The sequence below is a fragment of the Barbatula barbatula genome (assembly GCF_947034865.1).
Source record: "Barbatula barbatula genome assembly, chromosome: 22".
In the NCBI taxonomy this organism is placed as follows: Eukaryota; Metazoa; Chordata; class Actinopteri; order Cypriniformes; family Nemacheilidae; genus Barbatula; species Barbatula barbatula.
In genome coordinates, this window is record NC_136785.1 from 8,439,740 (window position 1) to 8,701,924 (window position 262,185).

At 38.3% G+C, this 262,185-nt stretch overlaps 1 protein-coding gene across 4 annotated transcripts; it reads right to left on the reverse strand.

Annotated features, from left to right (window-relative positions):
- Nucleotides 1-3,609: 3,609 nt before the first annotated feature.
- ncam1a (neural cell adhesion molecule 1a) lies at nucleotides 3,610-193,143 on the reverse strand. 4 transcript variants are annotated; one of them, XM_079487163.1, is made up of 20 exons: nucleotides 192,938-193,143; nucleotides 64,265-64,339; nucleotides 62,418-62,627; nucleotides 61,937-62,080; nucleotides 60,367-60,504; nucleotides 58,516-58,633; nucleotides 57,320-57,480; nucleotides 54,972-55,114; nucleotides 48,558-48,587; nucleotides 43,284-43,434; nucleotides 40,826-41,010; nucleotides 38,355-38,451; nucleotides 36,607-36,774; nucleotides 35,056-35,181; nucleotides 27,672-27,719; nucleotides 20,280-20,404; nucleotides 19,988-20,168; nucleotides 12,546-12,744; nucleotides 11,186-11,302; nucleotides 3,610-6,240 (listed from the first exon to the last, which is right to left on the reverse strand). In XM_079487163.1, the coding sequence occupies exons 1-20, from the start codon at nucleotides 192,987-192,989 to the stop codon at nucleotides 6,117-6,119; spliced, it is 2,592 nt and encodes an 863-aa protein (XP_079343289.1). In that variant the 5' UTR covers nucleotides 192,990-193,143; the 3' UTR covers nucleotides 3,610-6,116. The 4 variants fall into 4 exon arrangements, with proteins under 4 accessions (XP_079343289.1, XP_079343290.1, XP_079343291.1 ...); XM_079487164.1 differs by lacking the exon at nucleotides 27,672-27,719; XM_079487165.1 differs by lacking the exons at nucleotides 27,672-27,719; nucleotides 48,558-48,587.
- Nucleotides 193,144-262,185: the final 69,042 nt, after the last annotated feature.

Genomic DNA, 262,185 nt, shown 5'->3' on the forward strand with positions numbered 1-262,185 from the left:
AAATCTGCCAAAATTTCATTCTGCAAACAACACGTCCTGGAGCTTTTTAAAATGGTAACAAGGACAACTGTTTGTTATTTGTATAGATAAACATTTAAAATGAGGTCTGTTCGAGAATGCCCTTCCTCTGTGTAACAGTAGGGGTGCAGGAGAGGAGCCCGGGGCTCCTGTTGAGATCCAAAGAGCACCGCTGACCTTGCCCGGTGCACCTCTGCTGAACACAGTCATACAGAGCACCATACAGCTGCCTTTCATTCAGCTAAAGAAAAGGATATTTTTTCTCTTTTCTCCTCTCTAAGTGTAAGACCCCAGCTGTCCTCAGTGAAGCAGAATTCCAACTTTCCCTCCAAAAAAAAAAATCCTCTCCCTCTCATTGTCCATCCTGGAGGTGGCCGAATCCTCCTCTCCATAGTATTTAACCACTGGACCGGGCGCAAACAACAGAGTAATCATATTACAGTGTCTCTGAGAAAAAAGGGATAGCTATCCACGGGGAATGTCCTGCCGCTAATCCCTGCGAGGCCACGGCTTTTCTTCTTCAGGACCGAGTCCACCTCTCACAGCAGTTTTTGGAGGCACGCAGGTCTTTAACTCTTCCAGGATATCAGCTTCATGCGTCTCCCAACCTTGCCCTCAAAAGTACAGCAAGAAAGAGAAGGAATTGAATATGTGGCATTATACCGGCTCACACAAACCACCTTTTCTCAATTGTTTAATTTTATTTCGGTACCTTCATTATCTCACCTTCTTCGGATCCTCATTTTCTTTGTCCCTATGACTGCAGACATGATTGCCGTTATTGTAAATAATTAATAGGCTGTAATATATCACCCCTAATTAAACATATTAGTCAGCTCAGTCTCGTAGATTCACCACCCCGACTCTTGTCCAGTGATATTCAAATGAGTTGAATTCCCATCAATAATGCAAATATATGCACTAAACATTGTTCACTGTACATTAACTGCTGCAGCCCACAGGCGCCCCGGGAGAATTTACACAGTTCAGACTTATCACCATTGAAATATACAGAAATGAACACAGAAAATGACAAGAAGTGTAAATTTCGAATGAATTAAAAACCTTGTTTATCCATAACAATGTGCATGATGTTACTTTACATGGTGACCAATGAGAACTTTAAGAACCAGATTTAGAAAATATGAAGGTTTATTTTTTAAAAACTTGCACCTGGAGATAAAGAGATAAAAGGGTCTAATAAAACCAGCTGGGCTTGTGTATTGAGAACAGAGGCTAATTTAAAAGAAACTCCAGCTTTCTATTTTTTCCTGGGCACCAGCTGGCCTTCTAACAGATGTTGAGCACACCGTTTATATATCAAAGTATACCCGGTCTGTCTCTTATTTTAGTTCGAAATATCACTGATTCTGCAGGGGTGTCAATAAATCGCAAGTTGGCTGCAAATGTACTTTAAAACGCGGAATTAACAAGGGCCTTTTCCAGAACGACATGTCGACATCGAGCTCGCTGTGGTTGCACAACCGCAAGCATTCTTCAGGTTAAAGGGTGATGGCCATTCCAACTTCCCTCCTCAAACGGCTACGATCGCTTTGAGATCCATCGACGTGGATGAGTTGGAATGAAAACTAGAAACAAACATTTCCAAATGCTATGACAGGAGAACGATTTAGGACATGGAGGAGGATATGAACCAGAATGTTCTCAACTGGAATGCATATTGGCTTTCACAGCATGCGGCTGGGCAGCCAGTCAAAATCAAACAAAAAACTCCAAGCAACAAGCAAGGAGATACTCACGATGCACAGGTCAAACTTAATGTGTCATTCGAAATGATCGACTCTATCTGAACACAAAACAGGTTCAATAATATCACCAGGTTTTGTAAAGGGCTAGTAATCGAGTTCGTTTGTTGCCTTGTGTGTGCCGGGGATAACAGTTGACCCCAGCCAATACCACTGTTACATGCCAGGGGTTGGGAGGACTGCAGTGGCCTCTAATCTGCTGGTCTGTGTGGATTATTATTGTAAAAGCACCGAGTGAAACATACGGGATTCCAGTGTTTCTCTTTATGGCTCGGGTCCAAGGGAAACCAAACAAACCATATTGTAACACCTTTTACCAAATCCTCACGTGACTTTTTAATGATGTCATCATCGTTTATAGTGAGTTTATCCAAACAGGAAATATTAATATCAGATTTGGTCTTGTGCATATGCCTTGTGTTTGTATGAGGCACTACGAGAGACTAGTATTACCTAATACTGTCTGCCTACAGCCACAGAGAGAGAGAGAGAGAGAGAGAGAGAGAGAGAGAGAGACTGGGCCACGACTGCACATTGCTCCTCTTCTGCATAAGAGGACAACTGCATTTCTTCATAGAAAACAAGCAGGATTTATAGGGGCCAGATAGAGAAGCAGGCAGAAACAATGCTGAATGTATACAGGAAAGCCAAAGTTTGATTACCAAAAATAATATAAAGGTGAGATAAAAAACAGTGAGGTCAAATGCTAAATCAAATTTAGAAATTAACAGAAAAATGCAACAAAAAAAGTAGGATTTAATGATATCAGTTAGGAGATTATGGCACCAAATACCTGATGGATGAGGTTTCTGTTCCTGGCATGGATTATATTGTAAAAGAGTTTAAAAGTAAATAAATAAAAGTTAGTAAATAAAAACTGTGCCTTTATATGGCTTTAATTTGATGTGCCTAGAGGGAAGTCGTCCATTCCACACATCAACACGATACTTTAGTGCCACCATGTGGACAATGGATTATGTGCAGCTGCGAGCTCTTGACGGGAATTTATTTCACGTAACAGCGACTCTATAATAGATGTCAATGTCTAAAATGAGATAATAAAATCGAACTAAAACAGACATTCAAAAATACAACCGTTGTAAACCCAACGCCTTCTCAGCCCACGTTTCATTTTTTCTACTTTTTTGTGATTTTAATTTATTTACTTAATTTTTAGAGTCCCGACTTAAGGAAAATTGCATGTGTTTTTACAACAAATAAAACAAAGGTTCCGCCACATCATCTGCAGACTTCCATTAAAGTTAATATTGTGTTTTGAGCGCCATCTGGTGGTGATAACACATTCCCTCAACGTTTTGGCCACGCGGACAGTTCCATTTCAAGAAAAACATATTCTTATAGAACAGAAAATAATGTATAGTTAACACACTCTTGGTGGCTGAATATAATAACAATCTTTGTATTTTTTATATACTGTATAATAGGCCTATATAAAGATATTTCAAATGACTTCTCTTATTCTTCTCCATTTAGCCTAGGTTTGTCTTCTCTTTGTTCTTTCTCATCTATTTTTCAATGCATGTCTTATATTCCTATGTTTTTATAAAAAATATCAATTGTACAGTAAGTAGTGCCTTTGAATGCACTGTAAATGACCTTGAATTATTTATGTATTGCGTAACACTTTGAGAGAAGCTTTTGACAGATTGAGGAATGTTGATTGTGCACCATTATGTCCTGATAAAGTTTCATTGACCAAAGATGACCCTTTACAAAGCCATTTTAAAACAGATGGATGAATAAAATTGACATTATGAGCACAAAATCCCACCCAGCATTGATGTGAAAGGAATCAGTGCAGCCACACATTTTTCCTCATTTTATTGAACATAATAATTTTCAACAGAATGAAGTCAAAATGTTTTCGGTTAGTATTTACAGCAGTGACAGTGGGAAAGAGGTGAAACTGACATTTGATTTTGTAAAAATCTGTATACAGCTGTGAGTGATGGATGTCTTATAAAGGCCTGGGATGAGAGTGATGATGAGAGAGAGTGAATGACTCAGAGGTCTTAACATCAGACTGCTCGAAAGACGAGCCCTGTAAATGCTTTTTGAAACAATCATTACTTTGAAACGGACTCATGTCCTTAAAACGGCACACGAAAAATTGGTCCCAATTTTGAATGGAAGCTGAATGAATCGAGAGCTTTTCTGAATTGTTCGAATCAGATCATTTGTACACCTCCTGGTACAGTGTTTGTAAAAGCCTTCTTTTTTTCAAAGACCAGAATCTAACCCAACACTTTAAAATAACTTTCATTTATAACATTACCACACATTTTTACACCTTATGCTTAACAGAGCACTAACAGTACATTCAAATGAATAGAAATGTCATAAAACTTCATTCATTCATGTGTGTGTGTGGTGTATGTTCGTATACTATTGAGCATGTTTAATGAAAGTTAATAAAAGGGCCCAGCAAGTAAAAGCACTCAATGTTTACAGAAGTTTTGACAAGAGTGAACAATAAATGTACAATGAATAAAGCGTTTGACATTTTCAGGTATTAAGCAATTCAATTTTAACCTCAACACAAATAACAACATCCAGTTCAGAATACATCACATGCTTATTTCAGATTTCCAAATAGACTGAAAAGGCATTTAACCAAACTTTAAGAGATTTTGAATCTTAATGCGGGTGAGCTGGGGGGCACAGACACAGTGTCTGCTCGGGTCTTGGGAACTTACATCATATAAGAGGGTTTGCATCAGTTAAGAGTCATGTTGTTGAGATCCTGAACATATAGAACAGACCCAGAAACCATGTGATAACATGTTGAATATTATTTTTCACTGTTTACAGATCTGGACCATCTTTCAGCGTGGGGCATATTGTCACTGACAGCCCGCGGACCCTTCGCATGAGAGGATGTTCACATTGAAGGCACGAACTCCTTTGTGTCTGTATTTCAGTTCTGCTGTTGCCGTAATTGTATTTTTTGTCTTATAATAAATGTTTTCATGGTTTCAACTAAGAGCTACAGCTTTCACAACCTACGGATATTCTTTTATATTCTATTACAAACAACACACTGTATTCACACAAGCATTCACAGTGCACAAGCTTGCAGCCTAAAGAAAAACAGTACAAAAACATCAGGCTGAATATTCATGATGCTACTATCCACACAGGAGTACTATGGCTTAAATAATAATTACATAATTTTATGAATTTGGCCATTTATGCATAACCAACAAACATTCTCCTTCGTGAGTATGTGTCGAACGGCGCAGTCGCTGCATGGTTTCCCGTAAGCTGTTTATTGACAAAGTGAGAAAAAACCAACAGAGCAACAGACGTGAGAACTTTGACTTCCTGACGCTGGGTTATGGCACGTCCCGTGAGCATTACACGCGCCCCTGATGTTTTTATAGACCACAAGTTCAACAGCTGCATGTACCATCTAACCTAGCAGTGGGTCGCTCGTCTGATCTCTATCTGAGAGCTCAAATGTTTTTTTAAAAGACTTGCGGGAAGTGTTTACAACAAGATATTTTCAACTATTAACTGTATATTGGCTTTAAGAAGTCTTGAAGTTAATAGGCTAAGCATTAAAGGACATTCATTGGGAGTCAGAAAAGTAACAAAATAAACATAAACTGTAATAGAAAAAAAATAGTGGCGATCTGTGGGGTATAAGTGTGTGAAACCTTTCATGTCTTAAGCTGGGTGTTAAGAGAGATATCACAATAAACGCTGTATACGCTCTGGCTGTAATAAAAGACATAGAAAAATAATAATTATGCAAAACAAGCATGCTAACAATCTATCGCTAACTCTCAAAAATAACATGAGACATCAAATAAAAGGTGGTCGCTTTTGTACATTATTTAAACACAAAACATCTCGGAAATAATAAGATGCGGCAGACGATAATGATGGCAATACTGCAAGTAATAAGACGGGACGTAACTGAAACAGCACAGATATTTTCGTGGCCTGACTGTAAAGGCATCATTCCAAATAAAGATTCCTTTCAGTCGTCGAACTGATACCGAAAGATGCCGATCCCATTAGAAAGACAGCTATCTTATTCAAAGAGGTCAAGGAGAGTGCGCTAGAGGTAAAGAAAATCTCTTCATCTTCAAGAAAGCCGAGTTTCAACTGTAATACAGAACGTAAAATAAAGTAGAAAATAAAGGCATGTGACGAGCTCTTTATGTGCTCTATTCATCTACAAACATATTTTTTCTTTCGCAAACTCAAAGAAGACAGCGAAGAAAGCCTTTTTTATTGGAGACGTGTGTTTTGATGTGGCGGTGTTGTGGTGCTGTCTGCCTGCGACTGGCGAGCGCTTCTGGATCACGCTTTGCTCTCGTTGCCGTTCGTTTGGGGGGCTTCGTTGGGAACCGTCTTCAGCTCCGTCTGGTTTTTCTTTACCTCCGCCTCCGTGGCTTTGCTTTTTTCATCTACAGCGATTTTACCACTGGGGAAAAAGAAAGAGAATCTTAAAAAGTGAACTTCATCAGTCACGATCTGCCTTTCCAAGAGCTTGGAGGCAACAGACTTCTGTGGAGCTAATAAGGTAACAGTTTGGTTATCTCATCCTGACAAAGATTTCTTTCGTCAGCATGAGCGTGCATGAAAACAGAGGTATATGGATCATGCAAGTATGAGTCAGTGAAAACATCATTTTCAGTGCGGTAACCAGCACCGGAGTCCGCAGGGAAGAATCCTGAGACAATCCTTATAAAACAACATGAAATGTTAACCTCTCCCTCTGCGCTTATTGGCTGTGTAATAGTTTGTTGATACACTGAGCGGCTTTTCTCTCGAGCTTGGTTGAAGCAAAGTAAAATAATAAATAATAAATCATAAATAAATGAAAACCATCCACTGCAAACTGGCTATTACTGAATATTTCACATGCACGTAGACATATGTTCTCAAGGGAGCTGACAAAGCACATACTGAAAGTTTGCTTAAATAATTTCGCACTAGGCAGATTCTGTCTGAGCGCTGATAAATCATGTAATGGAATTGACTGGTATTGTAGTGGTGTGTCAAATCATTCATAAATGCATAATGAAGCGTGAAAATTAAACATGCGGGAGGAACCTGAGAGGGACACATTTCTCTCTTACTTGGCAATTTTTTGTAGGCTACACATGTCCCACTCCCAGGGTGTTATCAGCTTAGAATAGCTGTTTATTATATTCGTCAAACATGGCCAGACAGTTATGACACCCAGCGGTAGTCTATCATTCAACGCTGTAATGCAGGACCACCAGCAGACCCATCTCTGCAGCCACAGAGAAGCATTGTGGGATAGAGAATGGGTGCAGCGGAGCATGGGCGTCTTACGTTAACCATCTACACTATCTGAGTGGTACGACACAAGAGCGGCTGCTGTGTCACTGTCAGAGGGTTGAGCTCTTTGTCCCTGACTGATGATAAGTGATGCATATTATCCAGAGTGGAGCTGGCTATCATCACCCTCATCGCAATAAAACTATTTCATCGGGTAACTGGATTGGATGAAGAGCCGCCAAGTGTGTTTGGCACACCGGTTCTGCTGCAGACACAAAGAATCATTATTTATTTGGCACAAGCTGATCCGTAGTGATGCTTTAGTGCAGCAGGGATCAAACTGGAGCGCACTCTGGTGGATGTTACATGTACAAAGCAAAAAATATAGACATTTCTTGTTAATGCTTGTCATGATTCTGCCTTCTCTTGTCTTGGTTTTCTGGTCTAGAGGCAGAATCATGACGGACCCACGTGTTTTATGTGGAGAGAAACATATTATTGTCAATCAGGACATAATATGCGTTCTCTCCAGTCTAGTCATTTGGCCCCGCCCCTCTCGTTCCTAGTATAGCTTTCCTCCTGTGTCTCATTACCCACACCTGCCCATCGTTATATCCTTTGTTCGTCTCCCTATTTAAATCCCTTGTATTCTCTGTCCTGTGCTCGTTTGTTGTCATACTTGTCGGTAACTGTGCTCTGTGTAACTGCTCTGAGGATTTGTCCCTACGCTGTGTCCCAGCGTTAGCGGCCTTTTGGTTACCCGCCGTGAGTTTTTCATCCTTTTGTTGCTGTCTTTGTTATCCCCTGTATTTTACCCCCTTGTGGGTTTTTGTTTTTCTTTTTACTTTATTAAAATCTGTTACCCCGAATTACTGCCTGCATTTGGGTTCTCTTCACTACCTGTTCCGTGACAATGCTTTTGGTTGTTTGTGTTTCATGTTCTATTTCTTGTTTCTGATCTATGTGCAATTTTAGTAAATCTTTGTGTGTATAGGATTCGCAAAACATATATAAAATAAAAATTAATATAACAAAAATGATTTTTTCCGGTTTCCAGCCACAATGAAATGCTCATGTCTAAACACATTTCAAGTTTTCAAAAAAATTGTCATCATTTATTCATCCTCATGTGGTTCAAAACTTGTATATGACTCTATTTGTTCTGTGGAACACAAGAGAAGATATTTTGAGAAATGTTGCAGTGGTTTTGTGATCATACAATGGAAGTCAATGCGGGCCAATGTTGTTTGGTCAGCAACATCCTTCAAAATATCTTCTTTTGTGTTCTGCAGAAGAAAGTCATACAGGTTTGCTGCAAAAACACGACGGTGAGTAAAAGGTGAAAGGATTTTGGGGTGAACTATCCCTTTAAGAGTTTGATGGCCAATTGAGTCAAATGTATTGTTATCATGCAGGGTCTGTGAAGATTAAGCCCTGAAAAGCTACTCAGGTAGTCTTAAATACTTCAAGCCACATACAGCCAATGAGCACAGGTGGCAGCCAATAATAGACGCCCTCCCTGGGGTAAATTAAACAACTGTGCTGACAGAGAGAGCGGGTCTGACATGAGGCGACTGAGAAGGCTGGGTCATACACAGACAGTGCGAACTAAGCAGGGAACACAAAATCTCTGGTAAATATTTAACAAACGCTATGCTCCGCCTAATTCCCTGCTGGCTGTTAACAGACGATTTTCTCTATACAGTGCTTTGGCTCCATTAGGCATCTCTGAATGTTGACACGATGAAATGTGGTAATCGTAGCTACTGATCCAATGGATTCCCATTGGGTTTATTGGAGATGCCGAAATGATGCACTCCACATCATATTAACTGTTATATATAATTTCATTATTTATCACATTTACAGAGCAGCATTTTGTTTTATTCGTGGATGGAGAAATGTCATAAATGTGTCACGGCTGCTACATTTAGCAGTAAATCTGATCTCTGTTGAATCTCAGGGGCATGTATGATTCAGCTGCATGTGCTCAGATCTGCTGTCAGATGGCCTACACTGGGGAACAACTAGTTTGATGGAATTGCCAAAGTTTGCAAAAACAGGCCAGACTCTGTAGAACATCTTCAAGTTTGAGGCCAAACTACATGAGAATCCAATCTCATTCGTAGTGACTCACAGACATCTATAAATTGGGTTTGTATACGGGTTGTTTTCAATTTCACACATTTAAATAGTTAAAAAATAAAAGTTCTGTCATCATTTATTCACTCTGGTGTTGTTCAATGCCTATATATGACTTTTCTTCTGTGGAACAGTTTTAAATGACATGGGGTGAGTAAATGATGAAAGAATTTCCTCTTTTGAATGAAACCCCCTTCCTGTATCACTGAGCAACTGATGGTCAGAAGTCTCTGTCTTTTTGCTACTTTTCATATAAAAATATGGAGATCTGGACATCTTGGCCTGTCTGAAGACATTTCACCCACCTCAGAAACCCCACCGCTCCTAATCTACCGTCTTGCTATTATTACAATGGCCATACATTAGCCATTATCAATAGAAACATAAAGACTGCTCATTTATTTCTCACCGTCTACTTCAGCTTTGAAAAGCAATCAGTATAAATCATAGCGGGCGTGGCATCGTGCCATTCGTGACAACCAATCATCACGAGGCCCTGCCAGAGATAATGGAGGAATCAATTATCCCGGCTCCCGAAAACAAAACTCCGAGAACGATTTCGCGCATTTATAATGGCTTTGTCTTGTGGCGCTGCCATTCTTACTGAGGTGCAAATAAACATGGTGGAAGCCAGCTCAGCTCTCCATGTCAAATTTCATTTGAATACCAAAGGGAATACGGCGCGACTGAAGATGCGTGAGATTCCTGATGGAATTCCGATATCATATCAAACAGCTGGAAGAAAGCGAGCCGAGTGAGTGAGTGAGACAGTGAGAGTGTGGGGAAGAAGAGAAGGAGGGGGCGACGGAGAGCACAGACAAACAGGTGAAGATGGTTTTAGAAACACAAACATGACTGAACATCTGAAGGTGGCCATACTCGTCCTGGTTGGGCGCGGGCGGTGCGTTGGAGGGCTTGTCAAACCCATCCTTGGCAAGGTCACTATCTGCATTCTGTTGGGCTCCTCCCTGCACCACAGAGTCCTTACTTTGGGGGGGATTGGCAGGGCTGCTGGAAGCAGGCTCAGGTGGGTTCTTTGGCCCAGTGCTCTGAGTTGGCTCGCCCACAGGGAGCTTGGTAGAATCTGCTTTGGCCAAATCTGCGGAGGTCGGGGCGGTTGAATCAGACAGTTTGGGGGTCTGGTTGGGGGGCGTATCGCTCAGGTCCACCAGAGGGGCCACGGCTGAGGGCGCAGCTTGTGGGGAGGTAGGAGAGGTGAAGCTAGTTTTGGGGGTGCTGGATTGGGGGGCGGGTTTAGGGGCTGGTGTGGGATCAGCGGCGGGGGCGGTGCTCGAGGTAAGGGTGGTGGAATCGCTAGCGGGACTGTCAGTGCCGGGATCAGAGTTAGTGGTTACAGAGGGAAGCAAGTCCACTACTGTTGCTGTGGTATCGGCAGCATGCCTGTGAGAAGAGGGGGAGGAGAGAGAGAGGGGGAGGAGCGAGAGATTTGCACACAAAGAAAAGGAGAGGGAGAGGAATAAAGGAAGGCCGTAGCAAAATATACACGTATAAGTAAAACAAACATGCACTAGAATGATCAATCATGTTAGGTAACTGAAGAAAAGTGAGGGGTGTGAGGTATCTACTGTATTTATGTTCCAACAGAGAGAAGCTATACATAAATAAAACATTACAGGAGTGGGATATAATCTACTGTTGGTGGTGGTAACCAATACATAAGCTACAAAGAAACAATGATATTTAAGGTGGGTTGACTTATCATTTGCATTATCAAGCAGCCCAGCATAAAAAATAACACGCTGTTAAAACCTGCTTATATAATACAACAATGAATTAACAGCCGACCAGCAGCTAATGTGTTTCAGGCACTAACAGCAGCCACTGCTTCAGGTCGAGACCTTTCTATCCTACAGAAATAATTATCATAATGTGACCTGACTCTTGTTGAATCACAGGTGAGCTGTTTTGTCTGTGTAAGAATTATTTTGCAGCTTTGCGTGTGAGGTTTGGAGACTCACTCAGGGTCAGTCAGAGGGGTGGTCTCATTGGGTTCAGTTGGACCTCCTCCCTCGTGGTTTGGCGTCCGCTCATCTTCGGTTCTTACTTCCACAATGGGCTCTTTAGAATCGTCCTTTCTGTAAAAGTGGACAAAGAGAGCTTTTAAGATGCAAAACACAGCAATAAAGGCTAAAGACTTGAAAATGGATTTTGCTGTGGATGAATGCGATGGGGCTTTTTTTGTGAGAATTGCTGTTGAATTTTATTGAATTAAATGTAAAATTAAGATAATCTAGCTGGTTTATATAAATTCAATGTTTTTAATGTGCAAATGAAAATAAACAAGGTATGACAATTCTATGCAATTGTCAACCTCAAGATGAAAAAATCTAGTTTTTTACTAACGGTTTTCATCATGATAGGTCAAACGTATATAGTTTGTTGTTTAAATGACATGCTAGATGAAAATCAAAGCATGTTTTCCTGTTTTTAAAGCATAGTTTTCCATGGTCAGGTAAGTGAATGGTCACAAATATAACCCTCCATATTCCTCATAAATGGGGACATGAAAATTAAAATAACTTTTTTTGTGGTCTTTGAAGAGCCGTTCCCTTTTTTGTCTCATACATTATTTTTTTCTTTTGAAATAAACTTGTACGACTGATATTTTTCTGCCCATCAGATGCTTAGTGAAATATAAACAGATGATATAATAGAGTAGATTGGTAATAAATAAATTCTCGTTTTGACTGAAAATCCACAACCCTGGAATTGCCCAGTTATGTTTCAAATAATTTTTTAGCAAAGCATATTTTAACTGTGACTTTTTAGATGCCATGAGGTAAATGTTTTGTAAATATTTTTAAAACATCAAAACAATATATATTTATAATCAAAACTATAGCATTCTTACATATACAAATATCCTAAAATAGCCAATTAAAATAAACTAATACAAATGTCTTTCATAATTGTGAAGAAGCTGAAACAGAAAACAGCTGACTTCACCAATCCAACAGACACAATCATTATTAGTGAGCCCTAAAGTAAAAATCCAGTAGAACTAGTCCAAAAATTAGATTTTTAATATAAAGCTATATTGTTATTTTCCAAAAAACAATATTTTATGATATTGCATTCCAAACAACAGGGCAAGAAGAGACATCAGCCTGTTTTCATCACATTGTAAACCCCCCTGGACTATCCCTCCCCTCCTGTTATCTTCACACAGCTGCCATGAGCAAATATTCACATCATTCTCATTCATAGATTCAAATATGGTACAATCAGACCTGCCTCCAGCTGTCCTGTAGAGCTGATAAAGCTGGAAAAGCACTGACGGATGGTAACATTGACAAGAGAAGGAAAAGAGAGGCTCACGTGAAGGCTGCGTTTCCCTCCTCGATATCTTTGCCCTTGGTAGATGGACCTGACTTGCCACAGAAGTTGATGGCGATGCACATGAGAAGGCCGCACTTGTTAAGAAAGTAGCACGTGACGTCCACGCTGATGAGAAGCAGGATGAAGACTACAATGAGGATGCCCACGATGGCTCCGGTGCCCAAACCTGAGCTGGTTTCTTTGGCAGCAGAAAAAGAAGAGAGACTTTGTCAAAACAGAACTTTTATTACAGTCCTAATGTAAGATGAGTTAAAGATTATTTATTTTACAAAATATTAATTTTTATTTATTCATTCAATAGAGATTTTGGACAGTTTATATTTTGGTCACTTTTATGGCAAAGCAAAAATAAATATGTGATTTAATACTCATTTATTTAAATTTTTTAAAAATCAAATTCAATATTATTTTTAAATCTATATACAAATCTATTAATAAATAAAAATAATGTAATATGAACTTAATATTATTAACATATACATGACATAAAAAGTATAAACATTTAATACCAGCATTGAGCAACACTTTATACAAACAATTAAAATTTAAGTAAATCAAATGAATTCAATTCAAATGCATTTCTGCAAAAATAAATTTGTATGTATTTATTTTAATGCTCAGGTAAGTAGCCACAGTCCTATGAAGCACATACGCATGTGAACCTTTTAGCATCAACTTGATCCAGAGATTACTTTCGACTTTCACAGTTTGCATTATTATTAAATAAATGGTTTGTTAAAGCAGTATGCCAACACAAACACACCAAAACACAGGTTTTTAAACACAGGCTCTTAAAAACAGCCGTCGTCAAACAGAAAAATATCCCATCCTCTAGCAAATCATTTCTCACATGGAAATAATGTAAAAATGCACACAAGAAAAGCAGAACTGTTGTCAGTACATGAAAACACAGACTACTTACCAGGAATGAAACACTACAGTATGAAAATGCTGAGATGCATTCACCAACATGCTCACAACATACAGCTGATGTTTATTAAGTCATGTTTTATGAGTAAACCTGAATCAATGACATCAAATCGGTCTCTGCTGGAATAGTATTGAATTGTTTAAAAACAAAACACTAAGATGCTATAAAGATGACTAGAAGAGTTTGCTTTTACAAAGGTAGACCAACAGATAACCGGAGTACATGACAAAAGTACTTTTCTTGTCAGATACTGTATTTAGGAAATTCAACTAAATCTAGAGAAGCATATTGACTGAAACGTGCTTGAAAATTTTATTAACAAATCTTATTGTCAGAATGAAACACTGATTCAGTTTGTGGAGAATATTTATTGACAATTCAAAAGAACACATAAATGGGCAGGAACAGGGAATGAGTCCAGATTAGGACAGCGGGCAGGACTGGTAAGGATAGTGGGGTCAACCCCCACCGGAAAGACGACCAGAGCGAGGGCGCAGGGCAGCATGGGATGGCTGCTGGGTGAGCTTAGAGGCTTGGTGGGAAAGGTGAGAGAGGGGAAAAGGAAAAACAAAACCAGGCACTTGGAGCCTTGGTGTACTGTGTGGTTACTTGGTGTATTGTAATCTTCAACACTCCATCCGCAACTTTCCTAGTGCTGTTTTGTAGGTGGACACTAACTAAATTTCAAATTAGACCTTCTGGATTCTTCATTTTATCTTTCTAGGCAAGTGTCTAATAAAACGCCCTTCTAAACCTTCATCATTAATGTAGTAGCCACATAGAGGTCTTAAATACATCGATACTTATCAATGGGATCATGAAATATGGATGCACTTAGAAACCAGCAGGGAGAATGCATTAGACAAAACTCTACCATGAAAGGATCCTATTTGAGACGCTCATCAAAACCTGTAGCTCCACTCGAACATCAATAAGAAAAGCACACGGCGTACCGCTCTCAGAACATTGTGCGCTACAGCGGTCTTTCCTTACACACAGAACTGTACAGACGAGAAACATAAAAAATAAACTTTAATCAAGGTCTGGCACCGTAGACTTCTAGGAAATCCAGACAGTCCAGCGTCTTGCTCTCTCCCAAAAGTGTTCAAAAGTGTAGAAAGTAGACAGAGTTAGAAACAAATACATTCTAGATCTGGATCTATTATTACATTTAGGCCGCACAGGATACATACTGCCAGGAGTATAATAACAATAATAGTAATATATTATTATTAATGATTATTATAAAATTATAATACAGAATATAAAATACAAATTTTTATTAAATTTTGCTACATTTCTAAAGGTTTCAGACACAGCATCTCTCTTATTCTTTAAAGGTGAATGGGAGAACAGAGCAGGCTGGGTAAGGTGAGGTTGAGTTGACAGATTTAATCTACTGCCCAGTGGGGAATGGCTGGGAGCACTTCTAGCTCTGGGCGTGCAGTGGGCCGCCACTTGTTTTCCTGAGCTTCAGTCTGCATTTTAACAAGTGCAATAAATCACCGCACATATCTGAGCACAAAGGCGGTGTGATGGAACTCCCTCACTGACCAAATAACACATCGCTCTGCTGACTCAGCAAAGGGCTTGAACCGTCTTACAGACACGCAGACACATATGCCGAACTTTAATACAACATGAACACAAAAAAATAGGTTTTAAAGATACCGTGCATTGTGTATTTGAGTGTAAATTTTTAAATCATGTTCCGACTGAATGAAGGAGGTCTATAATACCTGGAAGCATCTGTTTGGCTTGCGGTTTCGTTTGCTCATGCACCCCGGGAGATACGCAACTTGCATGCTGGCAGCTTTGGTAATGGCAACTTCACATCACAATTTATTAGTTTGATCCAGTCGCCTGAGCTGTCAATCCCATGTGACCCATTAAGCTAGATGATGTCACAACAATGTCCTGGCAACACCGATTGACTGAGGACACCACAAATATGCACAAGCCCATCATAAGCCACATTACATTCATAAATACATTCAAATAAAAACGAAAGAATCTCCAGGATCAAAATTTAACTGCACAAATCCTAATGATCATCAATGTTGCGCAGGCATCTGTTGAATGTGACTTATTAAGCTCATTAAGGAGCTGATAAAAGCCTGTTTTCAACCTTAGTAGCGCAGTCATAAATCCCCAGTCTGTTTGGAGGGCTCTCGAGTTATTCAGTCACCTCGCCGATTTGGCACAGTCTTCCTCCTTCCTCTTCCTCGCAGGCACTCTCTGTGATAAGTGCGAACGCATGGTGCGTGTGCCGCTGCCAAATTTGGATTTTCGAAATTGTTTTGACTCCGGTACGATGAATGAAGCTGGTAATCCACCCAGGACGGCATTACAAATCCCAGACAGGCCAAGCTGGGTGCTGCTTTTCTGATCAAGTGTCATCCAACATGAACATAATGATTAAAGACACAGACGCACCGACATATGAATGATGAGCCCGACAAGCTTATTGGCACATGCGTTTCCAGGAACCAAAGCTCCAGAGCGCATCACTTTATTACCACGAGAATCCATTCCAAAATGGGAAACAAATGCTACTCCATTTTTTTAACAAACAAAACCTCATTTTTTCCATAGCTCTGCATTGTACCCATATAATCTGAGCCTTTATATCATAAGACACTTAATTACATTAGTTGCACTTTATCTAACACCCACCCAGTAAACGTCCGCTTAAGTCTTGCATAATAATCACGATCCGATATTTTCTTTTCGATGGCATACGCGACCTCGTAACACCACCCACATTTATACGGGCACCTGTGCGAAGGTAAAAATCGAAGTTCCATGCCTGTAAAAGCCCGTCACCAATGTTCAGAATTGATTGATGTGGTTATAACGGAGGCTGTGTCATGCACACTAGATCGCCTCTGGGGTTGCGCATTAAAATTCAGTCTGGGGGGTGTCATTTAAAGTGTTATATCCTGTCTAAGCAAGAAAAAATGGCCTTAAGGAATTAGGAACGGAGACGGTCGTTTGAAAAGTACAGCAGAACATTCCTGTCTCCTAGAAGTACAGGATTGGTGGGTCCCTCTTTACCAGCGTTGAGCACCATGACATCATGGGACGAACACATACTATGGTCGCACGGTACAGTCCCATGCAACTCGAAGCCGAAAGCTGGTGGCAGATTTCGACTCAAAACCACGCTGTGTTTGTTATAAACACACAGAAATAAACATTTAATCTATTTAACCGTATTTGCTTAAATCCTACAATGAGACCACACTGGTATGTGTATACAAATAAATGTATTACAGAACATAATTAAATTACACTGTTGAAAATGACATGAGTGAGTTTAACAGCAGTTGCATTAGTTTCCTTTTCAAGTAAGAAGCAGAGAAAAATGAAAGAAAAGTCCTTTAAAGAAAGTATATATTTTCGGAATCTTCTAAAATTATGTACATTTTGTCAGAAAAATGTCTGCACACAAACCTGGGTGTCTGTCCCTGTAAAACAGAGGATTTAATAACAAACAGCTTAAGAATGACACAAGAATTAAAAAAAAATTGTGAAAGGGACAAACGTCTCTGCTAACTGGGCTCATGAACAATTATATTACGGACGGCCTGAGACCCGACGTTTTAACAGGGAAAATATTTTCTACAACATTCTCCAAAGCCCAATGGTTTAAAAAAATACCTTCTCAAACGCACTGCCTTCGTTTTTACAGAAAATTATTACGAAAACTAGAAAAAAAATTCAACAACGAAAAATAAAACAGAATGGTACAAGCACTGAACACTCCGCTTAATTCCAATGACTGATATTATTTTGTTTGTTTGTTAAGCCAGCAAGAGAATCAGATGGCGTAGAAAACTGAAGGATGTGGCTGAAGAGTGGGCGGGGCTTAGGACAGGCGCTCCTCTCCGCTGGCGAGCCCCAGTTTATGACAGCACGAGTACAGTCAGCATGGAGAACATGAGAGTGACCAGAGCACACGCCACAGAGGAGCAGCCAAGGGTTGCTGACACCACATATCCCACACCGACAGACACCCGAAGAACATGGGGACAGTGCACGGAAGGAGAAAACGGGCAAAAAACGGAAAACAAACGAATGCGTGTTTGAAAATGCGGTGATGTCCGAATTCACAGATGGAGACAGGAAGAGAATGTAAAGAGGAAGGGAGAGGAAAAGAGACATTGGGAGAGAGGGAGAGAAAAAGAGAGAAAATAGGTCAAATACAGAAAAAAATATGTTCGAAAGGTTACTCAAGATTAGAAAAGAATAGCAAAGGAACGTTCGAGCAAGTTAGTTAAAAACAAAGTTAGAAGGCCGTAGCGTGTTAAAAGCACAGCATATAACACGGAGAGCACAGCAAGTCGAGAATGAAAGGACGAACAACAGCCAGATGATGGGAAGTATGTAATGATAAGACACCAAAAAACACACACCATTGAAAAAATGGATCGGGCAACTTTCCTGGTTTTTTACATTGTAAATTAAGATGCTTTATAGCCAATTGCATGTATTGTTTTTTATTTCTGCAGTCTAATAACTGACATTATCACGTTTTGCTGCTATCCTTCTAAAACCTTGTATCTCCATATTTGTGTTGCAAAAGAATTGAAAAGTGCTTGTCAACTTTGTTAAATACTTCTCAGTATTTAATCATTTAAAAGTACAGTGTTTTTTTACATTTCCTGAAAAACCGCAACTTTGGATATCCCAGGTTTTGGAAAGGACAGATACGATTTAAGAAATTTAAAGCTGAAGTTTGCAATTTGTGTGACAATGGCGTTATCTGATAAATGAAAAAATCTTTGTCACTGGTCAGATACCGACAGTTCTACCCCAGATTTATGCCAATGCTACTATGTTGGGCTGGTTAATATTCTCAAATAACAAGAGCATTGTTCTGAGAGTCATTTCAGGAAAATCAGCCTACAAATGTCAGTTGTCTATGCATATTTAGCTGGGATGAAGTATTTACCATTGGAAAAATTACACCCTTCAGCTCTACGAAATCACCTGAATATATTAATAAACAAATCTTACTAAACTGCCTTTCTTAACACCAGGGAAATGTTGCACGGTCAGAATACAAGGTGAAACAAACAGGTTGTGATGCATTACAGTGTAAACGATGGACTGGGTGACTAAATAAGTTTACAATGTTACTTAAACTGCACAAAGTTAACTTGCATTGTCTTAACTCCATGTCAACTGTAGCTGGGGAGATTTGGATTACAGGAAGTTGAGCTCCAGCATTGGTTTCACGGCCAGCTCAACCCTTTGCCATGCTTGGTCTCCTATTTTAATCCCTGCCAAACTCTCAATGTGTCGCCTTCACTGTCTGCCAAGTGTCCTTCTTATGCAAGGAAGGAAAATGTGCTCCTCCAGAATAAAGCTTTCGAACTACGTGTTCCGGACCTGCACGATTCTAACCTGCTTGGCCCAAATATAAACCAAGATAGATGTGCGAATTGCTGTTTTACGAACGCAGCTGTTCTGGCTGAGGCAATGCAGATGTTCAGCTAAAAATACAGCCGGTTGTTTTATCGAACATCCAGAAGTTACATATTGAGGTTAACAGCTCCGGCACTGCCATGTGTAAACATGGCAACGTTCCACGGACACAGAGAGAAAAGGATGAACAAGAAAATATTTGCCCTGCGTAAGTGCTATGATATCCAAAGCTCCCACTGCTATATGGCTGCTTCCCACTAAGCGGATGAGAAAAAAGCAAGTCTCTTGGCCATGCACCGGCAGATGCCTGTTAGGTCCTCAGTAAAGCATTAAACCATTAATCCTGTTGAGGCGCCATCATGCAAAACCAGAGGATGCATCCCCACTGAGAACGGGCAGATAGTCAGGCCAATTTATATTCTCTGTTGCAATGAGCCTGAACTTAGCCTCAGTCCAGCCTCAAAACACAGAGAGGAGCAAGAGCGAGAGAGATAATAAGAGAGAGATTGAGAGATGATCTAATGCCCAGGCTATATCAGTGGGGAAACAGCTCTCAGGAAATGAAAAAAGTGTGACCCTGCCAACGGAGCACAAACCAAGCAAGCCCGTGGTTTAGGTGGTATTATAGTAGATGTTGGGGATGGATAACAGACCTGCTGTGGCTATTTGCCTCCCAAATAAAAAATCTCCTATGATATCATCTGCAATTGCTCTGAGACAAGTAATATCGGTGACTGCAAGACTCGAGAGGGAAGCTGTCAGAGGGGTTAAAACTCTGGAGAGGTTCTCCGTGCTCCTGAGCTGATACCAGATCTCTAGGCTTAACCCATGGCCATCTCTCATAGACATCGGTCACTCTATCGTTCTTTTATTACTCTTAGGTTGTGTCAAACCACTCTCTAGGGGAGGCCAGGCCACAACCTGTTAAGACACAAGGGTGGCCAAGGTAACCCACAACAAGACCTGGAGTATGATGGCGGTTAGGGTGAAGGAGAGGATCGGGCTTGTTGGCTGCAAAAGGTTGGCATGGGCTGCGGGTTCAGGTTCGGAATGGTACCTGGAATGGCGGTGGGCTCTGGCGAGGTCCTGAAGGAGAGGAATCTAGGTACAGATCTGCCCCGCAGGTTTTCGGCCACAACGGAGATGTCATAGTCCGTGTTCCATTCCAGGCCCCTCAGCACAACGAACTCACTGCCATTGGGCAGGCTGGTCTCTGGTTTCCAGTCCATGCGATGCTTCTGCAGATACACAGGTGCAGACTAGTTATAACGGAACCAATGCATAGTGATCTAAATAATTCAGCCGTTCAGATGGGTTAAGTATGTTAGCTCATGTCCCATCATACTCACAGGTTTGTAGCGCACAAGATACTGTTTAATGGGAGAGCCCCCATCGTCCTGCTTGATCAGGTGGACCTTTATCTCGTTGCCTGAGGATTGTGGTGTAGCCTCGAGTTTGGGAGGATTGGGTTCCCCTAGGGAGAAAAAGGCCAGAAAAGTGGTGTTAGGGACAACAACACTGATTGACTGCTCACATTCAAAATGTGCCTCTAACCCAAAAGTATTACAGAAAGTTTGTAACTTGAAAATCTGATCCTATCTGTTTGGTAACCATGGTAATTTCAGTTAGGACCTCATTTAGGACAAACACTTTCTAAGTGCATTATACAATTGTAACTATAGATAGGAAAGTGACAAATAACCCTCTAAACGAACAGTTGTCCTAACTTTAGGGTTTCTAAACTTGAGATAAGATACGATTTTGTAAGATAGGATAGGAATCCCGAATAAAGTTAAGATTTGCTTCTGTAATTCGAATTTGTGAAAAATCCTTATATTTTAGGCATCAAATCCCTAAGATAAGAAACTTTCTGTGATACGCCCCCAGGTGAACATCTCCACTACTATTTGTATTTAAGCAGGTTTGTTTACAGCATATTTGTCTGGTCTTCAAGTAAACATATCTAAGCATCTTTAAAACAAGACACATTCATTAGCGAAGGTAAGAATTTGTTATATTAACTTATTTTTAGGGAACAATTTATTTTTATTATAAGAGCAATCCTTACTATATTTTGTTAGACGTGTGGTTAAAACAGGAAACAGAAAAGCTATTTGCTGATGATGTAAGACAATTACATCCAAAAGGTTAGTTTATAAAAAACTATTTTGTAAAATAGGGCGGTCAAATTAATTATTGTGATTAATCGTATTCAGAAAAAAACTTTGTGTTTATAAACACATACATGTATGTATTCAATAAAAATAAAAATATTTATAAACGTTTATACATCCTTTCAATTATTGGTAAATATATCTGAATATTTCTTAGATATACTGTATATGTATACATTTATGTGTATGTGTTTGTGTTTATACATACAAATTATTGTTATTATGTAAACATAAACTATTATTGTGGATGCGATTAATCACGATGAATCATTTGACAGCCTTAAAAGTATTTTTTGTTCCATTTAGGGATTTTAAAGACACAATGGTGACTTCACTATGACAACGGGATGATGTAATCCTTTTATTTCAGATACTCATATAAAGAATGTAGTCATTGCCTTTAAACATGTAATATGGAAATAGGCTAGCTAATTAAATCATTTGCTAATTTTAGTCAAGAATGAATTGACAGTGTTGACCTGGCGGGGGAATTTAAAGGGCTATTAAACAGTATATCAAAGCTTGTGCAAAACCATGCACAAAAACAAAAAATGAAATTAATGATCAAAGGGCGAGATGCAACGCTTTACAGTTGAATCACTTCATTCCTGAAGTTCTCATTTTTTGGCTGTCGAGACATCTCATTGCTGAGGCTTTTTGGCAACATAATGATGACTTCTGCCTCCCATCTTTCCAAATGTGGTACATTAATGAAAACGCTTGGCTCTCATGAGATACAGGGGCATGTGGAGGGCTGTAATGAGAGCCTGGTCCTGTTTTGGTGGCAACGATGGAGCGAGAGTTGTACTGTAATGCAGTCTCTGGGGGATCTTGTTATCTCCACTTGCCCACTAATGACAGCACTCCCTTAATTATCCTCTAAGCTTTGATCCGAGATTTTTTGCTACTGCTTTTAATAATATCATCGGGCCAAAGGGGGAGGAAATGTGTGCGTGTAGGAGCTTGTTTGAGTTGTAAACTGTCTACCTATGTCACTAAAGAAACCCAGGAGAAGCACAGTGCTCTGCTCCCATTAATCATCATAAAGAGCGGCTTGACAAGAGACCCTATTAGGAATTAACAGGACACTGGGTAAATACCGCCAAATATACAAAACATGTCAAATGGGATGCATTTAAAGTAGAGGTCATAGGATCTCAAGTGTTAACCTAGAGAGATTTGAAGCAATGTTTGAGGTTCAATAGTAGCTCTATCGATAGCGTTTGTGATAGCTTTTACAACAGAAAACAATGTTGCTTAACAACAACAGATAAATGTTAGCATAGTACGGCACTTGCAACAGAAGAACAAGCAGTAAACATTTCAATACAATATACTCTATAAATTATTATGACTGTATACCCAGTTAACACAGTTACGTTGTGAGGACGTACAAGACTGACACATTATATTTAGGTCAATGACATGACATGCATATTTTTTTATTATTTCCTTTTAAAATAACTTAATATATTCATGACATGCGTCAGATTATTCTCTAAAACCTATGTAGTTAATAATAATAAATATTAAATTATATTTTGGTATTTCAACCTTGCAAAATGGCAGACCGTTTAACTGTCCAAACAAACAGATTAAAACAACTTTTATAAATTATGTTTAAAATATAGACAATTCTAAATAAGACGGCATTATTTTATATTCAAAACCTTTCCTATAAACAAATGTCACAAATATCAGTCGCATGTTCTTAAATGTAAGGGTGGTACAACTGCAACTGCAAAACCTGTCTAAAAACTTTACATCCTTACAAAAGTATGTCCATTTGTTAAGGTTTTTTTAGAAATCCCCTTTTTTGACTTTAGAAGCTTATTTTGTCATTGACCCGTTTGCTAAAGTGAGCACAAATGCTCAACTTCTCAGCTTTTTAATTTGTAATGCTAATAAAAACGGGTAAACTTTGTAGATTCAGCAAGATACGGTCGATGGTATCAGAAAACAACTTGACATTAATTATACATGAAGTATCCCTTTTATGTAGTAACTTAAGATTTGAAACACAAGATCAAAAGTTCATCCATCTAAAAAAATAGTTTTAAAATTTTAACAACTTTATAGCTCAACAAAAATACATGTAAACTTGTTTTCTTCTATAGCAAGTGCATCACTGAAAACTATTCAAAATGATGTTATGCAACAAACTCTGAAGGAGCTAAACTTGAACCCAGAACACTCCTACAATGACCAACTAACATTTGATATTTTGCATCCAGGTGCACTGTAACAATGATCCCATGTCCTGATATATTGACCTATTTGTAGTTTTATAGTGAAATAAAAAGACATTTTGGAGATATTCACACCAAGATGAAGTTAGTTCAGGCATGCATGAAAACAGGCCTAAGGTTGTTCCTCATAATGAATTAATACTTGATTAAGGTTTGTAACCGAATGCTGCAATTTAAATGAAAACAAGTTAATATGAAGACAAACAGTGCAGAGTAATGCCAGTTAAACATGTTATCTGAGATCCATCATGAACATTTATTCCAGTTAGGTGAAGGATTTCCAGAAGCTAAGAAGACAAAAACAGGGATACATTAGGGTTACAAAGAGAAAAAGGAAAACAGGACACATGCTCTATCATGCAAAGGACTCAGGTACACTAGTGTGCAGTTCAATCACCTACAATGAATACAAATCATGATTGTTTCTTGACATTTTTAGTAGGTAAAAACCAAAAACATCTCATCTCAAACCAAGTGTATAAAGAAATATTCAGGAAAGAAAAGAAAGCAGAGGAATTAGCTCAAAATACATGTGAGGCTGTTCATGTTCTCTTTGTATTATCATGTACCCGAGGAGGACAGTGACAGTGGGTGTATTCATGAGACAAAAAACGACAATTAGTCCATGCAAGAAACTGGGTTGAGAGACAGAGAAGCCAGAACAGAAGTCTGTGTGTGGATGTGTTCATGCAGTTATATTAATTTAGTGGTATTGTTAGTCCCTTGGGATGCAAAACACACACCGCAGTTCAAGCATCACTATTTTCAGATTTTTCATATGCAGTTTTCATAACAAAGATCTCTTTTTAAATGATAATGCACTAATAAACAAAAGAATATTATTGAACTTTGATGATTAAGGGTCCCGTCCCAAACTGCAAGACATTTGTTAACACAATGTTGTTCTATCTGTCTGGTCAAATAAATAGAAAAATGTGTAAAGGTGTTCACAGTGTTTGGGAAAAAAAATCATCCTACGAATGGCGTACTTGGGTCAACTTTGAAAGTATTCTTTATCAATGAACTTCACATTTAAAGTCTAAACAAATTTCTTACTCGGTTTTTGGACATCAGTCCAAACTCCAAAGTTTACTTACTCTAGAAAGTTATATATCATTTATTAAAAAAAGTTTAGAAGATGTAAGGTGAAATGCTTTCAAAGTCAGCAGAGTCTATTATAAATTGAAAATCAATAACTAAATTCAAAATGCAGATCACTTCACAGCAAGTGCTACTGCAGGAGCATAAACTTTTGGATTTCTGTCTCGGCAGAATATAAAGTATGCAGCTGAAGACGTCTGAAAAATGATTGACTCGAAAATGAAAAGGCTCGTAAATCTTGATGGTATCGGGTGGGCGTTTCCTCTAGCCTGCCCTCATTAACTTCAGCTTTGTTTTCACTCTTAATGGATGCCGGACCAAATAAATAAAAACGTAAATCAACAAAAAATTACCTTCTGTTCACCAGCGAAGACGACATCACCAGCACCATGCAAGAGCCATATGACACAGTCACATGAAACGCACGTACATGATTGGTTGAAAGGAAAGTGGAGGGGGGGGGGGGGGTGGGTCACATGGAAAATACAAAACATTGAAAAAATTAAACAAACATGGAACAAGAGAATGAAACGTGTTAAGACCAAAAAGTACACAAACAACAAAAAGAAAACACAAATTATAAACAAATACGTCTTGGTAACATTAGATAGTGTGTATAGAACTCAATGGAAATGATCCATAAAGCAATTCCAGGACTGAGATTTTGCGAATCGTAGGGGCCAGATATCAACTTGTCTTAGAGGTCAGTTAAACTATGCACTGCAAGATTATGGTCCAAATTGCTTTATGAATCTATTTGACAGAGAACAGTATTTCCTCTGACTAGGATTTAAAAACAGCTCTATTACAATATATTGAATTATATATTCTTGAGAAGACTGCATGCCATCAAAAGCGCTTTCAAACAACCCAGCAGGCCGGCCGAAGGCAGAGGAAACTCTGTGGCGTTGATGGTGCAGAATAGATAAATACAGCATCCTCTAGCACCACGGTATGTTGTGTAACATGGAAACTAGGTACTACAGAATGAGTTCATGAGAAGCATAAAAGGCAAAGTCTGGTCTCAGGTCGGGGCAGCATGAAAGGTTTCAGACTATAACAGTACATGCGGATCTAGGATCAAAGCCCCTATTCATGATCTTTTCCACCAAGATATGAAAGACAAAATCCAATCTTAGATCAGCACACTTAGCCTGAGAAAACATATATGAGCTCAGGACTGCATCTGAGAGGGCTATTGGGGAATATCTACATGGATGTGGACAAGAAGTGTATAGTTGTATCTATAATACTGGTCAAAGACTAGGCATGATGGGCATGTACACTTCAAGAATTAGAGCAAAATGTATATATTTATTTAAAGGTGCAATGTATAATTTTTGGGATAACGTATTGACAGAATTGCAATATAATATGCATAACTATGTCTTCAGATGTGTATAGTAACTTTGTAATAGAACCTATTGTACTATTGCTCTTTGTATGACATATCGCTTATTGCTCCCGAACTCTTTGTAAGTCGCTTTGGATAAAAGCTTCTGCTAAATGACTAAATGTAAATGTATAAAGACCTTACATAATGAAGCGTTATGTTTTATTACCTTAGAATGAGCTTTTTCTTTCTACATACACCACAGGTCCACTTACATGTAATTCACCATGTTGTTTCTACAGTAGCTCTAAACGGACAAACTGCTTTACAGAACACATTTCGTAAATACACTATCTCCTTTAGCAAAGAAGCGAAAACGCGACGACATCTTAGTCCTGTGTCAGCCACCCTAGTGCCTTGAAAGGGAGGGGGGAGTGAGTAGCTGGTTGCAATTCTCAACTTCACCACTAGATGCCGCAAACTTTTATCCACTGGACCTTTAAATAAAATTAAATAACTGGAAGATCCAAATCTAAGATAGCTCACAGATTAATCTTTAAAGAAAAAACGCATTACACATCCACAAAATACATAACACATTCACTCGGTATGAAACAAGTGCCTGCTAAACCACCAATTTATAAACTCTGAAATCTTTGTGCTGATTTATAGGACTCATTATAATGAGACGAAAAACAGATCTTTTGTTTGCTTCTCCGTCAAATACTCACACAACCATAAAAACAACTACATTTTAACTTCTTTGATGTGTAAGGAACTTCTACTTTTGTACATTTTAAACCTGCCATTCAATGTCAGCTCAGCACAGAATAGTCAAACAATGCCTACTTCTTAGATAAAGACCCTGTCATATCTTTAGCTGAATAAGACATAATAGCTATCTCTCAAAAGGAACAATCTCTCTGTGAAAACCTTTTTTCAAGCCCTCCCAATTTCTGGTCCATTTGACGAGAGATCAGGTATAACCCATGCTGTCACAAAACAGTATTTTAGTCTAACGCTTGAATGAATCTTCTAAAGGATCATGAAAAGTAAGAGAGCATGTTACAGCATTTCTTAAAAAATCCACTTGTACAGAAGCAGAGCTTTGTACAAAGCATTGTATTTTACAGTACAATTCTGTAAAATAAGATCGTAGGCTTTGTGGCCAAAAGTCTGCGGGTTTAAACACAGCGAGGTGCAACCCATGAGGTATCACAAATGTTTTTTAAGCACTGCAAACAACCCAAATTTCTCCAAGTCTTGTGTAGTACAAGTCACTTTAGACAAAAACATCTGCTAAATGACTACTTTCTTACATCTTTAAAGGATTTTGTAGAAACGGCGACCCCTGAGAATGCTAATATTACCATTTTGCTTAATGTTGTGAGGACAGAGTCATTAGTTTCCACATTCAAGTATGCAACACATCTCATTAATATATCACAGTGCACACTATGAGAACAGCACTCCATGCTGTTATGAAATATTAAGAGAGATTCAAATCACGGCATGAAAAATCAGCACACGTCTAAACAGCAATAATTCAAAGGTTAACCAATAAACTCAAGGACAAAAAGGCGTGTCGACTCATATTCCTGTATGTCTACGATGCAGTGACATGTTAGACAGGTGAGCGAATCTACAAGCTGATGTTAGTGATGGTTCTCTATGGAGGCTTGGGGTCTATGAGCGCAGTCCCACCAGTTACGGTTATGTCTCATTCCCCAAGCCCTCACTAAATCTGTCGCCTCTACTACAAATGCGTGTTCTCTTTCTATTGCGAGCACCAGCGTTCTTGACTTCAGGTCTAGGTGAGGCGTATAAACGTGTAGCAGACGGATAAAAGTGGCAAACAACACGGCACTCAGTCGGCATACTCACTAAGGTCTGCGGTGGTTGGAGGAATGGAAGTTGGAGTCTCAGGAGACACTGGAAGATGGTGAGAACATGGTGAGATATACTTGAGTTGTGCCATCATGATGGTAGAGCCAATATGACTCCATCTTAACATTTCACAGCAGTTCCGTATGAGCTAACTACCGTAGTGATATTTAACCAGCAGTCCAATGGCAGGGGTGCATGCAGCCCAAATTTAATAGCTTCCCGGTGTATAGACGGAAACAAACACTACATGGGCAAAAGTAAAAGCATGGCAACTAATTTAAGGTTAGGCACCATTAAAGGGACAGTTCACCCAAAACTGTCATCATTTACTCACCATCTTGTCATTTAAAACTTGTATGGCTTACTTTCTTACACAGAACACAAAAGAAGATATTCTGAAGAATGTTGGTAACTGAACAACGGAGGTACCCATTTACTTCTATTGTACAGATACAAAACCAAGTCAATGGGTACTGCTGTAGTTTGGTTACCAACATTCTTCAGAATATCGTAAAAAAACATTCAACTAGAAGCGATATTATTTGGTATTCTTTAATATTCCTTGTAAATAACAAAATAAATTAAATTAAAAAAAATACTTTTGGCCATGTAGTGTACAGTATTTGAGTGCATCAAAAACAGCATCATGAATTGAACCTAACCACATTTGAAACATGTTGCTTCATAGGGCAGCAATTAAGTAAAAAGGACATATTTTTGACACCACAACTCTAAGCAAGAGGACAACAACATTTCCTAGAACATCCGTTTCTTCAGCTTCACCGTACAAAAACAACTTAACGTGTATGACGACAGAGTCCATAACCTGCCTTATGCTAACAGGCTTAAGGGCATGCATAATAACCCTCATTTAAATGCCGTGGTTTGCACCACAAACATCAAGCCTCAAAGACGCTGCTTGATTCCCCAAGTGCCATTTTTTCCTGGAAGTGCATTAGTGCTAGTGACACCTTCAATATGCACTCATCTTCTGTATAATCTGAGAGAAGGCTGCCTTTCATTGAGCTCAACCTCAGAGCCGTGGAGTAAAATGATAAGTACTTTGAGTGGAAGGTAATAATATGATAGAGGGCAAAATATCTTCCATTTCCTCCCTTTAGCTTAACACAATTAGGCAGAGGCGTGGCCTGTTTGAGAGCCAACTGCCTGACTGATGACAGAACTTTCAAAGAGTTTCAAAGACCTTTTGACTGAAGGATGCAGAGCTTCTGTTTTAATCTCGTTTTTTCTCTTCTCAGTTGTAAATTCATTTCAGGGATTTTTATGTACTTGGGAACAAAAACAGCACAGTACGCTCAAAAATTATTTCTGCCGCTTTCTCAATTTACATACTAAATATGAGCTATTGTAATCTAATACTTGACATTATACTGTTTTGTCACAAACAGTGTGTTTCAAAGCATACCATCAATTTATACTTTTTTTTGCTTAATTCATTTGTGTCTACATCATTTTCCCAACATTCTTTACAAATGAGAGTTAATGCTTTAAATAAAGTGCCATAAAAGATGATAAGAAAATGAATAATTTCTCTAATGTTGGATATTGTAGGTGGTAAAGCATTTGTTTAACTTGACAATGGGCGAATGCAAAAAAAAATCGTATCAACATTATTTGTAATTTATAGTCCAATATCAGTGCACTCACTAGTCTCCAATGCTTTGAACATACCGCCAACACAATGTTACATAAGATTACTTATTTATTCATATAATGTAATTAATGGGAAGTAGTTACTTGCAAAAGATTCTGTTTGATTAAAATGGCAATTTATAAGATTTCACTCAATTTGTTAGTTTTTTACACAAGATAAGAGTTCAAAGTTTAATTGAGCATTCAGAAAGCCAGTTTCTAATGTGTGGATACACTGCCCACAATTTCATTTTGTATGTGCAGTAGAGCCCAATAATACATTTTTGAGTATAAATGAGTCTGTTGAGGATTAACAGAACATCAATTAAATCAGATTGATTTCAGCATCAAAAGTACCATATTGAACCCAGTTGTTTTCTTAGTATAATTCCATTCGTATAGTACCAACTTTCTTTGTAGACACTGCAGGCTCATTGACCTAACACAACTCTGCCCTCTTATACAATTTTGTCTACAAGTGCACAACGATAAAATCCATGCTCAAATAGAATTGCATTATCCGCCTCAGTTTGATTAAATGCTGAGGGTTGGTTACTTTGTGGAGATATCTCCAAGTAGAGGGTGGAGTTAAGAGCATTCAGTGCCTCAGAGACCGGGTCAGAGAAAATTGCTTCGCAGAATAATAAGGATTATCATATCATAAGTGTTTCATGTCAAGGGGAATGAAGGGGATGTTAATGATTTTGCGGAGGAAATCACAATTAAAGCGCTCTAGAACTGCACCTGAGCACACAGACCATCTGGTAGGTCATTGGCCTGTGTCTCTATCTGCCAGAGCTGTATATACCGGCAGTGAAGCAGAGAAACCACTGAGACCCACCAGATGTGTCTGGCAATAGACCTAGTTACAGTCACCTCTCATAGTCCAACATAACCTGTTTAAGAGTGTGCGCTCACCAGTGTACACACCCTTTCCGACTGCATTAAACTGCATTTTGCAGAGGTTTGGTTGTTTCCCAAGCATCATGGTGGCAGAGCATGGTGCTAACAATAGCAAGGTCATGCGTTTGATTTTCAGGAGACACACATACAAAAACCAACTGGCTTACAGACTACAAAATTATTTCCCACCTCTGCAACCTGATGCATCACATCCACATTCTGTATATACAGAAAAAGCTGATATTTCAATCCGGTTATCTCTTACACCGCAGGTTAAATACAGCGGTTAAATTTGACTGTATCGTTGACTCGACTGTACGATTGCAATGCCTTGCCTTGCCTCTGTGACCTCCATTACCCTGCTATAATCTACTGTGGGATCAAAGCAGATTTTTACTTTGTCTCTGCAGGACCCTGCTGTGGTCCACAGTTTTCACACTCATATCAAAAACGGTAAGGTGGTGTCAACTTGACCTCTGGGTGTGGGTGATGGCCCTAGCAATCAAAAGGCCCATCACAGAGTTATGCACTCTCTATTTGTCTCTGTGAATATTTAAGTTGAACACATGAGCAGCAGAGGTTGGTTATCCATCAAAAAACTCCCAAAGGTCTCTGCTCCTCTCTACAGTATGTGACAATTCCGGCTAGCCCTGTCATCACTCAATCTCCATACGAAAACACAGCCTCTTAATTCAGTGATAGCTTTTAAAACGAAAAAAGGCTACTCGCTTACTTTAAATGGCTGGTCCCTGCAGCACTTTCCACAATAATGTGAACTATACAGTACTCTTTAACTATTTCTACATGGGCCAGAGGAGCAGATATCAGCGGGAGGAAGCAGGATCTCAATTGTGCCACTAGCAAAAGTCATTTGTGTCTGTCTTCTCGACTTCCTCCAGCACTCCAATGGTTTAGACAGTGGCATGGCCTGTGGTGATAAATCTCTGACACGAACATGCAAGGGCTTCCGAACATCTTCTTCGAAGCTTCATCTTTGTCAAACTTTGCCACTCGCTGAAAAGTCGCACTTGTCAAACTTTTTTAAGTGTTAAAAAGTCACTTTATGAGTTGGATATAAACACTCATTCTTTTTTCTGAGATAACAAATGAGTTGTTTTGATCGTTTATGTTGAAATAGAGAAAACATTCAAGTCTTAAAATTGTACTGTTGTCTACAGTTTGTGAAAAATAAACCCGCTCCTGACTGTCACCGTGGTTTCGACATGCCATTCGCAAATTGACAAATCACTGGTCAGTATTTGGAGCGCCTGGATCATTGTCCCACAAATCACCTCTCAAATCTCACAGGTATGCTGAAGAGAGAATGGACAATGCCATCAATCTACCACATTACATTACCATTACAAGACACGGTCTCTGCCTCACCCATTGCCTCTTTTTATTCCTCTGTGTAATGACCATGGGAAAGTTTGCTTGGTCAAATGATTCCTGTCACTGTCAGGATAATGAGGACAATACAGAGTCCCGGCAAGAGAATATTGTCAATTAAATTAGCAACAACTTTATCACAGCGTAACCTTTGCGCAACCAATACTAAACGTAACTCGCTTTTTATTGTGTAAACAAACATCAGTCAATGTAGTGACCTACAACCAAAACACAAACACCGTGTACAAACTTTGAATTAAACACCTGCATTAGCAAACAAGGTCAAGCCTCTCTTACAGATGAAATACAAATTGTTTGTTTTGAGACCTGGTCGATTTGAATTTTTTATGAGTTCTATTAGAAAGCGGAGGGAGGAGATAACTAGAAAGAAAGTCCGACTAGGGGGATATCTAGTATGTTTGTTTAAATGGTGGTTTTACATCAACAGACCCCAGGGAGCCCAGACTTTTCTTTCCTATTCAGCCCACAACCTAATGCAGCAGAGTCAGTTAATCATGCGTTAATTGTTTCATGTCGCATGATTTAGTTCAAGCAGGTGCATTATTCGGTGTCGAAATAAAAAGAGCAATTTTCTAAAGTGAGCCTCCAGGACGGCAACTAACAACCACCGGTCTAAATCATCTTGCAGCAAACCTTGATTCTCATTTGAGTAATAGAAAGGAAAATACAACAACGGATATAATGTGAGCTGTCACAGTCCTCTGAAGCACAGGCTGCAATCAAAGCCTCTATTTTTAATTTCCGAGGAGAAAGAAAAGTTTAATTTAAAATGCACTTAGCTATTCAAGTCCACTTCAAGGAAAAACGACTCATTCTGTTCTAAATACATTTTTATTTTAAGACCCTGTGAAATGAAATATGGATTTCTGTGGCCTTTACTTCTATTATTATGTCCATTAGAGTTAAGAAAATTTATATTCTAGTGCACTAGTAAAAGTTGACAAATTCCAAGGCTTGGAAGATGGCCCAAAAATATCAGTGACTCATCGTTCTCTAGACTGACCACATCTCCTCTATTACATTAGAAATAAATGACTCCAACTAGCATTCAAATAGAAAAATATTTTGACAGGAAATACATCATCACAAAACTACACTCGGCAGCATTTTCATAAGGTCTTCACAGCTCCACGAGTTTCTTCAAAGGCTTAGATTCGGCAGGAGTGTTGCAAGTAACCGGGTGAAATGGGAGCAAATGGAAAAACAAACAGACAGGAGAATGAAAGAAAGCAGTGAAATGGAACACTTACTTTTGAAAGGGGAGCCTGATGTCCAATGGAACAAAACGAGATGGAAAACATGATGAGAAACATAAAAGAAATCAGCCGATGTGAGAATAATAAGAATAAGATGGAGTGGAGAGCCAATTACAAATCGCCATTTTGGGATTCATCTTATAAACAAGCGAGAAAATCACCTTGTTGACTAACGTTTAGAGCAATTTTAGTTTATGATGGCCCTAAATGGCAAATGTGAGTGACCCAAATTAACTATTGAGAAATAAGGAGGGGAGTGTAGGGACTGTGATAGCAGAGAGAGTTGAAGCATAGATGAAACGTGATGAGAAAAATAATAAGAATACATATCAGCTTGTTTTTGAGTTGCTGTGCATCAAAAAAACGATTCACTCCTGCCACACATAATACATTGTACTACCAAAGGAAAAATAAACATGTATTTGAGTTTAACCCGTTTATCTTTTTTTGGGTATTCAAAGGGAAACAAGCTTATTATAGTGTGACCATATTTTTGTAACATTATTACGAAGAGCTTTTGTATGGCTGGATCAAGCGAATTGGATCAATAAACTGGATTAATACAATGACAAGGAAAGAGACTTTTCATGCATTTTAAACTCCAGTCATTTAATCCCCGCAAGTGTACGAGGAAATTGAATAATCAAAGTAAAACTGTGTTTCTGCTCATCCCACATTTCTTGCCGACTGACTTTTCTAATCTGCTTCCAGGCGGAACATCCTAAGCTTACAGCTTTGTGTGACACATAGTAATTAAACTTGTAGATTTGTAGGAGTTTTGAAAAGTGCATTGCAAAATTAAAAATGGATGATGTTGCTGTAATGTGGAGACCGTAAGAGTCTATTAAGAACTGCACATAAATCTTACATATCACTTCCCTCTCCCAACATCTAATAAATAAATGTCTCAAACAGAATAAAAAATGAGAAAAAGCATCTAGAATTATTTCGACTGGCTGCTATTACGTACCACATAAACAATCTGAAGGGCCAAATATAGCCTCGAAGGATGACGTATTTAAGCATATTGAGCCGCAGAGAAAATAAAGAGACCACTTCAAAATTGTTTGATGTTTTTCTGAATTTACAATTTATAGATGTGTGTTTAGGTAAAATGATCATTTTTTATTCATTATATTAACAATATTTCTCTCAAATTTCAAATAAAATATTGTTTATATTATAATTGAATAGAAAATGAAAACAGGAAAAGTTCATATTCACTTCAGCAGTAATGTTTGTACATTACAAAACTTATAAATGATTCTTATGTAATAACCTTGATTTTGATCAGTTTTCATGTGTCTTGTCATGTTGTCAGTCTTTCACATTGCTGTTAGATGACTTTTAGTGGACTGGAATGGCCACAATATATCTAGAAATGCTGATTAAATGAAAATTTGGAATGGTCTCTTAATTTTACATGATAAATATAATGCATAGAAGACAGAAAAGGTGTGCTGAAAATCTAAATTAAATTGCACATAGATTTTTCTTATTAGCCATACAATATGAATCTTGAAACTGAACCACTGAACATTGAAAAAATGACATTATAGTGCAATACAGATGTCTGTATTACAGTATAGACAACTGCTTAAACACTAATGGAAAGCATCTCGATGTCCCAGTTATATGGAGATCAGCTTGTATAATGGATTGAGAAACCGTTTCTGAGAATCTAATCCTGATCCGATTCTGGATGAGAGTTTCATCATCTACTCTACAGAAGAGTGCCCTATCAACGGGCACAACACTTAACAGAGTGGACTACTCTGGAGACACAGCTGTTAACTGGCACATGCTGGCACCAGCCGACGAACTGTATGGATGCAGCACCGCATCACCAGGAAGCAGGGCTGAGGTGAGAAGCTGTGGTGACACTGGGGACTGACCTTCAAAAACGTGTTTAAACACACAGACGGACGGTTAAATAAACACACACATACAAACACAGCAGCACACGCAAGGGACAAGCAATGCATCTCCTTGGATCGAGATCCAGCAGGGTTGGCAGGGTCCAGGGCAGGATGCATTGTGGGTAGTGAGGTCTGTTGCTGCACTGAGGAGGGGACGTGATGGGTAAAGACTGCGCTGGGGTCGTGTGATAAAAAGACTGAAAGAAGGAGAGAGAAAGAGACGGAGAGAGAGGCACTTACGGACAGGTTGAGTTTTAAAGGTCTCTGGTGAGCTGCTCTCTCCTTCACCCTTTCCGTTGATGGCGGACAACTTGACCTCATAAACGGTCTCAGGCTTCAGCCCAACGATGGTGATCAAGTTGAGACCTGAGGGATGACAGTTTAAGAGATCTATTAAAATGTTTGACACGGAAACATGGAAAAATGTCTGTCCTTCAATGAATCATGGTGTAAATCAAAGAATGCTCTAACCAAACCACTGAGCTACAGGACTTATTACCAAAGTTTGTTTACGGAAGTTATGCCAATTGGCGGCCATGTCTGCAACGCCTCTGGGCAGCTATTTCAGTCATAGCAAGACAACAGTCCTATTTCCTCGAATGTGGGAAAACTAATTTTTCTGAGGTCAATGGCAAAAATCACAGATAGTAAATAGCATATCTTTGCCCAACAATAAACCTGCCATCAAGTGTACCATAACACCGGGCGCGACACGACAGCACAAAATACATTAGAAACGCATTAGAATCCATTATATTCTAGAAACGGTGTGACTTTTGCTTTTTATGCTTAAATTGCACTATAAAAAGATTGTGCACAGGTCTCCTTTACTTAAGTTGAGCTACTGAGTGCCAATTGTGGGAAATGCCAGTTTGATGTCTGCCGACAGAGAGACAGAATTTACGCAATGCAGCTTCAAAACACTTCACTTCAATGCCCATGTTAGTCATTACATCTGATCGATTAGGTTAAATAATGTTAAATATTGTTTTTATGTTACTGTCTGCTGTCCAATTCTACCCACAAAAGTCTTACAGTCGAGCGCTTTTATCAATTCAGCTGAATCATTAAATACAATCATTCAAAAGACCCACTCAATTCCTTTTTGAATCACACTTCAGTTATTTGCACACACGTGGCATGGTGCTTTTGGTGTTTGTGTCGTGCTCGTTTGGTACCGTTCACGGCTGCACTGTATCATGGAAGTCTAATGCTTAAGAGACAGCCTGACAAAAGGTTGAGTGATCAAATAGGCACCAGCTGAACAGAGATGTGTGTGTAGGTGGCTGGTAGACAGCTTTGTGAGTAGGCAGCATCTGTGTGTGTGTGAGGCTAGTTCTGACGCATGTCCCAAGGAGGTCTGAGAGGGAACGGCTGACAGCAATGAGCAAACTGACATCTCTCCTCTTGAGAGAGAAAGACGGTACCCACAGACAAACAGAGCACATGTCAGGCTGTGACAACTGCTCCTAGCTCTCTTGTTTAGCATTCAAGCGAACCCTGCCCCTTACCCACATTTGAGCGTCTATTTTTGGTCAATTCTGCATCCACCCTAGCCAGACAATGTCGACAACTGTTTATAACAGCGATGAAGGTTATTTCGTTTGAAATGCCGAGCAGCTGTGGAAAGTGTTTAGCGGTGATGCTGACTATGTGCGTCATTATAGACCCTGCTGTTCTCTGCAGTAAATGAAAAAAAAATCAAGAGGGACCTGCGGTCATTCACTTTTAATGGAGGTCGCCATAGCATTCCAGTTTGGAAAAAATGTTCGAGGTAAGTTGGACTCTTACCATCCCCAACATCAAACTCTTTGTCAGTCCAGTCTTGGCCTGCTTTCCTCCACCCGGCTTTGTACTTGAGGATGGGAACTCCTCCACTGGAGGCGGGGTCATCGAATTCCACCAGCACTGTGCTAGAATACGGCTCCATTCGATCGATAGAGGGGGCCGAAGGCACATCTAGAGAACACACAGATGTAAGCACACACAAGCAAACACTGAAGTACATTACCACACACAACCAGGACACCACAAATATGATAGTGAGGAAATACAGAAATAAAACAATGAAAGTGGGTTTGTGTCATCAAGGGAACAGTTATTGCCCTGCCCCTGAACTGCAGGTTGACTCTATTGTAGACAAATGAAAATATTGTATAAAAGCGTGATGTCTGTGATGACTACTGGGAGTAAAGAAACCAACGATATGTGTTATTCCTGATAATTATAAAGATTGTGCTGTTCCTGACTTCGGGTAGCACCTGACACTCTTTATGTTATTTCAAGAGAGCACAGTGTTGGAAACACTAGTAAACTCTTATTTTGTAATATAAGAGATTTCCAGTTTATGAAATTTGCGACATCTATCGGTGAGATTGCAAATTACAATCAACGGGTCACTTCACCACTCCCCCCTCCATTTTCGAAGCACTGCGTTTTCGCATCTTTGCCGAAGTAGATAAAGTTTTTACGAAAGGCATTCTGTAGAGCAGTTTGTCCGTTTAGGGCTACTGTAGAAACAACAGGACGAATTCCATGCAAGGGGACTGCAGATAAAAAATGTCTCGTTCTAAGATAATAAAAACATAATGTTTCAATATGTAAGTTTTTTTTACACCTCTAAAGACAGCTTCGTACAGTATATTCTATCTAATTTCTGTCAATAAATCCTCCAAAAATTAAACATTGCACCTTTAAAACTATAACTGTAATCGAAACAACCATCTCAGGTGTGCCCTTGCACATGGACTGTTTATGAAGAAAAGAGACTGAAGCAAAGAAAAAGAGAGAGAGAGGTTGAAAAGTAGTTATGAAACACTATTAAGAGTTTGTAATATGAGCAGACATGAGGGAAAAGGAAACATTTTATAATCCAAATGTATGAAATGACCTATTTAAAATAAACCTCCCTTAAATTTGCCTGGTAAAGCTTGCATAAAGAGCCATTTTTTCTACTTAATCGCACAATAAAAATGCAGCTCCCCCAACCCTGAGAGCCGTCTGTATAAAGTGCCATTGTGGGAATGCGGCGTCTCTAAAGCCTGTGATGTAGAGGAAAGGCGTCACTCGTACGCTGCCCTATCGCTTTGAGACTAAATAATCACCTCCCTGCCTTCCACACCATTTCACATCTGCCCCAGTTTACAGAGCACCAAAAATATCAGTCGCAGCATTGCATCTAACCGTCTACACTGTACCCTGAAACCTATATCCCTGCTGCTTTTATTACCCAGGAGTCTCAGCCTAAAAAACAAGAGAGCGGGCTTTGATCTGAAAGTAAGGAAACGCTGTCCGGGGGTGATTTACCTTTTGCATACCTTGTGGATAATATATTAGTACTAAGAGGGAATTTCGAAGTGGTTTTACTGTATAAAGACATTCTGTGTGAAGTGCTTCCCTGTGCCTTTGTGAAAAATGCTGTGTGAATACTTTATTAACACCTCAACATTGTGCTGTTAATATGCTAATAGGGGAAATCGTAACTTATTTTCCTTTTCCTTTCGCCATTCATCTGAACTGCACTCTTGACATTCACGAACCTGCTTGAACCAGAACAAATTCCTTTGATTCTGTGCCGATGACATTGGTGGCCGTACAGTTGTAACTGCCAAAGTCGTTCTGGGACTCGGGAGTGACCTGTCATAGGAAAAAGAGCAAGGAACCGGTCATTTTTTGACAGACCCATTATGATGCAGATATTTTATTGAATAAAAAAAACTAAAGTTCAGGTACCACTGAGGCACAGAATAACATTGCAATCTGTGCTTAGTTGAAATCTAAAAACAACACGTCACGCTGGCCGTTCACAATGAATGCTATTACAGAACGCAGCTTAATGAGTGTGATTAATATAATGGGTCAGAATCTGGCAATCAAAACAATCAAAAAGTCATGCGACTGTGTAAACAAAATGAGTTTTTTTTATATAATATCATTATGCTGAAAGACTGTAATACAATAAAAACAAGTCATTATGTTTCTAGTGCTTGAGCCCTGTGGGCTGATGAGGTTTTGAATGATGTGTGTACCGGCTCTATTTACAGAAATATAGACTGCAGATTACTGTAAAGTTATAGGAAACAACCTGTAATTACTGTTTCCTCACAGTTACTACTTATCCCTCATTGAAGCCTTTTCCTGTGATTCAATTTGTGCTGCGGCATATAAAAAATAACCTCTAAAAGCAATTATTAGTGTCCGACCTGTTGTCTATTTTGATACTTTAATGAAGGGATATTCAGAAACCTGTTTACACCTGGTATGAAGACCTGTTTCAGGTAATCCAATTACGGTATCAATGCACATTAAACAGATCAAATCAGGGTCCAAAATGACCAGTGATTATCTAAACTAAGCTTCCTCAGTGACTTATTCATATTTTTTATACATTAACAAAAAAAGTAAGCTAATCTAAACTGTGGAATTACACAATGAGTTATGACTAAAAGTTTTAAAATAAATAAAGCTCTTCAGTGGTCACATTTTGCCTAGAATTTACAGAAATGTTTTCTTGGAATTTTATGAAACAGTGGTTTCACCCTAAGATCCTTTAAAAAAAATATCAGTGCTCTTTTTTGGTTGCTCTTTTTTCATTATTCAGTCAAAGTCGCCAATTTTAAATACATTTTTAGTTTGTAAAAGTCATATCTGCACAATTATGCAGAAGTTTTGTCTACAAATGTTATATTGACATTTAAGCAAATACCTTCAGATATCAACCCCCTTCACTCAAGTGTTCTAAAACTTTGATAGTGTCAACCCAGACTCAGGGTAGTTTGTGTCATAGACACAAAATTTGGAATCTATTCATTTCTGTTCATGAACAGGAACATCACCATTTTTTCCTGTCACTGAGCACTACCTTTTATTAATGTCACTCAGTACGTCTTTCTTTTCGTGTCACTAAGCTTGACTTTCAATACACAGACTGCGTGTTTATTCACATTTATATATTTATAACCTGATATTAAAAGAAGTAAATATTTTTGGATTTGGCTAACCTTACTTCACCCCAATCCCTCAAATCACAGCCCCAAAGGCTAATTTAGCTAAAAACGCTAGTTTCACGAGTTTGCAAAACATCATAAATGGCTACTCTAACCCCGACCCTAAACCTAGCATCACAAGGGAAAAGTAAAATCCTAAGAAGTAATATGAATGAGATCGTAGGAAATAAGAATTCACACGAATGAGCCTCCATGTAAACAGGTATGAATTCCCATCAGTTTGCGTCAATATATATGTATTAGGGCTGCGTCAAAAATTTTTGCAAAATCAATTTATAGTTTTTTTTTAATCCGGTCGATTCAATATCTTTTCTCAAAAGCTGCGAATAGATTTTTTTTCTTTCATGTTTCCGCAAGCACTGACTGAACATCCATTATCGTGAATGTTATTGCTACTACTATTCGTATATGATTTCAGCCTCTCTTTACAGCTAATTTTGAGATTTTTTTGTGATACCGTGTCTTAAATGTTAAACAACCGTATCCTGTTAGATCAAGGCATGCAACTTTTCTGTTTCACTATAATTAAGTGAGTGAAGTTTAATATACAAATGTGTTGCTCTTCATTTCATTTTTTAATTCACCAAAATCCATAGGATTTGTATTAAATCTACAATCATTGACTCGAATCGTGAACCGAATCGAGAGCATGTGAATCGGAATCAAAACCCAGCCCTAATATTTATACATATGAAAGATAATGCGTATTAAAATACAATCGATTGCAAGTCGTGCTGGGTGACACGAAAAAAGGGGGAAATTCATGTAAGTAAACACAAATTCATAGATTACAGTTCATAACAATGTCACAAGTTCACGTAACAGTGTGTTGATAGTTTTACTTTTTCCAACGTAATTGTATTGAAAATCTAAAACTGTCCCATCAAATGTAATAGGAAAGCCTTGTTATTACTCCTAATATTACTTAATATAAGGTAGATGGCTACTAATACCAGATGCAAAGAGGATCCTAAAGACTGATGGGTTTATGTTGCAAACCGTACCTCTAGAAAGCTGCTTGCTGGAGTGTTGTAGATCTTGACGTTTGTGGTATTAGCGCTGGGCAGTAGCTGGCCGTCGCGGAACCACGAAACCGAAGCGCTCGGGTGCGCCAGAGCTTCACAGGTGATGTTAGCCGGATTCCCCTCCCAGGTGAACACTGCCGCAAGGCCCTGGATCTTCGGCCCATCTGCAATAAAACACTGCGTCAGCATAGTGCAGGCTACACAAGAATGGTTTTAGAGTAAGACCTAGGGGCAAAGAATAGAAAGGCTGCCTTCTGGCATATATTACCCATAATCCCCTCTGGCCAGCCATGCATTTCCAACAACCTTTCAGAATTGAAATTTCCGCTATCTGCTATTACAGAGCAGCCAGAAGCTGTAATGTGATGTCTATTGTCTTTTGTGATCCCGTAGCTGTAGGGTATCAGCACACCTCAGCTAGCTAAACTTTCAACAGCAGGATTGATAGACATAGTTGACTCATCACATTTCCTATAAAGCCGTGCTGATAAGACACATATCCTGTGAAATCTTATCGCTATCTCTGGAGCGCAGCCTGCAACGCTGCTCCTCAGATAATGCAGGCACCTCCAAAGCCTAATGTCTCTCTTTGGATGAAACAGGCAATGAAATTTTATCGCAACAGTGCCTGAAATAAATATTGGGAAATTAAGGCTGGAAATGATTTACGAGGCAGGTCTTTTTACCGCCTGATCATTTCATGTGTAACTTTGGGGGAAAACGTTCTTCCTGTGTTGATACTGTGAAGTAAACAACTAAACTTTGCATAAAAACGCTCATTGATTTTAAAATAGAATGCCTCGAATAAATAGGCTTTCCAACTGGCTGCCTGCCCAAAACTTCTATTTTACTGCGAGGCTGAGCTCTATTTGGAAAAAAACAACAAATAAATAACCTACAGAAGACAGTAAACTGTAAGCTTGAGAACGAAAAAGAAATACAGTCACTCAGGTTAGTTTGTGAGTGTCCATGCATCATGGGATTATATGAGTGCACCCAACAATGTCCACTTAGTTTGGAACATCACTAGAAATGGTTATCCCCCTAAACCGTGCACTATATAAGGGGCTATTTTGGACACAGGCAGAGACTCTGGTCTGGACCTTAAGTATTTGGCAGCTATAGGAGTGAACAATCTGATCTAGGATCATGAGACAGACAAAGCACCCTTTCTTATCGTTAATTACTGCAAAACACTCCGTATACTCAACCGAAAAGTCGATTACTCACTAGCCAGACTGTGCCAAACTACATTTCCACACAATTTCTATCAATTGCACATTACGATGCTATCTCAGGACTTGAGAAGATTTTGGGGCAAGAATAATTAATCCAATTAGATTTCATTGCACTTCAAGCGTTTCCTCCACACTTTTCAGATTAGATTCTGAGAACGTTTTAAAGTGTGAAGGCATATGAAAATAACTTTACAACCTGCTTTACTGTAATTTTCGATCTGGCATAGTGCAACAACGTGCACTCAGACTACTGGAGTAAACATAATCTAATAAAGTAACAGGGTTCGCGCTAAAAATTGAGTTTGTATGTGAAGACAGGAGTATTTCATTTCATATAGAAGTCTGTTTTGCTCTGACTTCAAGAAATCCTATAATCTATGAAATACAGCTGCGTTTATGACATTGTGATTTGAACAGAGACCACCAATTCCCTAAATACAGTACTACTGCTATGTACTCAAAATAATTTCAAATAAGAAGACAGATGGTTACTTAAAGGGATAGTTCATCCTAAAAAGAACATTCTGTCATTATTAACTCTCCTCAGGTTGTTCAGTTTTGGGGCACTATGGACTCCTATAGCAGAAATAACCACTAATATGGTAGTCAATGGTGCCCCAAAACCGACTTCAAAATATCTTTGGTTGTGTTCAACAGAACAAAACGGAACAACTTGAGTAAATGACAGAATTAAGATTTTTGGGTGAAGTGTCCCTTTAAAGTGGTAGTTCACCCAAAAGAAGATGTTTTAAAGAAAGTTAGCAAACGAACAGCATTTAAACCCATTCAATTCTATTGGACACAAAACCAATGCAAGTGAATGGGTGCCAGTTGACAACATTCTTCAAAATATCTTCTTCTGTGTTCTGCAGAAGACGGAAATACAAGAGGGTGAGTAAATGATGACAGAATGTCACTATCCATTTAATTATATGCAAATGTGATGGTTTAATTGGTGGATCTCCTGTTAAGCTGCTTGACCGAGAAAGTCATTATGGGTAAGGGAGCTGAGAAGTCAGGTGAGGACACAACAATCCAAAACACAAGCTATACTGGCCACCAGTTGTGCCGCTTTTTGTATAAGCAGACTAACAAACACAGAGACAAAGGGAACATTGAGACATCTCAAGTTGTCCACTTCATTGAGCTGACGCATTTACTCAAAAACCCAAAGGGTAAAAGAGAGATGTTTGGCTTACATCGCACTTCCAGGTACATGCTCTGGATGTCCTGACCAATGGAGTTGCGAGCGGTGCAGAGGTACTGGCCAGCATCCGTGAACTGCACGTATTTCAGAGTGAGAGAGGATACGCGGGCATCGCTGCGTACAATCACGTGACCACCCAGGCTCTAGAGAAAAAGACAAAGAGAGACAGAGAATGACAAAATAAAAATGAATAATTCTAAATTATTCCTGAATCCCAGTGCTAGAAGAACTACAGGGTCCTATTCTACAAGGAATAGAAGGTTTCAGCAGCAACAACATAAACGAATGTTACTGAATGTGGCCCAAAGTTAACTTCTGGTAGACCTACGCACAGAATAAAGAACATTTAATTAGTTTTAATTAAATTTTATATAATTAATATACAATAAAATATTAATCTAAATATGAATTAAATATCAAATAATTTCTTAAATTGTAACCAAACACAGACCGGATGTTAACCGCAGGCCAGGGACGTGTGTCTGGTGAAACCGTCTATAGAGAGTAATTTATGACAATTCGTTCATGTCTACAATACACTATGACTAGTTTGAAAATAGATATTAAATAAAACGAATGATATCTAAATTAACATTGTGAAAGTCTTCATTCACTAAAAGTGCATGAATTGGTGAAAGATTTGTTTTGATGATTTTGAAAGAAGAAGAATACAATTTTCAGTGACCTTCCAAAAGCTATGTGAGTATTTTCAAGTTTATGCAATTCCCATTAAAAACATGAAAGTTATTAAATAATGACAGAACTTTCTTTTTTGAATGCATTATTCCTTTAAAAGAAAACATCAGAAAGTGAAACATAATTTAAGTGTGTATATTATTCTAGAACACTACAACACAGACCAGCAGAGGGGCAGTAAGATGTTATGTCTGTGTTTCAGTCTCCGTCTGGGACTCGGGGGGGGGGGGGGGGAGACAGTGAGGCAGGAATCAATAATAAAGTGGACCACACAGCAGGGGCCACTTTAAAGCCTTTTCTCCACAAAGCGTGTTCGAACAGCACAGCTGGGACAATTTGCTAACAGTTTTACTCTCCGGCTCCATCCAGCGCACATGCATGCGTTCTTTAACTCATACCGCATTTACTCTGCTGCCCATCTTTGGTTACCATGGCGATGGGAGATCCTATGACTGGAGGGGCTTCAATGTTAGAGCTGGCTGTGTTACGATAAAAAACAGACATGAGTTTCATTGCGGCTCTGTCTTTTCTTTGGTAGTTTTAAGGTCAGAAGAGACTTCACAGCCTTTAAGATCAGTTTTCAAAAGAAGCTCATTTACATGATTCACGTGATGATACATTACATTGTAGACATGCCACACCTAGTTTAAAAAAAAACATTTTTAAACTGAATTTTGTAATTTCTTATGCACTTAGATGAATTGTAGTCATACATTGATGATTAAAAATCATCACAGAAAATGATGTTTAGAACTAATACTACACTAATACAAGGATTATTTACTATTATATACATAACATTATCAAATAAATTAATTAATTAAAGAAATGGCCGCCAGTCACAAAAATGAAGATATATACTGTCATTTCTATTATACAGTTAAATAAATGTTAAATGCGGAGCCCACAGACACATCATACATCAGCAAACCATGTGTACATTTGTACCATATGTTACACACTCACACGCGCAAGTTTGACTTAGCAAAGAAAAGCAGAACTTCACAGATTAATGGCACTCTCATACAATTTAGAAGAAAATTAATTGACTGAGCGCATCTGACTTGCATAATACGACCCATGTTAATCAAAGAGCGCAGCCTCTTCTATGACACATTTAAATAGATTTATTAGTCATGCCAGCTGACACCGTATTACTCAATGAACAAATACTCGGCTGTGCAGAAACTATCGGCCATGATCATCACACAGATACCCTATCACTTTCATACATTGATGGTGAAATGTGGAGCTCTTTAAACCACCTACATCAAAATTCACGTGCTGTATTCAGTGCAGCAGAATGAATAAAATAAGACTTGCAGAGGTGGATGTGCTCAGATTTTTCTGATTCGATATTGGGGATTGTTGATTCGTGCTTAGTAGCCTACATAACCTTGTATTACATGCAAGACGACGATATTGTTATTGTGTGTATGTACCGTACTGAAGGCACAGAGACCACAAAACAGGGTTGTCTGATTATTGTTCACATTGTCTTAAAGGAACAGTTCACCTCGAAATAAAAATCCTGTATTTCAAACCTGTTACTTTCATAGAGTAGAAAATAAGACTGAACAAGGACCAAGCTGTCCAAAAAAGCGTAATTTTATCAAAGTCATTTAAACATACGTGTGAAGTCACCATTCACTCCCACTGATTTGAATAATGGAGCTCGGCCATGCTTCTACAAATAACTCCTTTTGCATTTCACAGATAAAAGAAAGTCATATAGATTGTGACTGACATGAGGGTTACATTAATTTCGGGGTGAAATATTGTTTTGCAGGAGTTATGGGGAAGCTCCTGGAAAACGTGAGCATTAGCCCGCAGCTTTCATCAGAGGCCCGGAGAAGACAGCCGGGAAATAAGATGTTTGGGAAATCTGCAGTGGCACTTCATTTATAAAGCGCCTGTTCAATGGTCAGTGAGAAATTTGACTACGGAGCGGAATGGAGTGTATGCAGCTCAGAAATTCAATCAATTCACAAACTTGATTTAAGGTGCTCTGGCTTAGTCACGATCTGAGGGATTGAGTGCTTTAAGTAACAGACAGGGCCTCGACCATAAATTCCATCCTGCTTGTGCCTCACGTTCAGACAGATGTTAGTATTCAGCGCTGTCGACCGTGTCCCCATCCGCTGCATAGTAATTGACAGTAGGCCGCATACACGCTTGTCTGTTCTGTTTTATCTGTGTTGTATGGTGGGTCAGTCATAAACGTACAACGACTTCCTCAAGCGTTAACCTGGAATCTTTCCGCCGAATCGATTTGTGTCTTTAGTTTCTTGTCTGGTGTTAAATTTAGCAGAAAACAGATGTGATAAAAAGAACACAGATACCATTTCTGTGAGAGATATCAGAGGAACATTTGACTGTTAACAGGTTGTTTGTTGATAGCATAAGGCAATTTTCCAGTTACATTTCTTTAAAATATCAAATTTGTTGTAAAATGTGTGTCTTTGAAATCACTAAAGTGTTCCTATAAATGTATACATACTGTATGTGTGCTGAATTAACTGTATCGAGAAATACAAATCAATGTGGATGTCAGAGCTCAAAAAAACATTGGTGATTGGGAGGAAAATGTTTATATTACTGGGATCTGTCTCTCATGAGACAAAACTCCCCAGCTTACTGCACAAATGTAAACCTATCTTATACGGGAGTCTTATATACGTCCCGAAATGCAATCGCGCACATGGGCGCACCTGATCTCCCCAATAAAGCTCAATTCTGCCCATACAATCCTCCAAAAAGACCCCCCGAAAGCAACGAAAGGCAAAATAAATTCAGAGCGCAGTCTCAAGGGTTTTCGAGGAAAAATAGGTGACAGCTATCAGATTGTGTGACTACACTGACAAAGAGAAAACTTCAGAAAAAGTTGACTGCTGACTGTCTGTGGAGAAAGGGGAGCCTAACAGGGTCTTTTACTTCATCTGAGTCACACATTTCACGCTAACGAGAAACTGGAAGAGCATTGGAGCACAAACAAGATTGATGACAATGTGTCCAAATGTGGAACAGTATAAATGTGAACTTTTGACAAAAATGGCCTAGCTTGGATTGACAGAGCACATGCTGAAGAATTGTTACCCTGAGGTGGTTTAAAACAGGGAAACTCTAGACAGTTGGCATGTCAGACTTTGCAAGATTGAATGCTAATTGAATTTAGTCAAGGTCACACAGTACAGGTTCCTGACATCTTTACAATCAGACAGAAGATATTTTTCTAACTGTGAGAGGGATTGTCGCGATACCAAAAATGTCGATACTGAGGGCAATACGTTTTCTCCATTCATGATAGCTATTTCTTGATAAAAACAGTAAAAACGAATGTGCTTCTAAAATTTAATATACAGTACATTAAAAAATTAAAACAATTGCAAAAACATCATTTCAAGCAAAAATCGCATTTGACCATGTGTTCCTATCCTATCCATATTTCTCAACAAAGCACTTGTACGTTTGTGAACTGACTTATTCCAAAACGTGATGCAGTGTCTTTGCTTTGGCAGTAAAGTGCTCGATTAATGAACCGTGGTGTTTTTAATCGAAACTCTTGAGGATTCAAAACATGAAGTTGTGCGTGGGCAACCATAACTGTGGCCTTTCATCTCAGCAGATCAGATAAAGAGACCATCCCACACAACCCATATGCATCTGAATCATTCTTAATCAACTGTGAAGACGCGGACGAATTTCTCTCCGACAAATCAGAAAAGCATCTACGTCTCAGCTCTAACCAAACAGCTGCTCAGACATCTACTGATATGCTCATGGACCCTATTTATGTTCTTACTGCACATGTTCCTTTTGATCAAATGAAAATGTTAACATCTTTATTTAAATGATAATATGGTTTTTAATATGGTTTCGCTGATGTCACTTAATCAGCACAGACTATTGGACAATGGATAAAATCAAGTTCTGTCATATATTTGTTCACATATAATATTCTGTTTCTCAACAAATATATTCAGTTACAGAAGTCAAATGGAGGGCAAACAGGTTTCTACTGTCCGTCGACTTTAACGTTTCTGTAACAATCTGTGACATCTGGCACAATTTATCCAGTGAGGGTTTAGTATATTTATGTTAGTCTATTTATAAATCTATAGTTGGTTATGTGTGTTTCCTTCAGTGCTGCTACATTCCTCTTTCTTAGTCCATAGGAGAACACAAAGTGTTAGCTCTCTTTCCAAAACAATTTAAAATAACTGGCATGTTCCAACCATTCAGACATCTGCCCTAACAGCCCCTCATTTCTTCAGTCCTTTGAGAAAGTTTGTCTAAGGGGAAAAAGTTTCTACTAAGAAAGGTGAAGTTGTTTCTAAAACAGCTTAGACATATTCATATTCATTTCTATTTACGGAAGCTCACAGACAAAATAAGAGATGATATGCTACAAGTAAAGAAAATGAATGAGTCATTTAAACTACATTTTATTAGGTTTTTATGTGTCTACAGGGTTTTGAGGGTAGAAGAGAGCCAACACTTGATGTTCTGCAGTGATAAGGTACCTCTCTAAGATTAGTCAACATCTTGGCTACATGTTTAGTGTCCCTACCTTGTGTTTCTCAGGTCGAGTCCATGAAGCCTGTAAACACAAATACATATAAAGCAAAACACTACAAGAAGCCCACTCATAAATCCAGAATTGAAATATGCTTTCCATACATGTATGTGACATGTTTCTATATTTATAAAAGTCATACATAAACATATGTATGGATTTTACATACATTTCCATATATCAAATTACAGTCTGGAAGGGCAAAAGCCCTTAGGAAATATCAAACTGCTCAGTTGCAGACAAACATCAAATGCAGATGTTTTTCAGAGAAGCCTGCTCCTAAGGTTTAGTGTAAATAACAAAATATTGTGATATTTTGACCAAAAGGGGGTTTGGAGTGAATACATAAATAAAGATTTCGCCAAAATAAATAAAAATGTCCTGTACAAGAAAGCACTATAATTTGGATAAAAGTTTCTGCCAAATGCTTAGGCAATACTTGATAGCAATATGATGCTCATTCAGACATACTGATCAACCGAGGACACCACCAACAGCTCTGTAAAGATCCAGTACCTGTACCACTTGCCACATAAATTTAATCAATGTCCCATATTTAACAGATGCTGTCTTTCAGCTTGAAAGAGATGCATTCTTTTATTTGACAACACACAAATCCCGTATTTAAATGGAACAATGACGAGTATGTTTCAGCGTAGCTTTTTCAATCTTGCACTCATTTGTTAAGCTAAAATCAATCAGTGACGTCGCCATCTGGAATTGCATAGCTGAGAATTCTCACGGCTCACAATAGGGCCTGTTGACAACGTGACTAGCACGAATGATAAATCAAACAGATGTGAATAGGAGACGATCTACTTATTTGACTTATGACAGAGTGCCGCTGAGTGAATAAAGGCTTGGTCTTCGTGAAGCAGAGAGCTATTATTTTGACTGTTAATCAAAAAGTTTGCTTAAAAGGAGATGTGGGGCTGACTGGAAAGTCAGATTTCAAAATGCTTTATGAAATCTGACAGTGATCAAGCAGAATAAAGACACGTCATTACAGAAAGAGCGGCTTTTCAACTGAATATTGTAAGCTATTTGCTTGATGGGAATAAAAAGTAGATGTTTTGTTGGTCTGAGCCACCAAAGCAGTTTTTCAACTGCAGTCCTCAAGACCCCACCCCTGAGAATATTTGAGATGTTTCTCTATTAAATACATTAACAAGATAATAAGTTGTTTACATTTAGAGACATCTAAAACATTCTGGAACATTTTCAAAATGTACTGTTTTATAACAAAGGCTAATAGTGAAGTACTTTATTATTTTATATTCAGATGCCAAATAACAGTTATTTGTTAACAAAAAAAAACTTGTCATCACTTAGGCTATGTTCACATTTGACTTCTTGTTTGACAAGAAAAAGTTGGCAAATTGCGCTTTTTTAGTTAAAAAAAACTTTCAGCATTGTGGTTACAAATAGCAGCCGGCAATGACCTCAGAGGCAGCATTTGTGCACAAAGGCAGCGCAGAGAAACCGGCTTCATAGACAGCGTACTGGAATTCTATTTGAATTATAAACAGAGAGTGTCTTTGCAGCAACCAATCACATCGTGCAAAGTGAAAATTAAAGTTGAATTTATACAAAACTATGCTCCAACTGGCGTTTCGGTTATTTGTTCGAGCTTGATCCTGCTCGACCAATCACCTTCCTTGCATGTTATTATGGAAACGTCAGGTCTCGCTACTTGCTTTTCATTGGTTAGCTGTGAAAGTTTTTTTGCAGAAAAGTTGAACTTTTTTCAACTTCAAAAGATGCTCTGAGCTTCAAAAAAGGCGCAGGTGTTTAAAATAGCGCTCAGGACTTTTTTTAAAGCACGGTTTACTCCATTGGATCATAGTATAAAACAGACACTAGCACATTCAAAAAAGAGGTCAAATGTGAACAGTTTTTTCTTCTGCAGAACACAAAAGAATAGATATTTTGAAGAATGTTGGTAAATGAACAACAGTGCTACCAATTTTCTTCTATGGTATGGACATAAAACCAATTAGTTAATAGGTAACACCGTATTCGGTTACCAACATTGTTCAATTTATTTTTTTGGGGTGAATTAATTTTTAAAGGTTCAATGTTATGTGATTTATTTCTGACTTTGCGAGAAGTTGAATGTGCCAGCTCAAATTTGGCTATAAGAATGTGAACGAGACTTGATTTATACTTGACAAATAAATGTCATTAAGTGTTAAATATAAGTATTTGACAAGATTGCTCAAATATTTGCAATTTCTCTTTTAAAAGGTTCTCTAATAAATTTAAGCACAGTACTAAGCACTGTGTAATATATATATATGCGACTGTTTGACTGACAGTAATGAAACCAATTTTGTAATATGTCATTTGCACACACAACACAGAAAAAAAGTAGTCCGTCAAAACGAATTCATATTTTTGCACGGAAAACAAAAATGCTGGAAACGTGCATCAGATTTTCAGCCAATCAGATCAGTGCAGTCATTTTTCTGTACAACATCAGATGGTCACAGGTCTCCTACCTCACTCAACTCTTGACAGAAATAACACACTATCAGAGTGCTAAACAACTCCCTCTAAATTGACAGCACAGCATACATTGTAGTGTCTTGACATCCGCTCTTCCTCTATTGATTTAATTACTCTATCACTGACAGCTTGTCAAGGGGTTACGAGGGGTTAAAGTCTTGTGCTTGGCACCTGCGTCTACCTTTTTTTGGCAGGTTGACCAACCTGCTCTCAAAACACAATTCTGATCAGGGACTCTCTCCCTGACCTTTAAAACAGAACCGTTGTCTTATACATGCATACAAACAGCTGTTGGGATCAAACGGACCTTTAAAAAGCAGCAAGATGATCCGGACGTTGTCGAACATCAAAATGAACCTTAAGGCTCACACAAGAATGCTTCATTTGCTTTTCCAGGTATTTCGTTTTATGTACTGTACACAAACCAGACGCATTAGAATGGCAGTGGGATGAATTGTACTGAACTCAGATCAGCACGGAATGCGTTAAGAGACTATCATTAGCGAACACTGCATGGCAGTGGACTTCACAATAGGCTAACAACTCTGAAATGCCTCTCTTGACTGTGTGATTCATAAAGAATATGTCAAGGACAGTTCAGTAGACTCAGGAGAGAGCCGCTTAAATGATAAATTCAAGGGCAGTTCGTCCAAAGAAGCATTCTCATCCTCGCTTGACATTTTGTCGTTCGACCCAGCAGGCAGCGTGTGATTTTCCGTGCGTAACACTTACAACACGTAACTAGCAGGGTTCAGAAAAGAGAACTGGTTCAGTTAAAAAAATCTCAAATTAAATCTGATTTTCTATGACTAATAATGGTTCTGGCAATCACATTCTTTTCCTGTTGTATGACGGGAAACAGTTCAACAAAATATGAATACAATATTGCTTCTATCCATCTGAAACCTCTACTAATTTATTTTTGGCCATAAATCATTATTATTATAAAGTCACACTTTATGTTTGTCATGCAAGTATTAAAATGTGCTTGTCAACTTTGAAAACGCAGTATTTATTCTTTTAAAAAGTACTGAGTGAATTTGGACGTACAAGGTTTCGGAAAGACAGTGATGATATGCATTTACGTAGTACCTGTTTTTATACTTTAAAACATTATTGCAAATAAAATAATAAACTGTTATTTGCATAAACAGAAATGCAACACAACTGGGTTTTTTGGTAAATTGTAAAAGTCTTGCTGATCTATGTGAGGCAAGTTATTAAAACTGTTTTCATAAATATAAAATATAGAATATGCTGCTTCTGTGCATCCAGTAGCAAGTGCATATAAAATTCCTTAAAATAAAGTTGTTCCAGGAACTGCATAGCCTAATACAATGTGTCTCTGAATTGTTCAAATCCCCTTAAATTCTTAAATAGAAGCGTTAAAATCGAAGCGTTTCCCATCAATTAATGGCTTTTCTTCCACTTATACATAAATGATCAAAACCGTATCTCTAACATAAGAGTATTCTGCCTCTGTGAGGTCTCATACAATAAGCAAGTCTCTCTCTTTCACCCCACCAGGCAGAACAGAGAAGAGACAGAGAAAGAGCCTCTTTCATAATGCAGCTGCTTAAAGAGCTCCAGCCTGGCTTAGATATTGCTCACTGGGTAGTCACGGTTCCCTGCGTCCTCTGAGGTTTCTTTGCATTGCCGACTTGTTCAGACATTGAAATTTTGTGGTTGGGAATACAGGACACGTATGAGGTAGGATTTGGGGGACCTGACTCATCGAATCCACAATGATACGCCAGCTTTTCCACTAAACGGCTTGGTCTGATTACAGACTCTCCATATTGACATGGTTTTGCTTTTCAAAGGGATTTGGACGATGGTGTTGTGTCAAACACATTGGAGTCGAGTTTATGTTGATGGTTTAATAGCGGTTGTTTTGCATGTGTATCATGTGACCTATACATATTAAATACATTAAGCATTAAATGTCGTGCTCTTCATTTAGTAAAAGCACTGATGAGACCTCATTGACTTCATGTGCGCCTCATCACACACTGCTAAGCGTTATTCACTTGTGTTGCCTACTGACTGCTGTAAACTGGCATGTAATACTGTATAGCACACAAGGTCCAGATTGACTTTTTGACCAGCCTGCCAAGGGCATACGGATTGAAAAAAAAGGCCTGTCCATATTTACCAGATATATTTCTAACGGGCCAAGAGAAAATATTTTTTACACCTTGACAATTGGGTTATAATTATTTATTGATTATTTTTAATTGATCTATTTTTATAATTATTTATCATGTTCTGGCAAACCAAGTAGGTGTCACTCAAAGACCATATTTTCCAAATTCGCAGTTTTTCAGGGAATGGGAAAAAAACTTTTAAAAAGCTTTATAACACGGTGTTGTTACTTCAATGGTTAGATTTTTGCAAAACCCATTGACAGACGAAAGGGTGACTAATTATAATGATTCACGCCAAACACTAAAAATCACAAAATATGGAAATGCAGGGATACAAAAAAGAGATCGCCCTCCTGCCTCATCTGTGAAATTAAACTTTTTACAAAATATCACTGTAACAAAAAATTCAGTCATCTCCAACTGAAAAATATCAATTTACTTATTACATCTAAAAATGTTGAATTTACTCTGTTTTGTTAAAACGCCTTGAGATAAGTGATACATTTCAGCCAACAATCTTTTTCAATGTTACTAGTTACTATAAAAGTAATCCAAGACAGAATTTTCATGTTTGGGTGACGTATCCCTCTAAACCATATGATTCTTCAGCCCCGAAATGTCTTTAGTGTCTTAACATTTTTATCACTTTTGAACGAAGCCAGAAGCCAGCAAGTTATAGTAAAAGCATGATTATCTACTACAGAGGTGATGTGATGACAGACTACAGGAAATCAACATCATCCTTGCTAATGAACTGCTACAGGTAGCGTTCTCGTCTCCCACTACTACCCCAACAACATTGACAAAATAATGAAATCTAGCACTGTTAATGCCAAGATAACACCCTTGAGAAAACGCTAAAAAAACAACCTTACAAAAACGTCAACACTTGTATCCAATATGCTACAAGCAAAAAGACCTATGATGGAACATCATGATGTTTAACAATGCAGAATGGCTTAAAAATCGACCATGTGATCATTCTTTTCAACGTAAAGAGGTGGCTGTGGTATCCGTCAGGCATTCTGATAGGCCAGTCTTTTGAGCTGAGGACCAACAATAAAAACAGTCATAAACCAAGAAAGGCCTCAGCAGACGGCTGGAATGATTTTTTGGCAGCTATAAATATTGACAGGACAGGATGCAATCTGGTGGGCTTTTGTCATGCAAATGCCATCTTTTCAGTGAGACAGATGAACACCTGAACAAAAAAGGCTACTTTTTTTCAAAAGCCTACCTGAAAACTGCCCACTAGGAGGAGGGTTACACTGGTACGGCTGGCATAAAATAAAGCAATATCGATTGGATAGTCCAACACAAGCATTAAGTATTAAGTAAACAGCTGAACATTTTTAATTTTAGAGAAAACCATTTCTCACGTTAATATAATGCAAAACGTTGTTAAAAAGCATTTATGAAAATGCTAACTTCAATACTAGCCTCATGGACACCCAACACATCCTGTGAATGTGTTACACAGGAGAGCACAGCAACAGATCTATCTCGGGTTATTGAGAGCAGAGTTATTGATGTCTTGCTGCAAGTCATGTTTAAAGAGCCGGACGTCACATGCTCAAGAGCGAGAGATCATCAATCTAGCCAGCTTATTGACAAGGGACTCAAGGATAACTCACTCGCTGTCATAACTGACCTGATGGGTCATGCTGCATGTGCTTCTATAGTTAAGAGGACAGAACTAAATGAACTGCAGACCTTTACAACCAGTGCCCTCTGAACCCCCACCCCTCAGCACCTGCTCGTTTTCGGTGAAGATGTGGTGCCCGAAGCTCCAGATGATATTGGGTGTGGGGTCGCCTGTCGCCTCACAGGTGAGCGTGATCTGCTCCTCCAGCTCCGAGGCCGTTTGGTTTTCCAGGAATGTGATCTTCGGTTGCACTGCGGACACACACACATGCACGTTCAGTGTAATGGTTGATGTGCAATTACTGATAGTAATAGCAATAGCAATGATACCGCATGCTTCTCTTGAGCTGATGAGCTGTAAATTGCTGGTTTAAACAGATGAGAGAGCATCTCATGGTGCTTTCCATATTTAACCATCATCTTCTTAAATTCTTATAGATGGTTTCAGTGGCAACAACATAAACAAAAAAATATTTAATATAAAATCAATTGTAATATTAATAGAAACTAGCCAAAACGATAAGTAAGCACAGACTGGAAGTTATCTTCAGGCCAGGCATTCGCGTTCGATGAAACTGTCTATGCAATGCTACTAGTATTTGTATCAGACCAAACGGTACCTTTTTTCTGTACTTTACTCTCTGTGTAGTAAAAACATTAAGTCCAAACCTCTCAATTTCAACATTTTGTTGAAATTTTACACAAAAGAAATAAAGACTATAGAAATAACTACTAGCAAATGTATTCTTTTTCCTCATCACACACATAATGATTTATTTATACAGTGTGATAATTTACCTAAACCATGAGGCCACCACCATTAACAGAGCATTAGATAATATAGAAACACAAAACTTGAAAAGTCTACAAAAATATTTTTAACAGCATCATTACTGAAAATAACAGATTGTATTATAAATTTTTAACAGAGATACTGTAAGAATTACACACAATTATATATGAGTTGATCTTACAATAATACATCATGTAAATCTCCTGCTGCGCTGTTCACAACTTCAAACTGCACCTTGACAGCCTCACGCATCTCTTTCTTTCGACTGCTCTAATCTGTCACTAATAACTTTTTTTCGGGACTTCATGAGATGATTCTATTCATTGGTGAACAGAAAACGCAAATGTTCAGCGCAGTGTCATGTGTGTGCGTGTCGGATGCGTCTGAGCACGCATTTCCTTAACGCGAGTGTATGCTTAATTTAAAGTGAAATAAATAATATAAATATGATAACCATATGTAGAGTTAAATGTTTATTTTCATTTTATACCTTGATTAGAACAGCCTGCTTTATTAGCAGTTTAATTTGCGCTTTGCGTGAAGTAAAATGATCTCTCTCTCTCTCTCTCTCTATCTCTCTCTAACGCGCAGCACCTGATGTGTTCTCGCGCAGCACCTGATGTGTTCTCAGATACCCAAATTTGGTACTGATTGATTTAATTGAATGTGTAATGAGGTCGGTGTCCTTTAAAGTACAGAGTCCGGTGCCCAACCCTACTGGTGATGTCAAGATAAATGCATGTGTGTATTTCACAGTAGTTTATATTCAATTCAATTTATTTCTAAAGTGCTTTTCACAATTAAGCATTTTTAGAAAGATAGTAGAACGATACAGAGAGATCTGTACTTCTATAAAATCTGTAGACCACTTCATTGTTTATGTCTTACGAAGTGGTCTGTAAAACAGAGAGTACATGGTGTTATTCCAATTTTTTCCTCAATGTGATGCACATTGACACAGCTCTTACTAACACTTACAAAAATTATGTCATTTATTTTATTCATATTATCAATTACAATTAGGTATAACATTATTGTTTATAGAACGTACCGTTTTAACAGTCGATAGGTAGGTACTTCATGTAAATCAGTACGTACTGTCACAGTTTGGGATTTCGGACGCACCGTCAGTTTTGACAGCGCGATAGTAAAAGTCCCAAACGGAAGTAACAGTAAAGTAACACATAAAAGTCCGCTCTCGAATTATGCAGATGATGTAAAAATGTACAAATGAAAAACTATTGTTGTATATGCTGGTTCTGCCGACTTATTTTGAATTACTAAACAGACAATCGATGGTGACGTCACTGCAAGCCAGAAAACTGGCAGGTCTCAAACTTCCATGCAGGGGAGGACTGGCCCTCTGGTGTATCGGCCGGCTATCCTGGTGGTCCGCTATCGTTTAGGGCCGGTAACGGATGCTTTGGCCATTCAGACGAATGTATTATAAATGCTAATACATGCAACGTTAATGAAAATTTTCTGTTTTTTTAAAGAAATCCTTTTATTTTGTACTGATTTTATTTAGACAAATTGCGGTTTCCTTAACAGGAATTTTTTTATGATAAATGTAAACCCGTGTTATTGGTTCAGTGCCATTGGTCATTATGGTAATAGCAATATGAACAAATCCCAGGTGGAATTTCACAATGAACAAGTCTTACCAAACACACTGAGGCTGACTTCCTCTCTTTTCTCCCCAGCCTTGTTCCTAGCGATGCATTGGTAATCTCCTTCATCAACCTTCTTGACGTCCTTGATGGTCAACTCAGATCCATCTTCATTCAGACTGTACTTCTCATTTGATTCCAGCACGATATTACCACTGCAGGAGACAGCGTGTGAGGAAAAGAGAAGATGTGTTTACTGTTTGGCCTTGGCGCTGTCACTCGCTCGGCAAAGCCATGAATACATGATGCCCCGTCGCCATATACACCGGTAGACACAGAGAGAACACGTGCCTGCCCATGAAGTGGATTCTTCATCCTTCACTGCACGCTTTCTTTTATTGAGCTGGTGCTCTGGCAAAATGTAAAGGCAGAAATATAGGAAGACTTATCTGTCCCTCAGCCAATAAACTGCTATAAACAATATCTATATATAATACAAAATATAAGGAACCAATAGAGGACCACTGTCTGTTTCAAAAAATAGCTACGGTGCTGTGTTACACTAGAAAAAATCCCACATGTCGTCTTTCAAATATCTCTAATGATATTTAATAAAGAGCACATGGAGGCAGGGATAACGTGATCTTGGAATAATATATATATATTTCATTTTAAGAGAGACATCTATATATTTAAATAATACATCTGAGGACTCAATAGTCTCCGGAACTTCAGAAAGAGAAACCTCAAATCAATTTCTCGTGACACTAAATCAGTTTCTCGCGACACCGCATCACCCTGATCTTTTTGCTTGTAACTGCAGCAACTGAGCGACAGTTCAAAATGGCCCCGAATGACAGCACTGTCAGTAAAAGAGGGAAACAAATGAGTCTGCAGTACACATTTCGGTCGCTCCCTGTCCTGAGGCGAAGCTCAGACCCGACTCAATCTCCTTCTCGCCCCCTGAATTCTCACACGGCCCGTGGATTGGTTAAAGATGCCATTGGAGTTCACATTTACAGCCATGCTGAAAGCTGCCAGTTAGTGTAGCTGCTACGGCTAACAGATTCTGAAGGGATGAAACGATGTCTCTGCCATTCATACCGCTTTCGGGTTTACATGCTTTAATAACGCTCATCCCTTTTCTCCATGGACTGAGGAAAAAGCTAAGCTTTCCCTACAGAGATTTGGGTGAACTTTTTCGGTGCTGTTTGGCACAGGCAGATAAGGGAGCACAGCCGAGCACGTACCGTGCCCACGTGACGGTGGGTTCTGGGTAGCCATCTGCATGGCAGGCCAACGTCACAGCCTGTCCGATGTCTGCGGTGGCATTCAGCTCGGTGTAGCGGGTCCTGATACTTGGCAGAACTGGGAGAGAGAGAAGGATGAGATTAATAAGCATTTTTAAGTCACTTTGATCATCCTTTAATAAACCCATAAGATGTTGATTCTTTCTTAAAGTGGCAGTCTGTAAGTTATTTTGAGTAAAAATGAACTAAAACCAATTATTGAGCAAGTACATGAAAGAACGGTGTTTAAAACGGTGTCTCACTTGCTGGATTCACCACGGAAAGCTTGTAAGGGTTTGTAATTTTCCCTGTCGGGTTTGTAATTTTCCACCTTATTTGGTGTCTATGCGTCATTTTGTCACATTCGTGAACAGAACGCAGAGGAACCGGCTGGCGGATGCTAGCCCGCATGTGGCCCGCCGTTTAGTACTTTTACTTTAAAACGGCAAATAGCGCAGCGCTGACATCTGGGGATTCATCAGTTGTGAAAACCGAGAAATACGAACTGATGAGAGTTTACAAAGCAAAGGGGAATGTTATTGGACTCAGCAATTCTTGCGAAAACAAGAATTAGTATTGGCAGACATGGATTTATTTCTTCTGAACAGAACACGTAAGACATTTTAATATTTCAATAGATAACACAAAAACCGTAGCGCACTTGTAGTGTTACAGACGGGTACACAGTTTCATCGGTTGTTCATTATAATAAATGTAACTTAAGCCCTTTTTGCATGCGATTAGTATTATCTGGGGACCTCGTGTGAATTAGAATTGACCTCCCTACATCTGTATTTCATGTGACGCCCTTGCACGTAATAAGTAAAGCCTGTGATTTTACTCAAATTTACCAACCTATTTCCCGGACATGATGGGAAGGCTTTGCGTATAGTTTATGTATATATAGTTGTGTGCTGTATAATGATATATGACCATAACTGTCAGCATTTGACACCCGTGGTCGCGTTCAGGGATCTTCTCTCCGGTTCACGTTACAGGAGTTTCCATGAGAAATAACAAAACGACTGCAGGCAAAAACGGCAGTTTTGACTATTTGTGTCTGTTTATGTTCTTATTTGTTTTGTGTTATATAATCTGCATTGTTATCTGTTATGTTTATTCCACGCTACTGATGTACGGTGACGATTATCACCGGTTCACTGTCACAGGCCACATGTGACATACGACTGAAAACATCAGACTAATCTGCGCAGTTGAGCAGTGCCGAATCACACCTCAAGTAAAGAAATTACCTCCGCACATCACTTGCATTAGCAATTACAAACTGAGATGGCAACAAAGCCAGTCTTCCGGACTGCTGCTTTAAAGAGACTTTTGTTTGTTTTTTCCAGAACCAAGAAATGTAAAATATTCATGCAGGTCTTTTTCATTCAACAATAGTTTATCTTTGACCACTGTAAGATTTTCAGTGAACCAGGACTTCGATTTTTTTACTGTTCCACATAAAGTTATTGTATGACCTTAGCAGACCTGGAATATAGCACACATTATTATTTTTGTGCTTTACGAAGCTTGACAGATATAATTACAATGTACTCAAGTTGTTTTTCACGGAAAACATTAGCATACAGAGTTTGTAACGCCATAAATATTTGACAAAATGTCAATTCACATTTTTGCTGAAATGCTTCTTTTAAAATGCTGAAAAACTAAATCATTCTAATCTCTAATGCAACCCTGCGGCTATTTACTTCCCTTTAAAATGAATTTCTTGAATCTGTATTGACTTCCGGCATCTTTGTGTATATATGTGCAGTGACGGAGCAGGTGGCTCAAATATTGAATCCTCACCGTTAACGATGACTTTGATGACCCTGAGGTCGATTTCACCCCGGGCCATGATGCGGCCCTCGCAGGTGTAGTGACCCTCATCTGTCTTCTTGATGCCACGGATCTGGAGGTGGTTGTTGCTCAAGACCTTGAAACGGACTGTGTGTAAGAGAGCGAGAGTGAGAGAATAGAAAATGAGGCAGTAATTACTCTGGAGTAAGATAAGGAGACCATGTTAACGAGTCTCTCATTACATGCTGGGCAGAAAAATGACTCGTTTGCACAATTGATACCACATCTTCTTCCAGCATAAATCATTTTAAGGCTTTTTCTATTGTGTTATCTGTTTTAAGGTTAAAAGTAAAGGTGTAACTTTAAGCTTCCCAGACCAGACAACGACTGTCTGCAAAATTGAATGCTTGCTTAGTACTAACTGAATGCTGAATAGTATGCACTGCTTACTATTTTTAAAGTATCTATTGACTGAAATGCAATTTAATATTCATAACTATGTCTTCAGAGGTGTATAAAGACCTAAGAATGAGCTATTTCTAACTACATACACTGCGGGTCCCCTAACACGGAATTGGCCATATTGTTTCTACAGTAGCCCTTAACAGACAAACTGCTCTGCAGTGTGCGTTTCATAAAAACGTTCTCTCCGTCGGCAAACAAGTGAAAACGTGATAACATCTTAGTCCTGTGTCAGCCACCATAGTGCTTCGAAAGGGAAACCTGGAGTGAGCTGTTGGTTGCAATTAGCAACCTCACCGCTAGATGCGGCTAAATTTGATACACTGAACCTTTAAGCTCAAATTGTAATAAAAATACCTTTTTACAGGTTTTTCTAGTAACGTTTCAAACATTTGTGTTCTTCTACATTCCCTTTCGAGAATGAACTATAATTAAACCACAGTTAAAAAAACATGAATAAACATGGACAAAATATTATTATTTGTGTATCTCTAGTGTGTGCTTTGTACTGCTAAAAGAACCATTGGTCATTCAAAAGAGCACCGCACAAGAGGTTAACAAGAGAAAAGATGGAAAACGTGTTGTTTAGATAAAGCAGTTTTGGCATTCAAGCTCTACTACAATTAGTGGTTTTGCAGTGAAGCACATCCAGCAGCAAGCCGGGAGTTCATGTGAGAGCCGCGGTCTCTCCAACAGTCTGAGTGAGGAGTCCTGCCTGATTAAAATAGTTTCATCTGAATCAGGCTCGAACTAGTAAACAAAACAGCTCAGATGAAAACTTTTAGGCTTTTGCAACTTCCCACCACTTCCGGCGTGCACGGAGCTGAAGCGCATTTGCCGCAGGGCTGTGCTGAGCACACACACTGAAATCCAAGAGTGGACGATTTTGATAGGAAATAAAAAGAAAGGATGTAGAAGACTTAAAACGAGAGAGAATATGTGAAATGTATATGGCCAACAGCTAATAAGAAGGTGAAAAGAAAGGGGTAAAAAAGCATCTAAACTTTAACTCAACACAAACACACTAAATTACATTTCACACAAACACTTCAATGGTAGTTGGAATTGTAGAAATTCATAGTGAATTCACTCTGTATACACGTCTTATATTTCTTACCATCAGTCTCCGGCTGGATTCTCATCTTCTTATACTTCCAGGTAACAGTTGGGGGTGGTGAGCTGATGACATCACAAATGATGTCAGCATCCTCCTCCTCATTAAACTCTTGGGGCGACGGAGCATTTTGGAAACTGAGTTTCTCTGAAAATGACAATTGAAAGTGCTTTAAAGAACACTCTAGCGCATGGATCAGTAAAGTGTGCAGACAGCATCATGAAAGATGCATAATTGTAAGCATTAAGATCAAAGATGCATTCTTGTAAGCATTAAGATCAATGCTGTGGTACTTTGTCAGTAATTGCAAAAGACGAAATATAAACAATGGCAAGAGCTAGAACAAGCCTAGAAAGGTTTAGAATCAAAGTGACATCAAATAACACGTCACACAAGCCAAATCTTTTTTTTCATAGCAAAGTGAATTTGACTTAAAAAAGAACACCGAAACGACCCCCTTAAAAGACAAAATAAGAAGACTTACGGAAAATTTTTACAATGACGGTGCCCTGAGATTCCTTCTCCCCGCTTTTGGCCACACACTTGTACATGCCAGCGTGGTCGACGTTAGCGTTGTAGATGGTGAGTGTAGACGAGGACTCGTCATTTTTGCTGATGCTGATGTCCGTTCTGCCTGGCAGGAGCTTCTCACCATTGGGAGCAAACCAGTCTATTTCTTTCGCATCTCCGACAACTGAGAACATACAGACAGACATCACAGTGACAGACTGTTAATTTCTCAGTTCTGGGGTGAACAGGCTATTTACAGAAATGTTTATGTGTGGGCTTAGTGGACACAAAATGTATCAACTTCCACAGAAGCTTCGTTCGAAGATAATACTGGATGATTATATCTTAATATTTTGAGCCTTTTGACGACACACAACATACAGCTGTGATAAAATTAAGAGACCATTCCACATTTCCATTTAATCAACATTTCAATGTATTGTGGCCATTCCAATCCAGTGTATGTTGAATTTCAACAACGCCAAACCTCAGGAGTGACATAAAGTCATTCAACAGCAATGTGAAAGACTGACAGCATAACAAAACACATGAAATCTGTCATAAAATCAAGGTTATCATATAAAAAATTTTTTTTTAACTTTTACTAATGTAAAAAAATGAACAAATATTACTTTTGCATTGCTAAAAAGTGAATATGAACTTGCAGTATTTAAGGTGGAAAAAAACATAGAGCATCTTTTCTGTTATTTTTAACAGAATAAATGCAAATATACACTTTATTTTTAATCAAAATTTGGGAGGAATTTTGTTAGTAGTTCACAGAGTGAAACGAATGATTATGAAAAATAAAAAATGATTATTTTACCTAAACACAATAAGAAAAACTGCAAATCATTTTGAGGGGGCAGTTAAATATTACACAAAAATGTATTATATATATGTCTTTTAATAACATATATATAAATATATTACATTATATTTACAAATGATTAAACCAATAGCCATACAATAGATGTGTAATAAGCGGGGTAATGTTCAAGCATGATCACAGTGAAGGGGCTTATTTCATAACAACCGGCTTGCCTGTACATTATCCCTTACATAGAGAGAGAGAGAGAGAGAGAGAGAGAGAGAGAGAGAGAGAGAGAATTTTTATCTAAATATATCATGATTCAGTTGCAAACTTAGATGGTAAAGTAAATCTGAGCTTTGAGAAAGATTTGAACAAATAGGCCTACATGTGTGTAAGTTGTATGATTATTTTTGCCAAATAATTTTTTCCAATAAATACCTTAAAGCTTTAGCGTTTTGTTCATGTTGTACCAGACACCTCATATTTTGATGGTTTATTTTAATCTGATTGTGAATTAAAAGCATATATTGTACAAATATGCACTTTTGGACATATTGCAAATACTCTCTGTGAGATTTCTTACAAATCCCTTCAATCAATTGTCACATTTCATTTTTTTCAATTGGATGTCATAGATAAGCTAGGCACCCTCATCCTCTGAATATTTCAGGTGTTCCTCATTTATAATAGAAGAAAATATGTTGTTCCTTTTCATCTACCTGCTTTACATTGTTAAACATTACGTTTCACTCCCCTGAGCTCCAAGTCTAGGACTGAAATTCAAAAACCGATTCCCAGCTAAAGCCAGGCAGGTCAAAGAAACGTTTCCAGACTGTAAATAAGTACATCAAAGGTTTAGTCAGCCCTTCCTACAATCGCAACGAAAGGACTTGTTTAAATGCACCAAACGGAACAGTAATGGCAGGTTTGAAATCAAAAGAACCGCATGAAGGTTAAATGTGAAGTGACCCCTGATTTGTTTCATCAGAGGAGGGTCGAGCTCTTACCTTCGCACAAAAAGAATTTGGACTCTCCCACGCTGATTTCTCCTTGGGCTGGAGTGATTTCCACTTGCAAGGCAGCTGAGGACGAGAGAAAGAGTATGAAGCAATTTAACAGGAAGCTTTTTTGTTAACTAATAACTGAGATAGTTTGCATAAATTCAGTTTGCTGGCATAAAGTTAAAAGCAGAACCATATGTCGGCCATCCCCGGTGACTGCTCATGTCAATCAATTAAATCGCACTCCTGGGAATGATGCAGTATGTGGGTGTACAAGGACCACAAAGCTGTGCGTTTTTGGACATGAAGATAACAAAGTGTCAACAGTATCGGCCCTTTTTCAGTTCTCTTAATGTGGCATAGAGATAAGTATTTACCACGGTAAAGAAATGGCTCTGAGGGTTGTTGTTGTACAGTAACTGAAGCAAACTGTAGTCATGGTAACTCTAAGTACTGTCAAAAGCACTTACTATGCCTGATGCTCGGACTAAATATCAAAATTAGGGCTCCGCACTAACAGAAATAAGGTGAATTATAGGCCTGTCGCAAAGTTATTTTCCACCACAATTTAGCCGAAGGTTCTGAACCGCACTGATATTTCATAATGGCACCTTAAGCTTCAATTTTCCAGTTTAATGGAAGGCACCTGATGGAGCTACCCTTAGCGTTTTGCTTTCTTGTGCTGTTGGTGAGCGCAATGCCGTAAATGATAGCATATTAGTTTCCCTAGATGAGGCTAATATATTTCATCTTTCATCCGCGGTGAATGCGAGAAGGGATGATCGGTCTCTGGGCAGCAAGCGGTCGCTAGTTCTACCAGCGATGGATGCTATTTAGCTAAATATGCCGAAAGTAAACCAGTACATCTTAAATGCGAAACGCTGAACGTCCAATTCTTATTGGTTCATTCTGAGCCTAAAAGCATCACAAAAGCTGTCATTGAGAATGTCAATCAAAACCAGCACAATGAAAATGCACGAGGCTGGCAAAAGAAAAAAATGCTTAGTTCCCTGCCTCTGATTTTTACGACTGTAACAGAAGGAGAGCTGAACTTTAAACAAACCACATGAAAGATCTGCACACAGCAGCGTTATATGGGTGAGATCTCCTTCTTACCCACTGCAATCATGGGTCATTATCAAAACACTTCACGGCCATTTCCTTCAATACGCTACAGTTTGTTGTCGTATTCTTTAAAGGAGAAGAGGTATGAAGGTTAAGTTCTGTGAGAACTACATGTTCTGTCTATCTACATTTATTCATTTGGCAGACGCTTTTATCCAAAGCGACTTACAAGTAGTTTTTTACAGTGGCACATTACTGCAGAGCAATCAGGGGTAAGGTGCCTTGATCAAGGGCACTTCAGTCATGACCTGCTGGCACTGAGATTTGATCCGGCAACCTTCTGATCACAAGCCCAAAACTCTAACCCCCAGGCTACAACTGACCTATCTAGGACTGCCATTTACAATTGTTGCAAACTTTATACAAAAAGATCAGGAAAATATGTCGTATTGTTGCTGTCCTTCTAAAACGTTGGATGTCCAAATTCAATGCTTTTTAGAAAATGATAAAAAGACTACTTTAAAATGATTCAATCAATTAGGCACTTTTTTAAATGGTTTATATTGTTTAGATATTTGTAAAAACTCAGTGACAAACGTAAAGGTTGACTTATAATAATGAAATATGGATGTGGTGAGGAAGGCGGGACGAGAGCCGTGAGGCGGGGCCGGTGGCGTGAGTTGGAATCAGCTGTGCGTGCACCAGTCCCGTATATCTTACGGAGGCGATCGGGAGCTTAAAAGGACAACTGGCAGGACTGTTGACGAGAGAGGACCGGGCCCGGACATTTGTTAAGTTTGTGTTTATGTTTTATGGTCTTTTACTTCCGTGTTTATTCTTTGTTTCATTTGATTAACGTTTGTACAACGTAGGCCCGTTTCCGCCTCCTTCCTGCCCTTTTATTGAACCTCATTACAGCGGGAGGAAGGAGGGGCATGCTGTCAAACGTCTGCCAGCGGCTGCCCGAGGCGGTGGTGCTTGAGTAAGAGGAATCGGCTGGGACGGAGACCTCGTGGCGTGCGCCTGGGTCGAGGTGGGGTGGTTGCCGTTGGAGCCATCGCCGGCTGCCAGGGCACAAAGACCTGGGCCTAGGTGGGGTGGCGGCCGTAGAACAGGGCGCGAGAGGAGTTCGGACCGTTTGCTGTTGGTCGGGGCATGCTGCCCTCCACCAAGGAAAGGGGAGGAGCAGGGAACGGAAAACTTCCTGCCGGCTGCCCACAGCCAAAGAAGCCACCGCCAACCGCCAGGAGGCAGAGGAGGAGCGGGCCGTCCCCCTGACGTCCAGCACCACCGCATAGCACCGCGAGGAAGAGCCTCTCGGCTGGGCTGAGGACCGAGCGACAGCGTGTCAGGGAACCGGAGCAATTTTTTTTCTTTTCCTCTCTCCCCTCTCTCGTCCCTGTCGCTATGTGTTGACATTGTGGTACTATAGGAAGATTCTGTTTAGTTTCTAAAAGAATTTGAGATTTAGACCATATGGAGGAATGTCATGCATTTCATGATATGTCTTTATGTTTTGATCAATGTTTACTATGTATTGCTCTTTGTTTTACACACATTTGTATGAGATTCACAGCTGTGTTTATGAAATCTATGCAACTTTCCGGCCCAGTAAGTATGTGACTACAATCTTGTATGCTGATTCAGCACAATAACCAAGGCCACAGATTTGCCAAAGTTAAAGACGAGAGAAGGAGGTGAAGAAGGGGAAACAGCTCATGATGACCATGACATAATTGTGGTTGACGAGAGAAGGATATATACAAAATGAAATAAAGAGCGGTTTACAACCATGAAAAAAGGATCTGGTTCCCTAAGGGTGCAGATGAAAGGGGATGGGCCAAAAAATAAAGAGATAACAGGAAATTACCTGATTTGTACAAAGTAAGGAACACCTTCTGAAGTTTGGGTATAACTGTTAATGCAAAGCACTGGATTGTCAAATGTGTTCTAAGCATCTCACTTTATTGACTCGAGCAATTAAGTTTTGACCTTTTGGCACTTGGAACATTTGTCTGCGAGATTCTTTTTGCAATGAGAATCACCACGACAACCTTCACTGCAAACCGAAAAAAGCCACCAAATAAAATCTTAAAAGAACATTCAGACAGCCAGTGATATGATTTAGTCCCTGAAACATCTCCGTCTACATTTAATCTTAGTAATACGTCGTAATCCAATATCCTCGTATTGTGCACTCTGAAAATAAACAGCAGAACTAACATCGGTGAACAGGCAAATTTCATTCAACTTAAGTTGTTTGTTCAATAAACACATTTACAGTTAAAAAATAGCCAAGTAGTCAAATTTCAACATGACAACACTGGGTTGCCTTGAACATCTCACCAAAACAAACACGCAGACTATTCGAAATCCGGTAAGATATTGTTATTTGAACTACTTTGACTTGGTAATGCGCTCTTGTATATTTAATGAAGCCAAATGTTTGGACTTCTCAGTTTGAAAGTACCGATACAACAAAAGTGCAGAGCTGTGTCCTTGCTGGGAGCTCGCAGGAGACAAATAAACATGTGAAACACAATAGGATGGCAAATCGATAAGCCTAATTACAAAATAAATCCGAAACAGCTCAGCCTTCTAGGTGGCCGCTTGCTTTGCTCCCAGCACGTTCCTCTGGTGCACTCCATGCGCACTATGCGCTTAAACTCTTAATCTTCATTCCTAATGAATAGATAACTGTAGGTCACAGCCGATCAGCAGATCCCATGACAGACAGTGTAGAAAACAGTAGCAAAACAAATGCAAACGCACTGCTGAATGAGGAGTTTGTGTGCCAACTTTTAATAGCAGTGCTGATAACAAAGTGTCGACAAGTTAGTAAGAATTAACATTTACTGCATACGATTAAGTGGGAGGAAACTATCAGCATTTATCTTTGCAACCATATTGGCATTGGTAAACTCTACAATATAACTATACATTATAAGTTACCGTACACAGCCCTCATTAAAAAAACCTGACGTACATATGGCATTTCGACAAGCAGCTAGTTGTTTTATAACTCCATCTTTCAAATGGGAAATATATATTACACATCATATATCAACACTAAATCCTATTTCCCCCCGAATTGCATGCATATTTCTTCTCGTATCATCCGACGTATATTAGATGTCAAGTTTCCTTTGAAATGTGTGTATTAACATTTGACGGGTAATGAAAACAGCTCTTAATTTTCCCGAGATCAGAGACGTGTCACCGATCCACATGTTTGCATCTGACACAAAGCAGCATCCTCTCTGCATTAAATAAACTAGATTCATGCAAATGCACAGCTCTGGTAATTCATCTCCGAAAGAGGCATGATGGTGTATTAATCCTTACGCAACGGAGCAAGGGATACCACGGTTGGCAAAGCAAAGAGCATCTATTAATCAGCGAGGCGTCACAGAGACTTTGAGGAGATCAGCCATCCGCACGCTGACATGCACCTGACACTGGATGTCAACTCAGAGAGCGCTTAAATCTTTTTAGGGCCAGATTAAAAAGATTCTCCTGCAGACAAACCTTCCTGACGGCAAGTTTATTTTTACTGTTCAGAGGCAGGAAGAAGGTGCTCTGAAATGCCACGTTCCGGGCTATGAAAGGAAGATGAAAGAAAGTGGGCAAACTCGGCTATGTACAATGTCATTCCATCTCAGCAGATTTGAGGGTAACTGGCAAACACACACATGCGCACGCACACACACATACACTGTATGCAGTTGGTGTGATTTCCACTCTGACAGAATCTGAGAAAACATGTTTACACCTGACGGGTTTTCTGATGTTTCCACATGATTGATTCCTCAAGAATCTTCACCATGAAGAATCTGGAACTGATATGTTATGTTTAGTTAAACACACCCATTACTGTTACAGCTACATAACCATACCAGATGATTCTACTTGACTAAAACACATACTTTTTCTAACATCGGGGTGTTCATTTTTCAAGATTTTTGTTTGAGATTCTAGGAATCCAAAATCATAATGATCCCACTTCGTTTGCTTGATCTGATTCTGTGGATTTTAGTGATCAACTACATTCAGAAGCAAGTACACTCATTCCAAATGGTAAAATGGTTACGCATGCATGTTTAATTTGAGGTTGGCAGTAAATGAAACCTGATTACAGAGAAAGAACAGCTGGTTCAACTTTATATTCCACCTCTTATCCAATCGACCAATGAAGGGTAAAAGCATCTCCAGGCAGGCATGTCAACTTTGAACTCTGAAGACACCATGCAACGTCCTGCAGGGCCCTGGCAGGTTACTATGGAAACAGAAAGCCCTGGGCAACCCTCTAGGTGGACATTTTCTAGCAGATGAATGCCAGCACAGGGCATTCAGGTTGAGGGAAAGTTGTGCGTGTTGTAGGCTGGCCTCATTACAACACTGATGGCACAAAATGTTCCAACTCTATTACTTTTCTCAGCCTATTGCATGTATGCACAATGTGCAAAAGATTACACTCTAAAAATGCTGGGTTGTTTTCAAACCAATATTTTAAGAAAAAATGGGTTAAAAAAACAACCCGACATTTTGGGTTGAAACAACCCAGAATAGGTTGTTTACAACCCGGCGGTTGGGTCGTCCCTTTTTGATCCAATGCTGGCATAAAAATAACCCAGCATTTTTTATATGTCTATGCACTAACCTTTTTAATAAAAAGTGTAAGACTCAACAGTAAGTGGCTTCATTGTTTGAGAATTTAGGGCCAGTTGTCACCACATCTTAAATTCATGAATCATATTCATGTGTTTTTACGCCCCACAAACCTTTAATGGATTTTGCACATGGTGTTAATGTTGCATGTGGTTGTCAAATTCTGCTTATTTAAATATGTCAATGACCAGACCGAAGAAGAATAAATCCTTATTGTTGAGCCCCGAACAAGCTATGGGAACAGTCACACGGATTAAATAACTCTGATAAACCCAAGAGCTTTCACTATTTTCATAATTTACAGCATAACTGACTTAGGCAATCACAAAAAGTAATAACAGCTTAGGGAAAAAGGCGTCGACAACTGTTTTGAGATTTTCTCAAGGTTACACTGCACCATATTGTAAGAACAGATGGACGAGTAGCTGTAAGGTTCTATTTTAAAACTCTGTGAACTGGAGAAATAGAAGACTAGAGTGACTTGAAACAAACTCCCTTTATTCAGAAATTTAGGGCAGTTCTATTTCTCGACTGCAGAGCAAATCAGTTTTCCATGAAGATCGGTATTGCTCCTCACCTCTGTTTACAAAGAGAAAGAACTATGAATGACAACAACTCTTTTCTCAAAGAAAGTTACAAACACAACCGACTGCTCTATACAGTATTTTAACCATACAAATATTTCCTCCTATGGTAGTCAATGGTGGCCAAGAACTGTTTGGTTACACGCGTTCTTCCAAATATCTTCTCTGTGTTCATTAGAACAAAGACATTTATAAAGATTTGGAATAACTCAAGGGTGAGTAAATCATGACAGAATTTTTATTTCTGGGTGAACTGTTCCTTTAAGGGTTGCAACGAAGTCAAAAATTTGATTTGATTTTTGATTTGATTCAATTTATTGTCATTACACACATACAAGTACAGTGCAACAAAATGTATCAAACCAAAAATCAAAAATCAAACCAAAGCAAACTATAGACATGCCTAAAATTCAGAGCTATGCATTTGGAAGACAAGTTAATCAAAACCACCATCCATTGCATTCAACGTATACATTTATCAGACTGTGCATCTCCTGGGATTCTACCCATGCTCCAGGGAGCTACAGAAAGACTGACAGAGAGAAATTAAGGGAAATCACTACAGAAACCCAACAGATGGGCATTAATAAACATTAAAGAGAAATGTGAGCGAGACCGTTGAAATGGCTTCTGCAATTAATTATATGCAATGTTAGTCTACTTTGAAAAGTTTCACAAGCGTTGACAGGAAGGCTTATTTGTGATTATGAAGCCAAGATCAATAGGCTAAAAGCTAATAGGCTATAAGACCTAATAGGCTAAATGGATAAAGGTGGATAAACACAGGAAAAGCCAGTCGCAATCCAACTTAAGAATGAGCCTTTACATGTACACACTCAAAAGAAAAGCCATGTTGACAAAACAAGTGACATAATCCACAACAGAGGTTTCTACATTCGTGTCTTGGAGGGAAACATGTCTGATCCTTAGATATCAGTGATCGTCTTCTTTTTGGAAGGGATATTCCCTGTTTATCCCAAGATCCCAACACCCCTACACCAGAGGCCAGAATAAATAAAATAGCAGAGATCTAAAATAACGGAGAGTTCCAAGCCTTTTCACAGAGGCCAGTGAAAATGCACTTTGCTCTGTCAGAGGTGAAGCAGACAGCAGAGCACCATCCAAAGCGTGAGACTGTACGAAAGCAAAACGTTCCCATCAAGATCCATGAAGCAAACTTGAGATAGAGCCTCTTATGCCATTAGCCTGCTGTACAGGCTGGAAGACAGACCTTGTGAAGCTTTTGAGCTTTAAAAAATGGAATTGTTACCGCAAACTGGGATGGGACAGAAAGTGTATCGATTTGTTGAATTCATTAAAGCCGGGTTAAAAATAAACAATCAGTTATTGAGCAAGTACATAAACACATCTATCCCTAATGCAAATCTGACAGAACAATGTTTAGCAATTAGCAATGAACTATTAGCCACACATCAGTTACAAGTTAAAAGTTGACATCAGCAAACACACTATATACTATTTAAATTATTGGCAACAGCTTACGCATCTTAATAACTATGATGAGGAAAGTATTCTTTAAACATGACATATCTTCTGGATGATAAATTAGGCCTTTCGCACATAGGCCAACGCGACAAACAAATTCAAATGACTTGAATGTCCCCTGCTAAAAACAAATTTAATTCATTCATGGACGCTATTACTTTTAATGGCGTAGATGCCCTATAGTTTGCAGTTTCAGCTGGAAACTTGAGAGGCCACCACCCGTCATGCACTGAGCTCTGCCTGCTGGGTACTAATTGTACTTAATGCAGATGATCAGGGTGACTTAACATCAGAGAGATGGAGTTCATTCTCTGACTGGAGTGTACACATATCAATGATGCTACTAAGGGAATATCACCGACCAGACTCTCGTTTTGCTTTAAAGGCACAGTAAACACAAAAATGGATAAAACAATAGTGGCCAACAATGATGTCTAGAGGGAATATAGTGGATATCAAGTCTACATGCCCCTGTTAAAATTGCTAAATTGTTGTTTGTCAAGTAAAAAATGAAATAAAGATGAACCTTGGCGACATGTTCCACCTTAATAAAATTACAATCTAAATATATAAGAAATCTCATTCAAGGGAAATTAAACGTTTAAATTGTATAATAACCAGGTGGCACGCATTTTTAAAAGGGGATTGTGGTGGGACAGTGTTCAGAATCAATCGATCACATTCAGACATAAAATGAAACTCCGCCCCCAAAATGAAGTGTGCATGCAAAATATCTAGAAGCCGTTTCACTCGAAAACACGTCACGATACGGAAAAGAAGTCAATCGCAACTGCCGGTTCATGATGACTTTAAGGCTCAGTACTGTATGATCAGCCCGATCCATACCTCTTACCATGAGCTCTTCAGCCAGAGGCTGTAATTACAGTTAAATAACTTACTGTTGAAAGACCAGGTTCTCCAAATGACACAAAAAAGTCCAAATGACTCTAAAAGAAGCTGCTGCTTGCTTGCTGGCCACTCATTGCCAGCGACTCTCATGTGTCTTGCAGGTCTCCATTAGCAGCCCTTTGCCACTTGATCTCAAATTTAATTTGAGTGGAAGCTGTGCCAACAAATCAGGGTAGCCAGAAAATGTCTCTATCAGACAGAGATGCGTTTGATCTCAACAAATACAACTGCAATGCACTGAACACTCTACAAAAGAGCTCATCATTTGTATCACGCCGAGCCAGGCGAGGCAGAAAACTCCTCCCTCGGAAATCAGCTCATGTAGGCCAATTCCCTGCTTTCAGTATCACTTCAAAAACCCGGCACAGAGACTTAACAATACACGCCTGGTGTTGTAGTCTCAGTTTGAGAAGCTAGCCGTAACACGTTCACAACAAACAACAGAATGTTCGTCTAGGGTTGAGAATGAGCTTTTTCCACCCGAATATTCTGTTGGGAGCGTCTCTACTGCAAATAAATACCCAGCATGCCATTTAGCTGAGCGTGTAATTTGTTTGCGCTGTGGACCGTGGTCTCTCCGTGTCCCTCAACAGTGATATGAGAGACGGAAGTGCCGGCCGGAGTGATGGTATGTCCGGTAATCCAGACTAAGCCTGGCGATGGAGAATTGGTGGGCGTTGGGGTGTCTGAGTCTGCTGTCTGTCAGCTGTGCCCGTCTACAGCTAATTACGTCTCAGATCATACACATGCTGTACGGGATATTGGCCAATTGCTGTGAGTGTTGACCATCCGTTAGCACACGCTGCTTTATAGTTTTGGGATTTTGATATTAATAAACCAAATAAAATCCTCTAGTACAATTATGCACAAACACACAAAGAAAGGTCATGATTTTCCAAAGATCATTTATAGTCACTGCATACATTTAAATATCTGTGCAGCACTGAGTTTTTAAAGCGGCTGAAACTTAACCTGGTTAAAAATGAATGAAATTCAGTTCGGGTACTGTACATAGCAAGTACCTTATAAAATCATGATTTAGAATGATCGGTTTGATGTCATTTGATTTAAACCCACATAAAGATTATTGTGTTAGTAACCTGCATGTTTCAAACATAGATGGCGATAAAGAGGGAAAGTTTAACCCTCTTCAGGGTCTCTCTGCTCAGTGTTAGACCACCCCTAGATATAAGCATTTGTAGTTCAGATCGTGTGCTCTGGTCTCTAAGCTATGACCCAGGGAAAACAGATTTGAGATTTATTCTTTATGATTGGTGCTACGAGAGGGAGAATGGTAGTTGAGTTTTATTCTCATGGCTGCCTGGGGCCATCTGTGTAACCCATCACTATTTGATTTCCTCTGAGGCTCATGAAGTAGGTGAAGATCCCCCCCAACAATACTGTTGATTCCCAGAATACAGGTCAGAGGACAAAAGAAGTCAAATCAGATTAAATAAGGATAATTGTGTAGATTTTGATAATTTATAATATATTTCAAGAAATATGCTCATTAATATATTGTATATTTATGATGTCAGCTGTCTTAAGCAGGCTAAAATGGTGAGCCTTATCGATGCCGGACGAACCAAACAGCTTCCTAACTCCACTGAATTCTCTTTTGATGTGAGGAGATACCTAGAATACTGAGGGACTTTGTGAGGTGGTATAGATCGAACTCAAACATTCCAGCCCCATGCATACTAAACCGCTAGAATTGTACTTTACCTCACACATGCTGATGCAGAGAGCCTGAAATGTTTGAGAATGGATAAATAGCATGTACACACTCAATCTCATTCTTGAGGTTGAAAACACATCTGACGTAGGCCAAAAACACTCAGCAGGTCTACGCTGAGCGTTTAGTCAGAGGCTTCAGCAGTGAAAAGCAATAGGTCATTTAAAAAGTCTTATTAGATTGTGTGTGCCAGAGCTAGTCCAGCTTTACACAACATTGTTCTTTAACTGACAATCTGCCCGAGGCATCAACCGAGCTACAAAATGTGCACCAAGATTCAAACCATTATTGTTGAAAATGTATTATGCTAGAATTTTAAAAGGGCAATTAAGGAGTCTATCAGACAAGGTCTTCAAATATTTTGCCAGACATTTAATTTAATATCAAAATGAAAAGCCTGGATTATGTAACAGGCCAGTGTGAACATGTAAAATCTAATATGCGTCAGACACAATGCTCTTCGGATGTGAATTCATTTTTTTAATAATTAAACACCTTAGAAGTTTTACACAAGAATGACCCGAGCAAAATGAATGTATGTGTGGTCATCGAGTTCTCATGTGGTCAGAGAAGTTCAGTGATCAGAATAGAAGTGCTTTCTCTCTCTGGGTGGTTTGCACAAAAGAGCCAGTATGCCTGAATTCTAATTAACTAATGAAGTGCACACAAGCTCCCCCCATCCTGAAGCTGTTGCCCGAGATAGCCTCTACATGGAATGACATATTTCATAGCAGAGCTACACATAAAGCTCTGTGAACACTCAAAGCACAGTACAGCATGGCATAAAGCCTGGCATTGATCAATTTTAGCAATGCTTCCACTTTTTGGGTCATGGACTCGAAGATTTATGTGTTTGGTTGAAACGTCCCCAATGACCGATCCTGTTAACTTTCCCCCTCCGCAATCTGACATCATGTACCACACTTACAGTATTCTACATTGCATTTTATTCACAAGATATTGCAATTCTGGACCATGCTTACTGCTAAATGTTTCTATAGAGGGTTTCAGCGGAAACAACATAAACGTTAAGTGGCCCAAACTTAACTTCCGGTAGACCATCCTAAAGAATCAGCTATTGAGTAGTCTGCATTTTATTTAATAAATGAAAATACAATAAAACATTCATATAAATTAAAATAAATTGAATATCAAATCAATTGTTGCATTACCTCGATGAAAGCATCTATAGGGATAATAATTATTCATTTTCAAATAATGAGCAAGTGCAAAACAAGCTTAAAAGCACTTTTCATTTGATTGATTCATGCATATATATGATATTTAGCTTTCCTGTAGCACAGTGGTAAGAGCATGTCATGGGTTCGATCTCAGGGATTGCGCATACTCAAATGCAAATGTAAAGTATCATGTAAGTCGCTTTGGATAAAATGATCTGCCAAATGCATAAAAACGTATTTTTATTATCAGTGATTTAAGTACACCTTATCTCGACAGAAAAACAGGAACAGAATGCCACAGGCTAACAAAGTTTCAGCAGTTTACGCTTGTTCAGATTGCATAAACTAATGTTTACAGATTCAACTTTTTATCTTAAAAAAGTTTTACGGTATTGCTTAACATGAACTAATATTTATAAATGCTGTAAAAGTATTGCTCATTGTTAGTTCATGTTAACTAATGCCTTGGCTAATGTTAACAAACAAAACCTTCCTGTAAAAAGTAAAAAATGCAATATTTGTCAAGAGATAAATGGAGAAAGAAATCATTTTATGGGCCGGACCTCTATTTGTAATGTTAATTGTTGCTAAATGATGTGTTTGACACAGCGAGCGAGTCCCGTATTGTAATGAAACACTGCGGGTCACTGCTGAAAGCGTTTTGCACAGCTCTTAATACTGCTGACAGTATCTAGCGTGTTTTAATTGCAGATGAGAGCACTTGAACTCGGATCGTTTCCTCCTCTATGTAGAACAATTAAATCCATTAAATGCTTTGTCTTAACCCCTTTTATTCACTGTGAATTTTTCTTTTTGCCTGATCACAGAGTCAAACAGCAAAAGACCCTGGGAAAGTTAGCCGCCAGTTTTTCATATCTGGGTGGCATTGATTTGAAAGAAGTTTAAGGGCAAACTTTAGCCTCAATAGTGCTGACTTGGGAAAAGCAAGACATAATGGCTTTGTTGCCACTACAAAACAGATCCCATCACAACCATTAATTCAAATTAGTGCTTGGTGGCTCAAAATAAATCAGACAAATTTACAATCCATTGACACTTCCCTACACCGGTGCATTGGATGCGTGTGAACAATGACACAACAGTGACATGAGCGTGCACCACTGCACTATTAATCATTCCTTACCCGGGTATCAGGGATAGGGACACTGGTCCGTTATCAGGAGGATAGATCCTTGCCTTGGATGGTCCTCTCTTCAAGAATGACCTATCGGGTCTAGGAGCTCATTTCCTTTTTTCTGTTGCCTGGCAACAAGCCATGAAGTACTGCGGTTCCTTCGTGTGCAGAACCAGTCAAAGCATGTATTGATGGAGGAAACTAAGAGACAAGGCCGATAGGGCTTTAATTGTAGATCTGGCTTCTCTCGGGGGGAAGCAGCGGCTCAGATCCACCTCGGCTGTATTCATTAGCTGCGGCAAAAGGCCTTCGCTTTGCATATTGACATTTTCCTAAATGCTTCTGGTCCGCAAAAGTGTGGTTATTAAATGCAATCTACCAACTAGCTTGGTGCCCAAGGCGATGTCGGCTTTTGTTTCTACTTCTTATGCTTACTATTTGGCAGGGAAAACAGTATGCGTGCTAAGAGTTGTAAAACAGTTGGGTTCATCCATACTTCACCCAAGCATGGGTTGAATCAACCTAGAATTTTTAAGTGAACAACAGCACAAACACAAACACACATTCTGAGTAGCTTTGTGCCGCCTGCTGACATGACGTGTCCAGCACATATGTTTCTCAACGTTTCAGGGTGACACTTAGAATCCAGATGCTTCAGGGACCCTGTTAGTGAGAGTACTACATAGTGTGAGTGAGTTTAAAGAAAAGCTGCATCATATGCGCCCCAGTGAAGTCTTCAAAAAGCACATGGGAATTGAACGTCTGCCGCTGAGACCCAATGAATGCATAATGTATCAGTCTTTTCTGAATAATGGTGATAGCACAAACCTCCACCATTAGCTTATCATTGGATGCTATGAAAAACAAAAGCAATTCTTCCCAGATGGACTTCAATATTTCTGGCAGAAAAAGTCAATGAAGAGTATAGTTTATCATTAAATTAATACTCGACAACAAAAAGAGCTTTAGAGACAAAACGAACTGAACAAATGTGAAATTGTCTGCGTGGTTCTGAACTATAGCAGTAATCAGATGAGCAGTTGGGTGTTTGGACAGGCTTCTGTGCTGAGAATAAAAGAGGAGCGCTGTTCCCAGAGAGAGCAGTGAGATGAGGCCAAAACAACAAGACTAAGATTGCAGGGCAGCTTAAGAGAAAACGTTGATGTCTTCTAAGAAATATATGCAAGAAATTAAAACCTAGTAGCAACCAAGACCACCTTCCAGAGGAGATAAACCGCTACCTGAGTACTGAATTTACAGGTTAAGCACTTTAAAAGTTACCCGGACATGGCAATAAGTCTAATCAATACTTAATACACAATTATTACTTTATACCAAATCCACAAGATCAACATGCTAACAAATCAGACTCAATTGAAGCTACATCCCTGCTGAAAAGAACTATAGGAAGTAGGAACTCCATAGAAACCATCACAGTAATTCAATGAATCATTAGCTTTTTTTTCTTTAAAACCATTACAAAACAGGTTTTATATTTTGAAAAGATTTAAAAATATGCTACATAATATATAAACAGTAATATATATAAAACTTTTCAAAATATAAATTGTATTGTTTATTTGCAAACAGTTTTATGCTTAAGTTCTGCCATTAAAACAGCTGCTGATGGACACAATGCTTCGTTTTCACAGGAACATGCCAGCTGAAGATAATGAGGAACTTAAGTCGCTTCCTTTGCCAAGTGCATTCCAAACTTCTACATAATGGCACGCAAATGCCTTATTCACTCCAAAGTGTAAACTCCAAGGGCTCCGTCCTTCGAAGGAGTAGGGCATAGGAATGATGACTATATTGGCAATGAACCGTGACTGTTCGGTACAAATACATGTACCGTTACACCACTATTGTGTAACTATTACAGCAATTACATTTTCTATTGCGTTTTGTTCAGGGTTCCATTCTCTTCCGCAGGTGGGCGGAAGAGAATTCTCTTTCAGGCTGGTGGGCCATGAGTTGATTCCACCCATGGCTGGGTAAAACATGGACAAAACCAACTTTTGTTTTATATGAAATTACAAAACATCAATATTTTACCCAACCATGGGTTTCAACAGCCAATCATTATGAATAACACATAGGGACGGTTTCCCGGACAGGGCTGCAGCCTAGTCTCAGACTTACTTAAATGTTAGAGATACCTTGACCGAAAAAACTTGTACTAACATATCTTAAAATATATCACTGTGATTGTTTTGTCTCAAGATGCACATTGTATGTTTAAGCTAATCCCAGTCTGGGAAACCGCACCTAATAAATTTAATAGTACTATATGTACTATATGTTTGTTTCTTCAAACACTATAATTTTCTTCTGTGTAAGTCTCAGGACCATAAAATGGCCTACCTGTCTTTCAACCTGTACAGTAATTGCATACTTTTGAAGTCCTGTTTGCGCATAAACAACAACCTGACGGAGCTGCTAGTTCTAGAAACAACTGCAAATAACTTCACCATTTGAATGTACTTGTACTTTAGTATTATGAATAAGACATGAGACATTTGGAGAGCAGTCTGAAAGGAGAGTGGCATCTTTTCCCCTTTCATGCTTTTAAAGCTAGATTGTTATGCGAGTTTCTATGAAACTGTCTGTTAGTAAAAAAGCACTAATACATCATAAAACATCAAGGCAGCCTTCCTGCTGAACAGTTTTAAATGCATTGGATAAATGATCCGTTGGGGACAGAGGAAAGTTTAGAGGATGACTCATGGCGTCGCTGAACATATGGGTGTTGACGTTCAGTCAAGGGTTTTCCTGGTATTCTGGGATTCCACAAACAGTTTGATTCCGCTACTAGGACTGAAGGACTTTGGGCCATTTCCAACTGGAATCATCGAAAATAGAAACTGCTGCCTGAGTGACTTTCGACAGCTGTTTTGCCTCAGAATACAAGTCATACAGATCAGCACATCTTCTCCAGGAGACTAAACAAACTGCATCTAAACACTGGAGCCGCGTCACAGCGTCACACACAGAAATCCAGAGATTGATTCCCCTTCCAGACTCTATTATGATTCAGCCATGTGTCACAGTCTTGCAACAATGAAATTTCCTGATGCACAAAACACAGTTTGATACCCCATCACAGTAGAGGGAGACAATGCAGTCATATCTAGCTCTTTACCATTTCAAGTATGTGGCGCTTACTCTGGTTTTCAAGTTTCCTCTTAGGGACAGTCTTAACTTGTTAAAACGATTGCTAAGCGATGCTTGATGGTTATGCAAAAGATTCAAGCAAAAGCAGTATTGCTATTTGTGAATATGCAAATCATATGCAAAATCATTATACACCACCATTCAAAAGTTTACGAGTTTAGTTTTAAAGATCACTTGACAGAGACTCTGTGATCTTAAAATCATTTGATGTTAAGGACATATTTGCGTATATATTTTATATATTCCTTTTGTAGATAAAATATGTGAGAATAAAATGATTAATCACATCCAGAATCAAAGTGTACATACTGTAATATACTGTATGTCTGTGTACTGTGCATATTACTTTTTACATGTATACATTTTAAGTAAATATTTTGATGTTTTTATTTTTATTTACCAATAATTACTTAAATATATGCGTGTTTGTCTTTATAAATACAATAATAATTTGCACAGTACACGTTCGTATATTATATAAATACAAACTTTAATTATGGATGTGAAAAATTAAGATGAATCGTTTGACAGCTCTAAAACTACAATTTTGTAGACAAAAGATGTTTTTGAAATGGATGATTTTAACAAAATAATGAAAAAAAGGTAGCCAATAAGAGCTCAGCATAGATGGGAACTACTTGCATCTCACGGTGAGACTTGAAGAAACTGACTGATAAAATGAAAATTCAGCAAATTCAAGGCAAATGGAAGTTACTCTGAAGACACAAAAAAACTAAATTGGTATCTTAGATACCAGATATTACAATACTTTTGAATGCTGACACAGTTAACCTACATTTCATGCGATTGTGAACCTCTTACATGAGGTGAAGGTCTCCGCGTCGAGTGATGACTAAAGCACCGTTCTTTGTGGGTTCAAATAGGACAAGGAATGACTCACACTGTTTGTCTAGAGCACCACAGAGAACTACAGCAATATATTCATCAACTGCACTATTTCCTCCTCCCGCATGCAACGCAGGATTACGCCTGACATTTAAGAGAAGTATAAAAAAATATGCTTCCTCGCTTCCTATTTTCTTTTGTGATGCTCCCTGTTAGCGGTCGGCTAAGGAGCATCTCTTGTTTCCTCTGCAGCACTCCGTGATTTGTTGGGCCACTCCTTGGAATGATTGCTTCCGCCGCTCTTACCCAGATGTCATCAATCAGCAACGGTGAATGTGGGGAAGCGAGTACTTTGGCAGATGTCCATGTCATTAGAAGGCTAAGAGTTCAGTGCTCATGCGTTGAAAGGTGATTTTTAGGTGTGCTCTGTGTTTACATTTGGGCCCGTTGAAACCTTAACATGCCACGTTAATATGCCATTTCTATCCGCCACATTCCTTCTGGCATGAAACGTCCCCACTGAGGTGCTTCTCCAATGTGTTTCACATCATAATAGGTGGAAAGAATGAAACACTTGTTCTGATTTTGTTCTCCGAGGAGAGATTTACCATCCGCTGGATTTGCAGAGGTTCAGTAGGCTTTAACGTATTTTAGGTACGCACAGCTATTCTGTGTTCACTTCTGAAACAAACTCTGATTTTTCCTCATACTAGGACAAAACAAAGATTTGCTTTGTAAGCGGTTGATGATTCCCTGGAGGTTCTTTGCTTTTCATTAAGCGTTGGAGTATTATTCTTTTTTTTAAATTGCACAAACACACTCCATCAGATAAAAACATTACCTTAGGCGATGGCAGCATGAAAAACTGAAATATTTTATATAAATAAGACTGCACTAATCTCAAAACCTCTCTCGCTCCTCTACTGTTTTGAGAAGTTCTAGAGTGTTGTTGACTAATAAATTGAACATGTGTCCTATGGTATGAGCAAAATGTAGAAAACAAACTGTTAATAACACATTGTTTTATGTTATTCATATTTTTTAGTATTGTATTGTTTCAACATTTTGCCGTCACACCATAGGGCAAATTTGCATATTACTCTGTCACCTACCCAAGTACAAGGATGTCTATAATATCAGGAAAAACTTTCAGTTAGCGTGAACATTCATCTCAATGGCAGTTGTTAACCCTCTGGCACAACACAAAACGACATGTATATTTCTTACCTGTTAGACATGAGAGCTCTCAGTTATATTGTCCTTTAATGTTAAATGGCTATAATTAATGTTAAAATAAAGAAACAAAAGAGAGTTCATGAAAGAGAGTTTATGTATAAGCAAGAAAATATCGTTGCCAAGCGCTATTAATGTTATGTGCGATTAATCGTGATTAATCACAGAAAAAAATTGTTTAATCGATTGACAGCATTAATTATATTATGCTTTTTGCAGCCAGATGGTGTTGTTATGGCACCTACTGTATCTGCATGCAAACTTTGGCTTGGTTTAGTCATGCTGCATTGGCTCCTGTACAGATATTTTTCCAGCACCATTTACATTACATTTTACATTTGGCAGATGCTTTTATCCAAAGCGACTTACATTGCATTTTCCTATACATTTGATTCTAAGTATGTGCAATCCCCTGGGATCGAACCCACAACATTGGCGTTGTTAACACCATCCTCTTACCTCAGAGCTACAGGAAAGTTTTGTGCATTTAAGGGTTAATCTAAACCGATGGTCATCTAAAGGTTAAGACATTCAGGAACAGAAACAGCGTGGAAAGAAATAAAAGCAACAGGAGAATTTTCCATTTTTTAAGATTCTTTAAAATGCAGCTGCCTAATTGCTATCACTCTGTAAACACATTGAGCACTTTATCCTTGGACTCGGAAAAAGGCGCCACAGGCTTTTGTTGTTCCGTGTAAAATGGATTTGAAAGCTGTTTATTTGCGAATGACATGTCTGCAGCGGCCCCAAAGCTCTTCCCATGCTGATAACGACACCAAACCTGAAGAACTCTACTCAGTTGGGTACCAGAAAGCCCTGAGACTGCCATATCAATGGGTTCAGTTCAACAGGTTTTTGCAACGCACTGCGTTTCTACATTGTAATACTGTATAGAGTCTGCATCAAGTTAAAGGTTTTCACAAATAGGGACAATTCTGTCACCCCCCCACTTGTGTTGTTTCAAATCTGCGTGACTTTCCAACATTGCTTAAAAAAAGAAAATTTGTTTTTTATTCAGTGATAAAGTAGGATATACTATAATATTTAACAGTCATTGTTAAGCTAATAAGATCAAGTTCTTTATAAAATGTGTTTGTAATTAGAATGTGTTTATTATTACATCATGCGTACAGTAATTAAATTAAATACAGTCCTTTTCAAGAAAACATTGCAGTAATGCATAACAATGACTGTATAATATGAACTTTAGGTACGTTAGTGACATATTTTGCCATTCGGGATAGGGGTCTATTGAATAGTTTTTATAAAACATTGGGCTGGTTTGGATATGCAGATCTGGCAACCCTGGGAGCAACAGAGTAGCGATTCATAACATTTACATTTACATTTGGCAGACACTTTTATCCAAAGTGACTTACATTGCTTTTTCCTATACATTTGTTTCTAAGTATGTGCAATCCCCTGGGATCGAACCCACGACCTTGGCATTGTTAACCCATGATCTTATCACTGAGCTACAGGAAAGCTACAGTCATTTTTTGACTCAATTTTGTTCTGTTTGTTTACTGAAGACATCATGAGAAAATAACACACAAATTTTTGTCTCAGCTATTAGACTTGAAAACCATCCGCATCCACAAATCAATCTCTACATAACGGTAAACTATAAAAAGCTCAGATTCTCCATAAATGAAATGCTATATACATCCGTGTGTAACTTTTGACTCAGGCCCTGTCTAGTTTGGACAGCTCAGTGAGTGAAGGCAATCAAGTAGGGCTGAATTGGAATAGATGGTCTGTCTGGTGAGGCATTTTCATGGATATGCTAGTCAGCCAGCGAGTCAAGAAGAGATGCCTCCATATTTAATCTTGTCGCTGATCTCTTAAAAAGAGATTTTTCATCTGACTTTTGAAATAAATCGAACACCGCTGAGCCCCTCTGTATGAGAGTTTGGAGAACAGATCAAATCAAGCACTTCTGGAAAGCATTTATGCATTTGGCAGACGCTTTTATCCAAAGCGACTTGGATGGCATCGTACCATACATTTCTTTCTGACTATGTGCAATCCCCTGGGATCGAACCCATGACATTGGCATTGCAAGCACCATGCTCTAACTACTGAGCCACAGGAAAACCACATTTTAAGCTGGCGAAGAAAAATGCACGCCAACTCAGATGATGAAAGACACAAAATGAGATACGACTAATAGTCCACGAGCGATGGCAGCACGCCGGCTGATTATTCCTATGGCTTTTGAATATATCCGCATAGCTCCAGGTCGCGTCGGTTAAGTTACAATAATGATCAGAGCGCAAAAATGACAAGACTTTAAAATTAGTCACAAATTAACTGGGGCGACCACTGTGAGGAACTCACATATTTTCTAATCTAATTTGAGGGTGTCTGGTGACAATCAAAAGAGATAATTGCATTGATTGCACTCGCAGTTATGAAGTTCATTTAGCTTGATTTCCCATCGTACCCATTAAAACGGCAACAACTGAAAGACAATGGAGTCATCACTCCATTCGGTTCACCCGCCGTGTGCGACAAACAACACATTAATGGGGAGATCTACGCCCTGAGAATTTCGCACCGTGAGACGGCTTTCTTTTATTTTGGGGTTCTGAATCACGGAGGAGCCTGAGGAGAACACGCTCAACTGATAATAAACTGCCTAATCACCTATGTGACAACAAAGCAACATCAGTCTTGTCAGGTGCGCCAATTGGGTCCGAGGCGGCGGAGATGCACCATTTGTCACATTCTTAAAGTTAATGAGGCTGTAAAACTATTGAAACTGTTCAAACCATAAATCGCACCCGTCCTCATTACCACCAATAGGAGAAAAAGCTAAGACTGTCTTTTATTCTGTATCGTAAACAGACAAAAGGAAGTCAGGAGCTTGTGTTACCCTTCTGAAAAGCCTTTGGTATGTCTGTGCGCTGCTTTTATTCACACTTTAACTATATCTTTTCTTCCGACAGGTGCAGCTATATTCATATCAAGGCATCAAAGCGCACCTGCACACCTGAGGAGCATCACAACCTGTGCCCAACCATCTGCATTTGCATTACAGCAGAATAACTGGGTACCGGGGAATCTCCCATTTGGAAGTGACCTTATGATTCGCTCGCCATTACCGTGGCAGATTATCGCATTTATAACAGCTATGTGCACCACAGCGCACCGGGCCCTCTCTAAAAGCGTATTTTCCCTTGTGAAAACGCATAATCATGTTTTGATTTATAATACCAAGGAGAGAAGTTGGCACCATGAAACCCAGGGACATCAATTTGGTATACTGCAATGCCTTCATAAACGAGGAACTCTAAAATGACCAAAGACACAAGAACAGTACAAAGACAGTAAACAAAGAAAGTGGGTTGTTGGTATTCAGATTGTGAATGCACATATTCTTTTTGTTACCGGTCACATGGCTGTGCTTTTTGCAGCTGAACTTTGCAGTGAATGTTTTTTAGTATGGAAAATGCTTTGACATTTTGATCATCCTTTTGTGCTTCAGAGGAAAAATGTATATGGGTTCTAAAGTGGATAAGTACATACTGATAGAATTCATAGCTTAAATACTTTAAAATTGCACTTTAAAATAACAAATCTGTGCAAGACTTAATAACATAAAAAAAGGCCAAATTGTATTCTGCCACAGCAGAATCAGGCAACTAGTTGTTAAAAACACAAAGTTTATTTTAAATTTTGTATATAAATATAATTGATAGTATAGTGCTTCAGCTTCCAAGTTCCAGTGAATTAAATTTAACAGCATCTAGTGGTGAGATTGCAAACTGCAACCAAAGTCTCACTCCACCGCCCACACCTCTCTTTCAAAGCACTACGGTGGCTGACACCGGACTAAGATGTCATCACGTCTTCACTTCTTTGCCAAAGTTGATAACGCATTTACAAAACCCACTCTGTAGAGCACTTTGCCCGTTTAGGGCTACTGTAGAAACAACATGGCCAATTCCATGTTAGGGGACATGCGGTGTATGTAGATAGAAATAGCTAATTCTAAGGTAATAAAAACATAAAGCTTCATAATGTAATGTTGTATTTCTTTCAATAGATCCTCCAAAAAAATACACATTGGACCCTGAAATAAATATGATGCTTCCATCTCCTCCGTCCTCCCGCAGGGACCACCAGAATACTATCAAGGGGGCGTCTGTCACGCAACAACGTGCTGTAAAAAAACGTAACAAAATTCATGCCGACATTTCTTACTTCTGTACGCTCTGCGTATCCATGTTCTGTCCCCACACCAGAATAAATGCGTCCTAATAATGGCGTGTTGACTGCAGGCAGGACCACGTAATGAGAGACAATCTCAGCGTACAGTAGGATCGCAATTGCTTGTTAGAGAGGTAGCGGAGAGCTCTGTGCTTGTTAAATAATGGATGGCATGAGAAGGCCTCTGGCTGCGATGAGAGAGGACGGTAAGGCAGGAGGAGATAGGGGGCCTCCTGACAACAGCTGCACAACACACCAAACTGTTTACAGTCATTCTTGCCCTTGAATGCTCAGGACGACAGAAAGAGGCGTAGCCAAGACTGGCTCCACATGCCGAACAGGTTCTGTGATGCGCTGCCAACCATATTTCACATCTCGCGGAACACAGCCATGACTTCACACTCATCACCAATCCTGGCATATTCCATTTGTTTTCCTGACGATGAAATGAAGGGCGACATTTTGAAATGAAATTAATAGAGGGGTATGCACTGACGTCACAAGAAACAAAGAAACCTGGATTAAAACACCTGGATTTAAATAATTTGCTGACATTACAAGTAGCTGGATTCTTTTTTTCGCAGAATACAAAAGATGATATTTTGAAAAATGTTGGTAACCGAACAGCAGCGGTACACATTCACTTCTATTGTATGGACACAAAACCAATGCAAGTGAATGGCGTTGTTCAGTTACCAACTTTCTTCAAAATATTTTCTTTTGTCTTCTACGGAAGTAAGAAAGTCATACAGGTTTGAGGGTGTGTAAATAATGACAGCATGTTCATGTTTGGGTGAACTATCCCTTTAAGTAATGGTTTATAGTTTACTCCAAAATTACTATTTTGTCATCATTTACTATAGGAAATACACAAATAATGACAAAAAAAACCTTTATTTCCCATTTGGACAGTTATACAAAGCCAGCACACTGGAGAAAGGTGCACTCTCTGGTCCTTGAAAAGCCATATACTTACAAAAAGTAGATTAGAGCTGTATGGGACACCTATTTAAAATAAAAACTTGGAAAGACAGTCATTCCATGTTACCGCTACAAGTAAGAGTCACATGACATTCTCTAAACCTTACCTCTATTTTCCAGTGACTGTATATTTATACTCAGTTCTTTGGCCTCATATGGGCTATTTACATACGTTCATCCTCAGATGACCCTGAAAATCTGGCTGAGCTGTGAAGTAAAGGATTCCAGCATCTGCACACATTTTATTGCTCTGGTATCTCCTATTGCACATATCACTTTTGTAACACAAGGTGTAAACACCTTAATACACTTCTGATATTTAGACATCATTCTCATCACTTCATTCTCTTCCAGCACAACAAGGTCTTTCCCTACCGAAAATTGTCGCACTACATTGACCACTTAACTCTACTCCACCAAAACACACATCTAGCAAGATTACTTCATTACCAGAGAGGAGCCCCAATGGGAGGATGATTTATCAAACAATAGCACGCAGGCGATAAGAACAGATGGCATCGTTTAGAAAGAAAAGACCATCAGATCTCCCAGACTCACCAATTGTCTGGCAAGTCCTGAGCTGTCTCGGTGCAGTCATGGATGTCTTCCAAGGGCAGAGAACCATGTAAACAAGACGACATGATTATCATCTCATCCCGGGTAAATAATAGTGCAACTGGGCTGATCGCCTTTTGGCACAAAAATGGCCGGTGAGATGATGTGCTTAACCTTAAGAACATATTCTTTGGGGTTAGGAATTTGTGCCATTGTGTTAGCAAATATGACATGTATTTAAAAGGTTTAAAGCGGAGCTATCATGCTATGTCATGCATTCTGACTTTTGCACACACTGTTAAACGTGCTGGAAAATTCTGTCACCAGTTACTCTTTTCTTTTCAAACCTGAACGAGGTTCTTTTTTCTGCCAGAATAACAAGGTTGCAAGTAACAGGGTTGCCAATTCAGTCTAAATTAAGACCTAGAAAAGAAAAAAATTGTCTGTGACCTAATAGTCACTAATAGTCAATTTGTACAAAAATCAAGTAAAATATTTTCATGATTTGATTTTACAAATAGCAACTTTAAATGCCACGTCTATTTTATGTTAAATAAAAGTGATTATACACACACAAAAATGTATTCATATAATGTGCTGTCTACTAGGTCTAAAAACTAGGCCTTGACAAAATCTTAGCCAGGTGAACAGGGAGGGAAAGCAGAGGTGAGAAAATGTGTCAGTCCAAAATGAGCCTGTCCGTCAATTCTCTCGGGCTCAAAGGGTACCAAGTTTCAGTCGGGAAGGAGCCCAGAAGCTAAAATTGTCCAAGGATTCATTAATCCGTTTAAGAGTAAAGACTTTCTGATTTATATGTTCAGAGATTGGACCAACTATGCTGAATACCTCATGCTGTTAACCTCCCTGTATAGAAGTGGAAATTCAGATGGGGTGCAGGAATAGAATGTGATGAGAGGGAGTGGATGCGGGAGAGAGCAATAAAGAGAAAGAAAATGTATAAAGGACGAGAGAGAAAGTTAAAAAAGGGAATAAAAAGAGGCAAGACTGTCGTGTTCGACTCAGATTTATGCAGAGTGTTTCAGTGACAATTCCAAAAAGAGACGGATAAGAGGAGTTAGTCTTTATAAAGATGTGCTGGAATTGAAAAGCATGGGGGGAAAATAAAGGAATGAAGGAGTGTGCATATTCCTGGGAGGAGGAGCTGCAGGAGCTGTTTCGCTCATTTATTTTCCTAAGTGAAGACATGAGGCAGCACGGGTCATCCATACGTTACAATTCTAAGAAGCCAAAGCAAGTAAACAGAAAAAAACACCTGAACTCTTCTTCCTCTTGATTTTCTTTCTTCTGCAAAACACAAAAGAAGATATTTTGAAACATGTTGGTAACAGAAAACCGTTAGTGCCCATTCACTTCTCTTGTATGGACACCAAACCAATGCAAGTGAATGGGGACCAATGGTTTACTGTTACCAACATTTTTCAAAATATATTATTTTGTGTTCTGGAGAAGAAATAAAGGCATACAGGTCTGAAGGTTTTGCAAATAATGACAGAATTTTTTATTTGGAGGGTAAACTATTCCTTTAAACATTCCTTTTTACATAATGAAAATTGTTGTTTATTGTAAGTTCATAACAAGTATTGAATTCATGTTTATGTTAACCTCATTGTAAAGGGATCACTAGTAACAAGGTTCAGAAAAGCAATGCTTCGTGACATTTTTGCTTGTCATATTTTTGTTTTTGTGAATATTTGTCATCTGTTGTCAATTACAAGTGAGGTCCCAAAACATGCAGTCCACCAATGTTTTATTGTGCTACATATCTGTGGTTTCCAAATCTCTTAAATGTCTTCAAAAAGCGGTTTTGCTGGCATGCAAAGGCTCTTCATTGCCCTCATCATCGTCATGGTAACAAAAAGCCCATGGGTGGTTTCTAAGCCCTTCCATTGTTTTCTCCAAGAGAGAACAGCAATTCTAGCCACACACGTGAATATCCACTGCAGATCTACCAACTCGCATCAAACACTTCTGTCTCCCTACAACGTTCTACCCTCCCAAACTTTCTCCCATCAAGCAGCTACGTAGCCTACACCTAGATCAAACCCTCCATTTTCCTTTCATCTGCTCCAGATAGTTTTCGTGGTCCAAAATGTGTTTCCCATTTCTGTTCAATATAAACAAAAGATGATGGAAATGTGGACTGGTGGATTGCTATTTGGCTAGACGATGTGTCATTTTTTGGACTGGAGTATTTTGCAGTGCTGCAACGATGAACTGAGAGCACAATGCTGACAGAATACATCAAATACAACATTTATAATCTGAATGTGAACGCAAGACAAATTTGTCAAGAGCCATCCCCTTGAATGAGCATTCAGCAGCATGAAGGATATAAATATACATGTATAAATATAATTATATAGCGGATATTTGTAGGTGGATTCCTGCCAGCATATGTTTTGATGGTGTGGCGTGCATATGTTAAGATAGTTATGCGTGTGTGTGTTTGTTTCATACAAAATTCTGCTTGAGCATCAGACGAGCAGCTCTTTCCTATTTATAAACGGTTTAAAAATTTGTCTAATAGTTTCATGTTTTACTTTAAATGAAATACCTTGAATATTTTTTCTATGCACAGCCAGCAAAACCATGGCAATAGTAAGATGTGTTGCCTTGTGATTATTTCCCAGCACATAATCTTTATCACATTCAATTCAGACTGTAAGCTCAATTCAGATAAATCATAATTCAGTTCGCAATGGCACTGTGGATGTGCAAAAAACCCTGTGTCCGATTGCTAGATCCATGAGATACAAGGAGCCTTGAGTGTCCAAAACGCTCCTCTGAAAAGCTGTTTGATGCAAATGGAAGTGAAAGGTTATCTTTAATGAGACGGCTTTCATTCAGCTTTTCCTAAAGAAGCGCTCTTAAATGGCACAAGTCCTAATGCTCAGCACAAGGTATGCTCTCTTTATGTTAAAAACTGCACGGTTTGTTCTCTCTTCTACATGCTAAATTTAACCCCTTTTCATGGCTATGTGGAGCACTCCCCTATTCCCAAAGCCATTTATTCAACTCTGAGCCTGTCAGGAATGACTTTGGGTCAGAACTGTTGCCTTGACAACCCTTTACACCAATTAGACAAATCTGCATATGTTAAAAAGAAAAAGGAAGAAGTAAAGAAATGTGTATAGTAATCCCCTCCAGATGAAATATTTTGCAGCCAGTCTCTGGGAAAGGTAAATCAGAAATACATGCTTTCATTTGTTTGTTTGTTTATACACTTCTTTGCCATATTCCTAAAACTTGTGCAGCCATGCCAAGCACCTCCTCTCTCTTTGATCCACAAAAGGAGTCGAGTCTGTATTTTTTTTTCCAAAGAGCTATATGAAAAGAATAGCAGAGAAAAACATACGACACATTTTGGAGGCTAGTGCCAAATTCATGGAGGATTTAAAATGTTAAATTGTCTTTCCATCCAGAGTGTAGAAAAGTGAGGTGTTAAAATTAAAATGAACCGTAAGTGAAGTTGCATTTTCTTGCTTTGCAGAGGTAAGCTAAGATATTCATGTTCTTTCTCTGTACAAAAATGCTTTTGGTTTGTCTCTGTATTCATCCTGAAAATGGCTGTCAATGAATAATAGGAAACAGATCTCAACTATCAATACACTCGTTTGACTTCTTTAGTCATTTCTGTGAGTACAAACCTTAATGCTGTTCCAGCATATAATGACATTGTAGAGCAGTGGTTCTCAAACCAGGGTCCCCAAGATGGACCCAGGGGGGCCACAGATTTTGTGGCATTTTACGAAATATAGTCATTTCAGAACAGAAAAAGCCCTTACAAAACATGGAAGATGGAAACAAAACTCTGTAATATGCTATTGTATGGTAAAGCGATACTATTTTATTTGAATTTGTATTTCTGGAATATATAAACATGTTAACCAGATGGGGCGTACCAGTACTTTTGTCCATCGAGAGTATGCATTTGGTGCAGTCACTACCAAAACTCGAAAACCCAGGGGAAAGCTCAATTTTCTCCACCAAAACCTTAGAAAAAGCCCACACTCTTATCACTTTGCCTGTGCGCTCCCTTTACAGACTCAAAGAATGTAAATATTCAGACTCCCAGTTGGAGAGATGCTATTCGATACTGAAAAATACATGTCATCTGTCTTGCGAAGAACAGTCTGTCTATTCCTAACTGTGATGAGCCGCAGGCCCACGGGCTTTCATTTTTTATTATTATAGTCTAATGAGTGAAAACAGAGTCTGCTCCGGCTGCCAAAAATCACTCTCAAGCACAATTAAAACTTTACTTTTGTTGAATAATAATGGAACCACCATTTCACCTACAATCCCGTATTTCAGAGCAACAGAATGCAATGCATTAACTGTACAGAGGTTTACTCTCCAAACCTTTTTGTAGCGTGCCAGGATTGCAAAAATCCTAATTGATTTTCTCCGAGCAATTTTGCGGTAGTACTAATTCCTCTGTTGCCATAGAGGCAGTTTTGGAGATTGCCTCCTCTCTGCGTAGGCTGATCTGGGAGACACCTTACATGGCACATGAGGCCTGCTCAATCCAAAGAAGATTATCCCGACAAATCACAAACACATGCAGGCGCACATATGGCCCTATCTAGCATGGGTCTGGCAGGAGGAGCTGTCAATCAAAGCTTTACTGCAGCAGGCGCATGAGGCGCCGGCAAGGGAGGCTGCTCGGCCACGTGTGCACGTGCTTAAACATCACCAACGCTTTTATTCTTCCCGACTGTGAGGTTGGTTTGCCCTTGACTGTAAGATCCAGGCCAGATTGTAAAGGTCAAGCTGAACGAAGAGACAAAATGAGAGGTGAACCAATGGAGACACACACATCGACCTGCTCCACATATAGCGGCTTCACTTAAAAAGAGCTTCATGCTGTTAGTTCAATGACGATGTGACTGTCACAGCAGTCACGCCCAACCCCCCCCACAGTCTCACTCCCTGATGGAGCGTTTCTATAGCAACGCCTGCCCCCACCCCTCCCCCTCTCTTGCCCCTCCTTTTCTTGCTCGTAATCCTACTATGAATAGGATGCGAGAGCAGAGCTTTGGGGAAAAACATCTTAGGATGGCGATGTCATATTCCCTTCAGCGTCTTATTACAAAATATTATTGCTCTGTGTTTATTCTCACACCATAATGTTAAGCACTGGGAGTGCGGAGAAGGAGATTGGTAGTTTTTTTACAAAAAGCAATTTTGATATTTATGTATTGCGTGTGGTATCTTTCAGCCGGGTGATACACTGAACAGTCACAATGTTTTTGCTGGTGTAGATATGGAGATTATTTGAAACCCTTTGTGTCTGGCCATTACTTCCTAAAGATTGCATTAGTATAATAGTTCTGAAATCCAAACCTACTTCAACTACTAAGTTTTTTATTTAAAGTTTTTTTATACATATATATTTCGTTTTATTTAGACCAAAGGTCTCCAAGAGACAAAAAACCTTTTTTTATTATTGTGGCTTAATGGTTAGAGCGTTGGGCTTGTGATCAGAAGGTTGCCGGTTCTAATCTCAGTGCCAGTAGGTGGTGACTGAAGGGCCCTTGATCAAGACACCTTACCCCTGATTGCTCTGCAGTAATGTGCCACTGTATAAAACTACTTGTAAGTCGCTTTGGATAAAAGCGTCTGCCAAATGAATAAATGTAAATGTAATAAATGACTATGTAAGTACAATTATATTTTTTGTCTACAAAAGTCATTTCAAACATTTAAAGGTAAACTCTCGGATTAAAATAATTTTTATATCATTAGAAACATTTCAATTGAGTGTTTTTAAAAGCTTTTGATGTAATTTACAAAAACAAATAATTATTACTTAATTAAAACAACCCAACTGCATTTTGATTAATATTACTTAGACTGCACAAAAGAAAACACAACCCCAGGCCTGATTAGAAAAAAACGTTGAAAAAAATTATATTAAGATATTAAAACATCGCCAGAAAACTAAAAAATAATATCAAGATTTTTCTATCAATATAATAAATCCTAACAACAACACATAATGTGCACATAACAGGTACCAAAAGGACATTAATCACCCAAAGAACCCAGTGTTGATGGGAATCTCCTAAAGTGATAGTTCACCCAAAAATTCTGTCATAATTTAATCCCCCTCTTGTCATTTCAAACCAGTATGACTTTTTTCTTTTTTGAAGAAAGTTGGTAACCGAACAGGACTGGCTCAAATTCACTGCTATTGCATGGATACAAAAACAATGCAAATGAATGGAGGCCAGTTAAAAACATTCTTTAAAATATCTTCTATTGTGCGGAAGAAAGAAAGTCATACAGGGGTAAAATGACAAGAGCGTGAGTAAATGATGACAGAATTTGTATTTTTGGGTGAACTATTACTCACATAAATGGTATTACTCAGTAAACTGAACTGTGCCACACAGAGGCAATACTAACACCCAGAGGGTCAGCTCTGGGTCGAGAGCTGCTATCGCTCCAGCTTCCACCGCGGTATCTTTCACCAAATAACCATTTATGTAATACAGATTGGAATTGTGTTCAAAGACTACACATCAAATGGGCACGGTGATCCAGGGATTCAATAAACTTCAAAGGCTCTGCGGTAACTGCCAGGTTTCTGTAGTCCGTCTACTTATTCAGCCAAGCATCATCAGAGTCTCTCAAGTTCAAATGACATCCTACAAATGCATTTTTCATGCGGTCATTACGAATAACAGACCCATGTAGTCTTTTAGTGTGTACTTTAGTGAAATGCTCAAATGCTCAAAATTGAGGTGGCTCACAAAAGTGTCTGCAATAAGTCTAATGGCATTAGCACACCTAAAACAACTCTGGACTCGATCCATCTGATGTCAACCAACAGACACTTAACAGCAGGAACGCCAAGATCGATAGAAATCTGCTTCATAAACGCACATCTTGGTTGAAAAACAGAGGGAAGCTTTTCTTTGGCTGCGTCTCTTTACCTGGCTTCTTCATAGTGAGCTGGTGCTTAAAACGAGCAGAAAGAAAAGAGACAGGTATATCCCTACGGGTAAAACGTGCCGTTTACTTTTTGTTCGGAATTCATTGTTGCAATGTGCTCTTTTCGCTAAAAGATTTTCCTAAACTGTTGATAAAGAGCTGGTATGAATAGAGAAACAAAAAAGGAGAAACAAAGAGCAGATTAGAGACAGGACGGTTACATGGCAACAAGCATTTGGGAGATAAGGAACAAAGCTTGAGCCATATTTTCCTCCTCTCACATTCTCCTCTCATCTTTGCTGTTCTCTTGCACCAGAATTAATTGAGTCTTGTTTTTGTGTTAGCATAATATCGTTTCTTCTCATGAGAGCGGAAAAACCTGACAAGTGTGTGAAAAAGCTGAGCAAGAGCTTGAACCGACAAGCTTTTTTGTGGCAATTTTTTTGCACTTGCTTGTAGCCAACAGGGACTATTTGGCAATAGCAGCAGACTGTTGGTTATTTATAAATTCCTGACTTTGTGTGTGTCAAGCTGATGAATGCCGCTGAATACCTAATAATACAGTCACCGGGGACCAGGTACTGTACTCTTTCACATTAAGAATTCTGCTGTTTGCCTGCGAAAAAGAATGATCGCTTCTCCCTGCCTCTTATTTATGTGTGTTGTAGTTCGAAAATAAAAAAACTCTTCAACAAGAGGGAAAAATTTAGAGCATATTTATATATCTCTCTCTTGCGCGGGGTGTAACACAGCATTTTGTTTGCCTTGCTTGTGTAATCACCGCAGCAGTTCAATATGACGCTTATTCGCATAAATAAAAGATTGTGGAGCTAGTTAGGAAACACTGAGACTTACCTTTAAGGAGCCACAAGGGGAAGATATAAAATCAGGTGCGTGATCCATAAAGAGAGCGAGGGAGAAAGAGAGAAAGAACAATTAGTGTCTGAAATCTTTCTAACAAATGTCTTTGAAAAGGTAAAGAATACGTTTTAACAAAATATAAAACATTGCAGCACTCTTCGTGGCATCACAGACAAGTCAAAAGGCATTATGGGTAATACATAATACTGTTGTGACATTCCAGGGGAGCAGAGTGTGAAGGAGATTAACTCACGGTCACTGAGCTAAAGTGGCATATACTGAGACGACTGCTGAGTATTAAAGCTGCAGTACGCCATTTCTGAGAAATATTGTTGAACTCTGAAATCGATATCGCTACCCAAAAGATGTAAGAACCACATGCCGACCTTCATTGCGCCCTCTTCAAAATAGCAAACGCTTACTGTACTCTTTCTCCTCCCAATTGCATGTTTTTTTATATTAAACACATTTTTTTATATCTTGACGTTATCCGAGTGCTACTTTGTTACATTATAAAGAATCTTTTTTTGCCAAAGATCATTGTTATTAGTCACCCTTCATGTTTGTCACTAGATATCTAAACAATAAAAATGTATAAAAAGTGCTTGTGAACTTTGACAACACAGTATTTAATCATGTAAAAAGTACAGTGTTTTTACCATTTCCTGAAAATGGACATCCGAGGTTTCGGAATAACAGTAACGTAGTTTCTCAGTACTATTAAACTCTGTTTCATCAAGACATGTTGTTTTTTACCTTTATTCTAGTACTTTCTTAATTTTACTCAAGTATTTTGCTCACAGATTTAACTTCAGTAAAAGTAAGAAAATACTAGATTTTTTATGTATTAAAGGTATTAAAAGTGAAATGTATTAGAGTGCAAAGTATAAAAATATATTCTGCATAATGTAGTGAAACAAAAAGGATTGTTTGGGAGTCAAAGCTGTAACACTGCCTAATGTAATAATGACCTGTGTTTGTTCTGATATATGATGGTGTCGCTGCAAGACTTCCATACCTTCAAGATAAAAAAAACATGCTGAAAGTGAACATGCTGCTTGTTTAGCTTCTTTTGCTGGTGAACAGCTGTTATGCTGGTTCACCTGGTAGACCATTAATTTACATTAATGCATTTGTCAGACACTTTAATCCAAAGCAATTTACAGTGCATTTAAAGTATACAATTTATTAGTATACGTTTGCTCTCTGGAAATCGAACCCATGACCTTTGTGCTGCTAATACAACGCTGTACCAAGTGAGCAAACCCACCTGAAACAAACCCGTTTTGTCCAGTATAAAAATCCATACTGATCGAAGCTGTCTTTTTTAGCAGGGCTAATTGCAAGACCTGCACATTCTAGTAACAATCCATAAATCTGTGCTGTTCAGGTTTGGTTCACATTAAAATCATAGCCTGACAGTAAGTGAGGGATAATGTACAGTGAGATGGTCATTATAGCAAAATAAACCCTGACAGGGTGATCAGTCTTGCATCACTCTGATGCGCTTTATTTTGCAATAATATAGCAGGCTGAGTGTACATTATCCCTCCTCTTATTACAGGACTACTTACCAAATAAATGGATATGAAACATTGATTTGTGTTGAAATTATTTTATAATGTGAGAAGAAAGAGACTGCAGAGCGATACAAGTGCAGTAAAACCAGCAGATCCATGTACACATTTTGTCGCCTGGAACAATAGCTTAATGGCTAACAGCCATTATAGAAATTATGAGACCACAGGATAACACAATCGACCAATCAAAAACAAGTATGTCAAAACGCTGTAATCTATGATAACTGGTAAATAGTACAAATGTTCTGACGCACAATTTATGAAAGCATCAGAATCTGACAATGGGTGGTCGATTTTGTTAAGGACATTTTTCAAAAGAAAGAAATACATACAAACATAATCTTCAATACAGATAAATATTATGACTTTACATTGAGAAAAGCGATCCGGATAAGATTACAAAATTAGCTGGAGGAAAATATGTTTGTTTGGCTGAAGATATTAGTTTTTTGCCTCTAAGGTACTTTAGTGTATAATTCCACCCGGTTTCTTTCAGCATCTTGCACCCTCGAGCTACATAATTGACGCAAAGAGAATAAAGCTGTTTGCAAGACATAGAAAAATAATTGTTTACGCTTTCTCTAGGAATTCTACCCAAGTATGAATTCCCATGTGGTCAACAGACGTTTCTAAAACACAAAAAAACCTTATTGTTCAAATGTGATTCTGGTTGTCGGTTTGACTGAGAAGTGAATTGAGGACGGTCTGCACGCTTGAGAATTTAAATACTTGTACCCCGACCAGCTGAGCTTATATCTTACCTGTAAATCAGAGATAATAGACAGTATATTAACATGACAATGAATGGGCAGGAATACAACACCCAATTCTAGCGAACAAAGTCCCGCCTTCCAGTAAAAAGATCCAATCGTCAATCAATAAAGACTGGCAATTCTCTGGGGCGGGGCTCTTGTGAAAAATCAGCTTGTTTCAGAGAGCCAGGGCATAGAGGAGATACAATCTTGCACGGTATTTGGAACATACTACGTTTTTGAACCTTAAATCTTGTATACACATTGCATTACATCTAAAACAAACAATAATATTTGTTTTAGCCGTGTCATATGACCACTTTAAAAACAGCTTTCAAGCTTTTTAAAAAAACGACCCCAAAAAGAATCAATCAAGAATGTGACAGATATAACCAACTGCGCATTCAATACCTTACAAAAACATTCATGATCACTGCGCATCCACATTAAAGTCACACAGCCCCTATGTACCGAACTGAGTCTGCACTACTGGTTATTTACAAACACCGATGATACATTTTATGATTTTAGTATCGATCACAATACTGCCACTTACATCCATAATAAAGTACACATAAAAGCAGACCACACAGCGCTCAGACACACACTATGTCATATCTATCCATAGATATCTGCTGTAAATAATTCAGTAACTGCATGGAAAAGCAATACATGAAATCCAAGCAAAATCTAATCTGGTTTTATGTTATCCAGGTAGTGTACAGGCAGCACAGCACAGAATGAATAGTGGTAATGTTAACATCCTTTACAAAGGGCAACAATCAACTTATCAGAGCCGCCATTCTATCTCTGCTGTTCCCAGTACAGGCCCGAAACCACGTTGAAAGGCACAGCTGAGGGAAGTAGAGAATCTGGTCTGAGACTCTGGAATAAAGAGAAAGTCTCGGGAGGGTAACGGTTGCAAGATGACTGATCTAAAAGGAACAATGGGTAACATACTGATGAAACGTGGGGCAAGACAAACTCATTGGTTTCCTTATCTGGAGCATATCTGGCTGCTGTGCGGAAGGCCAGACGGAGAAAGAGAAAGGGCGCCTTGGGCTAAGAATGCGCTGGCTGCTTTGTGTCTGCGCCCTAACAGGGTCCACTCAACACACAATACACCCACTCACCTTTAAAACAGGGTCTGGTGCCTGTTATAGCTCACACAATGTAGAAATTTCCAGACAGCAGACTACTTGTAAAACGTTCTGGGCAGCATGTGTTTCTTTTCTTACATCAGGCATAAAGTCTCGGTTGGAGTAGATTCCTTTTTCTAAACATAAATGCAATGTCATGTGTTTTACGAAAGTAAAAACATTGCGTAAATGTACGATAATAAATCTGATCACATCAGTATACACCAACAGTCATCTTTACGAACCAGAGCACATAAAATGAACTATCTCAGTTAACAACCGCAGAGCTTCACTTTTAACACTGTATTTGAGACTCAATACAAGCACTGGCGTGAATCGACCCGGTCCATATGAAAAAGCCGACCGGTCCGTATAAAGCGTGGGAAAGCGCTAAAACCACCTCTCCACTCTCTCTACATGACAGATCGCACATTCACTCCGGGAAGAGCGAGCCATCGATTTTTCAAGGCGTGAAAAAATCCTATCAATTGGAGCTATAATGTGTGTCTGGCCAACTGTAACCTTCATTCTTTTCACAGTCGCACTGTAATATCCTCTAAATTAATCTGAATCGATACATGTTTTGCCTGAAAACGTCTTGATTCCTCTGATCGCTTTTGGCTACGGCCTGCATAAGAAATATTTTCAGCAGGATATCGACGGACTCTGTTATGGTAGGCCTGAGGTCAGACGTCAACAGATTGTACAACGTTATTGAGAAAAGTCTCCCTTTTTAAAGCTGAAATGTCAGGGAGGGAGATAAAATGTTGAATGTTTAACTTGCAGCAGTAAAACTAAAACTCAAGGGCATGCAGAATTATATAACATTACATCTGTTGCTCAGATCGCTGCTTCTACATTTAATTCATGTCTTGCATTTTCCTGCAATGCAGCTTTTTTTTACGAATAGCGTACAATCTTAAGAGTACAGTAGGGTGTACAGTACAGTACAGTAGGGGACTTACAGTACATTTACATTCGGTGTTAAATATAACACTTATTAGTGTTTATATGGAACATTAATGAGTCCATGTGCACCCTGCGAAAAACACAATGAAGATAAATCTTTTATAGAGTTTTATATGATAATATTAATAACATAAAACAATGTAATATTAAGAGTTTGTCATCTACATTTTGCCATGTCACACCGTAGGACACATGTACCATTTAATCGTCAATTACCCATATACATATACTGATAAACGTTACCACACTGTTCAAAAAGAACAGCGACAGATCTATTCCTTGGTGGGCAATTTGGGGTTTTAAAAGAAATAACTGAATGAAAAAATCGAATAACATTCTATCTTTGCTCACATATCAATGGGTACCCCTTTGTGTGTTGATGATGCCCCGCTCGCCTAAGCTTGCCAACCTATTTTACAGTGTAAAACGTTATTTTCCATAATATGAACTGACTGCATGATAGACCATAACTCCATAAACTCGAGGACCTAAAGTCGTTCCTGCATATATAATCAGCCTGCGTCGCATCATTCACAAACCACAGGACAGCATACGTTCCCTATAATTATCATAGGATCAGATCATCCCGTCATAGAGCATTAAGCTAAGCAGGGTGACTTGCATGCATTTTAAAGCCCTGAATGCCACGCGAATGCTGAGCAGCGGATATTACCCACTGTTTTCTTTTATCCGGGACTGAATCGCATTCAGCGCTAAATAGCCTACAGTGAGGCGCTCTGACTTAGAACTGTATGACACGAAGACGCCGTGCGAGAGCAGAGACGCCGATGCGCCGAGCTCCGACTGAATCTCTATTAGTCCAGATGTTGAATTAATCATCCTCACCACTCGCACGGAGGAACTTTTAAGTCATAATATCCTGAATTATTCACATTCCCTCTGCAGGAGTAATTTCCCTCTGAATTATAAATTTGGCAATTCAGAGACTGACTGGCTGATTTTTGGTTGAAGTCTACCCGGCCCTCTTTCATGTTACCTGCTTCTTTGGAGTGCTCACATGCCGCCTCAAAATCTGCATGCGTTTCAGGAAGGAGAAACAAAAAGGAAGATTTAATTTGACTGCATAAACATTAGAGATTTGCTGATCTCCTTGACAGGGCAAGACGGATGTTTTGATGCTTAATCGCTACTGTTCTTTCAATTAGCACCGAGTATCATGTAATCTGCACTGCAGAATTATTAATTCTTGATATTTTAGATTTCTGGCCATAAAAACGGGTGTGCGTAATTGTTCTGGATATCCTGCTGCTTCCCTTCCACACAATTTAGCTGTATTGTGTCCAAAATAAAAGATAAGAGGTTATTCAAAAAGACTCATTTGTAGTCATTTGTCCTGAAGATAAAGCTGAGAATTACTGCCCATAAGGAGCCCAGTGTTCGTGCGTCATTTTCAACATCATGCCTAGAAGGAAAAGCATTTGGGGTGCACGATAAATCGTATTTTAACCGTGACGTAGCTCAGTGGTTCGATCCCAGGGGATTGCACAAACAAATGTATAGTATAATGCAAGTCGCTTTGGATACATAAAAATGTGTTAATATGATTGATTGCGTGTTCTAACATATTCATTGGCTGTAAAGTATAGGCCTTATAAACATGCTGAAGTGAAATAAAAAACCCAAGTTATGAACGGACAAAATAATGGTGTTTATTAATCGTGACTCAAATTTCAAACAAAATAAACTTGATTATAATTGTACCCATAATAAAGGAGCCCTAGACAATATACAATTTATACAACAATCCAAACTATATAAATTCCAGATGAGAAGGCCGATTTGTGTCCTGCGATGTCACTGCAGTAACATTTTCCCACACATACTCAAAGAAGAAAATCCTTCAGCTCTTGATGAAAATACTCGCAACAGTGAGACGTATGGCCCTGCAAAGCCTTCAAATATCAATCATTCGCTCGCAACCTGTGGGAAAGGCAGGCTGAAATAACAGACTGATTCGCTACTGAAATCCTCACCCCACTGACTCAGAAGTGGATGAATTCTTCCTATAATCTCTGTTCTCTCTTTCACCCCGTCGTGTCTGTGTGGCTTTGATGCCTGCGTGAAGCCCATAAGTCTTGATACAATTTTGTCGTTTGGTTCAGGCAGTGACCAGAGGCTTCGGCTCCAAGTGCAAAGAGCAAATACAGGATATATAACCCAGCGGTACACAGGTAAAGCCAGCGCTGTCTAAACATACAGCCAGAAGTTCATAAACCCTATTCAGACTGAGGGACACTCCCCACTCGAGTTCCATTCCTTTTTAAAATGAAATATATATCAAACATGAAAGATAAAATATAAGCTAGAGATATAAGTACTAAAATATCTTAAAGCAACAGTGCGCCCTAAACATTTTTATTCACCCATTTTGTCATTCAAAACCTGTATGTGATTCTTGCTCTGAAACAAAAAAGATGATATTTTTGAGGAATGTCTCAGTGGTTTTAGTCTATACAATGGAAGTCAATGGTGTTGTTTGGTTACCAATATTCTTCAAAATATCTCCTTTTGTGTTTTGCAGAAGAAAGAAAATCACAGGTTTAGAATGACATGAGGATGAGTAAATAATAAAAGGATTTTCCTTTTTGAGTGAACTATCCCTTATGGCCCATTTACACCAAGAACACAAACTATTATGTTGTTTAAATGTGAAAGTTTACCTTCAAAATGAATATTCTGTCATTATTTACACGCCCTTTTGTCATTTCAAACCTGTATGACTTTCTTACTTCTGCAGAACACAAAGAAGATATTCTGAAAAATGTTGGTCCATATTGACTTGCATTGGTTCTGTGTCCATACAATAAAAGAACATTTTTCAAAATATGTTCTTTTGTGTTTTGCAGAAGAAAGAAAATCACACAGGTTTAAAATGGCAAGAAGGTGAGTAAATGATTATAGAATGTTTACTCTGAAGGTGAACTATCACACTTTTTCCATCTGAACATGTCACGACAACCATTTGTGCCTCCAATAGGCACACAAGGCCTCTGCGTGTAACCTAACCCCTACCAATCTGTGCTCCTGTTATCTAATAAGTAATAAATTGAATAAGTATATCCGGAGTCAACCTTTCTCAGTGTAAGCCGTATTGAACCTTAAAGCTCCACTGGGTTTGATCGGCGTCTGGTGGTAGATCTTCTTGGAGTTAATTAGACTTCGTATTTTTCTTCATTCTGCTCTTCCTGGTCCTCCATTGCTAAGTACCTCTTTCGGGGCAATAATGAATTAATCAGCAAGATTAGAAACAGCAGGCCCATTTTCCATCCTCGCAATTAATTTTCAGTCTCCTGAACACATTTAATCAACTACAGGTAACAGAATGTATTAGCTATCTAACTTTCCCCTGCCAATCTGGCATGGTCGGCATCCCGAGGCATTGTGATATCTGATATACTCAACACTTCAATCCTGCCAGCAACAGAAGGTAAGATGCACTAGTCTGCCACTCCGAAAACCATCCAAGCAAACGGTGGACGACTTTTCAGCGTCGGAAGCAGGCTCTGGTGGGACGCAGCTGCTTCGCCGCAGGTATATCAAAAACTCCACTCTAGTCAAGCACCAGCACTGAACAACTTCTGCTATGTGCCTGCCTCATCTAACCAGCATGTAATGTGTGTTGCTCACCAGCTCTACATAGACTGGCTTTCAGCGCCATGGTTACGGTCTGATGTAAAAGGTCTAGTCTCAGGTGTCACCTTTTGCTGGCATTTGGTTTGGATGCAACTGAGAATCCAAATAGTATTTTTTCTAGCTGGATGACTGAACATACAGTGCTTAAAGGAACAGTTCACCCAACAATAAAAACTCTGTCATCGTTTACTCACCCTCGAGTTCCAAATCTGTATTCATTTTTTTGTTCTGATGAACACAGAAAGATATTTGGAAGAATTTTTTAACCAGTTCTTGGTAACCATTGACTACCATAGAATGAACATTTTCTTTGTTCGGTTGAAGTCATTTGGAAGAATGTTGGAAAGCAAACAGTTCTGATGCACTTTTGAGTGAACTGTCCCTTTAATAAATGCGGTTAATGGGTTAAAACGATCCAGCATTCCAAGTTAATTTACGTTGAAGAAAAACGTTAGCGTTTTTAGAGTGTATGTTTCATGAAATATAGACACCATATACTGGAGTGTATGAAATGCATGAAGACAAAAGTGCAACATTACCCTCCCAGCAGGGTCTAAAAATAACACCACAATCTTCAGTGAAAGTAAGTGCATTTAAGATATCATTTACCCTGCAGAAGAACTGAAATATTGAAGACTCTGCTCTATTTTAAGGCTTAAAATATAAACTATAAAAATAAAAGTCAACAAAACGGTCAAATGGTCAGATTTGCTAACGTTCAAGGACACAAAGTTAATGTTCCTTTGCAGGTCAATGTATTGTTTCTAGATAAACCACAATTTAATCTTATACTGACAAATCCTAAAAATACAATACCTAAGAAATGTTCCCTTCCAACTGGTGTTGAAACACATTTTCGCATTTGCATCTGGGACTCTGTGAGTGTTAATTTGGATCCCACATAAAGGGCATTGAACATGACTCATCACAAATCTTTTTTTCTGCCAGATAAGACAAAATCCCTGATACATTATTTAGCATTAACTGTCTCACATTGGTGTTTTGGGATTTCTAGTTTCAAAGATCAGTTACAGCTTTTAAATAACGACTTCTATGATCATACATTAATTTAATAGGATTTACAGTATGTGAAGCGTTATGCATTTAAAACCCTGCGCAAAAAATATCAGATTGAGCTTTGACTAGCTGTGTATGATTACACTCCTAAATAACGTGTGAAATATCAATTCATTTCAATTTGAAGTCACTGATATTAAAATGTGTATTAAGCAACGTGCTGAAAATTGTTTTTGGGAACATATTAAGTCAATTTTACAAGGCAAGTTGGAATAAGGCTACAAAATAAGTAACGGTTTTCCCATTACATCTGAATAGCACAGAACGTGATGGCTCATCATGACTGATTCGAGAGAGAATCATCAATCCTCAGAGTATGTTTTGCGTGGAAGGTGTAAAAGCTCAGCGCGGCTCTCTGCAGCGCAGCAACAAATGGATTGTTGAGTCTGACAATGCCCCACGCCTGCTCTCCCTGGCACACCCAGCATTTGTCTTGGCACTGGCAGATACTCCAGGAGTCTTGTATTCTAAATAATGCTGCCGTGATGGAGCTCCATGGCGGAAGGGTGGGGGCAGGTGAGATTACATTTATATTTATGCATTTGGCACAAGCTTTTATCCAAAGCAACCTACATTGCATTGTACAATTCATTTGTTTCTAACTATGTGCAATCCCCTGGGATCGAACCCATGACCTTGGCGTTGCTAGCGCCATGCTTTGACCACTGAGCCACATGAAAGCGGTTGAGAAATGGTTGAGAAATAAAGGGGGTAGTGCATTGGGTTCTTGTGGTGGATGGAAAAAAAAGATAAAAACCCAGACATGCAGCTGCTTCACAGATGGTGTCACCGGAACAAGCGCAGCCCTGCTTGAAGAGTCATAATGGGTGACGGAATGGGGCGCCACTTTTCTATTATTCTTAATTCCCTTTCTTCTCTCTCACTTGTGTCCCACCAATTGTCACGAAGGGGGAACAAACCCCACTGTGATAAACAAAAGCCGAGTCCAAGAGCATTCATTGAAATACCATCATAATGGGCTAAACCTTTTTGTTACCCATCACTAGTAAAAGTTCACCCCAAGGTCTAAACTTAGACGCTTTTTAGACTAGTTATAGAATTGTAGGTAACACTTCAACAATTTAAATAAACAATTTAGTTTTTCAGCATTTATTAATCCTTGTCAATGTTAGTTCATGTCAATACTGTAATTCATGCTAGTTCATTATTATTAAAATGTTTTAAAAACTGGTGAGCCACAGAATCTGTTAACATTACTTACATTATGTATAAAAATACCAACAATAATTCATTTATTACCATAACTTGTTTGGAGCGGTTGTCCTTTGTAAATTAATATTCTTTCGTTACAAATATATGATGTAATGCTAATTTCAACAACTTGAAACATGAAAATGTACATTTCACTGCGAATGAAAATGAACTTGGCCTCAGCATAAGACTGATACCTTTTCCGTACCTAAAAGCCAGAATTTTTCTCCTAAGAAGTTAAAATAGTAGTTGCCTTCAAGTTACCCACTGTAATTTCTTAGGTACCTTAGTTGATCTTATTTGTTGATGCATATGTATTCCAAAGCTAAACAAGACAAACACTGGCTATGAAACAACAACATGCAGTAGTGATCAACAGAATTAGTAAATATCTTCCTCAGATGACGATCACGTAATAAACAGGACAACAAGCCCTACAGTGGCTCCGTCTTTGTTGCAGGGTATTTTTAGGATCTCAACAGTCATCATGGAGGTATCAAGCCTGTTTACTTGTTTTATCAACATTATAAATAATAAAGCCAGATATTCTTGTCAGATCTGGGTTTAGTTAACCGAAGTTAGAAGAGCAGCACGTTCTCTCCGCTAGGCTTGTTAACCGGCTGAGGAACTTTCAACAGACGTTTCTTTTCAACATTAAAAAAACCTACATACAGCATATAGTATTAGCGCATTATGAATATTTAAAGATAATTATAAGCTTGATGTGAAATTTTGACTAAATAAAAATGAAAAAAATTACATCTTTATTAACTTTATTTAAATAAACGATATTGGAATATTAGTTATTTATGAGCTCAAATATTCGAATATGAAATTATGAAAAATGCCTATCCCTAACTAAAACCTTAGTAAATCTGGGAAAAGTAGACATAAGGGCTCACCCTTTCGTGTTAAGAGAGCATATTGGGTGTAAGAGGCCTGATTATCCCACAATAAAGATAAACCCTCTTCACATCCAGAATAAGATTATAAGCCCGAATCAACAGAAAAATAAGCTTTAACAGTCTGTTCTTAAAAAAGCTTATGCTTGGTCCAACCACAGCTGTCTGACTCATAAAAAAGAGAAAAACTATGTCAACAGTGATGTTTTAAGATCTTTTATCCGGTTTTTAATTAAAAGCATGCACTGCAATAAGAACGCATGAATAATTTACGCTGACAGTGCAAGAGCAGGATTGCTTTTTTTGTTTTCAGAATGTCTCAATCTTGTGGGCTGCATTGGCTTTCAAGTAAAGTGAAAACAGCTCGCTTGTGTGAAATACGTCAGGTCAGAGAACACCTGTGGAGCATGACTGGTGCCCGATAAGAGTTCAGACAATCTGTGCTTGAGCGGCTTCCACACGATTACATTATTCTCAGACACCATGAGTTTAAGGCCGACCTCATTTGCATGTCATTAACCTCTCGGTGCTCGAGACGGTATTCTTCAAAGTTGTAATTTCCATTTCATAAACAAGAACTATATACAGCGGGACACCCAAATGGATCACTTTTAGTGGTGTCACGGTATATCAGTGTTAACAATGATGTGCTTATCTTGAAAATACTATACGTATAATACAATCATAAATGATTAAGCACTCATTTAAAATTGTGTCTTAAGAGACACAATGGTTATAAACTCTCTCTCTGCCTCCCTACACACTAACAGTAATCTGTAACAGTAAACAGTATATGTTGTATTTCAACAAAATCCAACCTCAGGTAAAGTCATCCCACAGCAATGTGAAAGACTTACACCACGACAAGAGGCATGAAAACTGTGATAAAAATCCAGGTTATTGCATTAAAAAATATGTTTTGAACTTTCCATTGCTGTTGTATTGCTTGAGTGAATATAAACTTGTTTTGTTTTTGAAGATCTAAAGAAAATACAGAGCGTCTTTTCTGTTTTCATTTTCTGCAAATAAATGCAAATAGAAACAATATGTTTACTTGAAAATTGGGAGAAATATTGATATTGATATAATTGATCAAAAAATGATCATTTCACCTTAACACATGCCTTTAAATAGAGCATTTTAAAATCAGAAACAAATATTTTGAAATGATCTCTTAATTCTTTCAGCTTCTGTATCTTTTTAGTGTGAACGTACACAAATGAGGACTATTTAGGCCAAAGTAGGGGTTGGCAAAATCTTATAATCAGGTACAGTGGGTTATTTAACAGTCCAGAAGCATTTTAGCAAAGAAACTAAATAATGTAGAAATGATGCACTGCTTCTTCTGTGTATGAATAAAATAAACACACACCAAAAAAAAGCGTATTTTGTCAAGAGCAGTCATGATTTTGACAATTGTTGTTTTATTAACACTGACGACAAAAACAGCAGAAGTTTTTTATATGTAAGGGATAATAAAATGCCGCCGGAGAATAAGCACTGACAGTGTGATCAGGACACGACGCGAAGGGTCTTCTTACTGTATATCACACTGAAGGGGTTAAATCCGCAATAAAAACAGTCACTTCATTTCACTGATCCGATATAGGGATACATATCCGACTGTTTACTTTCATTTAAGACATAATTGCCTGTTTTCATGTGTTTTTGACATAACCTTGTATTTTAAAGTAACTTATATAAGATGCACAAAAAGATGCGAATGAGAACTTGCTTGTAGCCTTATGCTGTATGAGAACTGGTATCTACATGTGCGCGCACTTCGATTGAGAACTTTAACAAGACTCAGATATGCTATTCTGCATAGACTTAGACACACATACAAAAAACGCCTGATCATATACTTCCAGTAAAACATGCTCAAACACACACACACAAATAGTGAAATGACACATGGCTATGGCTCAACCCTCTAACATCTGTTATGGAAGAGTTCCTCAGAGACAATGTGCCTGACACAATGCCCGATTTACTGGATTTGTATTCCCTATTTACATCCCTTTGTTTCAGCACGCCTATGACGCCCCCCATGTTCTCATCAAACCCAAAAACAGTGTATAACAAGAGCGTGTTGATGTTCCAACATACATCACAGCAAGAAAATTCAATTCAAACAAATAGCTTCTTGTTTTTCCTCCCCGAGTCCTGTAATCATTTGACAAATCAAAACTGTCGGAGAAAACAGAAAAATAATAAGGTCCAGTACTCAAGGGCAAAGGAGAATGCAGGATATCTAAAAATAATCTGTTTATTGCAGGTTCAATTTATCAATGGGAGATGGTCTGATGTCTAAATCCAGTGACAAATCACAGCAAGCTATTTATACGGGGCGATACACAGTCTTGATACAGAACGCAAATCTCGCCAAGCAAACGTTTACATTTACGTTTTAGCATTTTAGAGATAAATTGCAGACGGCTGCTTCAAGAGTGCCTTGGGTTTGAAGGTAAACTGGCTCTCTATCGTGGCACGAGGTGGTGGTTAGGAAAAAGTGAGAAAACACAGGGCCCCATCCCCATTTCTGATGAGTCAGAGGCAATATGGAGAGTCTGGGACCTGAAGTGTCACCCAATGCACTAATGAACACTAGGAAAACAAAGGCCTTTCACTGGACCTCTGCTCTCCTGAGACACGGATGGCTGATGTCATTGTACTTACTCGGTCACAAAACGACAGGGCCCTACAGTGCACCATGGCAACGGAGCTAATTATTCGTGTAAAATCAGGGAAGGGTGCTTAAACAAACGCTTCGGCCCCTTTTAGTGCCGTATCTTTTGACGGCCTCGGTGAAAAGCAGAGCCGAGAGCTCGCGAGGATGACCTGCTGTATGCGAGCACATACTTCAATATAATGTTGTTGGAGACAGTTCAGGCCAGATCGTTTGTAAGCGTGCACCCTATTAAGCCGTCGCACACACTCACAAGGGGATTACTGCAGAACAGACAGACCAGATTCAGGGAGATTAAAAACAAAATTAAACCAAGAGAGATAAGAGCTCACTATATGCGATGTGATGTTTTACACCTGAATAGTTTATTTGGCTATTCCGAATTGGAAAGTTACGAATACTGCACATTGCACACTGTATAGGGTCTACTCTGCTATATATTTGTCATATAATGTGAAACTCAATGAACAATGTTGCTGTCTTGACCTCATCACGTCGGATTTTAATTTACTGAGGGCACACCAATTTGGAATTACGTTATTGAGTTATGATTTGATATTTGTAATCCAATTGTAATGTTTCATTATATAATTGAAATAACATTAAACGTTTGCCAATACAATAATAAAGAATATTATCATAAATACAGCACCAGTCAAATGTTTTGAAATGCCGGACTAAAATGTTACTGTTCTTTAAAATCTTTTAATCTGAAGGTGTAGGCTTAAATGTGTGAATACTTTTGTAGACAAAAATGTAATTGTGCCAAAACAATTACACAATTCTTTCATTAGAAAACAAAAACTGTATTTAAAAAAGCAGCCACTAAAATTGCGAACTGTTTCAAAAGTAAAATAACTCAAATATAACATAATTTTAATACATTTTTAGATGCTTCTAGTCACATAATTCCCACAGTTACAATTGTCCTATTCCATAGTTTACTATTATTTTAAAAGAATGAGTGGTTTTAAAGGTTTGACTGGTACTGTATATACTACAACAATTCCATTAGTACATCAAAGCGTTTGGATTAGACACAAAGATAATTGTTTCTTAATTAAACTGTCTATATAAGTTTGTTTTCATTGCAGTGCTCACAAGTGCCATAATGCAACCGACATCTCTCCCGTGGTACAGACATAACAGCACAAATCTATTTACTGCAAAGTTAAAAGCCTACTGTGAAAACAAATGGTACTGTTGCACAAAATGTTTGTTTTCCAATGCCAAAAAGTGCATTTTTACTGTGAACGTACCATTTCAGATTGTCTCTATTGATTTTTCTTGTCATTCTTTAGTGTGTTGCTTAAGACCGACTATGATATCCATCTGTGCTTTGGACAACAGCTCAAGTTAGCTTTAGCCTACTTTGGGTTGACTATAATACTTGTTAATTGCTCTCTCACCACCCATTTTCTGAGAGATTTCTCTTGTTTCTTTTGGTATAAACAGGCTATCAGCTTTTTTTACAACTATTGTTCAAATATATAAGTTGCTTCTATCTCCGAGACTGTATGTATCACAAAATACCCCGCAGACTCATCCTTTGTTCTCTTTCCCTTTCAAGACCACATATAAATTGAATGGAATCCAACCTGGAATTTAGATTGATGGAGACACAAACTAAAAACCACCATAACAAAGAAAAACAAGACACACGAGTAGACAGAGAATGTAAAGAATGAAGATTAAGAGTGTTTTTGTAGGAATCCGCTTGACATTCAACAAGACTAAATGGATTTGACTATATTTTGAGAAGGATAAAGTCATATATCTTGGCTCTTCTGCTGCTTGTGCGATGTGTCTTGCTTAAAGAAGAGAAACTAAATAAAAGCTATTTTTTTGTGATAAATAATGTAGAAAGAACCCAGCAAAACCCTACTGCAGGTAAAACCACACGGCACGGGTTGCTTCAGCTCATCCTTGCCTGCAAAATACAACCAATTTGGCAAAACAGAAAGGATCTCTCAAAGTCAGGCTCGCACATTGGTTATTGGTTGTGATTTGAGCTCATTTAAATTGCAAATAGGTTTATAAATAAATTAAGGTGAAAACTAATTAAAGGCAGCTCACAGTTTGCATCTTGACAACCCTGAAGTGATGTCAGAGATGAGCAAACATCCTCAAACATTTTTATATTAAATTGCAAGCACTGTACCGACCTGTATCATGAAAATATCACCGTACAAACCAAACAACCTCTCAGATAACATGACTACCACAGATTAGCATTGACTGATCAAGTATCTGTACGAAAACAGAAGCAGCAATGTCAAACCACACGAATCGCTCCGCTGACGTGATCACAGTAAAGTGAATTCTTAGCGTTCACCAGATGACTTGCCGAGTATCTTTGTTTCGCTCTCTGTGGAACACGGGTAATGTCTGTCCAGGGGAAAATGGGTAATTCAATTCTGCTTTCAATCTAAATATAAAACAGGACCAGTATAAGGTCCAGTCAAAAACATTAAGCCTCTTTCATCGTGTCTGCAGTAGCCGCCTTGAATGTTTAGATGCCACGAACAACCTCTTAAACAGGAAGTGTGTGACAGGTCTGGCTCATGCAGCCCACATATCTCCAAGATGAAAACAGGGATGTTTCTCTGAGCTTTTGCAGAGCGGGGCAGGGTTTGCCACCTCCAATTTTAGACGCTCTCCATTCTGGTTCGCAAAATAATTGCTTGTGTAAACTCGAGCATCCCTCAAAGCAGATGTCTTATAGCGTCTTATGTTCCTGTGAAATAAAAAATGAGCCAGTGTGGAAGACAATAATAGGAATTCGTAATGTATGGTTCTTCAACATCACATTTAATGTGTGCATAAACATTTTTAAAGCTCAAGAACATTTTTAAAGATCAACACTGACAAATGTTCGGAGTGCTGACATAATTTCTACTGAAGCAAGAAGACACTCAGTGGCTCCATCCTCTGTAAAAATAACCAATATTTTATCTGACAGCCTGGAATCTGATCAGAAGCTAAAATTATGTGAAAATGTGTTGATCTGTTTGGGCAGAAGTGGCACACTAAGTTTTAAATGCTTATGTCTTTAAAGTGTGATTTCGGTCAATGTTTTAGATGAAACTATTACCCCAAAATATCATTTTGATTTCATGAGCATTACCTCCAAAGTGCAGATAAAGTAAAATGCCATTGAAGTCAATGAAGCAAAATTATTTCCATTCAAACACATGTAAAGAATCTGACACGGTTTTGACTACAACCACTGGCCTCACCGTCTAAACTTTGTTCTACCTACAGAAGAAAACTAATGACGACATCCCTGAAGAAAGGACATAATTCAAATGTGCTGCATGATAAAACCACAATAACTGAAAAAAATATGTACAGTCCTGATTTTCCACCTTGACCATTCAAAACCATAAGCTAAACTGCAAGAAGCATTACTCAAGCCTAGACTAAACTGATTCTGAGTCGCTCTGCTAAAACTCATTTTCCACAATTTAGAGCAAGTTTATTGGCTGGATGAATGTGGTTACCGCTCATGAAAAACACAGAATCCTGTTTCAATCCCGTCTCTTATTAAAGTTTGAGAAAGCAATCCAAATCGCAGTGGGCCACGAGCTGCTAGACCTTGTTGAGCGGCTCTTAAACATCATTTAATCAATATTTGTAAGACTCAGGATTTCAAGGGAATTTCGCAGGGCAACAGGACTGTTGGGTGATAAATGAGAACGGCAGTACAGCCTGCGAAGATTATGAATCTACAGATGTTATGAATAAACAGAACCAACCGCACAGGCTCAGCGTGGATCTGCGGGCCAAAAAAAGCATGACAAATAAAAGGAGCGGGCCTTAATTTTTCTATAGACGGGCGGCAAACATAAACAGACAAGGAGCTATTATACGTAGCTTATCCGAAGCGATAAAACACATTCTTTGTCTCTGGATTAGGGTTTTTTCGTTCTACTGGATTACCCTTTTATACCTCACCAGTTTCACAGATTTGTTTTTAATTATGCCCATCTGCTTTCTATACAAAAGAACTAAAAACAAAACAAAATGTATTTTAACAGATGGAGGTGCTACCATGTGGCGGCTCTCCAAGGCATTCAAGTGCCCAAACTAACTATGTACAAATTAGTAATATAACATGCATCAAACATGGCATGTCAACAAATAAGAGATGGGTTTTTCAGACACTCATTGTAAATGTAAAATGACAGAGGCCGAATGGCCAGGGGACGTACAATGCGTTATACAGCAGGAGTTGTCATCAGCGCTCGCGGGGCTGTCTCCAAATTGCCCTCTTTTCCCAGGACATCCAATTTTCAAGACATTATGAGACGATTTTTCCATTGTCAGCAAATGTCATCATTGATTTGCATCAGCAGAGTGATTCTGAAAAGAGCCGTGGCCTTCATTTAGCCATTTCTCTGAGATATTCACAATGAATCCCTCTGGTCTCATGGATATACCAAGAGCAGATACTGAGAGCCATAAGAAACTGTATCTTCTCACGCAGATGAGACACTAACTGATCAAACAAGGCACTTCAAAGCGAGTTGAAGTTTATTCCCACTTTTGCAGGTCTGAGTGGATAAACAAGTTCCCCAGCTTTCATCTCTCACTGAACTTCAGCAGGAACCATGGTGCAGCTGCCTTCTATTCTACCTGAAGTTATGGAAGTAGACTTCAGCAATCCCCACATACTACATGTTCAGTCGGAAGAAACGCAATGACGGGTACAACGCACAAAACCTTTTCCTTGTCCTTCTCATTCATTCGACAGTTAGTAAACAGAAGCTCCAGACAAACGGCAGTCAAATTCAGAGTCCTGGCAGCTTGAGACGTGGTTATTAAGGAAACCCTTGCTGAAACCTGTGTGTTTGGAAATCTGTACTTCTCTGGCAGCTCTGGTGCGGATGGGTAAAATCGTTGTTTTTTCTTCATCCGCACGAGGTTCATCAAAGGCTAAAGATTTTTTTGGCAGATAAAAGTCTCACAGTCAGGTGGATTGCACGAAATGTTATTGATGTCTCGGGGAATTGATTTTCTTGACTGCAAATATAAAAAGGTCCTTTCCACTACACTGAAAGAAAGGAAAAGCTGTTTTGCTGAATATATTAAAACAAAACACTTACAGTCTACTTAATAATTTCATGTTTGAAATGCAAACACAATTGTATTGTGTAAAGTCTAAATGAAATTCAACACAGTCATCAAAACATGATATGGTCACTTTGCAAGAATATGTTCAAATTGATTAAGATGTCCAAAAAATGGTGTTCATGTAAAATGATTTTTTCTGTTGTTTGATTTACTTGGTTAAAATTAGCTCATGTCACACAATTACTTTGTATTTTCATATAAACTTTAATCAATTGCATACAATTAAAGTAATTCATTTTTTTTAAGTAGGCCTACATAAATATGATTTATTGCATCAGTGTTATATTGTTGAATATTGACTGAAAAAACATGTATGCAATGAAAAATTATATTTATACAGTATATTACATATTCTTAATAATATTATTACAAATAATTATTGCTTGTTTTCCGTTGTTATTTAAAAAATTACTTTACCATGTTACCTTTGTAAAATATTTTTCTGACAAATTGCTGACATACCACTTTAGGCTTTTTTATTTAAAAAACATCAAATGTTCACAGACCAGTAGTAAGCCACTTTCGGTACACGTTTGCGCGGGAGCAAGGTGCACGAGAGCATCAGCGCATGCGCTTTGAAAACTAGGACCGTTGGTCTGGGCGAGGACGCTTGAGGGGGCTGACTGATTTGTTTCCAGAGCTAGTTAAAAGGTAAGAATTTAAGTAAATATCGTATGATATAAACTAAAAAGGCAGTCATTGTTAGAGTAAATGCAACAAATAGTGTTTAAAGATAAATCATGTCGACGGTCTATTTCTTCGAATTCTTTTTTTGAGGAAAGTCAACGTAAATATTACTCGTAGTTTATCACACGTATTCGACGTGACTAAATCAGTCATAAATGTTAATTATTCGTCAGGCGAATAATATTAGGCTAATGTTACCTGTCCATACCTTGACTAAAAGTGTTTTGTGCTGAGGTTTGATAGGAAAGAATGCGTTTTGTAGCCTATACGTTCTTATATCAGTGCCTGGTATTGGTAATGTACAGCAAGTGAATTAGACAACCTAACGTTAACGTTTAGTATTAACAAAAAAGGGGAAACCTTAGCTTCCAAAATCACTGCTGTGTGTTTTTAGGACCGTCTTCCACTATATGTCGGCGCCATTATCATATAACAGTAATGGGTAAAAGCGCCGTCTATGTCTGTCTAAAGGAACGGTGTGAAGTTGACTGATATACCGACTGTGACGTAACGCATCGTCAGCTTAGTTTCTCATGTTGTTGGCACCACTGACGCTTTGACATTACCACACCGACAAAGGTAAACATACAGTATGGTTTTAAGTTCAACTTAATGACCTATAAGCGTCCTATAATGTCCACAATCATAAAATATCTCCCACAGCCAGGCTTTAGATTATAACATTAAGATTTCACATTAATGAAATTCTGCAAGGCATGGGAGTGTGTGCGAATAGGGGTCATGCTTTTGGGATTGGGGTGGAATTTTCCCCAGGATTTTTTTGTGGGAGCGGGACAGAAGAGGTTTGAAAATCCACTCACGTGTCAACCTTTAGTGCTGATTACAACCGGGTGCCTGTAAATTATCCTACACTTAACATTGAATGAACATTAATAATGTCATTATGTACACTAAAGTCTCCAGGCTAACGGAATCTCTGACATCAACATTTTAATAATTCAGTAACCATGATTTTCTGTCATTATATGCTTGTGCACCTCAACTTTTTCACCCCAATGTTTTTGCATCCCTGAATATCACCATTTACATTTCAGTACGTTTCACTTTAGAAAATACAGATAATAGCTTGATTGATACATTTTTATAAACTTTTAGTGAATGAGACCCATTGTGCTCTTTATTTTTATTATGTTTTGAGTAATGTTTGTTACTAACCTTTCTTTTTCTGCTCTGGCTAATTTTCTTTAAGGATGACATTGATGCAGCTCGTGAACTTGCCATCAAAGGACTCTGTATCTATCTTAATGAGGACCCTAAAGATCTCATTCAGGAGTATGTGGTGAGTAGTTATAGCTTAACCAATGGAATCTGTACTGTGTAGCAACACATTACTACATCTAAAAACCATGGTGTCATCAAATATGCACACTGCAGCATACATTTAGCATTTACATTTATCCACTAGAAATATTGTTTATGTGTTAACTACATATTCCTCTTGTGTTCTATCTTTAGGACATGGACCAAGATCTTTTACAGAGTGCCTTTGAAAAGACCACCATGGGCATCTTCGTGATAAAGGACACTGCTGACAATGAAGCCCATGATGTCGGAATTGTGCTAGAGGGTGTGGCAGTGCTTCATGATCTCAACAGTGTGGCTTTTGCAACGTCAATGTTGTTCGGTCTAATTTATGCTCTTAACCTGCTGTACCACAAAAAGTTGCGTTTTACTTTAGAAATTCTTCAAAAACTCATAATGGAGTTGGATGGAGGGGAACTCTCTATCAAGGCACAACATTTCAAATCTAAGCTCCACCAGTGAGATGGACCGCCTTTGAATGTCTGCTGAGACCCCAGAAAAATTCCAGCAGTCCTCACGCAAGACACCACTGCAGAGTGTAAACCGTGATCTCAACGTCTTTTAGACTGTTCCTGAATCCTAAAAGACTCTTGTTTCTTAATCCGTTTTTGTCTGTATGTGGCCCTTCTTTTTATACTGCAAATGTTGATTGATGAGAGAGTTGATTATATGACTTATGGATGAAATAGCATAATACATTGTTTATAGTTTGGGTAAGGGTCAGAGACGATATGTTATTAGACGCCCACCCCTACTTTCCACAACCATGATACAAAAAAATGTCCGGACACATCTGAAAAATTTAGCATCTCACCAAATGATCAGTGGAAGTACATGCTTAACCTTCAGAAAGTGTCAATGGTGGAGGTCAAACTAAATATTTTATAAGCTTATACAATAATTACATAAATAAATGGTTCCAAAAAATGTAATAAAACAATTGTACATTGAACGAAAGAATGAACAAACAAATGAACAAAAGCTTTGACCTCAGCCTTTGGTGGCAAAATATCTGTCACCACAAATAGAAAAAAAACCTACTTAAATAAACTGTTATTTACTTTTTATGCTGTAGAAACTCCAGATGCTGATGAGTGACATAAAGCTTTGGTAATTAAAATCAATTCGTAATTATAAAATCATTGTATCTATACCCATCTCCCTTCTTTTCACACAAGATCAATTTTTAGTTAGATAATAGTGTATCAACTGGTGAGTCAGATGGACTCTCCTGTGCAACCTAATTTAAGTGGTTAAGTTAATGGATCTTTGCTGGACAAAGCTGTTCACGCACCATCAAAAACTCACCAAACTATAAGACTATTCATTGCATTAATTATGGCCGGCGACTACTCTTAAGTCTAACGCCGCCCTCTCCACACACCCTAAATTCATTGTGATATTGCAAGAGGATTTGCTGATGGCAAGCGTCCCTCTGTTCATTTGCTGCTCAGCAGTTTCATAACCTTGGGCGACTGTTGTTTAATTAAAATCATTATGCTCCTTCCAAGAGCGCCTTCTGAGGCTGTGCATTAGCGAAAGGTAATATGGGCATGGTTGAGATGTAAATTATAAAGGAACACGGCACAGTAAAAGCACATTAAGACAAAGGAAACTTATGAACTATGATTCTGCCGAGACGTCGGGAACTCAACGGCTCCGTAAATAGACAAACTTAACTGTGCAATGGGCTGCTTAGCTAACCGGAGGTCAGTCTGCGAGCGAATAAAAGCAGAGCTTTGTACCACGGAGGAAAAATATATTTCCTTACCTAACAAAACCGAGTGACCCTCTGCGATTTCCTGTAGGAGTGCATGACACATAAATGTGTCGCTGAGCCCAGGGACCGTTCAGTCCAGGCGTCAGAGGGTTGTTTCGTAATTAATAAAGAGGCTAAAGCCGGTGCCATTGTGTGACCGACCCTACACAATCCGCAGAATCACCACATTGGTGCTAATGGAACGTATTGATCCACAGCGCTCATGTCTGAAGAGAGAAAAACAGGCAGAGAGAGGAAATGCTCCTGCCGAACTCACTCCGTGGGGTTGTGCTGCATACCGCCACTGTTTTTTTTCACTTCCCAACGACTGTTACGACTGCTTAAAATGTGGCACGAGGCTGAATTTCAAAGGTTTTCTGCCTCCTCTGTAATGAGATATGAACAAGAGATGAAAAGCGTGAGAATGGAATAGCGCGATATCATATTTAGCCCGAATTTCAAGTTTTTTAACAAGACCGTGTCGTTCCCATTGGAAGCACTTGTCTCAGGCTTTATAAACTTCTCATAATGTGACGGAACACATGTACCGTGTTGTATTAAGATTGTGTGGATACACTTTTGCGTTGTGTGTCAAATAAATTAATGTACTGTATGTTTCCTGCAGGCTTCAAATTGTACGTGTTTAGAATCTAAAATAACTTTAGAGATGAAGGAAGGTTAAATGCAGCTTGCCTCGGCTCAGATGTAATTAAGCTGGATGTTAATAAATATTATTATCGGTAGCTGGTGTCTAACAGTCTAACTAATCCCTCAATCATAGAGAAACATTTTGATTTAATCCTAATTCAGGCTACCTTTATATTCCAGAAGGTATTTGCTAAGTAATGTTGTGAAAAAAATCTAATGGGGTCATAGCATACCTGTACATTACGTATTTTGTGTTTTTATAACTGAACAATCATAGTTAAGTTTTTATGACCCTTTACTGCCTCTCTCTAGAATTACAAAAGCTGTTTCTTTCTGATGGTTTTATGTCAACGACTACTTTGCATGCGAAGTGAGACACTTATATATATATATATATATATTAGGGCTGTCAACGTTAACACGTTTTTCAGATTAACGCGTTAAAAATATTACGCAACATCCGTTTTCTGCCAGCATTGCCTAGCGTTACATTATATAATCATGCTCTTATTCATATAAAGGCGTTTAAACGATTAAGGCCCAATTTGGTTCTATTGACACTTGTCCAGTATAGATTGACAGCTTCTGGTTGTGGAACACGGCTCAATGCAACACAACAGCGGTCCCGTCTGGTGAACACATGAGCTAAAGGCGTCATCAGTCAATCTCTGTCAGAGAGCGCACCAGTATTAACTTCTCTTTCGTGCTTGAATAAACAAAACAACTAAAGATTATGACAGAATCACATTTTGTCTAGTATTTTCGCAAGGACAGTTATCAACGAGATAAATTAAGTCTTTAATAAATAGTGAGAAAATCGGAAGCGTATAGAGTTTATCAATCGACGTCACGTCGCGTTGCATGCTAGGGCTTGAGGTTGTTTACAAGCAATTGTTTTGTTTTACGACGGCTCTCACCTTTGTTTTGCGTAAAGTGATGTGAAGATTGTTAGAAATGGTGGAAAATATGAATAAATCAAGTCAAACGGACAACATTGAACTGAACTCACTAGCGGAAAAGAGCCGCTATCACCTACAAACATGGCCGCGACACCCAGCATTTAACACGGCGTGACGTCAGCACCACATTCTCTCTTAAAGGTGCCGCGTTCTTAAAAGTGCTGCTGTGACTCCTGTCACTAATGTTAATTCAATGTAATTTTGTTGCTTTAATGAGGATTTTCATATTTTTATTTTATTTTACATTATTTATTTTCTGTATATGAAGAGCACATTTATTATAATGGATTTTATAAGTAGAATTTTGTATTTATTTAATTAAAACATCAGATGCAAAGCCAACAATATTAGAATGTAAGCTTTCAATTATAAATGAAGCTGTTAAAAGAGATGTGTTGTTTCTACATTCATTTGAAGATAAAATGTGAAATTATTAGAATGTAAAAGTATTTAAATGTATATTTGCTTCATTTTGTGAACTAGTGAAAACATTTCTCCCAAATTCCAAATGAAAATATAGAAAAATAAAATGAAACAATTTGGTCAAAAGAACAAAAAAGATGCTGTGTTTATAGATCTCAAATACTGCGAAAGAAAACAAGTTAATATATATGTTTATACAACACAATACTTATGTTTTTACATGTATATTAGGATCAGTACAAAAATATAAATATTCACATTTTCGTGCATCTTTTCATACCCTCAAGTCTTTCACATTACTGTTGGGTGACAATGTCCTTCCTCTGGTTTATTATGTTAAATTCAACAAACACTGGACTGAACTGAACACATGACATGCAGAAATGAGGATTAAAGGTAAAACTGGAGCAGTCTCTATATTTTTACACAGCTGTATTCAGGTTTCTGAAATGTGAAAAAAAATGAGGGCGGGACTTGATTTCTTCCATCGAGAACTGATTGGATCGTTGTAAATTGCAAATCGCTGTGATCTTTTCCCAGGCTTTTCCATCATATCAACACACATTTGTGATTAAAGATTATGAAGGCACAAGGATTAAAACTAAATCCAAAAAAACACAAAAATATTTCATTTACAAAAATGAGATTTGTCACTTTTTCATTTTCACATTGACTTGAAAGGTCTGTGTAAGACAAATCTACCAAACATTCCGCATTAAAATGTGCTCTAGAAACTGTTAGGTTCGGGCTAATATGATCAGGGACCCAGTTAAAAATAAACTTCAGCCGTTCACACTGTGCTACACTGTGCAATTAGTTTTGGCAGACCTTCCCACATCATTATCTCCAGTGGTGCTTATGAAAACTACTATCTATTCCCCCATAAGATTTCACTGTGAATGCACAGCCAAATTTCTACACTGAATGAGCATTTTTGACATGTAAATGTATAAAATCATCTGTTTGACATCAGAAAGTTGTACAACAGAAAAGTTCTAAAATTACAAGATGTTTTCATGTCATAAAAACACATGATGTATTAAAAGCTCATCTCATCGAGTTTCTCAGCGGAGACTGGACCTAGGAGCTGCCATTAGCTCTCTTACTTTACCCCCATTGCATTATGGGAAACATGGAGGGGGCTGCAGGGATGAAAGAAAGAATGAGTAGCTGCTTTCATTACTTTTAAACTTTAACCTTGAGCACGCTTATAAGAACTCTTCAAAATTCCTCTTCTGACACCTCATATGATCGTACATATTTCCTGACTGCCTTCTGGTCGTTCCTCTGGAGGTTCTCAGTAGCCTGCCTGACAAGTATCTCTTAACGCGTGAACAGATCGATGAAAAGGCCAAAAGCTCAACAGGAAAGACATTATATGCCTTTTACCAAGCTTGAACAAGACACTCTATTGAAAGATATAAAATCACCCTGAGCAATTGTCACTTTAATGAAAAGAGCAGAGTTCTGTTTTAAAACTGTGTTCTTCTAAGTTGGATTTTAGACGGCAAAGTGATAATACATCTCAGTGCCCTGAGCTAATTTTATTACTACAGGTTATCATTTTTTCACACCAAGTATGTAGAACACAAACGCTGATGACATGATTTTAATGGTGTCAGGGGCATTTTGCACCTCTTTTCGACACTCTTACCCAGCCATCATCCCGCCAGCCTTGCAGTGTTGCAATGTCCATTATGTTGTAACATGAAGTGTGTCTGCACACCAGGGACTGACCACGACCGCCACACATTCCAGCAATCCTTAACTCCCCAATACTTAACTGTTACAACATCCTATAAGCAGTAACCACTCATCTCTTAGATTTCAAACAACCCCAGCAAAACACAGGTCATACATTCAAGGAATTTAGAGTGAGAAGTTAGGGGGGGGTGTAGATTTGAGTATGGGCGAGTAATAATCATGGACGTATTTCCAGCATTTTTAGTTTACCTATAAAATAACAAAAGTGTAGCTGTTTCTGTCATGTTTAAACTGGAAAATATATTTTCATTTAGAAATTAGTTTACATTTATAGTCTACATTTACGTTTATGTTTTATATGCTTACATAGACAGTTTCATTAGACTGAGGGCACTTGCCCAAGGTTAACTTCTGGTCTGAGTTTGGTTATAATTTCTTTCTTATCAAATCATTTTGCGTTGATTTTGTGTTTGTGTTAATAATAAAGGTCTTTAACTTAACACATAGATGTGTTTAGCAAAGGACAGAAAGTGTTTATTTATCACAAATTTTGTATTTGTTCTGTACACATTTAAATTTTTTAACAAGAATAACCGAACATTCTTAATGGGACAGCTCATGTGGAAAAAAAAACATTGCAATTATACTCACTTTCATGTCATTCCAACCTCCATGCTGTTATTTGAATGACAAAAGGATGAGTAAAGGATGACAGACTCACTCATTTTTGGGTGACTGACTGTTCCTTTAACAAGCAATTTCACTGTGGAGGCGATACCATGGTGCATCTGTATAGCATGACTGATTTTAAAACATTCAAACCAAACCTACGCCCTCGGCTTTGGCAGAAGCGATTGGCTCGTAACAGGTGCTTCTGAACGAGAGTTTTGGTTCTTCGGCGTCTAAATGAGGAGCTCAGGATCGAGTGGCGAGATGATCTGCTTCTGAGCCTTCACTGGAATGACTACACATTGATTGCTCTGACAGAACAAATAAATAAAGCATCCGACTGTATCGCCAAAGATGAAAGAAGAGAGGCAGGCCACCTGCATCCCATTAGCGTACTAGCCATTGATCACACCCTGAAGCTGCTGTACAGCCGCATCCGACTCAAATTTATAATCTATTTTAAATCTCCATATGCTTCAATATACCTCAAAGTACAATTCAAAGATTTTAGTTATTTTTAGCATCTTGGCAACAACACTGTTCCGAAGTTCACTATTATCCGCTTAAAATTCAACGGATTCATTCTGTGTAAAGAGAGTGGAGACGATTCATCGGTTGCACCAACAGTAAAGCAAACATCTGCCGTTCATTACATTTGGATTATTTTAACACGCTGCTACTCAGAGCTGTAATTCCAGGTTTGGTAGCAATGGCCGTAATTTCAAAGATGCTTCAAAGTGGGTATTAGGAAAGAGATGGAAAGGATTATTAGGAGTTTCAATCTAAAAACAGAAAGCCGATTTTCTAAGCCCAGTGGTCCAAGTCCAAGGGTTGAGGTAAATTGAGACGTGACAGCATAAATCACACCCATTAGATGTTGTTATAAAGGGCCGTTTGTTTGTCACTTGTAATGAGGAGAGACAGCAAAGATTAATTCTGCAAATGTCTCTGTCAGGACTGCAGTAAATCCTGTTTAAATTCACCAAATCAAGGAGAAAATTCAATTCAGCTCTCGTAAACGGCTGACTCTTGTTCCTGCTGGGAAAACCCAATTGGTTTAACTGGTTTGTTTGTTGGTTAGACATTAGATGGATGTTGGGTTCTTGTAAATTTGTCCAGACCGGCAGACCAGCAAGATTCGCATTAAACCAACTTAAAATGGTCAATTCCCAACATTATGGGTGTGACATTTTCAGGGTAACTTGATATATCTATATTCACAGTTCACGTTGACATTTGCATGGAATATAAATACAAAAAATTCAGCTCAAGAGTCTGCTGAGACTCATTTCAATTAAAGTATGAAAGTTGTGCCTCAAACCTATGTTTGTTTTGTGTTAAAAACAAGCTTCTAGCTATCATCAAATGTTACAGAACCAAATTATAGCATATTTGAGGATATCAAGTGTCTCAGGTCCTACGTCTCTTCCGAAGGCCTTGCCCTGCTTTAACAATCTGAAAGCTCTTCTCTCCTCTCACCTCACACACAGATAGGTCTTGATCAACATCAGCAACAGGAGGGCAAGCAGTTGTCATGACAACATATTCTGCAGCTGAGAGTGCTTGGAACACGCATGCTGAATAACAATAGCCCAGGCGCTGACTTAAGACAAAAAATGGAAACAGCTAACAATTCATGCTGCAAATCATCAGAGTTTACACAGACACTTAAATAAAGGGCAAGGTTTTTATGACTTTGGGGAAGTTTAAAAGCCATCGTTTCTTAACTTTGACGTTTTTACGCGCCCTCCTCTGATCTCTTTCACTCCCCCAGTGCGTTACGCGCATCCATTAGCATTCTTGTTGACACAATTTATATTAAAGCGATTAAAAAGAGATCGAATTAAATCGGGCAGGCAAACCTCCTGTGACACTGACGGAATCGCGCAGCTTTAGAAAAGGTCATAACGAAACGAGAAAATCTGCAGCTGCTACTGCAGATTTTTTCTGGAACTTAGACACGGAGGAAGATTGGTTTTTTGTTTAAACTATTGTTACGCTACAACCGGTTTCCAGTGTCTTGTAGCGCTGCCTATATCAAGATCACTTTTAGCAGCAATAGAGAGAAACGACGTGACAGCGGCTGTCTCTTGTTGAACGTAACAATGAAGCGGAGTGTGTAAATACAAGCGACGTTGTAATGAATCTTGTGATGGAGGTGAAATGGAGAAGCGGTGGCCTGTGATGTGTAGGAGGTGGCCAAGTGGAGTGAGAGGTTCTTAATATCAGGCAGATGTACAGACAGGTAGCACTTAGGTTAATAAGATTCTTCACAAGGCGGAAAATCAGAGTCTGTTTTGCAGGTCTGCTGCTTCGTGGGCACAAACAGGGATGTCTTGTTTCAACAAAATGAAAAGTGTCTCTAACAAACCAGTGACCGATTTTACCAATCTTAAAAAGAAACGTTTCATGGATAAAATGAATGAGCTCTGTCTAATTTAGTCATTCTAGTGATGTTCAAAGGCCTTTCTTTATTATGTTGACTACATTCTGTAGAAGAATATCCTGGTCACTCTTTTCTATATTAAGAAAGAGAACAAGGACTGGGACCTTTGAGGTCCAAAATGACAAATGCCACCATATATTGTACATCAATCCTCTACAGCTGTGGTTGTCAAACTGAGGGCCCCAAGATGGATCTAGGAGGGGCACAGATTTTGAAGCATTTTAGAAATTCATCATAGACTTTATGCAATCAAACATCAGAAAAATAAGCATTTATGTTCCAGCATAGTATAAATAACTATGTTTTTGGTTTTAATACAATTCTAAGTTTAAATCTTTCTCTGGGGAGACTGCAAAACAATGCACTCTACAAGCGGGTTTTTCAACTAAAAAGTTAGAGGACCAATGATCTACAGGATTTAAGTTGGTAAAAGAGTTCATAAAAGTTCATTTGGGGGATGTTTTCACAACAATATTAACGAAAAACTGGGTTTTGCAGTAATCGTTTTCATGAAAACGTAAAACGATAAAAGCAGTGATGCCATGCAAATGCATATTATGTTAAAACAATGGTGCTCTTCAGGACTGTGCTTTTGAGCCTCATGGTGCAGCGCAGCCAATCTCTCGGTCGCTGGGTGACACGTGGGCGGGCTATATCTTTCGCCTTGCTATAGGGACATGCTTTTCCGAGAGAATTGCCCAAAAAGGGACTTATGAAAAGTTGTTATGTAACGTTATTTCATGTAATTATTTTTTCTGAAACCTATAAGAACCTTGGGGGAGTGTATCGAGCACAGAAATACTATGTAATACGTCCAACTCATTTTATGACAAGTCACCATGTCAAGCATGAGAAGACAACACATTAAACACTGTAAATTAGTGCATGAGACACTGTTGCATCCCCCTTTAACTTAAACATTTAATGAAGTTTTAACTTAAGTTTTTAAGTTTATATTTTTTACACTGTATGTACACAGGCATGTAGTGTTTCTATACAAAGTGATATCGCCAACTACTGCACAATACTCATTTTCATAGCTCTATGTGAAGGCAGAACATTGTGACAACGTTGGTACAATTTTGAAACTTTTAAAAACGCAAACGAAAACGATTTACTACATTGTTGTAACACTCATAGCATCATATTTGTTAATATTCTCACTTTACAGCAGTAGTGTAGTTTCACTGTAGGTTATTTCCAGCATGGAGATGTTGCCACAGTTTTTATTGATTGATTGTCTACATTTTTTCCGCCAGATTGACTCGACGATGATGAGATCAGATGTCTGTGTGGGCCACGTCTGTTCTAGACTGCTTGTTCACTTGCATCATATGGAGAAGAGTGGGCAGGAAATTCTACCAAAAATACTTTTGTATTCTCCAGAAATAAAATCATAGGATTTGGTAGAACAAGGGTGTGTAAACAATGACAGATTGCTGTGTGAAATGTTCCTTTAAATGTTTAATCGGTATGAAGAGAAAAAAGCAAAAACTCTTATGTGAGAGAAGAGCTGGATTAAATCATACAACAACAGTTCACCTAACATACTCCCTTGAAGAAAGTCTAAAGGTGAACCTTTAAAAACAACGCTAACGAAAATAATTATCACGCTTCGTCCGGGGGGAAACGACAGTGTTGAACATGAACCATTGAACCTAGCCAATGAAAGCTAGCCGACTTGGACAAGATAATTTACCCCACACACTTACGCACAGTGGCACAGGTCTGATGCACCTGCCAAGCTGACAGAGGCGGCACAGGGTCAAGAATCAAGAAAGAGTCCTGTGAAAGAGTCTAGCAGTACTTCCCACTCCAGTCTCTCTTTATCCTTCCACTGACAAGACTTTCCCATCCATCCATCCATCCATCCATAAACACTACCTCAACACCTTCCCTTAATAAATGTGTGTGTTAGGAGGGGGATCAGAGTACGGGGGCAGCCTTCATTTTTCAGCCCTGCTATTGAGGTGTAATGAAAACTGTGAGTGTTTCAGATAAATGGTGCTTTAGAGAAAAGATGGGAAGTGGAAGGTGTGCATATAGAAATATATGAAGGAAACGTTTTATTTAATTAACACTGCATATAGGAATATATAGTCTGTCTGGTTTTTGACCTGTGTTTTGACTTGCATAACCTTATATGTTTTGCTTATAGTCAATATGTTTTCTTGTATAGCTGCTTTGTAACAATGAAAATTGTAAAAAGCGCTATATAAATAAAGTTGAATTGACTCGAATCCGAGAACAGATAATGCACAATGAACTAATACAGGGAAACAGATTCACCAATACTAAATTTCTCCACCGATACCAAAAGCAGATTTCGGAGTAATATCCGAAATATATATTTGATATCTAAATTAATTTTCTTAACTTTCATTGACAGCATACATCAACCCTGATCATCTGCTGTTTTTAAACTATCGCTTGATAGCAATACTGTGAAAAATTGATTTTATCGACTGGTATTTGGCCAATTTATCTGTATACTTTTTGTAAATTCTTGTCAGCTTGTGCACTTACTAATGTTAAAGAAAGAATCTTATGGGAGAGCATTACTGGAAATGTTATCATTATTTAAACATCCTTATGCCATTACAATAGATATTCAATGGAAAGGAGTAAATGGTTACCAATGTACCAAAAAAGAGAAAATTACCACAAAATTAGTCCATAAAAGCATCTTAGATCATCAAGCCATACAAAAGTGTTGACATGGTCATTGAAAACATCTCATCTATAGATCTATCTCATTTTTAGATCTATAGAAGAAGTCATAAGTATTTGGATCGACATGAAATTTTAAGAAAATACGAAAGAATCATTACTTCTCTGTGAACTTTATCCCTTATATTATACAATTTACAATGCGCATGCACAAACAAGAAATCAGATCACATTATGAAATGATCGCTCCGTCTGCAGCAATGTGTTTTTTCTGAACAAGCACTGCTTTTCACGTACTGATCTACTCTGAACGTCGAAATGTCAGACCAAGCCAAGACATGACAGGACTAGTAAGAACAAATCGACTTTACCCTTTTTTTCTCATTCTCTTGAAACAGCTATGCAATGAGAGATGGGACCAGTGTGGCCCTTCAACAGCCCTCCAGAAAGCTCGGGAGAGAAAGAGAGACATGTCATCTCATCTCTCTCTCTGCTGCCGTGCCACCACTGTGCCCATCAAAGCTGCTTGGAGACTGTTACAAATACTTTCATTCTCTCCATGGCCACGGGCAGCAGGAGGGGGAAAAGGGAGAGAATTTGGCCTGGGTTGAGGAAATGAATCCAGTGTGCTTGGGCTTTCATTTATGACCTGACAAACGAACTTCCTGTCTCCTCTGAGACAGCTTTAAAGGAAAGATTAGGGCGTCGAGCTATTAAGAGGTTGTGGTGGCCACTCAAATGCTGCAAGATTCAACTCAGCTTACAATTTAATCTGCGGCTCAAAGCTCAATACCAAACGAGACAGTGACAGAATTTAGATCATGCTCTGAATTTGGATTCCATGAGTGGCATGCTTGAGGCATGACTGCTCTGCCAGTTAACAAACACTTCATACTTTGTAACCTTCTCTGTTTGTTCACGCTAAATTTAGGTGGCCATTAATCTTGGAAGTGTTCCAGGCTGGGGTCTGCAAAACATCTTTAACGGCAGTCTGGTGACTATTGAGAAAGAAGGCCATGTTTGGAAGCCCTCCTGCTGTCTTTTGCACAAGTATCTTTATATTTTACATTGAGGCTCCATCTACTATAGTATAGGGATGCTCCGATCCACCTTTTTTGCTTCCGATACCGATTCCGATACCTGAGATTCAGTATCGGCCGATACCGAGTACCGATCCGATACTAAGGTAAAAATTTTAAAGTGCACAATTACTTAATAAACTATGTGCATTGCTGTGCAAGACATCAGGATCGACTTAACATAAATTTCCTGACCCCGTAAAACAAAATAACAAACTAATGATTCACAAATTTAGTAAATAGTTTATTAAACCAGCACCGGTGCAAAACAAATGAAAAATAAAACAAAAGTGTTCACTATCTTTGGACAAAAGATATTCAAAATTAAAGTGCAAATTAAGCAGCTGAATATAACAACAGCTTCACTAGCTTGATAAACGGGTATAAATAAATGGAAACAAAATCTCTTAATAATTTTTAAGAAAGTGCAAAAATAATTAAAAAATCAATTCGCAAAAAAGCTGCTGAAATTGAGCAAAAAAGTAATAGCTTTACTGCTTTAGATATTCAAAATAACATGAATCAGATCTTTTTAATGCTTTAGTCACTAAAGCAAAGTCCACTTAACTAAACTAAAGTTTAGTGAAAATAAAATTTAACATCCAACACAGAAACAGATGAATAAAACACTAGCTTCCCTAGCTTAGTAAAACTGCACATGTTTGTTGCATTTAACGTGGCATTTTGTGGCACAAAATTCTCATCCAACCAGTGTGCGGTTAAACTTAAAAGCGACACGGGGGACACGTCGCAGCTCCAGATATCTGTTGTAAAACTCACCGCATTGACATCTTTAATTTTTTCGGATATGTGTTTGCTTTTTGACTTTTCGGTACAGTTCAAGGTAGAGTTAAATATTTACGCTTCGGCGTGTCGTACTGCGGCTCCAGGTGGTTTATAAGGAGTCTGAAGCCATTATTCGCAACGACGGACAGCGGTTGCCCATCCATAACAATGAAAGCGGTGGAACTTATTGGCGTAGCTGTTGTAAAATAACTCCAAATGACAGATATTTTGGCTCGCTCCATGCTGTTCGCTGCTATATGTTCACTTGTTCACGTGCACTACGTACAGAGCACGTTGCTAGCGTATGATGTCGCACGTTGCTAGCGTATGATGTCACACGTTGCTAGCGTATGGTGTCACACGTTGCGCAAAGCACAGCCGCCCTCGAGAGAGTTTAAGCGCCGGTGTCTCCATGAACTTTTACATCGTCTAGCACAAATTTTATGTCAGATCGGGTATCGGTGACAAATTGCACCGATACCCGATCTAGAAATTTATTACGTATCGACGCCGATACCCGATACGAATATCGGATCGGAGCATCCCTACTATAGTAGATATAGTAGTTCCCCCAAAATAAAAATTCTGTCATCATTTACTCACCATCTAGTCATCTCAAGCATGTATGACATTCTTCTGCAGAACACAAAAGAAGATATTTTGAATAATGTTCGGCGATGGCACCCATTTACTTTCATTGGTTTTGTGTCCATGCAATATAAGTTAATAGGTGGCGTAAATATTCCTATTCCTTTTTTACAAAAGTAGTAATAAAAAAACTACAAACCAACATTTGATCTCAAAGTAGCTAATTCTAAATTGACAACCCTGTTGGTTTTCATGTACAGGTTTTTAAATTTATACATTTGATCAATTTAAGGGGATAGTTCGCCCGAAAATGAAAGGTATTTGATCATTTATTCACCCTCATGGCATTGCACACTGTATGACTTTCTTTCTTCTGCAGAACACAAAATAAGATATTTTAAAGACTGTCTTGTACAGGTTTCCACTTGAGGGTGATAACATTTTTATTATTTTTCATTTAAAATGCAAAGCTTTCCCTAACAAAATCACAGAGGGCAATGATAAAAATGACTTTGTTTACCTATAAAGGAACAATTGAGCACCTGATGTAATATTTCGTTCTGTCTGACACAACAACATCCGCTATATTTATCCCGCTATCCCCACTGTGTATTACATCCGTCCTCAAAATGTGTCCACATTTCCATTTCTTTCTCAGTTTAAGCCATTCAGCACACCTTGGCCATTTGAAAAACACCTAGTGGCTTTGTGCATTAAAAACAGGAATCAGCTTCTGAGGTTTATTGGAGGTTAATGAAGTCTATTAACCTTAAATTAGCTAAAGAACATTTCAGTGTGGAAGTCCCGTGAACGCATTTATAAACTTAATAAAAAGTCGTGGCCACCTGGAATTACAATGATTTCTGATAAGGTGCTTACGATGCGGCCCGCCGTGAACAGTGAACAGTTATTGCGGTAAAAATAAAGCTTTTATTCAAGTTAACTATCCACTTGTGCATCTGAACAGTATGCGCTGCTGTCGCCCGGCCCTAAAACACAATTTCATATGTGTGTGCCATTAGGCTGCTATTACACTGGCAGCGGTAGCTGGGAAGCACTTGTGTGGCAACGCACGGCCCAATCATTATGGGACCGATGCGATTCACTTTTTTAAAAGTGGCCATATGCCGGTTCCACATGTTGTTTACAGCAGGCAAATCCCTGGATCCTGGGTCAAAAACACACTCTACGCTAGCAAACTTAGTCTATGCATCGCAAATGTGCATGCATATATTGTATAATAAGTTCCCTGTGGCCGAGTTTGTGTACGCTGTTACTGGAGTGTATGGTGCACCCGCAACAGATGTCAAGACACAAAGAAAAGGCTTTTTAGAAGCACTTTCACTTGTTATTATTACATTAGTGATGTCTTTGTTATACCCAAGCAGCCCCCCCGAGGATGCACAGTGGGGGATGGAGGGGCTGATGTGCCTTCCACAGCCATGTCTGTGCGCCCTAAGGTCAGCATTGGGATGAAGTAATGCCATCTCTATCAACCCAGCACGCTAAGGACCTACCGCCCCTTCCCCCACGTCTGTCTGGTCCTGGTCTCCACCTCTCTCTCTTAAGCAGGCACTACATCACGTTCAACAATAGACTCCTAACATCTGTGACGGGAGCCCTTCATGCACTGAGACCACTCGTGGGGAGCAGTTTTTCTTGTTGGACAAAGCCGTATCACGTACTGAGCGTGCCATTGTCTTCCACAAATGGGGAAAATGCATCTGCCAGCGTAATAGAAACTTTAGCGCTGAAGAACTGCAGGAGAGTATGGGGTTGTTGGTATTAAATATCTATCAGCTTTACGTTCATATTTATATAACTATATGTATACAAAAAGGGAGCACTGTGTGCTTTGACTATACCTCGCCAAACAACTTATTCACCATCCTGACTCGTACACAATAAATAATCAGCATTCTGGGGATTCATTTATTGCACATTATCCCATGTACGCCACCAATCCTACCTTAAATGTGCACCAAAGATAGACGTTTTTACATTTGTAAAATTTGCTTTATTACTCCTGATAACACCCAGACTCTGACCCTGTGATGACAGATCATGTTAGTGACCTTTTTGCCCTAGCTCTTCTCACACACAGGTCTCTAACCAATCAAAAAGCAGTAACAGCGGAAGCCCCGCCCCATCTGAGACTCATCAAAGTCCTTTCCACTGACACAGACCTGTACCACTACCACGATAATGAGAAAACCGCAGGCCTTTCAGCACTAATATCATCGTCTCAACACTCATGTTGGCCTGCAAATGTTTTGTCATAAATCTTCATGACTAAAAATCTGCAGAAAAAAATAAATAAGCTCAGTCGAGTTTCTGCTCTATCAGTCTGCGGTACGTGAGTAGCATCACTAAGCTTTCGCCTACGGCATGTTGTGTGTAGATGTAGTGTGATATCCGCTCTGTATATTTGACATGTGCAGTAGGAGCGAAAAGTCTGAGTATGCTTAGAAGATTATAAATATTTTTAACTTTAACTAATGAATTATTGAATAATTATTATTAGCAGTAGTAGTATTGTTATTATTAAAGTATTATTCAAAAACTATAAATAATTATGGAATTATGGAGCTATACTAATTTCCTAGATGAAAAAGTAGAAATATTAAATAACCAAAATGTGTCTAAGTTCCTATATTTTTAACTTAACATTGATATAACATCATATCAAATTACAATAAAATTATAAAAATTTAAATAGTGGAATCTGGTTTAAAAATATGATCTATTTAATATATTCGACTTTTATATTAATAATATTATTATTATTCAATTCTTTTTCAAAAAAAGAAAAAACATATTATGGTGCTATACTATTTCTATTTCAAAACTGAAAATATCACAAATAAAACAACATATATTTTTACTTATTATTGCTGTGTGTATATATATGTAGGCCTATATATATATATTGTATATTTTTAATAGTTGTCTCAGATTTTAGACACCATTAAAAATGACTTCATATGCACTTGCATAAACATGCATTCCTCCCAAGGCCCATGCAAGGGTCAAAAACAGCTACAGTAAAACAACTGTATATCTTTAAGGTCATTCAGTATGGAAAACACAAGAAAACTTAAATACATACTGTATTTGTTACTCACTGGACACAATCCATAACAAAAGACAGTTGCTATCCTATTCCACAACAAGCTTGTAAAGGCTGATTAGTTATTATAATTGTTTTCCCAACATAAATGTCAGGCTCAATTACAAAGCGATCACTGTAGCAAATGTTTGGACAAAACATTCTACTGCTGTCTCAAAAATATTCACACAAACTCAGAGACACATACACACATAATCCGAGAGAAAAACACCTCTGTCTGTTATACAGCCTTGAAAAACCGTGAACAACAGTGTCTGACAAAGGAGCAAACATGGAGAAGGATTATTACTAGAGCCATATTGCTTGATGGATGCATTGAACAACAAACATCCAACAAATCCAGCTTGTCGAGCTCCAGGGGGGCAGCAGAAAGTGATTCTTTCATCATTACCTGGCACTTCAAGAAAAATAAAACTGAAAAATCCAAACCAAACAATACCTCACACCTACTTGATCTTTAAATCAAAGGTTTTTGGGAATTTCTTTCCTTCAAAGATCAAAGACATTTGGTTCTTTACATTCACAGCGCAAATTATAGCTGTTATGTCTATGAAAGTGTCACACAGACACACCATAGCTGAAGAGCGTACAATCAGAGATGCACTAATGAAGACATTTTGGGGGAAAACAGACAAAACACAAGTATTTTGTTCAGCACAATATCAGACATTATATCAGAAGTCTATAAATAAGGTAACTTAAATAAATAAATTATTAACATTGTTATTAACAAAACGAAGAGCATAATTACTGTACCCACTAACAGTAAAATAAACAAGACCTCTGGTGCTTATTCACCCGTACCGGTCTTTTCAAAATTCCGACCATGTGCGTAATTCAAACCGGTGTACCGGTTCAAACAGTAACACCACCAGCACTACTTACATATTTAATTAAACCCTAATGATATGTGTTAGACATTCCAATTCTTGTTCTGTTGTTTTCAAACGCTTGTGTGGTGTTCTTCTGGACCAGCATTGAATCAGCATTGTTTACATTTTCCGAAGCGGTCTATTATATAATATAAGCATATCGCTGCTATCCTTCGAAAGATTGTATCTGAAATATTATTAAATTCTATTTATTATCAATCATTATCATTAGGCACCCTTTATGTTTGTCACTGGATTTTGCGAACATCCGACCAAAGAAAACTATTGAAGTGCTCGCAACTTTGAAAACACAGTGTTTAATAATTTAAAAAGTACTGTGTTTTTTCCATTTCCTAAAAAACTGAGAATTTGGACATCCAAGGTTTCGAAGTACAGTGACGACAGTATTACTGAAATAAATGAATATTGTCCGACTCCAGTATCTAACTCTGAACGTTTATGACTTGAAATACTCCCCGATATATTGTTTATAGTAGGGTTGATTCGGCTGGTATACTATCGTATGATATGTTTATGGTACCGTGACAACCCTAAAATATAGTTACCAATATACTGAACTACAAAACTGAATAGAAATGTCTTACCTTCATATGACCCAGAAATAGGCAAAAGATGTGCGTGAAAGAGAAAAAGAAAATAATGGTTAGCGTTTTTAAAACAAAAACAACATTTCTGAAGTACTCACACAATGCTGCATCGGATTTTCAACCCTGTCATCATAACTGGTGAAAATATTCATTCATGTACTCTCAGTATGATTCATACAGTAATTTACCATAGTCTCAAAAAGCATTTTTTAATTCTCTAAACAACTAAGGACCACCATGCTAGATTTGTAAAGCTAAAACCAGCCAGTCTTTTTTACACCAGTACAATTACTTTAATAAGGTGCAATTGTGAAGTATCCCACATTAAACCACTAGGCTACTGATTCTCAGGACGTGTTCTGCATGTAGAAATAAAAGACCCCAACAGACCTGTACTAATGTGTTTCCTATTCTCTGACCTGAGGGTCGCTACCTGCTCCTCGGGGTATATTGCACTTAAAAAAATGGCTAAAACTGGTCAACCTCTCTAATCTACTCGCCATCATTTAGATAATAAACACAACACAATGTTTGTGCATCTATTGATCGGGGGCGAACTCAACTCACAGCAGATATTCTCAGTGAAATGGTCTTTGTTTTAAAAGCATTAATGATGTTTCAGTGCTTTGAAATTGTAATGAAGACACGTCCACTGCTGTTGAAGCTGCCGCACACCCGTTTGATTTCATGCATGCTTTACAGATCCACTCCATCTGCTCTTTTGCTGGTGCTTGTTCGGCAAGCAAAACAACTTCCCACAGCATCTCTAACTTCTACCTTTATTAACACTGGCATGTGTTATATTACAGGCAACTCCTCTATTGAAAGGCTCAAATGAATAAGAAACACAGCTCTCAGCACATTAAACAGGGACACATAAATGTGTAGGTGAAAGAAGCCAAAAACAGTGAATTTCATCTGTGTCTAGCCATGGATGAATTCTGAAGTAGGGAAATATATTAATCTAAAGATCTAGAGTGGGATTTATAGCGGTCACAAGCGGTGAGTTTGAGAATTACAACCATACTCTCAGTCCTCCGCTAACCGCTCTCTTTCAAAACACGACGGTGGCCACCACAGTACAAAAATATGTCGTCGTCATGTTGACGCAAGGAAGATATCATGCAGACTTTAGAAAGACTGTAGAAAGAGCGATGTGTTATTTATTAGATAAAAAAGGGTCGGTGGATTTTAAGTATAAAAAGAACGATAAAAGTCAGGATGAAACTGATCAACCCTTAAAGATCGCGTATCACATGGAGTTTCTGCCAATCTCATATTAATCTTGAGTGCCTATACAGTAGAAATGCATACTGTACGTCATATCTTCTTAAAGTATTTAGTTTGATCAAATTTAGAGTGAACTTCAAGTATTTCGAGAGATAAAACTGTACGATATTTTCCGGAAAAACACAAGCTGCTAGAGGTGGGACTATTGGGGATAGTGGGATGGAACTACAGCACGAGAAAGCAACACATAATCACATTAATCCCTTCTTGTTTTGTACATTATGCACGAACACGCCGATTGCCGACAAACACAGACGTATGACTTACTTTGACTCGCGTCCAGTTCATGTCCGGCATCATTTAAATCTGGGACCGCCACCTATCAGTTTCAAACGATCTCCAAATCCAACATTATATCCACCGTTTATATAACATCCATCACTGAAATTCCATGAACAAACAAACACACCTAAACTTTACTATCGCTGGAGTAACGAGCTGCAGCGCAGACCATCTTGACGCAGCGCAGATAATCTTGATGGTAAATGGGTCTTGTGCGTCGGTTGGCTCGTCGGCGGGCTCTTTCTTTCGCCTTGCCTTGCTTTTCCAGGATATTGGCCAATAAGAGGAATAGGGTCGAGACAGGGATCCAGAATTATAAAAAGTTGTCCGAAACGACTGTAAAACTGGGGGAGTGTATCAAGTACAGAAATACTAATACTTTTTTAACAAGTTGACCAGGTTAAGCATGAGAAGCCAGCACGTTTCACAGTCTAAAGAAGTCTGAATGCATAACATGGCATGATACCCGATCTTTAAATGACGGCTGAAAAAAATATTTAATTGTTATTTTGTCCGTGTCCGTATATGTAATTTTTAATCTTTCAACCAACCACTGAACTGCATCCAAAGGATTGTGGGAGATCGCAGAAAGTGAAGGGTACAGCTATGTCGACATCAAAAAGTGACAAGATGAAGGTGCCTTACTAGACAGGAAACTACAGAAACGTTGGATCTGGACATGCCTTGACGCCTTACTACCTTCCAGATACTAAGGCAGCATTTTCTCTAGGCCAGAGAGAGAGAGAGAGAGAGAGAGAGAGAGGGGGACTATGGTCTCATCTGCCTCTCACCTGTCAGAAATAATTACATCCCAGATACAGTGACACAAACTCTGATTGGCCAATCTGCTTTAATTCCAAACAGATTATCAGTCATTGATGATTCTGTTAAGTAACTCCAAATGATGCTTTAAGTGTCCTTGCAGTTCTATACAGTAAATGCATGTCACAAAATTATGAAATAAATCTATTTTTGCAGTCTCACTAATCTCAACATCTTTCATATTGTGGAAATACGTCCATCTTTGAATGTGTAGAAAAATAACTTCTAGAAAGTCTTTACCCTCTGGCAATTGGGTTGAGATGTGGAAAAGTGCTAAAAATAACAATCACTTAAACCTAATACCATTGTTATGTTATTCACTGAGTTAGAACAGGGTTTTCTTGTAATTACAGACGCACCTCATTACCAACTGAAATTACGCTATTATTTAAAAAAAAGATGAAGTGAATGTTATTATTACTAGGCATTCCTGAGATGAAATTTGTTTAAATAAAAAGGCTTTGGTTTGCTAAACTTTTCAAGTTTACAATATAAAGGTTGTTCAAGGGTTACCAAGGCTGACCGAATCTGGCCGTTTTTATGCTCAAGCGTTTAAAGTTTTAGGAATGTGCACACACAGCGATCTTTCATCTCTTAAACACAGAAATGCGAGGGATTGTTGAACTCACAAACAGACCTTGTTTACCAAATGCAAGATAAATACTGAATGCATTAAAATACAGAGTACTAAGATATGCAAACACGATTTTTTGTTCAATTGGGTCAGCACAAATATTGTGATAACCAAAGATGAGGCAGAATTTAAGATCTGAGAAATATGTGCTGCCTTGCAGAGGTCAGTGGTTCAGCAAAAAAAAATGGCATCATGGAACGTAGTCGCGCTGCGCTGACACAGCAAAATAAGAGCCTTATGAAAATGAAGAAAAGCATCTGTAAGGCGGAAAAATAACTTAATAATGTTGCTTTATCCAAATCAAAGTATGTGATTTAAATAATTGGGTCACCGCTTTTCAACACTCAATTCAAAACAAAGTAAACATATCTCATAGTGAATCATATTTTAAGTGCACACTTACACGCTTACAGAAGACCAATAACTGCCTGACCTGGCAAATAAAACATGATCTGAAAGTAAAATTAGACAAATAATACAAGAGCCACAAATAAATGCAACTTAAATTTAGGTCGTTTGAAAAGAACCTTGAGATTGATTCTCACACACTCTCTCTGAATATAAATACAACCCACCCACCCCCAACACACACACACACGAGTACACAGATAGAACTGTGATCTTAAGTCGAAAACTTCCATCATGGTTCACCCACCCTGATCCAGCCTGTCAGCTGAGATGGATCTGTCTTCAACTTCTCTCCTAACATCACCGTAAGTCCATAATGTACTACCAGTGTGCTGAAACACAGCATCCACGTCAAACACAACTCACTCCTCCAGCTAAGGTCACAATTTATAAACCAAAAGGTGTAATTCCATCTCTAAATATGTATCGGCACGCAGTCTGTTCTGCCCTTAAAGGGAAAATCATACAGTGACTGAAAAAATATCTGGTAAAGCAGATTCTACTGAACGGCTTCTTCTATGCAGGTAAGTCTAGGTTTTTTACTAAGTGTTCAGGAATTTAAAAAACCCTTATATGGTAGGGGCTGAAGAAGAAAGGAAAGAAATGCTGAACATCTCGGCAATAAAAAAGGTCATGGCATTTCCAATTATGAATGACATTTCCTGAATTCTGCAGGAAAAATGACTGTATTCTGTGAATGGCTTCTGTTAATTTGAGTACAGCGAGAAAGCGAAGAGGAATAAAGCATGCCGGGACGCAAACTCAGAGACTCATACTCTTGTAATTCAGAAGCTCTTAAGACATGCAAGAAAAAAATACACTTCTTGTCAAACGTTTAGGATGGTATACCAGACAAGTCATCAAAAACCCTAGTATCATTTTAGTTTTGTGATAACGAAGACACAAAGGACAATTACACCTATAATTCCAAAACTCAGTGATTCAAAGCATCTGGATTGTGAATTTTTAAAGAATTTTCACAATGACAGCACAGATAAGGAAAAGCCTCCTAAAACTGTGCTACCCACATATAAAATGTATTCTTGAAGCAATGAGATCTCAAGCAAGGACATTTTCAAGTCAAAAGAACTCAAAAGTTAAAAAAAAGTAAATATACTACAGGTGGACATTTACAATTGGCATTCAAAATTTACTTTTCAATTTTTTTTTATTAAAGAATAAAAAATGTTATCGTGGGTTTATTGTTTAGCAAATTTGAAGGAAGTTGAACGTGTGACAAAAGACCTGACTTGACTTTGGAGTGTCCTTGAACTTGGGACTCTACCCAAAAATAAACACATTTCCCCCATTCCTGTCATCTCTGTACAATTGAAGGCAGGGCACGACGACCATTTCTTTTCTCTTCAGTCTCTAAAATATTCTCACTCAAAACATGTAGAATAGACTATACAGACAGATATACAAGATACAAGCTGACTAAGACATAAGTTATCTGAGGTTGCCCGGAAAACAGCCATTCTTTGTTCAAATCACATCCTTAGGCATTTTTCCAAGCCAGGGCCTGAAAAAACAACCACGTAATCCATGAGACAAGTGCCGAAGCTACAGACATTCATACGTTCATTTGGGGTACACATGTGCCCCAGGCTATCTACCGGTTAACAGCTATGAACAGAAAGTTGAGCTACGCAATTTATTATTCAACGTTATTTAGAAACAGATAAACCTTCCGAACACAAGCAGGGAACAGATTAAGCTACGTCATGGTGAGTAGTGCATTCAGCAGACCACTGCATCATGGGTTCGAATCACAGAGGACACATATACTGATCCAAAAATGCATAGCTAAAGTAATGAAAATGCATCAGATGTGTGTCAGGCAAGCTTTTCTTCTACACCTCATGTGTCTCCTATCTGCTTCCCGACTGCTGTCCTCTCTTCATAACATGCCGTATCAAATATATATTCGGGTTTGTTGTCCCCTGCGTAACGCTTTTCTGGGTTTATCTGCCACAAAGGTATATAGCCATGCCCACAGTACAACCGAAGACGAATGATATTGATTCCACGGCTACACATGTAACCAACATGAGGCAAATTGAGAAAACATGCTCTGAGGCACCATGTCAGTCTGGCTTCTTTAATAAAAAACACTCTCCGATTTTACTCAGCTCGGCTGTGGGCTATTAAATTGGGAAACGTGAGCTACACAGAGGACACCATTGTGGTCACAGAGCGTTTAGTGATGTGGTACGAAGCTGCAAAGAGCACTAACAATTCTTGAAGATTTTAATTCAGTTCGTAAAACAGGCTGCGTCCCACATCTGTGCATGTCACGTTTCAAAAAGCTTTGCAGGGAAGCGCGGAAGCGAAATCAAAGTCACTTCTGACGGCAAATTATCCATTCAAGAAAAGCGCGGTATTATATCTCCCGCGATGAATGAAAATGGTTAACTCTGTCTGCCTGAGCGACGTCCAATGAAAACAGTGAGTGAAAACAGAATCACACCAGGTCAAAAATAATTCACAGCCGTGATGTGTTCTGGCAATGCTACCTCTTTTTTCTAAGTTAAAGTATGGCTGGTTTATTTAGTCAGGTCCCTGGGTAGACTGTGTTTACTGACCCTTAAATGACCCGAGCAAACAGTTTCTTTGAGTGCTTCTGAAGATGCCTGTCTCTGTTCTGTACCACGCAGACAAAAAAGGAGCAATGGCCAAAAGCAGATCCATCCCCCACAGCCGTACAAAACACACAGTTACACAAACTCAACCCACACATTTCGCTTGAACACAGTGTGCTGGCAAAAAGAGAGAACTGAAGGTCAAGATCTGCCTGGCACGTGCTTCAAAGATCTACGTGACCTCTTTATTTGTTATCGTATGATAAAGCCCTCAAGGAGGAGACACCTGAAACTCAGGGCGAGAATTTAAAGACCTTCTAAGAAGTCTTCTACTTTATCTATCTATAGTATAGCGATAAAAGATGTGCTAAATCGTATGTGTGCGATAAATATGTGCATTATTTTGGGATTTTGTGATTAAACTATTTGGGTTCTACGTTGGGAAAACAAGGACGTGATGCTCTTGTCCCGAAAATGATACTATTGTGATACTATCGTGGCAACATAACTGATAAACTGTGGGTGGAAGAAAATAAGATGTATTTAATATCTCAGTTGTTTCTTCTAAGCAGCAGTAAGGTAACTAATTGGAGAACTGTGAGACTTTTTGTATTTTTATAGCTGCAGAAAATATCAATAAGAGCACATATTGGTCAAGTAAAGAAATACTGCCATCAAAAGTGAGATGTTTTGATAACCTATATTAACCAAACTGTCCAAAATATGATATCAACATTATTATAAATGTACACTGTATACTAAATATAGCACAGACTTCTTATTTGTTTCTATTTTTTTGCTTCCCTTAAAGTGGTGCACAACTGACGATGTTTCGCATTGATGGGAACCCGACAAAGGGCATTATCTGCAGCACCTCTCCAAAAGGCATCTTACACCCAGGATAATGGATGTGATGAAAGTGGGACTAACCATTTATGAGATGACTCTCTGATAGTAGAAAGTATGCAATGTATTTCTATAATCATTTATCTCCCAAACACAGAGGACCCAGTGAAATCTCAGATCTCCTTTCCTCTATTCATATTTTTGACTGCTTCTTGACTAAAGGTGTGGGAAATGTCCTATTGGGCAATTCAACTGTATTGAAATAGTGGGATTATAACAACTAGTCCTATTAAGCGAATCTTATTTGTTTCTATTTTTACTTGCCTTAAGATTTAACATTTTCAAATTTTGCTCTCATGTTATTCCAGACCTATATGACCTTCTTTCTTCTACAGATAACAAAAGAAGATATTTTGAGGAATGTTGGTAACCAAGCAACAATTGCCCCCTTTTATAGGACTGCAGCTTTACGTTTTTTTAAACACCTATGAACAACTAAAGCAAGGCTAAACCTTTTCAAAATCCGACACATATTTCTTTGCAGAAACCTATACAGCATATGTAGATCTACTCGACCAGCCCTCCAAATTCCTATTTGATGAAGAGTTTGCATGTATTCCCAATGAAATTCTCAAATCGAGCTAGCACCCAGGAATATTAATGCCGTCTAGACAGATGTTAAAATACTCTAGACTCTCAAATCTCTTTGGATGACTTCCTGTCTCTAGTCCCCACTACCAGGCTATAATCTCTCCCACTCCATTCATACTCCCGGGTTGCTGTAGGGTGAGTGCCGCCCACTCAGGGGCAGTCGCTTGGGTCCTACACTGGAGAAATAATTAGCAACGTCTCATTTCAAGTTCTCAGGAAACAGACACATATTTTATTTCTGTGTGTCATCTGCTAAAATCCTCACAGTTCTACAGTGCTGACACGTTTATTCCAGTTGGATTCTTCCGTGCTGTAATCCACATCTGGGTGACACAGAAACGGGTAAGTATATACAGCTGTAAAGTTGAAACGACAGCGGAAACACATATTTTTTACAATATCCTCACAGTGAGAGATCTAATAGACTCAGTATTCTGTCTGTTACTGTCAGACGAATACAGTCAAACACATCCCCGAGCAGAGCTGGGCTGTGAGCTGTCGAACTGAATAAAATCTATAGTAACAAATTCTCAAGTCTGCAAATTTGAAATCAGCGCAAAATATCTTTTTATATCATAGTTTAGGACCAACTAAGTGATTTTCTTTCTTCTGCAGAACACAAAAGAAGATATTTTGGTACTCATTGACTTCCATTGAAATAGAAGTGAATAGTACCGCTAATTTTCGTTAACAACATTCTTCAAAATATCTTCTTTTGTGTTCTGCAGAAGAAAGAAAGTCAAACAGGTTTAAGACTGAGTACACTCTTTGGGGTTAACTTTAAGACAATGTACTGCACCACAGAATTCGGCCCATTAGAGGAAGGCAAACACTTTGTTTACTAGCGTATTTGCATTAGCAAATGTTTTGATACGGCCCTCTACACCGGCAGCATCGCTGCAGGAGTGAGAAAATATATTCTGCTTTAAAAACAGGCAGTCATTATCGACTCGAAAAGTATCACGATCACTCCGTGTTCTCATCAACACGCCTTTCTGGAACTACATCTGCTTACTGCAAACAGTTCGATGTTAGTCTGGAATAGTAAATATTAGATGCCACTAGGCACACTTGACTGCATGTGAAGAATCATCATTTCTAATGGTTTTGGATTCCAGCCTGTTGCCGAGGAGGCTCTCAAAATCAGAAATGGACAATGCAGCTGGTCGCCGTGACAACAAAGCACACATTTAGATTTTCTTGTTGTATCATCATAAACTAGAGGAAACAAGTAACTTAAAGGAACAGTTCACCCAAAAAGAAAATTCTGTCATCATGTTTTGTCATCACCGTTGAGTTGTTCCGAATCTGTATAGATTTCAGATGAACACAAAAGAAGATATTTTTAAGAAATCCTACCATGGTAGTCAGTTGTGGCCAAGAACTGTATGTTTAAATTCTTCTAAATATCTTTCTCTGTGTTCATTCGAACAAAGAAGTTTATATATATTTGGAACAACTTGAGGGTGAGTATTACCATTTTTGGGTGTTCTTTTAATCTTTTCCAGATTGAAATTGTAATTTGACATCTTTGGTGTAAATGAATGATGGAAAGCAAGTCAAGCAGTCACCTCTTCCACGGAGGTTTGACTGTCGGTCCACTCATAAGATTGTGCAGACGGCATGTGCCCAGAGGGAAGAGAGAGTCATGGATAACTCTCCTACCTAGTAAGACCCCCAATCACTGCCTCACTTAACAAGCCCAACAGGGATCATAAATCAAGTCGTTGTCTTTGACAGAACCATTTAAAAATAGAAACAACGGTGGATGGTCAGCACTAACAAGTAAGTAAGAAACCGAAGTGAGAAACACAAACAAGTAATATATCTTATATCTAAAATAAATGTGTCTAAATAAAGTACATGCTTGCCAAGCTGTGCATAAAAATACTGCAGTGTTGTCACTGACCAATTAGAGGGGACTTTAGTTACACAACCAATCATACGGTATTTAGCTTTTATGTGGCCAAAGAACAACATAGACCAGAGCGTAGAACTCGTTGTTGATTATTTTAATGAGGCTCTATGTCATACCTATTCACGGTTAATCTATTTTATAGAGAAAAAACACATTTTATGGCTAAATAAAAGTAGTTTAAATTCACAATACAGTAATGCTTTGGCTAGCTAGCATTGTGCTGATGCATGGGCGTCTCTGAGCCTTTGCACTACTTTTATTATGTAATGTATTAAATTTTATATAATCTTTATTAAGTAGTCCAGAGAGGAATGTTGAGCTTGAGTGGAGTTTCAAGCCCTCTATCACGAACAGCAGCCAAATATGTTTAACTTCATCTCCCTCAAGGATTATATGAAGACTTTTGGAGCGACTACATAAATCACATCACACAACAGTGTTTTTTAAATCTGTCACGTACAGGTTTTAAAAATGACAGAATTTGAAAAACATCAAACACAGTGCATCTATCCGAGGCTTAGACTGCTATACTATCCAAAAGCTTCCTGCTATTATTTCTTACTGTATCTCTGGCAATATGTGTGACAGCTGGGAGGATGTGGGGGTCCCTCTAACATTCTGAAGAGCAACATCTAGAGCTTCAGAGCACGAGGAGCCCAGCTGCACGCAGCTGTCCAGACACCGGGAAAAAAGCGGGCAACAAGATAGCACGAGGCATTTGGAGAAAAAGTGGAGATTTATGGGTAAAAAAGAAAGGACAAACAGTCTGGTCATCCTCATTATGACCAGAGCTAATTCAGATTTCGGCTGTATTTCATAAGACAAGAAAAATACCCAGAGGCTGGAATTAATCAGTGTTGTTTGTCCATTCAACTGTAGCTGTTCAACCTCCCACACTATAATAAATATAAGAGACTGGTCTGAGGAGGAAACAAATGAGCATGAGAATAGTGTGTATATTAATTTATCACCTCTAAACTAAAACTGGGAGCAGGATGGTCCACTAGGGATGAGCCCTACACTAGGGGGGATTTTCAAACTGAGTTTGAAAATCCATCACTTTTAAAGCCCTGCCACTACAGCTATGAAAGCAGAGCCTTTGTAAAAAAATTCACCACGTACAACACACGTCAAGACAATTACTTTCAGTCCTGCTGTGAGAAATATTCCTGTAATTACAATAATTTGCGAGTCTCCGTTATTTTATAAACCATCACAGTTTTGCGCAGCGAATGGTTATTAAACATCTTTTAAAATTGTTGAACCTATTATCGACTATTGAAAGTCTGGAAAAACGCAAGAGCGTGTGAACAACCACTGAGAAACATCTGATCAGTCTATTCTAGCCTATTCCTTAAGGAAGTAAAGGGAGCATCGTACATACATTTCTGTGGGTGAGCTTTTGAGAAGGATTAAATTGACCGCTTAACCACATCTATCGCTCGAATCAGAGTGAGTGGACGCCCGGACCGTCTGCAAACGCAATTGAAATTCTGTAGCTCGGGTTTCAATCAGTATAAAGTTTCAAGGATGCACAGATGCAGAAATGCTAATCATTCTGCTGATCGTGTTAAAGGGGGTAATCCCTGCATGTAACTCCATAATGCTTCCTCTGTAATTAGATTGGCAGTGGTCTTCTGGTCAGAGACAATGGTAATTGCCAAAATGGTCTTGGGTCAATAATGCACTCAAGAAACATTTGATTCGATTAGTCTTGTGCTAAAACCCACCAGTGTGTTTTAAGGAACCAGTGACTTCCAGGAGTAATCCAAAAGTGGATGATTTCCAAGCTGTTTGGAGGAAAATTGACTTATTTTTCATTGCCGCAACGGCTCAAATTTCCATACTTGTCCACTCAAATTGACCAAAGGTGTTACAAATGTATAGCTTTCCTAGTGACACCCCACAACTGCTCTCCATTTAAGTATTGGAGCTTCATCCCTTATTTGAGATCCTCAGCTAACAAATAATTGTTTTCAATCAAATGTGTTAAATGCACCAGGACCAGATTTGTACACACTTTGTACACTATTCACTTACACATTTTGGTGAGCATATCTCTGATGTGTATGAACTGTAAGGTTTACCAAACAAACCAAATATCACTGACCACAAAAGAAATATACAGAGTAAAAAAATGCTGATTTCGATTTTTGGCCATAAATCATTATTAGTAGTCATCCTTTATGTTTGTCATTGGATTTTGCTAATATCTAACCAATAAAAAGTATTAAAAAGTGCTTGTCAACTTTGTCAACACAGAGTTAAATTATTTAAAAAGTACAATGTTTTTTTACATTTCCAGAAAAACAGCTAATTTGGACATCTGAGGTTTCGGAAGGACTGAAAACAAACTCCACATAAAACAGCTTATTTTGTTTGAACGGGTCTATGATTTTATGATGAAGCAATTTTTACCCCTTTGGTGGCCAAGACCCTTAAAATACCAACATTCACTCCATTCACTCATTTTTGTACTCGCAGTACATGGTCAACCACAGAATTTACATTAGTCCGGGATAAAAGATCGCCTTTATGTTTGTATCGTAAAGCTTGTGTGGGGGAACGGCCTCTTGGGTTACCTCGAGGACTGTAATCTGAGATTTCTCTACTTTGTTCTTCTAGCCAAGTTGAGTTAAAAAAAGAGCACTAGAATACTGGAGCACCAAAGTAAGAAAGTCGACACACTGCCACAGACAAGACCACAGCTGGAAAAAAACACAATGCAAATGACCACAGTAGGAACGTTGATACTAAAATAGGTCAACGTGTAGTTCTTGGGCGGCATCCAGGAAAGTCAATGTGTTCTTCGAGGGGATTTAAAATAAGGGAAGGTTCTACTGTTTTGAGCGTTCTATGAAAAATAAAATGATCTATTTTCTCAATATGTAGAATCTACAGTTAAAATAACAGCACCTCACCCTCCAAAACCGTGTCCCTGAGATGCGATAAGCATACGGAAAATGTCTATTGCACATTTCCAAGTAGTCATGCTTTCATTACTGTGTGTCTGCTTTACACATTACCGGATTCTCAGTGAAACCAGAGCGAGAAGAATGAGGTAATCGTCTATTCTCTGCTTTTCTCCGTGGGTCTGACTGAAGGTTTTAAGAGGGACAACGCTCTGGGTTAAACGTTATTTCTGGCTTATTCTCTTTCCTATTGAAAGCGGAAAGTTTAATTATATGTTTGTAGGCATCTCATTTGAGAACCAGTATTTTCACCACTCTGAATTGTGACGGCCTCCATTTCGCTGGATTTTGGGTCTTGGTGATATAAAGACAGCACGAATCATGCTAATGAAATCTCGCCCGGCAGCCGATCAACAGCTTTCAGTCTTTCCACACGAACACAATTCTGTGGCTTAACCTAATCACGATCCCCCCCAAACGTCTTTCCACCCTGAATGCCATTCGCCACACTGATTAAAAATAAAGTAGCGTTTTAAAAAATGCATTCGCTTTATACGAGTATTAGTGGGAGTTGATGGAAGCCATGTGAAAAAGTTTCTCTTAAAGGAATCGTTCACTTTCAACATATATTTTCATGATAATTTAATCACCCCTGTAGTCATCCAAGATGCTTATGTATTTTTTACATTTTGATGAAAACATTCCAGGATTGTTCTCCATATAGTGGACTACAATGGACTCCAAACGGTTGAGGTAAAAATTAAATTTTCAGTGCAGCTTCAACGGGCTTTAAACAATACCAGACAATGAATAATGGTCTTATCTAGCGAAACGATCGGTCATTTTCTATATAAGCACAAATGCTCGCCTTGCTCTGCTCTGCAAAGCACGCTCAAGACTGGCGTTGGCATTGGTAAGGCAGGCCAAAAAAGAAATCGGCCGTCATCTTTGTTTTACCTTTTAACTCCCTTTTTTTGAAAACGCCGTTTGACTTCAACTTGTAAACACTGACTCGGTTCTTCCGCCTACGTCAAGCGTGACCTTTTCAATGTAATTACGTATTACGTGAAGTTGTGATCGCATTTTGCAGAACAAGGTGAGCAGTTGTGTTTATAAAACATGTAAAAAATTTTTTTTGAAAATGACAAATCGTTTCGCAAGACCCTTATTAATCATCTGGTATCATTTAAAGCCCTTTGAAGCTTCACTGAAACTGTAAATTTGACCTTCAACCGTTTAGAGTCCATTCAGGTCCACTTGTGAGTGAGTAGATTATCATGAAAATGCATGTTGAAAGTGAACAATTCCTTTAAATAACCAGGTTCGGCGAGTGACTTGAAAGGATCAAAGAGATTAATTGAGAGCGTTTCAAGACAACTTGATGTAGGGTTAAAATTAAATTGTGAATGATAGGGGATTTTTCATGCTGGTCTCACTTGTTTACTGAATTCAAACTCCAAGACTTTTCCCAACAGAAATAGTGTTACCTATTTTGCTCTTGTCCTGTCCAAACTGGATTATTGCAATGCGCTTCTGGCTAAAAAACGCCTAAAAACGCATCTCTTCCGTCAACACGTCGCTGATTGATTTTTCCTAATTCTCTTCCCTTTCCTTCTTTTAAAAAACAAACAAACAAACAAACACGTACTAACCTCATTATTCTTAGCTTTGTATACTGTGCTAGGCTTTAATGGACTAGTTTTGATGCACTTATGTGTTTTGTTGCCTATGTTGTTATAATTGCTTTCAATGTTTCCTCATCTGTAAGTCGCTTTGGATAAAAGCGTCTGCTAAATGACTAAATGTAAATGTTACCATAGCCACAAAAAAATTGTGCATTTAGCTGTATTGACCTTCTGTTCTCCTTGTTCATTGTTTTACTCCACTGATCCTGCAAACTCTCTTCAATGTTTTACTGTGGTTTGGTGGGAGGCTATGAAAAGCAAAATTCAGACGCTATTTTTAAATAAAATGTATAGTTTGACAGGGTCACTCTGACCATCAATAACCACAAAGGTCTGTTTCTTTGTCCCATTAAACAATATTTTCGCTGAGGTTTGTGGCCGTAAAACCAAATCACTGTAAAAGGCTCATTGGAAGTTAAATATTGACAAAACAACCATTGTTTGTTAAGAATATCATGTAATGCAGTTAACATCATTACTCACTGAGCTTATTGAGTTAGCAGTGGAAAAGCACTGAAATCCAAGTATGCATAAATATTACTTTACATTATCAAAACCTCAACCTCAAAAGCTATTTCATAAGCCTAAGCTGGTCTGCTGGTCTTAGCTGGTCTTCCGGCCTGGTTTTAGATGTGTTTTTAGCTAATCAAGTTGGGGTTTTTCTGGTCAGACAGGACGACTAGCAGACCAACCAGTTAAACATAGCTCAACACCAGCTTGACCAGGCTGGAAGACCAGCTTGACCACCTTTGCCAGGCTGGGTGGACCAGCTGAAACTAGCTACTTCCCTCTGAAACCAGCTCAAGACCAGCCAACCAGCTTGTCTGGCCAATTTTCCAGGCTAGCCAGTCTGGTCTTCGGTCTTCCAGCCTGACCAGTCCAAAAAAGTGACCAGATTGGCCTGTTTTTTGTGTTTTTAGTATGGATATAATTTATGTAGAATGTATACCTGAGACCACAAGACTTTGGTTGAATTTGATGGGTTAAAATAGTATTGAGTCAATATGATAAAATACAATAAAAATAAGAATCTATCCCAACTAAAGTACAGCTAAAACCAGACTAAGCTAACTTGCTGGTATTCCCAGTTTCTTGTAGGGATAGCTTCATATTTTTAATGTATTTCAACAATTGTCTAATTTTAATCCAGTTCTCCTATGCAAAACTTCATCAAACTCCTGAGCAATGAAAAAGCGAACGCATTTTCGTCTGAGATGCTTTAAGACGTCACAACTAGACTAAGACAAACTGAAACATGATCTTCATTTTCTCGCTTACAGCAAATCCATTCATGACAAGATCCTATAAGAAGAGGGGTGAAGGTGCAGCGTCAGACCCAAGCCCTAATGGATCAAAGTATCGACAATAAACGCATAAATACACATTATGGTAAAGGAAAGTGTTCCAGGACCAGACAAAAGCAGAGCAGCAGAGTGTCAGAGAGGCAGTAAAAGCTTCTGTCAGATGTGTAATTGAGTTTCAGCAGGACTGGGATGGGGGGATCTGATTAGATGTGGAGGGGAGAGGTGTGATGGATGAGGCTGGCTCTCCCACTTCCTTTCAGTACCGTGCAAAACGGCAGAACACACTCTCCTTCAACACATTGATCTCTAACATTATCCAGCCATATGCCATATGGCTAAAGCCCCTCAAGAACGCCAGTGGCTATCCACCTCATTCAAATTTTTTTCTGCTTCAGTCTTAACAATGTGAGCTTCATTTGGGTGTTGACAGATGCGTCCAGCCATTTATTGTTGCGTTTTGATTGATGTGACCAACGCATCTAAAGCCATTACTGAAAGTGCTAATCTGAGATGATGCGCTCCCAGTCTGGGAGAAACTACTATTAGCGTATGACCCAAATTAAGGTCTCAGTTATGATTCATTTTATGTTGTATGTGTGCATTTCGTTAAACTGGTATAGCAGAAAGTATTTCTGAACACTAAGAAACCACAGTGTGCAGCACTATGCTATTTTGGAGATCTTTCTGCATTAATGCTCTGTGGCTCGGCAATGACAAACCTCTCTGCTGAATAACCTAGCCCACGCAGACTGAGCTGTCCATGTCAGGCAACCAAGCAGTTAATGTCCGACAGTTTTCTGTCTATCAAGCCTGTAGGCAGCTGCGTTCTATTAGTCAGATAAAAGCTTGATGCAATTAAACTGAGTCGCACTCACTTTGGCGTGTGCTATCGCGTTCGCTGAAAAAGCACTCTCTCCACCTCTGTCGAGCCTGCCTCTAGTTTAAAATGCATTAAACATGTGCATATACCATTGTCTCCTGTGAAAGTGTTCGTAAAAGGGCAGTCCAGTAGGTTAATAAATGTCTTCTGAGGCAAAAAATGATTCATATTTTGACCTATTTTAGCAAACTGAAATGTAAACAAGCATGTTGAGTCACACAATTTAAATATGGCGGCAGGTTGATAACTTTGAATGTTATTAGTTCTCCTGTGTCGTTTTGTCATATGCATGTTTCGTCACAAGACATGTGAGAACCAATGAGATTTGAAGTTGTGAAGGTGACTCGATGAAACCATATAGATTATTTAAATTATGGATTCAAAAATTAAGAGACCACTCTGAAACTATTTATAGACTGTATTATCAGACGCACGCACCTGGCCTTAAGGTAACTTCCTATCTGTGTTTGGTTATCGGCCTAGGTAGTGGCTAGTAATATAACAATATATTTTATATTTATTTATAGGAATATTTTTAACGTAGATTATTTGTATTTAATTCAATTAAAACTACCTAACAGTTATTGATTCTTAGCAGTGCCCTACCAGAAGTCAAGTTTGGGCCACATGCAGTAATGTTTGTTTATATTGTTGCCGATGAAACATATGTGTTTTGTAAAATGATTATTTGTTTCATTCTGTGAATTAGAGACATTATTTCTCTTAAATTCCAAATAAAAATATTGTTTTTATTTGCATTTATTTGCAGACAATTGAAATGGGACGAAGTGGTAACATAACAAAAAAAAGATGCAATGTTTGCATATCTTGAATACTGCAAAGTTATGTTTACACAACACTATACGATTTTTTGAAAATGCATTTTACAATCAGTGCAAAAATGAATATATGGAATAAGCCTGATTTTTTTTCACATCTTTGTATGTGCGAAGCGTCACCATTTTGACAACCATATACAACATTTTAAAATACAACGATTCATTTGGGTGGCATGGGGGTGAGAAAATCATGAATTTGGATGAACTATTCCTTTAAAGAGACAGACATATCCACATGCACCACATTAAAAAACAAAAACAAGAAGTTTATCAAACTACGCGAGTTTAGTCAAGATAATTTAACATGCTGGAACAATATAAAGGCTAGTTGAACAGGTTTTGCTACAGGCTTAAACTTATAGCTGGGAATAGGCTGAACAACAGCTGTAATCTATTTAGAGGAAGAGACACAATTCAATTTCGTTTGTCAGGATATAAACGGCAAGCAGTCGGCTGCGGCAAATCTAAAACACTATGGCCAATCCCAGGATATGTTATGATGTACGGCAAATTATCTCAGCAACGGTGCATGGCTTACATTGAGTACATTTTAACAGAAAGAATATTAAAACACTAGTAAAGCTAAAGCGGGGATATGAATACTCCACGTATAAAACACTTAGGTTTTCACCCCACATCTTTATCTATATTCATTTGATTTCCAAGACGGCAATAGTTGTCAGAAGAGAAAAGCGTCGGCCGATTTTTAAAATTCTGATCGTGGCGAATATTAATTTTATTTTCAATTCCTTTTCTTGCATGTCTTCTGTAAGCACAACTTATGAGCTGCCCCGGTAATGGCATGATCTATAAATGGCAATGAGATGAAAGCCAAGAGATTTGTGACTCAAACAGATTTTTACTGGCTGTCTTCCCTTGCCGAGTACTCCGCCCCGTCATTCTTTTTAAAACTCAAGGTTGTAATTGTGGCCTGTTGTATAATTTTGGGGGGTAAGACTTCTCTGGTTTATTTGGAAACATGAGTGTGGTAGCCTTTGAAGCGATGCTCCCCTCATGTGACACCGCAAGCTCTTTACATGTTTGTCCTCCATTTCAGGCCTGTCAATGGCCACTGAGCTAGGGCAGGGCACATGCGGGCGGGAAAAGGGCGCAATGAATGTCTGAAAGTGTCACGCCGTGAGGGAGAAGAGTCATTAGCTCAGCTCCCTATAAAGAAGTCGTCCCGCTTTCAAACACTGCTCGACATATGGCACCATCTACCAAGATTCACATCCACCAGATATCGAGCCCCAAGCGGCCAATTGGAGGACAGCTTGTAAAAATAGCCGCCTGTCACTGCTGTGGATCTTTCTGTGCGCAGACAGAACCATTAAATATTCTCACGCTTCACTCACTGACGTTCTCTACAACACACTATAATCCTCTTGACACCGCTGAATTAGAGAAGCGGGCAGCTCTGACACTCAACTCAACTATTTGTAGCGCTCTCAGAAATTTCTCTATTTGTATTCGGTGGGACAATTTGGTAGTTTCGCAGCGTGAAATAATAGTCTTCAGTAGAGATGAGCGTATGGCAGGCAACAGTATAGCCTAAGGAGGACTTATTTCTAAGTCTGGAAAACCAGAGCAAAATATGGAGGCGATAGACATCTCAGGCAGTGCCAAGAATGGCCTGGGTGCCTTTAAAAACAGTAGGAGAGAAAGTGACAGGGTGATAAACTGTGTAATCCCATTAGTCTAGTAAATGGATACAGTTTTCTTATGTGATCATCATGTATAGCAAAGGAAACTTTGGAGATTAATAAGTGTTGGTGAATTGCCAATGTTAACTGTACAGTCATGTATTCTTTGGCTAAAGATTAGCCAACAAATATTAGCGAAGCATTTTAACCAATATGGTAACTGTGAGGTAAAGTGTGTCTATTGCTCAACTAAATGTCACAGTAAGCTTTGCTTCCAAATGCAGGTATACAAATAGAGTTACACAATGCTGAAAACTGATTTACAACATTAAACCATTTTGTATATTAAAGCTGTACTCTGGACTTTTGGTTAAAATAAACAAAAATGACTGATTGAACAACTACATAAAAAATTGTCTCCTTACATTAGTCCGAATCAAAATGGTAAATTTATCATAAAAAATTGTTTTTAATTTCTAATCTAGGATTTTGTGAGAAATGACTTTGCGTGGTTACCTCACACCCAAAATGATCAGCAAAATCAGCAAGTAACCTGCCATTTCAAACAGAGATAGCAAAAAGGAGAGGCAAAAGTTTGGATTGCAGCAAAAATATATGTATTCGTTTTACTATGTATAATTTTTTTTGCCCTAAAGAATAACCTAGAGTGCTGCAGTCATTTAATAATTTTGTAAACCATAACCCAAAAACAGGTTAGCATTTAAGCACTTATATGAATGCAAAATAATGCAATTCCTAAAAAATGTTGTAGTAGTTCCTAGTTTTTGGTGTAGATTGTTTATAGCTTAAGGTTAGCTTTTTGTATTTATCCTTCAAAATGCATAAAGTTGTGTTCATTTGTAAAAAAGAAATCTAAAAAAAAACTCAGTTCAATAAAAACTTGTTGATCACAAGGCTTATTTTTTGCGATAATCCAATTATCCAATTATCATTCTATATGACAATATCAAATTGATAAAGTAAATAAAAGCATTTTTGTTGAGTAAACTGTCTGTAAACACACTCACACACAGACTTCACTTGTTCACTTTGATACTGTACAGTGTTCATTTCGTAAGTGCATCACTGGCAGAGACCACAAGACATTGACAACTCCAATGGCCAAGCCATAGCCTTCACGTCCTGCCACAAGCCAAATGAAAACGTCTATAGCAATTAGAGAGCTCCCGCTATTGAAAGCACTTGTTAACATGGCTGCCAGACACCCACAGGCATCTGCCACAGGGAAATGGTGTGCGAGCTCTTTGGAAAAGATAGATCAATATGTCGTGTGACAGACGTTTCTGCTCGTGTGTTTGGTCCGAAAACACGAGACTCGAATGCCAGGACTGTGATTTTTCTTGTATTTTGTCGCAAACAACTTTCATTTCAGCCCATCTAATGCTCTAAGGTGCAGAATAAGATAAGAATGCTATTGCATTTCCAATGTAGCCTTACTTTACGTTCGCCTCGAATAATAACAGCTAGCGGCCGGGATTTGCCAGTTATCAGGAATCATTAATAAATTCAGGTGGCTTAGAGTGCTTTTGCCACTCGACGTTCTAGTACTCTTTGGGTTCATTTGAATGAATACTGATATGTTTTCCAATGAAACACATCGCAGGAGCAGCACTCTCCTGTCCATTAAAACACTGTTTCTCCTCCTGCATCATATATAAACACTACAATAGGCAACCACTGCCATACTGGACACCCTCGCCTTCCAAGCCCAATGGTATGGAAAGGTCACACCATTATAAAGCAATGATATTAAAAGTAAAAGAGTTTCCAAGTAAAAGAGATTTTCATTGGAGTGGAAGCTGCATCTAAGCAGTTAACCGCTATGTACAAATGCTCATCCATGACATCATCATTACATTTACATTTAGGCGTTTGGCAGACGCTTTTATCCAAAACGACTTACATAGCATTATCCTATACATAGGTATCTGCAATCCCCTGGGATCGAACCCACAACATAGCGTTGTTAACTAAATGCTCTTACCACTGAGCTACAGGAAACCTTCATTAAAGAAGGGACCCCAACTTAATGTTTTCAGGGTTCAACAGGATTTACAGCACGCCACTGCATTCTAGTGCCAACTGATAGTTGCAGCTGATGACGAGCGGCATAAACATGAAATGTGACAAAGCCCAGACATTCCCGCTCGACTGGCTCAGTGCCATTAGTGCAGTTGGTTATTCCCAGCGCCCATTCCCGGGGTCAGTTATAGGTGGCTGAGGGCTATTCCAACATGGTGCTTCAACCTGTGGCAAAGAACACACTTAAACACAAGCACCACTACAGCTCTGGTCGAAATACAGTTTATAAAGCTGCGGTTCAATCTTTACATTACTGTCTCATAGAGATGAAGCTGCTATTGAGTGGTTTGGGTTGCATATTCTGGGAGGGATAATTAACTAAGAGAGATGGAGAGAAATGCGGAAACGAAGCGGTGTATCTGAGAGCTGCAGCCTTCCTTAAAACCCCCTCTCTCATCATAGCACAAATCTCAGCGGCCTGCTGGTGATTTAACATGAAGCGTCCATCATTGGAGAGTGTTAATTACCAACACAAGAATGAAACGATACCTGAACAATTCACACTGAATTGTCGCTCCTATCTGTGGTATTGTTAAACTCTGTCATCATTTACTCATATGTTGTTCAAATCTTCATTACACATTTTTTGTGGATCACAGAATGGTAATTACAGTGGACAGGAACTAGGGACAGCTCTAGTCACCATTCACTTTCATTGGGTGAGAAAGTGCGGCATAGACTGCATAGACCCCTTTGTATACTATCAGAGAAAATGGTCTTGTGATTGGTAAACAACGTGAGCATGAGTAAATCATGACAGTTTTATATGTGAACGGTCCCTTTACAGTTCTCCTATGTTTGAAGACAGTATCTGAGGTATTGAACTTGTAAGAGGTACTGGATTCACACAAAAATTATACATCTGTCACCATATAATCATTCAGTATGTTGTTCCCAACCTGCATTACATTTTCATTCTTTTGTGGATGACAGAATGGTAAATACAGTGGATAGGGACTAGGGACAACTCTAGTCACTTTTCCCTTTCATTGGGTGGAAACGTGCTGCATAAACATTCTGTTACAAAATAACTCTTTTGCATTACATGAAATAAAAATGTCATATGACTTTGAAACAACATGAGCATGAGTAAATGATGAAAGTTATTTAGGTGAACTGTCCCTTTGAAACTCCCCTATGTTTGCTGGCAGTGACTACAGGAATATGCAGTATTCACCAAGTTGTCACCAGGTTTCAGGTAGAACTAATACATTTGAAATCATACCCATAAAATAAATGGTTTCTATATGTTTGTATAGCATTGAAAAAAAATGCCCCCTGTTCTTTAAAGCCTCCATAGTAAAAGAAGGGTACAAAGGGTGACGCTTCTTTCTCAATAGGTCTGATGCTTTTGCTCTTGTATGGCATGTTGCTCATTGCTCCCTGAATTATTTTAAGTCGCTTTGGATAAAAGCGTCTGCTAAATGACTAAATGTGCTTCAGTCTAATGCATGAGCTGCTGCCTAATGTGACATATCAAGGGAATGACAGGTAGCTGCCACTGTTTTCCAATCCTGACCTTGACCCCAGACAGCATGCTGGGCGTCCGCTTCCTCCCTGCGAGCGAGGCTATGGCCGTGCAGCCCGCAGATGCTTGTGTTTAGAAAAACAGAGAGCTAATGGACAGCATCCAAAAAGACTCAGTGAGCTGCTTAATCACAACCAGATCCGCAGCATTAAGATGGAAACCCAAACTCAGAGCTCGTAAACTTAACGCTTCTTGAATCTGTCTCTCCCTGTTTGTCTGACTGTGTGGGATTATGTCTCTCCGGCTCGTTGTTATGTTTAGCGGCAATAAAAAAATGCAACAATCCGTGACCTTTATGTCACATGCATTCATTCATGCAAAAAAATATGGTGAATCTCACAAGCCCACTTAAAATAAAATGTATTTTTAAGACTTATTGTCATGACATTTAAGCTTGCCACCCTGTTTTCTTTAAAGTAATAAAAAACATAAATAATATGTATTTTTATATATTGTTAGACCAAATAAAGACAATTTATAGAAATATAGATTTTTTTGTACGGAATGTACTACATACATCATAATATTATTTGTAGCCGATATTCAATGCTGTTTTACAGTTTTTTTACTATTAATACTATAACAGTATTTTTGACAGTAATAAAAAACTGGTTCTACAATCTCAAAATTGTCTTACCTTAAAAGAGGCAGAGAAGGCGTTGCAAAGCGGGAGACCAAACCGGAAAAGAAAAAGAGAAAACATTATTTTCCATGCCCTTTTACATGAAAGGCTATAGAATGAAAACAGCATGCTATGTTCTCTAATCCTCACATGTAACCATAAATGACTCAAGTACATACATAAGCCCAGCCTACAGGAGATGAAACAGTCATCTCCATCATATACCTTTAAGAAATATCTTTCAAGTATAATCCATGTCAAAAAATCACTCAAAAGTGAAAACAGTGAACGTGGCTTTCGAGCCAAGTAATAACAATCACATTTATCTCCAACTTGATGAAAAAGACGTACATACTGATCAACCATGGCAGATGTCTTTTATAAAAGTTTGAAGGGTATAGTTGTAGTTTTACTGTCACTGATCGCTCCAAACCTTGCAGCTGTTTGCCCGTCAGTAATTAAATTTGTGTTGGCTTAAAAGATTATCACTATCTCGACATCTCATCCTTTCAGCCCTGAGGTCACATGACCACCAGACCCGTCAGCACTAAAACAGTTGAGGTTTTCTTCTTTTGAGACTATTCCGCAGTGGTAAAATAGACCTTCGCAAGAACCCAAGAAATGAGATAATTAGCTCTACAAAGTATTGTTTTATGAAGTGGACCTACAAAACTTTTGACCAAACCAGTTCATTTGGCTGGTAAACAAAAATATGCAAACCACTGAATGAGTGAAGAATTCTAGGTCAAGTGAAACAGTGAACAAAAAGGGCCAAAAGAATCCACCATAGAGCATTCCAGTTGACAGCACCACAAAACACTTCCCCATGCATCTAATGAACTTCAAATGAATGGAGGAGCGAGAGGGAAGCCATGCAGAAGAACACGGGCGAGAAAGAAAAACGCAACTAGACCATCAACAGCAGGCCCGAATGAAAGTGAGGGGTGAACGGGTCCATGTTAGAATGTTATTCATGTAACCCACAGCACAAGCAAAGGTGAAATATTTGTGGTGCAAGAGGGCAAAAATAAAGTTCAGGTAAAAAAACTGGTGTGCAGACAGCTTCTCACCATTTCAAACAATAACTGTTTTCTGAAATATTTGTTCATAGGACCCCAGAATGTTTTTGGCCAATAATCTGGGCTTTAGATACCGTGCGAATAATCGCTTGGTAGAAGTAGATGTCATTAAAATGCTGATTTGCTGATTGAACTTGTCTGGTAAAATATCTGCTGAAATATAGTAAATAATAAATATTAAAATGACATATTGCTTGTAATAAAATTTACCATTTACCCAAAAATTCTGTCATCATTTATTCACCCTCAAGTTGTAGAAAACCTGTATACATTTCTTTGTTCTGTTGTTCTTTCTTTGAACACAAAGAAAGATATTTTGAAAAATGTTTGCATCCGACATATCTGGGACATCGTTGACTACGATAGTAGGTGCCCTAGAGCTGTTTGGTAGTCAATGATGTCCCAGAAATGTCAGTTCCTAACATTTTTTCAAATATCTTTCTTTGTGTTCAAAGAAAGAACAGCAGAACAAAGAAACGTATACAGGATTTCTACAACTTGAGGGCGAGTAAATGAAGGGGTTAAGTATCCCTTTAAACTGAAAATAAATAGCAAATACACACAATTTATTTAGTTCAAATACATTTCAGAATGGTGCAATTGCAACATCTACCAGATGAAGCTAACAGTTAGCCATGCTAACTGCTAAACCGCTGGACGTGACACAAAACAATACAGAAACCATTTATAGAAAGGATGAGGGAAATTTCCTCTCTAGTTGTTCATATCTTTGTTCATTCAGTGCTGGAGAATGGAGATAAAGGGCCTTTTCAGAAACACGGTTCTCTTAAAGATTTATATTGTAATCAGGAGCCCTGTAAAGGCTCAGAGAAACCCTCCATTCAAAGAAGAGGGAGATGAGGACACTGGATCAGGATGAAAGCCCTCCTCGAGCAGATCTAACTCCAGCTTTCTCTACACACTCAGGTACGGTGAGATCTCACGGGGCACATCGAGATGCTCCACCGGGCTCTGACCTATTCTTTCACAATGTGTCTTAGTGTAGACAGTCATCAGAGACGGGTGCTTCGCTCTAATAGTTCATTCTGACAGCTGCAGAGCTCAGACTTGGACCAAAAGTATCCCTCCACGTTGACAAAACCATCTTTCCTCAAATTAGGCCACCATATGTTGTGCCCAAACTGGAGTGTGATACATCAAGACAACATTTCTTCCAACACTGCTGACTTCCACAACCAAATGCAGTGAACAAAACAAAAACTATGACTTCACACTAATAAGCTGCTGGATACATGAATCAATGTGGACGTCTGGGTGAATATTTGTGTGTGAGAAGAAAAACCGGTGAGAAAATGCAGTTCTGGCAACAAACTTAGAGAAGTGATAATTCACAGGTGAAGCACAAACAAAAAAGTTATAAAGTGAAGAAAAATAAGACTCAACCCTGTTAGAATCAAATATCTGACAACCGAGCTATAAAATATAGGCTAACAATGTCATCTTAGTCAACCTACAAGAAATAAACTAAATTGCCGCTGTGCCACAGTAATTCCACAATGCTCCTATCACACAGTACCAGGAGGTTTATTGAAACGGCAAACAATGAAAGCTGCAGAGGTAGTGCTTTATGAGAGCACTATAGACGAACGCCCTGTAAATCTAGAATAAAACTCTGCTGTCAACAAAACCAATCTGAACCAGCTCGCTAGATTTCATCTCTGTTTATTCCAGACACTATTGTATGACGCTGCACAACAGGTACAGACACATGCTGCTTAATGCAATTTATAAAGAATCTCAAATGGGATAACATGAGCCATGTGCAAAGAAAACTGATTGACCATCAATTTATTCTCAAAGATGCCTGAAAACTGGAAACAGGTGCATTCACAGCAAGGACTTCTCCATTTTTGGGTGAACTGTCCCTTTAAAAAATCTTGGCTGGCAGTAAATTGTCATAAAAAATAGTGATTGATGACTAAACTGATTAAATCAAAGCTGTTGGTTTTCCTACTGTGTTATGCCATGGCAACCATTAACTCTTAAAACCAAAATTACCGTCATTCCCTTTTCATTATTTGAAACCAGCCATTTCTAATAATCCTACAATAATCATTATTGGCTCCCTGTTGAACAAAACCTTTTCCATTGAATTAAACAGATTTGTGCAGTCTATTGTTTGTTCACTCCACAGTTAGTGCTAGTGGACAGTCTTACTCTTTTAAAGGTCCAGTGTATGAAATTTAGTGGCACCTAGCATTGAGGTTGCCAATTGCACCCCTCACCAACTTTCGAAGCTCTACGGTGGCTCACACAGAACTAAGGCTGCTTCACAAGTCTTTGCCAAAGGTGATAACCTATTTACAAAATGCAATAGAGATTTCATCCTGAAAAGGCGGACCGCGTTCTGGATCCGGACCTTTGCTTCGTTCCATCCCGACCGCCAGACATGACTATTTGGTTGTTTAAATTGAGCCGCGTATCTTCACAACGGAGAATCACATTATACTCGCTCTTTGGAACATTTATGTAATTTATATTTTGCCGCACCTCTAATATCTTTATTTTGCGGCAAACACGCTTCATTTTAACCCTTCCCACTCCGCGCGAGCTGTTTCTCTCCCGCCAAATATACGCTGCATGAAGAGCAGCAAACACGTGCTTATTTTAACAACACTATTGCAGACACGCAGAGCAGGTAAATGGAAACACAACAGTAAAAAGAATGCAGCAAACATTAAAGCATTTGTATCCGTCAGTCAGTTTACTGTTTGCTATATGTCTCCAACCTTTCTCCAACCAGATTTGTTACATTTTATTAACCATATAATTTTTATCTACATTAAGCATTAGCATTATTGGTCATCATGTAAACATTTGTAACCCTGTGAAAACCCAGGCTAACATCTCATAATCGAATTGAAAAAAGCATCAGAGATTCATTTCAAGCATTGATTTCAATAAGATTTTTTATTATTCAGTCAATATTCAAGATATTGTTATATTTTCACAGAATATTCTGAAGGATGATTTTATGAAGGACTTTTGCTGGGTTTTCACAAGCAGGTTCACATTTTGTAATAAACAACATTTTAATTGGGAAATGATTTAAAGATAGAAGTACTTCTGGTATGTAAGTGAAAATGTGACAATCGCATGGAAATGCTAATTTAGTTAGTAACTGTCTCTGTATATGGAATTTTAATTGTTACATTACATTTGCTGTTTGCATGTTGTCAGTAGTTTTATTTATTTACAAATATTAATTATCAGACTTCTAATAAGAGGGCATTCCCCTAAAGCAGTGTTTCTCAAACTTTTTCTGCCATTCTCCACTTTGGAGGTAGAGTAGGGTCCGAGCCCTGCCTGTCCCCAATAGCCAAAAACAAAAGTGTAATAAACTATATGTCCACTGTCTGTCTTGGTTTTCACTGCTGGATCCGAATCTCCATTTTCTTTTCATTCCATGTCACAAACCTCTGACATAAAATCATTCTTCCAATTTATTTGCAATCTGATGTTGTTGTAAGTAAGGCTTACATTTAAAGAAAATATAAAGACCGGACCTCTTGGAACTTGAATTGAATACCCCTGCTCTAGAGTAGTTTGTGCATTTAGGGCTACTGTAGAAACATGACGATTTCCATTTAAGGGGACCTGAGGTATATGTTAGATAGAAATAGCTCATTCTTAAGTAATTAAAGCATATTAAAAGCTCTTTTTGTAAGGTCTTTATACACCTCTGAAGACATGTGTATGTATAATACATTTCATTTCGTTCAATAGATCCTGCTAAAAATGACATATTGGACCTTTAAAAAGTGCGGTCAATAAAGACCAAAATAACCCTTATGCCTCAGGCAACCTCCTTTGGAGGTCTGACACCACACAAGAAGTAATAAAATGATTTCAGATAACTGAGATAGGAGGGAGCCGCTAATTACTTATCACCATTAATAATCCGCTTTGTGAATATATAGGGCAAGGGACAGAGAGCTATCAGCTGTGCTCGTCTGATATCCATCCAGAGTGCCTTCTGATAGAAGTGTGCCATGCCCGGCGCTGTGGCATCTCAAATATTAATGAACTCTCCGTGCCAAAAAAAAAGGAGTGAAAAGATTTGATCACTTTTATCAACTCAAAAATGTCTGAGGGCAGGAAAAATAAATGCTGACCAAAAAATGTACTCTGACATTGATGTTCATAATATGTTTAAGACAGACTTCAAAAAGGCCATCCTCTGTTTGAACGTGCGAGGAGCTAATTTAAGAGATTTTCTGTTTTCTGAATGGGATTTTGGTAAATCGCCTGAAATAAAGGCTCTGGTTAACCAACCTCAAAATATTTTCACGTTTTATTCTATAACATAAAACTCGCTTGTGATTTTTGAATGCCTTATTGTGTCTTAAACAGCGGTTGCTAACAGGTTTCTACAGTAAAATCAACCACGTCCTTTGGACGGGGACGATAGATGTCATCGTGCATGCAACATGGGCAAAAATCTCAAAAAACGTTCATTTATTCACAAAGTCATTACTAACCAGGAAACACATTTTCTATAAAGTTTGAGAGGTGGTCAGAGACTTTGTGATGGTGACGTTGACATCGAGTGGTTTATAGCATCAGGTTAGCTTTTTACTTCTGCCGATTGTATTTTCGCTTAAAAAGTAACAATTGTTGTGTTCATTTGTAAGGATTAACTTGATAGATAAAAGTGTAGACATCATAAACCTTTGTTAATCACAGAGGTTATTTTTTGCGATCTTGGTCTATGGGAAAAATACATAGGCTTTCGGTCGAGGGAACAACTGCAGCACTAACTTTTGGGTTAGCTTACAAAAATACGTCTTCTCTGCTGTTAATGTACACTGTTTATGCACATCGGATATTTAATTGGAGCAGTTATTAACTCACCGTGTACAATACAGTCCCCAGTCTTACCGAATCCCTGACATCAATATTTGAATAAATTATTACAAATTAATCACTGGCTGACCACGTGGGATTTCGTTAGGAAGATAAAGGTTAGGATCGTGGTTTTCAGATAGTTTTACAGCTTGCCATGAGCATATATTAGCCTTTTTTATTGTATTATCTTATTGAGCGTTTGGACCCGGAAACAGCATATGACCTTCCATATATGGTGCATGACTTCAGACTAAACAACCATACTACCCCATAATAATAAATGTTTATATTGTTATGATGTAGACATAAGAAGAACGTCAATTTTGCAGTTGAAACATGACTTATATGAAGTATAAGAAAATGTCTTCCTCAGAAAATAATGACCTTAAAAAGCTTCTTAAAAACAAGATCTTACTTATTCAAATGCAATTTTTTTAACAAATCCATAAAACTAGTTTCACATTTTTCCCCCAACTGTTTGCCAAGTCTACAATTCAATTTTTCAGTTCTCTAATTGAATTGGCCAAATGAATTGGTGATGTTGAGCACTGTACATTTTATGACCACCTTACATATTATCCTATACAATCCCTCCATTGAAATGAGAAAGTAATATGGATTTGAAACACGCACAAGTACTGTGTGACTTTTAGATCTCATACAACAGCAGTTTCAAATGTGCTGAATATTTCTGAAGGGAGCAAAATGAAATGTTGTTTCTTTGATGGATGAAAGTGACCGTGTTCACCGGTCATCTGAAGTTTGTTTAGACGAGGAACTCGGCATACAATGACAGAACTAAAGTCAACAGAGAGTTAAAACCGAATTACAAGTGAAAGAAAGGAGCTCGCTCAATGCCCCACCGCCAGCCTACAGGACTGAGCATGATGAAAGTTGCTGATTCTGTCTCATCATATAAAAAGTAGGGTTATTCAGCGATGCAATGGCTCAGGAACAAATCTCACAGGGGGGCTAAGATTGCCACCAATCAGCTGTCATGTATTTTAGAATGGAGTCCAGGGCTCTTATTCAAGAACATTCTCGCTCCCGTCACATTTAGCCTCAATCTGCCTAAAAGAGAGAGCTGTGCTCTTATGTCGAACGCTGTGTAGGGAGGAAATGAGGCTGAAGATAGCCAATATTTACTTTGACATAATGTAGAGGACTAAAATTACGCTAGATTGGAGAAAGGTTCTGGCTGTCTGCGCTTGCTTCAGCACAGCTATTTGGTAAAATAGCTCTGCTTAGCTGTGACAGTTTTAGGAAGCACTTTAAAGTATAAAAAAGGCAAAAACTTTCTGAACAGTTTCCAAACTGCTCAAATGACCCTTTACGGAGGTGCAGGAAAAAAGTCTCTTGACACCTAGATGACTCTGAAACTCTGCGAAATGTTTTTTCTCTTGTTTATTTTCCCCTGGTAGCTCGGTTTCAAAGAGTAGTGGGCTGCCTTACTTCCTACTGCCTTATTGAAAAAACATTTTTATGCGATTTGGCCAAAGATATTCTGGAACTAGAGCTTATTCCATATTAAAACTATAAGCACATTGACTTCACGTTTCCTTAAAGGGACAGGACAGTTCAACAAAAAATTTAAACTCAGTCATTTTGTTATAGTGCATTTTGTCATATATAACAGTGCTTTTTTAATACATTCTCAACATCTCTAGTGTTCCAACATAACGATGAGTAAAGGATGTCAAAACTTTCATTCACTTTCAACTATTTCTTTATATGCCTCATTCAACCCAACACAGACAATTCTACAGACTTCCTCTGTTAGCTTTACTAAGCGTGCCATTCTTTTCTCCGACCTGTCTGGGCCGTCTCAACAATTCCCTTAAACTGCACTCCTTTGGTTACAATTTTCGCTTTTAAACGGAAAATCATCCTTAAAAACACGATAATGAATTATTTAAGCAACACAACAGTAATAGTCAATAAAAAAACTATAAGGGTCATCAGCCTGGGCTGAACTATATTTAATTCATTTCATTTCACTGCAGTAAAGCAGAAGTAACGTGTGTGTGCCGTCTCGATAACTTAGGGTTCTCACGTCCTCTTCTCAATGACTCACAGATGCTTTCTACTCTAAGAATAAATATGAGGGCAGGCAGAGCAGAAGCCAGTAAAATCGAAACAAACTACTGATCTTGACGCTTGAGATCTCAGCAAAAAAAAGACATGTTTGCTTCTGCACATGCAACCAGATCCACGAGAATGCAATCAACTCAAATGCTCCTCATCTTTTACACTTGCATAAGAATAGAAACAAGAAACGAGAGGGAAACATATATTTATAAAAGCTTCCAGATGTTGAGGTTTGTCATCTGATTCTGAAGTAGTAGTGGGGGGGAACTCCAGACCGCAGATAAACATTTCAATACAAGTTCATATACTTTTGTGTTTGCCTGCTATAGTTCATCTATACTATGTTCCAACTAGAGGCAACACATGTCGTGTTTATAATGGGGTTGATGGTTTTTGTTGAGTAGCGACGAGACTTGGTGTAACACTGGTTGATCAAGAAGGGCTGAAGCACTCGCAGTATTTATTATGTTAACATTCCCTGCTGTAATGCAAGCTTGTTTGTATCTAACACAAACTCTGTATGATGTATATGGTTGTTTGTTTATAAAAGGTTAATAAGAGGTTTATTACATTTCCTTGCAGTATTCGACCAATCACTACGCACTAGTGAACTCGCATTTCATAGCGATGAGCTTTGTAAAATATCAGCGCAGAACAAAGTGGAGATACAAACATGCCTGGTATGTGGAAAATACATTGTTTTTTTAAACCTTAAATCGTGTTATCACATTGTATTACATCTAAAACAAACAATGGTTCTATATATTGGTAATAAATACATTTTCTGAGAATTTGTATTTCAAGTTTTTACTGAAAAGGTCACATCCATATCGCTGGAATTGCCCATCTCAACTACAACATGCCGCTAGCAACTCCAAGGTCAAGAGTTCGATTTCCAGGGTATACACATGCTGATAAAATGTGTAGCACAACTGCACTGTAAACCACTTAAAGAAAAGTGTCTACCGCGCATATACTTAAATACAAACGTATAGTATCATGCAATGTAAGTCGCTTTCGAGCATCTGCCAAATGCATAAATGTAAATAGAAATAAACATCGATTTTCTTCGTCCGAAAGCCTGGAAAGCAAGCCGTGTACGCAAAGCAAACCAGCCACCGCCATTTCATTAAGGGCTAAAGCACCATGATGGTGCCATCTTTTAATTTGAGTCCTCCTCAAGCCCTCTGGAAAACAAGGCCATTAAGAAGGCTGACAGACACTTTAAGTGACAAGACTCGAATAATTTCCTCATTAAGGTCCGCAAATGAAGCACCCCGTTCAAGTCACTCCTGTTAAGATAAGTAAGCTTAAATTTTTAATAAGTTCCGAGTGTCTCTCCTTAATACACAACCCTGAAACCTCCGAGGTTTCGTGGAATAATTAGACTAACTAGCTGAAAACTATTTATTCACGTTAGTGTTTTTTCCTACGTTCGCAGGAAGCGACGAGACGCCCCTGAGCGGATGGAGAATCTTGCAATTAATCACTCAGCAGTTGCTAACTAGAGCCTGCGAGAAACTGCAGAAGTTCAGAGAGGGAGGAGAGCAACCGTGACACGAGTGCAGTCGAGTCACACGGCACGCCGGCGGAATATTCTGCTGATTAGCATGAGCCGGAACACGTCACTGTCAGCCAGCTCACCGGGAGGGAGACCCTAAAACCTGTAGTTCACTTGACCTATTGGCTTACTACTGCTATCAATGTTGCAGGTAAAGACTCCTGATCTATTACTATGCGTGAGATGGCAACTGGACTCAATGAAATGGAGGATCTATAATAGAGACTTTGTTTTTTTAGATTGGTTGGCAGTTTGAGTCGAGTGTCATTAATGGATTGTCGGAAATCAAAGATTAGATTATGTTTTGGTCACAGTTTGGTCTGTATTGTTATTTTTCAGAACCGTCAGCTGTGGCCTGGTGGTTAGAGCGTTGGGCTTGTGATCAGAAGGTTGCTTACCCCTGATTGCTCTGCAGTAATGTGCCACTGTAAAAAAACTACTTGTAAGTCGCTTTGGATAAAAGCGTCTGCCAAAATGAATAAATGCAAATGTAAATGTATTTATGTAGTTACACATTTGGCAGACACTTTTATCCAAAGCAACCTTTCATTATACTATACATTCTGAGTAAGTGCAATCCCAAGGATTGAACCCATGACTATGGCATTGCTAGTGCCATGCTCTAACCACTGAGCTACAGGAAAGCTTTAACACGGGTAGCTTATTTAAAAAATATTTTGTCTTAAATTACTTTCGAGCTTTTCCAAATCTGTCTTTGTATGCACAAAGAGAAAGACCACCATTTACTTCGATTGTATGGACACAGAATCACAGATGCATTTCTCAAAATATATTCTATTGTTTTCCACCGGAGAAGGAGTTCTATACAGGTTTTACATGACATGAGGGTGAATAAAAGATGACAGCATTTAACTTTTTTGTCTGAACTATCCTTTTAAGCATGAAAAAGACAGTGCATACTGGAAAATCTGATTCACGTGGCTCTTCAGACATGTATCTTCAGACAGCAAAGGATTCAGACAGTGCAATCAGATGAGGTCTCTGACCCTGTCACACAAACAGAACTGGAATAACTGGAATAATCTTGACCTTGAAAACTGCTGATGGCAGATCGGCAGCCCCAAACTGCTGACTCCTCTGAAAACGCACCAGTGCTTAAGAAAAAGCCAAAGCAGCGACTACACGTCTTCAATCACCCAGAAATGAAATCAACATTCTTTTATCCGCTCCGTGATGACCCAAACGTTACGGCGAGAGAAAGCTGTGAATCCCCTGGCCCTTGTGTCATGTCATCGGTTGATAGACTGTGTATTTGGCAGTCGTGATGCGTTTCTATGATGTCGCCCCAGACCTTAAAGAAGGTTCTGGCTGCGAACAGCACAATGGAACAGTGAGTTTTTTACAGAGTGTCTTGTGCCAAAGGCTGACAGAGGTCAGATGGCTCCGATTGCCTCCTGGTGTTGATGAATACGTTTTGAGGGGCTGATTAAACTCCCGGACATCTTCAGCATTTATCACAGTCTTCCATGCACACTGTGACAACCTCACGATAACAAAGAAAATCTGAGAAAGCGAATGGCCGTGTTCGTTTGTGCCGCCCCCTTTAAAAATGCATGTTATGTGATTTACAATTTTGAGTTCAAACAGATCAGCAGAATAAACAGAGGTTGATAAGTCGTATTGTTTCGATAAAAAGTGAAAAAGTGAAAGGTCCCACTGAGAAACACTGCATGTGCAAAAATGAACAGCTAACCTAAGCAGCCATGGGCTTCAGTCTCTGTGCTATCTAATTCTAAAGTAATAAATGACCTATCAGGAAAGGTTTTCTGCTAACAGGACCCTTCGTGACTGCAAAGTTACATAACACCTTTCACGCAGAGTTTCCTGTGGGGAGACCAGCACCAATATTCCATGTGATGTTGCACATATGTCCTTCCAAACTAATTACAAAAAGTGCACAGAAAGTTCAGATGCCTTTGATACTCTCACTGATGTGCGAGTACGAAAACCAAGATAAAGCAGTAGAACGCTATCAATCTCACCTAACGTACCTGGGAAAGTTCAAATCAACTCTTCATCATTACAGGTTACACAGCAGGAGCTGCAGTATTACGGCAATTTTTTAAGCCTTGAACGAACAAAGCTAAACTTTTGACTCCCTTTGAAAGAGCAGACACAACAGTTCGCACGACAGTTCCGGCAGGGTAAATGAGTTTAGAAGAAGGGTCTGTGAGGGCTTGTTTATAAGCGCATTTTACAGCTTTTACTGGCACCATAAGAAACCTCCCAAGCCGAACTAAGTGGCATTTGAAAAATATACAGTATGCAAAAACAAAATGTATGTATTGGATTGTCATCCATCACTGGGAGAAAATCAGATAAAAGATAACAATCCTGGGAAATGCAAAAGATGCCACGGCTGGTTGTGGTATTGATAAATTATTGTTCTAACATCATTAAAAATGTGTTAGATTAAGTGCAATGTAAACACTGCTGCATATTGACCTAAACCTCAAAGCTTCAGAATTTGATGTTACATTTAAAATCAGTGGAGAAGGAGAAGCACCTTATCCTGTCATTCACAACATAGGAGTTTATGGGAAAGTTCACCCAAAAATGACAATTCTGTCATTGTTTACTCACAATCTTGTCATTTCAAACCTGTATAACTTTCTTTTGCAAAACACAAAAGAAGATATTTTGAAGAATGATGGCGAACAAGCAACAGCGGTACACATTGACTTCCATTGTACGGACACAAAACCAATGCAAGTCAACGCGTACCGCCGTTGCTCGGTTACCAACATTCTTTTGCAGAACACAAAAGAGGATAATGGGATGAAAGAAAGTCATAAATGCTTCATGACGCTTGATATGACATGAGCGTGAGTAAATGAAAACAGCATTTTCCTTTTCGGGTGAACTATCCCTTTAACAAATCACTTTACCTCATTTATCAAGCATCTCTATATCACCAGCACATCACATTAAAAGATACAAAAATACATAAATAAATGATGAATAATGCATAGTTAGACCGGCAGGGAATTTGGAGTTCATGTTAATATTCAGTATTTCAACTTCATCTAAAATGTTTCTCTCAGCCTGATTTGCATGATTTCCTATGATGTACAAAAATGTACAATAAGTAACACTAAATGCACTTAATTATCACTGGTGCGAAAGCAAATCCTACTAAAACATACATATAAGAATGTAGGAATTAGCCACCTCATAAAATAGTGACGAACTGCTGTGATATTGTGCTAAAAAGATTCCTGTAAAAGATATCAATAGAAACAAATGCGACAATTGTTGTACAGAGAGTACACATCTATGAGATAAATCTGGGCAGCATAGCTCAGACAATTTGTTTGTGAATTTGAGAAACGCTGAAACATTTTGATGAGAAATCGAATAGACCTGTGGTCCATTTCTGTGAAGAAAGAGACCTCAATCTCCATTTGCTCTCCATTTCATCTCAAGGCTATCTCAAACAAACAAGGCCATTTGTGATTTTCGTTCCTGTGGGTACCAAGAGAGACATTTTGCTTCTTGAGTAATTACTGTTGGCAGGGTCGAGGGGATTAAAGTCCAAATCCAAACTAGTTTCACTTCACTACACAAAACAAGAGCAAAGAACATTCAATTGAATTTCAGACATTGTGTCCTTCCGAGACCTTAGGTGGCCTCTTTGTCTTCCAGTTAGGCTGTTAATGGATAATGTGTGACAGTGTTGTGACAGCCATGTCAAGAAACAGAAATGAAAAGCTATTGAGAGCTAAAATGTGAACTCAGAGGGGAGGCATGTTCAAGGCAAACTTAGATTCTTTCTAGGCACTGACAACCACCAGCAGTCTAGCCAACAGCTGCATGAAAACTGTTCTTTCCACTTACTTTCTCAGAGGTCTCAATAGTTGTCTTGTTGTCCTGCCTCTCAATGGCATCCTTATGTTCTCTTCTAACGACACAACAACTGTTAAAGATCAGGGACTAGGTCGATATTTGAGAAAGGGTTTAGAATATCACTACAGTGCTTTAAAACAATGATTTTCAATCATAAAAGCATTGTAAAGACAGATAAGTTGACTATCTTTGGCTGCAAAAGGATTTGACAACATGTGCGTTGCTGCTTAATGGTTGTCTAATCTTACAATTTCTTTTTAAGCAGGCTAAGAAATGTCAGGCACAAAATAATAACATTTGTTTATATACTCCATAAGCCAACCATTTTTTAAAAATTCAGTTTTGGAGTGTGTGTGTGGACCAAGAAAAGTATACATTCTTAAAGGGATAGTACATCCAAAAAAGAAAATTCTGTCATCTTATACTTACCCTTTGGTCATTTCAAACCTCTTTGTCTTTCTTTCTTCTGCAGAACGCAAAAGTAGCAATCTTGAAAGATATTGGTAACCAAACAACATTAGCCTGTTGACTATCATTGGTTTTGTGTCTACAACAGAAGTGAATAGTACCGCTGTTGTTCGGTTACCAACATTCTTCAAAATATCTTCTTTTGTGTTCTGCATAAGAAAGAAAGTCATTTAAGTTTGAAATGCCAAGAGGGTCAGTAAATGATGACAGAGTTTAAATTTTGGGGTAACTTATCCCTTTATATAACTGTGACGGATTCATCTGCCATGGGAAAAAGTCAAACCTGAAAAAAAAGTAACAGAAATCAAGACAAAGAGATTAAGTTAGCTATCCAAACGTGCTGCAAAAATAAACCTTCAGAGTCTTCAGAGCATTCCAAAACGCAACTTAATCCGCTCAATCGTAACTGTGTGAGCACAGTCTCCCTCATATACAATCACAAAGACCATAAACACATGCCCACGATGAGTTCCACACCACAGACCACCAACTGCCACTTTCCTCTCATGTTACTCTCACTCTAGTCATACAACCTCGCTAGCATAACGTCGCCAAGTGACGCCTTTGGAATATGGACTCTGCTTGCACAAGCCTCTACAAATAAGCGAACCTATTCAACCGGGTGAGTAAGTCTGACCCGGCAACTAAATTCACACCTCGGGAAAGTAATCTGCATGGAGATGGGGTCCAGTCAAGCGGCGTAAGATATGCGACCTCTATGAAGTCAATAACAGTGCTTTATTAGGGTAAGGATAATGAAAATTAAAAAGCTGTATAAATTCAAAGAGGAAAACACAGTGTTTTGTACTACTGCAAAGTGCATAGTAGAATTTAAACAACAGTATTTGGGGTTAAAGGGAAAGTCCACCCAAAAATACAAATTCTCTCATCACCTGCTCATTCTAGGTCGGTTTCACATTTAGTTCGATTGGCTGGTCCGATTCATATTGACCAAAGAATACATCATTAATAGCGGTTCACTTCCGCGATTTGGTACGATTGCATTCATATCAGCAGCAAAGCGTACTGGAGTTCACATGAACCGCAACCCAGACCTCCCTTTTTAAGTGGACGCGGGTACAGTTCGCGGGTGTGCACCCAGGTTCGGAAGACAATGTTCACATCACCCAAACGAACCGAACTCTGACGTTTACCGAACCCGGGTGCACACCAAAAGTGTTAGTGTAAAGCTGCCCAAATAGAGATGAAAACCTGAAACTTTCCTCAGTGTTTCATATGGAATTAGTAGTCCCACAAAACTCTTGCACAAAGAGATCTGATCTTATCTACATTTCTAGGAGAAGAAAATAATTACTGTAAGCCTCTGTGGCCTTGCACACAGTCTGTTTGTACATGGTTAAAACTCACCAGTGTTTTATCCTATTCACAGAATAAATAATGTTCTGGATTATTTCTGCTCTCCAAGCATGAAAAGTTGAAAAAAGCCACGCTCCATTGAACGGAGGCTAAACAGAGACTATTATAAGACCGTCATCTGCAGAAGAACTTTAAATGCCAAAGCACCACAACTCCAAATACATCTGGTCATAAAACAACTACATCCAAGAAAATGTCATTACGGGGGGCAAACCCGGCATGACTTCAGAGAACCAACGGGCTGCCATTTCCAGTCAGAGACTAACACAAACACCAGCGAGATAAGGGCCGTGAACAGAAGAATAGGAGATGGGGAGAGATAGAGAAGAGATCACTATGGGGAAATCAAACTTCACAAGTTACTTTGTACAGCTTTTTTCAACGGACAAATGTCACATCTCAAAAACAAAGCATCCCAGGGTTTAAAAAGTAGCTAAAGTGAAATCAGCTAGTTATTCCCAAGAGCGACACAAAGCCCAAATCAAAAAGAAATCTAGCTGACAGTTGTAAGTTTTCGACGCAATCCTGGCGAGCTACACGCAGAAATGTCTGGGCATGGGTTCCATAACGAAAGCAATTGTGGCTGGTATTTGCGAGGACCACTCAACATCCTTGAGCCATACACGGTTTGTTCATATCAACAACACACATCACTCATATGTGAGGTGGCATTTGTCCTGACTGCTGTTGTTTGTGAGATTAATATGTGTAATACGCAATGAGATTTATAATACCTTAAGAAAGCAATCCGATTTATTTATAGCCATCAATGGAGAAAACATGTCATCACCAGATTAATGTAGTAATGACGACTAGTAATATGGACTAACTCAAACTAACTTTGGTTATTCTAATTTACAATGAGCCAGAATAAGTTCTGATGACTCTGACATTTCGTTTTCCAATTTCACCGAAATGAGGTTAAATCTCATCTGGAGCTCAAGCGTTTAATTTCGCTGCTCTGTTTCCGCTGCGAATGCTTCATCACATCGTCTAAAAGTGGAGTAGAGTCACGTTTGCTAATCTCGTGGGGTGGTAAGCGGTTTCGCTCTAACCTTGACACATTTTCTATTCCGCTATTTTAGGAACGGAGCGAGAAGCTGGGACATAACCTGATGCAGCATGGTCCCCCTGGGAAAGATGGGGAGATGAGAAAAGGAGAGAAGAAAGATGGAGACCAAACCACACCAAGTACATATCACCCTTTGTTTGCACCTTGTGGTTAAAATCAGCAGATGTTCAGATTTACTGGTAGATCTGTTTAGAAAACAAAATGAGTAAAACAATAGATTTAGCCAGAAAAATATATTAGTCCAGATAGAGGTTGCATTGCATGTGTGTGGATGAACCACTTGGCCATCATTTTATTATGTCTTAATGGATAGTTCATCCAATAATGAAAAATCTTTCATGCATTACTCACCCTCATGTCTTTTCAAACATGTATGATTTTCTTACTGTACAACACAAAAGAACAAATTTTAAAGAATTTTGGTAACCATACAACGGCGGTACCCATTCACTTCTAGGTTTTATTGTCAAATACAGCAGATGTCAAGCACAGGTGCATTGTTTTTTTATTTATTTATTCATGATGATGATGATGGATATGATGACTGATAATAGAAATCTGTGTTGTTTTGTTTATAAACATTGCTTATCGTAAAATCTCCAGTTTATTACTGTAAACAAGTTCAATTGAACGGTAAATTAAAGAAATCCATACAGTTTTTTTATGCCCTGGACCAAAACGAGGATTTTCTGTAAAAAAATAAGAGCTGATAATCTACCTACAATTACTAAAATTGCTAATGGTATCATCATTTTACAATTTTCTGCTATGCTGCTATTTAGCACATATCTAGAGGTCAGGTAGTGTGAAGAGCCATGTAATCGTATTGACGAGTTATATTACTGTAATTGTATTGAACACAATTTGTATTTTTGCAAAAAACAGAAGACACATTCATAGGATAACATTTCCATCTTAAATCTACGATAAATTACAGAATCTACTGACCGCCCTAGTTTAATTTCATCAGTCGCGTGGAGTCTGTTTTCTTGCCTCAGGAGATACCAGAGGCTGCAGTCGTACCAAAGCCAATAGTGTATTTTGCTCCTGATTCAATATTACCTTGACTGTTTTACTCAATATTTTTCTCTTTCTTGCTTTCTCCCTCAGTTCTGTTGTTTTGTTCCTCTAAGACTCTTAGTAGAGAATGTGAAAAGGCTGCTACAGTAAAGTGGACATCAGAGAGGTAGATAAAGCCCATGCTCAAAGTCTGAGGGCTGATTTGATCTTCTAATAACAGGTAGCGTGAGAAGCCATGGCAAACAAACCCACAGAGCAATGCCCCAGAGAGGGTTCCGTCCCTATGAGACAACTCCATGCACACTTAGAATGTGTAGCCTGCGCCAAGCAGTCTCTGTGCCGCCGTTGGGCTTTGTCACTTTCCCCAGGTGCTCCCAACAGCCAGACATTATAGATTTGGTAGGGGACTTTTATACTGATACAAACCATAATAGATTTGCATTTCTAATGCATTTAACATCCGTATTGTGGTATATTTTAGAATTAAACAGATATTTAAGACAACACAAAGAAGGATAATTAAAGAAAATTTATTCCAAGTTTAAGAAAATTTTGAGTCTGCACTACAGATCTAACAAAACAGATACAAAGGAACTATTTCGTCGGGATGGTTTAAGCTGAAGAAAGTATTGCAAGCCAATAAAAACGTACGTTGGTGGTTATCTTTATAGTTATCTTTAAGTTCTGAATTTGACCGAAGGAAGCTACAATTATATATAATAGTCTACAAGATAATGCATTATTACATTGTAAAAATCCAATGTTTTGTGTGCATGTCCTGCCGTTTTGCTCGTCCAATTACATCAAACGGCAACAAATAAATAAAGTGTTGTAGGTGCGGCAGGGTTGAAACCTTTCAACCCTGTAGGGTCCTGACTCACACAACCATACTGGAGCTCCCTATGGAGCAGCTGAAGTAGACCTCATATGGAGGAGTCACCAGCTAGTCTGGCGCCAGGCCATATGCCACACTCTCACCTGCCTCTATTTTAACCACACAACTGTTCCGTTCTCTACCAAATCTCAGTGGAAGCCACACCCGACCCCTGCAGGGCTTTGTGTCTGTACAGCATCCCAAAGTCACCAGTCTGAAATAAACAGCTCATTATTCATCCACACATAGATCTGCATGTCGTCTCCAGCCACTGGCAGAGAAACACCTTTGTGCAGGGCTGTTGGCGCCAACCACCCGGTCCCTGGAGAACGAATTTCAAGTGCTTATCTTTCATAATGCAGTTTGCTTTGTGACCTGCATCTACAATACTGCGTCATCACAATGTAGAATGTTTTCCATCAAGATGTGATGCGTGTTGGTATTGGGTTGATAGCTTTATGTTTTAAAGAGCTGAATTCTACAATTAAATTTTATCTTTTGCCTACATTGTATCTCCAGAGCACCAGGGATTTAAAGAGGAAAGTATTGATTTGCTTTTATTTCCGCTTGACCGTGATGGGTCTCTAACAGCTGCATCCTTTGCCACTATACACAATGAATGTTTTTAGAGGTTGCATGGAGTGTATCAATCTAGAAATGCCGAGCAGATATACCTTTGCACCAATTTCTAAATTATTATGTTATTAAATGCGGTTTCAAGTCATTTTAAAACACAGAGGTGCGCCGTACAACAGCATCCTCTGCTTGACTTCAGTGACGCAAGTATGCCTACATAGTTACTATAGTTACCCCGAGTCACACCTACACATCAATAGCCACACTCCCACACAAATCCACACCTACACACTCATAACACACACATTACACTCCGATAATGTGACTAAAGTAGCAAACAGGTTATGAGCATCGGTGCATACTGGTAGGAAACCTGGAACACAAATACACCTAATGGTACAGTTGAATAAAAAACAGCTGTGGACGTGCCGAAAAAACCTTAAAACCTCCTGCCAACTCCTGTATAAAAGCAAATGGAGGTCAACGATTAATGAGGATATTTGTGGTGAGAGCCCTGTACGCTCTGCAGACCAGCCCTCTCCAAATCCATTAGCTGGACTTTTCTAATAACAGATTCCTATCTTTTATTAACAAAGAGCAACACATTTAGTTAAAAAAAACTTACGCCTGACGTCACAGACCACCACAATATGTTGAAGGTTTACAGACATGGTCCTTATAAACAGTTTTCAATTTTTATTATATATAGGTGAACTATTCCTAATGTTTTTTTTGTCTTTGTGAATCCTCACAGTGATGAAGCAGCAATGTGACTATTCAAACACTGCTGCATCTATATACGAGACCTCTCTCGCCCCTGCACACTTGCCTTTTATCTGCATGCCTTCCATTACAAAGAAATGCACAGCTGTCATTCCGTTGCCCGGAAACTTAATACCTATGCAGACACTGTCTCAATCTCGCAGCAGACGGGTGGTTTTGCCCAAGAGGTTAGGCAGAATGACCACAAATCTATTTCCCGGAATGAGTAATTTTATTTCATGGTAACAATATATTTCACAGTAACAATCTCCCATTATATTTCTATATCTTATACCTAATTTTTCTTAGATTTACATTTGAATGTTCGCCATGGTTATAATGTATGCAAGTTATGAAAATGTACTAAAGATATAAAATGAAGTTCTGATAATGAGATTTATTATTTATTTAACTTCTGGCTATATCATATGTATACAGTCGGAAGATTGACAACATGAATAACAATGAAGTATGAACATAAGCACAAACAATGAGAGTACAGTTTATGACAGGTGGTGTAAACTGGTGTTCATGGGGTCTGTACTGTAGGTCTTCATCGCTCTTTACTCTCTATTAGATGCACATTTTTAGTGTGTAGAAACTCTATGTCTTTAGGTTTGTTAATTCTCACGCTTGTCTTTGCACTGCGAGTCTCTGATGACTCCACACGCGTCTCCCAAAACGGAGGTTTGCTGCACGTCACATCAAAGCATTTCATAGCAAATTTCCCCTCGGTTCGCCTAAAGTTTAACTTTATTAAACTATTAACAGCTTTACAGAACAATCTGACTTCTGCGAGAGAACGGCCGGACTGGAGCGAACCACAAAACCACAGACTGAAAGAAGGTCAGGGAATATTTGATTTGTTACTCTGCATTCATTCATATGTTTTTTCATCATAACTCCCAACTTGCAGAGCGCTGAGTTAACCACGCCTACTTATTTACATTCTGCAGAATTTACAGAAAATAAAACTCTCTTATGGTTGATGTTTTATTCTGTCATTTCGCCCAGCCCTATATGAGGTCATGTTTTCCGCACACAAGACGAATTTCCCAGACGCATTCCCGCCAGACAACCAAATCAACAACTTCGTCAGTCGCTAAACTTCATTTGGCTCCACAGAGGTCTTACAGATGAAGTGCTGTCATGAATAATAGAGAAATAATGATCTTATCAGGAATGATACTGCAACCTAATAGCAGAACAGACTCTCTAATGGGCCTAATGATGATGGCAGAAAATTCAACGTTTGAGCGGTTTGACAATATTCAGTATCTTTACCTTAATATTTACTTCATTATATACTGTATTATGATATTATTACTAAAATATTTAATCCTAATAAAAAAATGTGTGATATATAAAAATGATTTATTGAAATGGAATATGATTCACGGTAAGGAATCAAACTGACCAACTTTAATTTCATTTTCAGCCACTAAAGTTTAACACAGAGACTATTAAATATCTGTCTTAAAGGACCGGTTCACCCAAAAAAATTTATTCTGTCATCATCAAGAGCCCTGCGTTCAGCAAACCAGGGGCGCCTGTATTGCCTTCTCAAAAGGGCAGTAAATCGCTTTCCCGCTCATTCTCCTTCACAACTCCTTCCTGGCGGAACATTCTTCCTAACTCAGTCCAGTCAACCACATCTCTCACAAGTCACAACATTCAAAAATCTACTTAAAACCCATCTCTTCTGTGAATACTTGACAGACAAATGAGAGGGAAAAAATACTAATCCTCTTTCTTTCTCTCAACAGGTATTGTTCTAGCTTTTGTTGGAACTAGTAACTTTGTATTAGCTCCTATTGTATTATTGCTCCTGTATGACATATTGCTTTATTGCTCCCTGGACTCTCTGTAAGTCACTTTGGATAAAAGAGTCTGCTAAATAAAAACATTTTACTCTCCCTCAAGTTTTCAAATCTGTATACATTTATTTGTCCTGAAAAATATTTGGAAGATTGCTTGTAACCAAACAGTTCTTGGCCACCTTTGACTACCATAGTATTATAAATTGCTTTATACATTTCTTTGTGCTGTTGAACACAAAACAAGATATATTGAAGAATGTGCAAAAAGCAAACAGTTCTTGGGCACTTTTGACTACGATTGTCATTTTTCCTATATGGTAGTCAATGGTGGCCAAGAACTGTTTGGTTACAAGCATTCTTTCAAATATATTTCTCTGTGTTCATCAGAACAAAGACATGTATAGAGATTTGGAACAACTCGAGGGTGAGTAAATGGTGACAGAATTTCAATTTTGGGGTGAACTATCCCTTTAAGCATCTCATACTCAGTTTGCTACACAGGGAGCTATTACAAGACAAGTCCAATGATGACACGGTCTTAAGGAAACTTAATGACCAAATAAAAAGCTCATTACCATCATCATATTCCTAATGTAACTTCATTTGATATCACCAGTAAAATGACCAAAAATATTAAGAATATTCGTGTTTCATCTCTACTCTCCCATTCTTGCGATCTCAATCGTTTCCTTAGAGGCAGAAGTATATTTGGTAGCATCAATCAGTGGCATACCATGCATGAGCGCCTGGTCAGTGTTTTATACGTCCCCAATTAATTTGCACCAACAAAACTCAACAAAAAGCTATTGTCAGTGGCAGGAAGTCAATTCTCCAAATGCTTGGCATTCCGTCTCATTTAATCTATCTTTGCTTGTCCCCATAATGTCTTACCGCCTCCCAAAATCTGTCTCTAGAGAAGTGCAAGGATATAAAACATTTATTTCAGATCCAGATTGCTCATGTGCTTGTTTGTTGGGTTTAAAACTCATTACTGCAAAATTGCGACTGAATTTGTCTACATCAGACACAGTTTTCAAGTCGGACATCCCAGAGGTGCACAAGATTGTTGGGAAGGAAACTAATTAAGGGTTTTCCACATCTTGGCCACAACACTATCCAGAGACTGTCTCTCCCAATAACAGTAATGAGAGGGAGAGATCTGGAGAGCGGCAATGGGCTTTATTTATACAAAAGACAAAGCTCTGCACTCCGCCCTCTGGAAAACCAGACATGTTCTATTCTGACGGCGAGCTCTGTGTTTCCAAGCCTCTCCTCTTTGTTTCGTTGGCTGCCTGCTGTGATGCTCATTAGGATCCATAAACAATAGGAGCAGCTCTTCTAATGAGAGGCCTTCAAAATTGTCAGCCCATGGGTTGCCGGCCGCAGCGAGGCTGGTTTGATCGGCTCGGTGGAAGATCTTCCAGAAACGTTTGCTCACCGCTCAGGGATGCCACAGCTTGATGTTGTTTTCGGATGATTCTGGTTAGAACCTGCAGATCTGATCGAATGATTAATGAAGGTTACACACCGCCTAAAGATGGGGAATAGAGTCGGCTCAAAGCAAATCATTTTGAAAGTTTCACTGCTGTGGCACCACAGCTGTTGCATATCTAAGACCGAGAAGTGAGCTTTGGTAAGACTATGTCATATCATTGACATTTTAAAGGTTACACGATCCTTTATTTAGAAAGAGACAAATATTCCCAAATCTAATTACAACTGTAAGAGGTAAGGCAATTCAAACAGTAGAAGGGAAAATTCACCCCACGATGAACATTCTGTTATTATTTATTTATCTATAATGACATTTTGAACATATACGCCAGCAACACTGAATCTATAAATCAATGAATTATTTTTCACTGAAATAATCCTCTTTTCTTTTGTAGAGATGCTTTCAAATCAAAGGTGGTTAATAATATATTTGCATCAGGTTTAACAGCAACAATAAACAATTTAATTCACATGAGAATTAATGACTTCCAACCAACTATTTCAATAGCGCAATGGGATTTATCTTTAAATCAAAGTTGTGGCAATTTAGAAGCACTAAACATACTGTATGAGTCACATTAACAAAACTGGGTTATTTTCAACCCAGCATCGGGTCAAAAAGAGACAAACCCAATCGTTTGGTTAAATGAACCAAGAAAAAGTTTGTATTTTACTCAATAATGTGTTAAAACAACACAGCATCCCAACGCTGGAATCCAGCCTCTCAAACCAGCATCTCCAATGCGAACTTACATCCCAACACTGGGTTGAAACACAGCCCTTAGTGTACTCTTAGGAAAGAGATGTTTCACGCATCTTCAGAAAATGTCATCAAAAACTGCAAATGGATTTGGTACAACAAAGTGTGAGAAAATAATGACATTATTTCATATCTTCATTTTTGACTGACCTCCTTCTTTGAAATTCTGTGAAAGCTGGTGTACCAGGGTTAAAAACAAGCTCTCATATTTGAATGGGTAACATTATTGTCTATGCACCTGAGTGAAGGCCTTGTTTATACAACTCAGGAAGGTTAAAATTAATGTTGCTTTCCTTTCACAAGCATGCTGCAGATAAAACAAACAACACCAAACGAACAGTTGCTACAATATCGACACAACTTGCATCTCACCCACTCCAAACCATCTGTCCTAGCCAGAGACAGACAAACAAATGAGGAGCCCTCCAAGCCATAAAGATCAACAATTACCATCTTCAGCCTTTAAAGCAAACTGCTGCACAGTCATTGATGTTGCACTAAACGCTTTCCAATAAAAAGATTCACCCCCCCCACCCCCTAGACTAAGTTAAGGAAAAATATACAGTAGAAGCAACAGATTTCTGTGCAATGTCTAAGATAGGGCTTGTATTCATGTTGAAGGAAAACATTTTAAATATCTGTTTTTAAAAGAGATATTTCTCAAATATCGGTTTTAGCCTTAAATTAAGATCCGGAGACCTACTCACACCTGACATTTGAAAGGCTGAAACTTGAAAGAGAAGGATAACTAGAAGAATTTGAATTTAAAAGTATAAAATGGTTTGAGGAAATGTTGTGGATAGGTTTGTCTGCTGAGGTATCTAACAGATAAATCAAAGTCCTCATTGGAGGAGGGGGGGCTGGGGTGGACTTAGGAGGACAAACTCTTGTATGATTATTTGGCTAGAAAAATATATACTTAATTGATGCTGCAACAAAACTAAACAAAACAAAACACATTGGTTTTTATATGTTTGTAAATGTTAGAAACTGAATTTGAATCATCATTGTATTTCATAACTGAACATTGCTTTGATTTCCTAAAACTCTAGTTCTGATGCCAGACCACTGTATTACATATAAAATGACAACATGTGTTGAATGAAGTCAACTGGACATTTCGAATGGCATTATAAATCATTATAATATACAGCTTACCGTTGTAAATCAGGGTATGTTATTCCTCAACAACTGATTTGTGTCTATTTATAACCCACAAAACTTTAAAGTACAAAAGAAAAACCTAAAAACCTTTAGAAAGATTTAAGCACTGACTTCTCAGTGAGTACGAACTGCTACCCAAGCTAAGAATGTTTATCAGTTATCTATGACTTCTCTTCTGTTCTTAAAACCCAAACAGATGTTCAGACCGAGAGCTTTGTGCCAGTGATCTCACAGATGCCCCTTCAGCTCCCCTAACTCACAGGATATGTGCGAGAATAAAGGCCCTGCTTATGAAAACATATTTTTGAAATACATAATCCACAGCAATGTTCCATACCCAGCGAAAGTAATTTCATACCCCTGTGATCAAAAAGATTGAGAAAACATGCTGAGAGACACTCTAAATCCCTAACCTTTGCCACCCAAAGCATTGTGGCCCTGCAGAATGAAAGAAAGCAGATAGTATTTTTGTTTTGTATCACTTAAAACATCTAAACCTCCTGGAAAAGAAAGACTTTTAAAGGATCTCGTCTCCCAGCAGACCACGGTTCTGCATCCCATCAAAACAAGAAGACACTGAAAGAGAAGCATGAATAAAACACTCTGCTTGGGTGTTTTTAGCCCAAGGCCAAGAGTAATAGGCTGAATGTTATGAACGGCAGGCAGATGCATCAAGACATTACCTTGGTCTTTTCTGAGAAAGAAATATATTGTTATATCATATGTATTAGGGCTGGGTAAATAAATCTAAAATTGATTCATCGATTCAATATCTATTCTCAAAAGCTGTGAATCGATTTGTTTTCTTTCATATTTCTGCAAGCACCGAACATTCATTAACGTGAATGTTATTTCTACGACTATCCACTAGATATCACTATTCTGTTTACAACGGGTGGATGTCAAAACAGGGAGTTTATCGTTCATTCATTGCTTAATTAACATAGCGGATGCGTCATCAAATTTAACATGAGCTGCTCCTCTTTACAGCTAATTTAGAGAAATTGTGTTTGTTATACTGTATCTTATATGTTAAATAATCTTTTCTGTTTCAATACACTCAAGTGTGTTTAAAGTTTAATAATCAGGTTTGTGGCTCTACATTTCATTTTTTAATTCACCATTGTAATGTGATATTTACTGAAATATCTATACGATTTGTATTAAATCTATAATCATTGACTCAAATCGAATCGAGAGCTTGTGAATCGGATCGAATCAGAACATCAGAATCGATACAGAGCCCTAATATGTATTTTACTGTATTTGAGAGGTAAACGTAGTAAACCTACACACTTAACAAAACACAGTTTTTTGTCAGTAGTCAGTAGAGTGCCTTAGGGATGACATATTTTTGTAGGCCAACTTGAAATATAGCACCTCACTGGTTCCCGCGACCAAAAGCCAATGTATTTTTACCAAAGAAATCGCAAAGAATAAGCTCTGTGACTAACAAAGGTTTATGTTACTAACACGTTATGTCTATCAAGATAATCTTTACAAATGAACACAACAATTATTATTTTAGAAGTTTAAATGCAATAACCAGAAATGAAAACCTAATATGAGCCTATAAACAGACTACACCGCCGTCACACAATATCTGTCATGATTCTCGAGTGGTGAGACACGGACAGAGGACCCAGGTGCAGACAGCGGGTAAGGGGTTGACATATATTTAATAAATAATAAAACAAAGACCCACGTGGGGGTAACATAACAAAACATGGGACTATAATGACAGAACAGGACTAAAACTAACTACACATAAACAAGACTTGAATAAACTGTTGACAAACTACAAATAACTAAACTAACACAACAGGAACTCACCACACAAACCACAATGAACCAGCACAAGACAGAAGACACAAGGGCATTAAATAAGGGAGCAAATCAAGAGGGAAACAGGTGTAGGCATTAATCAATAACGAGGTAACAAGAGGATGGGAACAATGACGAGACCGGAGAGAGTATGGAAGGCCATAAGAACAATAATTGTCTCTCTCCACATTTAACATGAGGTTCTGTCATGATCCTGCTACTAAACCAAGAGAAACATGACATGATGCAGCAGAATCATGACATAAGCCTCTCCTAAAGGAGCAGCAACCTGATGCTCCTCAAGGCACAAAACAAGACAAGACAGACTGTGACAATGGCAACATAATACAACATGACAATACAATAAATCAAAACGGGCAAGCACAAGAGTCCAAGGGAAGGGGCACACAAGAGTCCAAAGGGAAGTCCAAACATGGGCAGACACGGACTGGGTAGCTCCGGCAGACATGAAAACACTAGCCGGCAGACATGAACAGGATGGCCGGCAGACACGAACACGATGGCCGGCAGACACGAACACGATGGCCGGCAGACACGAACACGATAGCCGGCAGACACGAACAGGATGCACTGGGCTGGAATGGCCGCATACACCGGGCTGGAATGGCCGCATGCACCGGGCTGGAATGCCCAGCTCTGCCAAGCAGGAAAGCCCGGCTCCACCAGGCGGGAATGCCTGGTTGCACCGACCTGGATGCCCGGTTGCACCGACCTGGAATGCCCAGCTGCACCAACCTGGAATGCCCGGCTGGGGATCGGTTGCAGGCAACAGGATTCCGGCAGCTTCGACCCTGGAGGGAAGACCGGCGGTCTCAACCCTGGAAGGCAGTCCGGCGGTCTCGGCCCCGAGCGGAAATCCGGCAGTCTCAACCCTGGTAGGGAGTCCGGCGGCCCCGACTCAGGAGGGAGTCCGGCGTTCTCGACCCTGGAAGAGAGTCCGGCAACCTCTAACCCTGGAGGGGAATCCGGCAGCCTCAACTGCTGCCACAACGATCCCTCTGTCTGCTGGGTCCGATTATGGCTGGTTCATTCTGTCATGATTCTCGAGTGGTGAGACACGGACAGAGGACCCAGGTGCAGACAGCGGGTAAGGGGTTGACATATATTTAATAAATAATAAAACAAAGACCCACGTGGGGGTAACATAACAAAACATGGGACTATAATGACAGAACAGGACTAAAACTAACTACACATAAACAAGACTTGAATAAACTGTTGACAAACTACAAATAACTAAACTAACACAACAGGAACTCACCACACAAACCACAATGAACCAGCACAAGACAGAAGACACAAGGGCATTAAATAAGGGAGCAAATCAAGAGGGAAACAGGTGTAGGCATTAATCAATAACGAGGTAACAAGAGGATGGGAACAATGACGAGACCGGAGAGAGTATGGAAGGCCATAAGAACAATAATTGTCTCTCTCCACATTTAACATGAGGTTCTGTCATGATCCTGCTACTAAACCAAGAGAAACATGACATGATGCAGCAGAATCATGACAATATCAATGTCAGCACCACCGAGCCTCCAAAAACTCATTTGAACTTAATAGAATGCGTTCCTTGGTAAATAAACACTCAGTAAATGATTTCCCATCCATGATTTTTCTGATTTATGCCCATGTTGCATTATTTGTGAGATTTTATGCGTAATGATGTTTAACAGCCCCAACCATGACTGTAGTTGCAACTTTTTAGCAATCGCCATTTTTAAGACACGTTAAAGCTCAACAAAATTATGAGCGGGTTTTAACTGGTGTGTTTTATGTCATGGAATAACCATAAACCTATTAAAAACACATTGACTTTGGGGTGATGGAACCAGTTTTGCATACAAAAATACATCATCACTGCGATTCGCTATAATACTTTTTGAAAGTTTCCCTAACGTTCCTAACGTTTTGGTTTGGTCGTGACAGATGGCAAGAATGACGAAAGCACAGAAAAAGCAATCAAAGGTAAGGAGGCAATCAGAGAGGCAACATCAGACTCTCCATATTCAATGGGATTGCCTACTTTGGGAACAATTGATTATGTCAACAACCACAAGGCTTTTTGCTGGAAGACGGGTGGGAGAAATAAATTACAGTACACAAAAAACTAAGCTCTGAGCCCCTTTCTAAGATAAGCAGCAAATCAAAAGTGAAGGTCGTGATCTGTATTTCAAACCTGAGAATTGAGAATGACTATACTTCCCAATAAATTAAATTAATAAACTTAACTAAATTAATAGCTTATTGAGTAAGCCTATTCAATTGAAGTGTTCAGATTTTAAAAAGTGCTGAGAGAGCACTGCCTTGTCCCCCTTTAAGAAAACTGGCATGCCTACATTTGCAGCAAAGCAATGGATCACGCTTGCCAATGAACTGACCACGACTCAAAAGAAGCTTGGCAGTAACTGTTTGTCCTGGAGATATTGTCCTTTGTTGCATGCCCGAGAGACAAGAATTTCCCTTCCCCATGTGGACTCAGCAGTTTCACTATTATTTTTGCTCATTATCTCACTGCTTATGAGGGGAAAGATGCAGACGCGTCTAGTTTAAATAACGTAAATGTCGGTCAGTAATGAGAGATTTCAATAATCCTACGCTTTACGTTTTTAAACTGAATGATGGTGAAACATATGCCTCAGGGTTGTAAAATCTTGGCTGCTTAAATTAGGATGAGGTTCCTCTGAACGGATTACATCAGAGCCTGTGGATAAATCACCTTTGATAAACAGAAGGAGACACAAGTGAACCGTACATAATATACTACATTATTTTTATAGATTTTAAACGGAAATTAAGACAAAAATGTGTTAAAATATTCATGTTGCATTGCTTTGTTTGTACTTTAAGCAATTCAACTAACTTAACGCAGCACACTTTGTATTTTCTTGTGTAGTTTGTGGCCCCCCAGCCCCCAACCTTTTGTCTTCTCTCGGGTTATTATTCTTTAAATTTAGGCCAGTGCTGGCAAAGCTTCAAGAATATTCTTTTGGGGCAAAATATTAACTCACAAGCTCCCACCAGAAAACTATGTGTTGTCCACAGGCAACTTATTTGTTATTAACATTGGTGTTAAACGTTGCAATATAGAACCGAATGTCTTATAAAGTATAACTTTAAAGTTATAAAGTTAGTTTATCATACAAACGAAAACAAACATAAGATAAACACATTTAGAAGGTCTCTTCTTCTCTACGCTGTCGAGGACAGGAAAGTGACCTCACATACTAATTGCTATTAAGTTAAGGCAGTAAAATTTAATTTAATGTCAAGGACTGGAATCACATTTTTCAGGGAGCCACTGGTCTGTACTGTGCTCACACATGCTTTGCAGCATATGAGCCGGTGGCGTGTTTGTTTGTCAACACCATTACACAAGCACTGTTTGCAGGTAGCACATGACAGCATTTCTAGAAAGACACAAAGTTGACGTAACGTAATACATATGCTATTATGCCACAATCAGGCAACGCTTTGAGTCGCTGTAAGATGGGTTGCGGTCCCAAATCGTCTTTTAAAGGAGGGCTTTTTGCATTCATATGGCATGATGAAATTAGCATACCACGTCTCCCTCAGTTTATTGTAACATTGCTAAAATCACTGACTTTGATTTGGAAGAATTTGAATGGATGAAGCTGTAAAAACAGTCGTGTAATTATTCTGCTGGCTGCCGGCGGAGGAAAACTGTAACCTTGTAAAACTGCATCGGATTGCTACTGTTTGAACATGGTGTAGTGAGGAACTCCGAGTATGTGGAGACTTTTCTTTGGTGGTTTTAAGCGGAAATCAAATCTGAATTCTTTGAAATGGGGTATAATAAAGTTGAATCTTGACTGCCTTATCTAAAGGACGAAAGGACATATCTGAGCTTCAGTGAATTTCATGTTTTATATTAATAATTTAATTTTACAAGGCTGAAAAAAACCTACAGTGTACATCAAACGGTTGGGTGATGTCACTGTTACAAATTACATCAACAGATGAGTCATACAGTGGGATTAGGGGACATATAAGCAGCACCCTAAGGGTGAAGCATGCATTTATTACGCTACTAACAACATCAAATCGACAAAGACGTAAGTTTGGCACCTGTTTGTCTGAACAACAGTAGACAGAACTAGAAAATGACACACTTCACCCCCGGAAAACATCTTCAGAAGGAAAAACAAAGTTGTGTTTCTGCTTTAAACGTGGAGGGTGTAAAACATCAATGTTTACACTTTACGAAGCTGCCTCTCAGCCGGCGACTTCAGGAGGCCCTTCTGCTTGAATTAGGAGAAATCCTTTCAGAGATGGGCTGCAGGGGTGGGGGGAGGCTTGGCTTTTCAGCATGACAAAACAAACCCTATTTCCCTCCTTTTTCTTTTTTTCCCTCCAACACTCAACAGGACGCCTTCGAAGCTTACACAATGCAAATCAGTCTGAGCCCTCTTTCACAGAGTGATTAATATGCATAGACAGCCCATCCTTATCAAACACCACATGGAAAAACAACTGGAGAACGTTTGGGCCGATTGGATTTCAGTCGGTTCGCACAAATCAAATTATTACATTTTTACAAGGCGAGAGTCACGGCGTGAGGAGTACAGCATGAAAGCATTAAAATATTTTTTATCTGAAAAAACATCTAAAAATCTTACAGCATGGAGCAAACCTTTCTACCAGATTCCTTTCAGCTCTGATCAGATGCTGTTGTTTTCTTTGGCCCCAGGCTTAGTAAAGCAATACTTTTATCAAAGTTATTCTATAAGGTCAATACAGTAAAAGAAAGAATCTGTATTTCTTCACAGAGATGAGAGAGGTTTAGATGTGGACCCATTACCAATTTAACAAGATTGATCAATTCATTTTTATGAGGCATATATTCTCTTGGGAAGATGGTGGAGAGTCTGTCATTAAGTTATGTCCATACAGAAGACATGTACTTGAGCTGAAATCAGTTTATTTAATTGTGGCTCATCTGAGGAAATTACATTTTGTGCACTGAAGTGAATTTCATGACATTATTCGTTGTAAAAAAAAGAACAAAAGCTTACACACTAATACTTTACTTAAAAAACTGAGACCTTTCATAAATGAATAAAGTTTCAAACGCTCGACTGAACTACGCAAAATATAAAGAACACGCATAATCTGAACTAATATAACAAGACTTGGCTTAACTGTAACTTGGCCCAAAGCACAGACAGCAGTAATTTTACTCTCTCGCAGTATTTTTGTAGCAGCTTTGAACTTGACACAGAAGGAAAGTTCCAGATGTTCACCATCCTGAAATAGTCTATTTATTTTCCTTCAACAGTTAATTAATCTAATACTTTACCCAACTCGTTGAGGTCAGGGAGACGTACAATATTTAAAACCCACAGAAGTTCTTTTATTTCTCTTTACAGATCTTCAGAGGGTGACTTTAAAGACTCCCGACTTGGCTCTTCAACACAGCCTGAATAATTCCAGTTAATGTGATGTGGGACATCAATGTTCAGCACACACATATAGTATACAGCCGCATGTCAACATACATGACATGTCAACGTGATACAGCAGCAGGAACCTCTAAACTACAAGAATAATAGTGAGACAGGAACAAAGATTGGAAGGAAGAGCAGAGAGTGTGCGTGCATGCGTGAGAAAGAGAAAGAAAGAGAGAGAGAGCGAGAGAGAGAGAGAGAGAGAGAGAGAGAGAGAGAGAGAGAGAGAGAGAGAGAGAGAGAGAGAGACAGATGCAGGTGCTTGTTACCGTTACACCTCAGCAACAGATTATTTAAACTCCCAGCTGCGTTAAACACTGTATATGTATATAACAAAAAACTTAATGAAAAACAATCATGAACGTAATACATTATTAAAAACTGGCTTAAACTGGAATATATGTGTGATAATGAGACAAAGGTATGTGAGGGAGGAGGGTTGACGGAATTGAACCCAGTACCTCAGAGATTATGTATTTTTGTAGGCTAACCCGAAAGTAAGCGTGGCGCTGGTTCTCTCGACCGATAGCCTATGAATTTTTCCCATAGACTTTTGGAAGATTGCAAAAAATAACCTTTGTGATTAACAAAGGTTTATGATGTTTACATCTTCACAAATGAACACCACATTTGTTATTTTTTAAGCCGAAATACAATCGGCATACACGATGCAATAAACAGACTACACTTATGGCGCAAGTACGTGTTTTTTCTGTTTCTTTGGTGTGTTATAAGTTGCCCATGCATGTATTAGACATGTAAAATTGCAAAAATGTAAGTGTCGGAACAAAAGATGCGTTCAATCTAAAAGCGAATGCTCAACCAGACCTGCCTGAAATGCCTTGTGTAACCACACCCCCACAAATCTATGTCAGTTTGTGGTATGATTTGACTAAGACCGCCCAAATGTATATGCAAGTACGGTGGTCGTACCTGTCAGTATGCTTTGAAACCACTACATTTCACGCTTGCATTATTCGACCAATCACTACACACTGCTTAACTGGCCAATCATAGCACACCTTGCTTTTCAGAGTGATGAGCTTTGTAAAAATCTGCGTGTTTCAGAGAGGCGGGCCAAAGTGGAGATACAAACATGCACGGTTTTATGGTCATTTGACCCGTATGCTTTTTGACCTATGACGTATTAACAACAACCTACACGTGACAATGGTAAAAAACATAATTAAGTCAAGAGAAATGAATTTATTGGTACTAACATTAAAAACGGACGTCCGCCTTAATGTTTTCCGCTATATTTATTTGATTTACTTTTGGAATTCGACTATTGCTCAGCTCCCGTGGTATCATGGGTTACATACGTGTCCATCCGATCCAGACATCCGGGTATTTCTCGCATACTGTATTCATGACTCACACTCATTTTCGCCTACTACATAGCATGGAAGTAGGCGATTTCGGACCCAGCCGTGGACTTTGGAGCGATGGAACCGGAAGTCTTAAAATGCTCACTGGCTACTGGGTTTTGCATACAAAAATACGTCATCTCTGAGCCTCCTTGTTAATTCCCGCCCAAGCCTCCGCCTCTGATTGGCTGGAAATGATCGTCCACGCGTTCGAATGAAGCGATGAAACATTATTATTCTAAACACTGACAGACCTATCGCTAAACTCCTACATTAAACTTAGATTTGGTTTTCTAATTGCTTTCCATTTTCAAATTCAGTGCTCATAAGCAGCCGGGGAATTCATTCATAAATGCATTAGAAATACAACTTTAGTCTTCAAAGGGACAGAAATAAACTCATTGCAGGATAATGCAGAGATGTTCCCCAGCCGCTCAACACGAGAGTGCTCAGTCACCACGACCTGAGTTTCAGCACCACCGCTCTTCTATCCACTATACGATCAAACCAAAACACAAACCATGAACAGAGGGGTAAAAAAATAGAAAAATAAACTTCGCCGGCTTATTGTGGCGGCTTAGTTGGTGATATGTTTACACAACGCGCCAGATGGTTTTCTCCCAAGACAAATCTCCAAGGAGCGAATGCGCATGCAATAATGTACAGTCACAACCATACGAATAGCAATTTCGCTGGTGTAATTTCAAATAGCCTTGAATGTACCTACATTTTATTGAGCAACACTAAATGTAAGAATAACATTACACGTACGTGAGGTTAAACATTATTCCCCACTGAAATGTGATTTTAACCGGGCGACAGTTTGAGAACAAAACGCCGGTTTGGCTGGGATCAACCAGTTCGGTTTATTTAACGTATACTCCGTTGGAAATACAGACTGCTAAACAAGACTAGTCTCGCTGACTATATCAACGTGGTGTATCACAATATTCATCGCTCGCATCCTCATCTTTATGTCCCTTATAACTGCTCCTGTCTCCCGTGCCGTGGATGCAAGGCACCAGGACAGCGGGGAAAACAGGGATGCGAGGACACATTACAACACATCACAACTAACAGAACTACGTCTAATTTGTAAAACAAATAGCGAAGCATGTACATCTTACCTGCATAACCACAGAAAAGCAATGTCCAAATGAGATCCCTTATTTGAAGCATCTTCTAAAGGTATGCTCCGTGTAGAATAGATGAGGGAGAGTTAGGCAGGCGAGTTCAGTTAATATCTAAATAACTATGTCGCTTTGTCCCTATTTTCAGGTTGCTGTGATATCACTATGAATTGGTCCTTAGCCGTAGACAGAGAATGCGCTCTGAGCAGCACGGCGAACGAGTGAGAGGAGCCGTAGCACTCACAACACGAATTAATCCGCCGGCGCAAATGTATTCACGTCTAACTCGAGGGGGCACTGGATGCACGAGCATAAACTAGTGCGCACCCTTTCCTCAATGTGGTGGTGATGCTGCTGCAAATGAGAAACAGCAGATGGTGCGCTCGGAAAATCCCGTCCTGGACTACTATAGAGACTCAGATTAGGACTCACAATTACTAGTACGGGCGGCTGGTTTTGTTCTAGTCAGACTCTTCCACAAACGCACACAGTACTATTTTAATCCCTCAACCTAACGTTACTCTATTGTGTTAACCATCTGCAAAGATAAATCAAAAGGCACTAATGAAAAAGTGATCAGTTGGTTACAATTGTAAGAAAATAAAATTGATTGCATCAAGCACTGTGGGTAGCATTGTGGGTATATTGTCATATAAATATTCAGATGTAAGTTAACCTTATAAATTAAAAGTATTATTTAAACCCGGTAACTGATTCACTGGACGGTTTGAACGATTTGGCAAACGTTTGTTTGATCAGCTACGTATCTCCATACTTGCCGACATGTTCGCGTGACGTCATACACTCGCGTCGCTGCACACTAGTCGGATTTTAAAGTGGCCCTGCAACGGTGTTTTAATGCATTCTGACAATGTTAAACGTGATGTCTTCTCATTCTTGACATGGTCAACGATTTGGACGTATGATGTAATATTTCTGTGTTCGATACACTCCCCCAGCGCTCGTACAAGTTTTTTTCGAAACATGAAAAATCGTTACGTTACAACTTTTCTTAGTCCTTTATTGGACAATTCTCCCAGAAAAGCACACTGCGCATCAACCAAGGAGAGCGGGAGAAGGAGCATGCACACAAGTCACTTTCACTTGTGTGCAGGAGATCAGGAGGAGTTCAGCTGTGTTTGTTCACTGCATTTGGGTGATGAATGTTATATAAACGGTGGATATAATGCTGGATTTGGAGATCGTTTAAAACTGATAGATGGTGTGGCGTTCCCTGCCCTAAACAATGCCGGACATGAAACTGTGTTTTGTTGGCAACGTCTACACGGGCGGTGCGATTTGGGGAAAATATCGAATTTTGATTATTTTTGACAGGCATTGCGACATTTTTCTTAGTCAAGCTTCACTTGCCTACCATTCCAGCCCGGAGAAAATACGTGTCTGCCGGCTTTCCTGTCCGTGTCTGCCGTCTATAGTGTCCGTGTCTGCCCTTGTTTGGACTCCCCTTTAGACTCTTGTGTGCCCCTTCCCTTGGACTCTTGTTTCCCAATTTTGATTTATTGTATTACTTAGCCATTGTCACAGTCTGTCTTGTCTTGTTTGTGCCTTGAGGAGCATCAGGTTGCTGCTCCTTAAGGAGAGGCTTCTGTCATGTTTCTCTTAGTATAGTGGCAGGATCATGACAGAACCTCATGTTTAATGTGGACAGAGGCAATTATTGTCATGGCCTTCCATGGCGTTTATTTTAGTCTTAGATCTTTGGTGGCCACAGGATTCCGGCGCCATTGACCCTGGGGGGAAGACCGGCAGTCTCAACCCTGGAAGGCAGTCCGGCGGCCTCGGCCCTGAGCAGGAATCCGGCAGTCTCAACCCTGGAAGGTAGTCCGGCGGCCCTGACTCAGGAAGGGAGTCAGGCATTCTTGACCCTGGAAGGGAGTCCAGCAGCCTCTAACCCTGGAGGGAAACCCTGCGGCTTCGACCACTGCCCAATGATCCCTCTGTCTGCTGGGTCCGATTCTGGCTGGTTCATTCTGTCATGGTTCTCGAGTGGTGAGACAAGGACAGAGGACCCAGGTGCAGACAGCGGGTAAGGGGTTAACATATTTAATAAATAATAAAACAAAGACCCACGTGGGGGTAACATAACAAAACATGACATGGGTAAAACAACAAGACTGGACTAAAACTACCTACACTTAAACAAGACTAAAATAATTTATAAACATGAACATCAAAACTACACTAGACTATACTAACAAGACACGTGAACTCACCACACAAACCACAATGAACCAGCACAAGGGCATTAAATAAGGGACCAAATCAAGAGGGGAACAGGTGTAGGCCATTAATCAATAACGAGGGTAACGAGAGGATCGGAACAGAGACGAGACCAGAGAGAGTGTATGGAAGGCCATGACAATAATTGCCTCTCTCCACATTAAACATGAGGTTCTGCCATGATCCTGCCACTATACTAAGAGAAACATGACATGATGCAGCAGAATCATGACAAATACAGGCTTGTGTGGGCTGTTTTCTGAATGTCACCCAAAGCGGAACAGACGCATTTAATATTTTTCACATCGCGTCCATGTCGCAGCATTTTACGATTAGCAAATTGCAACGTCTCACATCGCGATTGCGACTCGATTTCCATTAATCGTTCAGCCCTATGCCCCTGGCCCCCACACGTGTACAGCTGTGTCTGTCTTTTATAAATGTTATCAAACAAGAGACTATGTTTGATGGGTGCTATACTATTCTGTAAATACTCAAGATTAACATGAGATATACAGAAGCTCTGTGTGTTATTGCAGCGTCCACTACATAAATAATTAAATACTACTTTTGTTATTAAATTATCTAAAATTGCTGATTTTATTTAAGCAAGTTTTATGACAACGAAATAAGTATACATTTAAACGAATTAGAATTGAGGGTAGTTACAAAATGTGCTATGGTTGGTTGAAGTCCATGCAGGACCCTGGGAGTCCCCTCGAGCAAGCTACTGAATTAATTTGCAACTTTTCATAAGAGATACAACAATTTAATCAGTTTAATTTAAAGAAAACAAATGACCAAAATAATTGGTTAGTGTAAATTGACCATGTTTCACAAAATTGTACGAATTGTTTTCAGAATAGAAAGTACACCCAACAGTAGGCTATATTTAATTACCAATTGACATTTGGAGGGTGAGTATTTTTGCAATCACTTCTTACCAAAACTTTTTTCAAAACTATGTTGAGTGAATAATAAGGGCTTAGTCCAGACCTTCCATTTAAAGCTACACCCTTTCACATGTAAATATTATATACTTTTAGTGGTTAGAGCATGGCACTAGCAACACCAAGGTCGTGGGTTCGATCCCAGGGGATTGCACATACTTAGAAACAAATGTATAGTATAATGCAATGTAAGTCGCTTTGGATAAAAGCGTCTGGTAAATGTAAATTATGTTGGAGATAAGTTTAACTAAACCCCTGACTGTTTTAGCCATTAAGTTAAAAAAATTGGTCCCTCCAGGCTTTCTGAGTCAGGTGTGGCAAGAGTGTATTCTGTATTCTATAACTTTTACATTTAAATGCTTTTGGTGAATTTCCAGGATCAAAGGTTTACTAAATTACTAAATTTCCCAAAACGTTATAAAATCCTCCAGTTCTTGTAGTTTTTTCATGTGTTGTCTGCAGAATTGAAGAATAGAGTCGTCATTCAAGTCTATGTTTGTTCCTCAATAAACAGAGTTATAAATTAAGTAATTTGGTAATAAATTCAATCAGGTTGTACTATAAACATTGGGGTCTTAGGCCCCAGAGGCCATAATGTAGCTTTACATGCAAATTCAGTTTTTTAAACATCTGTGGTTTGAGAGAAAACAAACAGAAGTGATACAACTGAGCCTGAAAATGCCTTATAACTTGACACTCTTAAGAGTAAGCAACAGAAAATATCTTTACATACAGTCAATGAAAAATCTGTAAAAGATTTCTTAGGAACTACTTCTGTCAAAAACCAATTGAGGCTTTTGAGGAAAGCTTTCCAGGGTTCTTAGCCATTTAATGCACTTCCTTATTACGCAATCACGTTGGAAAGGTTAAGCTTGACGTATGTTTCAAAAGATTTAAACATCCCTGATATGCACACAAACTGACCATTTTAAACAATATTCTTGCACAAAGACATATAACATGTGTCAAGCCGTACAGGTACAGTATATTTATGTTTAAAAAGTATATCCTTTTTCAGATTTCTTGGAAAATTACTAATCGTATCACTAGACAACACTCTTTTTTTATCGGCTGGTGTCATATTATGGAAGGCGAATCCTGCCAAATTGAAATAAATAAATTAAACAATGAAAATGAAAACCAGATTAACAGTTACATTATACACAACTGTGTATAATGTGTATATGTGCCAAAATGAAATTTAAATGAAAAGATTTTATTTTTATTTTAACACTGACAATGCGTTGTCCCAGTGAAATTAAAAAACAAAATGCAATTTGTGATTTGACATTTAATTTTCACTAAAATCTCAAGGCAACACTGCCAATATGAAAATGAAAAGGCAAATGTGAAAAAGAAATTGCAAAAACATTTTTACAAAGGTTTTAATTAATACTCACGCAATAATACTGACACAATCCAAATTAAAATGTAAAGTTTGGTTTTCATTTGATTTTCTCTTTTATTTCATTTTCGTCTGCATCTTCTTTTTCATTTTCGTTTCGGCAGGATTCGCCTTCCATATCATATAGAGCCTTTTGAAGCTGCGATGAAAATGAAATTCAGCTATCACTGTAGCTCCCGGGAGCAAGTAGGGGTAAGGTCAGTCGTTACCCGCTGGCCCTGAGGATCGAACCAGTGGGTAAGTCTCAATCTCAAAAAAACTGTTTTGCATCGTTTTTGATTGTTTAAATTGATTAAACCATGAAACCACACAGTGTTTTTATTGTGTAGCAAAAGTTGATGTTTATGATGCTTAACATTGCCTGCCGAAACACAACCTACGCAATACCAAATTTCTATTAACCCTTAATTATAATAAACAATAGCTTCTGTTAAAAGAACAAGCACTTATTCCGGGGATAACAATAGTCTGAGCTTGTTTATTTGAAAGATGCCACATAATGTGGCTCAATGTAGCGACAAAGTGAGAACATAAAACTTTTCTGTTATCGTGTTTATGTTTGATATCACTGATAAACAAAATGTATTTTAAATTGGTTTTCCGTAGTTGTTTTGGTACGTTATGCTGTTTCCATAACAGATTTTGGGAAAGAAACACTTAGTGCGAGATTTTTACTTTATCTATTTAATAAGGGCTCGTTCTATTAACAGAAGCCTGTAGTTATTTCAAGTAAGGTTTGACAGAAATTTGGGCTTACATGGTTGTTATTCAGATCGTTAAGTATGAATTTTTTGACTTTGTCATAGTGAATTCCTATTAAGAAAATCACTTGCTGCCGTCCACCTTTCAGTGAGCTCTTTTTGACACAGGTGCTCGGTCCTACTTCTCTGTGGTGATGAAGGCGTCCTGTTAAAAATCAAAACAAACAAATATGAAAGTGGGGGGGGGCACGATCAGGATTTGGAAGAGTGGAGGCGCCATTTCCCCCTTGTCCCCACTCAAAATGTCACCCCCTGACTACTCCATTAAACTAACTCATAATTTGGGTTAAGTAAAACAATCCAGCATTTTAGATTTCGTCCTTATTGTACTGTAGTGCTCAGCATCTTTTGCACGACAGATTCAACAGTGTCTCAGATCTCCTTTTTGGTGATAAAGGTGAAAGGGAAGATAAATGGTTTGTGGTTGGCCAATATCTATGTCCTGGTTTTCTTCTGTGGAAAGGTCAATAACAGTAATTCCCTACAGACAAGACAGTAGTCGTATGAGGAGAGCATTGCTTCAGACGTATCTCAGTAATTTGTAGCTGAGTGTGAAACCGCATTCCATGAACTGTTAGACTTTAGAACGAAGATGGCTCCTCCATCTCAGTTTTCAATCAGAATTCTACCCAGCGAGGTGATAGCATTGCAAATGTTTCACCCGCATTGCTATGGACAATCCACAGATGCAATAAAATGAGACTTTAAAGGATAGAGTGTTAAAATTGCCCTTCTCAACGCTCTATGAAAGAGGGAAATGCAGGCATGATCAGCTGTTTCAAGACTGCAGCTGGACTCCATAGGTCTTCTGTGAAAAGGTTGGTGAATGTTAGCCTAAAAATGTTTATGAAGGGCAAATAACACCGTATTTACACTGTGTGTTTAATATAATATAAAGCTCATCCATACGCATAAATAGCAAATTATTTATTTTTTCAGGGGAAACAGTAGAAGTCATTAAGTTGGTACCTGTATACCTAAAGTAAGGTAAGACCTAAACAGAAGAAAAACTTTAACACTTCACTTCAACATTAATGTGTAAGATCTAGCGGTGAAGCTTAAATGTAGTGTGTAAGAGCACCCAGATTTCATATAAAATCCCAATTTAATAAGCAAAATTGCAATTTAACTAGACACTAGGCACGTATATTTTTGCATTTAAAATCCACTTAAAGGTCCAGTCAGTAATATCTAGCAGCATTCACTCCACTGGCAGGTGCACCTCCTTGAACCCCCTTCCATGAAGTCATCGCTCATGTATTATTTAGTGCTGTAACACAGTGCAGCACAGACATTCATCTTTACATTCTAGATCCTATTTGTTTTCTTCGGTTTGCTTTTTCAACTTGTCCCTCTCTCAATAAACAAGACACAGGCTGCAGGGAGGTTTCACAGAATCAGAGCCAGCAGTAGAGAACCACTGTGGGGCTGGTAATGAATGATGGGCCATCTTTTGTTTCTCTCAGTCTCTACCGGTCTATCAGCGATAACAAGGCCCTGTAACTCAATCCAGCTGGAGACTTAAGTGCAATGGCTCCATCAGCTGAATAGTCTTGAGGAAAATCAAATAATGTTCAGCTTGATATTCTGTTTCACCAAATGTTCCAATGTTCATTAATATGGACGAAAAAGCAAATATTTTATTTTATACTAGGCTTTCCAGTGATATTCAAACAACAACAAAAATCCTTGTGATCATTTCTGTATAGAATGTTACTGTGCTATCTGTCCATTTAATTCTTACAAGTAGGGGTTATTTTACTCACTGAATATTGCAAGAAAAAACACAATGCAGCTTATGTTGGCCCAACTTGCAGTGACTCAAAAGCTCATGGCTAAATGTTCTATTAGACCAGGAGCATGTTAATCAGCTCTCAAATCGACCATTGGCAATTTCCCCAATTAACAACCATTTAAAATGAAAAATGCTGCCCAGCCCAGTCCACAACCCCACGCTTTATATACTAATTACCTGTCACACGGAAATCAGCAGAGGGTGTTTGCCAGCGAGGGTTCTAAACTTCAAGAAATGTTCCACAGACTATCAGCACGCCAGTGGGAAAAAGAGAAAAGCAATAATAAGCTTTCACTGTACTGATAAGTAACCATCTCTGACAGGCTGCAAATTAGAATGAATTATGGGAGGACAGCAGTTTCTCTCGGCCTGCGCGCCCTGACTTTTTGTGTGTTTGTTGGGAACCTGTTCATTGAGCTGTGAAATCAGAACCATCTGACTGCATTCCCAGGCTACAGTCCACACTCATCGATTCCTCTGTGTCACTAATGTTCGCTATCCCAGCATGCTTAGCTGAGAATTCTCCCTCTATTTAAGGTTCTTGTCATTTGTCACTTTGGTATGTCATTATGAATGCGTTCGTGTGTTGAATGACTGGTGAGCATTGAAATTTTCCACTTAGTGTAGTGAACTGCATTTGGCTTTGGGGGATAATACACCAGTTTGCTCAGTGTTTAGGCTCGCTACAAAGCTCTGGACATCCGTTGGGTCCAACAAAAGGCTACAGAGCGAGCGTGCCTCATGTCACGCTAACTGAAATAATATGAATGGAATGCTTATTAAATTGCACATCGGTGATGAAAGCAGCCCTGTCTTGGTGAGGAAATGGGGGTCTTTAGGATCTGTCGAAGCACAGTAGCAGATATCTTCAACTGTGAAGAACTCACACGGGAAAATAACTTGGTTGTTTAGGAGTGCTTTAAACGGTACGTTATGTAGAAATACAGTCATTTACAGCTGTTCATGTTGAAGCGAAAATTTACTTTTTGCAGATCAAATTATGTACGGTGATGAATGGCCTTTCTCAGGAGATTGATGGAGGGGACGAGAGTCACAGCACATTCAATAGTGTTCCGTGGGCCTGAGATGAATAAATCAGAAACGGAAAGGAATTTAAAGAGAAGATATGAGTGGATGTTTTACATAATCTATAAATTACCTTTAGGTGGCCGCTTCAGTCCAGCCTCTAGTGCATTGCTCTCCAAGCAGGAAATAAAAGTTTGAGGCATTTGACAGATAGGAGTTCGGCCTTCATCTGAAAAAATATATTACCAGAATATATCCGAAACTGGATGTGAATTCAACCATTAATACTATGTCTCAATGACATATAGCATCCCTTGTCCCGTGTTTTTATTAGATTGTAATTGTTGCCCTTCAAAAGGTTTTCAAGGCCATCTTTTACTTTTCAACCAGCGTTTTATCATTAAAACAAAAACATTTTTGTGAATTTATATCAAAGCTTTGATTGAATTCTACATTTGAACATTGCTACTTACAAAAAGCTGAACTGTCATAACATAAACATTTATTGAATAGGTCTTACTCAATCGCTGCTATTTGAAGTTTTTAAAGGTTTACAGTTCACTCAAAAAGAAAAATTATGTCATCATTTACTCACCCTCACGTTGTTCCAAACCTGTATAAGTTGCATTGTTCCGATGAACACAGAAAAAGATATTTGGAAGAATGCTTTCACAATAACCACACAGTTATTGGCCACCATTGAATACTATGGGTTTGAAAGACCTTACCTTTTATGAGGTCGACTAATGTTAGTAAATAGTCGCGTCAACGTCGACTAGTCGATGATGTATTTAATAAATAAAATAATGTTTTGGAACAAGATTTGATGGGTGTGGACAGTAAGACACTCGTGTGTGCGGGCTGCGGGAGAATGGCGGAACTCCCGCAAAATAGCCTCTAAATATATAGCGAGTATCCAAATACTAATAAAGTGCTTAATCGTTAGCAGACAAACGCAACACCTCAGTGACACAGTAGCCAATATATTTTTATTTCATTTTTTTTAAAGGGGGAACAAGAACAAAAATAGCCTATAATATTAAAAGATCTAGCGCACTGAAACGAAACGTAAGGCTTTACCTGCAAGGTTTTTGTGGCGTCAGAACAAATCGTGAATATTGTGGATGAAAACAGGACACATTGTGAATGATGCGCGCGGAAGCAGGACAAGATATCATATATTATTGTCGGGAATGTGACAGAATACCGATGAACTGGGTGGGAATGACATCCGCCCCACGCGTAGGTCCTTGGAACAGTCAGCCGTCTTCTTCTTAAGGTACAGTGTAAAAAAATTCACATGACCCACGACTAGTCGACATCAAGCTTTAAATGTAGTGCCAAAGCATTAACGTCGACTATTGACTATGGTAGAAACAATTACCACGGCAGTCCAAAGTGGAAATTTATAAAGCAATTTTTCCTACTATGGTAGTCATTGGAGCTTTAAAAGTGTTTTTTTACTTTTAAGTTTCCAAATTTAAAATAACACATGAACTACACATTCAACAACACTCACACGTATTAAGTGGCTACAGTTCACTAAAAATGTAAAGGGAAACTCATAACTACATCAGCCTACAACACAATGAGAAATATATCATATGTTGGAACAGAGAAATCCACAACTAGGGCATTTTGCTATCAATTGTAATACATCTGGGCTTTTTTTTTAAATTCAATTTCTGAATCATAAATTCATCTTTATCCTCAGCCACAGAAGCCAAGGTAAGATGAAAAAATATTGAATAATTAAACAGGCTATGGGTGTTTGTGGCCCACGTGTCATTACTGTAATGAAGACAGTGTTACAGTAATAAACAACATCCTTCTGTAGCTTGAGACTGTACCATTCGCTTCCTGTCAGCATTATGATTCCAGAGCTTTTGAGAAAGACTTACATTGATGTTGAAGAAATAACGGGGCGGCAGACATACAGAACAGTAGCGTGAATCGCGGGGAGGTTTTCCAGGCAGCTGTTACTTGTCAGTGAGCTGTCAGGGGCCCCTCACAGGGGGGACCACTCCACACGACCACCCCCACCGCCAGATGTCTCAAGTTGCAGGTCCCCACGGGCCCGTTCATCAGAATTGAGTGTAATCTCATCCCCAACGTGATGCACATCTATGCACACCAGGGAATCCCTCCTTAGCCTAGAAGTTCAGATCAGTGATGTGGATACAGGAAAAAAATGACTCAAAGGAATGTATGATGATCACCCTCCTCTTCCTTTACTCTATATACAGTATATTAGCAAAACAAAGGATTTCTGCAAATATCTTTCTCTGCGATTTGGATCAATTTGAGGGTGAGTAAATGATGACATAATTTTTAAGCATGCATGCGTTTGGTTACATGCACCCTTCTAAATATCTTTCTCTGTGTTCAGAACAAAGATATTTACAAAGATTTGAACTTGAGGGTGAAGAAGTAAATAAAGAAAGAATTTTCATTTTTGGGTGAACGGTGCCTTTAAAAGTGTTTAGATGAATGTGACGTTGCAGAATGTTCCTGATCTTTGCTTTTGAACAAAGTGCAAATAATAAAAACATTTATGAGAATACACTTTGCAATCTGCATCTGAGCTACTTTTGTAATGATGAAATCTCATACTGAATGATGTAATCCTTCTTATTTGTGTATTTCTTTCTATTGTATATATTTCTTTCTCTTGTATATAGATGTCACGGTTGTGTGAGGAGAAGAACCCAATGGCAGGCAGACACGGCGATGAAGGGGTTAACAGATAATTTATTATACAATAAGACAGAAAACAAAAACCCACGAGGGGGTAAAACAAGACAGGATAAATAATAGGGACAACCAGGACACAGACTAACTAGACTGGGAAAACAATACTAAGAACAAGACTAAACTAACTGACCAAAACACAAGGACTAGAGACACGACGCAAGACTTATCCAGAGCATATAACATGCAGCAAACAAGGTACAGAATACAATGAACGAGCACAGGACAATGAACATGAGGATGTTTTATAGGGGAAACAAACACAGGATAATTGACAAGGGTCAGGTGCGGGTAATGAAACACTCAGGGAAGGTTAACGAGGAAACGAGATGGCGGGAACAAAGACACGGACCAGAGAGAGAGCATAGAAAGCCGATAGCCAACATCTCTCTCTCACATGAAACACAAGACTTTGTCATGAATCTGCCTCAAGACCAAGAATAGACATGACATGAAGGCAGATTCATGACAATAGACTTCTCATTTTTGGTTCAAAAGCAAATGTTACCAGAATTTTAATTTGTGGGTATACCGTTCTTTAAGAAACTCTTAAAGATCACATAAGTACAGAAACACAAAGTTTTTCCCATTTTCCTTCATTGACAGGTTAGAGTAGAAACCCATTGAAACCTAATAACAGGTTGCAATAACACTATGAGAGTTTCTATAATGAGAAATCAGCTGGATAGCAATAGGCGTAGTTTGCATGGCCTCAGTGGTCTCATGTGTTGTATCTTTTTTATATTGCTTGATTAATGAGCCATTTTATCTGCCCAGGATATCTGATGCAATTCTGTGAGTGGGTTGAACTATCATGATGAAAGTAATACAAAAGAGGATTCATAGTACATGCTGTGTAAAGAAGCGCGAATTGTTGCGATTCAGCAAAGATGCGGCCGTCTGTCTAACTTCTATTATGCAAACTCCGGAAATAATTCTGGTATTAACAAAACTGGCAAACTCTGGAGGCGTGGGTCACTTCAAGGATTTGACCCTTAAATTTATGAGTGGTAAGCATGAGGAAGCAAGAATTTTGCAATGTTAAAAAAAGGCTGTGTTTTATTGTAGGAGTTAAAGTTTTAACCACGGACTTAATTAAAAACTGCAGCGCTTTTATTTCTTTACTGACTGGGTCAGGGCTTTTAATAAACTGTAATCTGGTTTTAGTGCAGGCAGAGTCAGAGAAATTTTCAGGCCAAACTTGGTGGCAGGTAAATTGCACATAATTTGAAACAATTTACGTAAATACCTTGTTTGCTACAAGGACTTCAAAACCCTGATGCAGCCCGAAGAAGATGGAGTGCCGTGTTTAGATTGCTCAAAGCCACAAATTTCCATAGACCGAGCCCAGCTTTGTGGTTCTCCGGTTGAGCGATGAATCTCAGGAACTCTCATGGGATGATGCATTAAAGTAAAGCAGTGGCCAACATTCCCCGGTCGGGCCTAAGGCATCAGGCTATAAAAATCTTAGTCTTAATCTTGCTCAATTAACAGAATTCATATCTAATAATGTGAGCGCATAAGAATGAGATTTCTGTCTTTACCAGTCCACCGATCCTTATAAACTTTCCCTCTACAGATGGTTGTTTCATGTAAATAGCCAAAGCTAGACTGCAGTCGGGAAGTTATTTCCTCAAACTGATGACGTATGATGGTTTAAATTGAAATCGAACAAATTCAGCTCGCTGTCTTCTTTCAGCGTCTGGCATGATGCAGTTGCGGATTTAATGCAATGTTCGCTGCCGACATAAATTTTGTTCGAGCCAATTGTTTGTTTTTACCAATGCATTACAGTTATTGCTTACTTGGACATAATGAGCAATGTTGACCGCCAACAGCCGGTTAAACACAAGCTGCTGCGTTGAAGAAGAAAACTGAAAATGTGTTTTCACAAACTCCCATGATAAAATGCTCATCAAATCACCTTGATTATTTATCACGTTATTTATATTTCATTTCAGTTATGAATTTGTAATTACATTTAAACATTTGAGTAAATATTACATGTTAGATATTTCACAAGATCATGTTGGAATTTCATCAACTCTTTCTGGTATGAGCTGTCAAATTACATAGTTTTGGAATTACTGACACAGAAGTATGACTGCTTATAAACTAACAAACAAGATTAGTAAATTAATAAAATGTTACAAAAGTTACAGCTGCATGTTTATTAATGCAATTTTTCAATTGAGTAAATGTGACCATGGACCAGAAAACCATTCATAAGTTGCATCGGTATATTTGTAGCAATAGCCAAGGATACAATGTATGGGTCAAAATGATCGATTTTTCTTTTATACCAAAAATCATTAGGATATTGAGTAAAGATTATGTTCCATTAAGATATTTTGTAAGTTTCCTACCGTAAATATATAAAAACGTATCTTTTGTGAGTGAATGCAGCAAAATCGTGAACAAAACTACCGGACACATGCCTACAAACTTCCCTCGCTCAAGTTTGTGATCTATTTAAAGCTTAGAATGTCCGCTCTCAGGTTCATTTGAACAACCTAAACTAAACAACATTAAAGGCGATTTTCTCAATATTTAGATTTGCACCCTCAGATTCCAGAGTTTTAAATAGTTTTATTTCAGCCAAATATTGTCCTATCCTAACAAACCATACATCAATGGAAAGCTATAAAAGCAGGGTCACAAAGAGCCATAGAAAAGGCATATTGTATGTCTTTACCAAATATTCTTAATGGAAAATCCTGAATTCAGCATTCTTGTGACGGGTGAACACGGGTCCAAATTAAGGAATTCTATCCCTTCTACTGTATATTATCTTGAAATACGATGTTCTTTTATGTAATACAATGTTCAACAATTTATAGAATTGATGATAACATTTAGGACCCACCTGAACCTTCCATAATAACAGTTGCACTGGTAAAACGTCTACTATTTTGAAAAACACTCAATATATGTTGCATGCATAGAATGGATATCATTAGAAAACACATGTCTACTTTTCAATTGCCGTCAAAGAAAGTTTCTTTTTGGAAACTGATGTTGTTACTACTGTCTGTTACTACACCAGCAGGTGCTGACTAAACAAAGCCAAAACCAAAAATGCATGGAAAGATTTCCTGTTTATATCAAGAATACAGTCAAACATAAGCAATGTCTACTGAAATACAATAAGATAAAAGTGTAAACCAAACCTTTCCCTCCAGCCAGAGAGTTGTTTGTCTTTCCCTTATTTCCTATACTGACAATTCTCCATTGAAAATTCCATTAATACTTCCTGCTGTCTCGTTCCGTGTCAGTGAAATATTGTCATAGGCACACTGCATATCTCACAAACATTTCACATTTATTTTTTCTTAAACCTGTGTCTGCCCAGCCACACAAACAAATTGTATTCCATCCCTACACATACATTACCAACATTACACTACAATGCCACAGCCTTGAGCTGTTGCGATCCTGACTCACATTGTGCCCTATATGCAAAAGAAGACGTGAATAACAAGAACTTTGTAAGGCATATACATAGAGTTTGCATGAGTCTATTATGCACATCTCATTGTATTGTATGGTTACAGGGGTGATGGCGCAATGCCCCGGCTGTTCGCAGGGAACTCTGATGCCCTGGGCATTGCCTTTTTGTTTATACAGTGGAGGGAAATACAATAATAATAGGTTTTTCATATTCTTTTATATGTGCAATACAATTATGCCTCAACTATCACAACTAAAACACAGTCTGCAATATATCCAATAGGAGACTGCATAAACTCTCTACAGAATTGCATCAGTTAGAGATAGATTTCACTTTGTTTTCTGTCCACGCCCGCCCACTGCAACCTCTTACCCCTCTTTCGCACAGGCGCTCCTGGGGAACACACAGTGGGAACCAGTGGGCTGTTTCCTGCCTGTCACCATATTTACAGCAAAGTCCCAACAGACTCTTTTGGCGTCAAGTTGGCAACTGGCAGTAAACAAGCATCTCTCCGAGTGCGGAGGAGGGTGATGAACAAGGTTGCGTGCGTGTGCGCGTGTGACAGCAGACTATGAGAACATCATAGCGGCGAGCTACTGATATCTCCTTTTCCTCAGGGCACAGACGCAGTTTGGGGTAGGAAGGGACGGTGGTGACAGTGTGGTATTGAGATATGGAAGAAGCTGTGAATTATAATGATGGAGCTGGAAGTTTGATTAGTGCTCATGCACACCGACAGGCATTCTGTCAATCCAAGGTTGAGCAGAAACATCAGAATAGTAACAGCCTGTGACACACGGCACGTTTGAGTAACGTGTAAAACGTAACAGCTAAACGTTATGATTTAATATGTAGAAAATAATCAGGTCGCTTCATTAAGGATTTAAGGTAATATTAACAATTTGATTATCATGAAATATGATTTAAATTAGATAATGTACATTTACATCCAAACGGTAATTAATAGACATGGAATGAAAGCCAAACCCGAAAGTGTAGCTAATTCTATATATTGTACTGACGTCGGATGCACACGATGGCCCGAAGTTATCTTCCGGTCTGTGTTTGGTTATAATATCAACATCACATCTTCAAGAACATGAGAGTGGTGATCGATGATCAGCTGAACTTCACAGATCAGGTTGCCTCTCTACAATATTAGGAAAATTAGACCTTTCCTATCCGAGCACGCTACTACGCAAGTCCTAGTCCAGGCTCTTGTTCTGTCCAGACTGGACGGTGGCAATGCGCTACTGGCTGGACTTCCAGCTTGCACAAACAAACCTCTACAGATGATCCAGAATGAAGCGGCAAAAGTGGTCTTCAATGAACCAAAGAGAGCACACCTCACTCCTCTCTTCACTAAGTTACACTTGTCCCTGTAGTCGCTTGCATCAAATTCAAAGCTCTGCACTTGGCCTACAAGACCATCCCAGAAAGGTAAAAAATCACTCTCACATACCTTCTCTGAATTTAAGTTCGGGCCACACAAAGTTTGTTTATGTTGTTGCTACCGAAACCGTCTATTATTATAATATATTACATGTATACATTTTATACATATATCGTTTATTTAGGACGTTTAGGAACCTATGTTTACATTTGGTGAAATGGTCTATAAGTGTGTATGTGACAAATAAACAAATACAATTTTATATAAAACTTGAATGACACTAAAGCATTTATGAATGGGAATAATTCTGAATGGGAATAAATTGTTAGTGTGGCATTTTCTAATGAGAGGCAACATGTGAAGATTTACCATTAGTTCCACTTAATTAGCTTAATATGTCTAACATGACAATATATTTAACTGTCTCTGGTGGCAGTTCATCCAATTATAAATTACATTTACTGATGGTTTATCTAATAAACCATTTCAAAACATTATTAGCCTGTATGTATAGGGCATTCCAATTGCACCTCAAAATCAATTTTTTCATTATTAGATATTGGCAGGATTCTTTAACGTTCTTTAATATTATAGTAAAATGCCAGACTTATTTGTAATGTTTAGATAGGGTATGACACCTGTCTCTCACTTTACATCAGACCAGAAAAAGTTACAAAATGCTCTAATGAGGTTATGTTATTGTTACGTCAAATGATTTCAATTGAACATTTTAGTATTTGTACAGTATGGAAAACTTTAAAGTCCATTGTGTTATTTTTTGGAGGACCTATTGACAGACGTAACTACGTCTTCAGAGGTGTAAAAAGATCTTACATGGGTCATGTTGTTTCTACAGTATAAATAGACAAACTACTCCACAGAGCACGTTTTGTACATATGCTATCTCCTTCGACAACAAAGCGAAAACGTGACAACATCTGTGTCAGTCAGGGACATGGGGTGGAGTGAGCTGTTGTTTGCAATTCGCAACCTCAGAACTAGATGCCGCTAAAATCTCCACATTGGTCCTTTTAAGAGGACAATTCACTACTTTATTCGTTGTTCAACATCAAATATTTTTTCACTAAACTTGTCTCCAAAGAACACAAGAAACGTTTTCCTAGAATTTGGACAAGTAGATCAGAGTCATTCTATGTAGAAACTGGGTCATCTCTGTCTTTCAAACCTCTTTGTGTTAGCAATCCAGATCTTTACATGATATTTACGCCTCCCTCTTCTGTGAGTTCTGAGTGATTTTAAGTAGAGGATTTTTAAGACAGCTTTCCTGTAGCTCAATGGTTTGAGCGTTTCGCTAGCAATGCCAAGGTCATGAGTTTGATCCCAGTGGATTGCACATTGTCAGAATCTAATGTATAATACAATGTAATGTAAGTCTCTTTAGATTAAAACATCTGCCAAATGCATAAATGTCAGAATTTTTGGAACACAAGGCTAAAATCATATTAAAGTCAGACATAATACAAAAATTTGTAACATCTAGTATTATAAATAATTGAATTCACCAAAAGATAATAGCTTGGAATACATGGACATGTTTATGTTATATTGTTACAACAACAACAAAACTATTGGGTGACTGCTGCGTTTATTTTTGCATCTATGAATTATATCTGGTGCTAATAAACAAAGGTAAATTGATGCTGTGCCACTCAATCTAAGGAAGGGAGTTCACTGTTTATTTGCCAGTAGACGTGTTAAGCCCCGCTGTTTAAACACAAATATCAAAGTTAGACAATTAGAGCAACTGCAACTGCGCATTGCTCTTGTTCAAATGGTACTTTTCTTAAGATATTCTTTGTGCCCTACAAGGTCTTTTCCTCCCTGAACCAAAAAATATATCTCTGTATTGATCAGCTTGTGGGAGAGAAGTGAGATAGCGCATACCTCAAAGCCAAAGCGATAAAAACCTGTCCAAGAATGTTAGGCTATACGGGGGAATCAATGTTGGCAAAGGTCACGGAAGGGCAATTGCTGTCATCTAGAGAGCTATGTGTTTTTGATGACGCTCAAGCTCGACTCCTTTAGGCTGAGATCAAGCTCAATGCTATTAGACTTACGACCACCGGAGAATTCAAACTGTATTTTATGGTCATAGAAATGAACTGAGCTTCCAAGAACATAATGTGAAGTCCTGGAAAAGAAAATGCATAAAATGAGAATTTAAAGGGATAGTGCACCCCGAAATTCTGTCATCATTTATTCACTCTTATGTCGTTCTAAACCTCTATAAAAGTAGTAATTTACACAAGAATGGCTTTTTCTATACAATAAAAGTGAATGGTGACTGAGGTTGTCAGTCACAAATATTTTCCTAAACATCTAATTTTGCTGTCGACTGAAATAAAAAGGTCATAGAGGTTTGGAACGCGAGGACTGGTGAATTATTTAATTTCTTACTAACAATAAAAAGCATGTTTACATTTCAAGTTCATTTGTTATCAAAATTATATTTACACAAACTATAAATAGGCAAACTTTATTATGACATCAGCATAGGACATACTAAATGCTTTATAATGACATGCATGTAAAACAATTCATTTAGTTTGAGCCAGTTTAGTGGATACAGAGAAAAATATTATTACTAGAAACAGAATATGAAGCACAGATCCACAAGATATCCTTCCTTCACATCTTTGAAATACAAAGTTTAACTGGGTTTGCATTTCAAGGAATTGGTACATTCAGTAATCTCACCTCACAAAAGCAAACACTGGACGGAAATCTTGAAAGCCAAAATAAGATTACCTGAAGTTCATGTTCATTTCTGACAAAGACACTGAAGAATATTTCTTGTTGAAGTTTAGGAAATGAAACCTAACATAGCAAGATAAATAATTGAAACCATGTCTCTGTTTATTTATTGTGGTCGTCGTCCACCCATTCCTGCATTTAAAGACACTGGATTTGCTCCCAGCGCACCCTGATAAACCATGTGCAAGAGGTCATGTGAATAGATCAAGAATGGAACATCTATGAGCTCTGAACGATAACAAACAGATCTTTCCAAAGCGTTTTTACTTCAAGAAACAAGGTGACATTTCATACACAGAACCAGATAATGTGTATGGGGATAATGAAAACACTTATCAATGGGAGATATTCTGTTGTATAAGTGATAAGAAAACATTGAGTGCATTGAAAGAACAGGTGCTGTGGCCAAACAGATCTCTAATCTGAGACTTAACTTGGTCTGATCGAGAAGGCTTGACCTTGGTTTCAATTCAGAATTGGCTTGTCTCCCTTCAATGCTCCCATAAAACTTGATCATAAGTCATAAAAACAAGTTATAGTCAAGTCATGAGAAGTTCCAGTAGAGGAACACAGTGGATTTTTACCGAAAATGTGGTCAATTATATCAAGTGCCTGGAATTAGAAATATAATACATTATGCAACAGATAATGACAGAAAAAAAATTATCATTTGAGATTATGGTATGCATCTGGTATACAATATAATGTTTAAAACTCTATTTAAAGGACCCAAAAGAAGATTACCAAAAAAATGTAACAATCAAAGATACTTCTACAAATATGTAAATTTTCATAAAAATTATTCTTCCTATTAATATCTTACTTGAAGATATATAAATAATGGCAAGCACTTGATCAAAGACTCAAAAAGGTCACCTTGATGACTATGTCAGTCATAGAAACCCATAAATATAGTGAAAGGTTACATATGTCTTGAGGTCACCTGACCATACCATATTTCTTTTCCGTCTTTAGCTCCAATGTAAAAAAACTAAATCTGAAATTGACTTTATTATTGTCATTGAATAGCTAATAGCATCCAAACGTTGCATTCATGTAATGTGTGGATATCTGGAATATTTGTATGTAGTTTGGTGACTGTGGAAGTGCCCTGAACCCATCCAAATCCTTCTTACTTTTCTTTCAAATAAAACAGAATCATTACTCAAGAGACGCTTGGTTCAAAGTAAAATAAGTTGCTTATTTCCATTCCTCCAGTGCTGAAGGGCTAGTCTGAGACTTGATCAACATTTCATAGACTTTCACCCACTCTCAGCTTTGTGCCTTTTCAGAGAGATGTGAGAATTCATCCTTCATGTCCACAGTAACTATCAGTTGTGGCTCTCATTAAGCATCACACAGTCTCTGACAGACATAGTCAGGAGTGCCGTATATGAGGACAGAAACATATGAAACGCTTGCTTATTTACATTCTCTTTGTGTTAGGGAGTAGATATAACCACTGAGGGGAGATCAAATGAAATATACTGAACAATATATACAGTCTGGGAAAATAATCAAGAGGCAGATTTTAACATGTACTGTTTATCTGTATGTGTTTAGTTAAAATGATCATTTTATTCTGTGAACTGCCAACAATATTTTCAAGATGTCAAATTATAAATACATTTATTTTGTAGAAAATGCCAAAAACTGGAGACACACGTGCTCTGTTTTTTTTCAGACCTCAAATACTGCAAAGAAAACAAGTTCATATTCAGTTTTGAACAATTATACAACAGCAATATTTGTATTTTACTGTTGTATTTTAATGTAATACTGTATTCATGTGGTAACCTCGATTTTTATCACAGTTTTCATGTGTCTTGTCATGCTGTAAATCTTTAACATTCCTGTTGGATGACGTTATGTCCCTCATGAGGTTTGATTTTCTTGAAGTTCAACAGACATTGGACTGGAATGGCCACAAAGCATCTAGAAATGCTGACTAAATGAACATTTGGAATGGTCTCTGTATAGTTCTGTATCTGTTTAATATGGTTCTGTAACTACATTAAATTATATTGTCAGGAATCAATCTGATAGCTATAAGAGTGATAATTCTTTCAGAGCAAAGATTCTTTTGGAAATACCTTAACTTTGGGGTTAATTAATTTAAGTTTGTAACAACAAAACCCTTAAGAAATCGGTCATTGCTATTCATTTTAGCACACAAGACTGCTGGTGTCCATGTTTTGGGATATTCATCATCATCCTCATATCTGAACCAGATGTTCACCTCAGTGCTGCACAGGCTGTAAGTTCAACTGGGTTTCCAATAAACGGTCGGAAAAGTTTTACTAAGACACCGTTAATAATTACACCTGAATGAGTCCAAACCATAAGCTTTTCACACAAAATTCACAACATCAGTTGGATATCCCAGTATAGTGTGGCATCATGCACTCCACTGACTCTTCATGTAAACACTTGTAATTTAAGAGCACTTTCCTCTTCCTGTCAGCTCTGAACAGAGCATTTCTCGTGGTCAATTCTGAAATCCTACCTGAGTTATTTTTCACTTGAGTGAGTTCAGACCATCTCAGGGACGGTTAAAAAATCCTAGTTTTAACAGAGCAAAAGAGAAAAATGAACTAAAAAGCTACAGAAGATGTAAGGTGAAATTGAACGATATTTATTGATTACTCTTGCTGGTATGAATACTATCACACACGAATCACATTTCTATAAAATCCATAAAGGAAAATAATACTCATATGATTTGTATGTTATAATGTGGGAACCCAATCCATACTTTACATTTTTCTCTTTTCAGATCTTAGTCGTGCGAAAATATGCTGATTGTTTCATATATGGTTCAGATTTTTTGCACCGATTTCCTGAGCGATTGCTCCTTCACTGTCCAATGTGAAGACTGGACATGATATTGTGGATTTTACATTGAATGTCAAGGGAATAAGACTCTAGACTCCCATTATATTTGCTCCCATTTGCTTAAATGAATCTTGAATTAAGAAACTGTTCCAATATAGCCGTCGAAATTAAAAAGCACATCATTATTGTGTGTGCAAATAATTTAACTTACCAGGGAGGACAAAGGAGAAATGATATGAATGTATTTTATTATATTCATTAACATCAATGGCAATGTATACTTAAAGGGACAGTTCAGCCAAAAATGAACATTCTGTCATCACTCTCTTGACATTTCAAGTCTGTATGACGTTCTTTCTTCTGCAGAACACAAAATAAGATATTTTGAAGAATGTTGGTAACCGAAAACCATTGGTCCCCATTGACTTTTTGTCTCCATGAGGGACAAGGTTGTTTGGTTACCAACATTCTTTACATTAAGCATCTGAAGACATCATATTGTCTTGATCCAAATAACCACTGGAAAAATTGTTGCCGTATATGCAGCTAGTTGCCAGTAACTTACTGTAGATTTATATTTATCTCATTTATTGGCAACAGTTCGTTCAAACATAAATGAACATTAAACAAGTCTTTATCGTTACATAAAAACTGGGAACCAGAAATCCACATAAACCTTTTTCTGTCTTTTTTCCAGAATGCTTTGCATGAGGCTGTTATTATTTCCTTTGATCAAACTGTTGCCAGTACATTACATAAATGTAAATCTCCAGTAAGTTCCTGGCAAACTGCTGCCAGTAATTCTGTAAATTCTACAGAAATTCTTTACAGTGTGGTTAAACCAAGGATTATACAATTTTGTAATTTTTCATAGTACCAAAATAAGACTATCACCATTACACTGACGGATAAGAATAATTTCATGAAGATTACTGAAGTAGGCCTGTATTCAGCTCAAACATATGTTCATATAGGCCTATTCAAAAGCCCTTTTTCGTAACTGCACACATCCAGATTGTTATGCATCCTCTTTTTAGAGTCGGTAGGTCACTATTGAACGTTCCCTCATTGTTATCATCAGAGTTCATTGATTGTTTCCAAGGTCAGTCAATAATTTCTACCACAATAACACTATGCAGTTGGTTGTGAATGAGAATTGTAATAGAGTGTCTAATTTGCTTTTATTTCGTTTGGAAAAAGCTCTCACCCGACTGTAGAAAATGCATTATTGCTTCCTGAGATATTTTTTGGGCTGCACCGATCAATAATTTGAAGTGGGTCAGCTGTGGCCTAATGGTTAGAGCTTTGGGCTTGTGATCAGAAGGTTACCGATTCAAATCTCAGTGCCAGTAGGTCGTGACTTGTAAGTCGCTTTGGATAAAAGCGTCTGCCAAATGAATAAATGCAAATGTAAATAACATTCAATAATAATATCATACTGTGAATTCTGATAGATCTGATTTCCTGCTGGTTCTCTGAATATATAATTTTTACAAACCACCTGCTACAAAAGCAACAAAACTAATAAATGGGTTTTAATCTCCGGTTTTCATATTTGGTCCGGTGAACAGCATTCCTCAAATTGGAAAATGACATTATAGGATGATAATACAAGCCAGTGGAGCATTGTGCAGTTTTTATCAACCATTATGCAAAAGAAACACGTGACATATATTTGCTCCCCATTATTTTTCGAGAAAAATGTGACTAAGAGTGACTAAAGTGCTAATAAGATGCCATCTTTTCAGTCTGCATGTTTGCAAAGCAAAAATCTCTCTGTGTATGAGTGACACCAGTGTTACGAAACTTACAGCATCAGAACTTGAGTGAAAATGAGCTATTACCCATGCAAAATAATACTGTTTATTTTCTGCACATGACTTTTGCATACTCGACTATTTTTACAACCCATCACAGGTGGCTCTACATCAGAGAAAATGCTCCTTAGACATAAATGCACGTTTAAAGTGGACTGCTTTGAGTGGCCACATGCGTTTGGATTCTGCTCATGTTTACCATTAGGCTGTGGGACCTTTCTGGATGACCTGTGAAAAGCACCTGCCGCATTTGGAGAAGAGAGTGCACTGTTGTGATGTTTGAGGACAGACGCGGTAATGACAGCACCTGTTCAACACACACACACACACGTACATGCGCATACACACTGAACAGACTGAAACTTGTGTGCAAACGTCCGCACATGCATGAGAACATGAATTCGGACATCTTCTGATACCCGACTCAACTTTTCACATTATCTCATATATTGTTGATTTTATATGTACATGAAGTAAACATTATTAATTTTTATAGTTCCTCGGGGCAAGTGCACATAACATGCTGACTATGAATATCTCCTTATAAGAAATGGATCTCGAAAATGGAAAGAAATGGATTCCATAAATATACCTTTGTTATAGTGCCATTGTATAATTAGTGGCAAGAGGCCTTTGGCTAACAACATGCACACATAACAAGTACACCTTAGTGAATTTTAATGAGAAATTAATGAGAAACATCTTTAAGTCTTTGCTGTAATTGGAATCCTGCTCGTTGAGTTGTCTAACATAAACTATTCAGAACTGATCTTTGGCTACAGTGGCTTGCTTTGGAAAACACACTGTGGTATACAGATTCCTGTTTAGGAATCCAGCTATTCATCTACTTGTAACACCAAATAAAATGATGACATTCTACAACACATTGAAATTAATAGGAATGTTGAGTGTGATTTGATGTGACAATGGCTATAGAAGCAATGCAGGAAGGCTGATGGGTAATTTCAGCATTAGAACACATACATTCATTTTCTTACTATTTTCAAAACTCAAGCACAAAAACAGAAGATTCGGTTTGACCTCAAACATTAACATTTACTCATTTAGCAGGCACTTTTATCCAAAGCGACTTACAAAGTAGGGAAAAACAATAGAATCAACAATGGTCAGGTGCAGTAAAACTGGTCTCAGTAAGCAGTATACGAAGCGAAGATTTTCTTTTTTTGGGGGGTCAGGAAAGTTGAAAAGAAGTACTAATGACTGTACTGATGGTCAGATGTTGACGGAAGAGATGTGTTTTTAGCCGATTCTTAAAGACATAACATAAGGGTTAAGAAGAAGTCACAAATATGTAATTGCAAAAGAAAAATTCTGTTTGTCCTATATTCCCCTCTTTGAGTTAAGAGAACTTGACATATCATCAATACTGCATGTGTCAAAGGCACTTATGAAGTCTTTTTTCATTCATCTCTATCTTTTATTGATCTCAGCAACACTGCGTCCCTTAAAAATACAATTTTTCGCATCGAACTTCATTGTATCAACCCTTATTCCGACGTCTATTTAGGTAGATATCGTAATACACGTGTTACTGGTTAGATTCAGCTGCTGTGATGATTCTTTGCTGTGAAGAATGAAATTTTCCACATATAATTCAGAGCTGGACACTTTTTATGAGGAAACACAATTCCATCTGAGACTCAGGTCAAATGAGGGCTGGGGTGAACTGATATTCGAGTGCATAATTTAACGTCTGATTGTCTAATCTTTATGGAAATTGGTTTGCTAATACGTTGCAGGGATAGTTTTTCAATGGCACGGGACAAAAATGTATTATGAAAACTCATTGTTAGGTTTGGGCTGAAATGGAGTGCTGTTTTAATGAATATCAGGATGAGTGGAATTTGGCTAAAGATGAGCAGAATCATACTGATATTTAGTACAAACACACGCTTGCTTGTAATATCACTTTTCTATAATGGTTGTATAGACAAGAATTAAAAGATTTTAGGGGCATCAGTGGTGAGTTAGCAAATTTTAACCAACGGCTCACTCCACCTCTCGCTTTCGAAGCACTACAACGGCTCTCAGAGGACAAAGATGTCATCGCATTTTAGCTTCTTTGCAGAAGGAGATAATCATTTACAAAATGTGTTCTGCAGAGCAGTTTGTCCGTTTAGGGCTACTGTAGAAACAACATGGTGAATTCCATGTAAGGAGACCCGCGGTGTGTGTAGATAGAAATAGCTCATTTCTAAGGTAATTAAAACATAACGCTTCATTAGGTTAGATCTTTATACACCTCTGAAGACATAGACAAGTATTTTATATTGCATTTCTTTCAATAGATCTTACAAGAAAATGACACACTGGACATTTAATATACAGTAACTTGTGACCAAAATACCTTTTTGTTATTTTACTTCCACTGACAAAATACTTTACAGAAGAAGCCAACACATGAACTGGAGTGACTACTGTAAACCCAAAGCTTCAGTAAGCACAACAAACAGTATATTACGATAATGCTATATACCATAATGCAAACCTATTCCAGACATGCCACAAACACAGAAAGTCAGCATCCCACAAACAGTGTTACACATGTCCCTGTGTAATGCTCATTATCCGAACTCCTGGAACGCCTCTTGTCCAATCAGATTAGAGGAGCGGAACTAACTGCTGTATAAATCTAATTCAGATTAAGTTTCTAGAGTAAGTTGTACATGATGTTACTGTAATTAGTAAAGCAATTATTGCTCAAATGATGTACAGTATGTGCAGACAGAACGATGTGTTATATTTTCCTACTGTATGTCTGTATAACACAATGAAACACTGATTTGTATCCAACAGAAAATAAATGACATGCATGCAATTCTAACTAAAAACATTGTTTGAATGTTGTGTGCAATTTTATTTATCTGTGCTTGAATGGTTTTCCATATATATGCAAATAGTAACATAATTACAGACAGGGAAAACATATTTTCTGGCTGTCCGTTTTGTGTCGTCTATAGCACAATAATTCTAATTCTGCTGTATCTTGAACAGTTTTCCTATTGGATGAACTCTTTTATGTTGAGAGAAACACTAGTTTTTTACAATTTGTTAAAATAAAGAAGCAGTTACAGTAAATGAAAGTAGAACATCAAGGTACCACTGAAAAGAAAATGTAGGTAAAAAGGCCATCTCATCTCAATTGTCTCTTTTGTCCTTCCCTGAGTTTTGATGTGGGGTGCAGCTGTTGTGAGCTCATCTGCCACAGAGGGACGGTGAGACAGGAAGGTGGAGATAATTGGGTCTGTGAGGTACATGCCTCTGGAGATTAGATTCACTCTTAGCTTTTCATAGATGTGTTGTGTTACAACCCTGGGCCGGACGTGACACTCAAAGACACCAATTCCATAAACAAGACATGTTGCACTTTCTTTTCTTAGACTTCTTTTTAGGTTTGCACAACTTTTTAAATGGTAAATATGTGACCCTGTCTGCATGTGAAGTTGTGGCTGAAGTCACCAAATGACGAGAAGCATCAAAGTATGTAGTAATGGCCAAAAATGATGAAAATATAATGTGTGTTTATCATGTAATTATATGATATGAGGTACAGTATTCAAGTTATTAATTAATTACTATAATAAATGTATGATTTTATTGATGCTGTGTGTTTACAATCTTGAACAATCATCACAGAAATGTGACTTTCTAAACATTTCTATCAATCTTTGAAATGGCCTTATCCAGTTCGATATTAAAGATATCAAGAACATTTGATGCTGTGCTTTTTAATACAAATACTAGTTTTCAACTATGCTAACTATAGTAAAAATATTGTACATTTTCATAAGGGCTTTTATTGAGATATCAGCGAGCAGATCATGTACTTTTCTGAAAATATGCGCACAGGAATTGAAGTATCCGATTCCTATTCCATTTTTGTAGCTCAGTTGATAGAGCACAAAAAAGTGTCTGTCAAATGTTTAACATGATCTGAAATATTTCTTACAGTGAATTTCCACAGGCAACCACAGCCACAGTACATCTAACAGGATTTATTTACACCCTCGTTTCTTTAAACAAGATTTATTAACAAAGTTTGTATCCTTTCCAAACAAGAATATTAATGAGAAGTTTGTTTTGAACGTCTCCAGTGCAGCAGTGATAAAGCAGTAGAATCAAAGAGACTGTGTGTTAAGTTGTTGAGGTATTAAGCATTCGTTCCCAGCTGCACTCATAGCCTTTATTTTCTTCACATTGGCTTGTGGATATACTATAAACCAAATAAATATTTCATATTACAGAGCTACAATCTGTTTTTCATGAGTCAATCTGACACCGCACAGTTTACAATCATTAACGCTTATGTTATTCACTTCAACCATGTACATAAAGTGTCTCTTTAGATAAAGTGCAAGAAATATTTCGACAAACATCACACCCTAACAAATATGGCACAACACACAGCAACACAGCTGTTCTTTTAGATAAAAAAGCTTTTAAAACAGTTTTTGACTCTATGTTGGATTCGTGCTGCCATCTGGTGTCCAAATACAGTTATAGCAACATGATTTCACCCAGTCTAGTACTAAAAGATGGATCTTTGTGAATTTTCTACAAATGCCATCTACATTATTTAAGCAAGCGGATACGCAGCTTGCATTTTATATGTAAAATCAGTTCAACACATCTGTTACTGTATTTGTCTGCAGAGAGCTGGTGCAATGTTTCAGTGCAAGTGTTTGACATTCAAGTAAACACTGTCAGAACATCAAGAAGCTGTTGAAGGATTCTTCCCTGATACTGAAGCCATATGCTTTCATTTCATCTGTTATCAGTAAAACATGGACAAGCTGCAGTCTGTAGACGTTTGTCATTCCTCTGAATGTGTCACAAACTCAACTTCTGGTAGACCTCCGCAAAGAATCAATAACTGTTGAGTAGTTTTAATGCATTTTTGTATAATTGTACACACTAAAATGTTAATATAAATTAAATATAAAATCAATTGTTATATTCTAACACAGACTGGAAGTTAACTTCGGTCCAGACGCGTGTGTCCGATGAAATCGTCTTGGAGTGCAGTTTTATAAGGGTCGTCTTTATAAATAACACATAGTTGAAGGCTCTCGAATCTTATTAGTGAAATTCAACAAAGCTTTTTCAATCTGGATCCATCCAGGCAGGTAGGCCTGTAGCCGGTATATCTCAAGACCCGACAAAATATTTTGAAATGAAATATGGAACTGAAATACACATTTTACTTTTATCAGTTTCCATTTGACTGTTGCTATTGTCCTTGTCATATTACTAATGAAATAAGTTTCACTGTAATACTAAAATGCTTTATGATAAGATCTTAAAAAGCATTGTTCAATCTGAATTATTGTTTTGCGTCATTTAACACAAAAGCCAGTTGACTTTTTGTGACCCACCGCAAACCTCAGTTTGACCCACAATTTGAAAACTCCTGTCGTAAAATACCAAAAGAGCACGGGAAGCTTGTCTGTTTGTGTATTCCTCTGTTGATAAACAATCCCTCAACAAGCACACACTCGACACGTTTCCTCAGAAATGTATTGAGTGATCTAAATATTGTTGATGTGTGTTTTTATAAACAGTACTGTACATTTCAACTCTACATGTATATGCTCGCGTTCCATACTTGGGAACTAGCTGTGATTTTTGGACTGGAAAATGAGTATTTACACGATTCTCTACTGAAAGAAAAATGATCTAATATGACTTGTTTACTGAACTATGTCATTTGTGCACGACGACATTAAACAGTGTTGCCATAATGCCTATTTTGAATTTTCAGACAGAAAAGCATTTTTCAGACATCCTAAAGATGCTTCTTGTCATCCATTGGTTGATGAAACAGATAGAAGACCCACCCAGACTCATGCTATTGGTTGATCCAGTGTTGCTATGTCACACTGCTCATTCTCAAACAGTGTTCTGAAAGAGCCACAGAAGCACAGTACAGTAGAGAATGAAAGGCTTGCTTGGCCTTTAGTTGTAGTGTCTACTATTTTAAACCAGAATAAAGGAAAATAGTGACATTTTGTTCAATCTCAAATATAAATGATTATGCTAATATCCTATTATCCTATAGCTGGATCTACCCTGATCAGTTTATGGGAGGTTTGGTAGGGTTACAAATACAAAAAATACTAGTACGCAAAAAACACTGAATTTGAAATACTTGAACATATTGTACTAAAAAGATTTTTTACACAGCGCTCTGGAATACTTGATTCTGAGATTCCCAGTCCCAGATAACGACCTCTTGAAACTAATAACACATGGTAAGCCGGAAGCTGCAATTCATTTTGACAGGCACAGTTTAATATTACACAAAAATGTAATATGTCTTTAATAACATCCAGGCGTGGAAAAAATTAAGAGACCTTTCCAAATTTTCATTTCAGGGCAGATTTTCATGGGCATACAACATAAGTTGTTTTGCAGACTAAACAAACAATCATGCTTTTGTTAGTTTTGCAAAAAGTATGCAAAAATCCAAAAGATGAAATCATTGGACGATCCTTCTTCAATAACAATAACCTCTACCAAGAGCTTGTAATGTTGGATCAGTTTGATCATATTGTGGTGCAAAATCAAATCACATTTATGTCTATTTTGTGCAGAAATGCAGGTGAATATTATAACAACTGTTTTAAACAAAGCTTGTGTCCCCATTTTCAGAGAGCACAACATGCCCTTTGTATTGCACGCCAGTGGTTGAAGTCTTCAATTTAAACCAGTTTACCAAATCTACCGATACAGTTTTCTGAGCAGTGTTTTCTTTCCAAAGTTTTCAAAGTAGATGTTTTAAAAAACAGCAATACCCAGTGAAATCATGAGACCATCCGTACTTACAAGAATAATCTTGCAAATAATCTTCAAACGGCTACATTGTAATGAAAAGCATATCCTTAAGCCTCACAAAACTTTCTGGCACTGCAGCACATACAGAACAATATCTAGTGGATTGCTCTGTCGTTTCTTTTCATATCTCATGTTTTTAACAGAGCTCAACTAATGTGTGTGTGGGGATCATATACAGAGGGACATATTTGTTGCCAGGAGCTCTGGGCTGAATCTCTTTAGACTTACTGTTGTTGTACTGAAAATCCCCAGAAGAACAATTAGCTCTATAGTGAAAGTGACTTACTGAGAAAATCTGACTGGATCAGCACAGTTTCATCAGTTGTTGCATGCTAGTAGAGTTGGGAATCAAAAATCGGATTCGGACAGAATAGGAATCGGATCCCTCTTATCAATTCATGTGTGCATGTTTTTGGAAACGTGCTTGTGTTGACTTTTGATAAAGTACATGAACCACAAAATGACCATAGTTTCATAATAGTACCTACAGTTAAGACATGATGTAGTTAAGCTATTGTAATACAAATTGTAATAAATCAGACAAAACACAGTTGCTGTGTATAAATATACAGAAAATGGTGCTCATAAATATACATATTTTTTGCAAACCAGTCAATACGCAGGCGAAATGACCATACAGGTTGATATCTAAATGTTTTACTTGAACTGTGGAATCGATAAGAATCGGAATCGAAATTGGAATCGGAATCACAAAAATTCCAACGATTCCCAACCCTGCATGCTAGTACTATGATTGTTTGTCTGTGGTACTGTACTTATTATATTAGTCGAAGCACTATGGTGGCAGACACAGGGCTAAGAAGTTGTCATGTTTTATGTTCTTTTTTGAAGGACTAAACGTATTTATTACCTCAGAAGGAGCTATTTCTACACACTGCGTGTCTGCTTACATGGAGTTCACCATGTTGTTTCTACAGTAGCCCTAAACAGATAATCTACCTATGGACACATAGTTATGTATATTACTGTATATTGCATTTCTGTTAGATCCCACCAAAAATGACACACATGAGCTGCATTGTGTAGAAAGGAGAGGTTGAATAGGGTGACCGTGCCGTTTTGCCTGGACATGTCATGGCCAGGATTTCGGGTGCGTCATCCGGAAGTCGCGTTTGTCCACCGCATACTTCGTTAAAAAAATTATATATTTACATTTATTTCTTTTAAGACGTATAATAATTCTAGTTTCAATTTTACCTTGAAATAACCTGAAATAATAAACCTAGATGACGTATGCGGTGGACAAATGCGACCTCCGGATGACGCACCCGAAATCCTGGCCAGGACGTGTCTGGGGAAAATGGCATGTATGATCAACGTAGGGTGGAATGTTATGAAAATGCCATGACCAGTTTCCATTTGACAGTAGCTACCTCAAAAAATATTTAAAAAATGAAGCATGATGGTAAAATATGTACTTAGGATGCATAACAGGAATGGGGCTCCTTTGAGCTACATATTGTAGTTATTGCACAGACTGTTGGATCCAGTGCATTCACATGCTTATTAGCTAAAAAGAGAAGCTGGTAAAGACCGTTCTCAGTCAGAACCGCCTCCATGCTGCCATATGTCTGAGCTTTGTGCTGTGACTGACAGGACACACCCACACATCCAATGAACACTTGATAAGCTTCACAGAGCAGCTCTGATGCAGGCTGTGCTTTAACAAACAACAGGAGTATGACGTGCAGGACCAAGGGTGTAAAAATATTTTTATTTGTGCATTTTACATGATTAAGAAATAAACTATTTTACAGTTTCTCATACATATGAAGAGATATCGATAGAATTGAAATATTAATAAAAATGTCATACAGTATATGCAGCTAGCCTACATATTTTAAAAGGGGGTACACCAATATATTAATTTTATTATCAGTGGGCGTTTGTACCTGTATTTTGCAGTTAACAAAAATATCAATATATCTGATTTCATGGGGTTAAATTTTGACTAAGCATGGGCAAGTTAGCCCCTCCTGGTAGATGTCAAAACTTCATTCCTTCCGGTTTCTTCACTGATGGCAATTTCAAAGTAGCCACGATATTTTTTATCATGCGCTGCCTGCCAACTCCATTTTATATTTTATAACCGTGTTACAGACCTCCACGGTCACAGTGCGTATGAATGATAAACTCTCAAGTGGACATGTAACGCATTTCTTAACCAGCAGACAGCAGCATTACACAAGTAGAAAAAGAAAAAATATTCCAGTAGTAAAAAAGACGTCCAGACAGATCGTGTGTTAACAAACAGAAGCTCATAAGAGGTATTATCTTTTACATACCTTACGTGCAACATAATGCGTTAGATTGTAAATTAACATTTATTGTTCATAGATCATCCAAGGATAACATTAACCTAAATGAATAAATGCTGCAAAAATATTATTCATTGTTATTTCATGCTACTTAAGACATTAAGGTTTAATAAGTAATAAGGTTTGATACTTAACGTAAAATCGTACCTCCTTTAAATTAAACGTTTACAGTTTGGAAATGCTGTTTTATTAGCATAGAAATCAAAGTTAATTAATATCAGAACATTGACATTTGTTTTTTCCTGGACCTCAGGATGATGCTTCATGAAGAGAAAAAGGTTTAGTAGTGAAAGGTTTTTAGAGACTGGCATCCTTCTATGATGTGTAGAACACAACAAGCAATCCTCGATCAAAGGGTTTTGGAAAAGCATAATACCACCTACAGTACTTCTACAGATCACTTTGGGAGGCATAAACAACGCTACTCCAACCGACTGATACACATTTCAGATCCTGGTACTGTAGTAATGAATCAGTGAGTTCAACCACATGTGTCTGATTCAGCAGACTTTTAAAACATGTACTTGGAACCTCTGACATCTGAACATAGGCAAAACTCAGCAAATGATTCATCACCCTTTTACATCAATGACCTTGTTTTCTTTGTCAGTTAGAATGTAGCCAAATGTCTGTTTCTGATGAACAACTACTTCGATGGATTGACAGACAGGAAGACAGGCACATTTATTAATCCCCGAGGGAAAATTCAGGTATGAAATGATAGGCAGTTCACATTTTAGAATTCGCTCATGCAGAAATTGAAATCAATTAAAAGAGGCGTAATGCAGTTCTTTCATAACCATATGTCCAATTCAAAATATCTGCAAGCTCTAGGCTATATTTAAAAAATAACACTGAGAATCAAAGATTTGATCGTGAAAATACAAACTGCATGGGCAGTTTCAGATCTCAAATCAAACCGGTCGAGTGACGATGCAGGGAATCATAGAGAATCTGTGAGTATTTCTGTGATGAAGAAAAAAAATTACTTTACATATTGTCCACTCTGCACAAGCTGGGTCAAAACTCCATGAGCATCATCAAAACATCAGCAGGAACTATGAAACAACTCAGATGTTCAAAGTCGAGGGACTTTCCCTAGTCATGTTCTTCAAAACATCAGAGGAAAACCAACAATATTTGTAATGCAGCTGTTTTTACACTTTACAGTAAGCATGCTGGACAGATGCAACATCTAGTCAAACACCACAAGTAATCCAATGCTGGTAGGTACAGAATTCAATTTTAAGTCACATACTGCATGCTTGATTTGGTTTTGATTCTATATTAATTTGTGAATTATTTCTACCGCTTGAAGTTCACTTCACATCCACATTTAAGTTTACTTCACGGTCACATTTGAGTTTGATTTTACTTCACGTTAACATTTGCATATTACCAAAACACCTCATATTTACAGTACAACTGTACTGGAATTTAATCCTCCTATTACGTTTGGGGTTTGACCCCAAAATAAGTTTTGACATCTTCTGAAAAGTAAAATATAAATGTTGAAAACAGTCATCAAGAAAATGAGACGGTAACAAATATATGAAAATAATAATTCTTTCCTGCCTTTCAAGGCCGTCAAATGTACAAATAAAATACAAACAAATTTGTCCTTAGGAAGGTAAAGTGTGAGTAAAAAAGCAAATAACCAATCAAATTAAGTAATTTATTATATATTTATTAAATCATTGCTAAAATAAGACATTAAAAACCATTTTCACACACCCAATGTAAACAGAAAATATTTAAGTTAAGATTTTAAGAAATGCTACTAGATTGCTTAAATAAAGACAACATTTACGTTGTGGTTGCTATACATTTATTAGCACCATGGAAAGTTTAATTAAACTCAGGTTTATTTACAGTTCTGTCATGAAAACTCTCAGAGGGTTTGGCATGGTAGTTAACATGACACGATAAATGTATTTGGTCTTGGTGGAATAGATCTGCTACACTGCTGCGGCAGAGCAAGAACAGAGACTTGCTATTGTCAATACATCCACAGCATGCTGCTGTTGCACATATAACCTCTGAAAAAACCCATAGCTTACATGATCACCTTGTAGAAGATCTGTACAGTGGCGCTGGGGAAGGAGGCGGGTTTCTGAAGAGCGTCCGCTGCTATGACAAACACTAGCCAATATTTAAACGTAGAGCAGCAAGCTCATTGGCTGATTATAAGGAGGGAACCAATCAGCTTCACCGTGTAGTAATTATGTCCGATTGGTTTAGACTTTAGGACTGCGCCATCTAGAGTTGTCATTAAATAGCGCATTTTACAACGTTGCATCTTTTCAAAGCAGTTTTACAGGGAAAATACACTTAAAAGAGGTAAATTTAGTGTATATAGTACACAGTAAATAGTGAATATTACAGTGTCTATAAATGTTTAGGCTTTCTTTGGCACACTTCTTGAGAGTCTCATCCGTACAGCTTCAAAGTCTCATCCAAGAACTGTCACAGCACACTGAGTAGATGGAAAATCATGGTAGATAACTCTTCTGCTGATAATGTGAGCTTCCAATGGCCAGACAGCGCTCGCCTAAGGTCCATTGCTACAGTTATTGCATCAAATGGCAGAAGCATTCTGAATGTTCTAATGCAACAATGACGGATAACCACTGCAATATCAGTGACCGGAATGAAATGAATATATCCTGGTATATTCAGAGCATGATCCCGGCCTCGACTAGTATTCAAGACACAGAAAACACAGCGAGACTGACTTGAAAAATGCCAGGCAGCAGTTTGTGTTTGATGAGCACACTGCATGCTTCATTACCTGCATGATATAAACCCCTCAGCTGATAAACATCCCTCTTAACAGTGCTGTTCAACATTGACAAATTAACAGATTTGAGATGCGGAAAATGTGCGCTTGAATCCTGCAGCATACATATGATTAGCTGCATGGCCAGTTTTAACATGCGGGGAAGCTGACATTTCAGGGCTATTGTGGATGTTACGTGTCCTATCCTTCAATTGAGATGTAATGATGTACAAGTGATACTGGGACGCGGATCTTACAAAGGTAGGCTGAACAAAGCAATCTCGACTTGCGTGAACATAATTTGCATGTTCTGAAACGTACCTAGCAACACGTTTTTGAATTTTAAAACCTGGAATACATGCAACATAAGCTAAACCTGTAAATGGTTTTTTTTGTATCTTATTCTGTTGCCAAATCCTCCCCCCATCACCCACGTATCTACATTTCAATCACAAAGCAACAAAACACAAAAACTCTCCACCAACGAGCATTATGATGACTATGTGACAATCAAGGACACCGTTAAGTTGAGATACCTGGAGGAAGTTAGTTCTCTCAAGTTATTACTGACACCGCGAGGGTGGAAACAGCCACGGTTTCAGTGCAGTAATGGGGTGGAAATGAATCCGAAGACAGACCTGAGTGCTTGGAGGGGTCAGCAGGTGTTGGAGGACAACATCATGGCTGGGCAGAACAGGTGGTGGGTCTGCGTAGGTGGAATCCAATTTGGCACAGAGACCTGGAGCAGAGATTAAAGGGTGAAAGCAAGAGGACAGTCAGCTTGACAGCGACGACGGTTCTGCATGGGTCACAGCTAAACTTGAGATGAGAGGGGAGGAATGCAGCTAATCTAAATCTATTTTCAAATGTTGACTGCATGCATGGTTTGAATGCATCAGTTTGAAGTGCATGACATAACGCAAAAATGAACATTTGATGCAATGACAGTTGGTATTAAATACACTTTTGTGTGTCTCCAGTCCTCCAAGACTGACTTTGATCAGACAGTTTGGGAATAGAATTTGGCAAAGCCATTGTACCGTAGACTTGCATTACTTCAGGTTTTACAAGACTAAGACTGATACGATTTGAGTTATTATTATTATTGTTGTCTTAATGGTAAAACACAAAACAGCATTCGTATTTTGAATCTTGAATATTTACATAATGTTTAAAAAAGTGTTGAAACACAAAGTGCACAAAGAGCGCAGAGAAACTTAAGGTTTAGTATTGAGTGGCATTTGAGCTCATGAAACCCCCGCTCCTCCTTCTCACATGCTTCATCCCCACAGTTTGAGTGACAAGATTCACCTTGCCAAAAGATGAGTGTTGAACTTCACAAAACAGCTGTCACCAGAGCTGAAATTCTCACATCAGAAAAAAAATCACTTATACATATTTGTCGGCAGTGCTGAAAATAACTTCACAGCACTTTTAACCTTTTGTGAAATTTCTTAGACAAGATTTTTTAAATTCTTAATCATACCAATATATTTGTCAAACAGGCATTTGAGTGTGTGCAAACATAATGAGTATCTTTAAAGCGGTCTCATTTGTTTGGTTCTAATATTAATAGATTTGATCTAATATTTATCTATAAAGCAGCATTTAGGAGATCACAGAGACAAATATCAACATTTGTTTTATATTTCAAGATTTGCAGCTCTCTGTTACAAAACAACATCTGAATATATAAACAAAGTACATTTTTAACCGTTGGGAAGTGAGAGCCTGCCTTAATACTTTATTTGAGCTCCCTTTAGAGCATTACATTATAATTTAGACTGTTTTTGGACAATGGTTCCTCTCATAAGCCATTATAGTGTGCTGTACAAGACTACTAACAATGAATGACTTGTAATAATGTACTGCACTTTTCCTCAATCTTTCCCTGAACACATGACATTCAGCGCTAAAATAAGTATATATAAGAACTCCCACAACACTTCCTCATTTCTAGGTAAGAGTAATCTCTTACGGCATGCTGTGATTGATCATTCTGTGCAGTCTTTTTCTGTGGAGATGAAATATATCAAATGAATGTTTGGCATGCTATTATTCCACTTTATCTTAATGTGGACTTTCAGCCTATCATAATTCATACTCAGGGCTAGTTCATAGTGCTAGTTCCAATAGAAGACCTTAAAACTTCTCTCCGCATGATGAATGTCTGAATAAATCCCAAGATGTTTTTTGTGCAAGTTTGGTAAAAATGCTGTATATTGTTTAGAAGCGATACAGCTTGTTGAGTATTTCATGTGACAAAAAATTATAATTTTTTGAGTATTATTTTTATACTTATTTTATAGTATTTCATAAAATAAGTTTTTCAGGTGATTAAAAAATAATTAGATTTTAGTTAATTCTAGACAATTTTCTAGAAACTAAAAGCCTGTGATTTTCGTAACATTTGCATAAATGTAAAACTGCAGACTGTTGTAAACATTTTTCCTGAATGCATTAGATTGGTCTCAAGATATTGGAAACAGATCGGTCTCAATATGCGTTTTAGCCTCGGCCCTCTGCGCACTCCTGCCAACAACCCCCCCAGGAATTCAGTCATCATTTACTCACCCTCTTGTTCATATCAAACTAGTATGTATTTCTTCTGCAGAACTTAAAAGAAAATATTTTGAAGAATGTTGTTGATCGAACAATAGCGGTACCCACTGAATTGCATTGGTTTTGTGTCTGTACAATTAAGGTCAATGGGTACTGCGGTAGTTCGGTTGCCAACATTCTTCAAAATATCTTCTTTTTTTTTCGTTCTGCAGAAGACACATAGTCACACATATTTGAAATGACAAGAATGTAAGAAAATTACAGAATTAAAATTTTTTGGAGAACCATCCCTTTAAGATGAGATTGTAGAAACTATAATAACGTTGACAGAATAACACACTTCACCTTCAGAATGTTCAAATTCAAAGTGTAATATTAAAAGAGCACACCGCATGTGATAAGAAAATAATAAGATTCATGAATTTTAATTATGGACATCAATGCCCTGTGAGGTCCTCATGGAATTAACTGTATGACTTTCACATGTTAGATTGCCAGTCAGCATCATAAGCTTTTAGGAGGGACAGGTGGTCCATCGGGCCCCAAGAGCTTATATACCAAACTTACAGCAAAGACGGACAAATTATGGATGTTTTTACCCTTGCAACGGATGAGGACAGGAGTGCCAAGTTTTTCTCTTTATTCTCTATGGTACGTAGATGACCTTGCCGTGACTGCTTGTTGAGTTCATTAAACTGCAAAAACAGCAGCATCAACTCACCGCCCAGTAGCTGTAAATTCACATCTCAATACCTCCAGGCAAAGGGCAAATTCATCCAAATAATGACTGATTTTTCATGTATTTCAAGAGCTCCATTAGTGTTATTTCTTTATGACAAGAAGGTGAGTAAATGATGACCGAACTTTCATTTTGGGGTGAACTATCCCTTTAAAGTCAGTGATTTATAAGCAATTTGGTGTAATGTCCATAGTTTTCAAAAGATTATAGAATTTGTATATTGCGTTTGCACGGCACTATAATAACATCTACTCATAGACTTACGGTGAAAAGCATCATGGGGTCTCTGGATCAGAATATTACAGAGATATGGGGTTGGGCTTTTTGTCACCAAACACCAAACACTGCATGTCACCAAACACTGCAACTTTCAACACTGTGGTGGCAGTTTTTGTACGGGCGAGCACCACTGACATTTCCTTCAGAAAATGTACCTATCTAGCCGTGTTCTTTATAGCAACTCCATAACTGTAAGTTAAGCAAGCTCCCAAGTTTAATGCAGCATGAATGCATTGAGATGTAGAGCCAGCAATACATCTGAGCGTAACACACTTTCCACTGACTGCGACAGCAGGTCGTAATAGGTCTTTCCATTTTAATCGATTTTATGCACGAGTACAAATCTTGAAAATGCTTTCTCTGAGACAGGCACAGGCAGCCAGACCAGACTTCAGCCATAAGCACCGTACAACTTGTCTGAACAGTGTCAGATAACCTTCTGAATGAACAGGGCGAGTGCAGAATGACACCGTTCTGCATCTGCACCGTCAACCCGTCCGACTCTCTGTCCATCATCTTATCCTTTCTTCCTGAAATGTGGAGAAACAAAATGGGCCAGCACGGTTAAAACGTATCCTACTGCCAAAACGTGAAGCACCTGTGTGAGTGTAACCAAGTCAAAAGCAGAATCCACTCGCCGGGCTCCGTGGTCTAAAATGAGGTTCCTGCTCATTCGTTGGCTCGCTCAAGCCTGAAACCGTTTTCTGTCTTTGCCCTCTGATCTTTCTGGGAATTAGAGGAGTGGAAATCATTGGAGCATGATAAATGTGGAAATTATAAGTTTATGAGCCAATAAAGCAGGGAGGGAAGGTTTCCTAATAAGGGAGATCTAAATAATGGAACCTGATCATCCTTACAATACGTGGATATTAATATTGACCCGTATTTTGGTGACAGAGGAGACCCATTAAAGGTCAGGAATTAATGTTGGATTAAAATGAACAGGCTGTGCTTTTATAGATAAACAGGTCTTAATAAGAAATGATCCATACATTAGCATTGACATTAGAGTGAAGCAGCACATAAGAAGCAGTGCCTGTCAAAACACATTTAATGTGTTTCTATCAATTTCTATCAGACACATATTTTATGCTTGTGTATTTAGTATAAACATGCAGAATAATTTTTAAAGTGCCCATTGACCACCATAGTAGGAAAAAACACAATGGTAGTCAAGTGCCACATAACTTTTTGCCACATTCTTCAAAATATCTTCTTTTGTGTTCAACAGAACAAATACAAATTATAAAGTAATTTTTCTAACTATGGTGATCAGTGGGGTCCAAAAACTGTTTGGTTACAAGCATTTTTTCAAAATTCTTTCTCTGTGTTAATCAGAACAAAGACATTTATACAGCTTTGGAACAACTCAAAGGTGGGTAAATGATGACAGAATTTTTATTTTTGGGGGAACAGCTACTTTAACTAATTTCTATAACATGTATCCAAATCTAGATTATTGCAGCTCATGCACACTCTAAAAATAGCTCACTGGGTTGTTTTCAATCACGTGGACGGCAGCAACTGTTTTTCTCCATAGGAATTCACTATGACAAACTCAAAGTGCTTATGTTTAACGACCTGAGCAAAAACCACGAAATCCCAAATTTCTGTCAAACCTTATTTGTAATAAACACAAGCTTCTATTAAAGAACGAGCTCTTATTAAACAGATAAAGTAATCATTATAAGAAAACAGCTTTACATACCAAAACAACATCCACGGAAACAGGTTCAAACATATCACTGATCACTGATATCAAACATAAACATGATAGCAGAAAGGTTTTATGTTCTCACTTTGTCGCTGCCTTGAGCCACGTAATGTGGTTTCTTTGAAATAAACAATCTTAAATCTTTCCGTTTCTTAGTCACTCACATTTTCTCCCTTCATAAATATCAACGTTTGCTACACAATAAAAACACTGTGTGTATTAATCAATTAAACAATCAAAAACCATGCAAAACATAGATATTTTGAGTGAGTTCCCTATGGAGAAAATCACTTGCTGCCCTCCATCCGCACTTCGCTCACTTCATGCAGAAAATCCATTATTTCATGGATATTCTATCACCATAGATAGTGCCTAAACGTATGTAAATGCAGGAAATGGGATTCAAGTCAAAAACATTTTCCCCCATTTCTTGTCCCCCCCACTTCTCTACCAAAGTTACATCCTTGTCTCTGGGGAATCGGGATATCAATAACAATAAGAATCAGAAGTCTTTCCTAGACTTTTATCATGTCTTCCATTGTGCAAAAACATAAAATCTGTAGCAAAAACATTTTTATGTATTTTAATGCAACTATGCCCTATAAAGGATTTCATGAAACTTTTCACAAAAGTAATTCATAAACTCTAAAATAAGGTGTGGTTAAAAAAACGCAGTCTGCACATTACTGAACACACGTCTAGTTAAAGACAACAATTCAATTCAATTTTATTTATATAGTGCTTTTCACAATTTGCATTGTTCCAAAGCAGCTTTACAGGGGAAAATAAGAAAAACACAAAAAAGGTATAACACAGTACATGATCGTTTAACTTGTTATATAAACACCTAGTAAATAATATCTAATGTCAGCAGTCTCCCGGTGTTTTATTTAGCATATTTTGCATTAAGTGAATGCTTGGCTGAAAAGATGTGTCTTTAATCTAGATTTAAATTGGGCGAGTGTGTCTGATCCTCGAATAATATCAGGAAGGCTATTCCAGAGTTTATGTGCTACGTATGAGAAAGCTCGACCCCCTTTGGTGGATTTAGTTATTCTAGGTATTATCAAAAGTCCTGAGTTTTGAGATCTTAGAGAGCGTGATGGGTTGTAGTGTGATAGAAGCTCTGTTAGGTAGGTAGGGGCTAAACCCTTTAAGGCTTTATAAGTGATTAAAAGAACTTTAAAGTCAATACGATATTTAATGGGTAGCCAGTGAAGGGTTGATAAGATTGGGGTTATGTGATGGAATTTTCTGGACCTGGTTAGAACTCTGGCAGCTGCGTTCTGAACTAACTGTAGTTTGTTTATTGATGATGCAGGACAACCACTAAGTAGCGCATTACAGTAGTCAAGTCTTGAGGTCATAAATGCATGAATAAGCTTCTCCACGTCAGCAACACACAGAATATTTCGTAATTTGGCAACATTTCTTAGGTGGAAAAAGGCTGTTTTTGTGACATTTGAGATGTGATTTTGAAATGACAGGTTGCTGTCTAATACAACGCATAAATCTTTTACAGTATTAGTTGGAGTAACAGTACATCCTTCAACTTGCAATTTATAATCAGAAATAGTAGGTTTGCGTGTCTTTGGTCCGATAAGTAATATTTCTGTTTTATTAGAATTTAAAAGAAGGAAATTACAGGTCATCCAATGTTGTACATCTTCAATGCACTTCAATGCCAATTTGGATAGCTGGGAGGAATCATCTGGTCTTGATGAGATATATAGCTGACTATCATCTGCATAGCAATGGAAGCTAATTCCATGTTTTTTAATAATGTTTCCGAGGGGCAGCATGTAAATGGAGAACAGCACGGGTCCCAGAACCGATCCCTGAGGTAATCCATAGTTTACAACACATTCTATGTTACTTTTAACTCATTCCTGTTTTGTCCCTTTTATTTATTTAACACAAAACCAACACAAAATTACTCATAATGTGTTAAAATTACACATTACATGTAACTAGATTAATTTTTTTGTTAAATAATAACACTTATTAGTGATAAGTGAAATGTGAATAGTGAAATGTTATAACCTGCAGTGAAGAGTCATTCAAAAACAACAACGGGAGGTGTTGAACTTCCCCTTCATTACCTGAATTAATTTCAATTGATTGAAGGTATTATTTTAATTTCATCAAGCACTCTTTTAGTTTTTGTGTTTTAAATTTTCCCTTATGCTGCAAAATGAAAATCAGATTCAAAAGATTCAAAGCATCAGGGATCTTTCTAAATAATTTAAAATAAATAGTAAACCAATTCATTCAAACCACTTTTCCAACCTGCTTATACAATTCACTAAAATCAACCTCATACATCTCTGATTCGTCCATGAAAATTAAACATCATTAGTTATAAACAGCCGACATTCCAAGATTCTTAAGTATTGTCGATGTTTCTCAGGCTAGCGCTCATGTTATGAATTGCAGCGCAAGCCTGAACGTTGCTTGTGATAAAACATTTGGCAGGTTCATGATCGTTCTTGGTGGGACCCATATGAGTGATAATAGTGGACCTATGGAGTTATCCGTAGGTTTAGTATAAAGCAATTGTGCGTTGGGGAAAGGTTTCACACTGGCATTCTGAGCGCTACGTGGCAGGTGGTGGGGAACGGGGGACATTTCCTTCAAGGGCTGTTAGTATTTATTTCCTCTCTGTTCCCTTGCCCATGGTCATTGTGCCCTAGAGCATGACACTTAGCTTGAAGAGTTACTCCACAGGTGCTAAAACACAACAATGCTCACAAACCTTTCTCTGATTTCTAGTATGTGAAAAATGTGGCTGCTCAGGGGCTTGACTATCAAGGTGAGCAATTGAGTAAAGGATTAAAGCAGCTATCTTTCAATACAGAACTTGTCTTTGAATTGCAAGTCCGTGGAATTAAGTGTACAAGCGTGTATCACAAGATATGAGCGTGTGAGAGTGAATATGGTCAAATTAAGCCATGCAGCATTTGATATACGCTAAATGCTTTTCAATATATAAATGTGTAATTTGACAGCTGTAATGAAAAGGGGTGTGACCAAGCGGGCAGTGTAAAGACCTGCGGTAAACTCATCTCACCAGCCGTCTATCCAAAAGAAGCTGTAAAGCCATTTGTGCATCTCTTTTCCGCGCGCGCCAAAGGTCACCATCCAAATTGGCATTAAGGCAAGTAATTGCATCCTGTGCCTGGGGAAAACAAGAAGAATTTTATAATCACAGAGTAAATTTACCGTGATAAACTTTTTAAAGGGTCAGTGGGAAGGACCGTAAATATTTATATGAGCAGTCAAACGGAGGGAAAGCTGTCTTTCTGTCTCCGATACAATGACATGGTTGGAGCCTTTGGACACTTAACAGCCGTTCATAATTGTTTGTTTTCTCTCCATCTGCACAAAATTCCATGCTTTTCAACTGCAATTGCAATCTATCATGGAGGAACAAATATAAGCCCCGTTTTGTTTGGATGTATTGTGATAGGTCGTCCTCTGCAGATGGGCTTCATTTGTTTCTGGTACTATTTATGCACCTGTATGATTAGTTCTCGGTAAACCGTGGATTATCTCCCCATATGTTGTTGAGTTTAAGAATTCAAGGTAAATTTCATCATGAACAGCTGTTTTTAGCAATGCCAAATGTCGAATAGGTTATACTTTAAAACAACATAAATAGCTATTTTTGTCAGTTTGATTTTCATTTCAATATCTGAAAGACAAATAGCTTAAATTTATTTGTATCTGCTATATACAAGGGGATTTAAAATCGTTTTTCATTTATATAAAACAAAACACAGATTAAAGTGATAAAGATGGGTTTTAATCTTTGAAGACTGTACTATTTTTGGACACAAACAAACGTAGAACCCAGACGCAGACAGCAGGTGACGGGTTGACAAGAACTACTTTAATTATAAGACAAAACTAAAACCTACAAGGGGGTAAAATATCAATGACCAAGGGTAAGAAACATGATGGATCTAGACTAGACTAGACTAGACTAGACTAGACTAGACTAGACTAGACTAGACTAGACTAGACTAGACTAGACTAGACTAGACTAGACTAGACTAGACTCAATGCAGGAACAAACAAATGATAATGATCCAGCACAAGACTGATAAAACAGGGGCACTAAATAAGGGATCAAATAAAGAGGGGAACAGGTGTTGGGCATGAAATAATTAACAATCAATAATGAGGAAACGAGAGGGCGGGGACAAAGACGAGACCAGAGAGAGGTAATGATATGCCACACTAAACACGTGGCCCTGTCATAATCTTGCCACTAGACCAAGAAAAACTTGACAAGAAGAGGCAGAATCATGGCATGTTTAAGTTATTCAAAGGATTTGATGTTATGAAGGATTTGATGTTATCCCTCCGTTTGACATAAACATATTTGCATATTTGAAGTATGCATTTATTTTCATACACAGTATAGTAATGCTGTCATAAAATATCACAGACGCCTATTTCATCCCCAGATGACTAAGATCAGCAAAAATGATTTTGGACTAGAACACAAAATGCGAAAGGACCATCATCAGATACCGCAATTTAGCTTATTCATATTTCACTATGAGTGTAGTGAGTGATGGTTGATGTTTATTCAAAACAGCCTAAACAGTTTATGAAATGTTTGATTTTCCACAAGGTCCTTGGGAGGACGAGCATGCGAGCGCAAGAACGGACACCTGATGAATCCCCAACAGGAAAAATATCACGCTCGCGCTTAGGTGAGACTTTAAATTAACAGGCTTGGCTGAGAACACAGAGTAGATTGATGTCTTACTTACTCTGTTTGATGCACCATGCTGAGATTAGTTAAATTGAAATGAAATTGGGTGTTAAATAAATATCTGGCTGAATCTGACAGTGACAAATGAGAGAGTGTTTGTAAATGGAGGGGTTGAGTTTTTCTCGAAGCACACTGGCTGTAATATTTGTTAAACCCCTCGGTTGTGAGGCACGTATCATATACTCTAGGAAAATCCATCTCCAGCGACTGTGAACTATGCCTCAGAGGTATTACTGATTTCCTTTTGCTGCTCCTTGTGTCACCTCTAGGTTCAAAATTCACGTCTGTGTTTTCTGCAGGCCCTGAAACTTGATCTTTATGACTAAATTGGATGGGATTGTTTTGGATCTGTTTTTGATAAACCGACCACAACAAAAAATTGCACAAGGGAAGAGCGTCTCTGGCAATCCATTTTTTTGTGAGTTCTCTCAACCGATGTTAAGTCTCTGGTTATAGGCATCATATTCTTTTGAAACTGTCTCTGATATTTCGCTTCTGAAAGGTAACACTGGGTGTCAGAAGAAAAGTAACATTTTGAAAGATAAAAAATCCTTAAACAAAATCGACTCAACTGAGAAGCTCTTTAACAGTAGGTTGCAATTTATTGGCATTCAAATAATATCCCACATACTTTAAAACTGCAATCTGTAATCTTATTTGGCTAAAAATAAACAAAATCAGTGATTAAGCAAATACAGAAAGTGTAAAAGTTTATTTTAAACTTACTCTGATGGGCAATGGTAAACAATGATGTATATTTTGAGCTGTTGAAAAAAATGTCAGTTTGACGTAATATGTCATCTAGTCTCGTGTTCCCAGACCTTCAGACTGAGGTGCTTTCATTAGCCAAGGCCTGCCCAAGAGGCCATAACTGACAGGTATTGCAACCAATCACGTTTCTTTTTGTGCCACGTCATGTTTAGAGGGGTGGTATGTCCCAACAGTAACAGAGCGGTGTACCTTTACATTAGTGTCAAAAGTTAACAGCAACACTTATGGGAAAAGTTATGTGTTCATGCCATGAAGCGTTTAGTCGATTGTGATGAATTATTTTTGCAACCGATGTAAACACGACAGCTTACTTCTTCAATCAGGCAGCTTTCTTCAAAGAGAGTTATGTTTAGTTAAAAAAAATATGAGAATAAAAAGGTAAAAGTTACAGACTGCAGCCTTAAAGTGAACTTTCTGGACTTAAAATCTTAGAAAGGGGACGCTATCTTAAGCTCATGGGCTAAAATACTCAAAAATTGATCCAATCACCAGAATGCAAAGACAATTTCCATAATTTGAAATATAGAAAATATAGCGTCATAACCAGTTATTTTATAAAACACCATCCTATACATATAATAAAGATTATTGACGTTTTAATTGAACAAGAAAACAGCTAATTGTGTCTCTATTTCAACATAAACTGCTGTATTGGTTGAAGCTTATAATAAAATAAATCTTCAGAGAGCTAACTGACGACACAATAACCCACAACAGCTAAATCCTAACGTTTCTGTTCGTTTCTCTGAGCCAAATACAGAGCATTGTTCACATGTCAAGATTCATTACATGAGCTCTACATTATGACTGGTGAGGTATTCAATCGTCTCTATTCAGAAGAAAAGAGAAAATAGGAGGAAGATGAAAATATCTGCAAAAAAGTATTGATCCTATTCAGTACCGAGTCAGAGAATAAGTGTACTGCTTGCATATGCCCTCAAAGGCATTACATACACAGGTACAGTCAATACTCTTCGGGAGCAGCAGTCATTAACAACCCAGACAATTTATCGAACATGGGTTAGATAAAAATTGAGAACATGCCAACTCTATCATATTACCATTTAAAAGGCGTAGAATGTAAATTCCGCCGATTGAGGCCGCACATTCAAAACAGATACGTTCAAAACAACAACAACAGCGTAGCTGTGAAACTGTCGTCTTCAACTCCACCGCTAATGGTGATCAATCAGACGTATGTGAGAAATCATGTTTATGGATGATAAAGTTATTTGAATGTTGCGTTTGATGACATGATTTAGTTTCATTATAGTGAATTATACGCATTAGACGTACATCATAAAATGAATTTATTACTATTTAGTCAGATGATCTTAAAACGATTACTACTTGTTTAATAAATATAAACATGCCACTCGTGATCAATTAAGAACAAGACATTCAAACAATAAGACTAACCACGCTGATCGATATAATAATCATACGTTTTCTTTCAGTAAAGGAATCCAAACAGTTGCTCACCAGTCTAATAAAACACATGCAAGATCGCCGTCTCTGTCTAGTTAAAAATGTAGTAAATGACACACTGATGTTGATTCTCTCTTGTTTACATCTTCTTGTCGAAAACTCTTCACGATCTGTAATACTTACAATTTGAGAAAGCTTAACGGCTTAAAGGCACCTCAGCCAATCATATAACAGCTTCTAGTCTCCTTTTCTGCATTTCCCTGAAGGTTGCGGGCTTTCCATTTAGTGTCTTTGGTAACACGGATATGACGCCATTGACAGGCGACTGCCAGACACGGTCCGTGTCAGTTCAAATACAGATTTTCTCACGATTTACAAATAGTTGGAAACATTTGGGATATTTTGGGATAAGTACTCAACTGAACAAAATAAATAACACTGGCCTAGTGGTTTTTGGATATTTTACTACACAAATGTTACATATTGTAGCTTTAACCAGCAAGCAGCTCCTACAAACTTCCTTGAGCATGGTCATGTGACAAACTTTGTAATGCATGTGTTTACTTTGTTTTATCTATATGCACCACATTCAAATAATAAAGAAGCCTCACCGATTCTTACCAATTCTAATTAAAATTTTAAAAAATAGCAGGTAATTTATTTTTATTTATTTGTAATTGCATTGGTTTTATTTAATATCTTCAGCTGCATGAGTTTTCCATTGGCGATATAATGAATCCCTTAGCTTATTTTAAATCAAATACAAAATGTAAAGAACCTGTCACCACTTAATCATGTCAGGTAAATTTTCATATACATAAAAATTTAGCGAAATTTGTACTGTGGTCGATTTCTATCTCTTTTTACTGTAAGTGTCAATTACGATAGCAATTAAACAATGAAGCAGACAGCAAGTCAATGTGATGCAACACAATCCAGAGATGTGTCTACAGCGGAGCTCAATCGTATTTGACCAGTGGTGTTGGCATAAGCGCTTTAGACGGACGAAAGAGCACTTGTTGACAGGGATTGAGCAAAACAGAAACAAATGGATCTTCCTGCTTAAACACATAATCCTTACTTTAAGTTCAAATCAATAAATGACAGCTGTCTAAATAAAAGTTATCGGTTGTTTGTTTCCAAATGGTATAGCAATATGTGTTTTATGTAGATTTGACAGCAAACAATCTCAAGGTCTATTTTGAGTGTTCTCAGGAGAGCCCTGAGATGATTTGTCAGTTTGACACGGATAAAACGATGTCTGATTCCCCTTCTGAAAGCATCTCAAATTTAGAAGCATGGTGACATTCAGTCTGCTCCACTTAAATGCTCAAATGTGACATTGAGAAACAGTTAGGTTTGTAAGAAACATTGTTTTTTTTGACCGTGTTTACCAGTGGTGTGCTGCATTCTGTCGTTTTAAGAACTAATTGCTTCCTGATTTAATAATTGTATTTTAAAGAGAATCAGCTAATGATGTGGATTTTTTAGAGTTCACATAAATAGTTTGTGATTTTCTAAAATGAGTCAAGAAATCAGAACTATTTTTTGCTGTCATACAGTATGAGTCACACGAAGCAAATGCCACAAGAAAACATCTTCTGCTACACTGTCAAATACAGAATCTGCTTCACTTTTGATAAAAAAAAGTAACAAGATTGTTTAACCATTATCTATTTAATCTGGTTAAATAGCACTTTATACATGATACCAATTAAAATTGGAGTTATTAAAATATTCTAGCTTTGTAAACTCAAGGTTGTAACTCTGATGTTCTTCTATAGTTTGCCTGACAATGATGACTATTAAACAAATTAACACAGCGCCATTATGGACTCTTGTTATTTTAAATAAATGAGAGAGTATTGTGCGAGTAGTAATGTTAGTGATTTGCAGGCTATACACCCACAATTGTCAACTGACTTTAATGGCTTAGTGACAGATGCCTTCGGGCCGTATGGGCACCACATTGAGCTGAAAAAGGCTCCAGCCTCCATTTCTGGAATACATGCTGCATTACATTTCAATCAAAATGGAATTTCATTCGATTTCGTCATCTTTTTCTTGGATTTTACCAGCACGGCTTTGTTGTCCTATACCTCCTTGATAGAAACCTGTCCAGATGGGCTTGGAAACCAATTGAGTCTCATCTTCACTGCAGCCGAAAAGTTTTATTTTTTAAATTATTTTACACTCTAGCTTAGCAGGAGAAAGTTCTTTCTTCTGTCAGGATGCTTTTGTTGCTTCTTACAATAACACATAAATGATTCAGATATTTAGCAATTATTGCTGAAATGGTTTTGTGGATGAAAAATATGTATTTTATCTACAAGAATTATAGAGTCTTTTTCAAGTGTTTTTGAGCGTTCAATTTGCTTGAGAAATGGGAATTTGTGTCAAAAATGGCCTTGAACCGAACATACTGCACAAGTGCCAGTCATTTTAAGACACTGCAAACAGTCTATTTTTACCATTCTCTGTGCAATGGCTTTCAAATTTTACTGCATGAATAGCAGAACAAAGTTTTGTTATAAAACATAGCAAATATCTTTGGATAAAATGGTAGAGACACACTGCATACTATTGAACTAGGACAAGTAAAGTACAAACAATGTGTGTACAAAACATAGAACCACCACCATAGCAGGGCTGTTCCATGATTCATCACATCCAGTATAAAAGATTTATAATTTTGGAAATATCTGCATGTTTATATATCAATATTTATCTATAATTTAAATGACAAATAATTCATTCATCTTTATATTTTTCTAAAATATGTACATGTATTAACAAATTGTTGTTGGAAAACATTTTCTGTTCAATTTAATTACATTTTTGCCCATTTGTCATTAAGAATATTTTACTCATTTAAAGTACAATAAATGTAATATGCTCCCTTATTCTTTTATATATTTGAATATGTACATGTCAAAATAAGCAGGAATTTGTACATAAATATTGTGTTACACTAAATGACAATACATCCTTATTTCAAGCTAATTGTGACATTTTATTCTCTAAAAACGTAGTAATAACCACAAAGTACAGATTTTACTAACATTTAATGTGCTTATATAGACATAAAATCACTTTCGTAAAATTATTTTGATGAGGACATCTTACTTTCTTTGACCCGTGTATGTGTACTTTTATTCTGGATGCGATTAATCATGGAACAGCCTTACACCAGAGTATTTAGTGCACACACATATCATTTTTAATAAACACTGCAATACTCCATAAAAATAGAAATGGTAAGGTCTCAGGAATTGACTTGCCATGCTTCCATCTTATATGAAATATAATATGAACACTAACCCAACATGTAAATAGTAGTATATTGTTTGGCATATACTATGCCAAAAATGAGTAGCTATAGGTGATGCACAGTGACAAAAGCTCAGGGAAGGCTGTACATTATAATAACAACTACATCAAAAATGAACAATCAGCATCAAGGATCCATTTAATCATATTCATTTAATGAACACTGCCATCCAAATTTGATGCAATTTGTCTTCAAACTGTTTGACCTCATCTCTACCACTCTTACTGTATTATTAAAGAACCAGAGACTGCCACTGGACTGTCTGATCTGAGAGCAGAGATCACACACGCACACACAATTCACGTCCCTTTTCTCTCCTGGGGTTAATTTTCTTTCTTTAACCACACAGAGCCGGTACGACCAAACCTCTAGCACACAGAGCTAACAAATGCAGTGTCCCAACTGTGTTCATAGACGAAACACCACATCCTCCTCTGTTAATTAAAATGAGCGATTACGTGCTACCCATGTAGCTGAATTGACAGCAGCAGCTATATAACAGCACAGAATCACTTCAGCTGAAGGAAGGAGTGGTCTGCCTGCATCACGCTTTAATCTGCCTATAGAGAACAATCTTTTATAATTTACAATGTTGTTTCAAGGTTACATCATTTTTATCTATACTGTACTGATGGGCAAAGGTGTGTTTGGCTTTTAATATGCTCTTTCATCACTACTTTTGAATCAATATTCAAAACCCAACGGGGCCTTTTGATCAATGTATTTTTAAGCAATACCACAGGCTAAGTGAATCTTTTATTCGTTTTTGGCATTATGTCTTATAGTAACAAAAGTCATTTACTGATATTAGATCATCTGATACGCAGGACTGAGATTGAGAATAACTGCATTAGATGATACGAGATCAATACAAAGAAGCAATGTTTGAAATGCCACCAAGAGAAACTGTTCAATTTATACAAATTGTATTATTTTAGAAACAATTACAATTTGTCAGGTGTGGTGGAAGTTGGGTGGAAAACCCAGAATGCTCTAAATGACCCCAAACTTTTATAACCATTTTTTATTCCGAAAACAATCTGCGAACATTTTGTTGTGCTTAATTTCAAAACTAAATCTGTTTTGGTTGCTAATTGTTTTGACACTACTGAACCCAGTTTGGAGAAATTCATCTAATCAGAGAAAAATGTATTCTACATATCAAGGATAAATAGACATAATTAGTCAAAATGAATGATGTAATTATGTTTGGTCTCAAAACGTGTTTCGGACTAATGAATCTCCTGATAAATGATGATGGGTTGAGTTTAATGGTTTGTTTTCATTCTGTGTGTTTGTGTGTTTCTGCGGCGGTGCATTAGAGCTCTATGAGAGTGACATGGTGCGGATGGAGGACGTTACTGGAGTCTATGAAGAAGACAAAGAGCCAATGCTGTATTTCATTATGCCATTTGGGACACACAGCAAGGACATTGTTCATCTTAACATGGTTGGTTTTCCACTCACGTGGCAAATACTTTGCTTGATTTATAAACAAGCCAAAAGTATCTACAACATCATTATGTCCCTTCTGGGCCCCACACTGGCTATAAGTGAAGCTATAGTGGATTTCTCTGCTCTTCTGTCTGTTTGATAAAAGACTGGACAGGACTTTATTTGATCAAAGTAATGCATGGTATTGATTTAATTTAATAAAGCAAGGTACGGTTACATAGAAACTATAGAGGCTGAGTACTCTTGTGCCGCTCAGTAAACGGTTAATGGGGTTGTGTCCACTGCTGCAGTATTTCATGTATCTGATGAGATCCGTTGACAGGAAGCTTCACTCATTCCTTCTAAACACAATCTGCCTAAAGTTTTGATGATGTTGGATGATTGATTCTGTGAAACTTGTCTTAACCAACCACGGCAGGACATTTTTTCTCCGACAAGCAATTCTTCCTGTCTGCACTTAAAGTGTAAAAGTTGAGCGATGCAACAAATCACAGCCAGTTACAGCAGCTCGAGCTGGCTCAACGCACTACACAGCTGAGATATGTAAAACACGACGACAGACCTTGTTTCCATGAAATACTTTCCTTGGTGATTTGAGAATTTTCATGTAAACTTATTTTTTACTTGTAAAAATATGTGTGTGCAACGTTTATTGTCACATGAATGTTCAAAAACCACAGACTCAGCGTATCACTAAGAAACGCATTTGCAAAATAAATTCAGATGTAGCAAACATTAAACCCAATTTTCGATTTTATTTTACTTTTTTAGTGAATTAAGTAATTTATTTGGAATTTTGACGCTTCCATCACTGCGAAACGTCAAATTGCACAGCTGAAAACAAGGGCTCCATAAAACACCTTGTAACAGGCAATGTGATCAAAACACGCAGTAAACTGTTCATGTTGGGGGAAACGTTATCACGAGTCAAATTGTTTGGGCATACTCCAGATATGAGATGAAAGGTGGGCCAAGTGATTTTGAGGGTGGAGGGGGGGGTAACTATATAAATATATTTACTATAAACAAACTATTTACGAAAGAACTTTTTAGCTTTTTGAATTATTCTTACGTCTAGTATTAACTTTGTGTAACTTTTTTATTTTTACATTCTTATGTATATATTTAGCATCAGCTTCAGTTGGCAGCTTTTTACACAGCATTGTTCTGTCAACAAGAATTTCATTCTGTAGTTCGTTTAGACTACTAAAGTATTGTAATAAAATTCACAAATTCACAAATAGTTCTAGTTAATTCGTTTTAACTGCCGTTATACTGCTTCGTAATTCTGCAGGTCCGTTAACCTCAATGGTAGCGAATTAAATGAGCTAATACTGTCATGCCAAAAAAATGTTTAATATCGCATTCATTTTGTGATTGGCTGTTACTGTATGTGGTGTGGTGGCAGGACGAGGGCAGAGTCGCTGAGAGAGAGAGTCGCGCCAACTCTGTTCACTGCTATGGAACAGTTTTTTCACAGCAAAGGCGGTTCATGCATCCTCTCTCTCAACGGCTCTGGGTGGAGGCAGATTGGGCCAAGCTTCTGAAAGGATGGGCATTTTTGTTACAAAAACATCAACTAAACATGTCATAAGTGGCGAAGGGACTTACACATTGGCTCTTCATTTTTAATAGGATATTAAAGAACTAGATGATACTAGACATTGAGATGTTTTTCACACACAGTTTCAACAGAGCCAAGTTTCTATGCAACACAATAAAGGCTTTGTATGAAAAGCATGAAGGAATATCGTGTTTGTCCTTGCATTTACATTTACATTTATTCATTTGGCAGACGCTTTTATCCAAAGTGACTTACAAGTAGTAAGTCCTTGGATTGCACCCATTCCTAATGAAAACGTGTTTCCTTGGTTTTGTAATAGAATGTAAAAATTGCCATAGCCAAACTCCATGAGAAATTGTCAAGGACGCATGTTTAATTCTTTGGATTCAGAAAACAGCTCTCTCCAATAAAACCCCATGTCAAAAACAGATCATATTCCTCCTGCGCCATAATAAATGCATTTCAGTTTTAATAATTAAATTTGATTCATTAATTATATTAAAACCATTATTTTTCCTTCCCAGGTTTAATTAAATCCCTAGTGTTAGCTAACAGGATGGGGCAAATAAGAATCTTCATTTACTAAAGCCACAGGTTGTTCTTTGAAATATCAGAGACCACTTTGAAAAAACGTTCATACAAACACAAAATGACATTAATGTGAACAGAAATTTGGCTCCGGTGGAACCAATTAGACCTGTCTGTATTGATACATTATCTGCGCAGTAATAAAATGTTAACTTGAGATAAGGTTTGGCAATACCAGGACCTTTAAAAGTGAAAAGTGAAGTTCAGCTGTTCGCAGTTAGATACACTTTTTGATGGACAGTTATTCACACAATTAAAGAATCAGTGTTTTTGTTAACTAATCTGAAAATAGCAGCTCCTGCCCAGAATAGGAGCTTGTTAATAAGCTTGTGCTAATTGATTAAGAGCAGGTTTTATTTGATATCTGAAATGCATGCATTCACCACCTCTATTTTGATTATCACAACCAGAAACATGAACTTGAGGTTCATTTGAATTTACATTTTAAAAGCGTAATCTATATCTGGAACTGTTTATGCACACAAACCTGTTGCATGTTCAAATATTAAAAAGCAGAATCCAAATCGACTTTTTTTCCCAAACCCTCACCCACTCCATTCTCATCTAAATGATTATGACCGGTATGAGATTGATGGTCATCTTTACCGTTCTATTCATTGATCAACATATATTACAGTCTGAGGATTTTCAGTTCGCATTATGATTGACAGTCCTGCTAAGAATAAAAAGTACTTTCAGAGCTTCATGGGGTCTGCGGAGCACCCAAATTGCCTCAAGACTGCAGTTCCACATTATGAGCTGTGAAGCTAATGTTCATCTGCCACCCAGGCCAAGTCAGCAGAGTTTAATGAGCCATACTGTATTAAAATGCCTCACTCGAGTGTGGCTCTTCAAATTCTCTTTTATTGTAAAAGAAAATTCATTTTCTCCAGTCCCACTCTCTGATTTGGCGATGATTATTTCATACCGCATCAGAGTTTGCGGATGTATGCTCTCTACGTGGGGATGAGAGGCTGCCTTTTCAATAAATCCTGAAGACAAAATATTGCCTTCGAATGATAATGCTAAGGCTTCTATAACAAAAGCTCAATCCCCCTCTGCCATAATTTCCCTTCATTTTACTCGAAACTTGTCTCTTTGATCCAAAAGGCAACGTGGCTTATTCATTACTCCTACTATTGAACACATTTTATTAACTAAATGGGAATTAAAACATAATATAGGTTAAATACACAGAGAAAAATGGAAGTACATTGCAAAGTATTTTATTGTCATTTAATCTGCATCAATGAGCATGGTGCAGAGACAAGGCGCTCTTTCCTCCTGCACATATATATGATTCAAACGTGACCCCCCCAAGAATCAGGCAGAGTGGTAGGATGCGTATTGAGAACAACATGATAACATTTTAATGAAAATATAGATAAACACATCATAAACATATAGACAGACACATCAAGAGCGAGACACAAATTTCCATTACATTCCCCCCTTTAATCATATATGATAACCAAAATGTTTATACTTTGACCATGTAAGATGAGCAACGCCCTTTCTCTTACAGGTTTCATTCTTCTATCTAAACAGTTCTTAAAACAGTGAATTAAACATGGTAACATAATCATAACCAACAACCACCCTACAAGAATCGGCAACACCACCTGCTTGAGCCCCACTTTCCAACCTTAGCAATTCCACCACTTCAACAGGCTGTAAATTCCTTGGCTGCAACAACCTGTGTCCTTCCCCTCTGTTGACCAAATACACCAATACTGCCCTGCATCTTCCATCGTCAGATTCCATATTCTTACTCTCAGTTCGGGAGTTGCTCCCGTTCCCTCATAATAAACATTTTCTGAGTTAGCGCTGGTCGAAAACGTTCTTTTTTCCCTTTTTATTTGGCCGTCCCAGGGGACATAATGCCCCACATTTTCCAAAATTCTATTGCCTTATCCAACACATCATCTGAGGTACATGTACCTCTATACAAATACATATTTGTTCCCCAGGACCTAGCAGAATTAGGGTAACACTGTCCCTCCCCATACCATTTTATAAAACTTGGAATATATTGTTGCACAGAAACAAAATTCTATAATCTCTAATTTCTCGGGGTTCGATGCGTCCCGACTCGAACAGTTGATTCCCTTTGCAAGCACCAGCAGCCCCTCCTGTCGCTTGCACGACCATTGCGAAGAGCCATACGGTTGGAGCTGCCACTCCTTGGACACCCCTTTTGCAGTGGGAGGCGTGTCTTTCCCACGACTCCCTCTTGAAATCTTTGACTCCTGGCTGGAAGCTGTGTAATGTTGTCAGCTCCATTTGCTACTGCTCTTTTGACCTGCACAAATATTTTGAGAGCAAAAACACAAAATTACATTGCCTGTAACATCCCCCCTTTTGACGCGTGGTCTAGACCATGCACAGCACAGTCACACACAACAATGGAAGAAGAATAGCAGAGAGCATATCAGCAACTTGTGTGTCATTAAGAATGTTTTTACCATCAGCTTTCACAAAGTTCCTGTGTTTCCACAGTGTGCCAAATTCATGAGTTACACCAAATGCATTGTGCATGAGTTACAAAAGCATTGTGCATTTTAGCCAAGTTCAGAAAGAGGTTTCATTCATCATAGAATGTGAGCTAACCAGATCTTCATTGCATACTGTAGGAAAAAGCTTTTCTTCATTGCATATGCTAGGGGAAATCATACTCACCACCCTCGGAATGATGCCTCACCTCCTCACTTCAATCTCCCTTTTCTTTTGACCTCAGTGGTCTCAGAGGCTGAAGACAGTCATTTTGCCAGTGCCCGTTCTTCCGCAATTGAAACACTTCACTGGATCATAATTACTAGAGGCTTTAAAACCTCCTCTCCCTCTTCCACGTCCACGCCATTGACCTCCTCTTCTCCAGTTTCCTCTTCCTCCATGCTCTACTCCGATATTCATTAGAGCCATGTGGAGTTCTTTATCTTGTGTGTTTTTCTTCTTAAGCTTATTCTGTCTGTTTGTCTTTCGGCGTGTACAGCATGACGGACGATCTCGCTCATTCTCGCTCGATGCATGATTTTTCCACTTCTCGTCCCAGCTCTCCTTTGAGGTTCCGCAGAAAAGCGGACCTGAGATGTCCTTTGAACGGACCAATATCTGGTCCGTCTGCATCAGGTAGACGTCCAGAATGTTCTTTAAATACTTCCTCCAAGAAATCCTCCACTCTTTCATCCGTTTTTTGCACACAAGCAGCGATCTTGTCCAGGTTCAGAGCTTTGGGAAACGTAGTTTTTAGCTCTTCTATAGCGATTTTCTCTAATTTTGTGGTACTAAATGTACCGTTTTCTGGAAATTTTGCTTTTTCTTTTAAATAGGGTACACCTTGTAAACTTCCCGTTCCCCACCTCTTCCTCATTTCTCTGTATGTTGGTTTATCCATATTCATAGGGGATCTTCCTTGTCCCATTTTTCACGATTCTGAGTAGTCCCACTCTACAGACTGTTTAGAAATGTTCTTTCTATTTCAGAGTAGTCCCTGCTCTACAGACTGTTTAGAAATCTATTATTTCAGAGTAGTCCCTGCTCTACAGACTTTTTAGAAATCTACTATTTTAGAGTAGTCCCTGCTCTACAGACTTTTTAGAAATCTACTATTTTAGAGTAGTCCCTGCTCTACAGACTGTTTAGAAATCTATTATTTCAGAGTAGTCCCTGCTCTACAGACTTTTTAGAAATCTACTATTTTAGAGTAGTCCCTGCTCTACAGACTTTTTAGAAATCTACTATTTTAGAGTAGTCCCTGCTCTACAGACTTTTTAGAAATTTATCTGACTCACCGTCTTTCACTTTTGTGCCTTGCACTGAGTTCTTTTGGGATCACGTCAGCTTGGGGTCCGGAGTAGAGTTCTCTCGTCCCTTTATGGCAGCGTTTCTCAAACTGTGGGGCGCGCCCCACTGGTGGGGAATAGAGACGTGGCAGGTGGGGCGCGCCAAACGGGAGGAAATGTTCCTTTGTATGCCTTATATGGAAACGTGAGATCAAATCTTCCGGAATTTTGTATTCAGGGTTACAAATGAAATTGTAGTGAGGTCGGCGGGGCGAGAGCCGGGATTCGAGGCCGGTGCGTGAATGGTAACGAGCGTCATCTGTACGCGCACCGGTCTGGTCTCACGGATGGAGATTGTGAAGCATAAGTGGACGAGCGACCGGACCGTCAGCGAGAGAGGACCAGGCCCGGAAAATGTGTTTGTGTTTTGTCTTTTACGTCCTTGTTTATTTGATTTGATTAAATATGTTAAATGTTCGCCGGTTCCCGCCTCCTTCCTTCCCTTCATGGAACTTTACACTGGTGTCGAAACCCAATAGTACGGTGTGCGTACAGCTGACGCTCGTTATCATTCACACACCGGCCTCGAAACCCGGCTCTCGTCCCGCCTACCTCGCTACAGAATTTTTTAACGGTATCCGGTTTGGTCCCATATATGGGATATTATTTCCGTGTCCCTGCAGATAAACTCCCAGATATGAGATTTAGAATGTTCAGTGACTGCCAGATTCAAATTGTGCTTTCGCGCGTTGGTTTGCGCTGAGCCAGAGACGGACGAGCTCAGCGCTGTCATATATCACAACTATGCAGTATTTTCCACCTAATAATGTTTATTTTAGGTTTCAGCCATTTAAATACACATAAGCACTAGTAAAACAATACATTTGGAGTTTGTAAGATACACACTCATGTCTGTGGAAGCAGCAATAACAATCTATTCAAATATAATTTGACGACGTGTGTTATTCACATCAGACAAACATAGTGGAAGTAACTATAAAGTTTACAAGAGTTAAAGTTCTCGGAGTTCACCGGCCACTTTCTTGCATGTATTTCGGGAGAAACTGATGACAGACAAAACTGAACTGCGTCGCAAAGAAACATGGTGGCACCCGTCTCACGTAGATCAAGATTATTTATAAATGACCAAACACACTCACTTACACATTTTTGACAATCGGAATATCAGATAGTTGATGACGTGGTAAGCAAGTTTGTGAATATTTTGAAATAAAAAAGGAAATTAAGGCGTGGCTGCGGTGTGTCACGTGACAAATATGACGCGTCGCCATGGAAACATTAAGGGGGAATCATTACTAGTCTACATGGAGTCTATATTAAAAAAACATTAGATATGAGACCCCGAGAAAAATATAACCTGGAACCGAAGTGCCAAAATAACGTGACATCGGCATATTAATTGTAACGGAACAAACTTTCGCGGCCATATTTAAATGTTTTTTTTACAGATTTCAAAATGGCACTTTTATATCTTTTCTATTTTTGAAATTAGTAGTGCACAGCTGCACTTTTATTTTCTTTATTTTAGAACTTTCTGTTATTTGATGTATATAGTTTGTATTTTAGATACAACTTATTACTCTGATAATACTTTTTAGTTCAATAAATTGGAACATGTTAAGCTTGTTGCGCATTTCATTAGCATTGTGTTGGGGCGATGGGGGCGCTCTTTCCTCCTGCACACAGAGAATATATATGATTCAAACGTAAAATTTCCACTCACTAGTGTGAAGCCTGCAGGTGTGAAGGTCGCAACCATTACTGTGTATTTGATTTTGCTTGTTTATGGTAAATCTGTACTGTTTGCTGAGATAAGTTTTAGATTTCTCAAATTTGTGAAAGGTTAACATGTGCAGTATATTGTCAAACATATTTTTTTACCATAACCAAATATTAACACAATGCTATCTTTTCTTAAATGCACTTGAACTATGTGGAGATTTCTAGGTGGAACATGTTATGTGTTAGTAATTTTGATACTATATCTTAATATATCATACCAGCTATACCACAGAAGGAAACTCGCATGAAGTCAACCCTGTGAGTCCCAAATAAGGTTTCACCAGCTGCCTCACTGGGACAATTGTGTATTTTGAAGTGTGTGAACACGGAGGAAATTGTACTGAATATTCATTGCTCCAAGACTATAACAAATATCCACGTATAATTTGAGTTCAGGCCATCGCAGGGATGTTTTTGTAGCCGTACAGCCTAATTGACTAGTAGAGATAGCACAAGTCTTTAGATAATTGCTCGAGGTGATCATTAAAATGAGTGGAGCACAGCTGAGGGGCTTACATTCAAAGTTAATAAAACACGGATAAAGAAATGTAATCATTTTTGTTTAATCATGTGACATTTATTAAGGTGGATACTGACAAGTAAAGTATAAAGATATTAACAATAATTTAACATCATTAGTAAGCCCATGGTCTGTTGTCTTTTGTTAGGAGCTTCTTAACTGTCTTTTGTTGTTCTTTAACCAAACATACAAAGAATTCTGCAAAAAAAACAATTAGATTCAGTATCTGATTTAACTGGGTAAATCTGTAATTGCTGTGTTTTTTTTTATGTGTAATTCTGTTGCAGCTGTGAACAAAGAGCCCTTTTTAAAAAAAGCTCTGTATAAACCAATGTTGGAATCAACAATATGTGTAGAGTCTTTAATGTAATAAGTTATGAGAGCAAAGCTTAAAGGGATAGTTCACCCAGAAATGAATATTCCGTCATCATTTATTGTTCCAAACCTATATACATGTCTTTGTACTGATGAACACAAAGTATTTGGAAGAATATCAATAACCAAACAGATCTCATCTACCATTTATTGCCATATGTAGGGGAAATAAATACTATGGGAGTCAACAGGGGATGATATATGTTTGGTTACTTACATTCTTCTAAATATCTTCCTTTGTGTTTATCAGTACAAAATGTATTCACGTTTGGACCAAGGATTGAAATCCTAACTGCACCGATGAGTGTACGGACTATCTAACCTTCCTGTATCCTTTCAGGGGACTGTTTTAACACTGTGTGTATGTTTTGTAGAGGTTGCTCGGACAGAAATGTGAGGACATTCAATTACAAGCCTGCTGACTGGAAAACGTAATGCTGGATGTGAGGGTTTGTGAGGAGCCTCTATTGAAATCTCGAGGTCAAAGCGAAGTGCTCAGGTTATTAGCATGATTAATCATCTTTATCTTTGAATTCAATGAAACATTGTTGTTTACAAATCTGCTTTACATTTCACTGACTGTCCTTGCTTACTACGGTTCCTGTGGCTCAGTGGTAGAGCATTTCGTTAGCTGCACAAAAGGTTGCGGGTTAAATTCCCAGGCAACACACATACTGATAAAATGTATAAGACTGAATGTAAGTCGCTTTGGATAAAAGTGTCTGCCAAATGCATAAATGTAAATCAGTCCATTAAGAGAATAACTGTCATACATTTCAGTATCTAAACAATATTTAACAAATAATGGCAGATTTGTCAGAGCAAAGACGAAAGATCATGTTTGTAATCATGTTTGTGATCATGTTTTCATGTAAGTAAATTAATACACGTATGTACCCTACACACACACACACACCTGACTGGGGAGATTTTATGGTTATAGCCTACAGATGGACAAAAATGCGACTTCTTTTATGTATGGAAAGTGCAAAGCATTTAGTGGCCATTGAATAGATAATGGGAGTATGTATTTTATTACATATTGTTTAAATGAAATTAAAATGTATTTATTTAATGCTATTTTCAATGTCTACCTTTGTTTGGATAAATATGCTAATTAGCATTCATTTCTCATCTGAGTTAACTGGAGTTGTGCAGATGAAGCATTTCGTTGCTTTTGCGTTCTGTTTTAAAATGTATTTGAAAAATAAAAGATTTAGATTTTGTTCTCAAGTGTTTTGATCGATCTTAAATGTCAGCCAGTCCATATTATCTGGATCCTCTCGAGCATATGCCATATAAAACAATCGAAAACAAGGTACCACTTCACACAATCAACTGTAATACATCCACCGCTCACTGTTTCTGAAGTGTGGCAGGTGCGTTCTCTTGATTAGATCATCTTTAATTATGATTTTAATTAAATGGCCTATCTGAAGCAAGACTTCCAAAGTCCTCAACACTGGCGAGGGATTTAAGAAGATAAAAAGAAACAGACAGTGGGAGCCAGAGACTTAAACCCATGAGAAACTACAAAATAATAAAAAGAAAATAGTGAGGATAAGATAAACAATGGTTTCAAACTAAAGCTTGTCAACAATTGCCACATATTTTTGGAATCTGATGTCCAAGTACCATAAAAAACCCCAAGAGACAAACTCCAAATTCTGATACACCCTCTCACTTCACGAGTATCTGCATGAAGATGTTCCCAAGACACCCATATGCGCTTGGTTTATTTGTTTACAATTCGCTCCATGCTTTGTCATAACAGCGGTGAACTGTGAATTTACATTCGCATACTGTATGCTTTTGATAACATAGTCAGCGGGGCTACCCTGGGACTCATTGTTCTGTGTGAGGACTCTGAGAGGCAGATGGAAAATGGACTTTGGGTCTTTAGTATAGTGAAAAACTGCAAATGACTGACAGGGGAATTCTGTCAGCTCTAAATGTTTCCTGACTTACTAGCTCGTTTACAAAAGGATGCATATTGATGCTTAAACACAAAAGGGATCTACATCCAGCTTGCATCTTGACCTGTCCTGGAAGGGGTCGTGTAGCTGAAAACTTTCCTGTGGTAAGAGCGTGGCACTAACAACGCCAAGGTTGTGGGTTCGATCCCAGGGGATTGCACACGTAATGTAAAAACATTAAATTACTCCGGAGTTACAGCTGACGTGAAAATTGTGCAATGTTGAAGATGAGATACTTCACCCTTGAAGCCCTGTGCTGGTTACCCTCAGAGGCTAAGCAGGCTTGAGCTTGTTTGGTACCTGGATGGGAGATAGCATCCTAGGGGATGCTCACCCTGTGACAAGAGTCCTATCTGAATGGTCATGGTTCTTGATCTGAAATTTAAAAAAATCCTGGAATGTGTCTGAAATATACACTCATTCACGATTGCCTACATTAGTTCACTAATATAGTCCACTTGAGGAAGTCTGTGAAGTTCGGACACTCTGGCATACACAGTTAAAAAACATAAAAATCTTAGTTCATGTTACAATGTAAATTTTTTAATAAAAAAATTCTATCTGTTAACATTAGTTTCACTAACAAACAATGAACAATTGTTATGGTATTTATTATTTAACACCAGCAAAGATAAATAAATGCTGCATATTGCTCTCTGTAAGTTAATGCTAATGTGTTAAATGATGTTAATGAAAAGAATACTGTGACCATAACTGCCATTTTGTTTCCCGATAAAGATATATCTTAGCACTTTGTGAACGTTTGTCGTTGTTTCACATGGATGTTTCCCAAAACGTAGCAGTGCTTTAAGTGCTGCTTACGAGTCCGTTTGTCAGGTGTGACATGTCACCTTATACAATGGCTTGTTTTTGTGGGACGCGCTTGTTTGCGAAATGTTTAGGCAAATAATTTTCCCCCCATGTGCATGTGGTGTCATGATCACGGGGGTGGGACACGGACAGAGGACCCAGGTGCAGACAGCGGTTAAGGGGTTAACAGATTTTTTTTATAATAAATGATAAAACAAACAACCACGAGGGGGTAACATAACAAAACAGGGAACTATAATAACAAGACAGATATCAACAGGGAATGATATTGAATGTAAACAGTATGTAGGCAGAATTCAGCAGTTCATTTATACGTGTTTAAAGATACTAAACTTTTAATAAGGGGGATGTGGGTCCAGATACGCTCAGTAACAGACCTTCCAATTATCTCCTAAACATTCTGCTCTTCTTTGCTTCTCTCTGTGTTTTATTTAAACTTTTAAACACACTGCTTATTTTATATTGTTTATTTATATATTAGAGCTATTTATTTACACAACACTTTTATTCCCGTAGTTCTTCAAAGCTTTCCGTAAAAGCTTGCCGATGTTATGATTCTAACATTTTTACCTGCACTTATTTTTGTAATGATTATTAATAAAAATGAACATTAACTCTCTAAATGATATAAAGAAAAATAATTTAGACACAGGCTTTTGCACTGGTCCATAGTTTTAAAATAAAATATTGCTGAAGGATAGAATGACTTGAGCTGTACCTGTAACTGGGGTTGGGGTGATTCACCTTTTCTTTTTTTCTTTCTTTCATTATAGGTAGCCTATATAGACATATACCCAGTTGTACTGTATTACACTTTAAATCAGCAAAGACAGAAATGGATCGTGGTGACAGTCCATGTGGATAACAACATCAGTTAGGTTAATAATGCAAAGGGTCTGGAATACCAGCTCTAGTGAACACCTGTGATGGGCAGCTGTTTTGATATGACTTGTGCTTGCAGTGAAAGGTAATAAAAAGTGTGGCATACAATGATTTATATCTTTACCAAGCCGTTTGTGAGCCTTCCAGTCTTTTCTTATTAGGTTACTTTGTTTTTGCAGTATACAAAAGTCCTCTTTAATTTGGGGACAGATAAAAACTATACAGTATGTCACAGAAGTGACAAACTATAAGGTTCATTTAGCAACCTTTATAAGTTTTGTTAAAAAGGTTTGTTATAGAAAGCCTTATTACATTTTACTTTCTTCATCTGTTCTTTGATATTAGCCAGGCCTTGAATGACACCAACAGCCAATCTGCGGAAGAACGTTTTTAATATTTTCCGTCTGGATTCTTTTATCATGCGTCTATTCTGAAGAGAGAATGGTTAAAAGGGAACCTTTCAAAGGGATCGCGACCTTTGATAATCCTACCATCAAAGAGCACTATCAAATTATGACCTGACTAGCAATGTATAAACTTCTTTGTTCCTAGACATTAAAGTAGAGCATAGTGTCTCCGACATATCAATGTTTGAGGGTTCAAATGCAAAGGGTGACCCCTGTGGACCATTGCGTATCTAAAACAGATTGAAGAATTGAACAGTGGTATTAGCCACTAACAATAAAAAAGGAATAATACAATTTAACAGTCAGCATGGCTTTAATACAGACATTTTTTCTATTAAACAGCCCAATGCTCGAATTTAACTATGGAGGACAGATGGTAGTAATGCAGTCATGCTACGTTTACCCATCAACCCCCAGCTGTACAGGTGAATACCAGTGGGAAGTGAGTTGGAGACAATGTGTCAGAACTGTTAAGCTTTTTCTGTATTATCACACTTTTGTAACTGTGTTATACCCGGCGCTAGTCTTGTTTAATTTCGCAATGATTGTTTTAGGAGAAATAACCTAAATTTATAGTAAAATAAAAGTAACATTGCGCCACAGGACCAAGTCTTTGACTAACAGAAAAATCTTTCAAACTTCAAGTGTCTCATGACACAAGAGGAGTCATTTAGCTTGGACATAAATGACTTGGACATTTCATTTCCATGTCTCTCTACTTTGTATTCATGATCGGTTCTCACCAACTTCGAAACATGCTATTATAAAGCAGGAAAATGTCACATTCCACATTTCAACAAGAATTTTCCAATGAATACTGATTCAATTTAGATAGATCTGCTCCGACAATGAAAGACTTATCTTGCTCTCAAACCCTATTCATTTTTACATTCTGTCCTGTTGGAAATGAATAGTGCTCTGTTTTAAATTCACTTTCCACTTGGTGCCATCAAAATTCTACAAACCACTGTTCAAAACACTTTCTTTCTCCAGGCAATATGGATAATGAACAGAAAATGCAGAGAGCCTTTTAAAGTATGAGCAAGGAAAAATAACCTATGTGAAATTTAATTATTTGTTCCTTTTTTTCCGCTGGCAAACATATTTTCAGCAAATTGGGGATAAAATTATTTTTGCTCTTGTCAGGGTTCTGTCAATTTGGTCTAGTTTATTCTTGGAGCACTGACACTGCCATGTGCTCATACCTATTGTCTTGACCCCGCCCATCTTGTTACCTTATTATTGCTTCAGTTGCTCCACCTGTTCTTCCTTGTTACCTGCCTTATTTGCTGTCCTATTTATTTTCCTTGTGTTGGCAGTCCTGTTCCAGTTCGTTGTCTTATGTTACCAATTGTGTGTCTTGCCTGCTCCTGGTTTGCCTTGTCCTGCCTAGCCAGTCAAGCTACAAGTTGTGTTTTTCCACCAAGGGGTAGTTTTTGTTGCTTTTTTATTTTATTAAATAAAAGCCAGAGACTTCCTGAAATTGAGTCCTCACTTCATTCCCTTCACCCACAACCTGACAGAATGAACTGGACAAATGAGGAGTCATCGGAAGAAGGGTGTGCATCATCCACCAGATTCCACTCTCTCCAGCCCCCTCTATGATCGCATTCTTAATTTCACCCCTTGCTGGTCCAGAGACTATTCTAGAGTCCATCCAAAGCCCTGGTAACACTCCACCATGACTCCTGTGCACGCCCTGAAGTCTAGCTAAACCCTTGCCCACTACACTGGCAAAGCATCCCATCAGACTGTCACTTTTATGATGTTTCCAATCCTCACTCTGGTCCCTGTCATGCCCAAGTCTGGCCAGTCTGCTTTCCCTGCCCTGTTGACCGTATCCAAGAATCCTGCCCTGCTGATTGTGCCCAAGTATTATGCCCTGCCAGGTCTTCCAAAGTTGTTTGCTGTATCTGGCCCGCCCTTGTGGCCTGAACCACCCTGGTCCTCAGCCAAAACTCCAGACATGCCGGAGCATCCTTCATACATCCCTCCAGCTACCCTCTGTTCTTCTGATAGGACTCAAGACCTGCCTAAGCCTCTCTGGTTTTCCTCTAGGATTCCAGACCCGTCTGATCCTCCCTGGCTCAACCCTCCCCATTCAATTGGGTGGCCTCTGAACTTTGTAAAGACTTTGTGGACTGTCCTGCCGGCACTGGCTTGGCTTTCCTACCACCCATCCACTATTGTCATGTGAACTGGTCTTGTGTTCCTCAATGGGGATGGCAGGAGGCATCCCACTGGGCTGGGGTAGTGTCAGGGTTCCATCAATTTGGTCAAGTTTATTCTTGGTTTTCGTAACAGAGGACTGACACTGCTTTCTGTTCATGGCTATTGTCTTGACCCCGCCCATCTTGAAACCTTATTATTGCTCCAGTGGCTCCACCTGTTCTCCTTGATACCTGCCATATTTGCTGTCCTATTTATTTCCCTTTTGTTTGCAGTCCTGTTCCAGTTCTTGTCTTGTTACTAATTGTGTGTCTTGCCAGCTCCTGTTTTGCCTTGTCCTGCCTAGCCAGTCAAGCTACAAGTTGTGTTTTTCCCCCACGGGGTAGTTTTCGTTGCTTGCTTGTTTTATTTTATTACATAAAAGCCAGAGAATTCCTGCAATTGAGTCCTCGCCTCAAAACCCTTCACCCACAACCCTGACAGCTCCACATCTGAATAATTCATTCACATTCTGAGTTTTAATCTGTCAATAATTCTGGCAAAACAATCATTAGAATCGTCAATCATTAAAATTGTAACAGCATCAATATTGTAAGTCTGCTTTCATAATGAAGTCACAATTATACCGTAGAAATAAATTTTATGCAAGGATTATAATTTGTATTAGAGTCAGGATACTCAAGATACAAAGAAACCATTAACTAAACATGTTTTTCCACACTATTTGCTGAATTCTGAGCAGTATTTCAAGCATAAGAAAGCAAAGCCCTAGCCGGCAATCATATTACAGCACCGTTCATTTATAAAGGCTCTGGATTTTACTTTATATTTAGAAACACAGAAGTGCTTCACCGATTAAAATACAAAAAGTCTATGCCTGCCTTTCAACCAGATAATGTGTAGATGTGAAAACCAGCTCTGTCCATTGATATCGATGCTTCACTGATACCTCCTGAGCAGAATAAATGAATAGATCAATTAGCCCAACATTATGACTGTCTGCTGCTTTATGTGACTACTGTAATTATGTCTGTAGTGGCATAATGTTCCTTTGCATGACACATTGTGCTAGTTGTGAATGAGTTCAATGTTCTTGTCTGTTAATACATAATTACTTTATATAAAGATTTTGATTATCTAATTATTTTTACAATTTGTTTATTTTTATTTCATCATCTAAATTTCTTCTTTAATTCAGACATGCTGACACTCTTAAAAAAAGTGCTTCAAAAAAGTTCTTTGATTCAATAGAAGAACTTTTTAGTTCAATAAGGAACCTTTAAAATTGGAAGAACCTTTCTGTTTCACAAAAGGTTCTTTGTGGAGAAGAACGGTTCTTTAAGATACAGTAAAAAAGGGATGGTTCTTTGAGGATCCGAAAATGGTTATTCTATGGCATTGCTGTGAAAAATTTTTGCTTTGTTTTTAAGAGTGTAGTAAACCTACAGAATGAGATTCATTAACTCACAGATGTATTAATCCTCTTTTAATCTCCTATCGCACATTCAAAGGAAACGGTCTCCTGATGCACAGCTTTTGTTTCCTTGTCTATGTTTTCTGTGTTGTCAAATTATCCCTGTGAATGACAGTCCCAAAGAAACCATGATTATGATGGTGGAGATAATAACACATTCATTCACGTTCCCACACGCCACCTCACATCAGTTTAGAATTTTAGTAGAATAACAAAGCTTGAGAGTTTAGGTTTCCTTAGTTATGACAAACTTATATAATCACGTATTAGGTACAGTAGACCAAGTGGTTTTTTTTGTAATTCAACGTCAATATCAGACTGAGAAGATAAAAAGTGTCTATTTGTAATTTTATATTATCTTAAAGGGATAGACAGATCTCATCTCCCATTTACTGCCATACACTCTCGGAAAAAAAGGTACACAAGGGTACAAAAAATGTTCCTTGAAGAACAGTTTTGTACCTCTTCAATAAATGTACCCTTAATGGTACAAGTAAGACCTGTGATGATACTGTTTGGTACCTTTCAAGGTACAATTGATATTAAGGTACATATTTGTTCTCACATCAAGGGTACAGTAACCTTTATTGATATATAACTCATTTTTATTACACATGCAAATAGCATATGAAATAG

Excerpts from the sequence above, each read along its gene's own strand:
- ncam1a (XM_079487163.1), bottom strand. The coding sequence starts at position 192,989 with ATGCTTCAAATAAGGGATCTCATTTGGACATTGCTTTTCTGTGGTTAT. Across the intron at positions 62,081-62,417 it reads CGTCATTGTAAAAATTTTCC|AGAAACTCAGTTTCCAAAAT; the intron begins GTAAGTCTTCTT and ends TGTCATTTTCAG. Across the intron at positions 43,435-48,557 it reads CTCGACCTGAGAAACACAAG|AGCCTGGGTGGTCACGTGAT; the intron begins GTAGGGACACTA and ends CTTTTTCTCTAG.